This window comes from Argiope bruennichi, chromosome 11, assembly GCF_947563725.1.
Source record: "Argiope bruennichi chromosome 11, qqArgBrue1.1, whole genome shotgun sequence".
Taxonomy (NCBI): Eukaryota; Metazoa; Arthropoda; class Arachnida; order Araneae; family Araneidae; genus Argiope; species Argiope bruennichi.
Genome location: NC_079161.1, coordinates 26650554 through 26938911, shown reverse-complemented (window position 1 = coordinate 26938911; position 288358 = coordinate 26650554). Strand labels below are relative to the sequence as shown.

General features: G+C 29.5%; 5 protein-coding genes and 2 long non-coding RNA genes across 9 annotated transcripts; 3 read left to right on the top strand and 4 right to left on the bottom strand.

The window, feature by feature from the left end:
- Window positions 1-4629: 4629 nt before the first annotated feature.
- Window positions 4630-62813, top strand: LOC129957261 (uncharacterized). The gene is made up of 8 exons (XM_056069515.1): window positions 4630-4744; window positions 28650-29029; window positions 45233-45371; window positions 56001-56125; window positions 57648-57744; window positions 58472-58806; window positions 61395-61509; window positions 62497-62813. Exons 2-8 carry the CDS (start codon window positions 28960-28962, stop codon window positions 62738-62740), a joined length of 1125 nt encoding a protein of 374 aa, XP_055925490.1. The 5' UTR covers window positions 4630-4744; window positions 28650-28959; the 3' UTR covers window positions 62741-62813.
- Window positions 62814-79691: 16878 nt separating this feature from the next.
- On the bottom strand, window positions 79692-83525 carry LOC129956866 (uncharacterized). Its single transcript, XR_008782707.1, has 3 exons — window positions 83395-83525; window positions 83104-83253; window positions 79692-79798 (listed from the first exon to the last, which is right to left on the bottom strand). It is a non-coding gene; the product is annotated as an uncharacterized LOC129956866 (long non-coding RNA).
- A 9633-nt stretch (window positions 83526-93158) lies between these two features.
- LOC129957243 (uncharacterized) lies at window positions 93159-97960 on the bottom strand. Of its 2 annotated transcripts, none has more exons than XM_056069489.1 (5): window positions 97856-97960; window positions 97284-97404; window positions 96367-96434; window positions 94076-96014; window positions 93159-93381 (listed from the first exon to the last, which is right to left on the bottom strand). In XM_056069489.1, the coding sequence occupies exon 4, from the start codon at window positions 95524-95526 to the stop codon at window positions 94543-94545; it is 984 nt and encodes a 327-aa protein (XP_055925464.1). In that variant the 5' UTR covers window positions 95527-96014; window positions 96367-96434; window positions 97284-97404; window positions 97856-97960; the 3' UTR covers window positions 93159-93381; window positions 94076-94542. Both variants share the same exon structure in this region, with proteins under 2 accessions (XP_055925464.1, XP_055925466.1).
- Window positions 97961-108494: 10534 nt separating this feature from the next.
- On the bottom strand, window positions 108495-110494 carry LOC129957506 (putative E3 ubiquitin-protein ligase UBR7). The gene has a single exon (XM_056069837.1). The coding sequence runs from the start codon at window positions 110384-110386 to the stop codon at window positions 109016-109018; it is 1371 nt and encodes a 456-aa protein (XP_055925812.1). The 5' UTR covers window positions 110387-110494; the 3' UTR covers window positions 108495-109015.
- Window positions 110495-125590: 15096 nt separating this feature from the next.
- Window positions 125591-139845, top strand: LOC129957120 (trafficking protein particle complex subunit 3-like). Its single transcript, XM_056069279.1, has 5 exons — window positions 125591-125803; window positions 129873-129970; window positions 132475-132571; window positions 135437-135619; window positions 138747-139845. The coding sequence occupies exons 1-5, from the start codon at window positions 125762-125764 to the stop codon at window positions 138864-138866; spliced, it is 540 nt and encodes a 179-aa protein (XP_055925254.1). The 5' UTR covers window positions 125591-125761; the 3' UTR covers window positions 138867-139845.
- Window positions 139846-157610: 17765 nt separating this feature from the next.
- Window positions 157611-283884, top strand: LOC129957007 (adenomatous polyposis coli protein-like). 2 transcript variants are annotated; one of them, XM_056069112.1, is made up of 14 exons: window positions 157611-158163; window positions 192813-192934; window positions 211920-211988; window positions 221515-221623; window positions 232866-232972; window positions 236456-236573; window positions 238586-238828; window positions 241188-241280; window positions 245386-245603; window positions 256183-258055; window positions 260280-260427; window positions 261512-261701; window positions 273817-276053; window positions 282245-283884. In XM_056069112.1, exons 2-14 carry the CDS (start codon window positions 192818-192820, stop codon window positions 282597-282599), a joined length of 5877 nt encoding a protein of 1958 aa, XP_055925087.1. In that variant the 5' UTR covers window positions 157611-158163; window positions 192813-192817; the 3' UTR covers window positions 282600-283884. The 2 variants fall into 2 exon arrangements, with proteins under 2 accessions (XP_055925087.1, XP_055925088.1); XM_056069113.1 differs by lacking the exons at window positions 157611-158163; window positions 192813-192934; window positions 211920-211988; window positions 221515-221623 and adding an exon at window positions 226987-227070 and having other exon boundaries at window positions 282245-283883.
- Window positions 267213-270238, bottom strand: LOC129957008 (uncharacterized). Its single transcript, XR_008782717.1, has 3 exons — window positions 270152-270238; window positions 269761-269851; window positions 267213-267331 (listed from the first exon to the last, which is right to left on the bottom strand). It is a non-coding gene; the product is annotated as an uncharacterized LOC129957008 (long non-coding RNA).
- Window positions 283885-288358: the final 4474 nt, after the last annotated feature.

The window sequence follows — 288358 nt, the reverse complement described above, 5'->3', positions numbered from 1 at the left end:
ATTATTTTTTGAAAACAAGCTTTAAAATAAATAAATAAATTCTTCATGGTTTTTATTTTTATAGAGTTTTATTTTTCTTATTAGTTAATGGAAAATTTTTGAATAGTTATGCATTCCTTAGTACTTATTTAACAGTCAAGAAAATTAATAATTCGGCTAAACAAGCTGTTCGACGACGGTTTAAGAAGGCGCATGTGCATTATAACAGAATAGGTGAAAGACTATTAAAATAATAAGGTTTTAATTTATATTTCAATTTGGCAAATGAAAAATATACCATCACTTTAATTTTATTGGTGAATATTTTTCAGAAATTTAGCAAGACACAATTGTAAATTTGTACGAAAACAATCGGTAGAAATAACGGCAGTTTTTTAAAGTATCAATTAAATATTTGGTGGAAAACGATTGCATCTATGTGTTATGCAACAAAGTACTCGATTGGCATATACAGTGGCTCCCAAAAATGTTCGTACACTAAAGAAATTTGCAGAAATTGTGTTCTATACTTCAGTAGGCAATTTAGTATTCATTGATGGTATAATGGATCATAGAGTTTATATAAATATTCTCAATAATAATTTAAAAGTGTCAGCACAAAAGTTGGGCATTTTAAACAACTTTGTGTATTACCAAGACAACGATCCTAAGCACACGGCCATGAATGTTCGTCTTTTTTGCCTCTATCATTGCCCTCAAACCCTTAAAACACCAGCTCAATCACCGGATTTAAACCCTATAGAACATATTTGGAAAGAATTAGAGGTGCGAATAAGAAGTCACGACATTAAATCGAAAATTCAACTGAAAGCAGTAATGATCGAAGAATGGAACAAGATCGGTGCAGAAGTAACCGACCATTTAGTTAAATCTATGCCCAAACGCTTAAAAGCTGTTATAAAGAATAAAGGATATCCTACTAAATACTAAACATTTATAAACATTTAGAAAATTTCATATTTAGTGATGTTTTTTTTAAAATGTACGATCACTTTTGTGTCCTATTTTTGTGCAATTTTATTTATTGTCCTTTTTTTAAAAAAAATAATTTAATTTAATTAATTATAATAAATAATTAAATAATTAAAATAATTAAATTATAATAATGTAATTAAAATTTATTCTTCACTGCTTTATTAAGAACTGTAAAAATATGCTATGAAAAAATTTTCATGTAAAAATAAGAATATATAATGGTAAATAAGGAGGTTTTTAATTGATTCTTGTTGGTGTACGAACACTTTTGGGAGCCACTGTGTCTCTATCTGTACTACTAAGTAAAGGAGAATGCATATGATGTGTGAGCGAGCATCTACATTAGGACTCTATAGAACTATTTGACCTGAAACTGTCAAATTTAGCACAAATAAACATTAGTAATATTTTTAGTGAAATTTAATTATTTAATTAATTTTTTTAAGTGAATTAAAACTAAATGTGATTATGGCGGGGTCTTTTTGCAATACCTTTCAAAAATACAAAAACACACAAATATTTTTTTCTTAATTATAATTTTTAAATAAATCGTTACTTTAAATATATCAATCTAGATGTCATGCATTATTATTACTATTATTTTTTAAGCTTGATGATTTTTTAAAACTAATATATATTACATAATTTTCAGCAATAGTTTGGAGCTGCAATGAAATGAATTATTTTTCATTTATATCATATTTTTCATTTCCTATTTTTCTTTCATTGATAAAATCTAGGGAAGAAAGATTCTGTTTAGTGTCTGTGCATTTATATGAGGAATAATCAATATAATTACATTTTCAATGATATTAAAATTTTACTCCTTTAAAAAGGTTCATGTACAGAGCAACAGAACTAGTGTAAGGCTATTAAAATAGTAACGTTTTAATATATATCCCAATTTGATACTTAAGAAAACTTGTTTGAAGGTATCATGAAGCTATGCATAGAACATATAATGGATACTAAATACAACAAGGGACAAATTTCTAATTAGGCAGACTAGACAACTGCCTAGGATAGCTAAGCTGAGAGAAGGACGCAAACAGGTGGATTACAGATTTTATTTTCCTAATTGTCAAAAAAATAAGTTTGTAACAAAATTACAAATTCCATGAATGAAAAAATATTAGAATAATATTAACACTTTATCAATTATAATTTGCCAGGTTCCTATATATTTCATAACGTTCATTTAATTATTAAAATATTTAAAAAACCGAATACCCATTTCAAGGATATTTTGTAGAAACTTGGATAATGAATAATTTGGAATGACAATAGGTAAATAAAAACAAACAAATAATTAGAAAGTGAATGAAATAAATGAAAAGTATCAGAACCTTAAATAAATCGTAACATATTAAAAACGCTTGAAATATGAAATTAAATTGACCATTTTATTACAAGAGAAGTGCTTTATAAAGTGCACTGCAGAGGTCGAAAAATATCTAAATCTCTCACTAAACACAACAAACATTCCAGGTGAACATATATAAAAATCTATATATAAAATTTATATAAAACTTATATTTATAAAATATATATATATATATATATATATATATATATATATATATATATATATATATATATATATATATATATATATATATATATATATATAAATCTACAATCTATTAAAATCCATTAATTTAAATTTTGGCATTTTTAGTTGTCGTTTGTGGATGTCAATATACAGAGAGACATACGGTCAAATAATTGAGGGATTTATTTCAAAATTCAATTCAAATCAATAAGCTGAATGTTAAAATCACTTGATAAATTTCATCCGTTTAGCTGCTTTTGTTTTTTGATGTTTAATTTCGATTACATGCTCGCGGATAAGCACAGAAGATCGAAGTCGAATTTTCTTCTAAAGATTATATGCTTTCATTTTGTACTCTTGATATAAAAGAAAATTTTAAAAAAATGTTTAAAATAATCTAAAAATATCTTTTAAACTTGTAATTTATTATTTCTGTCTTTTAGCTTAGTAAAAGTAATTCTTTTCGTCAATAATATCGGAAGCTCATATTCGAAGTAAACAACATTTTTACGTTATTTTTGTTTTAATTCAGACGATAATCAGTTAAATAATGTCATTTGAATCGTCGTTCTATTTTAATTCTCATTTTCACCACATTTTAGAAAAAGTAATTTAATAAAGACACAAATACTTGCACATAAATTAATAGATGTAATATTTTTTTTTCTGAAAAAGCATTTGTAAATAGCTATAATTATTATAAGTGCATAAAATATTTTATTTCGTTTTAAATGGAAAGCGCGAATAAATAAAAGCAGTAATTAAAAATGAATATATTTTCATTTAACGAGAATGGCAACACATATGCTAAAATATCTTTGTAAAATCTTTACTGTGCAGTTCCAGGCTACAAAGAAAATTTACGCTTAAATCAAGAAAATGACATTGAACATATTCTCGCGCACTGTTTGAAGTATTCAACTCATAGAACAAAACTTTGGAACAAACTCACTTTTAATCACCAAAAAATTTCGTCTCTTATAGTTTTGATTTTAAAAAACTGTATTTCAAAAATGTTTTCAACAAATATTTCTTCGTTCATTGAAGTTTTTTGATATTTGTTAACTGTAAATATTTAGCATTAGGGAATGTCAGCCTTTGTTGCTAAAAATCCCAATTTATCTGTTTCAATAATATAATATAATATACCAATTTGGAATAATTCATTTTATAAATCAAAATCAAATGTTGAGTCAAATTCGTCTGTAGCAAGAGGCATTTTAAACTTATATTATAAGTGTAAACTTATATTATAAGTTTATATATTATATATAAACTTTATATATTATATATTATATTATATTATAATTTATTTTGATATTATAAGTTTACACTAGGTAAAATACCTATAGACGAATTCAGCATTTTATTCTGATTTATAAAATAAGTGTTAAGATTCAATTCGAAATTTGGTCTATTTAATTCGATGTAACTTGCAGCTATAGTGTTCATATATACAAAAGAAAAGTAGTATAATTTGAAAAAAAAAATAATAATTTGGATTTAGAAATATATAAAGCATTCACATTTTCAAAAATATCGTGACTGAATTATTTAATGATTATCGTAAATATATATCTATATGTCGTATATTACAAAATAAAAAGATATTTTAAATGGATATAATTTTTGTCCACTTTCTATAAGAATCTAAGTGTTTCATGAATTGTGATGATTTATCAGCATTAATTTAGTAGCATGTCTAATTCTGTTAAAAACCCACACTGAATCACATAAGAAGATTCAGATACGTAAACTTCTTAACTTAAAAAAATATTTATTTGAAACAAAAATAAATTTCCTGTCCACCTTAATCCTCTCCTAGAATAACCACTAAAAATCCTTGTATCAATAATTTGAATTAACGCATGCGTAGTTTCACAATAATTCCTTTCCTTACTCATTCACTGAGTGGAGCCGTATACAGACATCGTAACCTTCAGGACATAAACTAAGGAAGCAAGCTAGATTTGGCGGCATATCGCCAACCATTTGTTGAATAACAATAAAAATTCAATTTTTCCGATTAAAAAATTATGAAATCTTTCAAGGTAATTTTTAAATACCTTAGTTTTTGTTAGTGTTACTTCAAAATGATGATCATTTTATCTAAGCAGCTTCATAAGATTGTTTATTAATCCTTCCAAGAACAAAAATATTTTTTTCGAATGATGTCTATTTTAAAAACCTTATTGCGGATATTTCCAAAATCGTAAGGTAAGATTAATAATTATTTCACGCTTTAATTATTTCTAAGAAATAAAAGTGAATTGAAGTTATAAATTTTGGAAACGGTTGTAAGAATATTCCGAGAATTAACCATTGCTCAGTCAAGTGCGAATATTAATTTTGATTTTTCTTTTTATGTATGAATGTGTTCGGTGTAAAAAAATTATTTTTAACTCTCTGTATAAAATATATAAAATAAAATATTACTTTTTTATTTTTAAAAACTAATTTCGAGAGCTCATTCAATTTCTAGGGATTACATTTCTTTGAATTCGATAAAAAAATTTTTATAGAAGAAGAGAAATATCATTTCTGTGAATATATGAGCACTAATCAAAAACTTAACGAGCTAAGGAAATGGAATATCTATGCCACATTATGGATAAAATACATTAACAAAATAAGTATATTTTCCCTTTTTAATCAAAATGCATACTAAGAAAGTAAACTAACAAAAAAATGAATTTTTCTAACGATTGTTTTAAAGCTTTGAAATACATATTAATACATATATAACGTTGAAGCAATTTCATCAAGCAATTCGGTTGTAAATTATAATTACAGCAATAAATAAGTAAATTGGATTATTGAAAGCTTCATTCAGTTTTCCTTCAAAAATTTTGCAGCCTTTTTTTATTTCTCATTTTCTTTTTTTAATATTTAACACAAATATTTCAGTTTGAACTTCCAGGTTTGGTTTTGAACATTTTGAAATGCATTTAATTATACAATCCAAAGCAAACTATTAATTTATGCAGATAAATTTTTGGATTCTTTAATTCAAAGTACAAAATACCTGTAAAGTTTCCAATGCTAAAAAAAATCGGATGAAATGGAATTTGCTGAGCATCTAGTAATAGTCAATTTTAGAAAAATACAACATTTAAATCATTTTATGTTGTTTGTGTAAATCATTTATATTATAATAAATGTATTTCAAAATTCATTTATATCTCATTTATCATTTTTAAAAAACACGTGAAAAAAAATTTGAAATAACCAACAGACGCAACTGTTTCTTAGAATAAAAACAAGCTAAATGTTTTAAAATTAAACTCGAATATAAATTTTCCAAAATCGAAGTTTTTTTTTATTTTTAAGTTAATAAATTCGACAAAAAAATCGTAATTACCGAAGAAAAAAATATGAAAAATATTTTTCTCGTATATTCCTATATCTTCCAAATATGTTCAAAAAATATAAAACAAAAAAATTAATTTCACGATTTTTTTTATTTTTATTTATTTATTGAAATATGTGCTTTGGACTAAAAATAAATCTTTACTAACAATAAACAAGAATTTATGTGCGTGGCGCTCTCCAGGACAAATGATTTAATATCAGTTTTTCAAAATGAAAGTTTTTTAAAACAATTTAACCTAATAAATTCCACAAAAAATCATAATTACTGAACATTAGAGAGTTATCAAATTAGGTACAAATCTACAAGTGATCACTTAACATTTTTTTTGAAATTTTAATTAATTAAAAATTAAGCCATATTATGGAGTTTCTGCGCGATAATTATCGAAAATATCATTTCACGAAATGTATTTTTTAAAGTTATTTTAAAATTTAAAAAATTCTTCTTAATAATATAAATTTGATTGGCATGTAATTTGTTCCTGAAAATGAATGTTTTTTTTTAAATAATATTTTGCATAGTTTTCAACAATAGATTTTATTGTTACAATGAAATTCAAAGACTCTGTTTTAAAGACTGATGTTAACGGTAAGCGGAATAAGTGTTAATGTATTAAAATAACATGGTTTAAATATCTGCCATGATATAATGTTTTAAAATGTTTAATTGAGAGAATTATGAACTTTTAAGTTAAGTATGAGAAATTAAATCCAACCAATATTCTTGATAAACCAACTGGTCGCCAAAAGCTATTAATAAATAGATAAAGTAAAATAAATTGCATAATTCAATTGAATTTAGTTGAACTGATGCATTACCAACAACAACAGCAACAAAGATTAAATCTTATGTCTTTTAAAAATTTCAAATACGAATACAGCGAAATAAAATGGCTGAACCAGGAAGAAATTTTTACGTGACCAGCCATTAGAGGCGGATAAAAGGCAATTCAGTACTCCATTTTAGTCTTTTCTTGGCGGTACTTTCACAATAAAAACGATCTTTCCGTTTCTCTTAGTGGTTATGAATGGGATTTCATTTAGATTATCCACAAATCCGGATGAAGTAAATTCTGTGTACGTTAAAAGCTTGGAGATGGTTATGTTTAAAAAAAAAAAACCTAATAGCAAAGAGCTCCACCAATCCATTGTCTCTGAAACAATTATCTTACATAATGTTCCCAAATAAAACAAATCCTCGAATTTTCAACCATTGACCAATATTACAGTTCACTGATTTTAACAACTTCTGTACATTGTAAATACAGTAATTGTTAAACCAGTTGTTCCATTGACTAAACAAAAATCCATCTTTTAAAAATTCTCTATTCTATTCAACTTCTTCGTTCTCTGATTTATATTTTTAAGAATTACATTTGTATTGCCATTCTGGGGAAATTAAACTGGACTGAAATAAATATAATAATATATAGAAAAATGCTAAAATATTATTAAAATCGTCTGCTATTGATGCTACATTTAATTTCATTGAAAAGAAATATACAAAAATTCTTTTTAAAAATCATCTGTGAGTAATTTTATATTAAATTAAATTGAAAGCCAAGATATTAAAAAAAAGACAAGTAGAAATATTTTACAGAATCGTCTGCGATTCAATTCACATTAATTTACAGAAAACAAAAATAATACTATATATAAAGATGCAACAAAGCTATAAAGAAAATCATATGCTTTTTTTTTTTCGCTTTCGGAAAGTAAATGGATGTTAGTAAATAAATATCCACTCTTTAAATAAATATAAAGTATTCATAATTCTTAATAAAAACTAGTACAATAAGTTAAATAATTACATCTAAAGTAAAATGTCGATGGTCATTATTTGCAAAATTAGATAAATATGCAAATAATTGTCATTATTTAAATAATTGCATTGTACAATACTTTAAATTGCGTCTAAATTAAAATGACAATGGTCATTATTTGCAAATTTAGGCAAATATAATTTTTTAAAGGACACCGCTTTCTTTTCAGTTTAATATTTAACTAATAATATTATTCGATAGTTCAATTTTCCATTCTTCTTTTCGGTTTACCAGATGATAATCGAAATAATCAAACGAAATATGTAAATATACAAATCGTTTGCGATTAAATACTTTATTTCGTTAAAATTCATAAATATTGTGCATTAACTGTTTATCTAATGGATATAATTTTGAAAAACACATTACATAAAATCATTTAGAGTTTTTCAAATTTTTTGTAGGAATGAAAACTGATTACATCATGATCTTGTAGAATATTGCTAACAGGTGGCATAATTGACAAATTAAGAGCTTTTATAATTTAATATATAAATACTGACTGTTTCTTCTCTCCAATTCATGCTTTGCAGTTGTTCAAATCTTTTATTTTAATTGTACCATAAGTTTCATTGGGAATATTTTTAAAATGTGAAAACCTAATAAGAATTCAAAGTTTATTTTTGAACTGATTAATTTCTCCTACTAATAATTATATTTTTAGAGCTTTTTTTTCAATAATTATATTTATTTTACTCAGTTATACAGAGAGAATATTCTTTATTCTATAAAAAGCATGCGCTGGAATTTTACATACAGCATCAAAAACTTAAAAAGTTTATAGCTTTTTAAACATTTGTTTTAATTTTATAAATAACGGAATTCATGTTAGAAAATGAATTGCACACAAAAAAAAATGGTTTCTCTATAATCCGACTCTTCTCTAATCCGGCCCCGCCAATGCTTCGGTGTTTCCAGAAGGAAGAGATGGTGTTATTATGTGTTATTTTATGTTATTTAATGGTAACATAAAATAAATTAAAGCGTATGGATGACGACTATTTTGAACTGATTTAAACCATAACTGCTGATCAGATTTTGAATTTCATTTTTTAATGTTTATTATATATAGTATAGTTTTTAGAAAAGTTTCATAACTTTGTAAAATGTTGTAAAATAAACATAGACTTTCCTATTAAGATGCGTTTTTTAAAATAGAATCTGCCATAATAATCCACATGTCAGAGATTAATCGTCAAATATCTCGCCAAGGATCACATGACAGATTCAGTAAAAATGCTAAATTCGCGCCAAAAGTTAATAATTCGAAACTATTGTACGCCAATATTGTGTATGGCGTTCTCTGACATATCAAGTTATTAGAGAGTATGCGAGACATTTTGAGGCGACCACTACAGCTGGTTCTTATAGCCAGACACTCAAATAGTCAAAAGTTTACCGACCCTATACAAAGTTAGTCTTTTACTTTTTCCTTTGATATATCTGAATTTTTTATGTCTAACTATTCATGGGCTAAATGAGATTAGAAATAACAGCAACAAGTCCAATCCGTCCATGATGTTGCCATTCTATTCAAGCAAATCCGATCGTTGAGCGCTTTACCAGAATTCCCAACAACATACTTCCCATTAAGTCCATTGTTCCGTGAACTGTTCCCAGCATGTAAAGGTCCCGACCCGAAGTGGAAGATCGTTTCCAGTGCAAAAAGAAGATATTACTTTCGCTTCGCAGGATATTTCTGCAAGAAAAGAAAAGTTATGGGGAGATTATTCAGAAAGATTTAATCCGCTAGTTTCAATAAATATGGTGACATTCTCTGATTGGCAGAGTTGTGAAAAAGAGCAGAAATTATTAAATAACGCATAGTAGTGAGTTTTTTTTTTTTTTTTTTTGACTGCACTGAATTTTGCAGGATAGGAAAATTGAAGCGTTTGAGTTAAGTACATGTGGTTTTGGTAAAAAACTGAAAATGAAAATAAGATTATTATATTCTAAAGCTCATAATGTTTAAATAATATTATTTTGCTTAACCACTTTTGGTCACCAACTGGTTTTTCTAGAATGTTGCTTATAAAATTATTGAACTACTGATTAAATATATTAAGCTATTTGAAAAATGTGCCTTTTTTTTGTTTGATAAAACTTTAAAAGAAATAATTTAATGAAAATTAAAATTTAGACGAAAATGAATCCCCTTTTTTATTTTCTGATAAACGAATAATACAAATTATTGCAATCGAGATTTTAACAAATCTTTACGTTTTGGACTTGGAAATGGAAATGGAAAATGGAAAAACACATTTGTTGGAATTCTGCCTGTCTGATAACTGAAAAACGCTTTGAGCCGGACAGATGAAATTTCATAAGCAGTGTTTATACTAAATGTGTAGATTTCTTTTCTATTAATCTATCAAATTTTGAGCAACATCCATTCACAGGAAGTCTATCTATCTGTCTGGGTTCCAAAATATGTTAGCATGATAATTGCAAAACGGAAAGAGCTGGATGCATGAAATTTTGTGCACAGATTTAGATCTAAAGAGTAGATACCCCTCAAATATGCAACCAAATCCGGAATGTGATCTTGATATGTGATCGTGTGAATACAGTTCTAGCTTTGTGTCCATTTTCGTTCAAACCGGTAAGAAAAAAATCCGAAATACACATTCGATTTTCTGATATTTATGTATTAACCACTTCAAAGCGATTGATATCTTCCCCCCTCCCCCCCCCCCACAAAAGATAGCATCTCAATTTCGTAATAATTTCGTAGCTATTGCTCGTAACTATTCACCCTATTAATCTAACGTATTTCGTAACTATTAACCCTTTTCGTAATATTGCTCATCAATGGCGCGCAGTTCATAATACATAAGTGCATTTATTAAAGTAAACGAGAGAAAGTTTCGGGGAAACCACTGCCGCTGGCTTATGCATGCTTTCGAAACGAAGTATATAGAATTTGCAGCATATGAATGTAATTATTTGGTAAAGCAACAAATTAACGATCTGTGAATCTTGGTGCAAAAGCTTTATGCTAAAAGCGTAGAACTATGTCTCATTTTAGACAAACTCTGTCAATGAATTGATTTGTTTGTTGGCTCATATGCATGTGAAGAAGTTAACTCAGAATATCAATGAATAAGATTATAAAAGTTTTAAAAAGCGAAAGATCTTTACATCAAAATTGTAAATCTGTATCAAATTTTAGAATGAAGCTCAGTATGAGAAGAGATATTTTTCCAGAATGCATATCCGATTCTCTTTATAACATAATGGTGGTGCTAACTCAAGATCTTCAATACTGTGAAAGTATACAATCAAAATTGTAAATCTGCATCAAATTTTAGAGCGAAGCTTAGTATGAGAAGAGATACTTTCCTAGAATGCATATCCGATTCCCTTTACAATACAATGAAATTGTAAAATTGTAAATCTGCATCAAATATTAGAGCAAAGCTTAGTATGATAAGAGATACTTTTTCAGAATGCATATCCGATTCATTTTACAACATAATGATGCTATCTCAAGAACTTCAATACTGTGGAAGTATACAACCAAAATTGTATGGCTGCATCAAATTTTAGAACGAAGCTTAGTATAAAAAGAAATACTTTCCTAGAATGCATACCCGATTGTCTTTACAACAAAATGGTGCTAACTCAAGATCTTCAATACTGTGGAAGTATGCAATCAAAATTGTAAATCTGCGTCAAATTTTAGAACGAAGCTCAGTATGAGAAAAAATACTTTCCCAGAATGCATATCCGAAAAGGCGAGAGGAAAACATGCCCACTGATAAACTGCAATGTCTTATATTTAGGCTTCTTTTTATCCTCCACGGAAACCAAACACTCCAGATCAACATACTAAAAGGTCATTACAGCAATTTACCTTTCGATCCCTAACTGTGACCATATTGTTTATAACTTGTATCTAAAACAGAGGACAGAGATTCGATTAATTTCTTCTGCAAGGGTCATGAAATGCGGAAGAAAGAAAATGTTCCTACGATCCGATTCCCATTTTGGAACGACTTATCTTTAAGCTAAAAACGGGGGAGAGGCTTTTGGAGAAGCGACCATGTTCCCACTCGATGAACCCGGGATGCAACTCGCGTCTAATCGCCGCAGAATTTCTTCCGGCTATAATAGCATCATTATCACGTTCCAATCATAACTTATTTCGGACAAAGTGGCACGTATGTGGGTTTTTTTACTTTATATATATATATATATATAGCATGAACAATATAACGAAAGAGCTTATTAACGTGTGCGATCTTCGCTTATTAACAACGATTGATCGCAGGGTTGCGATTGATACACAAATATCTGAATACCAAATAAGCATTTTGTAAGCCTTTTCCCCGATCGATTGAAGTCAAAATTTATCTTCGAACTATAATTGTAAACACAAAATTATATACCTAATTTTATATATTTAAGTCACTGTACTTTTGAGTTACTGCATTTATGTGCTACAAATCGACAGAAGATCAAATCTTGGGAGGATGAAATTCCAAATTTGGTAGGTATATACACTATAGATGTTGAATCTGTGTACCAGATTTTATTCATCTAGATCTCTACGTTTGGTAGGTATCGTGTTAACTTGTATTCACACAGCCAAATGGACTTTCTTTGTATGGATTGCTTTAAAATTTAACAAAAATCAAGAAATTTAATGTAAAGATCATATTCCAAATTTCATTCGTCTAGCTAAAAGAATTTTGCTTTAAATTTTTCACAGACATTCATTATTTCATTTTTTTCCACTCTCTGAAAAGAGGAAGAGATCTGAAAAGGGAAAAATTCATGAAAATCTCGAATTTGAATGTTTTAATGATTACAATACTTTTTCTAGTATATTTCGTGTGCGATAAAGTAAAAAAAAAAAATGATAACTAGTGCGAGCGTATTATATGCTTACAAAATATTTATCATTTTGTTTTTAATGTCAGAATATAGTAACGGAAATCGGGAATGTATGCTCAACCTTTTATGTTGTAAATAATGAGTTAAAACACTAACAGTGTGAAGACTATATACCTCATTTCATTTGTCGTTGCTTGTTGAGTTTTTGAGTTATTAAGTTCAAACATACCTGCACGGACAGCATAACAGAAAGTGAACTCTTTAACGGATTTAGTCACTAAGATCTAAAGACTAACTTCATTAAGATCTAAAGTTATAATCATAAAAACTCGAGTATATTCTAAATTCAGTTATGTTACTGCTTCCATATTTTAATTATTAAGTTCACATACGAAGGATTTCTCACAGATGGATCTCATTAAAATTTATAAGAAATGTACTATTTTGGTATAAAGAAGGTACAAAAAATACTTTGAAAGTAAAATTAATTTTAAAAAAGCAGAATGTACCAGAATAATTGTACAATAAAAGTTAAAGGAAAAATGAAATATTTATTTATACGAAAAACTAGCCTCCAACCAACAACCCAATTGTACGATAAAAATATGCGAAGCTCGTATTGCTTCGTACAGTACATCCTATGAACATTAAAAACGTCAAAGGTTTGTTGTTGATAGTACGTCTTACTTGCAATGCACCTGTTATGCCGCTATTCATGTAATTATGGTTCAATGAATTTTTGTCTTGCATCGCCATTTCATTTATTTGCATGAAACACATTTCTTTGTAGAACAATTATTAAAGCAGTATCAAAAAATAATTTTATTAAAAACAGTTTTTAAAAGCAAACTTTTATTAGCGTATTAAGAAGTAGAATTGTTTTTATTTTAATTATTTCGCATTTTATTATAGTACATTTTTATACTTACGTTATTTTATATTTTTATTCCTGCGTTTTTGTAATTATCATGGCAGACTTTTGAAATAATACTTTAATATCAGGGGAAGCCATGCATATGAAATCATTGTTAAATTATATTAATAGATTTATTTAAGTTTTAAAAATATTACAATAGTGTATTGTCATCGAGAACATATAACCATACGGAACTGCAGAACAGTAATAACAGAATAGCTAATAGAATTCAGAGTTCTAGAAGTGAATAAAAAAACCTAAAAGTATGTGTTGATTTTTTTTCCATCGTTTAATAATTTTACTTGCAAATTTCTATTAAAAGGGGGGGGGATTCATATATATATATATGCTTAGTATTGAAGTAAAGCGTATATCTATTATTAGCTTTTTAATGAATTATTTTATTGTTAACAGGTTGTTCCGATCTTGATACAACCCCGCCTCTGTCCAATTCGTTTAAGATCGGTCACGGATATTACTGTGCGGAAAACGTGAGGGAACTACTAACAACAACATAAAAAAATAATAAACTATGGTACAGACCGTGAAAGTTGCCCAATATACCCTCCCTGAAGGCCATCTCGGTCAGCGGCGGAAGTCACCCATCTCCGTGCAAAGCGAGGGAGCAGGGTGCCGTTCCACTTCACCTCACTTCGCTATCCTTACATTAACAGGTGGAAAGAAAAAAGTGAAAAAGAATCAGTCAGTTTGTCCATTGTGATTTTATCTATCTAAAGAGAGGTCAGCTCGGCTGGCGGAAGGAGGTACTGACCACATGCCTCGGACATTGATGGGTGCTCAGATTTCCTTTTTCGTAAGTGGAGAGTGTGGTTTTGGCAGGATCAGAGTTGATGAAGTGTCAGATTTTTTTAATTCTACTTTTCTATGTAGAAATATTGTTTCATAAGATATTTTTGGGAAATATTATTCCTTTAAAGAACTAAAAAAAATAATTATCTGTTTTGTTTGACATAACAACTTAAAGCATTGTGAAGACATTTTTATTTTTTAGTATACTTAGTATAGAGAAAGTAATGCAATCGTCAAAAAATTCGAATTTGAGATTTTGACGGACCTCCCCGTTTTAGACCTACCTGAGTTTGAAAAACAAATTTTTGGAAAATGTCTGTCTGTCGGTGACAAAGATAACTCAAAAACGATTCGAGCTAGAAGACTGAAATTTGGTATATATTTCTCACAGTAAATTTCGGGATTTCAATCAGATTTTCAGCAAACTATGTTTTTTTACTATTCTATGCAAAAATATGCTTAATTTTAGATATAAACTCTGATCTGAGAATTTTACTTCCGCTTTTATTTCTTTATATATAACATATACTTCATACTATATCTCTCTTCTTACTTCATATTATATCTCAAGAAAATGGCTCTTGTGCCACTAAAGCCCACAGCCAACAAACAAGGTGAAATTTTTAATGAATACATTCCATATTCGTAGTTTAAACTCGAGTAATAAGTATAAAGACAAGACTGATATTCCGGATACACAGGGCAGTCGGTGTATACAAGCCAAAGACAACAAATAAAAAATAAAATGGGAGATAACTAGTGCAAATTTTATTTAGTTATTTCAAATTGTTTGATTCTTAGTAAAAATAAAAGATTAACAATAAAAATATTAAACTCAAATAAAAGACTGAACAATAAATAGACTGCTTGAAGAAAAAAGATATTCATCTTGGCAACCTAGAAAACAAAGATAGATTCTTTATTATTTGATTTATCATAATATTTAAAAAAAAATTTCAGTCTTAATACAAAAATAATGAAATATTGCGAATTAAACAACCATAAATAATGACTTTATATAGTCCGTTTCGTTTATATTTACATCAAAATAAATAATATTAAGGCAACAAATATTAAAAAATAAAATACAAAAAATTTGCTTCAAAGTTTAAAATATATTATTGAAAATCTTTGAAACTTTTAAGCAAACACCAAAAGATTCCAACAGCCGGCAAAACTAAGAATTTATCATCTTCGTTTTAAACATATTTGAAGAAACTAATTATCTTTTGCAATTATTGCAATTGTCTTTCAATTACTATATTCTTAATATTACTATATTCTTAATATTGCGGCAGACATGAGATTAGATGACCACTAGATGAGCAAAATCTCTGGTTCCACGAAATTTACTAAGAAATGCATTGAATAATAAAATTTATGTTTATTGCTCAAATTTTACAAAATTATGCAGATAATTATTCGGCACAATACAAGATATATATTTTATTTTAGGTCTTGGCAAGCTAACTGATATCCGTTTAATAAACTAACTGAACGCTATAAAAATCACTTTCCTTCCAAACAATTCCCTTTTATGATAAAATATAAAAATTTCCTAGTATTTAATCATATTTAAAGAAAGAGTCGACTGCCGAAGAAGCAAATTCTTGTCAAATTTTGAAATGTCTGATCCAAATTGTTAAGGAGATTTTCGTTTTTGTCACGAAAAAAATACAATTTTAGAAAATATTTATTAATAATTTTTATAAATATTTATTAAAATACTTTATTTTTAAAAAGTGAAATAAAATAAAGCAAAATATGCGGATCGCAAAAGAAATTATAGCATTTTCTGCAGACAGTTTTTAGCACTATTTTAAGCATTATTTCTTCTTTACTCGACTTAATTTCGTTTTTCATTTTATTTATTTTTGTTGTTTTATTTTTATTTTTACCTTTTAGTATTTGCTTGTTCAATAGTTTCTCTCTCACTTTCTCTTTCTCTGTGTAACTGCAGAAATATATGACAAAATTCTGGAGGTTGTTTAATCATAAGAATTGTCGACTTGAATCTAATTTATTCTGAAAAAGTTTGTTTATTTTCTATTCCGAAATCCTAATCTTAAACTAAATCTGAAAAAGTTTGTTTATTTACCATTCCGAAATCCTAATCCTAAACTAAAAGGGGAAAGGTTTGTTTATTTACTCATGTTTAGTTGAACATAATAACTGGAAAAGAGAACAAACAAGATAAATGAATAATTATTTGGCATGTGGCTTAGCATAAATCGGGTCCAAATTCTGAACCTAATTGGTCGTGAGCAAAGATCTACGATGAATACTTTTTCAGTTTATTATATGATGAAGTTAACCCTTTTACTACTGACCGATCTAACCGGCAGTGGAAATTCTATCCTGGAGAGTTAGTTTCTGTTTCAAACGAGTGGTGTAGGATGTAAAACGAGTTTTCACTAAAGATGCACTCACTTTACATCCTGCAAACCTTATTGAAACAGAAACTGGCCCGCCAAGATAGAATCTGCAAATAAAATATACCATCTTGTGTAAATGAGAAATAATCAAGAGCAGAAAAGATCCACTGCTTTCATTTTTTTTCTCTTTTGGTTAGCGTAATAAAAACAAAATTTTTGTTTTGAACAATTTAACTTTTTTTTAACTTTTCAGAATAAGCATTTGTAATCTTAAGGAATGAACCTCTTTTAAATAATAATACCATCATGGCCTTTTTAAAAAAATTTGCCTAAATAGCATTTAAGAAAAGTTAAGCTTTCGGTAGAATGCCTAGGTATAATACACAGCGCCTATAATAGTATATAATAATTCTCATAGTTTATAATGCTTATAAGAGTTTATAATAATTCTCATAATTTATAATGCTTATAAGAGTTTATAATAATTCTCATAATTTATAATGCTTATAAGAGTTTATAATAATTCTGATATTTCAAAAAGTTTATAAGAATTTATAATAATTCTCGTATTTCATACTTTGCCTAAAAACGTCATATATCCTTTAAATGCCCAGATATTCAATAGAATGCCGGCGTTTCACGCATTGCCGATAACTTGTAAAAGAAAATAAATCTTGTAGCGTTATGTTCTCACGTGACTCGCAACAAATCCACGCGCACCTGCGTCAAGAAGCGCAATCCTCACATAAATAAGCATCATTGTACTCATCTATCATCGGATTGGGTCAATAAAGAGAGCATGACCGCGGTTATCAGATTGCTAGTGTATTTCTCTCTGTTAAGAAGGAAACCATTTGCATATCAAATGGTCAAGCTGGAATCACACCCATTATTCCACACTCTTTTAAAAGCAAATCAAATTTGGATATTTCAGTCATATACCGAAGCTTTTGATAAAAATGGAAAGTAAATCTAGAACACATAGTTGGTTCATGGATACTATGGTTTATGCTACTTGCGCAGTGATGTTTTACGCCATAACTTAAATTCTGCCTTTTTTAAAAATCAATTATTAGTAGTTTAATTACTAATTGATAAAAAAACAGTGACAGTGGTCTCCCTAATACTTTCTCGCATACTCTCTTATAAAAGTGTTATCCCAGAGAATGCCATGCATGGCACTGGCATATAATTTTTACGAAATATTAACATTAGGTGTGAATTTAGTATTTTTTTTCTAAATATCTCGTGTGATCCTTGGAGATATTTTTGGCGATTAATCCCTGGCATGCGATTAATAGTACCCTAAAATCTAATTTGTGTATTTAAAAGCGTTTTTTCCCAGCCGATTAAAACAAAATTTTGATACAAAACAATTTATTTTGTATTATAGTGAGTGTGTGTTGCGATTTTTTAATGAACAGCCCGGATTTTAAATATAATATTTTTAATCTACACAAACACAGCTACACTACAAAATTTACAAACACACATAGACAAGTAAGTTAAAGTAAACTTTATGGTGGAGGGATTCCACCGTTTCCAACCGAAAGCATTCGGCGTTAGCGCAAGGGTTGCGCATAGAAAAAAAGTCGACCTCAGAATGCAGGTCTCCCGTTCAACTGGTTGTTTTCTGTAAAACGCCACAAGGAGGAGCTCTCTGCTCAAGGGGAAAAAGCGGTGCTACAGTATCAAATTTTAGTAGTTTAATTAGTAGTCACAAAATCATACACCAAATTTGACATATTTAAATCTTTGTGTTTTGAGTTATCGCGTTAAAGTGTTTCTGAATGTAGAAACGGACAGACGGATTATTGGAACCCCTTGTTAAATTTGATTCAAAATCTGGTATATATCTACACTCTAAATGTTAAATCTGTGCGCTGAATTTTATTCATCTAGTTCTCTTCGTTTTGTATTTATCGCCGTAACTCATGTTCGAACAGACAGATTTCTTAAGCACGAATTTGCTCAAAACTTGATAGAAATCCACAAATTTGTTATAAAGACAATATGCCAGTTTTCATCCGTCTAGCCCAAAGCGTTTTTGAGTTATTCTTTGTCACAAACAGGTATATTCCAAAAATGTGTTTTTCGAACTTAGAGAGGTTCTAGAACGTGGATATTCGTCGTTCGTGGAAATCTCGAGTTCGAATTTTTTTACGATTATTATAGTTTTTTTATGCTACGTACACGAGAAAGTAAAAATCGGTGAAAGGGATACAGTAGTTGAGTCTTGGGAACAGACCCAATTATTTTAAATATATAGATTTCATTGTTTAAATTAGAAATTGCACGAAATCTTTGAAGAAAAGTGAACGACCTTTCGAGCAAAAGCAATACAATTAGAACAAAATATTTAAATTTTACGTGATCAAAAAAATTTTAAGCAGATACAAAAAAAAAAACTTTTAAACAAATTCCCGAAGTACAAATATAAGATTCGGTTAAAAGTTTTATTTTGTCTATCTTATTACTGAAAATATAAATTCTATCGTAATCAATAATCTGAAGAAATATACAAGCCAAATGCTGTGTAGCAGACCTTCATTAAACAATGATTGATAGAATTTCGAACAAAGGCATTTTTTTAATATTTCGCCGAATTCCCCGAGCATGATGCTTTAATGTTTCCAAGACAGGCATCTGCAGATATCTATTATTTCAGCCTATTGTTTCAAATGCTGATTGAATGAAAATGCTATCTTGAAAAAATAATGACGAGAGAAAAAATAGAACAGAGAAGAGAACAGATCAAATGTTGAGTTTCGAAATCTTATTTTTTCATCCACTTGTCTTGTGAAATGCACTATATCTCTGTACTTTTTCCTACTCCAGTAGAGGATTTGTTTCGAGACTATGACAACGCAAACCATCCCTCTCGTAATATGCTACTGTTGACACAAAATTTATGAAACTTTTAAGTTGGGTAAATACATAAATCATTTCTTATCAGTTATTGAAAACAAAAAATATACAGCATACAGAAGAAATATACATTTAGTTATTAAAACCAGCGGGATGTATAATTAAGCCTCGGACATTAGTTTTATTAATTTCAGTTGAATTGTTCAGATATAACTTCAAGGCTCTTGTCAAACTGTCAGACTTTAAAGCCTTCTTATTTAAACTGCTTTGCATATGTTGTGTTCATTGTGTGCTGAACGTTTCTAATTGAAGTCCACCGACCTATGACGTCATAGTACCATTAAAAATGCAAATATCCGGTTCATTTTTCTCCTAACAGAATTAAAATTTCACTTTTTTTTAATTCATTTTATAAACTAGGCAAATATTAAACAGATCCCTTCTTCCCATTCAAGAATGGAAAAAAAATCACATGATTAAATATTTGATGAAACAATGAAAACAATATGAATCTCAGGTCAACAATGCAATTTATTGCTGTAAATTAAACAAAACAAAAAAAAATGAAAAATTGCCAACATTTAGAAAATTTTTCCACAAATATTAAGTTAATATCATTGTAAAGATAATTTTTTGAATTTTAAGATGATATAAAAATCTTTTTTGTACTGTCATATTTTCGGAAGTAATGGAGGGAAAACAACAAATTTTTGCTTAATTTTATTCAGTAAAAATCCCAATCAAAATTTTTTTAAATCTATTCGAGATCCATTTTCACATTCTTCAAAATATATTTGCCACGCTTGGTAGCAATAGGATAAATGATCTGACCTGTAGAGCATAAACCCAAAAGTTTGAAAAAACTTTTCTTAGTAAGAACTTACTACGCAAGAAGTAACTACTTAAGTCAATCTTATTCAATTTGAGAAAACATAATTTGCTGGATAAAATTCAGAATAACGAATTTAATGGAGCTAATTTATAAAAATTCACTGTTTTTTGACAATCGTACTGTCTGTGTCAACTCACAATACGTTATTACATAAAAGAAAATACATCAAAGTTTTAAAATTTGGCAGACAATCTAACTCTTTAAAAGGTCATCTTTTTTCTTGTCATGGTATTTTTTATTTTTAGAATTTAAATTGATTTGAGAAAAGTGGTTTATTTTGTTTATTAGATAAATTTACTTTAATTAATTAATTTGGTTAGTTATTAATTTAGTAACAACTTAAGACACACCACTTTGTATGAAATAAAGAACTGAAGCATCTAAGTTTTTGTCTTATTGAAAAATTTGAAAGAACTTATGCCAACCTACATAATTTCATACAAAGATTGATAAATTTGGTGGGAAGCAAATTTTCCATGACCCTAAAGAGGATTATAAAAACATTTTTTTTGTGTGTGTGTGTGTGTGTGTGTAATGTATTTTCTATTCTTCATGAAGTAGATATAAAATGATAATAGAATCTTTCTATTCTTTAAAAATTCATATAAAAGTTTCAACAATTTTTATGAAATAAATTCATTATTATTATCACTTACCCTACTGGTCTATTAATCCTAGAGCTACAATACTCCTTTCAGGCTCCTCTTTTCAACTTGGCTCAAATCCTAAAAGCGACATTATTACACTTGATTCATTAAGGCCACTCTGCACTAACACAAACTAAGACTCAAGATAAAGATTTAATATTTCAAACTCAGTTTAATATAGTATATATAATGGAATCCTGTCGGCTAAATAATATGTAACATTTTTTCAGTTGAAGCAGAATGCAAATTCCAAGCAATGAAGAGACTGTGTATCTTTAATTTCGTTTTATTCTCTCTCTACCACCATCCAGGAAAGCATAATTATTTACAAGAAGACGCAGTGTGGCACAAAAGCAGAAGTAAGAAAGAAGCAAAAAGAGACGAACAGATGATCACTAGTCTTATATAACATAGGATTTCTGGCCATGCGCCAATTCAATACACGTGGTGACCTTTGAGACCTTTTCAAGGGCACTGAAGGATCATTTTCATTTGATACGTAGTACTGATAGCGCATTATTTTTACAAAGGAATTAATTAAGCCGAAAGTGGAATTGGATCACGAAATAAGAGGTTTTAGAATGAAATTACTATGGGCTAAATTAAGATAAAATCTGGGAAATTAATTAAATTGAAATTAGAATTAAAATATCAATACAATCATATATATATATATATATATATATATATATATATATATATATATATATATAGAGAGAGAGAGAGAGAGAGAGAGAGAAAGTATGGTAATCGTTAAAAAATTCTTCGAACTTGAGATTTTGACGAATCTCCATGTTTCAAGCCTCCCTAGAGTTCGAAAAACATGTTTTTGGAAAATGTTCGTCCTTCTGTGCTAAAGATAACTCAAAAACGCTTTGAGCTAAATGAATGAAATTTCGTATACGGTCTTTATAACAAATTTGCTTATTTCTATCAAATTTTGAGTAAAATCTGTTCAAAGGAAGTTCATCTATCCGAATATAAGCTAACACGATACCTACAAATCGAAGAGAGTAGATAAATAACGTTCGGTACTCATATTTAGCATGTGTAATGTGAAATTTTGAGCCAAATCAAACAAAGGGTCGATTGTTTTTTGGTCTGTACTTTCAGAAACTTATTAACGTGGTCATTCAAAAACGCAGTGACTTAAATATATCAAAATAGGAATGAGATTTTGTGACTGCAAGTACAGTTTTGGATCAAATCTTAGTTGCAGTCGGTTGGGAAAAACTCGTCCGAAACGCAAATTTGATATTCGGATGCCATATTAACGTCATGCCAGGGTGTAATTTCTAAAAAAAAAACCTCGCCAAGAATCACACGATAAATTCAATAAAACAGCTAAATTCACGCCAAAAGTTAATATTTGTTAATTATGCTATTCTGTTTTATAACAAGTTTCTTAGAGAGTATGCGAGAAAGTTTTGGGGAAACCACTTCCGATGTTGTTGTTTTTTCATTGATTGTTTAACTGTTGTTAAAATAGCATTCAAATTTTCTCTGTGTCGGCAAATAAATACTCAAATGATGCGATCGGGATTTAGATTGTAAATTTGAATGCAGTATTACAACAAAATTAATTCAAAAATTAAAACTTGTGAGTTAAGGAATTGTATATAAAACTCCTTGCCATTAATTTATGACATTTATTAAAAAATTACGAAGATAGTAGATGTTTTACTTCACAGGAACACCTGTACAAAGAGTGCCTCGAAACTGAAGATGAGAAACTTCCGGTATGGTGGTTGTTTTCGCTTCCACTCACCTCCACTCCAATGACAGGACGTACCTCCCAAGGGAGGGTCTGTAGTGTGGGCGATGATGGGCATTAATATTCTATTCAATATCTGTTTAGTGCAATCATGGCGACTGTGATTCAATTGCCTTGGATGTTACAGAACGAAGGGGTGGGGGACGTGGTTCATTTTTGCGGTTACTTCACAGGAACAAATTCTGAAATAAAACATTAAAAGAGTCTTCGAAATGTATTTAAAAGGGCGCATCGTTTATAATATTATGAAAGCAATATTTTTACATTCCAAGACGAAAATTAATAACATGGATAAACATTAGCTGCACAAAGAATCAAGAAAACGGACAGAGTTAAGGAATGCAGATGAATTCTTGAGTAGGGGTTGGATTATTTAAAATAATGATTTAGAAGAATTGCGCATCTTTTTTTTTTACTAAATTTAAAATTTTGCAATTTTTATGCATTATATAAAATTCCACAACTAACTTCGTTTGAACATTTTAAAATGTTTCATCTCATGCTTCTGTAGGGAAAAAAAGCTAGTCATGTTTTTCGGTTTAGGCAACATATAGGCAATTTTGAAATTGTAATTGATTGATTTTCTTTACTTTTCTTCTCTCAATCCTTTGGGGGGGGGGGAGAGAGAGAGACAGCGAATCTTTTTATTAGTATGTATTTTCACCATTTTCAACGTAAATCTATTTTCGCAGTTCCTAATTTTAAAAATTCATATTTTGAAAAAAAAATAATAACTTTATTTTTCTAATTATATTAGCCAGCATACAGCTTTTCTCTAGTTAAATTTATAATTATCAAAATATCTGCAGAAAGCTGGATACAACTATTGCGAATGGACTTCCGAAAACAATTTCTTTTTCTTATCAGATTCCGTTAGTGTTTCATATTGCATATTTATTAATTTTATGTGTTGTGAAGCGACCCAGGAAATAAATCTTCGATGACTTTGTGCCTCGAATCATTCTATTTATTACAGCTATAATAAAAAAATTAATCCTTTGAAGAACGCTTTCATCCTTTCTTGGATAATTATGCATAATCATAATGAAACCATCGAAGAAGGAAATTCAATTTTGTACCTTGTATTTTTACATAAATTATGCAATAAATAAAACGAAAGCATAGTTAATCCTTATTTCAAAGTATTATATTAATTACCACTGAATTTAATCAGAAATATAATGTTAAAAGAACTGAGTTTTTTCCGTTAGAAGATACATATGTAAATTCATTTTGTTAAATTGCCCTTGGTTTTAAAGACTTAGAGTGACGTAGAAGTATTAACAGAATTCTGGGTAATCTTTCGCTTCGGCGTGATCAGTAGCGGAATTAATCCGATATTTGCGATTGCAGTGCCAATCGGTGGATGCAGATTCATTTCCAATTAAGTATTGAACTTATAAATGGAAGAATAATGCATATCTTGTTCTCGGTAATGATTTTCATTTAACTGAATATATTTTTGATGAAGATTCTGCAAATTATTCAAGGTTCTTTGAGATTAAAACTCGCAAAATTAATACATGTTTTAAAACTTTTATGAACTACATTCTAAATGAATGAAAAATATCGTTTGAACATAGCGATATACAAAAAAAATATTATTCTTTCGTATGTTTAAACAAATTTATAACTTTCGTTCCTGTTTTGTAGTTGTTCATTAATTTAAAATCGCCATCATGTGGAAATTTTTTACTATTCCAAATATTATTTCTTTGGAATTTTAACTGGCATGTTTGTCAATATATTCTTTGGTAGAAAGATTTGAATTATATAAAAAAAATTTTGAAAACAATAGTCTTTTTTGGTTGATATTTTATTTTACGTTGCATTAACTATTATTTTGTTTTTTTAGTTGAATATTATATTAACTCTCGAATTTTATTTCTGTAATCAGTAAAATATCAATATTGATTTCACAGAATTCCGACAAGTAATAAAAATACACATTCAAATTCAAGGTTTAGATAAATTCAATGCATATTATAAAACTTTAATTAAGTTTAATAATATTTTGAAATCTTGTCATAAATGAATATCTTAAAACGAGCCGATTTAAAAAAATATAGTATGTCATTCCATAAATAGAATGTCTAGATTTTAATTTTTGTAACTCAAATACTGTGGACATTAAAATATTATTCAGAATTATAATGCTACCTCACATATAATTCATTCTTAGAACAATAAAAAATAATGTTTTTATAGAGGAATTTCTCGTGAAAGAATTACAGGAATGCCAATTTTAGTTAATAAATGCATCCGAAGATATTTGACATTTTTTTCAATAAGAATGGCATCGCTTCCAAATTTAAATAATTAAATTGTCTGCTATTATTTAGAAGTCGAAATAACGAGAATTTTTGTGCTATGAGTTGATTTTTATAACCAACTTAGAAGTTTTGATTTATATCTTGCAATAGACTACTGCTCAAAATGGAGGCTTATTACGTTGAAATTTTTTTGGATTAAGAATTTCTTTCCATTTTGGAAATAGATATCCCAAAACATTGCAAATTTAGTCGTTTAAATTCCAAATGAATTTGAATTTCGGTTACACTAAAAGCATAAATATTTAAATTCAAAAGCTTTGTTTTATGAGCGAAAAATAAAAATAAAAAAAGATCTTTTATTGTTTTAACGAAATGCGAATTTATCGTTTGGTTTATTATCTTGTGGCGATGAATATTTGATTTAGTATGATTTTTTTATTTTTGCGTTTTATATTTATTTGCATTCTCTTATTAGTAAATAATATTTTTATTAACATATGTTTAAGATATTTTGTGTCAGTTTATTTTAGAAGAATTTGAAGGAATTGTTGCAGCATTTATATCTATTAGAAGAAGAAAAAATATTCTGTTTCATTACTATTCTCAGTGCTAAATACAAATCCTTTTTGGACTCAATACAAAGCTGCGAATGCAGAATATTTACTTGAAATACATCACTCAGATCAGTAAAATTGATTAAAATTTTTAAAATATAAGAATGTCTCTAAATTTAAATTACCGAAAAAGAACATTTACCGAATAGAGGTGTTACCAAAATTTTATCAAAAAAAAACTTAAGAATTTACAGAGACCTTTTATTCCTATTTGTTCTTAAATTTAAATTTCAGTTTATAGGTATAAATAGTAAAAACTTGCAAATCAATTAGAAATTCTAAAAAAAAAGAGCATTTAAAAAGTGTTTTTTAAATGGTAACTTTAAAATAAATGGCGTTGGAAATTTTAAATCGAACGAGAAATGTATTATTTTATAAAATAGTTTTGCATATTTTCCGAAGATCTTCTTATAAAGTTTCGTTTTTCCAAGGAACTTCTGTATTTGATTTCTGATAAATTTCATTTTACTATTGTTAATCTTGATGTATTTTTCAAGAGGGGTGTAGTTTGGATCTTATTAAATTACGAGTAGTCTGAAATATTAAATTAGTTTGTATCAGGAGACATTTTAATATTTCTCTTTTATTCGAATATTAAATATACTTTTTTTAAACCGATAAAAACGGAGTTAAGAAAGTAATCTAAAAGTGTTTTCAAGTCTGAAATTTATCCTTCTTATGATTACATGCAATGGTAATGCCAATTAAAGAAGATTAATTTCAAATATTTTTAAGCAATTAAGAGGTCATAAATAAAGGTCAATAAATACTAAATAAGATGGAATAGTATTTCTGCTGTAATAAAAATATAATTGTTTATTATACAGCAATAAGAGTCAGATTATTTTTTACCTTCATATCAGGTTCTTAAAATTAAACGAACTCAATTCCACGATGGATTTTGTAAGAAATATAATTGCCTTTTGCTATGATATTCTAGCGGAGCTGCAGTTCTTCGCTAGATTTTGCCAGTAATAAATATTAATTAAGGATAATGCATTGGAACAAAAATTTTGTTTTATTTCAACGCTATTTAGCTATTGGAATAAAAGAAAAAAGCTAAATTAGTGCTTTGTTTATAAAGCAGTTTAAATATCAAAACTTTATTCTATATCGCTGATTAATTTTTATTTATTAATAGCATAAAGCTAATATATGACATATGAAATGAATGTTCAACAAGCATTTCAAAAGCTGAATGAATAAAGTTGTTGATTTTTTTTTAATTTTTAAAGGCATCGTTATAAAGAAACTGCAGACGATTCTGTGTAAAAGAAAAGCTATTCTGAAGACTGAGGTGAAATTTTACATGGTAACGTAGTTAAAATTTTACATTTATTGATTCAAGGTAAAATTTATCCTTATTACTGTTCAAAAATTTTTATCTCAATTTTCGTAAATTATATGACAGTCAAAAAGTTATTTCTAAATAAAATTGTGTAGATTGCTTCATATTTCCACAACAAAAAGACTTCAAATCAACTACTATATTATTTCTGTTGATACGATTAAAGGCCCATAACTTTATTTTAATATTAGAAGACGGCCTTACATTTCGAAAAGAAAATACCTAGAATATTAAAATTTGAATTTAAGGAACAAATTTTGATGAAGTTTTTAAAAAATGAAGAGGATAATGTTTAAATCTTGTCATTGGAAATGTTTATTACTTCTTTTAATATGTGGATTATCCCTTATGAAATTCTTAGACACAAAGTTCTTATGAAGACGTTAATACCTTTCAAATGCTGCAATTTATATGTATGATTGCACGTTTAACATTTGAAGATAAAGCTCGGTGTTTCATTTTTTTCTCCCTCCTTTCTTTTTCCCCGCCAAACTACATTTTATATAAAGAGTAACATCTAAATGTCTTTTTTGCTAAGATTATTGTAGGATAATAGTCACAGACTTGAATACATATCGAATGATTAATTTTTATCATGCATGCCCAAATAAAGAGAAATCACTAATTTTAAAAAGTGCTTCTTAAAGGATTTCTGAATTAAAAAGAAGATTAAGATATGCCTTGAAAATTGTTGCCAGAAAACAAAGTATTCAATGAAAATCCATCGCTTTATGAGGCTGAAAGAAATGAATATAACTGCAATTGATAAGATACATCTCAGATTCGATTCAAATTTGTTTATTTTATTAAAAGAAAGGGCTAAAAATAAGTTAATGTATTATTAAAGAAATCTTTTTTAAAAACGATACTTATGAAACAGTTTACAAAATAAGAAACAAAAGATTATTTTTATTACTTTTTTAATAAACAAAAAAAATTTTGAAAGTAAAATATTTTGTTATGCTATTTATTCGTTGCAAACGATTTGGTGCTAAGCAATGTTATATTTATTAAATCAGAATTCATAAAAATTTGTATAATACTTATCTTGAAATTTCGATTGTCTAATTGATCATTTATTAAAACAGTTTCTTTTTAAGATTTCAAATTAATTCTTGCAAAGTTCATGACTTTTTTGTGATATATGCAGAAACAGTAGAAAATACTAAGATTGTTTCTTAAATTTGCCATTGAAAAATATTACATTTCCCAAACAATGTAAATAATTTGCAATTTAAAATAAATTTAGTTTACATTTTATTTCCAGAGAACTGTCAAAGGTCTTATAGTTTTCACATAGAAGGCAGTAAATAAAACACCTCATAAACAAACTAATCATATACCAAATATTTTTCATTACTTCGATGACATTTTCGAAGGATTTCCTACTACTTAAATGACCGAATACATAAATCACGTAACCTTAATAAATAAGAAATCGATGTTTCCTATTTCAAAACAAAATTCTCAATGACCAACCTTGAAAAAGTAAAACGACAAAAATGATTACTCAAAACTTCCGGAATTAATTATTAATTATTGTGATTAATTTTCCTTTTTCTCTCCATCAGATTCAACAACCATTTGCAACAATCACTTCCGGAAGCTCTACGAAACAAAGAATTTACGATCACAACACTAAAAAGGTTGCAGAATTATTCTGTCGCCAAGATAACTTTTCGCCAACTGCGGTTTCCGCCAACCTCTTTACCTCCGCGCATGCTCCTTGAAAACGTATGTCATGAAGCAGAGTTTGACAGAATGGTTGCAGTTCGTGTTTTGGTGTGTCTCGAACGCACGTGGGTTTATTTTTGTTCTGACAGACCCCTGTGTCACACGTGAGGGCTCCATTCTGGTATAAAGACGAACTTTGATATAGAAATGTTCAGATTCGAACAAATGGAGACTTTGTTCGTTCTTCTGCTTTTTCTACATTTGCTTTTATTCTTCGGTGAGTATTACTGTCTACTGATTTTATTTCAAAATGATTTATGGAATAAATTTAAATAATTTCTTTGTATTAATTTTTTTCAAGAATTGGTAAAAAATATAATAAGTTTGTTTCTTTGTAGAATTTATTTTATTCACATAAAGAAAGCCATTGAACATTCTGATGAGTAACACGATCAAACCTTAGAAATAATCAGTTTATAGTTTCATAAATTGGTTATTCAATTTAAATTCGAGTTTTGAAAAATTCAATAACATCGATATGTGTATAACTTCTTTATTTTTTTATTTCTTATTCATGATATCACATGCAGCTTTATATAAAATTTATGTTACAAAATTATTATAATTTTATTATTTAATTTATAAATTACCGATTATTCTTACAGATTCAACTTACTGTTATTTAACTATTCAAATATACTCAGTTTATGAGCAGACGATAAATTTAAAGGCATTCATTTTGAAATATTTTTTTTTAAATTTCCATTCTATTACTGTTTTTTTTTTTTTTTTTTTACTATTACATTAGGTAACGTATTATGGTTATGAACATGGCAATATCCAATTCACATCCATGCTCTAATGATATACAGCATGCACATTATTATGCGTGCCTTGCGCATGGATATTAATTTCATTGGCAATTTTTCGATTTGCAGCTTTATATAAAATTGATGCCACAAAATTATTATAATTTTATTATCTAATTTATATACTACCGATTATTCGTACATATTCCACTTACTTTTATTTAACTATTTAAATATGTTTATTTTATAATCAGACGATAAATTTAAAGACACTCATTTTGGAAATTTAAAAAAAAAATTGAATTTCATTCAGTTACCGTTCGATTTTTTTTCTACTGTTACATTCGATAATGTATTATGATTATAAACATGGTGATATCCAAATAATATCCACGCAATAATGATATACTGCTTGTATATGATCATGTATTTACTACGTATGAATATTAATTTCGTTAATAATTTTTTGACTTGCAATATAATGTATTAATGTATCATGAATTTAAATAAAAATACATTCATTTTTATTTTTTACTTTTTTACCCGCTGGTGTGATGTAGAAGTTTTGAAGACGGGAGTGCTCAGATGTCATCTTCGTCATCTGATCGCGGTTCAAAATGACAAGGTCCGTCCCAAAATAGCCCAAGTGTTGCTTTAAAACGGGACGTTAATATAACTAAAACTAAAAACGTTATATTTTTTTTATTAAGTAAAATAGTGAGAATAATAAGGAAGATTTGTTGTAACTATAGAAATACCGCAAAAAATTAGAATACTTTTGTTGAAATATTTTTTCTAAAGTTTAGGACTTTAACTATGAATTATTAACCAAACATCTTTGGTAAATAAAAAGGCTTAACTATATTTCTATAGCAAAAAAAAATCTTTTAGATCTATTCATTTACTTTTAAATTACTTTTATGTTCAAAAATCCAGACAAACTTAAAATTGGTTAAGTATGATTGCAATTAAGCTTTACAGAAATAATTTAAAATTTTCATTGTAGTTTTTTTTTAAATTTATACGGGAATATATTATTATATCTTAAATATTAAGAAGCATAATAAGTTATAATCAAATACAAACATAACAGTAGCACAGCTATGCTAAACTGATATTGGCGTTAGATGACACTGTGAAATATTTATTAATAATATTTTTAAAAAATTTTTAAAAAGATTCTCACCTTTTTGTATCGAATCTCATTTAACTATATTGTGAAGTGATAATGTTTTAGGATTTATTCCATTACATTTTTTTATTATAAAAATTTTGTTTTTAATTATATAGCGGAGATAACGTAATACAAAAAAAATGAATTTTATATCACCGTTACAATTTGATTATGAATGCAGCATCTAAATTTAACATGAATTTATTATTAGAAAAAAGATTTTATCGAAATAAAATTTTTAAGCTTAGTTTAGCTACATTAGAGCCCGTTTAAAAGCAACACTAGGATTACCTTGGGATGGCCTCATAATTTTAACTCTTATCAGATGGCGAGAACGGCATCTTTCAAAATGAAACTGATATTACTGTAAAGATAATTTATAAATTTCAAAGCGGTATAAGAATAACTTTTATGCCTGGATTTCTGCAGAAGTTAATGAGAGAAACTTTAAAATGTTGGTTAACTTTTAATTAAAATTTTAAAAACTCGTTGTTTCTGAATAAATTGCCTAAAATGTAGCTATTTTCTAAACTGCTTTAGGCCAAACAATATATTTTGCATGAAATGTTTGTTTTGCTTACCACGGCAGAGTGTTTTGCATGGTTTTTAATTACATGTCTCATCACACATGTTGCAATTTACAGATATAATATCAGTCTTTAAACATTATCATGTTAAATAATCTTGTGGTTTTTTTAAACCAATTTTGAGCAACGCTAATGGGAAAAAAATTCTCCTTTAACTAGGTTAGAATCACACTATTTGTCCTAATTGTGGTTTATTTACTCACGTTAGACTCAGCTATCCACCTTCAACCGAACTTTAAAGATCACATCCGTCATTCCTTTAAATAAATATATTTATTTAGTCCAATATGCTTTTAACCTAATTACCTGAACCTCCTACACAGAGCTTACAATTTCCTACCCGAGAATGTTTCAATTTTTATTTCATATAAAATATTTTTTGAAAAAACAACAAAAAAAGAAACAGAATCGCTGTCATAATATTATATATATACAATTCTATAGTCCTTGACTTAAACTAGATAATTTGTGTAGAGAAAAAATATAGTCTTGAAGTAGTTAGTCAAAATAATTTAATAGGATTGTAACTGCATTAAATATTATATTTCTGACCTTTCCAATTAAGAAATGATAAGGCGCTACCGTTTTATCACCAAAAGGAATAGTTTGTATAAAATTAAATATTATACTATCAAATAAAACCAAAACAAAAAAAATTGTTGGGAATTGTTATTCTTAAAATTATCCAGTACCTTTAAAATTCCGGTAATTTTGAAAGTCAAAGATAATTTTTACTTACTAAGATTTTTTTTATATATTTTTAAATAAAAATATTTTGTCTTTTTATTATCGTCTGCTCTTTGCTTTCTATCATGCGCACGTTATTATACCATCTTGTTAAAACAAGAAAGATAATTGTTGTTCGCTACGATTATAATTAAAAATCAAATTGCAGCAATTTGTAAATAAATCATAGAAAAAAAACGTAAATTAAATTGGTATCAGTGAATAAATATTATTAACAGACAAATTTTTATACCGTTAGAATGGTAGAAAACATTTAATTTCAAAGTGCAAATTCCAAAGTAGAAAAAATAATAACAAACTTTGACGCACAGATTCTATAAAAAATTTAACATAAAAATGCAACGGGGTTTGTTTGTTGTTTTTTTTATTTTCTCGTATATAAGGTATGTAAAGAAAAAATACTGTAATCGTCAATAAATTTCGAATTTGAGATTTTGACGAAACTCTGCGTTTTAGACCTACGTGGGTCCTAAAGCACATTTTTAGAATTATGCCTATGTGTCTGTGAACGCAATAACAGATGGCGTAACACACAATGGCGTAAATTTAATATTTTTACGTGCATGAGATTGGCGTACAATAGTTCTGAAACATTAACTTTTGTATCAGCATTTTTATTGAATCTATCGCGTGATCCTTGGCGAGTTTTTAGGCGGTTAACCCTTGGCGTGATGTAAATAGTATACGAAAATCGAATTTGTATTTTAGACACATTTTTCCCAGCCGATTGAAACAAAAAATGTCACCCAAAACTACACTTGTTTACTAAATGGATAATCGATATAATTTACATATGGAAATAGATGACCAAATCTTCCAAAATTGTTAATCTAAAAAGACATGATTTTTGCATTTTCTTAAAACTGAAAAAGTTACTTCTTTATTGATATCAATTTCAATCCTAGACAAATTTTTCTCTTTACTTTTAATACATTTTTCAAGATCAATTTGCAATGTTAGGAAGCTTTTAATTATATGATCAAATACAAATCATTGCCAATGTTAAAAAGATTTTTAAAATATTCCTTCCGCTGGCCTTAATTCCGAAATAAGATTTTTCGTATAAGATCGTAGTATATACAGTTTTAATTTGTTTCAAATTAATTCAATTTATGTTTTTAAATCGTAACAAATAAAAGAAAATTTTCAAAAAATTGCATTTTATATTAAGCGTTTAACAGCTAAAAAGTCAATGAACTTGGCAAGAAAGTTAATCGCCGAGGCGCCAAGTTAATTAGAAATCCACCATTTTAATATAAATATTTGAAGTCAAATTTCACAGTTTATAGCAGCAACCTGGAAATATCGTGTTCGCAGCAATGGCGGATTTAGATTTTATGGTACTAGGCAGTAGATAGTTTCGGCGCTCTTATTTTAATAAACTGATTTATTTAGTTTCATATTTCACCATATTTTTAACTTGGAAAAATGCATTTTTTGGAAAATGCCCGTCTGTCTGTCTGTGACAAAGACAACTAAAAACCACTTTGAGCTAGACAAATGAAATTTGGTATATGATCTTTACATCAAATGTACAGATTTTTATCACATTTTGAGAAAGATCTGTACAGTGGACGATTGTCTGTCCAGCTGTTCTAATTTAAGTTAACACGTTAGCTACAAAATGAAGAGAGTTAGATAGATAAGATTCGGTACTCAGATTTCTCATCTATAGTGTAGAAATCTATCAAAGTTTGAGCAAAAACCAACAAAGGGTTGTCGGTCTGTGCTTTCTTTCAGAAACATGTAAACGCAGTGACTTAAATATATGAAATTAGATATGGGATTTTGTAAATACAAGTGCAATTTTGTGTCATATCTTTGTTTCAATCGGTTGGAAAAAACATGTCTAAAGCACAAATTCGATTTTTCGATACTATTTACCGCATGTCAGGAATGAATCGTCAGAACATTCGCCAAGGATGTCTCGATAGATTCAGTAAATGCTATATTCTCGGCAACAGTTAATGCTTAGTAACTATTGTACGCCAATGCCATGCACGGCATTCTCTGAAACGGCAAGTTTATTAGAGAGTACGCGAGAAAGTTTTCAGGAGACCACTCTCACTGGTTACTTATTATGATTATCAGTGTTAAGCATTGTAATAACAAAGTGAACATAATGAAATAGATAGGGGTACTTTTCCGTTAGCCGGACGCAAACAAAAAATCGCCAAATAATGTAGAATTCCGCCAAATTTCTTACGCCAAACACACGAAATTGACCAATTATACTTGACGAATTTTTAATATTATTATAATATTTAGTAATTATTAGAATTTAATTTTTTTTTCAACTTTTTTTTTTCGGATAAGCTAATTAACATTTTTTAATGGACCCAGTTGCGGCCTTCCTTCAGACCAGCAATCCTATGCAGCTGCTTTGACCGAAATCCTACCCTGATTCATAGGCAACTAATGAATTCGACAGACAAAAATTTAGAAATAGTTAATTAGACTCAGGGATTTCGAAAACTTGGGGATTCATCAAAATTTCGCGATCAGATCTTTATGGTGGTTATATTAATTTCTCTTTCTCTATTTCGAATACAAAATTGAAAAATAAGCTGATGGCAAAAATGCATAAAAGCAACAGAAGTCCAAAATATATACAATATTCGACTCCAATGAGTAGATCGATTTCAGACAGGCAAATCCATTTGCTGATTGAGGGTTGAGGAAACGATACAAATCGCTCAAAAATAGCAGAGCTGTCATAAATACGAATTTTGGTGTCATCTCTTTGGCCTGTTAACTGGGTATAATGAAATATTCCAATGTAAAACGAACTGAATATAAGTTAATTACCCGGTTAAGAGGTTAAGCATCAAAATTATCGTGCGTCTGGAATCGCATGATCGTTACTTCTTAACCGTCTCGCGAGAGTTGGGGATTAGGAAGTTCTAATAAGGTTGGTTGTAATCTTTCTCTAGAATGTGAACTTCGAACACATTTGTTCCAGACTGGTAAATCTGTTTGAGATGAGGCCAATCCCAATTAGTTCGTGTTGTCTGACATAGACCTACACGGTTTGCAAATTTCAAATCCTCGGGGTTAAAAGAACAGCAGAACGAAGATGATATATTTCTGTTTAAACGATTTATTAGTCTAAGTCTTAGTAATATTTTCTGCTTAATCAACTGAAATGATTTTGAGCGATTTAAGCCAAATTTACCCGTTAATACTTAATATATATATTTTTTTAATATGCTTACTTTAAACCATGTTTAAAAAAACAAAACTTAAATGGCCGCTATTGACTCATAAGATCTTAGCAAATTTGGAAGACAGCCTGCATCTGCGACTCATGATAGTCCAATCGAACTGGCATGAAAAATGTAAAGATGTGGAAAAAATTTCATAACAGTAATTTTATTGGTGGTTGGTCATTAAAAATAGAGTTGCTTTCGAATTTCATGGAGAATCAGAATAAAGGGCGATGGAAAGTCAAAACATCGGGGGGGGGGGAGGGGGTTATGAGTTTAAATAAGTGGCCATTAGTACAGGAAAGATTCAAATAAGAAAGTTATAAGTATTAAATTATCAATAAAATGAGTCTTCTAATTTTAGTATAGCTTAATTAAATCAAAAATAAATTTAAAAAATGACCAAATTTGAGAAAATGTTTTCATTTGGTGAAAATTAAAGAGAAATTTTTGTAATTTTACTTAAGAACGTGTTACACAGAAGAGAATACTTGGTACGAATTTTAAACTTATATACTCATTAATTTTCAAAAAATTTAAACAGAGTAATCCTTAGTTGTTACCCCGCACCTTCTAAAATCAATCACGATCTATTGTTATTTTAATCAAGACCTTAAAAATAAAAAGGATATACAGTAAATCCCATTTGGCCCTTGACTGGGATAAGTTGATACAATTTATTTTACCAACATTGCCAAGTTATTTCAACCGTATCAGGTTCAGTTTTGAAAAGAAAGAGTATACTTAAAATATTTATTTCCGAAGAATGGCAATAGATGGATGCATACATCACTGGATAGAGTTATGTCCAAAGTTTTATTCTATGAATTCAACATGAGTTCCATTCGTTATGTGACAAACATCAAATCGTAAGTCCATTTCTTGCGACACGTGGAGTAACTGATCCCTGATTAGCGAGCTCACTACTGTAACAGTTCGACTTTTGAATATCTTGATGAATACCAGGCATAAGTTTTAAATACTAATTACAATTATTTGTGAAATATCAAACTTTTCGCTTCATTTGCTTGTGGATTTTCTGTGATTATTCAATATGTTCAAAATTTTCATCTGAAAATGCGAAGACGATTTGTACCACCTGTAAATTTGGTTATGACGAAGCAGTTCTTCGTTGAACTTACAAAGAAATGCACGCTGCAATACAATGACTAAATTCTTTCTTTTTTATATTGTAAGCACATAGAACGACTCTTTCTAAGGTACTTTTCCATTGGCTATCAAACAAACAACAGCATAGCTTTTGCCGGGATAATCTGAATGCATAGAAAAAAAATTCGAACTTTCCTATATCAAATTATGCATTATATGTGTCTGTATCTGCTGTTCTTCATTAGAGATAAATAATTTAAATCTGCTCCTTCTTTTTGAATAACGCTGTATACGAAAAACGTAAGTAATCGTTGTATCATAGTATAGAGAAAGTAAAGTAATCGTCGAAAAATTCGAACTCGAGATTTTGATAAAAATACGCATTCTAGATCTTAACTTGAGTTCGAAAAACACATTTTTGGAAAATATCTGTCTGTCTGCGACAAACATAACTCAAAAACTCTTTGAGATAGACGATTTAAATTTGATATACGGTCTTTGCACCAAATTTGCAGATTTCTATCAAATTTTGAATAAAATCTGTTAGAAGAAATTCGTTTGTCTGGTTTTTTGAATATTAGTCAACACGAGAATTACAAAACGAAGTGGACTAAATAAGTAAAATTCGGTACACATATTTAACAGCTATAGTGCCTGCCGAATTTTGGACCAAATATAACAACAGTTTGACTGTCCGTCGGTCTCTACTTTCAATACATGTTAGCACGTTAATTCAAAAACGCGGTGATTTCAATATATCAAATTTGGTATGGGATTTGTGACTACAAGTGAAGTTTTGTGACAATTTCTTTGTTTCAATCTGTTGAAATAAACGTGTCTAAAGCACAAATTAGATTTTTGGATATTATTAATAGCGTACCAAAAATAAATCTCCACATATCTAGCCAAAGATATGTGGCGATTTATTTTTAGATTTATTAAAAACTCTGAATTCATGCCAAAAGTTAATATCTCGTAAATATTGTACGCCAATTTCATGTAAGGTGTTCTCAGGCATGACGAGTTTATTACAGAGTATGCGAGAAAGTTTGGGGGAGACTGCTGCTTCTGGTTTCTTTTATTAAATTCCTCCAAAAACCAATGCCAAGAATTATTATAGAAGCACTATTCAATTACCTCTCATCCACTTATTTTTTTTTTCAACAGCTTTGAGAACCTGGTGACCGAAAGAAATCTGATACAGGTATTACGAAATTATTTTTTTTTCACTCAGTCAAATAAGGGTCACTCGCGCAAGAAGCTTCAGAAATCACCCTCTTCGTTGTTCATTTTACCCTCAACAAACAATCGTTCGTTTGCCTGTAGTCAGCTAGTTCGGTTTGGCGCGTAGGCGACAAGATTCAGCTCTTTTTTTATTCATTCGAATGGGATCTTCTTTTCTCATTCATATTCATGACATCGAGGCTACATAATTCGCCCACTGTTTTCCACTGACTCCGATTTTGGCGACTAATTAGCTGAGATCTTGTTTTGAATCCATGGAATTTTCTTACCTGGTGTAATGTCCTTGAAAGCATCCACGTTAACTCACAGGATTTTTGGATTTTTCTAGTTTTAAGTGGAACCTGGCATAAATTAATTAGCAGTGTGGAGGAAAGAAACGATAAAGAATGTTAGTATCCTAAATATTTAAAAATTAAAATGGTGACCAAGTGTGAAATGGTAAACTTTGCAGTCGAACCTCCGTATATCGAACTTCCATATATCACAAATTTCTATATATCGTATCTTTGCCCAAAATTTTGGATTTTTAATTTATGTATATCGAATAAAATTTCTATATATCCAATAAAAATTTTAGCCAGTAAAATTATATATATCTATATCAAAAAGAAAACGACTATTTATTTTATTCATAAGAAATAATTTAAAATTGACTAAAAAAATAACTATTTCGCCAATTGTTAGTTTAATAAAAATTATGGCAATATTCAATAGAAATTCTGAAAATTGTTATACAATAAATATTTGTTTTTGTTAGCTTCTTACTTTTGTCCTACGAGTCTTTTTCTCAACTTTAAGCCAGATTTTTTTGCTTTAAATTCATTTGTGAATATGATATCTAAAGAAAAATATAAAAGAACAAAAAAAAAAGTCCATCTTTTAATAAAAAACATAAAAAGCGGAATGAAAATAAAAACGCGGTAATGGATTATAAATGAAAACAATTTTTAAATTTTGGAAAAATAGTTGTTATTTAGCCATTTTTTAAAATAAATTTCTTTGATCGTTTAATTTTGTTAATCCATCTCCCTGGTATTTTCTTTAAACCTAAAAAGTCAGCTTTGTTTTAATACATATTATGAAATTTTTACTATAATTATTTCTGTCCATTACAATTTCAATAAACCCAGATTTCTATTTATAGAGAGTTTTTTCCAAGTAACTGTAGATTCGATATGCAGAGACTCAATTGTATTCGAATTCGATGTTGAAATAAAAATATTGATTTAGTGTAGATGACTTTTTGTTAATTTTTTGGAACAAAATAAAACATTTTTAAAAAAAATGAAAACGCAGTAACATATTTAAAAATAAATTTTAATTAAAATTTAAAATAGTTAATCTTCAGTTTAGAATAGAAAAAAATATATAATGTTCTGAGATTTTCCATGGAATTCTAATTTTGCTTAATTAATTTTATATAATTGATTAATTTTAGTAACAATAGCTAATTTTAATTTCCCATTCGATAGAAAGTAATATATCTATAATACACACTCGATTTTTTTTCACTATATTATATGCAAAATGCCCTATATGGTAATTACATGATATATTAAATAATGCACCCCTATGTTAATAGCATTATTAATAGTTAGTATCTTGAATACTGGGAAGACAGTACTGTAGTACACTCTTGAATACTGTACTGTTTTCCATTATTCGAAGAAATGTAAGAGACTTGTCACTTAATAACCTTAAAAAAAATCATTGGCCCATTTTATGCAAAAGTGACCATTGTCACTGGCGTAGCTTCTCTTTGTGGAAAGTGTGAAAAAACTGATTATGAGATGTGAACTTTATTAGGCTTTAACTTCGTGATGGTTGTTTTCTGATGCACTTATATTTAATGCATGGTGGTTTTGTGTTTAAACCATTAACCATTTCTAAATTTTTAAATTGCATTTTCATCATTCAGCGGTTAAAAAAGATCGAAAAAAGCTATTAAAAATTGAACAAACATGCATTAAATCCTTCGATTTAAGTGACTCAGGAAATAACATATACATAATATATACCGAAAACAATGAATCCATCCAATTCAATGAATTTTATATTACGTATCACAGATTAATAGAATACCAAAGATGTGTTTTTCAAATTCTGAGACGTGTAAAACGTGGAAATTCGTTAAATCTCAAGGACCATTTTTTTACAGTTAGTTTTTGAACAGGATAACGCAAAAAGGAGAAGAAAATGTATAGTTACTTTGATCGAATAAAAAAATCTCTAAAAAAGAAACATATTAAATAAAGACCAGATTGGAAAGGCTTGTTTTCAAACTATTTTCCTACCTGCAAAATTCCAGCAATTGTTAAATATCTTTCGAAATTCTTCATTATTAAAGAATGCGAATTGATGAAAATTCCATCACTTTTTCTATCATTCAATTCCTTTTCAAAATTGCATCGTTCCACACTTGATCGCTCATCCGACATTGGAAATAATGATAATCTATTATTCATTTATACGAATGCCAAAACGATGTTCCTCATAAACAGATTTTAATTACTTGAAAAAAAATGTGAACTTTCTTTGAAAGCGGCAAACGATTATATTATTATTTATAAGTTACAGTTAAGGAAGTAAAATGCGGCTACATTTATTAAAATTAAATGTTTAAAAACTAGCATATTTCTTCTGGAACAATTGTTCACTTTTTATTTATTTATTTATTTATTCCATGTTAACTTATAACCATGCGGAAAAATTTGAGCTTTTCCTAGAATTTTGTGAAATTAGATTCGTATATTATTCTTTTTTCGTATTATTCTTTAATAATAAAATAAGATTTTTTTATTACTGATATACAAAAAGAACTAAAAAGAAAACATTTTTTTTTTACTTCAGAAAATTCAATTTCAAGATTTCGCTGAAAAGACCATTTTTTTAATTATGTCTCGATGTTTGCATCTAAACACAATAATTGGATAAGGAAATATACTAAACAAGTGTGCATGTTTTTTCCCCATTAAAATAGTGAAACTTTATACAATCATGGACGAAATCATGCTGTCATGATAATTGAAAAAAAAAAGAAAAGACTTTGATAAAAAGAGAGTTAATATTAATAAAACTGTATAGTCAATTACCATACAGTTTTATTATTTATATTTATGGATTTATATGAAACATTGGGGACAATCTGTCATTCATGGTTTGGTTACTCTTGCATTTTTCCTGACAATAACTAGAAACAGAACAATCTGTATAAATAAAATGTTGTTTTGAAACGAAACATGTCGATACGTATCGAATTTCGGAACCTTTCATTAAGGTAAAGAAGTCCTTGATGCATATTCGAATTTTTTTTTCAAAACTATTACTCAATATAAATATTACTATTTTCTGGAATTATACAAAAAAAAAAATCTAGGAGTTAAGAGTGCTTCTTTACAGATTAGAAAAGAATTTGATTGATTTTTGAAGACTGATATATTCATTTTTACTTACATTAATTTCAAAAGACATCTAAAAAACTTATTAAAATATTATTTAATATATCGATATGTCCAACACAATAATAGATAAGAGCAGTAATCTTAACTTTCCCATATACTTTCAGTGAGAATATCCCGGACTTATTAACTATTTTTTGCTATGCCATTTACTTATAGAACTAGTTGAAATTCCGATGTTGCTCTAGGTGAATTTCTATGTTTTTGAAAAACTTATAGTGAAATTAATTATATGAAAAATTTAATTAAAACCTTGCTTATGCTTCAGTATTTATGAAAAAATATAAAATATCGTAAGCAAAATTACGAATTAATTGATGTTAGCACTTGGTGGAATCCCAATTCCGTCGTTAACAAAAAAAAAAAAAAAAAAATTAACCTATTTTTATTGCAAAAGTTTATTTTATATAAATATTTTATATTAAATATTATAACATAAATTCTTTCTATCCTCTGAAGTTTTATTTTAAGCTTTAGTAACAATTTAAAACCAATAAAAAATCTTGCCAAACGATATTTCAATAATAAAACAGAAATATCCAAAAATATAGAAAAGTTCAAAATATCACCGTTGCCTAGCAACAGAATATCTATAAATTTCCTTATTTCAAAATCGTCTGCATTTTATTAAATTTTGAATTATTAATCAAAACTAAAGTTAATAATGGAAGAGGTAAAAGATTTTTTTGCAGCTATTGCTGAAAAATAATAAAATTTCCATTAACTTATAATTAATAAATATAAAAATATTACACTTTGTAAAGTGGACAGTTTTTCTTTTTTCTTGTTTTAAATAATAAGTGTTCTAAATTTGGTTAAATTCGGAGCAGTTTTTTAGACGAAGATGTAAAATATATGTACATATATAGCTGCAATGACTTTCATTTATATTTTAAAAGGTAATGTATGAGGAAAAATCATCGAGTTAAAGCGTTTTGTTAATTTACTTTCATCGGCAACGTTCTTGCTAGGTAATCTCCTTCGAAAATTTTACCTAATTCTTTAATTGCAGATTCATTAGCACTAATTCTGTACAATTCGAATTTTGGAAACCAGAAAACTTGATTTCATATATTTCGGATATACTTCCAAAATTCTGAAATAAAAATTAAAAAAAAAATGGATAATTTGTAAGATAGTTTGCAGTGTCTATGCATAAGAACAACAAAAATATCTTCGAAATTTTACAAGTTTATGTAACATAAAGCAACGATTTAGAGATTGGCAACAAAATCTGTTGTTCCTTATCTCCAGATAAAGTCGCAATGAGGAAATAGCAAGCAATTTCAATACATCATTTTTATATTCCAAAAACCATGAAAATTGCTGTATCGATTATCATCATGAACCTGTTTCTTGAATGTTAAACATTCAGAAGGGCTTAATTTAATATAGCGTTCCATTTTCTGATATAAATGAAAGAGTTATAATGACAATCTAAATTACTGCTGTATGGCTTCGGTCAAAACATAGGGTAGAAAATGATTCTATCTTAAATAACGGACAGAAATTCATTCCTGAATAGTATTCATCGCTAACTAACTCATCAACTCATCACCGAAAAGTATTCATCGCTAACTAACTAAGGAATTCATTATCGAAAAATATTCATCGCTAATTAACTGAAGAATTCTTCAGTGAAAAATATCCATCGCTAACTAACTAAGGAACTTATTTATTAAAACTATTCATCGCTAATTAACTAAGGAACTCATTTATTAAAAATATCCATCGCTTATTAACTAAAGAACTCACTGATTAAAAGTATTCATCTCTAATTAACTAAGGAACTCATTTATTAAAAGTATCCATCGCTAATTAACTAAGGAATTCACTGATTAAAAGTATTCATCGCTAATTAACTAAGGAACTCATTTATCAAAAGCATTCATCGCTAATTAGCTAAGGAACTCATTTATTAAAAGCCTTCATCGCTAATTAGCTAAGGAACTCATTTATTAAAAGCCTTCATCGCTAATTAGCTAAGGAACTCATTTATTAAAAGCATTCATCGCTAATTAGCTAAGGAACTCATTTATTAAAAGTATTCATCGCTAATTAACTAAGAAACTCACTGATTAAAAGTACTCATTTCTAATTAACTAAGGAACTCATTTATTAAATTATTCATCACTTACTAACAAACAAAATAACTGTAGCGCTTTCTACTAGACAGCTGTTTAGTTGGAAATGCGTTCGCTGTGGCTCTGCTCCAGTATACGGCCTACGCCAAATTTTGCGATAAATTTGGCGATAAACGGTAATTTCTGGCTGCCCTAACCGGCCATGTTGGTGTGTTTTTTCAATCACAAAAGCTCATTCCTGGCGACTTCTTCGCGAAAACCAATGGCGCCAATAGGCCGTATACGATAGCTGCTCCTAGGACTGTAGTCAGGTTGGTTTAAAACATTGTAATTAACCCAGTAGACATATAAATAAATATGTACAGAATATAAATTCTATGCTCTGTGTCAAGTATTACTTTCACTTGGTTATTATGATATTTATAAGTTAATCTAGTAATTAGTATAATTAATCTAGTCTATTAATTACATCTAGTTAAATAATATTGGATACAAATGTGGATGCCATTTAGTCACAAGTTATTATAAATAAATAAAAAATAAACATTTTTACAAAGTTTCTAAAATAAAAAAATTAACTTATAAGTAATTAATTATCTGTTTGATTAACATGCAAATACATAGAAATGTGAAACTAAATTGATTAAAAAAAGGACCTCATAATGTGTACTATCGTTGTGGCAGGAAATGCCACAAATACAATTATCTGTTAAGGGAATTGTTAGGGAATTGTCTGATGTATTCGTCCTCCGTAAACATATAGACTGAACTTATTTCTCATAATTATAATGGACGAAAAATCCAAGCAGTTATGTCATCTAAACTTTTAATTAAATCCTATCATCCAAGTACAAAAAATTGCAATTATCATACTCAAACCATTTTCAAGCTTAATGTCAGTAAATCCTCCTAAGTTATTTAAAAAGCTATAGGAGAATTCGACAGGAAATTTTTGTTCTTACTTCTTACTGTGTTCTATAGGCTTTCTTTTATATACAGCATTTTAGATATTAATTATTTTTAAAAAATAGAAAAAGCATCTAAAATTAATTCAAGTTAAAAATACAAATACGAAAAAAAGGAGAAAAAACGCCGATGAAATTCATATATAATATAATTTTTCGAATAATTATAACTGGCGAATTATACAAATGGAAATCGAAAACAATATTAAATCATTTAAAATTTTAGAATAAAACTTACCAAAAATATTTAGAATTTAATTAATTTATATTATATTTACTCTAATAGAACATGATTATAATGCAAGTCGAATGTAAACGAATAGCTGTAATATAAATCGGTAAAAAATTAAATGATTTAGACAATGTATTATAATTATTAAAAATTAATTAAATTGTTTAGAACTAATAACTTAGCTTTAAACTCACACTTTTATCTAAAATCTAAAATTATTAAATTGTCTGAGATATGATTAATAAATTATGCCAATATGTAATTAAATAAAATGATAAAAAATATCACTTGGGGTGGGTGGCGGATAAATGATACGAAATTTTTAAAAAAATTATTGCTCATTTGCTTTTTTTTAATTCATTTTATGGGTCTTAAAACGAGCATATCTTATAAATCAATGCCATCCCCAAGCCAGTGGTTTTCAGAAAATCATAATACATGCTTGAATTAATTAAATATTTACGAAGATATTATCAATTTGTAAACTTTTTGAAACCAATGCAATATTTTTCCAAATCCAAGATTAAGTCATGCATTTCTTCTATTTATAATGCAATTGTAAATAAGTGCGATTAAAAAAAATTAACTAAAAAAATAAATGGTGGATTATGTAACTTCAAACAAATGCTGGAAAGGTTAATAGAATTCTGTTACAAAACTCAACACAATAAAACGTTTTATTTTATTTTTGACATTTTTTTTAATCATCTTGAAATAAGTGTCTGGTGTTGTGCAAAACCCACATCGAGTCTTCAAGAACAAGATAATCCGTTCAAATCGAGTTAACGGTCCAAGCTTTTATCGTTTAAAACCGAAAAAGAGAATAATTTACGTGGGCTTCATATCTGGTTCTTTCCTTTCAGGGTCACCAATGGCGAACGCTTTTGAGGAATGTGATGTCACCAAACAGAGGAAATGTCGCCAAACTCTGGTAGCTGAACTCGAAAAACAAACGAGAGGTTCTGCGACAGAGACTACAAAAGATTTGGAGCAGCGATGCAGGTAAAATAAATAAATAAATAAAAAGGAACATTTTGTTAACAGACGATAAATTTGACTTGAATAAATAGCTGATTAGAAGAGATCTTTCGAACTTCATATAAATATACAAAATTAATATGGCTCATTTGAAATCAAATTACATTCATTATGATTCTTGAGTTGTAAGTTTAATAAAATAATTATTTAAATTAGGTAGAAATTTATTTATAAAAGACTTTAAAATTTTGTTTAAATTTTTTTGAAATAATTTCCAAACATATAACAGCACACATACACCAGAAAAAAATATATTTATATAATCATCTTAAAATACAAAAGATTACTTTTTAAATAATGACAATTTTTTAACATATTTTTTTTTCTCTTTTAATTAATTAAAAAAAATATTTTACATGTATTTTGCTATCATATTTGAAATATATTCACTTCAATTTTGAAATATATTATTGTATTTTACAATAATATATTTCAAAATTTGAAGTGAAACTCAAAACGTTTTTATTCTTGCTACTAATATTCCATCCTAAGACGTACTCCCCCATTGCTGGTAATCAAAATACGACCATTTGGCTTACAAACGCCTTTGGGGAACGTCTCATATGGCATTGGCGTACAATAATTATGAAATATTGATTTTTGGCAGGGATTTAGTATTTTTACTAAATCTATGGGGCGTGAGTTTAGCCTCTTTACGGAATCTATCGAGTGATGCTTGGCGAATGTTTTGGCGATTAATTCCTGCCATAGATTAATAGTATCCAAAAATGGAATGTGTGTTTTAGACGTGAATTCCCCACCTGAATGAAGCCAAAATTTGATACAGAACTAGAATTGTAGTCACAAAAATCCCATACCGAATTTGATATATTTCAGTCTTTGCGTTTTTGAATTATCGCATTTACATGTTTCTAAAAGTACAAACCGACAGACGGTCAACCCCTTGTTACACTTAACACAAAATTTGATACGTGTCTATACTATAGATGTTAAATCTGTGTATCGAATTTTACCCATCTATCTCTCTTCGTTTTGTATTTATCGTGTTAACTTATATTCGAAGACAGACAGACTTCATCTGAAAAGATTTTGCTCAAAATTTGATAGAAATTTAAAAATTCAGTCTTAAGACTCAATACCAAATTTCATCCTTCTAGCTCAAAGCGTTTTTGAGATATCTTTGTCACAGACAGACATAATGCTAAAAATGTGTCTTTCGAACTCAAAGGTCTAAAAGAAAAGGATTCGTCAGAATCTCAAATTCGAACTTTCATACATCACCAAACTTTCTCTATACTTCGTATAAGATATATAGAAAGAGCCTTAAATACTGTTTTCAATAGGCACTAGTACAAACAACAAAATCTGGTTTTGTTGAATTTCCGCATATAAACCGCTGCAACTAAAAAAAAAATTAAAAGATTGAATTAAATTATCATTACTTTCTTTATACTTCATATCCGATAAATAAAGAGCCTTAAATACTCTTAATAATAGGCACTGGTACAAACAACAACATTAGTTTTGCTGAATTTCCACACGTTAACCTCTGTAACTAGTAAAATTAAAGGATTTGTTTAAATTATCATCTGTTTTGGCTGTTTCCCTAATTCGGCGCAAGGTCGAAGGCCAACGACTCAAAGAGGTATCGCTTCCGCTTCGGGTTTGGTTTGTATGTGGGACTCAGTCAGTGGTGTGGCTGTCTGAGGTCAGCAGGCATCGCAACTCGTTTGCGGATGGGTGAGCCCCGTCGTCATGACAACAAGGATGACGTATGTAGTTTATGACGGTGTCGCAGAATGTTTGTTTAACCTGCCACAATGTCTCGTTAATGTTTATTTAGCCTTCGAAAAGGGTATATTTGAACATTCATAAGTTTTATTAGTTAATTATCTGTAATACAAAATTAACAAAAATAGTTGCGCTCATATATATCATATTTAAATGTAATTTTATATTTTTTCCCACAGTCCGAAAATGAGATGGTAATTGTAATGTCTTAGTACTAAATGCAGTGGAATAATAGAAGGTTTCTGGATGAATTTCGTTCAAAATGTGATTTCAAAAAAATCTATAAATGTGGTATAAACACTTTATACCAAATTTAATCCATCTACCTCAAAGCATCCTTTTTTAAAAAAATTATTATATTAACTGTATTTTTCTCTACTAAGGAAGAGCTGAAACATGGAGATTCATCGAAAATTCGAATTTTTTTAACTATTCTTGTATAAGCAGTATAAAAAAAAAATATAAAAATATGTTACTGTTTCTTATTTTGATTGTTCAATATTTATTGATAATTCTAAGACCACTTATAATGTATATATTTAAAGTAATATAATTGAATCACCATTTATATAGAAAAGCATGTATATAGTTTCCATTTATAGAAAATCTCTATATATCGAACTTTTCAGAATCTCAGATTTTCAACCGAAAAACATGTTCTATGTATTGAATAGAATTTCAACATATCGATAAAAAATTTTCATCTAAAAATATAATGGATGCTTCTTGCAATCAAACACCCGTAGATTTCCTTTAGAAAAAGGAAATTAAAAATTAAATTAAGTAAGGAAAAATATTATTTCACGATTTTTATTACTAGAGAAATTCATGCATGATCGAAATTCATTTAAGAAAAAGAATTAAATACTTGAAGGTGAATCATATAGATTAGCTTCTCTTACACAAATTCTGTTTCTTAATTTGGACTCAGATTTTTATTTTAGATTTCTTATACTATATATGACTCTTAAAGGGAAGACTTTTAACCAATTAAGGAAAAGAATTAACTTTTTTTAGTCTCTCAAATCCCCTTTTTTAAATGACTTTAACACGATGATTCATATCCATATCGAACGCAATACAAGTTGTTGCATATTAAATTTTGCAAAAAATAGTAATGAAGTGAATAGATACTATTCCCTTTTTATTAGATAAAAAATCTACACATCGATCGCGCCAAAATGAAAATTTGGATTGGATTGGATTGGCATGTATAAACGTGGAATGCTTCCAATTGATTAAACGTAGAAAAAGAATTTCAACTCAATGAAAGAGTTAAAAAGTCTGAGTGTAAAATTAAGACCCGATATAAAAGTATAAAATTTCGAAAAGAACTTTGTATTTTTGAGAATAATTTTCTAGACGTGATTCGGTTTTTGAAACCTTTGAAAGCATCGTAAAAGATCACAAGATCAACGAACTAGCTTTAAAATGGTTAAAAAAGATATTTTTGATTGAGTTGCAAAGCGACTTTATGCGTTACAAATTCGAGCATTTCTGTACAACTAATTGTGGATGCTTCAATAAATTGAGGAAGCTGCCTTTATTAAATTATATCCTTAAAATTTTTCAATGAAAAATTCATAATTTATATTCCTGTTTATTGAAATTTCTATATAGCGAGTTTCTTCTTAAGTACTTTCAACTTCGATATAAAGAATTTTGACAATACTTGAAAGAGAAAATTCATCATAAATTGACATTTTTTTAAAAAAATTTCTAACTTGTTTTAAATATGAAATGCATACAGATTAGTAAAGAATGAGGCATTCTGGGACATTTCTTTTTTCAATTCAAGACAAAACGCCCTAAATTCCTAATGTCTCGGGTAATCCGAACTAACTAATCACTTCATTTTAGAGATATTAATATGATACTGATTCTTTGGAATACATAATTTTGTTTCAACGTTTGTTTTCATCATTATTTTTTAAAATTATTCAAAAATATTTATAACGATTTAAAACTCTCATTTTGAAGTGATCGAAGAAGGACTAAACAGGATATTGGGGAATTACATAGCCAATGATTATTGGCTGATTGATTCGATTGAGACTTCGAAACGTGAAAGTTAAATCCCCATCCTCACCCACTACCATTTCCGAACAAACATTGTAATTCGCATTTTGATTAGATGTTTCCTCTTGTGTTCGGATTCACATAAACAGGCTTGTTTTGAAAGAAAGATGCCTCAGATATCGTCTGCTCTCGTAATAATCGTCTGAGCAGCAACTACCTCTGTTATTTATGTCCATCGTTAAGAAGCTGAAGTGAAGTAATCTTTCGGCAGACGATTTTGAAGCTGGATTTCGAACCCGCGAAAATTATACAGTTGGTTCTTCTGAGGGGGTTGTTTTCTCATAGAATCACTGGGGAAAGCTCGGGAGAGTATTCTTAATCACGTGACTCCCACATCGTGAGGCATGCGAGTGATTCTAATATTGTTGCAGCCATCCCACAACTGTGTGATCTTTGAAGGGGTAATGGCCGGTGAAAGCAGATTTTTACAGACGATACTTAGGGAATGAAAATTTTGCATCCAGATTTAGATTGTTAGGTGGGTGCTGTACTGATGATTTCTGATCATAATCTTTTAAAAATTTGAAATTCTCTTTTGTTGTCGAATATATGTACCAAATTTCAACTTAGGAATTCGTAAAAATTTAAAGTTAAAGATGAAAAATTCTTACTGATGCAAAAAAATTCTAGTATTCATTAATACAAAACATTGCTATTTTTTATCGGATTTTAATGATAAATGAATTTTTAAATGCTTTGATTAAATACAAAATCCATTGTAAGATTTAATATTTAAATCTTACAATGGATTTTTCATATACACAGTTATTCTTATATATATTTAACTTTTACTTGAAACTTTGAATCGCAATTTTATAATGCTTTTCTTGTACATTTACAAATTAGAAATGAACCACACCGATTAAAATAGTAAAAATTTAAAAATATTTCGGTTGATAAAGTTGTATTAGTTTCGAACACAAAATTAGCATCATTTTTACGACATGTTTGAAAAATATATATAATTAAGTTAATGAGAAAATTTCAATAAAGAAAAATCATAGAAGATTCGAACTTCTATCTCGCCATATTATCACATAATGCTTAAGATCTTATTCTTTGTAATATTTTCAAAATGTATTCTTAATTATATTACAGCGATAACATATATATACAAAAATATATTTAATACCATTGCAACATGCACATATATAAAGTTATTTACTAAAACTAGGAAAAATATTGTTGCAAAATACACAGAAAAACATTTTTATGAACTTAGTAAAAAATTATACGGAAATTAAGTTTATATTACTGAAATGCTTATTTTTTTAAAAAATTAATATAAACAAAAACAAATTTTTTGCGATGTGATGCTCCAAACGTTTTTGAAGAAAATCGTACAAAAATTTCAATCGATTTTTAATTACCAATCTAATTTAAAAAAATATATTATTCTTTATTATTGTATACCCAAGAAGTAACTAAATGCCAAATATGATTCCACTTGCTTTGAAAACCTTTTGAACAATTTTCTCATCTCGTACAGCGCATAAGGTAATTTATTGAATGCATAAATATGATTCCATCCTTTTTTTTTTTTCAAATTAAAAAATACACTTGTTGGTTATAAAAATTAAAGATCGATTTATTCGAAATATTTCTTCTTAGAAACTTCCACATTTTTTTTTTTTTTAATCTTTCGGCTAGTAAACTAATTTCCGCAGAAAAAAGTCTGATTATTTAGATGCAATCTAATTATCAATCCAATTTTCGATATACTAGCTTGGAAATAGAACTTCCCTCCAATAAAGCACTCTGCATGGAATGAAACAAATAGCAATCTGAAGGAGTAAAATCTGGTAAATACGACAGGTGGAGTAACACATCCCAGCGAAGTTTTTCTAAAATCCCTTTCACTAGACGAGCAGTGTCATGTTTGAAATTAGCCATGTCACATTTTTCGACACATTCTGGACATTTCAGTGCATCTTCATTCAATTAGATGGTTTGATCTTATCATATCGGTTCATAATAAATCATGTATCTTTGTTTTGTGTATTAAAAGCATCATTTTTAAACAGCTGAGACCTCTTTTTACAAGTCGATTCGAAAGAGCATACTGTCCATAAATGTTCAACAGCTACCGATTTCTTTGCAATGAAATAAATTATCATATGTGACTGCTGTTCACCAAGTTACCGTTCACCAAATTTAAAATAAATATCTTTTTTTAAATATTAATCAACGATCTCGTACTAAATTTTATAGGTTGTTGTCAAACCTTTCAAATACATTTATTTGCAATTAACGAATAATAGTAGCGCCACCTATTAGAAATATTTGTAGTCATATTGTCACGTAGTCACTTTAGTATGGAACTCAAAGAGATACACAAGAAGTAAACTCAGAACCCTACAAATGTTCTGCTTTTATACTAGCAGAGAAAGTTCCAGAATACTTTTCTGGAGACAGTAAGAAAAGTCCAGAACACTTGTCTGGTAAACTAAAAAAATGTCCAGAATCTTCTGGAACTTGAAATAAAGGGAAACATAAAACCAAGGAATTAAATATTTACACAAACTGTGAATCGCATTGTCTCAAGCGGGATTCGAACTTACGATTGATTATGAGATCAGTGCTATGACCATTCGGCCATGGAGAGCCGACTGCCTCTTTTCAATGCGGCAATATTTATTCTCAATAAAAATAGTATATCATCTTATATGCGTTACCGGCAAAGCATGAAATGCCGGCATTCTATGTAATGCCGGAGGTTTTCCGGCAAAGCATGAAATGCCGGCATTCTATGTAATGCCGGAGGTTTTCCGGCAAAGTATGAAATATGGGAATTATTGCATGTTTTCCCTAGATATTCTACAGAATGACAAATGCATTTAGGAAAGGTGTGGTTAAGACTATTATATAAATGACGTGCATTCCTCAAAATTACAAATGTTATTCTGAAAAAATAATGAGAGTGCCATTAAAAAACTTATTCAAAATGCATAAAGAAAAATAAAAGTTGTACAAAACAAAATTTATACATTTCTAATCCAGGGAAACAAAATTTTCATATCAAATATAAGAAAATAAAATTAATCTGCTTGTTGCAACATGGTAAGCTTGAATGACATTTTGAATTATGGGCTGCTTCCACTGGATTGAGCAATTCACCAGAGATTAATTTTTTGGTCAGGAATATCTTCAATTCTAAGCAAGTTCTTGGGGAATAAAGTAAATTGTGATCTCGCATATACTTGTTTAAAAATTCCTGCAGAAGTTTCAAGTCGGTAAAAACCATCCTCTGTCACACTCCTTGCAATATTTGTGATATTGGAAACGAATCGGAATGCATTTCGTACTTTGCCGGTTTCTTATTTGGCATTCTACAGAATGCATAGGAAATATGTAAAACATTAAATGTTTCATACATTGCCAGCTATTTTTAGGCATTATATACAATGTCTGTGCATTCTATAGAATGCCAGATTTCAAACTTTATCAATAACATGTGCATTATGAAATTAAAAATAAAATTGCTAAATTCATTCCACAGAACATGCTATTTTTAGGCATTACATACAATGCCTATGCATTCTATAGAATGCCAGATTTCATACTTTACCGATAACATGTGCATTGTGAAGTTAAAAATAAAATTGCTAAATTCATTCCACGGAACTTGCTATTTTTAGGCATTACATACAATGCCTATGCATTCTATAGAATGCCAAATTTCATACTTTACCGATAACATGTGCATTGTGAAGTTAAAAATAAAATTGCTAAATTCATTCCACGGAACTTGCTATTTTTAGGCATTACATACAATGCCTATGCATTCTATAGAATGCCAGATTTCATACTTTACCGATAACATGTGCATTGTGAAGTTAAAAATAAAATTGCTAAATTCATTCCACGGAACTTGCTATTTTTAGGCATTACATACAATGCCTATGCATTCTATAGAATGCCAGATTTCATACTTTACCGATAACATGTGCATTGTGAAGTTAAAAATAAAATTGCTAAATTCATTCCACGGAACTTGCTATTTTTAGGCATTACATACAATGCCTATGCATTCTATAGAATGCCAGATTTCATACTTTACCGATAACATGTGCATTGTGAAGTTAAAAATAAAATTGCTAAATTCATTCCACGGAACTTGCTATTTTTAGGCATTACATAGAATGCCTATGCATTCTATAGAATGCCAGATTTCATACTTTACCGATAACATGTGCATTGTGAAGTTAAAAATAAAATTGCTAAATTCATTCCACGGAACTTGCTATTTTTAGGCATTACATACAATGCCTATGCATTCTATAGAATGCCAGATTTCATACTTTACCGATAACATGTGCATTGTGAAGTTAAAAATAAAATTGCTAAATTCATTCCACGGAACTTGCTATTTTTAGGCATTACATACAATGCCTATGCATTCTATAGAATGCCAGATTTCATACTTTACCGATAACATGTGCATTGTGAAGTTAAAAATAAAATTGCTAAATTCATTCCACGGAACTTGCTATTTTTAGGCATTACATACAATGCCTATGCATTCTATAGAATGCCATATTTCATACTTTACCGATAACATGTGCATTGTGAAGTTAAAAATAAAATTGCTAAATTCATTCCACGGAACTTGCTATTTTTAGGCATTACATACAATGCCTATGCATTCTATAGAATGCCAGATTTCATACTTTACCGATAACATGTGCATTGTGAAGTTAAAAATAAAATTGCTAAATTCATTCCACGGAATTTGCTATTTTTAGGCATTACATACAATGCCTATGCATTCTATAGAATGCCAGATTTCATACTTTACCGATAACATGTGCATTGTGAAGTTAAAAATAAAATTGCTAAATTCATTCCACGGAACTTGCTATTTTTAGGCATTACATACAATGCCTATGCATTCTATAGAATGCCAGATTTCATACTTTACCGATAACATGTGCATTGTGAAGTTAAAAATAAAATTGCTAAATTCATTCCACGGAACTTGGTATTTTTAGGCATTACATACAATGCCTATGCATTCTATAGAATGCCAGATTTCATACTTTACCGATAACATGTGCATTGTGAAGTTAAAAATAAAATTGCTAAATTCATTCCACGGAACTTGCTATTTTTAGGCATTACATACAATGCCTATGCATTCTATAGAATGCCAAATTTCATACTTTACCGATAACATGTGCATTGTGAAGTTAAAAATAAAATTGCTAAATTCATTCCACGGAACTTGCTATTTTTAGGCATTACATACCATATCTATGCATTCTATAGAATGCCAGATTTCATACTTTATCGATAACATGTGCATTATGAAGTTAAAAATAAAATTGCTAAATTTATTCCACGGAATTTTCAAACAGGAATGATTTTGCTAAATTTTATTTTAAGAAAATATTAAAAGAATTATTTTGAAATATCATTAAATAGTATGTATACCTAAGTCAAATTTCCAGATTTCATACATATATATTCACAAAATTTTAATTTAAATGAAAGCCGGTTCGTTTGTTAACAAGTGTTATAGTAAAAAGATAATTATTTCCATCAAGATTTTACGCACTTGTAGTTTCTATAGCAATTTTGATAAATAAAAATCCTAGTTTCGACACATAATAAATTGTCTAATATTTAAAATGTTTATAATTCATCGTTAATTGTAATCTTTCGTTTAATTTCAAAATGTTGATATTGTCTCGTTAACAAATATGTGAAATGTTCACCAACTATTAAAATTCTCGCCAAAAGTCCGCTTTCTTCGAGAGCAGTGAAAATTAGCGCTTTACTTGAGAAATGTTCATCTTGTAATCTTGAACTGAAATTTTCGGGACTGCTATAATTGGCAAACAATCGCTTGAAAAAAAAGTTATTCTGTTTTATGATACGTGTTTTATTGTTGATTGTCGTTTTCATTTTTAAGAGTAATTCGTTCATTAGTGTTTTAAGTTCTCGTAACGATTCGAGAGTCTCTTGGAAAGAATAAGTTTTCGGGGATAGTTTTCCAACAGGTGTTTCATTTAAGGTTGAGATAAGCTGGTGATCACTGAATATATTTCTGGCAGTATCAGCATAAGATTTTCTTAAAGCAGCTCTTGGCAGCATCGGCATATGTGTTTGACTCAAACTTGGGGAAAACTTTCCAATGCTGGATACCTTGCCAGTTGTGGCAATTAATGCAGACAGATTCTTCGATTTTCTTCTTGCAGTGGGTTGTTGGGTGATTACCTTTATATTTAATGCAATGGAAATACATTAAATATACAGTTTCTATCCCTGAAAAGAAGCCTGTGTTGTTAAAACGCGTAGTTTGCGTCTGTGATAAGTTTCCGAATCGGAGTTTTAAAAATCAAAAGGGCTTACTTATAAATGCTTTGATACCAGCTTTTTCCATTTCTAGTAAGAAAATTCAAGTAATTTTTTAAGCAAAAATTCTAATTTCAGTGACATTGAACAAGCTGATATATTAAGAAGAACTAGAATATTTATTTAAAAAAATCTATTACGTTTCAATACGTAGGGAGCAAACTGGAGTTTTAAAATATTTTAATACATTTCATTCATTTCTTAACCGAAAAGATAAAAAATTACCGAATAATTCTTCTGAAAATGTTATACAGCATAAGAATTATAAAACTTCGATTAGAAATTTCACAGCAATAGATAAAATAGAAAGAGAAAAAATTCCTTTTGAATGTCCATTGCATCCTTATCTGATTTTTAAGTGATTATTCTTCCAGAATTAAATTCTAAGTTTAAATTCTTTCGCAGACGGTTGGAGGGCAACCTGAACTACTTGGTGTTGCAAGTGACCCGCTGTCCGACTCCTAACCGAAGTGGAGACCTTATCAACAGAGTATGGAAGTACATGCAAGATAACTGCGATGCATTCGGAGGTGAGTACAGCCGCAAATGCATATAATCATGATAATAAAAGAATACTGAATTCTGTAAAAAATCGTTAAGAAGTAAAGATTTCATTCACGTGTTCTAAATGAAAAATTGCACTGAAAACAGAGACCGCAAATTGGATCCTTAGTTTAGTTTAGTTATATTAACATCCCGTTTGAAAGCAACATTAGGGCTATTTTTGGACGGACTTCGTGTCATTTTGAACCGCAGTCAGATGATACGGAAGACATCTGAGCTGACATCCCCCTCTCCAAACTTCCACACCACATCGGCGGGAGGACGTTTGGCTCCGACGCATTTAACGTGCACCAGATTCGCTTACACAACAGTTCTTTTGTGGAATCGGGTCGCGAACCTGAAATCCTCCGGTTCCGAAGCCGAGACCTCAACACTAGTCCACCGCAGCCCTAAATTGGGTCCTTTATTTCCTGTCTGGATATCTCTTTTTGAATCTGAATCTTTTCTGCCATGTATTTCACACAGTACAGCCAAACATGGTTCTTACATCATAAAATCACTTAGTTCTGAATCCATTATATGAGTGAATTGAAAATGAATGAATTGTCACATTTAAAAATTATAAATCAATTATAATATTGTCAGCCTAGCTTTAAAATCATTTAAATTAGAATTACCACTCAAACTAAATATTAACACATATTGAATACACGTTTACGTTAATCCTAATCTTTAACAAAGTTTGTTTTTGTTCGGTGTCAAGACGCCCATCTCTTACTAATAAACAATACTCATTAGCTAATACAGAATTGTCGCGATTCATGCCACAAGGTGGCGCTGTTTATAAAACGATGGTGCATTTGTAAGAAAATAATTAATAGATATTAAAATTCAAATTTAAAAAATGCGGAGGTACCATGCAGGACTCAGTTACTCTCCGTGACTTTTAGTTTTGAATCAGCACAAAATTAAAGTTCCAAAACAGAAAATTCCAGTCATTCAATTGCACAGAAAACTAAGCAGTTTATACTTTAAACATTTGTTTACAAAAATAATTGAAAAAAATCATTTTTGTCTCAAAAGATTTAATTTGAAATTGGTGAATGAATAGTAATTATTTTAAATTGAATTGCTTTGAAATTATCATTAATTGGTGCTTTATTTTTTATTTATTATCAAACTTTGATGTCACTGCAAGTTTTTTTGCCAAAAATATTTTAATTTCTATAAGTAATCGCATAAGAAATTCTAATTTTTTTTCCTGAGAAGAGAATGTAATCCTTAAAATTATGGAGTTAGTTTTTTAAAAATTAGAATTTGATGCATTGTTTACATTATCTGGTGTATCCTTTTCTTTTACTTAATTGATTGGCAAAATGAGCATGCTAATGGTTGTTCTCTGTCTTCCCATATTCTGTTGTAAAATTAGCTTGCTTTTGTATAGCCTACCTTTTGTCTAAGGAATTTTAAATCGTCGTATATATTTTTAAATATGTTACGACTTTTTATAGAAGTTTTCTTATATTTCTATATTTTTTTCTTGCTCAGGATGGTGGAGTTACGATTGCTTTCATCTGGAAGACATGAAGAAATGTGAAAAAATATTCGCTCTCAGAGATTCAAAGGCATCTCAAACTTCTTGCAGGTAGGAAAGAAAGTTTTTTGGAGACAAATTTTATTATTATATTTGTGCAACGTTTAAAACTGATTTAGTATCATTTGATAACTGTGCTCGTGCTGTAATGTATTAAATATGTGCCATTAAATGTACTAAGCAGTTTTGTAAATGTTAAATACTATATGGGAGAAAGTGAAGTACTATACCTGGAGAGATAACCATGCATTGACAACTTCAAAACGAATATTCGGGTAATTAAATAAAAAGTACTCTGCTTACATTTTCTTATTTTCATATGACACTTAGTGCTTCGTTATGATTCATGGGTTTGCTGTTTATCCCTAAATGTTTTTGCACAATCCTTCTTATTCTTCACATTTTTGTTGAGCTTGATTTGTTTTATATTTGCAAAAATAGAATTTTATAATCTATTATTTTTGGTCATTTCTTGATTTACAAGAATTATAAAATCTTGTGAATTCTCAAAGGTTATGAATTCTATTTTATTATTTTCAGAATTTGTTATCAATTGATCGATTTATTTAATTAAATTTTGATTCTACCTTATAGGCGCCACCTGGAGAAAATTCAAGAAAAACTCAATTACAAGATTGCATAATATTTATGATATTGCACTAAAAATGGAAAAATAAATTTAATAAAATGTCTTCTCATCAATTCTTAAATAAAAATGTTTCTTTTGTAAATTTATTTCACTGATAATCGTTGTTTACTTGATGTATTTTTTTCTCAGAGAATATGACCGTTTCCGGCATTGCATTGGAGATGTGGTACAAAAGCAATGTGACCGAGAAGACGTTCTTTCCATGGGCAATTATTTGCTGGATAGTGCTGGTGAAATGATCTGGACTTGCCCTCACCAATCGGAGCCTCAGAAATCGCCAATCGTCGATGAAGGGTTCGTAGGAGTGGATCGTAAAGACACCGTTGGTCACGACCAGAGCATCCAATCCCACTCTGTTCTTCCACCGCCGCTAGGTAGTGCTTCAGGCAAGATTGCGGTAGAGGAATCGCATTTGAGATCTGTCTACAGCTCCGCTCTTACTGGAGAATCGCCCTTCATCACTGGTAACAGTTATTAGTTTTCTAAAATTTTCAATCAGAGTTTTGAAATTTGCAAAAAAGTGTCTTTATATTTCGATTGTAAATGAGAAGTTTTGTTAGCAAAAGCACTTCCTGTGTTCAGAATTTCAGAAAGATTAATTGTAAATATAACAAACAACTAAACATTACATTTGGATTCATTTAGAGCAAATTTCTCTTAGGATTCTTCGTTATTGAAGTCAATTCATGTTCACGCGATACATGATAAGTTCGCAGAAAACTGAATTTTAAAATCCACTCACTTTTAACAAATTTGAGAACGAAAATGTTAAAGAATTGTACAACTACAGTACACTCCAGAGTATCCGGCCTAATGTGGCGGAAGGACTGGCCGGATAACAAAAAAGCCGGATAGGCCGGAGTTCTATGAACTATTTCTTTGCCCACCACTACCAGAAGACAAAGTTTTTATATCAAAACTCACTGTTATAATATGTATTTTCTCACTTCTTATTGAATGCTAAACTCTTCATTTATCTTAAGCCAAGTAGAATGTGAACACGGCCTGTTGAATCATAGAAGCAGTTGAAGGTTTTTGCTGTTACACCAGAATCTAGTCGCTGTATTGCGTATAATTTCTTCTCCATATTCTCTGCAACTTTTTTTTTCGTTTATCATCCATTTTGAAATCTTAGCTGTGGTACACTTTAAAAAAAAACACATTAAGCATACTGTAATGTCCCGATCTAGACTGATCAAATAACGAAGCAGAATTTGCAGACAATTCTTTATTTTACAGCCCTATGTATACAAAGAACAACTTGTTCTAATCTTCGTTAAATAAATAGTTATTTACACGTGTAGTAGGATATACAACAGTCAAAGTCGAAGGGTTCTTAAAACTCAGTTGGTTCACGGACTCCGAACTCGTGGGCGTAGTCCAACAGTCTCCTGCAATTCGTTTCTTCTCTCTTCCTCAAAAAAAAAGAAAAATCTCCGCACTTTATTTCGGCGACAATCTCCGCCTCTTAATTTACATTGGTCATTTGAGCTCTCTTTCGGCCAATCAGGGTTCAGCAATATGATCTCTCAGCGACGCCAGTGGATCGTGGGAAGGTCCTTCCACAAAGAGAAACATCTAGCATCCAGATGTTTGGACACCCCTTTCTCTTTGAAGGTACTATCAATACCTCTTGGACGATGAATTCCACATGTGGTCTTTCATTGTAGTCGCTAATGAGTCCATTGCACACTGGCGGAACAATGAACAACGAGCAGAACGCTGCTCTTTTCCTGTCACAACTTGTATTTTATACACGACACATAGGCGGGTCATAACAGGCGACCGCTTCCTGTGTCTTAACAATGTTGCCAATGCAAGCTTTGCATTTCTCATTTAATTATGATAAAAAGAAAACTAGAGCAGATAGTACAGAAGCAGAATAATCGCGCATCGGATTCTCGGGAGTGTACTGTGTATCAAACAACTAAACATTAAATATGGATTCAATGCCTGCGAATTTCTCTTACGATTCTTCGTTATTCATGTCAATTCATGTTCATTGTGTTATGATGAGTTAGCCAAAAAATTTTAGGAACCACTGCAATTTTAATAAATTTGAGAACACAAATAGCTAATGAAATTTATAACTATTTGTTTGAAGGTATGTCAATGATATTATGTTGTGGCGGATTGATACGAGCGAGGATAGAACCTGGGACCTTGTGGTTCGCAGTCCAGTAACATGACCACGACACAAAAACAATTGCTCGTGCAGCGTAGCTTTTAACTGGTTTATAAGCTTTCACCACAATGTAAATTCATTAAATTGATTTCATATTATTCTGAGTTAAGCAATAGGGGATATGAATGCTTCAAATATATATACTGAAATATATACATATATCAACAAAGATAGAAACTTACCTTTCGAATTCCCTTTTTTAGATTCTTAAAAAAGAGTTGAAATTATTTTTTGCTATGTCCCAATAATATTTATTGAATACAGGAATTCGGAACTCATACCTCTGACTCTAACTTGTTTTAAATTTTCAAACTGTAACTGTAATAAATTTCAAACAAAATAATTGATTTACACCAAATTAATGAGAGCATGAAAAATTAATTTTATCATATGCCTGCAAAGTAATTCATGGTTGACATTTAAAATAATTTTGGTCATTGCATCTTCCATCCATTTTTTCTTTAAGCTGCAATACAAATTTTCATTCAAATTCGATAAATAATATAAAAGAAAAGAAAAATGTTTATTTACCTGGCTAAATTTTTGCTCTTGTAATATACTGGGCCAATTTCCATTTGAAGATTTTGCTCATTTTACTGTCATTATTCACATTTTCTGCTGTTTAAAGTAATAATTGCTTTTTTTTTTTTTAAATTTTTTTTGGTAATATACTTTTACTGATATTCTGCCAGAAGAGCAACTATTCCACCCGTAAACAAGGAAAATTTAGTACAGCATTTATAATACTCACAATGGAAACGTTGAAAAACAATGATCCTCTTGCATGTTTCGTCTCCATTTTAAACTTCTTGAAACTTTTATACTGCAACTTTTGGCAACAGTCAGATTTCTCTTTTTCACCCGCAGGATGCAATGCTAGGGCGACAGAAGAGATGCGTGGCTGCTTGGATCGCCATCAGTACGAAAGGGATCAGGCACTTGGAGCTCGTGACGATGAAGACCGTCTGAGGAAAGAATGTTGGTTAGTATATTCTTTATACCATTCTTTGCATATGTCACTAGATGGTGGCGGATTGGAATTGGAAGCGAGGATAGAACCAGGGACCTTGTGGTTCGTAGTCCAGTAACATGACCACGATACAAAAGCAATTGCTCGGGTAGCGTAGCTGTTAACTGGCTTATAAGCTTTCACTACAAGACAAGGCACGATAAAGTATCATTAGTAGCATAGTCATTCAAAACATGATTTCATATTTAAGCTGAGCGCGTTTTCAGATGTGGTGATGGGGTTCACTTTTCAAAAGTTACTTGCTATAAGATGATATTTCCGGCAAAATGTGAGAAACGCATGTTTTTTGAGGGTGGGAGGGGTTGGGGTCGGACCCAAGATACATAAAATTTGCTACTAATATATCTTCCAGGAGTTTAAAAAAATAACACTTTAAATAAATCATTGCCATACTAAATAACAAAGAAGTAATGGGCTCCTTCTTGTAAATAAGGGACTATAGGACCTTTAAACCTTTAATTTTTCGAATTATTTTAGGTTTTTCATTTGATAGCTGGAACCCATCTGAACTTTTTTGGCATTGTACATGTGTGTACATTAATTAGTTTAAAAGATATAGTCAAAAACGTGAAGGTCACTGTTGACTTTTCACTCAGAAACGTTCACTTTAAAAAAATGTATTAATTGATGTAATAATTTTGTAAAAAATGTAATATTTTTTTCAATACTACATTTTCAGAACGTGCGCGCACGATTAAACAAAAATGGTTCATGGTACCAATATGAAATTTATACGCACATAACATGCTGATACACACTTAATAAAGAAAATCATGCAAAATCAAAGCATTATTATGCATAGTTTTTTTTCGATGCTTGCTAATATGCTAAAAAGGTTTTTTTTTAAGTATTTAAGATTAAATAATTAATTTCATCGCTTTTCATTTGATTTTAAATCAATCGGAAGATTTTCAACTGAATATTTTGTACTGCTTTCAGCGCCACCTGGAACTATCGCCGCTGTCTTCAAAACGCCGTTCGAATCCACTGTTATGACACTCGAGAAGTCGACATTCAATCAGCAGTTGACGTCATTCCTCATGACCGAGGTTTTCTATGTAGAAACCACTGGATTTACACCTGCAACGGTGCACCCCGCCTCTTGAATGAAGTCTCCGCTATTCTTATGACATCCCTACTGTCATTTCTAGTGTATTCTACTTTCATTCCTAGACGTCTGTGACAATAAGAAAATTTTGTAAATAGTTTTTACCGTGCTGTATTTAAGTTATTTCATTAAATAATTTGTTGATTTTTGTTTTTTAAAATTCTCTGTTTTTTTACAATTGAAAAGATACTTCACTTTAAAAAATTTATACTTCGTAAACAGATATTTTTGTACAAGTGTAAAATAAGTTTACTAGCGATTCAACACATGAAAAGTACTTTCTTGTGTACATGAAACACTCCGACTGAGACCAGCCCATGACATCGAGCACTATTAAGGATATAAGTGTATGTTTCATCTTTCTTGTAAATTTCGCGCTACTGTAACTTTATTTTTTTATATATCTTGTAAATTACATAGATATTAAAGCGAGTTCGCAAATTGTACAGACTAAGTCTATGGCAAAGGATGCCGACGTGCTTTGATTGGTTTAAGCCTTGGTATCTTTTTGGCAATGTTTTGCCAAAAAGATGCCCTATCGAAATATATTTTTATAAAAATAAATAAAATTTGTGAATCCCCCCCCCCCCCTCTTTTTTACGGTTTACATGTAATATTAATCTGGAACATATATACAGAAGAAAAAATCAAATCCTGAAACCTAAATTTAGAAAATATAATAATTACAATTTATTAACAATATTTTTTGTGTGTGTTTCTTCTTAATATTATTTTGATATAACTAAAAAAATGAGCTACGAAATCACATATTCTGTTAAAGCTTACATATTTATACGTTTTGGGCATTCAGTAATCATCTCCCCATATGCAGTTGATGGGAAAGTAACAAACGTTCAGCAACAAGTTTCAATGACTGCATAAATTATCTAATAAAGGAACGAAAATCATAGAAAAATAAGAATTATTTCATTGCTGCATCATATGTTGAGTAATTACTTTCATTTAGTTTTTATACTTCTGTGCATAAACAACATTAGTTACTTGTATTACTAGTATTATTAGTAATATTTATTATTATTATTAATTAGTATTAGTAGTATTACTAGTAATATTTAGAGAAAACAATTATATTAATGAAAATTAGATCGTGTTGATATTCACTCGTATCTTCATAAAACTAATGAAAGGTACAAGGTGTGAGCCAAATAAGCGATAACTACACTATTATGAGTGCAAAACATTGCCAAAAAGATGCCAAGACTTAAACCAATCAGAGCACGTCGGCATCCTTTGCCATAGACTTAGTCTGTACAATTTGCGAACTCGTGATATTAAACATAACCTTTCATCTTTAATTTTCAACAATGGAAAAAAAAATCACGCAATCAGATACTTGATGAAACAATGAAAACATTCAGAACTTCAGGTTAACAATGTAATCTATCGTAGGAAATTAGTTAAAAAAAATTAAAAAATTGCCAAAATTTTTTAAGCAAAATTGCTAAAGCAAAAGTCCCCACTATTATTAATTTGTCATCATTAAAAAGATAATTTTTAAAATTTTGAAATGGTATAATTTTATTTTTGTGCGATAATATTTTCGAAAGTTTCACCGAAAAATTCCAAGATTCGGCTTTTTTTAAAAATAATTTAAAATTCTAATTAAAAATAATTAAAAAAAACAGTTCCGAAAACAAATTCCCAACTTCAAATGCACGATTCAAATTTAGTTGCCCTAGGCCAGGGGCGGCGAACCTTTATGGATCAACTTGCCCTTTTTTCTAAAGAAATGTTCAATGAGGTAGAGACGTGCCGTCAAATATTTTTGACGTGGTTATTGGGAAAATAATAAAATTAAATACTAACAACTCAAAACTCTTTCTTTACGACAAAAAAAAAAAAAAAAAAAAAAAACATTTTGTACTGTATAGTAGTAAATGTTTGACTTATCTGTAATTCAAATTAAAGTAACATTAGCGTGACTTCTATTGCTGCAGATTAGATGACATATTAGGATTGTAAGGTGTTACTTTTAGCAGAATGCATGCTGAATTGGGAGTCGTCTGCCAAACGATTTCTAAGCGAGTCTTTAATGTTATTCATCTCTGTAAATAATGACTCGCAGGCATAGGTAGATGAAAATATGGTTAAAATAGCATGAGTCAGCTTCTCCAAACCGTTAAATGTGTCTGGAATCGAATTCCATGTTTCCAAAATTTCGTTACTCTCATTTTTACTTATATTGGTTGTTAATCTTTTTGTTTCAATCTATTCCAACTTTTCACCTTTTTCAATAAATTTTTAAATCCATATTGAACTAGACTGGAAATCAATCAGTTGCATTTCAATTTCCAAAGCGGGACAAATTCAGTTTATCAAATGAAATCACATCGGGGTACATAATAAACTTCCGATAATTCTTTGAACTGAGAAAATCTCGCTGAAAATTCCTTGATAGAAGAATCAATTATGAAAATAAATTCTTCAATAACTTTTTCTTCGTCTGGTTTCTCATGAACATCTAAATTTGATATATAATATTGATATTTTTTTTTTTTTTTCAAGTTTGGGAAGTGATATTTTTGATATTTTTTTTTTCAAGTTTGTAGTTTCTTGTAATAATATCGTTTCTGAAAACAAGCAATTTAGCAACAAAAGTGCGAATGAGATCCATCATGGTGACAATTTTTTTATTTGTGCCTTGAAGTTTTACGTTCATTTGATTGAAATGTTGGCATATGTCTGTAAAAAACATCCATTTTGAAAGTCGCATAATATTCAATTCAGGTATTGTTCAATTTCCCCCTCATTCTGCAGAAATACTCTGATTTCCTTCAAGAAGTCAACAAACCTTTGAAGTACGTTCCCGTGACTCAACCAGCGAACATTATTCAACATTAGTAAGCCATTATACACCGAGTTGAACTTATCCAACAAAGCATCAAACTTTCGTTTATGTAAAGCCTGCGACGATATGAGATTGACTATTTTTGTGACTAACGCCATTACATTGTCAAAAGATGTTAAACCACTCTTAGCACATAAGGCTTGTTAGTGAATAATGCAATGAAATTCCAGAATTGAATGCCTACGTCTGTTTCAAATAAACTAATTTTTTTTTTTTTTTTTTTTTTTTTGCACACAATATTTGGAGCACCATCAGTTGTTATTGAAACAATTCTTTTCAAATCAATTTCTTTCTCAGCACACAATTTTTTAACATCCTTACAAATATCTGTGCCCTTTGTAGTTGTTAGCAACGATTGTTATTGCAATTAATTCTTCCACAATGACGTTTACCCCTCAACAAAATCGTAACAATATAACTAACCAGCGCAGAGTTACCTTCAATAATAACCAGGCTAATATTCGTGAAAACACATTTTTCGCTGATCTTTTAAAACCAGCTGAAGTACAGCAGATGGCGCCACGCGACAAACCAAATGTTGATAAGTACGATACTTCTACCTTCAATTTTATAAACTCTTAATGATTTTAAGGAACTCATCAAGGGCATGAAGAAAATAAAAAAGCTTCTGAATGAGTTTCCTAACCTTTTTATTCAAATTAGAAATCCTAAAAATGTCAAAACATCAGTCGACGAAGTCTTAATTCTTTCTGAAATTCTTGCTAGTTTGGTCAATCCCTCTGATAAATAACATTCAAGTGTAACAGCCTGTGTATTGTTTTCTGGAATGCAAATGGCATTTCAAACAAAATTAATGATTTGTGCTCCTTTGTAAATAAGTATAACCCCGATGCTATTCTTATTCAAGAAATTCACCTTAGACCGCAAACAAAGATTCTTGATCCCAACAATGGAAATCAAAGCCAAAATTAAATATTATTGGCAATAATGAGTTTCGCTTCAATAAAAGAAATATATTATTGTAAAATATACTTAAAATATTAAAATAAAATTTAAAAATAGAAAGAAAAACTGTAGGGTATCATAGAATTGATCCTTTTTTTTTAATTTTAAAATGCTGCAAAATGTCATTTTTCTACTATAATATTTTCGGAAGTAATCAAGGGAAAGTGCCAATTACTTTTCATTTAATTAAAATTCTAATTCAAATTTCCAAAAAAGTCGCTCCTAGGAGCACATTGGAACTTTGATGCACTCCAGAGTATACATATTTGCCAAATTTGATAGTTGTGAGTGAAATGGTATCTTCTCTGTAGAGTGCCAAGACACGCACATATATACATTCATCTTTATCATTCATAGAGAAATGAATCATTGTTCAACCTTCCTGTTGTGATGAACCATTATTTCGTGAAAATGGTTCATCTCAACAAAAATGTAAAATCCGATATTTGGTGTTTCCGTTTAAAAAGATAATTTAGTAAAGGAAAATGTAGATTTTTCACTCCACGGAAACTGAAAATTCCTTTTGGAACAGAATCTTCTATGATGCCTGATTAATGAAATGTCACGAACAAAATGAACTAAATGAGTATGCGAGTTAATTGCAGAAAGATGAAAAATAGGTTCGGAGTAAATTACCACTACATAAAATATCCTGCTCTGCTTACACTACATATAATTACTTTCTGCAGTGAGACTACACGAGAGGTTTGAAGTGCTTGTAAAACTGAGTATAGACCGTATCCCGGCAATTGTATTTGACCGGCTTCTAATAGAAGCTGGCAATCGTCTGATAAACTTTAGATTGTCTGCAAGCATCCTTTTCGGCTACCAGAATAACAACAGAAAATGTAAAAAAATAATAATAAATAAAAACATCAGTTGGCGAGCTTTCAACCTTTCGTTTTTGGAGTTTTTAAAATTAAATTCAAGTGGATGTTGTGACGTGTTGATTGGAAGCGGACATTTTTATTCGTTTTGCTCCACTGTGAACAAAACTCATTTCCAAATGCATTTTCAGACTGTCAACAATAGGCACAGGTGTAAGTATTATATTTCGATTAAATTTGAATATTCTTATATCATCCGTTACATTTCAAAAACATGAGTTTCTTTGTGATATAAATATAACAAAGTATATGTCGTAATCTACCATACTTACCAAATTGCTCAATAGATGACAGCACGGTATTCGAAAGAATTAGCAAGCACACTGCCTTAATTGGCGAAAACGAGAGGTTTTGAATTATAATTGTATAGAGTATCCAGAACAAGGAATAGTAATTAAACGCATAGCCAAAATTGTTGAATAAGCAGAGTATTTTCAGGAAAATGCTCTGTTAGAATGCAAGGGAACTTTAAAATATTTATTATAATTTATTTAAAAAGAGAAAACGAACATTTTTCTAATCACCTGGTTTGAGCGCCATCTGTCAGCATGATGGATGTAGTTTACTAGTAAAGACGCATCCCAAGAATTTTTGAATAACAAATATTTTTGCTGTGTTTTTTTTTAAATATTTTTTTCAAATAACAAAAAATTATTGATTATTATTAATAATAAAATTTATCAATTGTAATTAATGCTTATTAATTAAAATAATGGGTGAATGATTTAATTTCTCTATTTAAGCATAATCAATTTATTTCAAAACCATTTGTTCAATTTATTTATTAATCATGAGTTCCCAACCATCAAGCCATTTTAAGAGTTGAATTTAAAACTTCTGTTTTACATCTGTAGTATCACTTTTTAAAGGTTCTTGAAATTTATCTTTTTTTTATGTAAACCCTTGTAAGCAGTTTTTACATTTACAATAGACCGCCATTAAATATTCATGTTTAAATCATAAATACTAGTAAATTATTAAAATTATTATAAGGTTTCGGAGATTAAGGACCTACGAGTCCAGGTGCTCCGTTGAAATACCCATCACGTCGTCGCCAATTACAAATAATTTGAATATATTTGGAAGTTTCTTTAAAATGTTCAATGTTATTCTTTCCCCCAAGTACTAACAAACTCTCAACAAGTAAGGGATTAAAGATTTGTAATGCCAACTTTGCAATTTGTCTTTCCATACTATAAGGACATAAAGTTGCAAATATTCAATCAGTAATCGAAAATGAATCCTCCATTTCTGCATTTCATTACTTACCACTATTTCTAATTAAATTATTTTATAAAACGAAAAAACCACATACTTCTTGATTTATTTTTCATTTTCATTTTCCATTTTCATTTTCCATTCTCATTTTTCATTTTTTCCATTCTGATTTTGATTGGTTTTTCCCCCCGTCTCCAGCCATGGAAGGAGACGGTCGCTCGGACGCATCTAGTACGAGCAGCAAATGTAGTGTGAGGAGTGTTTATCCAGGGTACCTCACCCAGCCCACCGAATTTATTAGGGAGATAGAACAGCGCTGTAATATTCTGTGCCAAGCGTACAGGAACCGGAAAGATGCTGAGAAAAGATTAAAGGAATTTGAGTCACGACAAAACCTTCCCGGTTACATAATGAACGAGAGTGATAGGCAATCATGGATAGAGGAGTTCAAAACGCGAATATCCTTATGTGAGGAGAAGTTAAAGAATTCAAAACCCTGCATCAAGAGAGATTGCCGCGTACATAGTTGGGAGAAAAATCTATGTGCACACATCAAACATCTCCAAACCAGAATCCAGCAACAACAATCCATTGCAATTACCTTTATCGACACCTTAAAGCAAATGAGAGAAAACAACCTTGATAACACAACTCAATATCTAGATGACTACGCCAAACTTAAAGAGATACAAGCTGACATCGACAACATAGATGGAGAGCTAGGCGAATTAGGCCCGTGCCCTGTCATGAATTGTGACAAACACACCCCCGAAAACAAGGATCAGCCTGCACAGATGGATATTGAAATTGAACAGCCCTTCCAACCTATCGACAAGAGACACGCGGCAAAAAGAAAAACTTCCACATCCACGGAAAACCCAGACATAGCCACCTGCAATAAATTTCAAATCCTAGAGGACACAGCGCAACCAAGAAAAGATATTCCCCCCATTCACCTTAAGCTAACAGAAGGATACAACCTGGTATTGCAAGAAATAAACAGAAAATTCCCCAACACAGATAATATTTATAACAACGGTTTCATCAAAATCGCCCCCAAGACAGACGCTGAAAGAACAGGAATCCTTGAAATCCTTAGCGAAAAGAAGCTGGAGTATGTATTGACCGAAGACCCTGCTGAAAGACCGCTGAAAATCATTGTCAAGGGACTGCCAATAAACCAAGACATAAACGAGTTAAAACAAGAATTCGAAGCCCTGCAATTTAAAATTGGACGCATCTCTCAGCTAAAAAACTATAGGAACAAGACCTACTACCCCATCTTCCTCGTGGAAATCAAGAAAACTGGGAATTTCAACAACGTCTATAACATCTCCCACCTATCCTATATCAGAGTCAAAATTGAAACATACAGGAGACCGGCAAAGGCCACGATGTGCTACAGATGCGCTGGATTCCATCACAGCGCTAGGAATTGCAGATGCAATCCGCGCTGCATTAAATGTAACGGGGAGCACATGACCATGGAATGCCCACAGAAAGAGAAAATACTAGAGCCTGTATGCATTAACTGCAAAGATTCCGGACACCTGGCCTCATGGAAAGGATGCCCTGCATATCCAACTACAGCCCCAGCGCCCAGAAATAGAAGATCCTTTGCAGACGTAATTCGAAATAGATATACTATCCCTGAAAAAGTCACTGAAATTGCACTGAATCCACCCGCACCCAGACAGAGACCCCAGCGCCAACAACGGTTACCCGATTCTACCCCAACTTTAGAAGCCCACGACCCTCAAATAAGCATCCCGGAGATGAAGGAACTATTTGAAGCATTCAGAGAAATAAGAAACCTACTGAAAGAATTTCCCGGATTACTAACAGTTGCTGCCAAATTAAAGGAAACTAAATCCAAAGATGAAAGAAAACAATGCCAATGATATGGGGATTTTTAGAAGCTCCTAGGCTCGATGGCCTTTTATCTTCTGTTCGGCTGAAATGATAGTTAAGTAACAAACAATTATGTTGAGCGTAACGTTGAGGGTTTTAAAAATTTTATTTTTAAAGATACTTGATAAGATATATAAAAAAAAAAAAAAAAAAGTAAAACAGATTTATGAGTTTTGCAATGTTACATATTCCATAACGTTTCTAGTTTTGAATAAGAGTATGTGCATTGGACAATGGCAGGGAACATTCATGCTGACGAGGTGTTGGGTTGGTGGGTCATTTAGTGGAGCAGCGTCCTCGGTCTTCTTCTATTCCTGTTACTTTTGGGGTCGTAAACGGGGATTTCTTTTATTGCAGAATTGCTGTTATCTAGTTTTTGGTAGTATTTTGTACTTAGTTTTTTGAAATGTTCTTCTATTGTTGGTAGTTCAAGGTCTTTTAAAATATTTTTATTTCTGATAAACCAGGGCATATTTGAGATTTGTCTGGCTGTTCTATTTTGCAGTACCTCTAGTTTGTTAATGTGGGTTTTTGCAGCTGCTCCCCAAACTGGGGAAGCGTAGCTGATCAGGGGTCTCAATAAAGACTTATAAAGCAGTAGCTTATTGCCCAGCGAGAGTTTAGATTTCCTGCCCAGAAGTGGGTATAGTGCTCCTTTGGCTTTAGTAAATTTTTCTTTAATTTTGTCAACGTGTGGTTTGAATGTTAATGTTTTGTCTAAGTAGACTCCTAAGTATTTTGTTTGATTTTCCCATTCAATGGGGCGTCTAAATAATTTTGGGGGTGGTGGGAGATTTCTTTTTTTGGTGAACATTATCGCTTTGCATTTGTCTGAGTTGACTTTTATCTTCCATTTTATGAGCCATTTTCCAATTAGTTCTAGGTGGTCATTAAGCGCCCCCATGACTGCTGATCTATTGATGTTTGTACTAAGTATTGCAGTATCATCTGCAAATAAGCAGAGGCGCGTGTCGTCCGATTGGCAGATGTCATTAATAAATAAGTTGAAGCATAATGGTCCTAGTTTGGAGCCCTGGACGACCCCTGCTTCTGTTGTTCTATAGTCTGAGAGTTCTTGGCCAACTCTAACTTTGAATTTTCTTCCTCTGAGATATGATGATATTAGGGCGACCAGTTTGTCTGGTATTTTTAGTTTTAGTAGCTTGTAGATGAGTCCGTCAATCCACACCCTGTCAAATGCCTTTGCTATGTCTAGGAACACCGCTGCTGTTTCTTCTGATTTATTTAACCCTTCTCTGATTAGTTCTGTGACTCTTGTTAGTTGTTGAACTGTTGACAGCCCTTTTCTGAATCCGAACTGGTATGGTATGAGTTTATCCTCCGCTGCTTCTTCCAGTCTGTTTAAGATAATTCCTTCGGCTACTTTACTCAATGAGGATAGTAGGCTAATGGGTCTGTAATTAACTGGGATTTGGGGATCTTTTCCTGGCTTGTGAATTGGTACGATGATGGCTTGTTTCCAAATTTTTGGGAAGTATCCAATTTTGAACATTCCATTAATGATTTCTGTTAATTTGAATATACTTTTGACAGGTAGGTTTTTAATCATATTGTTGTTAATTTCGTCAAATCCTGGGCTTTTCCTTTTGTTAAGTTTTCCTATAGCAAGTGCAATTTCCGCCGGGGAGCATGGAGTGATTTTCTTTTTATACTTCTTAGTCTTTTCAAATTTTTCCAATTTTTGTTTAACACGGTATTCTGTTGGGGGGTGGGATAAGTTGTTATTTTGGAACTGTTTTGCCAGACTGTCAGCAATAGCTTCAGCCTTTTCTTTATTGCTATAAACAATGGTATGTTCCGTTTTTAACGGGGGAATTCTGAATTTATTATTTTTAATTTTTTTCACTAGTTTCCAGAGTGATCCTTCAACAGGGTCTAAGTTGGCTATATAATTTTCCCATCGTTTTTGCTCTTGGTCATATTGTAGTTTGTTCAAATAATTTTGCGCTCTATTTAAGTTTTGTTTGTCATTCGGGTGTCTTGTTCGTTGCCATATTTTCCTGAGTCTGTTCCTATTTTTAATTTGTTCTTTGATTATCTGCGTTGTTTCATGCTTGTATTTCTCTTTGTATCTCCCGCTTTCCTTATATGCCGTTAATATTTCGTTTGTAAATCTATTAATTTCTTCTTCGATTTCTTCTGGCCCTTTAGGGACGAATTTTTTATCAGAATTTAATAATAGCTGCAGTTTGTATTTTCCCCAGTTGGGTATGAATATTTTATTATCTTCGCAGAGGGTTTCCGTGGCTATATGAAATCGTACTGGCATGTGGTCGCTGGATAGTTCGTTAAGCGTTTCTGCTGTAATGATTTGTGATATGTTTCTGGCTATTGCTATATCGATTACGTAGGCGCTTCTATTTTGGTAGTGTGTTGGTTCTTCCGGGGCAATTATTCTTGCATTGGTTTTTCCTGCGAATTTGTCAAGCTGCGTTCCTAATCTGCATGTTCTTGCGCAGTTCCATTTTTTATTTTTGGCTTTGAAATCTCCTGCCATGAATAATGCAGTATTGTAGGCGTATATTAATTCAAAGTCAAGTGTGAAAGCAGTATTTGAGTTTGGTGGATTATATACTGATACGAAGTTTATGGGTGGTAGATTCGGTAGCTGTGCTATAACCATGGTTGCTTCTATGTGCCGTAACATTGGGTTTGGTTGATGCGTATGGGATATTGAGTTTTTAATAATAATTCCCGTGCCCCTTCTTTTGTGGAGCGTTCTGCTGGGTGTCGAGTAGAATTGATAGTTAGGAAATCCTATTTTATCGCATCCTGTTAGGTGCGTTTCCTGCAGTAATACCACATCTGGGCTGGTCCTATTAATAAACTCTCGCAATTCGTTAACCTTGCCTAAAAGTCCATTTGCATTCCATGATATTGCAAAAAACCCTGAGTTCGGTAAACCCATTAATCATTGATAGAGGGAGACCTGAGTGCTTCGGCTAGTATCATAAGCTTCTCCCACGCATTATCTTTGCTTTGCATAGCCTTAAGTGTTCCTGGTATGTCACTGATGATACTAAAGATGTTGTTTACTTCAGCGGCGAGCGCCAGAACGTCTTTCAGTCCCCCACGTGCAGAGCACGTGGCTCCTGTTATCAGTGCCGTGCTATCTTCTCGTGCTTCTTCATTAGCACGGCACTGATGAAAGAAAACTGATCCTCCTTAACGCACTTCTCGACTAAGTCCAGACTCACCCGCCTACCTCCCATAAACAGGCTCCTGATTCGTCCTCCACAGACAATAGACTATCCACCACCTGGCTCCGATAACTGCCAAGAAAATGTCAACAACTCCCTTCACCCGCACCCCTCCAGCCAATCGTTCCTGATTGGACACCGCCGCACCAACTCCCCTTCTCTCTTCTACTTCACCGGGTTTCACCCGGCCAAGCCTCATTTCTCTCTTGCAACTGGAGAGGACGGTCCTTCGGACCGCTCCTCTCGAAGTCAAAAGTCCACGGCAGTCATGTGAAGCCAAGTCAACTTCTTCTACTTTCTAGCCATCTACAGGAGATAGCTTCTGTTGGAAGCGGGCTCTCCTTCAACTTCTACCACTCGTCCTGCTTGAGATTACAAGAAAATGATTAACTTCTCTTTAAAGGTTTTAAAACAAAAGCTAATATAAATGGAAGAGTAGTTATTCTATGATTATGGGAGAGGCGCAGGAACCTGTAATCAACGAAGGAGATATAAAAGGTGTTGTAACAGAAGTGCAGTCGGAGTCAGGTAGTCTCTAGAATTCTTAAGCGATAGCAGCGCCTCTGAGAACGGAATAATTAACCAACATCAATTCTGGTGTTAAACTTGGGATGACAATGATTAAGAATTCTCTAATTGAAATCGGGTACAAGCTAGAATATTAATTTGGATGAAAGAAATTGTCGAATTAGACAATTTACAAAATGTCACAATTTTGCACAGAAATTATGTGGTTATCATTTTTGATATGTAAAAATTGTGGCATTTGTATGGTAAACCGTTACTATTTTAATTTTTATTACTATAATTTTTATCATATGGAATGGTACTTCTTAAATTGATAAAATTTTTTTGTTTATAAATTTTTTATAATCGAATACATCGGTTCCGTAGTAATTTTGCATGAATAACTTTATAAGATCGAATGCATTAATACCATGTGATTATATTTTATTATAGTAAAACAAACACTATGACTGATCCAAGATCAATATTCCCATGAACTGCTTTTAGTTATTTCATAAATTTATATGAAAGTGGGTTTTTTTTTTTTTTTTTTTTTTTTTTTTCTTCTTCCTAAATCTTCTACGTGTATGAATACATATCAATCTAACTATTTTATAATTTTCCAAATCTCTGAGTTATGAATTGAATTATTTACAAATAATTTTTTTTTTTCATTTTATCGTTATAAAGCACTAAATACGAAAAAAAAAAATATTGCGTTGAAATACTGTTGACTTTTAACTAACTAACTCAATTTAACTATTTTATTAACTAAATCATTTTTAAATTTAAAAAAAAATAAGGTTTTTGATTTTATCATTAAACTATACTAAATACGAAAAAATATTGCTATTGCGTTGTATCATAGTTGATTTTCTTATTCAGCAGTAATTCGAATATGCTTAAAGGGATGCTAAAACTTCAACTAAAAAAAATATTCTCAGTTTCTTTTACTAACCATCAAAAAATTGTCAATATTTCAGTCTTTTTCTTCATGAGTTTCTTGAGATTTAATTTCTCTGAGATCTAATTTAAGGAAAAATATAGTCATATTCCATTCTAGATTGTAGTATATAAACACATATTGCACCAGAATGACGTATCATGCCAAATGAACAAATGCATACTCTTGCTATCTTATATCAGAAGCTATATAAAATGAACGTTGAAACAAAAAGTTTTACAAAAGAAACTTTTGTAGAAATCCAGAATAATAAATGAAATATAATCGATGTTTTCGCCAAAAAACCGACTTTCCTGCGTAGTCCCCTACCTAAAATATTTGTTAAGTAAGGATTGCAACAAAGAGCAGGAATTAAGATATGCTTCGAATCCGAGGAAAATAAGTACAAGTACTCAACAAAAATTTACTATATTTCGGAAATGAATAATATAGAATGCGAAAAAGATAAAATGATGTTGTTTTTATGAAGGAAGGAGAAAATATTTTGTAAATATATGTACAAACTGACTATTTTATATAAGATATGAAAAATGGACTGCTTAAACGTTAGATCCTTCTTGTATTTATTTTTCTATATATATTTAAGCTTAAAAACCAATGTATTTTATTAAAAAACCAATGTATTTTATTAAAAAACCAATGTATTTTATTAAAAAACCAATTAAATCTTGAACATGAATTCACCAATCTTCATTTTGCGTTCTTATGGTTAAGTACTTTCTTAATTCGGAGTTATTTCAAGCCAATATTCCTCATAAAGGTACTCAATTGCATGCTTTGGTTTTTCTTAATCCCTTCGTATATAATGGCGAGTCTATGGAATTACTTAATTTTTAATTTTAAATCTACAATTAAGTGAAAGTATTAAGTAATTTAAAATGCAAAAATCACTTGAAAACACATCATTACCTCAATTGTCTTTATATTATTCTAGGGATTAAAATAACAATAATCGTCCCAAATAAGATTTGCCGTCTAATTAGGAAGTTAAGTAAAATCGTATGTCAAGGGGTTAATGTGTTATTTATGAATATTCTAAGAATAACTATTTTAATCATCTCTTTATCAAGACATCTTTATTCAAAGTCTATTCAAAATTTAGGAGCATCTGAAATTATATACTTTTTGCCGATAATAGTAATTGAAAGAAAAGTATATATAAATGATACGTTCTCCGATTACATAGTCATAATATTGAATACAGAGTCTTAAGCATTTAGGTAGTAATTTATTTTTAAAAAATTAGTGCATACTTGGATGAACTCTTTTAGTGTAGCTAAAAAGCTACCATACCAAAAATATTTTTTTTGTCGTCAACTGCAGTCGATAATATTTCTTTAGTGTAATAATTGTAGCCTGATAAATTAGATTGCAAAAGAAAACAGATATTTTATTGTTAAATGGATTTAATTTGCAATTATAATATTTACTTACTCCAGTGATTTATAAGGAATTCACATAATTTGGTTACAGCAAAATAACTCTTCTTAGCATGCATACTCACAAGAGTGTCAAAAGATAACAGCGTTTTTTTTTTGTTTGTTTATTTTATTTTAAACTTAGTTTAGCCATTAACTAGATTTTAGTCAGGCAATTTTCATAGTGAAAGGAATAAAATAAATTTATCATTTCGTTACCGAGGAAGTAACAATTATATGAATAAGATGATGATTAATTTTAGAACATGGATTTGAATGATGAATTATGGAAAACAACTCTATCGCCCTATTCATGAATAATATAAAAGCTTCAAGTTCTCTAATAATTCCACTGGCAGGTAATCGAAGTGCCGATAAAAACTTTTTTTTCTTTTTTATAATCTATGATAAAATCTTAGTCGAAGGATAAAGATTAGTCGGAAAAAATGTGACCTCGTATTCATTTGCCAGATTATTGACTATTCTGCTAAACATAGTATCAATTATATGCTGAATGAACATTATGACATTTAGATAAAATGACTGAGAATTTGGACTCGTCGACATCCCTTCGCATTGAATTCTTAGTCCGCTGATAGAAATTTTTTGACAAAATGCGACATGTCTTATGTTTTATACACATGTCGTCTTGTCTGTTATATTGCCAAAAGCAGTGCAAATTAAAAGCTTAATGAACGACATTTGAATCAGATGTCTGGAAATCTGTGGATATATTCTTCGACATTCATCATATTTAATTCATAGTCGGTCGCCCAAAAGTTATTGGCAGAATGCGGTATCCTATTCACTTGTCTGATATATTGCCAAATCTAGTGTAAAAAAATAAGCTAAATGAACGCCATTTCAATCAAATGTCTGAAAATCTGCAGATTTAATGTCTTCGGCCTTCACCGCATTGAGTTCATAGTAGGCCGACCAAAAATTGCTAGCAAAATGAGAATATCACCTTGTCGATAACTTATTCTCTTGTTACCTTGTCGGTTATATTGCCAAAAGTATTACAAATTATAAGCTTAATAAAAGACATTTGAATCAGATGTCTGAAAATCTGCGAACTTAACGTCATCGACGTCCATTGCATTCAGTTCTTAGTTTGGTCTATCAAAAATTGTCCGCAAAATACGGTATATTATTGACCTACCGTCGTATCGATTATTGACCTACCCCCAACCGATTTTGCAAATATAGCCAAAAGTCTTTAACCTTTACTTGGATATTTCGATTGTTTACAATATATTAACTTTAAGGTGGATTTTAAATAATCATATTCGATAATGCTCAACTCTCTACAACCATTATGAAATGGTGAACACTTTTGCCGACAAAACTCTGAATTTCTCGTCGACGGGGGGCGGGGGTGCAAGAGGCTGCCGACAGGAGGGCAATTGTCACCCATCGCCCCCTGCTACTGCCGCCTCTGCATAAGTTACTACACAGTGAAATGTTCAAAATAAACTTATCCCCCCCTCCCCATGCTATTTTTTAATAGACTGAACCTTTAAATATTCTAAGCATTTAAACTATCTAAGGAGATTTCAACTAATTAAACTATCAGACACTTAGCTCTTATTTTATATTGTTATTACTTTATTAATTATTCAAATAATTTAATAGACCATAAAATATCAATATGTAAAAGTAATACACAGCAATAAATGAAGCCAGGAGATTTGACAAAATTTGAAGAATAAAATTTTAAAACATGTGATGAACTTTTATCACCTATAATGGATATCAAGATCCCAGGATTTATTTTCTTATAATTATACTGCTTTTTAAACGACTATTGATATAAAATTATACAACTCAAGTTTGTAACCAAAAAAAGGTAGATTAATACTAAGAATGAAAAAATTAAATTCAAAAAGATTGGTCTCAGAAATGTATCAGAACTGTAAAAATAATTTATTTCCCAACTAAAAAAAAATTTAAAAAATCTACCTTTTGATTTGAATTTGTACAGAAATAATACTTCCTTTTTACTCAAACATTTATGACCAACTTTTTTTCTTTGACAATTCCTTAGTTTATTCATAATGAACACATACAGATTTTAACACTAGAAAAATCTTATTGATATTTTCATACATAAAAATTAATATTACAAAATTTAAAAAATGATGCAATGCATCAATGACAACTTTTAATTAAATTTAAGTTGTATAAAGTAAAAATATAGTATTTATATTTACAACTGCAATTTGAAAAACCTATAATATTGAAGAAAATGACAATATTTGTGTTAAACATATAGATTTACTAGAATAATATTATTATACCAAATAAAACATTTACATTTTTATAACACAAATTTAGAAAAATTTATAGGTGTAACTATTTAAAAAGACTATTTCTAGTAATTTTATAACAAATATGATTTTCAGTTAATTCTAATATTTTTAAACGATAAAATATTTATTATACTTTTAAGGCATCAATATAAACAATGGTATCACATTAAAAAAAATATCTATGAAGAAAATATTGAAAACATAAACATACAATTTCATAACAAATGACAAGAAGCAATCTTTTCAAATATATGTGAAATATTAAATTTATCAGCAAAATATATAATGTGTGAACAGAAATAAAAAGCTTTTCTATCCCTTAATAAATTCTAGAAATATTTCCAGCAACTTAGATACTAACTCAATATACATCCCCCCCCCCCCCCATTGCTGACATTACCCATAAACAGAGAAAAAAAAAAAAACATTTTTCTCTTAAGAAATTTTACATTCAAAATAGAGGGAATATGCAAATAGATATTGTGAAAAATTTAAACTTTTTAACTGTGTAATATATTTATAAAAATTGAATAAATCATTCAAAAAATGTTCAATAAAAGGTTCTAATGTTTTTTTAGCATTAGATTTAATTTATTATATTCAATATTTTCTGTGAGGTTATGCTTACTTTTTTTTTTTTTTTTTGGAACCTTGAAACCTTTTAAATGGATGATCACATGCTGGTCATTTGCTGCCTCTTGCAATTCCAACGGCTCTTCAAGCAATGGATGTAGATTGCACTCTTATAGCTACACCAGCCTTTCACTTTAGAGGAACATTACTGCAAAGAGTTGTCAGCATTTTTTCGCACTGTCCTTCAGATGATATTTTTGCTAGATACATTACAGCCTTTTTCAAAACTGTTGGGGGAGGGGGGGGGGTGAAGTTGCAGAAAATCAGATGTAACTTCAGAGCACTCTTTTAATATCAATATTACTTATTCTAATACTATAGTGTTTTTCTTTTGAAATTCATTGTAACAGAGCTTTTAAATAGATACTACAATTCACAGACAACTTTTACTCATTTTTTTATATCCTATAATAATAACTACAAAAATTTAAAGATTAAAATTCTTACAAATTTTAAGAATCTATTTTAAATGAATTAAAATTCTTTGACTAATTCTTAATTTATTCATCAATTAAATCTATTTGACAAATATATCTGATTATTAATATGTATAAGTATAAATTCCTTTATCTGGAATGACATGCTTTTAGAAAAGTTCCAAAGATTATTATCTCTGATTTTTTTGTATAATGAATTTTTTAATGCATTTGTTAAGATTCTCAAGTTAGTCTTATGCATGCAAAGTACAAAACTAAATATTCTTCTAATTTGTTAATAACCTATATTACAGAAAATGTTTCAAATTTTAAAAGGTGTTGTCGCTTATCAAATAACTGTTTAGAAATAAAACACATAACAAGAGTTTTTGCCCTTATTTAGAAGAATCAATTTTTTTCAAAGCATCTGTAAATAATTTCATCAATTTGTCATGCAATTCTTCCTTCTCTGAATTTTTTATCATTGTATGAATGAATGTTATAATCTGAAGATTGGCTTATTGTGGCATGAAGTAATTCAGAAGTTAAAGGAGGAATTTCTTCAAGAGATTCACTGTTCCTATTTATTGTTAGAATTTTGCATACATCCAATTGAAATGGTTGGTAAAAATTAATTGATATCTTCTCCAAGTGCCAAATGAGTCATTTGGTGTTTTTGTTTTGCTTCAACTCGAGGAAAGTTTTTACCACAAACATTAATAATGATTAAAAATAATAATTCAAAAAGTGTTAATACTCTTCCAAAGACATATGTAACCTACAAGTTAGAAAATATATAATAATAACAATTTTTTTATAGACAATAACATTCATTCAAGATAAAAGTCTATAAACTACATTATTCTTAGTGCATCTTTTTTCTAAAAATATCAAATTTTCTATATTTTTTTCAGCTGTCTAAATAAAATTACTCTGTATAACCTCATAAATTAATTAAACATAACCCTTATGTTTATTCTATCCTAATTTTTAAATCATAGCCAATTACTGAAGCATTAACCTTGATTGGTCTTGTTTATTCTTGCATTTCAAACTATAACATAAATTCTAATGAATACATATAAATTACAAATGTCTTAGTTCAATATTAAACAGAGATATGAAATATATAAATTAAACTGAACTTATTAAAAGATGAGATAAATACTACAAATCTTTAAATTAATGGCCCACTTAGCACTAAAATTTAGAATTTGCAACTTATTTCAATCACGTCAGGCCCATTTTTAGATCCCAGATGAAGTCTCCATTTTTCACACCAATATTCAATTGTTCTTCAAGTGGAATTAATCCTACTAAGTGTAAGATCATTTGGCTGGAAATCAGACATCATCTCCAGAATTTCTTTGTGGTGTTTGGCTGCTTCTGAAAGTCCCATAGCATCACTAAAATAATCTTCAAACTAATCTCTACAATCTTTATCAGGAAGAAATTTTTAAGTTGCAGCAGTCATAAGACTATGTTTATGAAATGGAATAATAGTGATTATTTCAGCTAATCTCCCTTGAAAAGATTCAAAGTTGAATTTTGAAACTGATACACATCTATCAAATAAATGAAAATGACCTGATGCAGATAGCAGATTTATAGATTAAATTCCTAAAATTATTTACTTGCAAACAAAAAAAAATAATAATAAATGTTCAAATAAAGCATTTATTCAATATAAGATCAGAATAAATATACAAAGTAGTTTATTTTCACTATCAAAGTCTCACATAAATAATTAGTTTTAACTAAAATATTGAACTTATCCTTAATTTTATTTTATGCATTTTTTGAATGACAAATTTTTAAACACATATTAATTTTTATAGATAGATATATGAATTTTCATTTCATACAATTCTCACACCTGCAACGATAATCTGATTGCATTGACAAATATTGAAAATAAATATGTTATAATGAAATATAACTGCATTTGAAAAGATAATAAACATAAAATGGTACAGTTCTAGAGACGGGTACCATTTGGCGATTTCCCGCCAAATTTTTCTCGCCAATCCCCGCGGACGCTGTAATCTTCAGAATTGTATTTCTCAATATTATGACTATTTTCAAGAGATTTTTTTCTGAACATTACAGCGTCCTTGGGGCGATGGCAGGAGAAAAATTTGGCATGAAGTATACAAAAAGAACAAAAATAAGAATAATTATATTTAATAGAATATTATAGAATAGTAGAATTTAGAATATTATAATTATAAAATAAGAATAATTATATAAGAAATAATTAAAAATAGCACAATTTGATCCATGTTAAATTTTAAAAAATGCTCAAAAATAATACAAATTTTTTTTTAACTCACCCGATTTAACGATGTGAATTTCGTTAATTTACAATAATGCCCTTCTCTTCTACAAACCTTTCCTTTCTGTTAATACCATATCGTGCAGGCATTCACCACACTTCCATCAGCAATTAAATCCATTTTCATGCACCATTCAACACACGCTTTCGTTACCAAACGTTCTAAATCGAAAAAACCCCTAACTTTAAGGGATTCCTCATTTGTCACATTCATACCAGCCATTTTACACCACAAGAAAAATCGACGAAAGTAAGAAAAAAAAAAATACTTTACAAGCAGAAGAAATCAGAATAAATCCAATCGTCAATTAATTGAAGAGAAAATCTTGAAATTCCCCACGAAATGCTGCCAGCACAAGAGAAATCGAAGAAAGTAAAAAAAAATACGTTACAAGACTTGGGGAGCAGTATAAATTAGAAATTCCCCGCGAAAAGCTGCACTTATACCTAATTGGTTGATATTCAAAGTCAATTCATACCTGATTAGTTTATAATTACATCACCGACATCACCCCATTCTCTTCACAGGGTTGCCATACATTGCAGGCGTAGAGGGGTGGCCATATTGGCAACTTTAGCTTTAAAATTTGGCGCCAAACTTGGCGGTACCCGTCTCTAGAATTTAGCCCATAAAATCTCCAACAATTTTTATAACACAGATAAAATAACTTAAAATATTTCAATAAAAATATCATAATCAACTGAATTAAGTGCAAATATGAGCTTAATAAACAATTTATAAAAACTGTAAATATATAAACAGAAATTAAAATCAACTTACTCTTAGAAAATCATCTTCCGTTCTCATGTGTGTAGTTTTTAGTTTTCTCTTCACCATAACAGAGGGAAGGCATTTAGCATTTTTTTTAAAAATTCCTTTCTTATTCTTGGTAAATAGCACTTTATTGAATGTTGGTATACAAATTTTTTCCTGCATTAATGCCAATAAAAAACACTTTAACAGTCCATCAATAGTCGTAAAATATATTTAAGAAAACTCTTTGTTAATATTTAAAGCTAAAATGAATCCCCTTATTACACAGGGGAAGCTAAAATTAATTTCATAACTCACCAGTAAACAAATCGTTTTCCTGAAGAACTACTGTTCCATTTAGCATTTGTTGATTTTCTAAATTGTTTTACCCATTCGTTGATATCATCCATGGATTTTATGTTGCGCCTAATATTCAATGATTTCATTTTCCAAATTCGAAGACAAATTCTTGGCTTTTATATAAATATGCTCAGACAAATCAATTTAATCGGGAAATAAAAAGTAAAAAAAAAAAAACACAGAGATAAATCTGTCCTTCAGAAATTACGAATTACAATCAGTCCTAGAAATACGAACTGAAACAGTTTCGAAGTTCGCATATAATGACGTCACGCTCTCTTAGCAGAGTGCGCGTCGGTGCAAATTAATTTCTTCCATACATGAAACAGGGTTTGGATTGGGAATGGGGATATGCGTTACAAGTGCTTGTTTAGTTTTTCCATTACAATTTTGGATGCACCGGTGCACATGGCGTCGCTGTCGTCGGCATATAGACTATAGGGATGACGAATATTTTACGAGTGGTAATTTCGTAACCAATATCATGAAGTCACAAATACCAGTGATTAATACTTCTCAAAGAGGGATTTGATTCAAATCCTAGATACGATCTTACTGGTGATATTTCGATTACAGGTTTTGGATCACGATAGAACAATCGATACAATCTGTCCAATGGAAGCTCTCGAACAAAACAGAAAAGGAGAAATCTGTGAATGGGTTGAAAAGTGAACGGACAGGCTATTCTTGGAATTATCTTATCATTGAATTGCATATCACTGAAATTTATCGGAGCGGTGACTTTACGGGAAAGTGTGAAGTCGCCGCTCCACTTCATGAGAGTGACCTTGATTTTCCGATATTCGCATTTGATAATGCATTATTCCATACAAATCATTTTTAATTGCTTGTGGCATGGCTTTGCATATAATCTGTTTACTGCTGGCGCCATCTATTGGTAGAATACAGAACTAAAGTGAACATTTTAAAGAAATGACATATACAGTGTCTCACAAAAGTGATGGGACACTTGTGCTTTACAAAAGGAAACTGTAATAAAATAAATAAATAAATATGTACAAATTTTTTTGGGTGTGTTTCATATTTAAAGTTAGTAACAATTATTACATAACATACATTTTGTCAAAATATTAATTTAATAAAAATACAATTGTTTAGAACAGAGCAAAAAATGGCTCACATAAGTGATGGGACACTTACTTTTCCCATCAAATATTTATCCAAAAATTATACTTTTTAAAAGGTTTTAATATTTTGTTGAATTTCTTTTTACTTTTAAAACATGATTTAATTTTCTTGGAATGGATTCGACTAATTTTTTTGTGATTTCTGGAGTAATTTTACCCCATTCTTCTTGAAGCACCGATTTTAATTGTTGTTCTGAAGAAATGTTGTGTTTGAGAATTCTTGATTCCAATTCTTGCCAAATATTCTGTATGGGATTTAAGTCTGGAGATTGTGGTGGTGTTTTTTTATTATTTCAGGACAGTTATACAGCAGCCAGAGTCTAACGTTCAAAGCAGTGTGCTTGGGGTCATTGTCCTGGTAGAATTTAAAATCGTTATGAAGGTTCAATTTTCGTGCTGAAGATTTCAAATTTTGCTTTAAAATGTCAATATACTTGTACTGATCCATTATACTGTCAATAAAAACAAGATTACCAACTCCAGCGGACGACATACACCCCCATACCATAACTCCTCCTCCACCATGTTTTACTGTTGGCACCAAGTTCTGTTTGCGAAATTCTTCCTTGGGTTTTCTCCACACCAAGATTCTACCGTCAGAACCAAATATATTAAATTTACTCTCATCAGCAAATATAACTTTATTCCAGTAATCAGAATTCTGATTTATGTTGGATTTTGCGAAAGGTAGTCTGAGTTTTCTATTCTTTTCACTTATGAAGAATTTTTTCCTGGCTACTCTACCGTGATATCCAGCAGATAGAATTACCCTTCTAATAGTCTCAGGATTAACAATTATTCCATATAATGCTTGTAAATCAGCAGCAACTTTAGGAGCACTCTTTCTTGGATTTTTTTTAATATTTTGAACGATCATTCGCTTTATTCCATTGGATAGCTTTGATGGTCGGTCAGGTCTTCTTTTATCCTGAATAATATGATTCTTTTTATATAGTTTAATGATATTGAAAACAGTTGAATGACTGAAGATAACTGTTTCAGCAGTTTTTCTAATAGATTTCCCACGTTCAGTATGTAAATTAATAACTAATTTTCGAATTTCAGGCGAAGTTTCTTTTCGTTTAGCATTCATGGCTGCACAGAGCTAAAAAACACAAAAATTCCAAAACAAACTGGAGAGAAATACTGCAAACGATTTTATAAATTATTGCCAATTGCTTTTGAGTAAAAATAAAACCACCAAAAATATTTTCATCTCTTATTTCAGACGATTTTTGTTGCATATCTAATGGTGTCCCATCACTTAAGTGAGCTATTTTTTGTTCCGTTCTAAACAATTGTATTTTTATTAAATTAATATTTTAATATTTTGACAAAATGTATGTTATGTAATAATTGTTACTAAATTTAAGTATGAAATTTGTACATATTTTTGTACAAATACATACATACATATTTTGTACATATTTTTGTACATATTTACACAAAAAATTTGTACATATTTTTTTAATTTATTTTATTACAGTTTCCTTTTGTAAAGCACAAGTGTCCCATCACTTTTGTGAGACACTGTATATTTAATTCAAATTTTTCAGAAAATGGTTTACTCCAATAAAGAAATTAAATAAATAGATTTGAAAAAAAAAAATTAAATCTAAGAAGTAAGCTGAAATAGATAAATTAATTCAATCACAAGTTACTTATATTAGTAAATTAAGTACTAATTACAATTAATAAATTTTATCTTTTATACTATGTAGTAATTTTTAATTAATAATATGATTGAAATAACAGATATTTGGAACAAATATTTAAAATTAACAACAGCAAAATTATTTGTTATTCAAAAAATCGTGAATTATGCATATCTACTAATTTGTAAACATATTTCCGAATCATGCCTTCTCTCTAAAAAGACGGCAAAAAATGTTGTATGGTTGTGTGATAAAAAGTGGGTTTTGATTGGCTTTATTCATGAAAAACCTGTTTTTTGGAATCCACTGAATATTCATTATTAAAGAAAAATGTTATACAGAAGAAATTCATACAAAAATTTTCAAAAGCTGAAGAGATATTGACACCCGTAGATAGTCATCAAAACCAAGAAAATTAATTTTCAAAATTAAAAAAAAAATTATTAATGTGTATGTGAATTGTCTTCTTTTTGTGAACTGTATTTGAGCAGATTAAATCTTTAATTTTTTTTTAAATCATGGTAGAATTTTTGAATTTCTAAAATATGTAATTAACATATTCCCTACAATTAAAAAATTATTTAACTCCTATGGCTGTTGTGAAAGTTAATAAGGATCAATTCATTTTCTTACCACTTAAATAATGTTCAGCACATTTTGTAGTACATTTGAGAGAATTTCAGAATATAAATGATTCTGTTATTGTCTAAAGTTTTAATTAAAAAATAATAGTGAAGTTTTTATTTATAAACTTAATTGCACATCTAACCACAAAAGCATATTTTTTTAGCATATTTCTGTGTTCAATTTGATTTTCACAATTTAATCTATAAAATACCAATACAGACACATTATGCAACTATTAGATTTTTTTTTTTGTACTAAAACCTGTCATTATTACTGAAAAATTAACAAAATTGATGGGACACCAATATATCCCATGATTAATAACAAAAACAAAACTGCTGCTAAAAATAAGTATAGCAAATAAGAAAACTAAAAGTAGCAATAAAAATCCAGTATAAGCAGTAATATACGGAATGTATGAACAGGAATCCCACTAATGAAATGAGTAAACTACAGATATGCACAAAACAGACAGAGCAAACAAAGAGCGATAAATTAACCATAAAGTACACCTATGTTTTTAAGTTTACTATACAGCAAATCTCCACGTGACGTCACTACATACGTTTTTCCGTGCACTTTTGTCCACGAAAGTGTAGACGGAATTTGGTCGTCTGATAAGGGGGAATGAAGTGGAAACAAACTTTTTGTAGCTGTAACATTTGTATTTATTAAGGATACAGAAGTAAGAAACGCAAAACTGAACATAAGAAATATTTTTATTATTATTATTATACTTTATAATTAATATTTTTTTCCCAATTGTAATTCGTATATATGTATTTAAAATCATCTTTTGTAACATTATATGAACGAAACATTCATAAAAATATTTTAGCAAAGTTTATAATTTTTCAATTTTTTTACAAACTTTAAACTTTTTTCGGCATTTTCGAACCATTGTTGTATTGCAACCAGAATTTTTAAAAATTCTTTTTGAAGCGAAAAGCTAACTATTAACCACTATAACCAAACTAAAATCTAAGACAAAATTTTTAAAGGCCCTTTTTAAAAATTACCATTTTTTACAATCTTTTTACAAATTTTAAGCTCTTTGCGGCACCTTAAGATAATGTAATATTGCAACCAAATTTTAAAATATTGTTTTTGAATCTAAAAGGCAACTTTTCCACACTATTACCAAAGTAAAATCTAATAAATAAATAAATAAAATAAAATTTAAGGCCATTTTTGTTCTACCTTAATGTACAGTATATTAAGTTAAAACTGAATTACTTTGCAGATAAGTGAATAGTTACAACTTCCTAGCACTCTGTATAACATATAATAAAAATATAAAACACATTTTAAGACATTAAAATACACTAAAGTATATCGTTTTCATTATTTCAGGTTATTAAATCTTTTTGCTAAAAATTTATTGAAATATATAAACATTATTTATGAGATAGCTAAATAATTCCGTGTAATTCGCAACACTTTATTCATTTTAAAATACATTACTTACAAAACAAAATGCTGTATTTAGTAAATTGTATTTTATTACAACTCTTCATTTATTTAAAATAGAGTTAATAAAATTCCGATAGTAGAAATTAAAATTACTTTTTTTATGAATCTTGAATAATCTACTAGATTTTCAAACACTTAATAAGCTCTGATGAATTGCACAATACATAGTCTATAAAATAATCTTGTGCTCTTCAACTTTTAATCATGATCTCATCGACGACGAGCTTCCCATGAAGTGGCGTTGCAATCGCCATGAAATTCGAGATTGCAATCGCGGAAACTTTCTCAAATTGAATGCAGTCAATTAATTTTATTTTTTTTATTTATTTTTTTTTTTCGTCATGCTAATTTTTATTTTTTAAATCAACATTTCTAAAATAAATGACAAAATTTTGCATATCAAAATTAGTAACATTTTCGCATTAGAACTTAAGGTAATACACAATGCCTGATAGTAGTTCCACTCATGGAGAACTCATCTGTATGGAGATGCTATCACAACCAAAATAGATCAGATCATTGTTCAGCGAACAATTCCCTAATTTAGTTCTTTCATCGCTTAAAATTACCCGCATTACAGAGAATTGTTTTATGAATTTGCAGATTTGATTATATGTTCTTACATTATATGATTAAATGTTACTATATTAAGACCCAATTATGTCTATTCGCCGATGACACTGCCATCATGAGCACCGGTGAATCCATCAACGTCATGAAACACCTAAACGATTCCCTGGACGACCTTGGAAAATGGTTAATAAGGTGGAAGGTTAAGGTGAACACGGACAAGTGCCAGGCTGTCTACTTTACGAGAAAGAGAAATACCCCTGACCCCCCAAAACTTTTCAGAAGGAAAATTAACTGGAGCAACTGCACAAAATATCTAGGAGTTACATTAGACAAAAGGCTCACATACAAAGAACACATAGATAATATAAGAAACAAAGTCAAAGCCTGCAGATCCAAACTTTACCCTATGATGGGTAAAGGGTCGAGACTCTCTCTGAAAAATAAATTATTGCTATACAAGACCATCATCAGGCCGCTAATGAGCTACGCTTCACCAGTTTGGGGGGCGGCAGCCAAATCACATATCAACAAACTAGAAACAACCCAAAACAAAATAGCCAGACAAATAGCCCAAGCACCAGGGTACATCAGAAATAGGCAAATCCTCAAAGAACTCCATTTACAAACAATAGCCAATTTAAAAAATTAGCCACAAATTTCTTCCATACAATAGATAATCATAAAAACCCTGCAATAGCAAATATACCTACCTACAACCCAAGAAATCCTAAGAAGAAGAGAAGACCCAGAACACTCCTTCTGGAAGAGTGAAAGTTAATGATCATTGACCGTACATGCCCTTATCAGGGCTATTAAGGAAAGTCGTGATCATTAACCCTTTGATAACCCTTTGACTACCTAACCGGACCGGACAGAATCGACGAAGGCGTGCCTACAGCAGGTAATGGATACCTAATTAAAATTAATCAGTTATATATCATAATTAGTAATATAATATTTTTATGCATGTTACCTTTTTTTTTTTAATCTTAATAACCATATTCCCTTACAGAGTCCAATAGATATCCAGGCAATTAAATATTCATGTTTAAATCATAAATACTAGTAAATTATTAAAATTATTATAAGGTTTCGGAGATTAAGGACCTATGAGTCCAGGTGCTCCGTCGAAATACCCATCACGTTGTCGTCATCACAATACTTGTTTTCAAGAAATTTAACCAATTGCTTAAGCTTCGAAATGTGTCAGCTTGAACAAGATTAAGAAGAACGTCAAGCCAATGTTTTCACCAGATAATTGTATTTTTATATTGTAAAAATAATTTATTTACAAAGCTTTCATCATAAAAAAAAGAAAAAAAATGAAAAAAAAAAAAATTACATAAAGTTTCTAGTTCATGCGCTCGCTTTCATTTGCACTTTAGTTGCAACTTGGCTTACCATTCAATGGGACCCTCTGCCCGAACGAATTGAGCGAAAACAGTATTTTGAGTAAAAATCGACTACGCCATGCAATGATTTGTCATAGGAGATAATAACGCGAGTTCGCAAATTGTACAGACTAAGTCTATGGCAAAGGATACCGACGTGCTCTGATTGCCTTGGCATCTTTTTGGCAATGTTTTGCACTCATAATAGTGTAGTTTTCGCTTATTTGGCTCAAACCTTTTAACTTTCATTAGTTTTATGAAAGATACGAGTGAATATCAACACGCTTCAATTTTTATTAATATAATTGTTTTTTCCAAATATTACTAGTAATATTACTAATACTAATTATTATTATTAATAATACATATTACTAGTAATGCAAGTAATTAATGTTGTTTATGTACAGAAGTATAAAAAGTAAATGAAAGTAATTACTCAACATATGATGCAGCAATTAAATAATTCTTATTTTTCTATGATTTGAGTGCCTTTATTAGATAATTTATGCAGTCATTGAAACTTTTTATTGAACATTTGTTACTTTCCCATCAACTAAATATGGGGAGATGATTACTTAATGCCCAAAACATATAAATATGTAAGCTTTAACGGAATATGTGATTTCGTAGCTAATTTTTTTAGTTATATCAAAATAATATTAAGAAGAAACACACAAAAAATATTTTAATAAATTGCAATTTTTATATTTCCTGAATTTAGCTTCCAGGATCAGCTGTATATGTGTTTCAGATTAATATTACATGTAAACCGTAAAAAATAGGGGGGGGGGATAATTTTATTTATTTTTATAAAAATATATTTCAGAGTAATAAATAATATTAAGAAATTTAATATAATTTTCAAAACTTTTATTAATTATTCCAAAATTTTTATTAAGAGATGTTAAAAAGAATTGTTTTAATATTTATTTTTCAATAACTAAAGTCGTATATCCCCAACTCCATTTGAAAACAATTTCTTTGGACATTCAAACAATTAAAATTTTATAAACATGTGTCTTTAGTATTTGTGACAAATATATTAGTTAAGTTCTTACAATATTTTTTCTATTTCGACAAGTGAATACAGTTTGAATTTTATCTAGAGCAAATAATATATCTTCATTCCCTCAACAATGAAAACAGTTTAATAAAATTACAAAAAATGGCATAACATGTCAAATCATTGCTATGTACTTTAAACTGAAAAATAAAATTTTTATTTTTTAGGAACTTTTTTGAAAACTCTTTTCAATTGGAAATTTTTTTATATTTTGCAATTTATTAATTTCAGTTGGAGTAATAGTAGATACTAACTATCAAAACAAAATAGATTTAGTACAGATTTTACTGTTCACATAAATTATTTTATTGAAAAAATATATGCTGACTTCAAACATGAAGATTCTAAATACTTAGTCTATTTTTGCCTCCTTTGTGAACTATATTTATGGAGTATATCTAAAAACCTCAAAATGAAAAACTTATTTAGGACATGATCTCTTTTTACAAATAAATTAAAACATTCATTATAGTTTGAAGACATTTGTACCCATTTATGTTTTTAAAAATGATTTTTTTTTTTTTTTTTTTTTGTATCTCTCAGTAAAAATAATTCATATGTATAAAATGTTGATGGTAGACTTACTTTTTAATATTTCATAATAATAGCATAATACTGATTATTTTTACAATTCTGAGAATGAAAGATTTTGTGGATTAGGAATACATTTTTCCTAATGCTTTTTCTCTCTTTGTTTAATTGATAGATTTATAAATGATATAGAAATACAGGTTTACAGAAGATAATAAAAACTATAAATACTTCATATATTTCTTTCTCTTATATTTGAAATTTTAAAAAAAATAATATTCTCGATATTCTAATATAAAATGTTCTTATCATTTTTAAGTTCAGGCACTGTGTTAAATCCCTTCTTCACTTCACTTTTCATCCGTTGGCATGACTAGTCAATTTAATTATATGGATAAAAATTTTTTAAAAAAAACTCTAACCAATTACATTAAATAGATTTTTAATTGTAAATATCTAGTGTTTTATATTTTAAATAAGTACAAACTATGTTTTATGTAAATAACTACTTCAATTTTCAGCAGGAAAGGAAGATGCAAATCCTTTGAGGCTATGTGCTTCCTAATGCTTTTTAATCCCTAGGAACTAATTTTTCAACTTCTATTTTTTATGATAAAAATTAGTCTTTTTTTTTCTTCTATACACTGCTTAAAATCATGTACTTAGAAAACAGTTTATTCCAGATGTTTGAAGTATTGCAGAAAAAAATAAAAACTAAGGAAAAGAAAGTGCAGGAGAAAAATGAGTAAGTTTGTGAATGAGTTCAATGCATAGGAGTAAGTTTTAGAATGCGTATGTAAACAATCACTTTATAAAAAGTTTGATATATAATAATTTTATGAAAAGTTTGATATATATGAATACATATAACATCAATAAAAAAATTCAGGACTCTTTGGTTTCAAAGGTATGTTTTATTCATCTTCTAAAAATGTTTCAATATACAACAGAGCAACTTGTAAATACTTTTTCAACTTCTTTAATTTTTAATATATAATAAGCTGAAAAATATTTAACATACAACAGTTTCATGGAAGTGCTATTTAAAACCATAATAGCATTAAAATTTTATATCATACTAATTATTTTAACACCATACAAATCCTGTTAAAATGTTCTAATACATTTTTAAAGCATGTACAAAAAAAAAAAAAAAAAAAAAAAAAAAAACAAGGAACATATTTTTTTTAAATCATGATAGTAATAAAATAAATATAAATTAATTTGGAAGAGATGCATTCTTTTCAACACAAGGCGTCAAACTATGTTTTGTTTTTCGATGTTTTTTCGGTAACTCAGAGAATATTCCTTAAGTATGTTCTTTTAGGGCAGGTGGTAATGTTCGTTTAACTGGCCTTCCACCAACTTGAGTTTTCCTACCAGAATAAATAGATTTTCTTCTTGCAATTGCTGTAGGTTGAACAGGAATTTGATTGCCTCTCCTTCTGCTGCACTTCAAAACTCTGCTTGAGTAGTTAAGGTTTCTAAAAGGAAGGGGAAACAAAAGAAGACATCTAAGTAAATTTCTGCCAACATCACCATACAACCGAAGAGTTTAGTGGAAGAAAGTCCTACATGACATTTTAATAAATTAAAGAAATTTAACTTTAGAATGTATAAAAATACAAGAAAGCTACTTACAAAACCCCTTTTCATACTGAAACTCTCTTATTAAATTTTCTATAGAAAAATATCCTACCATATTATAAATGATGAATGTATAAGTTTTTAAATTGCTATTTGACACTTTCTTTCGCTAAACTCTTTAAATGTGGTGTAAAAAAAAGTTGTTAGTATTAACCCATAACATAAACATTAATTATACTTTAGAGAACATTAAAATAAAATTAATAAAAACCCATACACTGTTTAGCTAAAATTTTAACAATACATTTTTAGATTCTTTATTGAATGTATATTGTAGTAAATGTATCACTCTTTCAGTTTCAATTTTTACAGCAATAAAAATTAAAAGAAAAACATCAAACAATTAAGAAATCAAAAGCTAAACACACTTCAAAACTGGATTTAAAAAAGTTTAGTCTTTAAAAATAATAAAATTAATTTGCTACATTATAATATAAACATTAAATTGTTACACATTAAATCTTATTTTCTATCTTGCGAATTTTCTAATGTAAACTTAACAAGCCTACAAAAATAAGTTTAAAAAAGTACCTTCCAAAGTTATGCAAGGCAGAGACACCAATCCAGTTTCTGTTTTTCCAAACTTGTTAGCATTCTTCACCATTTTTTTTATTGCTGGCTTAAAAACATCAGGATTATTTTTGTAACCGGATTTAATCCGATTAATTATATCATCAAATTTTTGTAAATAATCACCATCATCATCATCTGTTTCACTGTCTGAGTTTTGATATGTAGCTGCAATGGGCTGTGAAGTAGTGCTTATAGTTGGTAGAACCATGTTGTTATCATTGCAAGGCTGTGAAAATGTATCAATATCTCTAGGTGAAAGCGTGTCATTTGAAGAATGTTTAAGTGTATTATTATTAAATTGTGAAAGTATATCGTTAGATGAATGTGGAAGTACCGTAGAAGAAAATTGTGGTTGTAGAGCATCATCAGATTGAGAAGAAGGAAAATTGTGTGATGGGTTAAAACTTAAAGGTAGCAAGAGGGTGCTATTTGAATCCAATTTTTTTCCCAGTAGCCACTTCATACATTAATTTTCTACTTTCTAGAGAATAGACAAATGTTGATTGTTTATTTTGTTTCAGAATCACAGCACTTAAATGCTTGCAAAGCTTTCCATTCATGCCAACAAAGCAAGTACAAATGGAACTTTCCAAATCAACAAAATGTTGATCAATTTCAAAATAAGTGTTATCTTTATTTAGTGATCTGATGTTCTGAATTATTCCTTTATCATCAGGCAAAAACCTTTTTACTAGTTTTTTGTTAGAACGACCAAAACTAAAATCTAAATATCTACTATGTAGATACTTCTCAAATTTTGTGACAATGAAGTCCAATAATTGAACTAAACTAAATGCTTTCACTCGTCCAAGTATGGTCTCTTTTAAAACTTTGATCAAACTTTCAACATAGTTTGTTGTATTGTTTCCCCTGGTTAAAAGCATTTTTCTATGACAAGTGCACCATAATTGCTTTTTGGAGAACAACTTGCTCAAATATATGATGAACTTGTCATATTTCCTGATTGTGCTATTCTCCAACATATTTTGAAGCAACTCTTTCAGTTGCATTTCAGTTTCTGCATACATCAATGATTTAAAGGAAAAATATAATTCTTGACGGTGCTCTTTTAGAATTTTATTTTCACTGTTCATAAGCCATCGCCACACTGCTTTTAGCACATGAAACTGACAGAGTAAGTAAGTAGAATTCGGCCATATTTCACTCAGAACTTCTCTTTCCTTCAGATCATCATCTGTCATTACAATCAGTGGCTTATTTTGCAATAAACAGCATTTCTCAGGGAAACACTCACAAAGAAGTTTCACTCCTTCACGAAAAATATTAGTTTCTTCTGCATTTGTGATGATGCAGCCAATAGGTATTCCACCAGCTACACCTGGAGAAATAAAAAAATAAACACGATGATTTAATCTGTCCATGTGGCCAGATGCATCAAGCATTATCATTTCTTGAACGTTGCTAAGTAAATCTATACTTCATTATCGGCGTCACTACAGCAATCGCCAAACTGTTCTTTACTTTTGAAAAAGCAGCTTTACAGAATGGCTGTTGATTGTATGAGGAAATATATTTTTCAACTTCCCTGTCAATATCGCTTTCTCTTCGAGATCCATAGATTTTCCTAAATTCATTATTTAGCAAGTGATTTACGACAGATAATGAAGGTAGCTTAGAACAGTCCATGCATGCTTCTGCATAATCTTCATTACTCTGAAGTTCCAATTCCATTTGCAACATCTGTCTTGCAGTAGCTGCAGTATGTCCCAATTCAAACAATTCTATCAGACGATTTTGTGTTAGGTTTGATAATGGCCTGAACTTTTTAACAGCAGCACTGTCAAGCAAATGATTATGCAAGTACAGAAGCTCACATAATGCAGGAAACTCTATAACTTCTGGGAGTGGATCTTTGTGTTTTGGCAGTGAAAAATACCTGTAATCAAAATAATTTGAATATTTTACCATGCATATATTAAACATCTAAAATAAAAGCAAAGAAAATTTAAGCTTTCCAAAATATGATAATTCATAATAATATTAGAAATAAAAAATTATTAATGAAAATATAAGAAATAATTATTGATACTGAAAAATAAATAAGTAAATGAAGATATTAGGTATTGACACATATAAAGAAAAATGTAATCTATTTTTTAAATTAGTTTTATAAGTATGTAAGTGACAAATAAATCCAACAATCACACTAAATAAAAATATTTGATTACACATTATTATATATGTTATTTGTTATTATTATTAATCAAATTTAAATAATTAAAACTTACCTTTGAATAGTAATTTTAAGAACTGCAGGGCATCCAGTATTTTTACTTTCTTTCACATGTTTTGATACCTGTAAAAATAATCTTTATATAATTATCAATAATGAGAGCACTGTGCCGATGAATTTCAATAGAAGAGAATAAATATTATTTATAAAGCTATGAAGTACTGCTTTAAAAATTTTAAATAATAATAAACCAATCTAGTCTTTATTTTTTATTTGAACAATATTTAAAATGTGTTTAAAGATCATAAATTTATTAAAATTATAAAAAAAAACAATATTTTATTTCAATTCTTAACCCTTTATTGGGTGCAACTGGCTTATCAGGTACAGCTTTTAAATTCAAGTTAAATTAGTGCCAGAACTGTAATTTTTTTCTTAACATAAAATACGATCTTATTCATGGAATGTGTGTTATAAAGATCACAAATCAAATTACACACACACACACACAAAAAAAAAAAGATTTTCTTTTGTTTATCAAACTGGTCAGAAGATTGAAAAGAGAATAAAAAGAACAGATATTTCTATACTAGGAAAATACATATAAACTATGCAATATTTGCTAAGTGCTTTGTAACAAGGCAGCCAAAAATATCAGTCTTGCCTTAAGCAAAATGAACTTTTAGATCACACCTTAGTTAAAAATACATGTCAATATATGATACAGAGTATGGAAGCTCTAAAACTTAGTAAAACAATTTAGCAAAACATGTATAATATAAATACTTATTATAATGGAATTTGATACAATTAAATATATTTGTAGCTAAATAGATATAAATATGTCTCTTGCCACATGCTAAATAAACTTTAAATCTAACCTTGTCATTATATAAATGATAAAACATAAAGTGTCTAAAATAACACACATAATGCATTTGAAGCAGTAAAATATAAAATATTAGTTATTACCTGTTGCACATTGTGCTGCCATCTAAAGTCACCTTTATAAACATTAAGGCACCCAGTTGATTTATGTGTTCTCTGAACACGCCAAACTGTTTCCGATCTTATCATATTCTTTAATCCATTCCTAAAATATGTGTTACAGAAATGCAAGAAATAAGTATTCAAAAGAAATGTATAAACTATTTATATATTTATAAATCTTAATATTAAGTTAATAACAAATATCAAGATTAATAATTAGATTGTTAATAACTATATGAATCTAAATATCTTAACAAATATAGCACATTTCCAGATAGACATCTTATGGTAATAATTTGAATACAAAATTAAAAAATAAATATCTCCTTGTGTTATTTTATTTTACATGAATATTCAATAAGAATTATAATGATTTCTATTCTGTTTAATGTCATCTAAATATCTTAATAAATATAGTTTATTTGCATATAAATATTTTATGGTAATGATTTTAACATGAAAATTTAATTAAAAAATTGGCCAATCATTTCCCGTAAAATAAAAGCTTGATTTTCAAGTCTTATTTTAATAATACTTCACATAAAAATTGCTACCTGTGCTGATTCTTTATTTACAAGATCAGAAATGCGAAAAATAGCTCTATTCTCATCAATCTCAATTATTTTATAATTGTATTTCTCTGGAAGATTTAATTTCTCCATTTTGAAAAAGGCAGGCAAAAAGGTACGTACAAGTAAACAACAATGCAACAGGGTTACTACAGCATAGAAAGTCTGTGCGAAAGAAATCGACCAATCAGAGCACGGCGGTATCCTTTACCATAGACTTAGTCTGTACAATTTGCGAACTCGCGATAATAACACGAATAAACCACAAAGAAGGAGAAACATTCCCTACGCACCTTCTCTGTGGACTAAACTTTTACCCTACAATCTGCATTATGTTTTACAAGCTCATTTCAGAACTGCCGTGATACAATTAGGACATTTTTATCTTAAACATAATTAAAATCGAGTTTTATAAAGAAATTTTCTAAACAAAAATAGCTGTATGACATTTTACATGACTTTTTTTAAAGTATCATCTGTGTTTTTGTTCTCTTTTCATCCGGACATTGTTTCTTTACCAACGCTATTCTGGGGAGAATACTAAAAAGAAACCTCATATGCTTCTTTCTCTAATGTATACGTCTTAACCGCGTTTTTTCTAATATTATTTTCTGAAAGTACTTATAAAATGTTTTGGCTACATACCGGTGGATAAATTGAAGTAAAGTAAATGAAGTGGGCACTAATCTCAAAAACCTCTTATACTAAACTAAATTTTTAATATTTATTTTTAAAAAAATACTTCATTCAAGTTTGTTGTTAGCCGAGTTAACACTAAATCATAAGGTTTGTTCACTACTGTAATTAGAATTACTTTACTTCACAATCAAAAGACTATACTTCGTATATTGTATTTTGTCATAATTTGAAAAGTCGCTTAAGGTTTCTTCACTACTGTAATTAGAATTACATTACTTCACAATCAAAAGACTATACTTCGTATGTTGTATTTAGTCATAATTTATCATTCATTTAAGTTGGTTTTAAGTAAAATAGCATTACAAGAATTAAACTCATTTTTTAATTTCGGAGGGGGTCTTTAAACATATTATAAGCTTTGCTAAAAACTTAATCTCTAACAATATTCTAATTCATTCTTGATAACTTTTCATTTACCATCATGATACTATCGGCAAGGTATCTGCGTTTCCCGTTAAGTGGCGCTGCAATCGCTATGAATTTTAAAACTGAAATCGCATCTTCTTTCTTAATTTCAAAGCAATCAATTAGGCTGGCTCATTCAGCCAAATTTATTTTTAAAGTCAGCGCTCAGTTGAAATGCGAGAAAATATTTATTACATATCAAAATTAATAACACTAGTTTTAGATTACCTATAATGATGGATTGATACAGACTATTATCTCTTTACTTTCACATGGGAATGAACAACTCTTCATACGTCTGGTCAATAACATGGTAACGAGAGAGGAAATTTAATAAATGTTACAACTTCATTTTTTTCTTCTATAAGCTTAGATTAACTAAGCTGAAATTATAATATTAGATCATTACAACGCCATCGTTAAAGCAGAGAAGAGAATTCAATAATTTTATATACAATATTTTTAAATAATAAAAGTGGTACGGCATTTTACATAATTTATTTTCCTAGTTTGTGATGATATAAAACTATTTTAATTAAATAAACCATTATTTATTTAATCTTCAAAGTTTTTATGGTATTTATAATTATGAATGCTTTTTTTTTAAATATTCAGAATTACTTAAATTGAAATAGCAATTTAAAGATAGTTTCAATTAATACAATACTTATTTTCATATGGAAAATATGAATTTATTTTCTTTTAATACATAAGTTATTTTCTAAAGAAAAATAATTATGTTCATGTATATTATTTTTGAATTATAACTATAATTTAATTTTTAAGTTCTAAAATAATTATAAATATAATTTTAACTATAAAAATATTTTAAAATAACTATTTTTATCTTAAAATCATTAAAAGTTTTAAATTTTACTATTTTATTAAAGATAAATTATTTATAACTCAACGAAGTTGTATTTATATCGTGTATTAGAGAGAACAGCAGAAATAAATAAAATTATATCCACAAGCATTCAAAATGTTAATAATCGAAAAGAAAAAGTAGAAAACAGGTGTTAAGTTATGGAATGCAGAGACAGATGGTTCAAAATTTTTAGTAACATACGATGTGCTTTGTGCGTTGTCGGATTTTCTGAAGAAAAACAATTTCTTTTTGATTGTAAATGACTTTTTAAAAAAAATTCTTTTAAGGTTTCTCTTGTGGATAATATTTTTTATAATTTTTCAAGATGTCAAAATATATCTATCTTGTTTGAAATGTTTTTACGATAATTATCATTCTGTCACTTGTATGTAATAAAAGATTCAAATGATGATAAATGTTAATTAAATTACTCTCATCATAAAATATGTAATTATTTTCCTTGCTTAAAAATAAAATTATAATTCAAGTGCATGAATATGTATTTTTGTAAATTTATTTTTAAAACATTCATTTTCGATTCATCAAAGAATTATATATTAATTAAAACTGACTTAATTTCATTTAAATAATTTTTTAAAAGAAAAACATATTTATATTTTAATTTTTTTAAAAAAAATATATGATTGAAATATTAAGAAAAAATAATTTTATTTTTCATATAAAAATTAGTGTCATATTAATTGAAATTATCTTTAAAATGTTAATTTAATTTAAATAATTCTGAATATTTAAAAAAATGCATTATATGCATATGCAAAATAATTATTTTTCTTCTAAAAATTAAATTTTAATCCACGTATTAGATTGAATATTTGTTTTTGCATAAAAAATGAAAGTTTGTAAATTGCTTAATTTGAAATAAACTAGGAAAAAATCCAAACAAAAAAAAAAAGCGTAAAATGCTAGTGTAGGGCCGAACACGAGTCTCCTGCTTGCTACTTTAGGGTCTTTACTACTACACTATTCATGCCTCAGAAACTAGTGACTACATTATTAGTATATAAGCTATACAGAAATTTTGAATGCCATTTTCTCGAAATTGGCTATTGCGCTTTAATATTTTCGTGCGTGAACATTCTAAATGTATACGCCATTATACTAAATCTCATCCCGAACTGAATGTTCAAACTCGTGCCCTCCCCTTAATAAGCTCTGTTGATATTAAAATAGTATATTGCTATTATTAATTAAGAATTGAGCAAAATTAAAAAATTCTTAAGTGTTAAAATTCTTAATTAATATAATTCTCCATATGTTGCACCAAATACATCAAATGGAATACTCACCATGGAATAACGATAATTTAAATGACATATTTTTTCATAATTGTTAAAGTGAGAATTTTGAGTGGTGTTTACAAAAATTACATAATTTGATCCTACTCAAAATTTGTTTATTTTTTTTAGGTACTGAATCACTCATTTGCAGCTGCCGTGAGAACGTTGAACATTTTCACCACAACTTTTATATGCAATTATAAAAATTTGCGTAAATATTTATTAATAATAAAATATTGTAGAATTAAAAGCATGGACTTGACAAAGGATTTCGCTTTATAGAATGTTCCTTATATGTTAGAATTGTTATTCATTTTTATTATTTTGTCAATTGCAGTATTTGTTCAATAGAATCATTTGACATTATTTTTTTTTTATTTCAATTGAGTGTTGGTATTATTTTGAGTTTAGAATGGTGCGAGATTAATTAAAGGAGTGTGATTTGTCTTCAAGGTTGGGAAACAAAAATATTAAACTTCAGAAAATATTGTTAACACTTTTTTTATGTTTATATAAGAGTGAACATAAATTTATTAAAAGCTAATTATTGTTGAAATTTTAAAAATACATGGCGAGTTAATATAATATTAACTTAATAAAAATGATTTTGTAGAGTTTAAAAAAAAATGACATGAAAGAACTTTTTGAAAAAGAGTAAATGTAAATTTTTATTAAAAAAAAACATTGTTGAATGCTTAATAAATTACGAAAAATCTTTTAAATTATAGGTATAAGGCAAGAACGTGATTATATTATTTCTTACGTATCAATTATATTCCAATGCCACTATTAATTTTCGCATTTAAGAAAATCACTTGGGTGAAAAATGGAATATAAATTGGTAAAAATATTATTTCAGCGGAATAGAAATGCCTGGGCTGAATATTAAAAATGGATCAAAAGAAATTATGCATTCTTGAATTTTATAATATTCGTCTACAATTAAAACAAAAAAGTAGCTTATTGTTTACATGACAATATAACGTCAGTTATTTCTGTTACATCAGAATGACGTATTCTATATTGGTTCCAATCTTTGCGAATGGTGGCGTTATGATCTGTGGGGATTGCTATGCTAAACGAGTTTCTATTAATGTCTATGAGAGTGGCACGTCTGTTTTGTCTTTATTTGCGGCCGTGCTTTTTCCAAGCTGAATTGCAACTCCTCAGTCAGTTGGATCTCATCTACCGACGTAGTAACACGATCCTGTTCAAAACACTTTAAAGCTTATTGATATGATTGCAAACCTTTCTCTGTTTATCTCTAATATTATGCAACAGATTCAAAACATGTTTAACACAATTATGACAGATTTTACGAACAATTTCCTGGTTTCTCATTTCATTTCTAACTATTACTCTATACCTCTAGTCCCATGGCGTCATAGCGCTTATAAATATGTAAATGCGCGGCTCATATATTTTCCAATTTTCACAGCATTGTGACTTTATTTATTATTATTATTATTTTTTTTTTTTTGTTTCGTAAACAATACAGATATTAAAGAGAACCCTTCACCATCAGCTTTCAAGAATGGAAGATAATTTTTGAAATTTTAATTAATTAAACTTAATTTTGGCTTTTCTTCCGAAAATAATATCGCACATAAATAAATTTTAGCAATAAAAAAAAAAAATTGGAAAAAAAAATGTTTTTTAGGCGTGCAACTGTTTTGCTGAATTTTGATGTTTTTTTTTTTTCAAAGTTTTTTGGCTAATTTTCAACATTGTTGCCTGGAAGAAAAAAAAAAAATCGTTTTCATTGTTCCATCAAATATTTATTTTATCGTGTGATTATCTGTCACTGCTGAAATCTCAAGAAAGATTCTGCTTGATATCTGCGTAATTTAAAAGGCAAATAAAAAAAAAGTGAAATTACAATACTTTGCTATTTAGAAGATAGATAGAACATTTAAGGTTTTAATAACGCTATGACATTTTGGGATTATCTCACTTAGAAAGGTTCATGTAAACTATAATCAGAACTTAAGACAAAGAAACATAATAAATAAGTTATTGCGCTCGCCTGCACCCAGACAGACCGACAAATAAATTTTTTGGGTACGGGATACATTCACAATTCGACAAAGATGAATTTAACATTAAGATTCTCAAAATTTCTGAATGATGGTGTTCAAAATCAGACATAAATCTAAAAATGGGTTTTTCGAACTCTAGAAAATTTAAAATTAATCAAAACCTCCAGTTCCGATTTTTTGATGATTGCGGTGCCTCCACTTTAAATACTTCGCATATATATATCTATACTTATATATAAAGCTCAATGTGTGTGTGTGTTGGCACTCTACAGAAAATACCATTTGACCTTCAGCTACCAAATTTGGTACGTGTATACTTTGGAGGTCGGGAATGTGCACTTGGGGTCCCTTTCTTTGAAATTTTAATTAAAAACTAGCTTTCCCGCCAAAAAAATCCTTTCATTTTCTCCACCGCCAAATGAGTAAGGCTTGTTTTTTTCCCAACAGCAATGAGACTAGGGCTAACATTTTTCGGCCGATTATTTCAAACGATTCTGTTTATTTTCTTAACGTTTTATGCATTTAAAATTAAATATTGTTAATGAATCGATCTTTCAAATTCATTCTGAAGTAATTTTGAATTAAAATAAAACAGATTAATGGAAATAAAAAATTTCTAATCTACATAGCGTTACCCCAACTGGCGTAGAAAAATTCACGCATTTGCGTTACCGTAACTGGAGTTGAAAATTCACGCATGCCCGTTGTATTCTTATTGTTTACAAAGCGGGCTCGATTTAAACGATTTTTAGGTTAGTTGTATGCTTTTGTAATTAAATTGTATTTATGTTAGTTTAAGTTCATCATTTTCTAAGTAATTTTTTAACCTGTTTTCGACCGATTATTTTAAACGATTCTGTTTATTTTCTTAGTGTTTGATGCATTTAAAATTAAACATTGTTAATTAATATATCTGCTCAAGATGAATCTGAAAAAATTTTGTTAACAAATTCTTGAGATATTACATAAATTAAGAAAGATATTCTTTAGTGCCCATAAGGTTTAAATGCTCAGTGACTCTGTTTTCAGTAATCATATTACAAAAAAAAAAAAAAAAAAAAATGCCTTGTTTCAGTAAGAAATATTATTATATTAATTGCAGATTAATCATTTCCACTTTAATTTAAAGCATAAATTCTACGGGAGCTAACAGAAAATTGGAGAGATACAGATTACGTTATGACTGAAGGCCTTTCTGAGTGAATTGAAATTTGTAGTTTTAAAATATTTTAATGAAGAAGCAATTAAAGTAAGAATTACATGAAATCGTTAATTATTAAAATTTTAACGAGCATTAAGATTGTCGAACCGGCTGGTCGCCAAAGGCGGCTAGTATATATATAAAGCAAAGATTTATTTTGTATTTAAAAATTTTATAATCTCTCCTCTCTGTTTACTAAATTGTTATTGATATGGAAGGAGATTACGTTACTAATAAACACCGCTTGTAATTTAATAAGAGATGGAATTTATTTTAACTGCTTATAAAAATTGAGCCATTCTTTATTTTCCATGCACCAATAAGAAAATGAGATTTTTCAAACCTTAAAACTAATTGTAAGCACTTCCATAATATTTAAAACATGAAAAATTAGCAAATAAACATTTTAATATCATCTGAGGAGATGTTTTTATTTTTTCCACTGACCTATTTGTTGAGTTAAATTTAAAGCAAGCACATGCTACAATGTATAAATTTTTAACCTTATTTGAAACTGCTTTTCAATCATTAAAAAAAAAAAAAAAAAAAAAAAAAAAAAAAATTAAAAATTGTTTAAAATATTAACTTGTTATTTGCATAAAATTTCTATTGAAATATTATTAGTGTTCATTTTATACCATTTTAAATAATATTATATATATATATATATATCTTTTTTATCTGGCTATGATGTTTTTCCTAGAACTCATGAGTGAATAACATTTTTAATTCTGATATAAACACTTCAGGAGTTTTTAATGTAATTAATATGACAGTTCATATGTTTATCTTGCTTTGTATAGTGAAGCTAATAAAATATCAAGGTTGCAAAACAAATTAAATTATTTTATGGAAATTTCTACCCTTATAAGCTATAATATATCTTTGTAAATTCTGATACCTTAAATGAAATTCAATGTTAACATCTTAAGAATCATGCCAATCAGACCAGCACTATTCTCATTATTTGAAGGGCATCAAGTCTTTGATGACTTAAGAGTAAAGTTTTTACTCAGATCACACCACACTAAATTTACTTTTCAGACCATATCGATCCTCAGTTAGACAGCTTACCTCTGATAATATATATATATATATATCATTTTGTAAAAAAGAATACAGTATATTATACCTTATGATGACTGACACTACATTTCTAAGTATCAATCATTAAAGCCTTTTTTTGTAAAAAAAAAAAAAAAAAAAAAAAAACATAGTACATTATACTTTATCCACTATGCTAGTTACTAATGATGGGCACTATGCTTTCCATTTGGACAATATCAGTCACTAATAAACGACACAATAATTCTTTTTAGGTTACATCAATTCTCAGTAATCGAAAGAAAATTTCTTGTAAAAAATGTATTGATCAGTAAAAGTAAATTTTTTGTGAAAATACATGCAATCTGTCACTGTTGACTGGCAATATACAATTTGAAAGATATTAATTCTTCTATTAAAATTTAAGCAATTTAGAAATCTTAAAAGAATTTACCTTATTATATGTTACTCCTAAATATTTTCAATTAGTATTATTAAACTGCACTGGAACACAAACTAAAGAGAACTTACTGAAGATAAAACATTTCTAAAAGATTACAGTTTGAAATAAATACATACAATATACACACTAGAAGCATTACAATGTATTACATGTAGTCTTATTGCAAGCTAGCACAGATTTACAACCATCAGTATCCTATACTAAGGGCTAAATATAACGGGTATCCAATTAGGATTGGCTCTTAACATGTTAACATCATTAAATCTATACTCCAAATAACAGATACCATTACATGTTACAAAAGAAACTATGACTACAATAATTTAATAAGAAACATATTAATTTCTTGATTTATTTGAAAAGATAATAGGCAAATAATGAAAAATAGTGATATATTATGAAACAATGCTTTTAAAAAAAGGAAATAATACTTTCAAGAACAGAGAATAATTTTAGACACAGTACCAAAAATGTAAATAAGACACATTAAAAACAAATCAGCAATATTTGCACTATCAGTAATATAAATACATTATATTAAAAAACAAATCAACATGTACTGAATATTTCAGTCTTTTGAAAGCAGTAAATATAAAAGATTTTACAAGCAAATCAAAATTTTCATTTAGATTTTTATGAAAATTATTATTTATTTAAAAAATAATTAAGAAATAACAGGAAAAAATGTGACTTGTAAAGCACTGAATATGAATCCAAATGATTACAAAGTAAAAGTGCTTGTTATATACATATATTACTAAAAATCACTTTAGCAATCAAAGAACATTATGATATAGTTTTTTCCCTATAGGAGTTTTAAGGATTTATAGAATTTCTTAAAATTAAAAACAGAAGAGTCTACAATTTGAATGGAATTTTTTTTATAGATATTTGTTATATATAGAAATAAAATATACAGAATATGGTAAAGGTACTATAAGACAGACATGGTACAATTCAGGGGAAAGGGGGGGGGACCCTAGAACATAAAATAATGAACTGTGTCAAATATAAACAAGAAATAAAATAAATATGAGTAATGAAAAATAAAATGAATAAATTTATATAAAAAGTAATTGTTATGTGAAAGGAAATTCAGCTCAAAAATGATAAAATTCAATTCCAAAAATACTGAAATCCATGTTTTTGTAGAAATGTCATGTCTGCACAATGATGTTACAAATAAAGACTACAAAAGGAAAAAGTAATTACAAAGGAATGGCAAAAGGTAAATGTGCAATTTAATAAGTATAATTAAAATTAAAAAAAATCTTTTATAACAGAAATTATTTTTAATTGTATATTTAACAGTAGACACTCTGATTATCTTTAAAGTAAGTAGATCCCATTTCTCTTGCATTTTTTTTAATTGATATATTATTAAATCCATTAATGCCCAAATAACTCCAAAGCACATATTTAAATAAAGTACTTTTAAATTATATTAAAAATACCAATATTAAAAAATTTTTAAAGTAAAATTTTTAAAAAATCAAATTCCTAACAATAATTGGGAAATAAGAAGGGGGGGGGGGTGCTTCAAAACAAGGGTAAGTATAGTATAACCAATTGAAATCGGCTTTGGAATACACTTAATGAAGTAAAACACAATGGAATGAGATATTGGACATTAATGGGTTAAGTAATCCACTTTATTTATCACAAACTCTAAATAACACAAGATTCCCATACACTTAAGAATGATTCTTTCTTGATAATATTTTTGTCAAATATTGTAAACCCAACAAATTAAAAGAGTTCCGGCTACTTTTTGGTCAGTTGGCATGATTTTATTATGCTTGGTGAGAAAGTATATTATTAGGAATATTTGTTCTTAAATCTCGCATATTTTTATTTGAATGTTTCGACCAGACAGCAGCCAAAATGAACACAAAATTCAACACACTGCCTCTTTGTAATGCTATGTTACCATATTTTCTGAATTGTCACAATTAGATTTTAAGAGTGACTTAAAAACATCAAGAAAAATGTTCACCTAATTATAAAAATATACTCAAGTACATTATTATTTATTATGAAAAATTTTGACATGCAAATGACATGTTATATAGTTTAACAACTGAAATTGCCAAATTAGGGAAATTTCTTCTTTCTGCTTTTTGGCTATAGTTAAATTGAGAAGTACCTCTTGTACATTTTTTACTTATAATCAAGGATAGCAAATTAATTTTGAGCTAATTAAATTTCAAAAACCAAATTTTATAACATACAATTCAAATAATAAAAATTAAGAAAATTGCATTTTTTCTCTGATTAGCAAGCATAATGAAACAAGCATGCTCAAGAATCAAGCTTAAGGTGCTAATTATATCATTTCATATTTCTTTTGAAACTAAATTTTACAATCAGTACTGTATTTAGATATCAATCTTAAGTCAAAATAATGTGAGAAAAATACACAAACCTATTGATTTAAAAAAATATATCAAGTAGGGTTAAAGTACATTTTCACAAATAAAAACAATCAACCAAAACATTTAGAATTTTCTTATAAAATTAAGTATTCTTTGACATTTATTTTCTGCAAACAGTTTAATATTCAAAACATAACTACAAGCAATTATTAGATAGAAATATTAAGCATTATGTTATACATTTTTCCCTTTCTGGATTTTAAATTTATAACTACTTTTAACAACACGTAATTAAAGATAACATACTGCAGTATAATATTAACTTTCATATTTTACTTGCACTTAATGAAAACATTTTTCATCTTTAATAATTACAAACTTAATATATCATAGAATAATTAATAAAAAAGTAACTGGCAGTATTAATAATTGTTGGTAATACTGGATTTAATAACAACTGATAACATTAATATTGTAATTGTTTATCTTAATAAAATATCACTTAAAGATAAAATGACACATGACAATGAAACTGCAATGAGTATTTCATAAGTTATTTTAAAAAACTTTATTTAAGAGTCAATATTTAAATGTAAACTTTTATGAAGTAATATATACGCAAATTTTAGAAGAAAACCACATCTGTATATAACATATTAAAATTTAATGAATGAGATATTTAGCTATAAAATGACTGGGCAACAAAATTTTTCACTACAGACAATATTTATTCTATGAAATGAAGTTTAAAAGTTAACGACAAAAATAAGGCACTCCATTGCTTAGTTTTTGTTTCTTACTTATACGTTCAAAAAATTCTTTAATATCACTTTCACAAACTGTTCTTTTATTCTCAGCAAACTGCTTAAGATATTCTTTCAACTCGCCTTTCATATTCGTGTAAGCACGGACTGCCTCCATTTGCTTCACACGATCCAGTCGACCAAGTGCCGACAATCCTCTGTCATATTGACTTTCTTTCGATCCTCCCTTTCCTCGTTCCTCATAAGCCTGAATGGTATCATCAGGATTTAATAAAAACACACACTGGTATTTTTCATACATAGCCATACAATCAGAGCACCGACACAACTCATTTCGCCAGTTTTCTGGCCAAAATGCAGTACCACTTGAAATAGATTGGTCAACATTGATGCCTTTCAAGATGCACTGTACTTTAGAATCACCATTACACTCAGTTTTTATTTGCATAGCTGCTCCTTTATCAGTTGTGCCATTTTGATGATTTAACTCTTTATCATTGGAAGAACTTGGATAGATTAGTTCAGGAGATGAATCACAGTCTTTTGCCTCAGATTTTACAATAGGTCCCTCTTTTATGGAAGCACTGTCGGCTTTTTCATCAACTTTTACTTCTTGTTCAATAGAACAGTTGTCACTTTCTTCCACTTTGATAACATCTATAAATTCTTCTTCTTTAGAAGCATGCCCATTTGCAACAGATTCCGATTTCAAAGGAATATTTTCAATTTTAGTTTTCTTTTGGTCCACATCAGCTTTGGTACTGGAATTCGGATCAACTTTCATCTCATGCTTATTCAAATATACATAAAGAAACTTATGAGCTTCCATGCAATTATAACAAATCATTTCAAAATAATCCTCAGGAATTTTAACCCCTAAATGTCGTCCATGATACCAGTCTTCACACATAACGCACTGAATCATTTCATCAGGAGTATCATCCTCCGTATCTGGATATGGTCGGCTACAACTGCAATAAAGCCCTTTAAAATTCTGATTATATTTATTTTTACAGTTCACTGCATCTTTGTCTGGTTTTAAAGTGCAAGCCTTACCATTGAACTTACTATTTCCGCAATCACATCTAAAATTTCGCTTGGTGTAAAGTTCTACTACTTCGTGACCATCATGACAAGCATAACAACAAGCTAAACAGACACCTCCTTCACCATTAACAGAGCAAGTAGTACAGGCATACAGTGCTTGTCTTGGTACATACCCTTTGTCATAGGAACAATTAGTATCATCACTCCCGCCTAAAACAGCATTCGCATCCTCTTCAAGTTCTTGTTCTTCTTCAAGAACATCACACATCGTAAGCTCAGTCTCTTCGTTGGAATTTGGCGAAGCACTTGCCATTATTATAAAAGATAAAACTATTTAGGAAAAAATAAGTATGTATTATTGACTTTAATTGAAGAAATTGTCTGTCATTGAGATTTCGGTGAAGTCGTAAAAAATTCAAGAATTGCGGTTAGAGTTTCAGTTCAACGTTCGATGAGCTTAACAATCGAAACTATCAATCGAATGCCTAATCAAATTTTTAAAATTTTTAGAGAACAATTTCAATTTTTTGGAGCATTTAAGGTTTTATACTGAATGTTTATCCACTACAAAATTTTCATCTTTTACTTTAAAAAAATATTTTGAATTAATTTGTAAAATAATATAATGAAGAAAACTTTTATATTACAAGGTTTGGCAACCGAATTTCGAATATTGTCAAAACAATCAAACCAAAAGCGGGTAGAGTTAACCGGAGGACGTATTGGAGGATCAAGCTAGGTTCCAATTAGTGCCTCTAGACGGCGCCAGCTGTCTACAGCCATCTGTAGGCGCTAACAAGAACTATCCCAATTGCAGGATTAGCTATAATAGGGGTTATAGGATTTGGCAAATAAGCACATTTGTGGCGAATTATGCCAATCTTTTTCATTTCCTATTACGCGATTTTGTTTTTTATTTTATTCCGCCAAAACTTGGAATCGTCTAACTGTTTCGTTTCTTTTACTCTTTCTGAAACTTTACTCGTTTCTTTTACACTCTTTCAGAAATTCATCTGATAATTTTTTTATTTTAAATTGATATTGATGTAAATAAATTCTTTATTATTATTAAAATGTATTTATTTATTAAGAATTTTTTTAAGTCATTTGTTAAAAATTATTATTTATTAAATAACTTATTGAAAATATAAATGTATTTATTTATTATTTTTTATTTATTTTATTATTGTATAATTATTTTTCATTTGAAAGAAAACGTCTCCAACAGTCGAAAATAATAGAAATATTTTCATGCGAAATTTGAATAAATAAATGCTTTTATGTTATTGCGATTCGAAATAACATTTGACTGCAAGGACTTTCTATATAATATATATATAAATTTTTTACTATATGCAAATTTTTTTTTCTAATAAAAGAAAACGTGCGCTTGTGTATGCAGAGAAGAATAAATATGTTTTGGAGGGTAGGAAAGTGTAATGTTTGGTAGAGCAATTTTTTAATTTTTATTATTTAAAAAAAGCGAAAAAGTTTGAAGTTTTTCTGCAATAACTTTCGAAAATGTTTCCAAATTAAAAAAAGATTTTAATTCATCTTTAAAATAAAGGTGTATTTATACATATATCTTTTTAATTATAAAATCTTATGACATTCTTTATTTTAACAAATTTTTAAATTTAAATTTTCAGCAATATCGTGAAAGACAAATCATTTTCATTTTTCAATCAAATCTGAATGATTTTTCTTTGTTAAAAAATATGAGATAAAATTATTCATACTTTTAATATTATAAAATTTATAGGCTGGCATGCTATCAATAAATTGCATCTTTCAAGGCAGGTTGTTGGACTTTGAGCTTCCAAATTTGGCTGGCAATTAGTTATTTCTTAGATAGCAATATTAAGAAATCTTGTTTCAAAAATGAAATTAAAATTTTAATAAAAAATTAACAAAATTCCAGCATTTTCTTTATAAATTCGAAATATATCGCTCACCAAAAACATTTTAAATTTTAAAAAAATTAGTTTTTCAGTTATCTTTTTTTTTTTTTTTTTTTAATTCCATTGAATATTTTTCTTCTTTGATCTTAGTATTTTTCAGAATACTTTTAAACATATTTTTCAAAAATATTTTTCATTGGTTTAGTAAACTATACTTCTATATGAGCACATTGCAGTGATATTCAATACAATTTTATACGCATATTATTGCCATTTTAATTTTTTAAAGATAATATAAAACTAAACAATTAAAATCTACAATCTTGGCTTTCTATAATATTTTGGATGAAGATTCAAATCTACTTTATTATTTTCATTTCTATTATTTATTTTTTATTTATTTTATTTCATTTATTTTAGGTTAACATAAAATTAAAAATTAGGTATAACTGGAGCATCATCTTTTTTTCTTTTTTTTTCCCTAATAAAATACAGTTGATTTTTTTTATTTGACCAGCTTTTTATGGCTTTTTTCTATCATTTAATAAACGGCAATTTTAAAAATTAACTTTCTATTAGTTTTAATATATTTACTTCTTAGCTCAATCATTAAATAAGTCTTCTATCAACTGCAAGATAATTCTTTTCGAAGGTTATGTTAATTATTTATATATTATAGTTTGCTTAAACAGTTATTGTCATAAAAAACTAAGAATTAAAGAAGAATTAAACTAAAATTAAGTATTAAAAAATAATTCTCAAAAAAATTCTCATAAACAGTATTTTTTATAATAATTTACAACTATATATAACTTGTTATTTTTTTGCAATTCATGCATTAATTTAACAAAAATTAAATTTATTGCAAATACTTTAATTGACATAATTAAAGTAATACTAAATATATGATGGACAGTCCAGCTGGTCACCGAAAGCAGCTGGTACATCCCTAATTATTTCGATTTCGTTTCCAAAGTATACATCTAACAATAATCATCCTTATAATGTAAATGTGTTTTCAATGTGAAACAAAACAGTCTACTTATATCATTGGGGAACGCGGTGTCTATATATTAAATAGTTAGCTAACATTAGAGCTCATGTTTCTTCTTCGTCTCTAGCCATGTCATACATGGAATAACTGCTTAGTTATGCACCGACTCCTCTTAAAATCCAAAATTAATATTTATTGACTGATTCTCTATTTAGCATTTACGTTCAGCTGCCGGGTATGCGCCTACGTTGTTATATTAATGTTGAATGTGTTGCATGGACCTTTAATAGTTCTATAAATTTCTACATATCTTTTCTAATCAACTACTATTCTTTGAATAATCTACATTTATTCTCTGAAAATGTAATGAACTTGTTGGTAGATTTTTTGATGAAAATAAGTTGGAATGTATAAACCCCTTCAAACCCATAATGGGATTTATGATATTTGATTTTATCAAGTAAATTCTTCCAATCAGACTTCAAATCTTAAGAAATAAAAAATTCAATTAAATTTGCATCAAAAACTATTGTTATGACTTTTTCAAACGCTATCAATAGAAGGATATTGGAAAACCTATCAGGAAAAATGATAGAAAAAAAACCATGAAGGAGCCCGAAGTGGAGCAGTTCTCTTAGTTTTCGGAAAGGGGATATTCTACAATGGCAAATTTTCAGGCACTGTGTTTTAATTTTGTTCAAATAAATCCTATTACTTCTTCCAATGATTAATACATTAATCTTATCCGGTATCAATGACATCATGTAATTGATCTTGACCACTTGTTATCTGCTAGGAGAGAACAGATTAAGGAAAAGAATGTCTTTGACGGCAGATCAAAAAGATCCTTATATTTTCTATAGACTCTACTTATATTCTCTTTTCAAATTTATCACAGAAATTATATAAAAAATTAATAGTAAGGTGATTCGAACCTTTAATTCGAAATATCGTAGTATAATAATATTTTATGCTTCATTTTAATCTATCTTTATATTATTCTTTTCCCTTAATTACAAGAGCAATAAAGTAAATAAAAATGGGGTTTAATATCGACAATATCAAACACATTCTTGAGTATAAGACCAAGAATTAAACAGGACCGGTCTTTAGTCGATTGCTTCCAATTGGGCGACGTTCATAAGGTCTCTTTCTTATTTCCTGCATACAGGGTTAATTTTTCTTCCGCCTTGCCATGGACCTTAACAAATATAAAAGAATCCTAGTAGTCTTTTTACGAAGGGTATTGTATGTTCGTAACATAAAATTTACAGCTACTTTGTCTATTTAGTAGGGAAAAAAAGGGGAGGGGGCACGAGAAGGGTATTGGGACCAGACATTTCCGTACGAGTCAAACGCCCAATAAATCATTCTTAGCTCATTAAAAAAAGGGGCTAGGGAATGATTAGTCTTTGCTAAAAACAAATAAGCCTGCTGGCAATAATGTTTAATGAGAAAATGTATTGGTATTTTAACTAAATTTTGATACTTAAACATAAGGAAAAAGCTTCTGACTGTTTGTACATGTGCTGACTTTACAAACCAGTCTTTTTGACATGTATCAATCAAATTTGGCAAATATTTAGTTTGGTGGATAAAAATGTGCTTTTCAAAGTGATTAAAAATTTTTTTTAGTTAATTAAAAATTAAGCGAAATATTGGTCTTTATTCGGAATAACTTTTTAAAAGTTTACAGTAGAAAAATAGTTTTTATAGCATTATAAAATTAATATATATATATATCCTTTTAATGATACCAAATTTGTTTATCATACAATTTTTCTTACAATATTTAATAAATTTTTTGAAAAATATTTTAAACGTATTTTGCAACAATATATATTTCACTGTTGAAAAAAAAAAAAAAAAAAAAAAAAGCTCAAAGCCGTTTTCAATGTTACTACTAATTTTGTATCAGCTTTTTTTTTTTTTTTTTTCTCTGTTTCCATCATTGTTACCAGTTTTTTTTGTCTATCATTGTTTCTATCTTTTTTTAGAATTTACAATTTAGAAGAATTCGGAAAGTTAAAGCTCTTCAGCAACGGACATTATTAACTTCTTGTCCACTTAACATTCTATTTACTAATGGATCCGTGGCGAAGCTTTTGATGAGCAGAAAATAAAAATTTCAAGACATTTCTTCTTTAAAAAATAATTAGCATTTTATGCATTGGATTCTGGTTCATTATAAAAGTGGTGTTTTCTATAAAATTTGAATGAAGTAATTTTTAAATAAAAGCCTTTTAACTAGGAAATGTGAATTTATGAAATTATTATACTGCACTGAATTTATTCAAAAACAAGATATTTGTTCTTAATTCGAATTCTCCTGTAATCCTAAAGGGTTATTTTTTAAGAATTTTATTTTAACTTTTGCAAGCTCAAATGCTCACAAAAATAAGTATTTTTTTAAAAAATTTTAAAACTTTTTTCCATTATGGTAGATATGGATATTCTATCAACATTTTTCTTTATTAATCACCATTTTAACAAGACGCATTTATCCATATGTCATTAATGGGAACATTTGGAATAATATAGTTTTTTTCGTGAAATAATTTGCAGAAGGGGAAAAAATCCCATTCCGATTTCTTTTTTGAATGAAAATATGATAGTTGAATGCTTTGTGAGGAAATTGAAGAATGCATTTGGAAATAAAATAAAATTAAAAATAAAAAACATGAAAATTTTGAATTTCTGGCTTGTGATAACAGATAAGACGCATTTCAAATTTATATATTCATCTACGGATTCTCTTGGCAATTTCAGTTTCCTTAGCATTTGTAGAAAGAAAGTTTTCCAACTTGAAATTAATTAGGATCATTAAATCATTAATTATAAAACATACTTACGATCATTAAATCATTAATTTTAAAACAAACTTACGATCATTAATTCAGCAAGGACGCTTAAACTGTTGGGTAGTTATATCGATTGGATCTGAAATCAGCTGGATTTCGGATTTATATAAAAAGTTCGCAAAAGGAAATAAAAACAAGAAAAATTGCTCCCTAATAATAAACGACAATAATGATCCATGAATTTTCAATTATTTTTTATGTAAGTCCTAAAAATTATTTATTTCTGACAATGTTCTTGCATTTCAATTTTTTTTTTTTTTTTTGTACCAAATAAAGAATTTTCATAAATCTTTGTTAAGTCACTGAAATAAATAGTATAGTGACCTATTTACTTATTACAAATAGTATACAAATTTTTGTTCATTTGTTGGCTAGCTTATGTGCATTCATAAATTAAAAATTAAAGCATATGTTTTAAAGTATATATAAATTTACGCGTATGTTTGGTTTATTAATCAGTGTGAAAAACATGTTTTAATCATTTTCTATTTAGCGTTAATTTCTATTTGTGATTTCCATTCTATTGCTGAGTTATATCTATAGCAACATTTTATTTAATACTAGTCACCGACCAACTGGCTAGTCAAAGTTAATGGCCGCTAAAATTTTCAATTAAATACTTTACGTAACTGGGTCTTAATAGCTTCTTAAGCAAATTATTTATAAGCTTCAAATTTTGATAGATAGTCTATAATAAATATTATATTAGAAGACTTCTATGATCTATTCATTTTAGTATGCATTTCCCTTATTTTCTGCCAACGCCACTAACCATCGTGGATGCACTTTGATATTTAGTCTTTCAACAATACAATCTAATTTCTAACCTAGAGCAAAACAAAAATTGGCATTTTTCTTCATTTTAAAAATATTTTAAATGTAAATTTTTCCGATTTTTTTTTTTTTTTGCAGAATTAGATAATTATATTGCTTACTTTCCTGAAATCAGCTTTGCCAGTCATAATTTTTGTAAAAGACAGAATAATAATTCGCACAATAAAATGAAAACTGAACATTTTTTTGCAAATTTAATAACTTTGGTGTTCATTAAGAATTCTTATGCTTTTGTATAATTAATCTTGATACGCTTAATATTTGCTCAGAATTCTTAAGATTTTTCTGGAAAATGTGCCTAAAAAATTTTTAGAAAATTGATTAAATATGAAGAAAATATTTAAGCAGCAAAAAATTACAATCATTGAAAAAAAAATTTCTGAATATATAAAAATAACATTTATACTGTAATATTTTCGAAAGTTATCGAGGGAAAAAAACATCAAGAACTTGCTTAATTTTTAATTAATTAAAATTCTAAATGAAATTTTTAAAACATTGCTCCGAAGTGCACATTTTATCCGTCCAACATAATTGCGTACTAAGTTTGGTAGCTATAGGCCTTACGGTTTGATTAATAGAGCGTCAACACCCGGATATACAGACGCACAAACACATACTCATCTTTATTATTAGTAAATATCGCTCCCGGTGATCAGCTGGTAAGACAAAAATATTGATTATATTTAATTCCAAATAAGTTATTTAGATATAACTATATACCCGTGATACCGCGAAATTTCCAGACATCAAAGATGTGTTACTTTTATTGTCTTACGCAAATACTCACATACGCACGAAGATACATACATTCATCTTTATAATTAGCATAGATAATGCATTTCCTGTTTGTAAAAATGAAATTTTGTAATGGAATTTTTATTCACTCTCTCAGGAGACAGAGTTTCAAAATTGCACGGCACGTTTGTATTCTCTATGACTATACATAATTTTACTGAAAATTAACTTGTCAATTTGTTTAATTTTTAATTTCACATGAGTAGTGCCATCCGGTACTGAATATGAGAAAAAAACAGTTTATTTTTAAATTACATAATGCATATAATCTACACTAATTATAAAGATAAATTTGTGTGTGTTTGTATTGGTACTGTACAGGGCAAATCGTTTGATCTATAACAACCAGATTTTGCACATATATGCAGTGCGGAAATTTGAAATTTCGGTGCGATTTTTTGAATTTTCATTTAATTAAAATTTGTAAAATTTTGGCGTTTTTGCAATAATTTCTGAAAATATAGCAGAAAAACAATTTGTAAAGCATCTTAAAATTCAAAACATTATCTTTTTAACGATGCCAAAATTTTTGCCATATAATTTTTTATTTTTTAAAAGTTTTTAAGTTTATTTTACAACACTGTATTTAATTATTGAAGAGAAACTAAAACCATTTACATTGTTGCTCCTAATACCTCATCTTGGCCTTCTCCCACTGATATGACCAAGATATGAAGGTTCGGTTTATTTTCCCATGTTGAGTTGGCTTAAATATGAAGCATGCTTTTAATAATTTTTCTACATATATTTTGTTGCTTTAAATAAAAAAAGTTCGCCCTTTTGTGACCAAAACTGAGTGAGTTATGACAATTTGAATGTCACTGTTTTATAAAAACGCGGAATTCCATTGACCATCTCGAAGATATTCAATCAATGCCCTGAGTTTCTCCAAGATTGATCGACCTAAAATAATTACAGTTTTGATTGTCCTAAAATAAGGATATTCAAGGATTTATAACGCAAAAAATAGAAACGTTAGATGATCAAGATTATTTTATTGAATAGGATTCGTAGGCCTGAAGGACAAAATAAAATTTAGACTTCATAATCGTTTACAGAAGTACTTTTTTTTATTGAAATAAAATAAAATATTACGACATTTAAATCCTTCAGAAAGCAAAATTGAAAATAAAATTTTATAATGAGGCCAAAGAAAATATTATTGAATAATGTTTTTATATAATTCATAAATTATTAAAATATTCTGTAATACAAATTAGATTTCAATTCTGAACTCATATTTTTTTTAAAGACGTGTTTGGTATTTAAAAACTGTATTTATTGAAGTTTGATCAATTCCAGCTTAAATTTCAAGTTCACATTTTACGGGAACTGATAGAAAATTAGAGAAACGCATCGAAGAACGAGCAGAATAAGGTAAGGCTTTTATAATAGTATCGGTGATACGTTTATAAAAATTTGAAGCTTAAAAACATTTTGCTTGAGAATCTATTAAGGAGCAAGTTACATAAAAAATTTAATTAAAAAGCAAATGTTTATTCTGGCAAACCAGCTAGTTGCCAAAGGGGAATAGTAACAATAATTTAAAAAATTTTAAAAAAATCAATTAAAATTTTTAAAAATGTACTTTTAATTCCCTAATTAAACTATCTTTTAAAAAGTTTTTTTTTTTTTTTTTTTTTTTTTACAAAAGTTATTTTATATTACTATTAAAAATTGTCTAGAAATAAGTATTATAGAAAATAGTTTCAAATTGGGCCTCGCGTCTTCTAAGACCGCCCCTGTAACAAAGGGACTAGAAAGTATTATTATAAAATATTCTTTAAAATATTTTTAAATATTTAATTAAAATATGAAAAGAAATTGCATAGAAATAAAATTAATATCACTGAATAATTAATATTTTGAATTTTAAAATGGCGTAAGAATGCCTTCTATGCAACAATACTCTCGGAAGTTATTGAGACAAAGGGTTAAAACGTCAATAAATTTTTAAAGAAAAAACTTATTTACAATTTTAAAATCCTTTCTTATTGAACATCTACTATTCAAATCAAGAACTAACTTTCGGTCAAACGGTCTAGCTTTCAGAAATCTCGAATATGTTTTTGCATTATAAATGTTCTCCTAACTTAATTCGGAGACAACATCCAGTCCATAAATTTAATCATGTTAAAATTTTTGTAAATAATGTGACATTCTTTTCAGAAAAATGAGACATATCAACCGAATGAAAAATTGAGCCCAATATAAAAAAATATAATTAAAAACTAAAAGAATAAATAAAAATCGGTATTTTAGCTTGAATTTATTTTTGAAAACAGCTGCCTTTATTTGAGAAGCTACTTTTAAGCAAGAAGCTACTTTCTTTGATGAATACAATACCAAACAAGAAAGGGGAAAATATAAAACTCATGTTATTAAAATTTATTTGATTAAAAATCTTCATCACTAAGCAGATGAATAAAAATTTCGCTATGTGCTGCATTCCAAATAGCTAATATCGGTCTTTTTTAAGGAATATTAAATCAAAAGAATAACGTTAGAGTAAAATACTGAATTTACTCTAACTAAAGTTACTGAAGTTCGTGATTTCAGTCTTACTGAAAAATAATATAATTGTTAATGTGTTTATCTATACGTTAACATGAGTTGCAAGACAAAAGCCCCCAAATTTAGCAAACGTGATTTAGGGGTTAAAAATGTGTACTTTTAGGCAGTTTATCAAAATTTACAACTATAATTTTAATTAATCTCTCTCTCTCTCTATATATATATATACTATATATTAAAATAAAACTCATTCGATATGGTTGTATAAAAAATGGTTTTGTCGATTCTGGCTATCAAAACATTAACTATATTAAAATGCAACTCAAAACTGACTAATAATCGATAAAAAAGTATTAAATAAGAAATAAATATTAATAGTAATTCCAATATTCTTTTTCAAGTATTTGTGATATTTATATGCTACAAGGGAAAAATAGATTCAGTTTAATCAACTTTACTTAAAAACCATCCGTTCAAAATGGATATTCACAGACCAATGCGAATGTCAAATACTTTGTTATATAATTTGTGTAAACAAATAACTGTCTCTTTAATTTTTCCTTAATGTGTCTTTTTTTTTTAATTTTATAGAAAATTATTCATTTGCCTTTATAAAATGAAGGCATTTATTTGAAGGAAATTAGACCATGAGTTCATTGAATTTTCCCATCCCCAGGCATGGGTTAAAGTGTAATTATCAAGTTTCGCATGGGAAAAATGTTGATTTTCCCATAAAAAAGAATCATTATCCATCAATCACTCTCATTACAAGAATGAGAAATATGCATTCCCTACAGCTTCTCTAACTGTTTACCAAGTTTTCTCTAAAAGGTAATTAAATTCCATTTATCCTACAACTTTAGCACATATGATACTAGTTAAGAGCGCATCTGCCATACAACCGCCCGCTGGTTTTGCTGCCGTAGGCAAATTGGGGTAGCTTTTCAAAAGTAGCAGATAGTAAGCAGTAAATGGAAGTGGAGGAATCAATTACAGAACTGTCATACGTATCTATTTTTCTTTCTTGATGCTCATAAAAGCATCAGTTACTGCCATATCTAAGAAATACTTCTCTCCAAATAAGCTTTCTTTGAGAAACTACATTTAAGCAATTTTATTTTGATGATTAAAATGCTAAAGAAAAATATCAAAATAATGTTTATGAAAATTAATTGATGAAAAAAAAACCCCTTCACTTTTAAATAGAATAGTAGATGAATAAAAATTTTACAAGATGCTGCATTCCGGTGGATATCAAATCAAAGAATAACATTAGGTCAATATTCAGATATGCAATTGTAATTTCAATCTTACTGAAGAAATATATAGTTGTTCATATATTTATCTATACTTTAACATGAGTTATAAGACAGACTGCCGACTCCAGAAACTGAAAATCTATCAAACATGCTTTAAAACATGAAAGCGTGTGCTTTGATGCAATGCATCAAAATTTCCAGTTATAATTTTAACTAAACAAAATGTAGATGTTTTCCTCTTATAATTACCAAATATATTATTGTACAAAAATGATACTAACACCATTTTCCAAACTTAATATCAAAATCCTTTTATTGATATCAATTTCATTATCATACAATTGTCTTTTTAATATAAATAAACTAAAAAAATTTTTTAGAATGCATTTCTACAATAATTTTTATTATTGTAATAAAATTCATTTTATTCCCAAGACTATCAAAATTTAACTAATCAAGTAAAGATGAATTTATTCTTTTGTCATTAATTTAAACTTGTTTTTTCTGTCACTCAACATTACGTGTTTGTTTGTATGCAATATAGTGATTACAAAAAAAAAAAAAAAAGTATGACAGCAATAATATTATTTGATAAAAATAATCTTTGAAAAAAAAAATGGAATATTATGTTTGCAGTAGTAGCTGAAAAAATCTACAAACGAGGAAAACAATTCCTTATGACATCTTGAAACAACACAATTTCTCGTACCCTTCAAGATATTTTTTTTGTTCAATAAAACTGCTTAGGTAAATTAACACAGCCATATTCGAAATTTTGTTAAAATACCATTTTATCATTCAGATTTAGTATTTAAAACTTAAAAAAATACATTTGGAAATTATGAAATTTACTTCTGAAGCATTAACTAAGGTTTCTTTTATTCGCAAAATAATTATTTTTCTTCAAAAGTAAAATTTTCTTTTAAAAAAGTTCTGTAAAGAAATTTAAGTGCGAGTTGATTAGTGATGGCATTCAGGTATCTAATTTTAAGGAGAAATATCCACAATGATTATTTATTTTTCAATTATTTGTATTCATATAAAAAAAAACTGTATGATCTTATATGCTAATGTTATAAAGAGGCAGAAAAAGTATGAAGATAAAAGAGAGAAAGGAAGGGAATCATATCAGTTTTTTTATTTCATAAAATTTTTAAAAAATTAATAAAAAAACAAAGAATAACACATTATACATTTAACATACTTGATTTAAATTCTTTTTAGGTACAATAAACAATAATGAGGAAGGCGATTTTTTAAAAAGTAATTTTAATCAAATAAAAAAGAAAGATTTTTTGTTTTCTTTTAGTTAAATGATATTGGAAACTGTTTACAGTTTTTATCCTTCCATTTTTCAGACTGTGGTTTAAGCATTAATAAGAATCATGTTTTAGAGGTAGAATTTGAATTTTGAGAGGAGTTGCATAGATTATCAGCTTTGATACATCTTGAGAATATATTATATCACATATTCCACTTGTAAATGATTGTGCTTTCTCTTTGTTCATTAGTTTTTTTTTTTTTTTTTTCCTGTCAAGTTCTCTTTATCTCTTTAGAATTTCAAAATTATATGATACATATCCAAGTTCAACTGCTCTTTCATATGCTAAAAGATTTCTTTTTTCTTCTTTTGTGAATACAATGGCGCAGGAAGTTCTTTCAGTTGCATTTAAAATGTACAAAACTACTTTGATTTTTAAAATACTGGTTTCATACAAACTCCTTTATCAAAACAATGATCAGAACATATTTTGTGATCCTTCTGATATTATTCATTCTCAGTACATCCTTTTTTCTGTAATGAATAAAATCTGTCTTCAGTTGATTGCCATCTATTTTCTTTTATTTATCCAATTGATATATGCAAGTTAATCAACTCACATAGTTTTAACCTACTTGCGTCAGTAGTTTAAAATTTTTATTGAAGGTGAATTGAATTAATACTAAATTATTTTTGGAAATTAGCCTTTCTTCGCGTTTTTGTAATGGGGACAATAGAAGTTGATTTAAAGTCTCCAAGTGACTAAAGTCATATTCTCCAAGTTACTAAATTCCTATTGAACAAATGAATTTGCAGATAATTTGATTCAGAGATTATGATTATTTTTATTATTGATTCTAAATTGTAAATAATTTTTTCAATTTAACATAAACAGTGTTAAAATTCATTATTCCATTGTAATTATCATTACTTTAAAACAATAAAAATCATTTTCCCATTTTATTTTTCTAAAACATTTTATTTTTCTATATCCTTATTGAAATTGTCTTTTTTAATAATTTAGTCAAAACCTTAATTCTAAAAGATAAAGTAGGTATATAAACTATATAAGTTTTATAGGTTTTAAGGATTTTCATCATCCTTTATAATTTTTTTTACACAATATCTCAGAACTATTCATCATTCGGTATTTATCCACTCATTTGAATCAGCTAAAACAATATTAGTATAGCATTTTTTAAGGTGGAGTAAATGTTTATTTTGTTAATGGTTTAGTTAACTAATATACATTTGTATATTACAATAATGAATGCTTGTGAAGCAAATCAATTTTATTTCATGAATTATTATTGAAAATCAAAATGAGAAGAAACTAAGCTTCAAAAAACTAAGAAAAATTTCTTGAGAAAATGTAAGTGTTGAATAAAATATGACTTAAATTTTATGCAAAAATTAACAAATGATATTTTACAATTTAATTGAAAATTCTATTGACTAATTTAGAATACACTAATATTTTAAAATTAAATTAAAAAATAATTTTTATTTTTTGAAATTAAAAATTACATTCCAAATTTTCTTTAAAAGTTTTAACTTCTGTGCATTATTATAAAAGTAGAAAATTCAACATTTAGAACAAATTTATCCAAGATATTAGAATTTTTAATACAATTTTTCTTTTAAAATATTATTACACCAATCGTATAATTAGAAATAATTGATTCTATTACCTTTTCAAATTTAGTTTGGCTACTTTCAATCAAAATTCTGATTTTTAGCATTAAAAGAAGAATTAAATTGCTGTATGCATAACTAAATGTCTTAAGCATTTATGAAAAAAAAAATTAATAAATTAGAATAAGAAATATATGTATTGAAAAAGTACTTTTTAAAATCATGTAATATTAATCAGCTTATGCATATAATTTTTAATTCAATATAAATCTTATTTTAACAAAACAAAAATTAGTTTTTTATTAAATAGAAAATATTGAATATTTTGATGATTCCTTTGAGGATTTTTGGTTATCATACTTTCTTAACAGAGAATAAGCCATATTTTATCAAAAACTTAGCTAAAATTATATATATATATCTTCACAATGCATATTTTTACAAGTATGAATTATTCAATTTGAAAACAAATTTTAAAGAGTTCATCATGCACATTATCAACATTAAAAAAAAAAAAAAAAGAATGGACAAAATTGCAAGAAAGAGATTACAGATTTTTATTATTGCAATTTTTAGACCACAAAATATAAATGCTTATATAAATGCAAAATATAAAAATAAAAATAAAAAGCATGCCTGCAGTTATAAAAAATGTTTTAAATGCTCTATAACACTAATTTATTACTTAATTAGGTAAAAATATATAAATAATTTTTTAAAAGCATCATTTAAAAAAATTTTTAGCTAATTTTTAAAAAAACATTTAGCTTTGTACAACAACAAACAAACAAAATATGAGCATTAAAATTAATAGTATAAAAAAACTAAAATACTTTCCAATGAACACAGCCAAATTGCAAGAAATAAAATTAAAACTACATCGAATTTGTATTCCGAATAAAGCATCATTTTTAGCTTCCATGAAGAATTTAAATGAAACTTGTAAATTCATTTCATTACTTTGTGAAAACTTTAAATTTCCTTTAACAAACCAATAGAAGTTAGAATTTAATTATGAGTTAACATATTAGTTTCTTGCCATTTAATTAATTATAAATAGAAGACGTCTGTAGAAAATTCAGCTTTCCCACTGTTCTCAGCCACAGTCAATCTTAATTTCTAGTCAAAAATTAGATTCATAAAACGTAATTATGAGCAAAAATAAATATATTATAACACGGTATTATTCTTTTATTAAAAAAGATCGTGCATAAATAAGGTCTGCCTTCATCATAGATCCAACCGACATTCGTCCACACTCCACCCTATACATTCCAAAAATGCGCTTCATCCTTGGCGTGTAAATAAATTTTTACCTTTTGGCGAAAAAAGCTTTTCCGTAAGCAACCATACATCGATTCCCCCATTTCCATCACTACCGGAATGAAATCCGTCCTCCAGTGCTGCTTCCCCCCACTGCTCCCCCCCTTTCAACTTCAAATGGGGGGTTCAAGCGTCCTCCGGTTAACGAGTCTCACCAAAAGCTCCTTCCGGACAAGTATTTACAGAATACCAGGAACTGTCGTGCTGAAAGTTAAATATTCTATAATAATTAATTAATATATAAAGCTCTTTCTTGATTATGCAATTTAATTTATCTTTACATTAGTCAAATTTTTAAAACTTTCATTATGTCGAGACAGATATTAAAAGTTGCTGATCCTAAGAAAGTTGTAAGTGATTTTAATTTTTTCTGGTGTGATAATTATAAATCATTCACATTTAGTTTGATTGAATTTTTATTTACGTTTAATATTTTCTAATGATGAAAATATATTTCAGTTTATAATCCATTTCAGATATTTGCGATGGTACCGATATACTGTTGTTTGATTACAGTCAGATTATTTAAAAGTTTATCTCCTACCGAAGACTGAATGTGAATATAGTTAATATTTAGAGAAATGTACAGTATGAAAAGTTTCTTTTAATTTTTTTCTCTGATCTTTTCTATTGTAGATTATAGAGTTGTACAAGGCCCGATTCTGTTAAAAAAAACCTAAATCGGGAAAATAAATAAATAAATAATAATAATAATGATGATGATATTTTTCTTCTATTTTTTGACCCAAGTAAAAATTTATGTGGATTTATACATATTTAATATTTTTTTATAATCAAGGTGCTTCCTATTTTATGTAGGCATGATATCAAATATCCAAATTACATTGACAAAATCTGTGTTTTATAATAAAGATTATATCATTCTATACAAATGTATTATATTCATTTAAATTTTAACTTATTTTTTGCAAATTAAAAAAAATTAAATTGATAATTAGGATTTCTTGATTGTGTTTCATATTTTTTAAATTGATATCACTGATAGCTCATCCATTAGAGTTTCAGAACTGCAGCATCTCCCCAAACTTTTTTAAAGTTATATTTTCCTCTTTTAACTAATTTTCTAAAAACCTAATTTTTATATATTTAATCTAATTTAATACTTTTTCACTTTCATAGTTCAATACTCAGTGCTTATTTAATCATTTTGAGATTATAATGATCAATGAAAAGGGGAGGAGATAATGAATTAATAACCTAGAGAAATGTAGGTCAGAGTTGTTCACCCAACATCTCATGAATACTCATAAAGTTGATTGACTGACTTGAAGACTAAAACCAACTTTTTCCCCCTTTTGAATTTAGGGATATTAGAGCTATAATACCAACAAACTTCCTTGAAGTACAGACAGCTAATTTATATATATATATATATATATATATATATGTGTGTGTGTAAATTTTTACAATTTTCAGTTTGACATTTTTCAGTTTCAAAAGATGCCTATTAGATCACTTTTTTAAAAAAGTGGTACTTTTATATTAAGGACTTAACATTGGTGAACTTTGCCTTAGTTACATTTACTGAAAGCTTTAGACTTAACTACATGTCACTGGATAATATAGTCAAATTTTAATTATGGTAACATTAAATCTTTTTTTTTTTTTTTACAAATAATTGCTAGTTGCAATAAACATGAAATCTTCGGCACCTAATACACAAGTATTAAAAAAAGTACATAGATATCTTTCTAATATGTCACTCAGATGAACATTTTGTAAAGAAGAATAATTTGTTCTTACATTTAAGAAAGGTTAAACTGTAAAGCTTTTTAAAGAAAATATATTTTTATAATTTTCACTGCGTGAAAAATTGAATGCAAAAAATGTAGTTTACGCTATACCTTATTTGAACTTTCCTCAAAAGTCCGCTAGCAGGAAATTCTAGTATTTCCTAAATTTATTCTAAACTTGATTAAATGGCTGTGATGTAAAAAAGGCACTCCTTCTCTATGTTTATTTTATAGTGGAGATGATGCATGGAAGTGGAGGAAGTTGTGAATGATTTACATCTTTGTGAAAAAATGATAAAAAAAACCACCATAAAAATATGGAAAAGCATTTAGGGAGTGTAATATATGTAATGATGCTTTACGGTAAAAAATTTCATAGCTAGTTTTGAAATTTAAAATTTTGAGTTATTTATGGGCAATGTAGCAATTTTTAAAAATATAATTATTTTATAAATATTTTTATGGTAATGCTAATTTCTCAGACAATGAGTTGCCACTGATTGACATATTCAAAAATTTGCATTTCACCTGAGTTAAAAAGGAAATATAAAATACAATTTATTATGCAATGTATTATTGTATATCAGAAATATTTCTGAAAGAGCATGATCATATAAATCTTTCAAAGGACTTAATAGTTGAAAAAAGGTAAATTTGAAAATTTATAAATAAACAATATTACATAAGTTTCTTATTTATAGGAAAAGCTTTTTTAAAAAATAGAATTCATTTATATAATTATTTCCTTAAAATTGAGTGTCAGTTTTTATGTCCAATTGTTCCTATATTCCTGTTTTGTAACTCTCCAAATGACCATTTATTTTTCTCTAGCAATTGCCTGTTCAGTTAAATTAACTTCTGTGTTTAAATGTTTAATGCAATTTTTATATATTATTTTAAAGAAATTTACAAATATGGTGTATTTTCATGCATAAGCAGAGAAGTACTCAAAAGCTAAATTGTTGCTTGTGTATAGATCTGCTAATCTTGCAAAAGATTGTAGGTACTTTTTTGTTAGCTGAGTACAAGCTATTCCTTTAATATTGCATTTTTCATTTCTATAGTTAATATTAAATAATAATTTTAAATAAGGTATTTTTTTAATTAGTTATTCATTTTGTAAAAATAATTATTTTATTTATCAAATAGTTCGCTATTGCTGGTTTGTTGTAGAATTGCATAAGCAAAATATATAATGTTGGCAAAATTTTCTCTCCAATACAGTAAAAATACTACAGTGTAATTATTTGTAGTTTGAAATTTTCCACGTAATATTTTCTCTTCCTGTTCATTTTCAAATAAAAAAATAAAATGGCACTAAAAATAAGACTAGATAGATACAACAGAATGGAGAAAATGCACTAGCTTCAGATAGGTTACTGAGTTAAAACTATCATCATTGGCTTCGAGCATTTTACTACATATTGACATGACAAGATTCTACTTATGTTACCTGTTTAGTGATTATTTTTCAGATTTATCTTATCTTTAAAAAACTTTTATTTCAGATATTATGCAAGTTTTGAAATTCTGGTTAATTTTGAAAGAAATTGGCTTATTTTTTGCTTTATAAACTAATCAATTTATATTGAGAAATATATGGCAAATATAAATGAGCTATTGTTCATTCTGAGATTATAAAATCTCCCATGCTTTTGCACACTTGTTAGGGTGCTTTTATGAAATGAAAAATGAAAGGAGATGTTTATATTTAATGATAAGGTGAACTCATGTTATATGCGGACTTAAGAGGTAGGAAATCTGTGGATAACTCGTAATATTTTCAGAAAAAGGTACTAATTCATAATGAAATAGTATAGAGTAATTTGAATTTCTGTAAGGGCCTAAATATTCAATCATGGTGAATAAATGGAAAATTTAAGATTTCTGTTCTTTATTCATAATATTAAAACATTGTTTATTTGATTTTTTAATAACATTTTGAATTAATAGAGATGGATATTATTTTTATTGAAATTTTTGATAACATTTTGAGGTTAACAAAGGTGGGAACATTTTATATTATATAAATAAATACTCTTGGTGAGCAGTGTATTTATGATAAAGGAATGTGGGATATCCCACGTTTAGACCTTTGGATTCTTTGGACTTAAGTCTTCTTGTTTGGAGGATCTTGAGTCAAAGATATGATTCAATAATATAAGATTCAATATGATTCAATATAATAAGATAACAATTTTAGAAATAGAAGAGCTTTGTTGTTTAATTAAAATGTAATTGTTTAGTGCATCTATGAATTCGGATTCTGGTATTTTATCACAATGTTTAGTATCAAATGTTTTATAATGTACTTGTAATGTCACTTTGTTACATAATTTCTATATACTTGTTTAAAATAATTTTGAATGAATTATAAATAAATTGTGGTGAGAAACAAATGTAAATAGATGTAATTTTATTTTTGTAGGAGAACATAAAAAAAAATAATAAGACAAAAAAATTTCTTTTGAATTAAAAAAAAATCATATAGAACTGCTTATTGTTTATGAAATTGGCAGTATTTTTCATTTTGATCAGCATTTATAAACTGAGGAATTAACAATTAGATTACAAAATTTTCTTCTATCAATGTATATATCTAATGTTATAAGTTTTGCAATAATTTTAACTTTGATCTTCATACATTTTATTTTTATTATCACAGAGTTCAGAATTATTTGCACTGACCTATGGCTCTTTGGTAGCACAAATTCTCAAAGATTATGAGAATGATGAAGATGTAAACAAGCAGTTGGAACGAATGTAAGTGATGATTATATGACATTCAAAAAAATCTTTAAACAAGCAAAATTCATTGTGGTGTATCAATTTTTTTTTTTTTTTTTTTTTTGGGTTTAATCATAATTGATATTAGCTCATGCATTGTAGGTATAAGGTGCTGTACTTTTTGTTACATTATGTAGCAATACATTTTTGCAGTTTATTTTTTAATTAAATAATTAAATTAATTTTAATTAAGTTAAAAAATTATTAATCACTAATAAGAAACAATAATTAAATTTTTGAATTGATGTAAGTAAGTTTTAACAAAGAATTTGTAAATTAAAAATTTCTAATTCATTTTAATTAAATTAAAATAATTAAAAAAATTTAAATAAATTTTTAATTATATTTTTTGTGGTCTTTATTCTCATTTATAAGAACTCGCTCAAATCCAAAAAACATTTAAAAAAAATCAAGAATATGTAAGATTAAAACATACATTTCGGGATGCTGCTAGCATATTTCTTATGAAAAAAATTACAATATAATATTTTTAATTAATTTTTATTTATTATTAATTCATTTTTTATTTATTAATTTTAGATTGACTAAAAAAATTCCTACATTAAAAATAAAATATTTAAATCAATATTTTTGATTTCCCGTAAAATATATTTTGAATAGCACTTTCTATCACATCATTTCTCTATAGCAGAAATTGGTATTGAGCTAAAAGATAAATTTTCTTTTTCTATGAAAAGAGGCACACCTCTTGTCCTAAAATATTGAAATTTGTTAAGGAATTACACTACTACTAATGAATTAAATAATGATGCTTTAAAAATGTTTAAAACTTTATAGGATTATATTTATACTATAGGATTAGTATAAATACTATACTTATATTTATACTATACTTATAGGATTATATTATAAAAAAGTTTGAAACGTTAGAATTCTATTGTCTTCATAAATGAATGGTCACTACATTTAACTCTTTATGAATTAAGTCAAAATATAGCTTGATAGATATTTAATTTGTATGAAGACCTGGAAAGCTATACTACCAATTTTTTTTTTCACTTACAGTTAGTTTTATCATTTGCTCTTTAAATTAAACTATTATATTTCCTTTATTTTTTACTTTGATAATGATTTTAATTAATGTATCATAATTTTAAACGACTGCTTCTTGAAGCTTTTTTCTAAATAATCTTTATGAATTTATTTGCTACTTTAAATATATTATATTCTTAATCATTTAGTAAAATTTATCTCATTGCATTCTTGCTATTTATTCAATCTTTTTCATTTCAAACTCAAAAGGCTGTTGACCTGTTCTTGTTAATTTCCTTGCTTATCCATGTTCATAGTTTGATTTTCTGATGCAATTCCTGATAAAAACCATGTGCTAATTATAATATATATTGCATTTTAAATTCTACTATGTTTCATTAAACCTGATAGCAGTTTGAAAATTCTATGTTCAACTTCTATTTACTATAGCTCAAAATTGTTCAAATTCAGTTTGAATGTGAAAATGACGTACTAGTTAAAAGGGGGGGGATTGTGTGTTGCATTTTTGTGTAAACTATGATAACCACAGCTCATCACTCATTACAAAGAAAGTAACAATTTGAATTTTTTAAATATCTTTCTTTCCAGTTAGGCGGTTTTCTTAAGATTTCTTTTTAATCATAAGTGTTTAATGTTTTCATGGAGAAAAATTTTTCCTGTTCACTTCATACTATTCAAATACTATTTTTCTTTCTTTTTTTATAAATATATCTCATATTTTTTTATCTTCATCTCTTTTTATAAATTTTTATTTAGACAAAGTGCTGATTATGTTGGGAAATAAAATCTTATAAATATATAATCTTCTAAAAAATAGCCCTCTATATTTATTCTACTTGGTACACATAAAGGATCAGTCTCGTTTGTTACAGATCATGATAGTATATTATATGTATTTGCATAATAATACATGCACATACACCAATAATAAAGATGAATGTGTATGCATGTTGACAATCTACAAACCTGACTTTTTGACCTTCAGCTACCAGGTAAAAAAATGCTAAAATTCAGGTGAATTTTAGTATTTTCCCCCAATAGCTTTCCAAAATATTATTACACAAAAAGGAATCTTACTCTATTTCAAAATATAAAGAATTGTCTTTTTAATGATAAATTTAGTAGTAATATGAATTTTCCCTTAATTTTGGGAATTTTTATAAAAAAGCTAAGTTTTTTTTAAAAGCTTTCGTCTCATTTTCAGCAATTTATTACTTTGTTACTCTGAAATTAAAATTTTCATTGTTTCATCAGATATTTTATTGCATGACTTTTGAAGATCATTGTATGATCAAAGTTGAAAAAGAATTTTGTTCGTGAACTGTGTAGTTTGCAAAAAGTAAAGTTACTGTACCATGAAATTACATATTTATATGTTAACAGCACTTATGATGTCATAATATGTGTGTAAATGTGAGTGAACAAAAGCATTGTTTTTATATATATGGTTTTACTTTCTCTTACAGGGGCCATAACATTGGTGTACGAATTGTTGAAGATTTTCTAGCCAGAACTAGTTCACCAAGATGTCATGATTTTCGAGATACTTCTGATAAATTGCAGGTAAAATGCTTAAAAAAATTCTTTATTCATATTTACAGAGACTAATTTGAAATAAATTATGAAATGAATATAATATTAAATCATATAATCTTATTAAATATGAACAAGTAGAACTTTTGTTAAATGATAATTTGGATGATTTTATAGTATAAAATTAATATTTCTGTTATTTGGCATAACTTGATTTTTCAGTTTGTTTTTAATCTGTTCCATTTCTCTTTCAAAAAAATTTGTTGCTTATTATATTAGTTTTCCTCCTTAAAATGAAAATTATATATTTTGAAGGCATACTTTTAATCACAAAATGTTACGAGTTAAATTTTAAAGGCATATCATTACATAATATTGTTTCTTTCAATGCATGGTGTCATTAAAGTGTATTACTGACTATATTGTATTATAATGTTTCTAATTTCTTTAAAAATTTTATTGAAATGCATGATTTAAAGTGCTCGTGAAAAAATTATAATTGAACTGTGGTGAAAGTAATTATTTTTTGGTTTAATTGTTTCCTGTTCTTTGATACATTTGGTGAAAAATAAACATCTTGTGACTGTTTATTTTGATTTCCTAAATTTCTTGGACCAGTGTTAACAAAAATATAAACACAAGAACTTGTTTTGTTGTTATTTAAGGGATCTTCAATGCAAATAAAGAAGCTCTAATAGTTAAGTGCAAATTTTAATATAAATAAAACTTATTGTGGTTATGTTTGTATGTTCCACATCTCCTATTTAACAATTATTTAGAAGTTAAAAAAAGCATTAGAAGTTTTAGAAAAAATTATTTTGTTTTTCATTTTGAATTAATATATTGATATTTTTTTTAAATCTCCTTTTTATTTTAATATGTATTTTGACAATGTTTTTATTGGTCTTAAAGTAACAATTTAGCTATGCCTAAAACTTATCTTACGTCAATCACTCAAATGAAGAAAACCATTCTTATATTTCAACATTTGTGAACAAAATTTGCATTAATATAACAAATATAACCTATGGCAAAAAAACAGCTGACAGTTTTTAAAAATTCTTTGTAATACATATTTTAAATGCAATTAAACAAAAATTGTAGATGATAAAATTATTTTGTATACTATGATATTTTGTACAGAAGTAGATTTTATTCTCTATGCACTATACAAGAAAGGATTTTAAATCCCAAGCAATGTTAGTTTTATGAATTAATAATCAATAAAAACATTTAAGGGGAGAATATGAATAATTGATATTAGAAATTTTATTTAAATTATAAATGTATATTATAATTTATTTTAGTTAAAAGTATATTGATTACATATTATTTTCTCAGAAATCTGTTTTTATTCTCAAATTACAGGTATAGAGATTAAAACTTTTTATTTTGTCATTGTCCTATTTCATCTTTTAAGTAGTTCTATTATTTTAATTGAAGAGGTATGTTTTGTGTGTCTGTATGTCTCTCCCATATCTCTGAAGAAAAGATAATAATTGTTTTCTTTTCTTTTATTATTCCCTATGCCTTACAATGAAGGTTTTAAAGCTTTATGAGAGTCCAAAGGAAGAAATGATTCAAACCAGCATATTATACCCAACCTAGGTGGAAAGTAAACATTAATATTATACACAACAATAAACATAAGTAATATAATAAAAATAAATGCATAATATTCATAAATAATATATATAGCGCCACCCATAATCTTTAATGCTATATGTTATAGGTAACTTTTAATATTTTATTTGTAGATATGTCACTCCTTAGAAAATTCTGTTGCTGCTTATGGAATCTGTTTAATGTCAAAATTTAAAAATATATATATAAAATGAATTCTAGGAAGTATTTTCTTTAAAGTTTATCTGCTAGTTTATTAAAATGAAATTATTTTGTATGAAGAGATACTTATTTGCATTTCAGTATTTTTCTACAAATACTGAGTAGTGAATCAAAAAGTTAAAAAGGCTGAAGTTAATAAGAAAATGGTCTGTCCTACTTAAGTCATGTACTAAAAATTTATTTTGAATTAAAAATTTTATATTCATTTTCTCAATGAATCTTCTAATCTGCCTTTCGAATTCTGTACTGTCATTATTCCAATAATGTTCCTAATTTTTCTTTGAATTTAATATAACAATGAGCTAAGATAAAAGTAATAATTGTAAATAGCTTCTTATTATTGACAAGTAAAAATGAGTTTATCAGTCATCTCATTCACATTCCTGAGCATAAGATAAACAAACCCTGACCTAGTCAAATGCTAAATGGGATTGTTAGACGATATCACCACAAAGCAACCCTACCTATGAGAAAGACACTTGCTGATACTGAAAATCAGAAACTGATATAAATTCCAAACCCTAATATAAAGCCCAAATGCCTCAAGTACAGCAATATTTACCAAACTACATCAGCATTAAAGCCACACACTTTTTAGAAATAGTTATTTAAATATAACAGCAATAGAAAAATTGTCTTAACAATAATACAATATAAAAATAAACAATACAATAAAAGTTATGATACAATAGTTATACAATACACACAAAAAATAAAAGCAAATTAATGCAATGAAGTCACTCAATTTCACTTGAAAGCTGAGCAATAATATAGATATATGATTTTTTTTACAACAAGATGGTGAATAAGATTTTTCAAATTCTATTGTTAAACAAATTCTGTTCTGTTATTAAATTCTGTTTAAAATTTTCTGTAAATAAATTTAAAATTTAATTTTAAATTTATTTTTTAACCAGCCAAAGGGTCAATTACTCCTCAAATTATCCCATTTAGAGCTGTCTTTTATTATATGGTCCACAGAACCTTCTGAAATTCCACTTTTACTTAGTAGTTCCTAAATCTAATTATTTTATTTATTTATTTATGTAGACTGCCTTTAAGCTGTATCTTGGGATGAGTCCAGTAATTAGCAACTGGAGTCCAGCTGCAGATGAGTTCTCATTGCTTCTTGACTCTAATCCCCTGACAGAATTTGTAGAACTCCCAGAAGGTCACCACTCACTCAAATACTGCAATATTCTAGCAGGAGTTATTCGTGGTGCTCTTGAAATGGTAAGCACCTTATATCATTGCAAAACATTGTTAATGTGTTATAAGTGAAGTTGGATGCTGTCCAAATGTTGAATGCTTTAAATTTCTAAATTCTGTTATGGACACAGTATCTGTTAAATTGGATGTAGTAGTATTAGTGTGATATGTAGTTATTATTTTAATGATGAACTGAAACTCAAAAGACTATTAAGAATATTAAAAAATGTTTACTGAATTGAATCTATAAAACAATTTGCTGAATTGTTTGAATCTATAAAAATTATTAAGTAAAAATAATTAAGAAACCATATGAGTTCTTGATTATCTTAATAAATTTAAGTATCTATGGAACAGTGAAAATATCTGCCTAAAGAAATAATTTAGAAACAGAAAAAAGAGTTCACTTGTTCTCTATTTAATTTCTTACAATTTTTGAAATATGTGATTGGAATTTAACTTCGCTTGATCATTACTAATTTTAACAGTTACATTATAAAAAAAAAACTATTTTTTCTGATATATACACACACACATAGTAATTAGTAACATTTAAATTAAGATAATAAAACAGGTAAAATGCTTTATATTTTATTTACCATTTTTTGAATTATTTCTATTATAAATTAAATAAAATAATTCTATCCATTATAAATTAATGGAGCTATAATAATTTTACATGTACATTCTTCATCCTATTTCATATTTTTTTTAATTATTTCTTACAAAATATAGCATTTTATTTTCTGAATAAGAACAAATGTTTAGATAATATAATTTATAAATTAATAGAACTATAATAATTTAGTACATTCTGCATCCTATTTAATATTTTTATAATTATTTGATTTTTATAATTAGTTAATATTTTTATAATTTATTGATATCTGTTTATTTTTTATTGTGATGAAAAGAACAAGCTATATTTCTGGAATATATTTGTAACTGTGTTCCCCACTTTCCTCTTTCTGAAACATTCCTCCCATAAGCTTTGCAGATACTATAATATGCTTGTAATACTCAAAATGTGGCGTGATCTCCTATTATTCTTTTTTGCTCTATATACTTTTATGTAATGGATGTGCTTTCTAAAATAACCATGGCTAAGGTCTTGTTTTAATAATTTTAATTTATAAATAAATTAAAATGTTTAATAATATATAGCACTTATTTGTGGCAAATTCATTATTTATTTTGATTTTTTTTAAAAATATTTTTGACTATAACATTCTATGATTCAAATATTTAAATAACTTAACTATGATTATTCCATTGAAAATATTAAACCAATCTTTATCCTTTTTAATCTTAAAAATGCCTGTCTCAGCTATAATTTGTACATATAAAATTTAAGTATTTTATACCACAATTGTTTTGTTGGAGGGTGCCCAGTTTATTTTTGATTGATTCATTATTTTCAAGGTATGTCTGATTTTGAGAATCCTTTTGTATCATTAGAATCCACTCTTGAATCCTTTTTAATCAAAATTGCTTGACACCAATCCAATTTTATAGTGATATTTTCTACACAATAAGAATCAGGGTTACCACACCACTGGAGGAACCTGGAAAACTGGAAAAAACACAGGGAATTTAAGAATCGACAGAAAAAAAACAGTGAAAATGTAGAGAAATTTTAAAATGTTCATAAAAACCGGGAAAATATTTCCTAAGGAAATATATTCAGTGAAATTTCTTAACAAATCAACTTTTTAATAAAATGACAAAACATTTTTAATAAAGATTTTTCTATTTCTCGCAGACAATTTGACAAAGTTATAAAGATTTGAATATCAATATTTTTGGGCAATCAACAATTCCATAATTGTAGACTGATAAGCTTTGGGAAAAAAAGCTGATTAGTTTATCTTGTTTGAGACCGCCAATAAAATGGTCTAAAATCTCGCATTTTTATAAAATAATAATATTCAGATTTTCATTATTCAGCCAGTTTTAGTCACTGTAATGTAGATCTTTCTTTTTATTGCTAGTGTCTCAGAATGTTTTGCTAAATGTGGCTCATTGGATTGAGGGTTTTTATAAAAATATAAAATTGGTAATTCATCAGAACATTTGTTGATTCATATTGCATAAAATAGTTTTTTTTATTTCATTTTTCTTATTAGATATGTATGCCTAATACTACCCATTTTAAAAAATTAGATGTTTTGGTCCAACCAGAGTGAAAATCTTGGATATATATATATATATATATATATATATATATATATATATATATATATATATATATTCCTAGGAACCTTTATTTTTCTTGCACTTATCTTTGATAAAATTATCATGTTTATTTAATTTTTGACAGACACTTACACTTTTCTGGGTTTAGTTTGCAGTAAAAGTTGACTTAATGTTTTAGATTGAGTTTTTTATCAATAGTCAGATATTGACAAAATCTAATTTTTCTCATGCAGGTAAAATTTTATTTTTATTTTCCATGAAATAAATTAGTGGAAAATATTTCTTAAAACATTTTAAATTGAATCTTAATTTATATTTTTAAAAGCTGGTTTTAAATTGAATCTTAATTCATATTTTTAAAAACTGACTCCGTCGAAAAGATAATTTTTTGAATTTTAAGATGTAAACATTATTTTTTACTGTAATATTTTGCATGCCATTGTGAGAAAACGGCAAAATTTTGCTAAATTTTTAATTAAACAAATTTTCAATTAAAATTTGAAAAAGAAAGAATAGCTTTACATCCTTCAATATATATATATGTGCCAAGTTTAGTAGCTTTAATCAACTGGTCTGGCCTATAGAGTGCCAACACAAACACATATTAATCTTTATCATAAATAAAGATTTGATTTACAAATTCATTGACAGCTTATAATTCTTTTAAATAAATGGTTAAGACAATGTAGAAGTTTTAGGTTGAATTGCATTAATTGTTGACATTGAATTACCCATCATAGTTGATAAAATTCTTCACTTCATTTATTAAAAACCATGATTATATTTGTCTCAACCAAATAGTTATGTTTGTTACAAAACTTTAAATGTATTTTGTTAATTTTTTTATGTAATAGTTTTTCAAATAGTTCATGCAATTTTTTTAGGGTACCCCTTATAGCTAAATATGATTCTTTTATTAAAAAAATTAATTGAACTTTTACCTTTTCAATTTCAGGTTCAAATGGAAGTACAGACTTGGTTTGTGCAGGACCAATTAAAGGGTGATAACACTACAGAACTACGAGTGAAATTTGTACGTAAACTGGAAGAAGCTGTACCAGTTGGGGAAGACTAACTTATATGCATTCCTGTAATGAAAAAAAGAAATCAATCATAACCCATTTCCATCTTGTATTGTGAACTTTAATCAGAGATTAATGTACATATTTGATATTGAAATGAAATCATTATACTTTATTTTGCATGTTACCTGTAATAATTTGTAAGACTATTATTATGAAATAGAAAAGCTTTCTCTCTCTCTATTTTTGTTTGTTTCCTGTTTTATAACATTATATATTCTCAAAATCAATAGTTGTTGTGAAAATAAGTGAATTTTAATATGAAGATTGATTTAACTAAAAATATTATGTTAAAATTAATCAAAAAAAGTTTCAAAGCATTAGTTGAATTTCATGTTTAAAATTTTGAAATCTAAATTTGTAATCTGATTATTTGAAACATGGAAAAATAAACTCTGACCATATTTGGTAATGTATCTACCAAATATTACTGTATATCGAGTATTTTTTTGGAAGGGGGGGAAATACTAATGATGCATGAATTGTCAAACTCAATGGCAGCCTTGTATGACATATCTAGTAGGTCCAGATAAGTCATAATTTTCAATGTAAATTAGATATTAAATTTTCAGTATACTTCATGAATATACTTAAAGAATATAAGGCAAGTTTGACTTTCAGTTCTTGCTAATAACTGCTTACAGCTGTTTGTAGAGGGTATTGATTGCATTAAAGAGATAGCAGTAAATCTCTTATGCATAACTTGTTCATGATTCCTCCAACAAAGTATTTATGAGTGCCAGTTGTAACAGACATCAAAGCCATGTTATTTTAACCTTGCAACTATTATGTTTATTGTGTACATGAATATCTTTAATGAAATTCAGTCCTATGATACCTTAGTACCATTTAAACTTTGTTCACAAGTGTTCTTTTATAACACACATTGTTTTCTGTAATGTAACTTCACTTCTTGATTCCTCATGTAAACTGTGCAGATAATAAACAAAAATTTTCTTACTTAGCTTTCAACTATGGAAAATAATCAATTGATTAAATATTTGATAAAATCACATGATAAAATATTTAATTAACAATGAAAACAGCTTGAGTTCCGTTGCAATAGTAAAAAGTAATTTTAAAATTATGCAAATAAAGTACTTATAAAAATTGCCAAAATTGTGCAATGTCTTTTTAACTATACCAATTTAGTATTGTTAAAAATGTCTTTTTAACAATACTAAATTGGTATAGTTAAAAAGACATTTTAAATTCTAATTAAGTACAAAAATCCATCCTCAAATACCCATTTCTGTCTTTTTATGTCGAATTTTGCAGCTCTAGGTCAAACATGATGTAAAATATAAGTCCACAGAATACCAATGTAGATTTATACAATTATATAAATATAACTTCATTTTTATGATATAATGAAATTGCCAGATATTAATGGTGAGGTGCTTTAATTCTTTTGCATATGCCTCGCTCAATTTGTTCTTGAAATGTTCTAATGGAAATCGGTTCAATGAAATCTTGGTGTTAGTAAAAATGCAAATGTGTGGTACATTTACTTTATAAATTTTACTGTATTATTTTATAAATTTAGTCACCTTTTTTACTGTCTTTTATACGTAGTATAGAGAAAGTATTGTAATCGTCAAAAATTTTGAAATCGAGATTTTGACAAATCTCCTCGTTTTAAACTTCCCCGAGTTCGCAAAATTACATTTTTGGAAAATGTCCGTCTGGCTGTCTGTGACAAAGATCACTCAAAAACGCTGTGAGCTAGATGGATGAAATCGGGTGTACGGTCTTTCTACTAAATTTGTAGATTTCTATAAAGTTTTGAACAAAATCCGAACAGAGGTAGTCCATCTGTCTGGCTATTGGAATATAAATTAACACAATAACTACAAAACGGAGGGAGCTCCATGAATAAAATCTGTAACACAGATTTAACATCTATAGTGCACACATCTAATGAAGTTTGAACTAAATATGTACTTTTATCTGTCGGTCTGTATTTTTTAAACTTGTAAACACGATAACTCAAAGATGAAATGACTTAAATATAACAAATACGGCATGATGTAATGACTTATATATAATGGCATAATGCAATGACTTAAATATAACAAATTCGGCATGATATAATGACTTAAATATAATGACATAATGCAATGACTTAAATATAACAAATTCGGCACGATATAAGGACTTGAATATAATGACATAATGCAGTGACTTAAATATAACAAATTCTTCATGATATTGATGACTTAAATCTAATGACATAATGCAGTAACTTAAATATAACAAATTCGGCATGATATTGATGACTTAAATATAATGACATAATGCAATTACTTAAATATAACTAATTCGCCATGATATGATGACTCAAATATAATGACATAATGCAATGACTTAAATATAACAAATTCGGTGAATTTTTGAGTCAAATTCTTATTTCAATCGGTTAAAAATAAAGCAGCTAAAACACAAATTCTATTTTCGGAGACTATTAACAGCATGCCAACATCCCCTCAAAAGTCGCCATGGTTGGCACGATTGTGTAAGTAAAATCTTGAATTCACGCCAAAGGTTAATATTTCGTAATTATCATACGCCATTGTCATCCAAGATGTTCTCTGGGAAATACCTTTATTAGAGGGTATGCGAGAAAGTTTTGAAGAGACTATTGCAGCTGATTTTATTTGTCTCATAAATTACACGGATATATATATATATCCGAAAGCTATATATATATATATATATATATATATATATATATATATATATATATATATATATATATATAGCTTTCAACAATATAAGAAAACCTTGCGTTTAAACTGTTTGATGAAATAATAGAAAGGGCTTGAATGTCAGGACAAAAATGTAATCTGTTGTTGGATAATTAGAGAAATAAATATTTTTAAAAATTGCCAAAATTCAGCAAAAATTCGAACTTCTATTAAATTGGTATCAATAAAAAGACAATTTAAATTTTTTTGAAACATTGTAAAATTTATTTTCTTACAATAATATTTTTGAAAATTATTGCGAAAAAAAACAACACAACAACGCCAACATTTGACTTAATTTTTAATTAATTGAAATTCTTATCAAGATTTTTTTTAAATCCCATCGAAATGCTCCTTTCCATCCTCTAAGGTGACAAGTTTGGAGCTATAAATTAAATTGTCTGTCCTGAAGAGCGTCAACACACACACACGTCTTTATTATAAGTAAAGATGACAACGATTTTTCGGTGGTGTTGGTAGTATTGCAATCATAAGTTGATAAAAAAATACATATCAAAAAAAAAAAATTAAGCATAACTGCAAAGGAACAAATTTAAACTGTATTTAAAACTTAATCAGAATTCCAATTTTTGAAATAAAAATAAACTTGCATTTATAAGACAATTTATTTCATATCCTGCCCCATGTGGCCGACTGTAGCCAAGAATCATACCAAAGAACAGGAATTACTGCAAGTTTAGTTTTAGCATGAACGTCCCGTTTTTAAGCAACACTAGGGATGTTGAGGGACGAACCTCGTACTTATGAAATGGGTCAGATGACGAGGACGACACTTGCGCTGACTTCTCCCTCTCCAAACTTCCACACCACAACAGCCGGAGGACATTTGGTACTGACGAATTTAACGTGCACCAGATCCACTTACATGACGGTTTGTCGGTGGAATTGGGTCTAGAACTTGAAATCCTTGGGTTCCGAAGTTGAGACCTCACAACCAGGCCACCGCAGCCTTGGGAAACCCTACAAAACCAAACGATAAGGCAAATAAACAATATACTGTGGTTTGTTTGTAACAGTATTCGCAAAGAACTTCAGTTCTCCACCATCATTCATGAAAAACTGTATGCAAGATTTTTTGATTGATGATGATGATGTCGTGTCCACGTTACCACAGAAAGGGGGTGCAGTAGCTTCTGAGGGTAAGACCCCTATATGACTGCCAGCTCATATGAAGATGAAACTCACACTTTCGCTTGCACAACCCCTTTTTACAGGCAGGCACATTCACGCACCTCACAGATAGAACGCAGATGAAAAACAACCATGCCCGGGATTCGAAACCGGGACGCCCAGATCACGGGAAAGGTGCGTTACCCCTATGCAAGGGCGCCGGCTGATTTTTTTTTTTTTTTTTTGATTAACTGGATAAATACGAAGATGTCGCAATTAAAGAGATTGAAATTACGATCCTAAATATCCCAAGAACATCAATGATGTCCATTTGTAACTAAACCATCACCAACTTGTTGCTACACCATACCAACATGATTCTATGACCTGAACTTCGCGAATTAATTCCATAATATCGATAATTCCATATTTCTCTCTTTCTTTTTCCTTTCATTTCGATTTTAATTTAAACTTCAATAGTTATTATGCATTATTAAATTTTCCACGCATAGCCATCTTGCTATGTAATGTCATAATGAAGCTACTTTTCTATTGTTTAACTATTATGTTCGGAGGTTAAGAACCTTGAGTCCGAGCGCTCCGCACATGCTTCCGTTAAAGAGAGAGAGGCACGATTTTTTTATTATTTTACCAAAATAAAGAGTATTATTATCCCCCATTTTTTTATCCGTTTACTTCCACATAAAAAGATTAAATGCAAATTTCATAAAAATGTGAAAAGATTTTGTTTATGTGCTATGCAATAGAATGTTCCTGCCATTGACAACAAATGATTCATTAAAAATTCACTTGAAGTATCCATATACTTTCCACTGACGGTTTTGTAATGTTGCTCTTTATTTTTACTGGTAATAATTTCTGAAAGTTGTACCTTAAAAAAATTAAAAAGTTGAAAAAATATTTTACTGGCTTATACTGTTAAAAAACAAATGCTTGCATTAAACGTCAAAACTATCTAAAATCTTTATTTTAATTAACATTTTAGAACTGATAACATTATCACTATCATTGTAGAATTATATCGAATGACTAATATGATGATGTATGAACTCTTCACTCCGTCTTAATGTATATTTGTAAATATCAGTTATAATATTATAAATATGCTTAATAAATATATAATAAATAGATATTTGTAAAATTCTAGCCATTCATCCAACCAAAATATGCGGTCTGTCACATCAAATTCACAACAACAAGGCTTTGCTAATGATTCTTCAGAAGAAAAAAAAAAATAAATAAATATTTTTTTACATTGCTTAGAATTAAGCAAAAGAAATTTCCCAGTGATGTCAAACGATTATTATGCTATTTCCTTTTCTCTGGTTTCCTCAAGTGAAAAATAAATTTTAATCTTAAGGCTTGCAAATGAATAAATCTATTTAATAAATTCATTTGGCACATTGCCAACTCGTAAGTTAATAGACTCAATGTTATCTTGTGAGCAGGATTACTAGAGTAATTTTGTTTGGATTTTAACAGGCTTGGAGTATGTTGTTAGAAATGTAAAAATCTCGGAAGAGTTCGTAAATGAGCTATTTAACTCAAAGAAGGTGAAAATGGGGGGGGGGGAGTGAAATTTTCATTTCGCTATAACTTTCTTAATATTGAAGACAGAAAAATAAATCCAACTAGCCAAATTAGAGCCTTATTAAAAGACGAACAACTTTTGTACTTAAAGTCATTCGATAACTGCCATATCTTAGAAGTTAGGTTCTGAAAAGTGATTTTCAATTCCTAATTTTGACTGTTTCTAACATCAACAATTTATGTTGCCATCTTTTATGTAAAAGAATCCACCTTTGCCTTCTAGCTTGCCGAGAGTAATTATTTTTTTTATTTCATATGAAAATTCATAAATTCTAGATATTCTATCAGAGATTTCATATCACCATCCCTATTTTGGAAAGAAATATCAAGAATATACATCACTGTACTTTCTCTATCGCCGAAGGGGAGGAGGGTACGAGAGGGTTTTCCAGTCCAAACCATTTAGTCGATTTCGCGTCCTTCTATTTAATTTGAAAATAGTGCACATTCATATAACCCATTTTATACATTCACAAATAAACGCTCCTCTTTCATTTTCTAGGGATATATGACAGAATATTACTTCGACAGATCTCGCTGTCTGAATAACTGGATCGATTATGCCAATTTTCATCAGCAATCAATTCCGTTTATTTATTATTATTATTATTTTGCAAGAAAGTGGTGAATCAGTATTCTCTATTGTGCGAGTATAATTTAAATTGGCATTTCTATTTGTTGTGATAAGATATAATTCATCAAAGTTAGTTGAAACTGCTAATATGATTGGCCAATAGAAAGGTGCCAAAAGTGATTACTTTTGGTCATAGAATAACATGCTTAACATTTCATCTATTTAGTTTGATACCTTTTTAAGTTATACTAAACTCTTATCGAAAGAGATAATTACATCCTTAAATAAATTACGAGCAGGTTAAATTAAAATTAACTCACCATTAACTACTAACACTCCTTAAAGTTGTCTGGTATAGTTCAATTTAAGAACATGAATATAATTTGAAACATTTAAATATTGCGATCATTAAATGGGGGAAATGGAACATGTAATTTTTTTGAGAGGAGTTTTATGACTGCTTAATAAATTGATCTATGATTTTATTTTCAAAAACAACTAGTCGGTGTAGTTTCCCCAAAACTTTCTCGCACACTTTTTAATAAAGATTTTATGCCAGTGAACGCCTTTCATGGCACTGGCGTATAATAGTTACGACATATTTACCTTTGGCGTGAATTTGGCATTTTTAATGAATCTATCATGTGATCCTTGGCGAGTATTTTGGGGATTAATCCCTGGCATGCTGTCAAATGTACCCAAAAGATCGAATTTGGATTTGAGGCGTGTTCTGCCCAACCGATTGAAACAAAAATGTGCATAAAACTACATTTAAATTCTCAAAATCACGTACCAAATTTGATATATTTTTAGTTCCTGCGTTTTTGAGTTTTTACGTTCCCATGTTTCTGAAAGGACAGACCCGATTGTGACTTAATACCATATTGGATTTCGCATAAAATTCGGTGCATAGAGGTTAAATTTGTGTGCCGAATTTTATCTATCTAGCTCTCTTCGTTTTGCTGCTACCGTGCTAACTTACATTCAAACAGTCGGACAGACGTAATTCCTTTGAACAGATTTTGTATAAAATTTGGTAGAAATATACAAATTTGATTATAAACCTGTGTATTAAATTTCATCTGTCTAGCTCAAAGCGTTTTGGGGTTATCATTGTCACAGACAGACAGACGGACATTTTGCAAAAATGTGCCCTTTGAACTCAGAGAAGTATAAAACGTGGAAATTTGTCAAAATCTAAAGTTCGAATTTTTTGCCTGTATACCAAATTTCATTCTTGTAGTTCAAAGATTTTTTTAGTTATCTTTGTCAGACAGACAGACGGACATTTTCCAAAAATGTGCTTTTTGAACTCAGAGAGGTCCAAAACGTGGGGATTTGTCAAAAAAATTTTTATGATTACTATACTTTCTCTATACTTCGTATAGGAGAAAGTAAAAAGTTAATGATTTTTGTTTGGCATAATACGTGACTCAACGTTCTAAAATTACGGTAAGGAATACAGAGTTTTTCCATGCCTTTCATGAAGTGTTTCCTTTCTCTTCTTTGGCGTCAGTCTGCTTAGAGAAACCAGACAGTTTTACTACTTTAAATAAAAAAATCTGTTTAAATTCTCGAAAGTTAGGAAAACGCTATATATTCTTCAGTGTTAGTGTTTCCATTGTTTCAAAATCCTCATTACGTTTCCTCATTCGTCATTTCCCGGTGAATCTTTTTCATTTTTTTTCCATTTTTAATTCTTTTTAACACCATTTACTTTTAATTTCTCGTATACGAAATATAGAAAACGTATTGTAATCATAAAAAAATAAATCAAGATTTTGATGAATTTTTAAGTTTTAGATCTTCCAGAGTTCGGAAAACTCATTTTTGAAAAAATTGCGTCTGTCTGTCACGAGGATAATTCAAAAATGATTGGAGCTAGATGGATGAAATTCAGTATATGATGTTTACACTCAATTTCTATATTTCTACCAAAATTTGAATAAAATCCATATAGAGGAAGTCTGTCTGTCAGTCTGTTCGAATATAAGTTAACACGATAACTACAAAACAGTTAGAGCTAGGTAGATAAGATTCGGTACGCAGATTTAACATCCATAGTGTAGACATCTTTCAAAGTTTGAGTCAAATCCAACAACAAGTAGACTGTCTGTCGGTCTATACTTTCAGAAACAATGTATATGTGATAACTCAAAAACGCAGTGACTTAAACATATCAAATTTGGTATGTAATTTTGCGACTACAAGTGTAGCTTTGGGTCAAATTTTTATTTCAATCTATTGAGAAAAACATTGTCTAAATCACAAGTTCGATATTTGGATACTATTAACGCATGCTAGGAATTAATCGCCAAATAATTCGCCAAGGATCGCAGGGTAGATTCAGTGAAAAAGCTAAATTCTCCCAAAGGCTCTTATTTCTTAACTATGTATGACAATGCCATGTAATATGTTATCAATTTATTAGAGAGTACGCGAAAAAGTTCTGGAAAGTTCCTCTGTTTTTAAATTTTTTGACAACTTTAGCAAACAAGGATTGGACAAACTCTATCAGTAGGGTTTAAAGCCTAAAGGACCAAGCATCAGAATATTATTTAATATGCCTATGTTCATCTATGGCGACCAACCCATTCTTTGCCAATAATAACTATATTTAATTTTAGTTAAATCATTTAATTTAGATATAACATGTCCATGATTCCATCAAATTGCCATATATTAAAATTGTGTGTTTTTATTAATTTTGTGTATGTTTTGTTCATTGTGCGTATGATTCATTCTAATAGAATTAAGTCCCATGACGTCATTGCGCTTTTAAAAACGTTATTGTAACGTAATTAATTGTTGGAAATGAAACAAGAAATATTTTAGAAAATTGCCAGCATTCAGACAAAAGTTGTACAATTATTAAATGTAATTAAATGTACAATTATTAAATGTAAAATTATTAAATGTAATTAAATGTACAATTATTAAATGTAATTAAATGTACAATTATTAAATGTAAAATTATTAAATGTAATTAAATGTACAATTATTAAATGTATTTATTAAATGTAATTATTAAATGTACAATTATTAAATGTACAATTATTAAATGTATTTATTAAATGTACAATTATTAAATGTATTTATTAAATGTACAATTACTAAATGTAATTATTAAATGTAAAAATTAAGTCCCGTGACGTCATAGCGCTTTTAAAAACGTTATTGTAAAATAATCAATTGTTAGAAATGAAACAAAAAATATTTTAGAAAATTGCCAAAATTCAGACAAAAGTTGTACAATTATTAAATGTATATCATTAAAAAGATTTTTTTAAAAAATTTAAATGGTGAAAAATTTATTATTTTGCAACAATATTTTCACTAGTTATCGCGGGAAAATGCCAAAATTTTGCTTGATTTTTAATTTATTAAAATTCTAATTAAACTTTCAAAAATTCCCTCTGTGATACGCATTTCCACATTCTAAAATATGTATTTGCGAATTTTGATAGCTGTAGATGAAACGAGTTGGCCTGTAGATTGCAAACGCACTCAAGCGCCCACGCTCACACAACACACACGCATGCACGCACGTGCACAGACACAACTTCATTATTAGTAGATACAGAACTTGAAAAGGATGAAATTCGATGCAGAAAGTTTAATTGCTTTTCCGTTTCCGTAATACGCATATGAAAATGATAATTTTAGAAATAAACGAGAAATGCAATTAAATTTGACATATGGTTTTCTTATCAGAATTGCAGGGCTTAAGGTTTTTTTTTCCTTAGTTCTAAATCCTTAAGTACTTAAAAATTAAATTTTCTACCAAAATTATTTCCTGACGGGCCTTACTCTTCCCCAAGTCAGTCCTATTTAGATAAGTTAAATGCAATTCCATAAACGGTTGTGTTTCCTTTTAAACCTTTAAAACCAATAAATTTATCAAAATCTCAAAATCGATTTTTTAAAAATATGACAATACTTTCTTTGTGTATTTTTCATGTATCAGGCAACATGCTGTCTACAATCCCCAAAAGACAAAAACAAAGCGGAATCATTATTCAAATGAAGTGAAATATTCCTTAGAACTAATTAGCATTTTAATGACTTCTCAGCATGGTGACAAGACGCTCGTTCCACATCAGTTCTAGGAAGAAGACGTACAGCAATAAGTAATTTCAAGAGGAAGATGTCTCTTTCCCTTTCTGGTTGAATTATTACGATTTCTTTTAAATGATGAAACTGTAAAGTGTTTCTAGTAGAAAGTGGCTATAAAATAACTCAAAAACAAACAAGGAAATATTCGTGTTGGTTGAATTGCAGCTGTAGTTTTCGTAGATAATTTGCGCGTACATGTGTTGAAAATGTCAGAAAGATTATTTTTTTTCCCTTTTGACCTGTTAAGATTTCATTTATATGAGCAGAAAAGTTTCTTAGAATATTTTTACTTTTTCAGATGCGAAATACATAAAGAGAAAGTATAGTAATCGTCAAAAAATTCGAATTTGAGATTTCGACGAATCTTCGCATTTCAGACGTCTGAGTTGAACAAAAACACAGTTTTGGAAATATGTCTAATCTGCGAACATGAAACGTTTTATGATAGATAAATAAAATTTGTTATACCGTCTTTACACCAAATTTAAAGATTTTTTTTAAAATCAGATTTTGGGCGAAATCTGTATATGCGGCTGCCCGAATACAAACGAACAAGGTAATTACAAAACGTAGAGAGCTAGATATATAAAATATGCTACATAAGTTTAGCATCTAAAATGTCTTTATCAAATTTAGAACCAAACGCACCAAAAGTTTGTCCATCTGTCGGTTCGAACGTTTGCATGCATGTAAACACGATAATTTAAGAACATAAGAACTTAAGCGAATTAAATTTAGTCCGCAGTTTTAACATCTAAAGTGTATATTCTTTGTCGAATTTTGAAACGAATCTGTCTGTGAATTGAACGTCTATAGGTCTGTAATTTTGCATACATACGCATACTCATAAACTTAATTAAATAAATTCAATTCGGTGTGTAATCTGTTAATCACAATTGTATTTCATGTCGAATTTTGATTTCAATCTGTCGGAAAAAAGGTGCTTAAATATGTGTTCTATTTTCTAATACTTGTGTATTAACCGCATGACAGAAATGAATCATCAAAAAAATATCGTCAAAGATTACACACTAGATTTAGTAGAAACGCTAAATTTATGCCAAAATCTATATTTCGTAATAAAATATATCGTTTATTATTATTATTATTATTATTTTTAGCTATATACTACAAAGTACATACTCTTATAATTGGGAAACTGAAATAAAAATAAAAATAAATCTAATCATTCGAAGAAGCCTTCCCAGCCTTGCCTAAGTTCTCGGGGGGGGGGGGGTAGAATAGTATGTATGTTCGAGAGTACATGCGAAAATTATATATATGTGTGTGTGTGTGTGTGGGTGGGAGGGTGTGTAAGTATGCTATGAATACACTTAAAATACGAATTAATGAATATTTATGAAAATTGTAATGAAACAGTATTTTTTTTAAGTGAAAAGGAAATATGATGATGATTATTTGAAATTTCTCTATGTTTGATTATTTTTTTAATGTTTGGCTGTATGTGTCTGATTATGAAGGTCGTAATTGTAAGAGGCATATAAAACTTTCTTTACCTACGAATTCCGAAGATCTTCGTGTCTTCCCTTGTTCTATTTGAGAATGTTTTTTGATAGTATTATCAGCAAAAAAAAAAAAAAAAAAAAAAAAAAAAAACCTTTCTTATTTATGATGTACATTTTGACGATTTTCGTTCTCGAGAACTTAGCAGTGTGTTTATGATTGTTTAATGCTCAAATCAACATTTCATATTTTTCTCTTCTACACAGAACTCTGTGTAGAACATAACACACAGAGTTCTGCGTGTTATGTTCCTCTTCCTTACTGCTTATCTCCCTTTTGCTGAGTAAAATCGCTCAAAAGGGATAAGTCTGGAAAATGAATTCTCATGCCTTTTGAAAAATTATCTTATATAAAATTTTCCATCATTTATTTCCTCTTTGCAACGTTCATGAGTTTATTAAGGGAATTAGAATGATCTGTACTTAAAAAAACATTTTTCAATTTTAGTATTATAAAATAAAAGACATTCGATTCCAAAAATGTAATATTTGTAAACTTGAGAAGTTGAAACACATAAGTCTAATTTTAAAAATGTAATTAACAGAATTCCCTATGATAAAAAAAAATATTCTTTTTTTTTTTTTTTTTTTTTTTTTTTTTTTGACATTCCTTTCAAAACATTTGGTATTCCCACCTTCCTTCCTCTTCTAAATTACAATGCACTTATTTTATTGCATTCGCATTAAAATTGTATCTATACATTGTTTACAAGCATTACGCAACTTTTAAAACCGTTTATTTTATTTTTATTTTTTTTATATTTTGCATATTTTGCAAAATATAAAAAAAAAGTTATTATAAACAGCTATTTAGAATGAAAAAAAAATTGAAATGACATAAAATGAATGAAAAAAAAATTAAAATTATTTTATAACAATTATTGAATTTATACTCATACATTATGCTAATTTTGGAATTAGTTTTTTTTTTAGTGTATTGATTTGTAGTTATGAATTTCAAAATTAAATTAAATGGATCACAGCACATAATCAATCGGCTGTAAGAAAACAAATATTTTAAAAAACAAACATTTTTTTCCATTCTTTTAAAATGAAAACAGTTGATTCGTTCTATATACGATAAATTTTACATAATATTTACTTCCACAAAAAAATTTAATTTATAATACAAATTTTGACGATTTTCCTTTAATAGTTTTATGTCCATGATTTTTTAATACTCTTCTCAATTGTTCATGTTTTTTTGTGTATTTCCATTATTATTAACTAGCTTTTATTATTATTATTTATTAATCATCTCAGGCTACCAGATGGTTCGTCAGGAATATTGGTTATATTTATTTTCGGATAAATCACTTTGATGTAACTTCATGTCCATAATTCCGTCAAATTGTTCACATTAAAGTTTTTTTTTTGTTCTTATTTTGTTACTATTTATTAAAGGAGGCAGGTTCCATGACGCAATAGCGCTATTAAAAAGATATATGTCAAGTTCAACTATATTCTAACTTCACTTTTTTTTTATTTGTCTTGTAAATTACACAAATTAGTTTACTCATTTATTCCTTTTTGTAAACGGAGTTCTTTAGATTCCAATGATGAAAGGCAATCACGCGTTGAAACATTTGATTAAACAATGAAAGCCGCTTGAAAAATCAGGGCAACAATATAATCTGCTCTTGGAAATTAGGCAAAAATATTTTTAATCAGCAGGAGGAGTTTCCTCAAAATTTTCTCACATTATCTCTAATAGATTTGTTATACCAGAGAAGGCGTTACATGTCAATGGCGTACAAAAGTTGCGAAATATTTTTTGGCTTAAATTTAGCATTTTTACTGAATCTTGGCGAGTAATTTGGCGATTCATCCCTGGCATGCGGTTAATAGTATTCGAAATTCCAATTTGTGCTTTAGACGCATTTTTTTCAACCAATTGAAACCAAAACTACGTTTGTAATCACAAAATCCTATATCAGATTTAATATTGTTGCAAAATTTCCGAGGTTCGTTTGGATAGTGGAAGTTATACGGTGTGAAGAACGCTCAATCACCAGGCGGAAGTAGAAAATAAAACAACGACGTTTATTTACACGAAGACACTCAGGACAGCACAAAGACAACTATATACAGCACAGAAGACGATTATCTTCAGCCGAGACGTGCAGCAACAACAGCAGCATATAACAAGACTCTACTGCAGACAGTAGCGCACAGCTTAGTTCAGCACTGGCTTCACTCCGTCCCTACTCCGCTTATCTCTGGAAGGCCAGTTTTTTATCGTCGATTCCGACTACTCCCTTCTCTATCGCTTCCGACTATTCTCGCACTCCACTGGTTCACGATGACTCCCCGGCAGCTGCAGCTCCTTTTATAGGTTTCAGGAGGCGGGGCTAGAAGCCACTCAACCAATCAGGAACGTTTGAGGCATATTTCGGTTCCTACTGGACGGATCGGGAAAATTCTCGATGTTTCGGGTATAATCTATTTTGGCGCCAAAGTTGCCAAATTCATCGCCAAGTCGCCAAATGGTCGCCAAGCTCTGGGACCTCCTATGGAACCAACTATGCTGGGAAGCCGCATCACAGATTCGTAACAATATATTTAAATCATTGCGTTTTCGACTCATCATATTTACATGTTTTTGAAAACTAGATCGACAGACTGTCACAACCTTGTTGAATTTTAATCAAAATTTGATATGTGTCTACAATATAGATGTATACCAATTGTTATACATCTAGCTTTCTTTATTTTTGTACTTATTATGTTTACTAATATTAGAACATTCGAACAGTCAGATTTCCTCTGAACAGATTTTCCTTAAAATTTGATAGAAATCTGCAGATTTGATGTAAAGACTGCATACCTAATTTCATCCATCTAGCTCAAAGCGTTTTCGAGTTATCTTTGCCACAAGCAAACAAACAGACGGACACTTTCCAAAAATGTGATTTTGGGAGATATCAAACGTAGAGATTCGTCAAAATATCGAGTTCAAATTTTTTGACAATTACTATACTTTCTCTGTACTTCATATACGAGAAAGTAATAAATGTCTAAGTTACCCAAAAAATATGAACGATTATTAAATTAATGTTATTCGAAAGCTAATTTTTAAATTTACACTATAGCTACCCAATATTATTTAACCAGATGTTCAGTGTCTATAAATATATGAATAACTCAGTGATAGTATTGAAACAAATAAGAATCTGACTAATAATTCTTGGCAAAGTACTAGCACACATTTTTAACTTATTCAATAAAATTTGCTTTGTTTTTTTCATTAACTTAATTGGCAACGAAATTAACGATATTTGTTATATGAGCTTCTACACCATAGTGATATTATTTTAGTTTAATTAATTATATTCGCAAGTTTTAAAATTTAGAACGATAATTTTTTTAAAGTTGAAAATAACGGTTAAGAAAAAGAAGAAGAAGAAGAAGAGAAGAAAGAAGCTGAAAAATTGAAAAAGCAAAGCACAGTAATGGTTAGGATTTGAACAAAATTTTAATAACTAAATAGAACGAAATTGCTCTGAATGCTTATTTTCTAACTAAGCTAATGATTCAAAATTTTATATTTAATTTCTAAAAACGCTTAATGTAGAATGACTCTCTAAAATTTGAAATACAATCAAGTTTTTTTTTTTTTTAATTTTTATTTTGGGATACATAGTTTCTATTTAAAATAAAATAATTATACATTATTTATCTCATTTTAAACTGTCATCTATATGTATAAGAATCATCGTACGTGGCACAGAAATAGATTTTATTGTTAATTGTAAGCAAAGTAAGCAATTTTATTGTTGTAAGCAAATTATTATACAAATTTTTCAAACTGCTCCGTTGAACTTTTTTACAATTGACGTGATTCAACGCTCACTAATTAACGAAACCACTAAATGTTATTAGAAATATTCTAGAAAGGGTCTGACATGTCGCCAAAAATTCCATTCATTTAGTGGAAAGAAAATATAAAAGAAATCAAATAATAGGCTTCAAATAAAGTTTAATCGAGCGCAAAATTAGTTGTAACCTTCGCCAGATGACTAATCTCTACGACTTGCTTTTGGAAATCGATGTTCATATCTTTTAAAACAATTATTTTACAAAACTGGTCATTGTATTATCGTAAGACTAAAACTAAAATTACCCTTTTAACGATATCAATCCCATTTTCTTACAGTTTTCCCCCCTTCATTTTAATAATATTTTTATGATTCAACTTGAAACGCACTCTGTAAATGCTTTGATGGAATTTCATCTTATCCATCTAAACCTTCAGACGCGTGCTTTTAATTCCTCAATAGAATTTTCACTGCCACTTTTATTTCTTGACATATACTGTAACATCTTGGGGATATAATTGTTTAAAGCTACCTCAATTATTGGCTAAACAGGATTTATATGCATCGTTTATTTATAATATTGTGATTAAAATAGTATACACTTAGTACTATATGCACTTAGTTAAAAGCCGGGATAGCCTGGTTGGTAAGGCGTTGAAATCGCATCTCTTGGGTACTGTGTTCGAACCCCCCAGTCGAAGACTCTCCGTGTATGTGGCGGCTGGTGCACGCATAAATCTGTCGTGGCCACAAAGTCCTCCAGGTCGAGACAGCACCACTGAAGGCACTGGTTCAGAAGTGATTGTTCTCTGATTCAAGTCTAAATTACTGTCTTTGAATGAAATGTATGAATGAAGTCCGCCCAGTAAAAAGGTTTGTGGTGCATGAGTTGCTAAATCGTACTCTTGGACCTAGATGGCGCTACGGAAACAAGAGATGTTAAAAATATCGGCATAAAACCGCTGACTTCGTCCGCGGGTTTGTCTATGATAAGTGCCATAAGAAAGAACAACATCTAGATTATTACAACAAAGAAACAAGGAAGGTGTACAACAAGGAAAGTAAATAAATTATCCTTATAGCTCTCGACATCGGTAGCATCCTATCCCCCTTCACTCAGGTTCCTTCAAACATTCCTCCACCCCTTGTTCTCCAATAAAAAATTTTGCACAGGAGGTGGGAAAAAGTTCTTTGAGCTCAGCTGCTGTGTCACAATACACCCTTTAATTTACATTAAATTGAACCCACATTTTTCAATTATATCAAATAAAGTGATAAATTATTTTAAAAAACGAGTGCGTTTCATATTAATCATTCAACAATATAAATCGTCAATAATCTGAGTGAACAAGTTGGTCGCCAAAGGCGGTTGATATATAACATAATATACTTTAGAATAATGTTTTGAAATGGATAAAAAAGATGGGTGTCAGATCGTCGTTAAACAGCAAATTTTTATTCAAAATCAACTGAATAACATTTTTAAAAATTGTTTTTCATTAAGTGCAAAGAATGGGGGGGGGGACTCTACTCTACATATATTTCATATTTATTTTAAAATCATAGATAAAAAAACAATATTGGATTTTAAAGAAATTACGAAACAGTTAAAATGACTATGAAAGTATGTAAAGTTACAAAAAAATAAGATGGTTTTTTTTTTTTTTTTAAATTAAGAAAAATACTGAGTGGCTTATTGACTAGGGGAAATGGGGATTATATACATCCCGGCGATCAGATTTGGTCTTGTCCATGGAAACAAAACATTAGAGCGTTTATGCCAGTTTTTAACCCTTTCTAGGGCCATGGGAAGTATGCTTCCCACCAAATTTATCAATCTTTGTATGAAATGATGTAGGTTGGCATAAGTTCTGACAAATGTTTTTAGTAAGTCAGAAACTTAGATGCTTCAGTTCTTTATCTAACACAAAATGATGTGACTTGGTTTGTCACTTAATTATTAATGAACCAAATTAATGAATTAATCAGATTAAATTTATTTAATAAGCTAAATGAATCCCTTTTCTTATTCTAATTTCAAGCCTAAAAATATTTTAACATAATATGACTAGAAAAAAATGGCTTTTAAAGGGTTAAAGCAAAATATATTGCGGGAATGGAAAAAGAATATTTTAATTTGAGGGTCATTTACTCTCGTTAAATCATAGATTATAGTTGGAGGCGAAATAATCATATTATGCCTCAGGCGCCATTTACCTTCGCTATGTCATTGAAAATACTAGTGTAGTAAAATTGGCATTATTAAAATAATACGATCTGTTTTTAAATAACAAATACGAAACTTAAAAACGATACTTTTAAAAATCTGTTAAAATTCGATTAAAAAAAACCCGCACGGCAGCTAAATTGTTTTCATTATTATTTTTTTATTTTAAAATTATTTGAAAACTCAATTTACGTGATAATATATTCAGCAATTCATTTTTACAATAGTACTTACACACAGTAATATATTCAGTATTAAATTATAATTCATTCAATCAATTTTACATGACAACATGGAAAAATGTTAAAATCATATTTATTTTTTTAAAATTAGTTAATATTTTAAAATTAAAATAAATAAATGAAGATGAATTCCTGTCTTTTCAAAAAATGATTATGTTGCATTTTCATAGCTTTTACCTCCTTTCCCGTTTTTTTTTCTTTTCTTATCTATTTTTGACAAAAAAATTTCCGACAGATTAATAACTACATAATTATTGTAATTTTTTTTCTCAATTTCAAAAAAAAAAAAAAAAGTTCATATTCAAATTTTTAAAAATATTTTTTTTTCAGAAACTTGATTTCATTGTTTCATCAAATGATAAAACGATATTTTTTTTTTCTATTTTTAAAAGTACGGTTAATTACGTGTGTCTTCTTTGATACATTACTACATAAATTCACGACCAAATCTTAACGTTCTTGGATTTAGAAATTACTGGCTTTTAGAAACGTTTTTTAATTGCGTTGTTATGCTAATTGTTAACACAAACAAATGTTCAGAAATTTGTTTTATGATAAAATAAAAATCATCTGCCTCTGACCCCTTGCGGCACTATTATCATATCCACTTGATAAATGCAAATCTCCTACCCACACGCATGTCTCAATTTCAAAACGTTCCCCTTTCCCGCGCCATCAAAATGAATAACGCTCCACCCACCACCCCCGAGCATGCACTGCGTCTCCTTCCACGCGCAATAACAGAACCGCTCTCCAAAATCGTCTGCAGTGTTTCACAACTCAAATCGCCAAACGATTTTCGCCGAAGCTACCTCCTCTGTGCTGCTGCCTTTGCACAGGATAGTTGAAAGCTTCATTTTTAAAACAGATGTGTGTGTAAAAGGGTGTGGATACCGTATCGGCGTTTAGTTTCGTTTTCTGCGGAGAGCGGAAGATGGAATAAACCGAACGATTATCGATCGCTCCGCCAAACGATATACGGACCCTGCCTATTCCACCGTGGGAGATGAGTCAGGAAAAGATGTTTATGTGTCTGTTTGTTCGAAATTAAAAAAACAACGATTAAACACTCACATTGAGCAGTTTTCGTCGACTGTCTTCTCCAATTCGAAAACACTGTATGATGATTGTGAGACAACACTAAATCGCTTGCAGTTTTCCAGTGAGTTCGATAAAGGGTGCGCCATGAAAGGTTGAGGGAATGTTCAACAACATTATTCCCCTAAGATTGTGAAGTGAATGAAAAAATAATGCTTTCCCATATTTAATTATCTATGAAAAAGGATTCAGTAAAATTCGAGGTAAGATTTCCAATTTTTGATATTTTTTATGTTATATTTATAATGCTTATTTATTGGTGTTTATAAAAATATATCGAGTCATCGATTTTTGATTGTTTATTTAGTCAAATGTAATATAACATGGATGATTTTTTTTAATGCTATAAGGATTTTTTTTAAATTTTTTTCTGTATATGTATATATTCTGAAAATTTTCAAAATAATCAAGCTATTAACTTTAATTAATTTTGATCACCAGTCTTACATTAATAATGAAATTGTCTCGCATTAAAGACCTAATTATTTATTGAAAAATAGAAGATATCTTTCAGAAAGTAACTGCTGGCATCAAATAAATTTTAAAACTGGAAAACAATTTGATATTTTTGAAAAAAAACAATCGTTTTTTTAATTATAAATTACACATATTTGTTTATTTAAATTGATGCCTTCAGTTTCTATTATTATGAATAAAAGAAGCGGAGGTAATAATTTTTAGAAATTACAGTTGTCTTCAAAAGCTTTTTTATGAAATTAGAAGCAACACATTTTTTTAGAATTTAACTTCATTCCTTTATTTAAAGAAAAAGCTATAATTGAAATTTCTAAAATGGAAACTTTAAACTTTGAAGCCAAATTCAATAACAAAGAAAATTGCTTTTTATTTTAATATGCAGCATGAAATATGTAAAAAATTGATTTTTCAATTGAAAGTAACTTGTGAATTTAAGTCATAAGAAATCAAGTATATTTGAAGAAAATATAACTTTTCTTAAAATATTGCTTGTCACCTAAAATGGAATGTAACATAGTAAAAATTGATTAAAAATATTATATTTGATGTAGATAAACAAAAAATATTTATTTATATTATAAAGTTATTGTTTCATATGCATTTTTTTGTTATTTGCTCTGACAAGCCATTGATTCAAACTGCGTAGTTTTGCAAGGAAATTTAGAAGATATACTTTTTACTTTATTTCCATATGTAAAATAGATAGTTTATTTTAAATTATTTTTCAAAAAACTATCTGGCATGCCTATGTATGTTATTATTGAAAGTTATCAACAATTATAATTTTTTTTTTTCGTATAGCGTTAAGGAGATAATCTATTTACAACTCTATGTCAATCTATTTACGAATAATGTAGAAAAAATAATACTAAGTTCATATTTCTCTTTTCAGTTTTCATTATTTTATTCTTTATTCACAAAATTATACGTACTAGTATTCTAAATAGTCAAACTGTAAAGGCGAAGATAACAGTTGTGGCTGTTGCCATTCAGAAGAAGAAAAATACCCCACGGAAAAACATTTCCATAAACACAAACGATAATTTCACAATCTTTGATTTCAAAATATAAACTGCTTTACACATTTCCAGCTTTTTGCGTTTCTGGATTTAATTATTTTTAAAGTAAACTGTTTTCGAAATGCATTTCTTTTAATTTCTTGTGGTTTGTTCATTATTGATTGTTTATTTGCAGATTAATGATTGATTATTTTACCGTTTGAAAATGTACTTCCTAAATATGTTTTTTAAATTAATATTTTCATGTAATTAGCTTTGTGAAAACTGCTCTGTCATTCAATTTAAATGGGTTAGTTTGTTGTGACTGAATAGGTAAAATTGAAATAAAGTTCAAGTTATTGTTAATTCGAAGATAATAGAATTTTCTTCTTTTCCTCGTTGAATCTAGATGAATTTTTTTTTAAATTGTAAAGATTTGTTAATATCGGTATTGATTTATTGGGGATTGAAAATCGATGCAAATTAGAAATTAAAGAGATAAATAAGTAATTTTACAAAATAAGAAAAATACTGAAATTTCTGTCAGAGTGGATTTGAAGTAATTTTGGAAAATTAAATTAATTGGTAAGCCTACGAAATCCAAATTGGTCAAATACTTATGAATTTTTTGTGGTAAGTAGTATTTTAGGATATCCAATTAATAGGCAAACATATTGTTACCTATCTGGTGTATTGTTCTAGACATTAAGTCTGGTGTCGTCTGTTGTCGTAGAAACTGCGGCTTCTCCATCATTTTTTGGCGACACTGGACGAATTAAACTCTTTAGGGGTTTTTAGGCAATGCAGGATTTTGACTCTCCCAAATCCAAGTTTTTCTTAATTTTAATTTCATTTCTTTATAAGCAGTAAAAGATTTTGATAATTTGAAACAGCAAAACATTAGATTGCGGATCATTTTGAAGAAGGCTGGCTTTAATATGTCGTGTTAAAAAAGGAAGAATTTAAAAGCAATTTTATGAAAATCATATTTGTAAGCACACATCACATTTTAATTCAAAAGATTTTATTTTATTTATAGGTGTAAAGAATGTTTATGTGACTTTGAATATTCATTTTTTTCTCGAAAGAAGGTATAAAAGATAATTTTTTTTACATTTTTTTATTCTGTAAGAATAAATCGCATTTTATTTCAGAAGATTTTATTTGATTTATTTTCAAGATGAAAAGAATACTTAAGTGGTGTATGGGATTTCGAATATTGATTCTTTTTCTGAAAAGAAGGTATAATTGATAAAAATATTTTTTTTTATTCTGTAAGAAAAAAAAACCTCATTTTAATTCAAAAAAATTTATTTTATTCATTTTCTAGATGAAAAAAATGTTTATGTAAGGAACAGGATTTCGAATATTGATTTTTTTCCCTGAAAAGAAGGTATAAAAGTTAAAGTATTTTTTTACAAAGATAATGTAAAGGGAAATGGCAATTTAATTCCAAAAAATTTTCATTACGCGTTCAAATGAATTTCCAAGAGTCTTTTCTTCTTGCCAAGACGAGTGAAAATCTCTTTTGTATCAGTAAAAATATGGCGATTTATTTATAAGATAACAGGGGCACGTAGTCAATCTTGTCTTTCTATTTCTTATGTAGGGCTTAGAATTTAGTTTATTAAAAATTATATATTTGATATTTCAGTATATAGCAACACTTATGGAGGACACATTTCGCTTTTGACAAAACAATGTATTTTTTAAATTAAAATTGGATTTATTATGCATTTTATTATATAAAAAATGTAATATAAATGTTTCAAAAAGTAAAGAAAGTTGTTAGAATAAAGGAATTGCAAAATTAGGAAAACTGCTTGAATAAAGCTCCAAAATTTAGATGGTATTTGCTTTGAGTTTCAATAAGTTCGAGTATATGGCTTTTACAAATTCTATAAATGTAAAAAAATAAATTACTCTGAATGTATCGTTCGAGGTGCATAAACTCCGGATCTTAATAACCCGGCGTTTGATTTATTGCCAACACATACTTGTATTATTAATATTACTATTCACACATATGTTTTTATTAGTAGTAAAGATTGTCTTTTTGATGGACAGATGAAAATGTACAATCAACGAATCACTTTGCCTTCAAAAGAGAATCTTCATTAACTAGATTTTTTATGTATGAAACAGTTCATTTCTTTTTATTTCTTTTTCATCCCCCCCTCACAATATTTGCGAGATACCAGACTACTTATGATTATTTAGTGACAATTCTAAAATCCAGGAAAAAATTATTAAGGGAATGTAAACTTATAAAATATACATAAATATAAAAAAATATGAAAAGGGAAACCATATATATATATATATATATATATATATATATATATATATATATATATATATATATATATATATATATATATATATATATATATATATATATACAGTTGTAGGAAAAACCACACTGTATCGATTTTTTAAACATATAGTAATATTTATTTTTAAAAATTAAAGGGGAAAATAAGGAAGGTTAGGAATTAGAATGAATAGCAACCCATATTGTAACATAAATTGTGAGAATAGAAAACGCAAAATAAGATGATAAAAAAGGTATTATACTTATTAAAACATTATTTGATAAAAAAAATGTACAGATAGTTTAAAATTTATTCGCATTTCGTATTTTCTTGCTTAATGTCTATGTAAATTGGGAGAGATATAAGAAGCAACGACAATGATTTTTCCCAATAAACTCCATAAATGATCAGTTATTGCTCCAATAATAAAAATAAAAAGAATATTTATATTTTGGCTGCAAAAGTTATCATATTCATCTATATAAGGAATTAATTTTAAACAAAACAATGTATATCTATTTACATTTATTATGTATAACATGCATTAAAATTCAGAGTTCTTGTCTATAAATTCAAATGTCGCAGTTTCTCAATAGTATTTTACATCTTATCTTTTTTAATGGATTTTTTCATAATTTTTAATAATAGATAGTTTAGATTTCGTTACTGAAATAAAATTAAAATCGTCTTCATTATTTTATTTAATATTTATCCCAGATAGTATTGCAAGCTAAAGAAGGATTCTGTTTTATATCTGTATATTTTATATGAGGAACAAGCAGATGAAGTTATAGTATCGCGAATGACAATGTGCAATTAGAAGATGAATAATCCAAAATGTTACTCTTTCAATGGCGATATGACTGAACTTTATTACGAATGCTTGTGTACACAATAAAATGAACAGGTCCAAAATTATTGAAATACCAAGGCTTTAATATCTATTACAATTAGAAGTTTATGATGAGCAAATCAGGATATTCAAGATATGCATAAGAGATATAACTGAAATTAAATAAAACCAATATTCTCAGCGAATCCAACTATCTTCATATTTTATGTAAAATGCAACTTGGCAATTTTGGCGCAATCATCTAGTAAATCTATGGTCTTGGTGATCTTGACGCAATCTGAAATTCGCCAAGTAAACACGAGGACAGCAACAATAAATAAGTATCATAAAATGCAAAATCTAAAAGAAATTCTACAAATATGAAATTAAAGCGAGTTATTTAACTTTTAAGCTACCTTTGAGCCTTTAACATCTAACAATTTATAGTGATTAATGTATGTCTTTAATATAAATAGGAAATTTTGCTTCGATCTTAATGAATTTTAGCACGCGCACTCTTTTAGAGAGAAAAAAAAGCAGGTCATTGTCAAAATTTCTAAGTACAAAAGTAAGTTAAAAAGTACTATTAAAACTGAACAAATTTTGGTGTTCTTCAGTCATATCTTTCAAGAATATTACCTCTCAAAAACGATTTCTTACTCTATTTTTCTAATGATACCCATTTCATTCCCGTAATTTTTTCTCTGATTTTAATAATTTTTTTGAAATTAATTTGATACAAATCTGTGACAATGTTTATATTGTTATGATAAAATTCAAACTAATTCCAGTATTTCAATAAAACATTCAATCCCGTACTTGAATCCCTAAAATTAAGATAAAATGTCGTTTTCTATGGACGTTAACTCAGTAGAATTTTTGCTTTCACTTTTATTTCGTAGTATATATATTTTTTAATTTACATTTGTAGCAATTTCTCTTGTTCCAAATAATAAATGTGCAAAATTTAATTGAATTCGACTCACTTGTATAAGAAACGACGTAGAAAATACATAACCACAATGATAATATTAAGATTAGCATTCAATAGCATCCCAGCATTTTATATATAAATAATTATTTTATATATTATAATACACAAAATCTTTCAGCTGTTTTGTTTTATTTTCAATTAAAACGAAAAAAAATCTTTTGCAACAACGTATTTTAATAATTAATAACTCTCTGAAGAACTACAGATCGTACCAAACGATTTTTAAAAACGACAAAAAGTTAATTGGGCTCATTATTAATAAACTTTGAAAAATGATATAAAATTTATTTAAATAAAGCAAACGATAACTTAAAATTGTGTTTTTAGCGCTGAATATGAAGTCAACCATTTTGAATAAAAAATTTAAATTTCCAACGAACTGTTAAAAGCAAAAATATTCATCTTTTAATTAAAAGGATATCTAAAACTAGTTTTCCAAGTTAAAGAGAATTTTTCAGTATCAATAAAATAAAATAAACCTGATCTAAATATTTATCTCTAATTTTTGGATATTTTAAGCTCAGTTTATTAAACAAATCTTTGTCTATTGTCTTGCATATTTTTTGTATTTTATTTAAATATGTAAAAATGAGAGCAAATACTATCATGTATCATTGTTTATCATGAAGTTGCATTGTGATTGCTAGAAAAAAAGATTAATCATGACAGACTTATTATCTCTTGGATGCCTCTTTATCTTATTTATTTCCTTTAAGCTGCTCTTCTTTCAGCTTATTTGTGATTACTTTTGGCTTCGTTACTATTTTTAAAATGATTTTAGAGGCTAAAATACTTTTTAAAGTGTAATATTTGAAAAATAAAATGTTGAATTTGAAAAAAAAAATGCATTTTTTGTTATTAGCAGAATATTATATAGTTTTAATAATTTTATCTTTACGAAATCTTGTATTTTCAATATATGCAGGCATATTTTATTTCACATGTTGAAAAAATGCTCGATATCGATTCTATACTCACAATGACCCTCATACTGGGGCCCCCCAATAATGAGACTATTCTCTGATAGGCATAGTAATGTTATAGGATCGAATTACCTCCACTCCAATGATTTGGCATTCTTCCTAGAAAAGGCGTTATATCGTGACCGGCAGGAACTAAGGTTATGTCCTAATATTACTGCCTAACTAGGACATAACCTTAGTTTCCACCACCATGTAGGACATTAATAGTACAATGTATAGATTATGTTATACTCAAACTTTTTCAAATTCATACACACAATTGGAATTATAACTATATGTACTCAAACTCCATTGCGTAACATTCAAGCCACAAGAATTTTTCTGAACTTGAACTCGTATATTATGTTATTCTTCAATTTCTCGAAGTCTCCCATCAGACTCTCTTTCAGCATGTGCCTCAAGTCTGTGTTGTCGCTCTTCTGTAGTTTTTCAATATTTTCAGTAAACATCTCTTTTATAATTTATTTGCATTCTGACATGTACGTGTTGTGCATCTTTCTCTCCCCCCCTTCTACTTTTTTTGTCTACCTATTTTTCAGTATTTGTGCGATTTCTTCAATTTTGTTCTTCCATATCGGGAGTTTCGGTTTGCATTCGTTTTGACAACTGAAAAATTACCAGAGAAAACACACTTCTTTAGAAGCATGGTTCAATATTCCATTTTCTTTTTTATGTAAAGGTTCTAAAAGAGATGATATGACATCAGTAATACTATATCAGAACATTATTTGATCTGTTTAAAAACATAAACGTAACCAATGAGAGTGGTCTTCTCAAAACTTTCTCGCATACTCTCTAATAAACTTGTCTTGCCAGAGAAAGCCTTACATGGAACTGGCGTACAATAGTTACGGAATATTAACTTTTGGCTTGAATTTAGCATTTTTACTGAAACTATCGTGTCGTGTTTGGCGAGGTATTTGGCGATTAATATCTAGCGTGCGTTAATATTATCCAAAAATCGAATTTGTGTTTTAGACACGTTTCTTCAACCAATTGAAGCCAAAATTCGACACGAAACTGCACTTGTAGTAAAAACAACCCTATACTAAATTTGATATATTTAAGTCACCGATTTTCTTTTTTTGAATTATCGCTTGTATATGTTTCTGAAAGTAGAGACCGATGGACAGTCAACTCGTAGTTGGATTTAGCTCAAAATTTGAACGCTTAGTTCTCTACACTATAGATGTTAAATCTGTGTGCCGAATTTTATCTATCTAGCTGCCTTCGTTTTGTAATTAGCGCATTAACTTTTTATCTAAACGTCAGACAGACAGACTTCCTCTGAAGGTATTTTACTCAAGATTTGAAAGAAATCTGCAAATTTGATGTAAATACTGTATACCAAATCTCACCCTTATAGCTCATAAAGTTTTCCAATTAACATGTTCCAACATGTTCCAAAAATGTGTTTTTCCAACTCAGGGTGGTCTAAAACGTGGAGGTTCGTCAAAATCTCGAATTCGAATTTTTTGACGATTACTATACTTCCTCCATACTACGTATAGAAGAAAATAAAAACCCATTAAAACACGAAATATAGTATATCGTCTCGTGCGTAATAATCATTACGGAAACAAATTTCCCCCTTGCGTGACATGAATAACAACTGAGAATAAATTTTCGAAGATGTTAACAGAAAGGTACCTCTGCAAACTTTAAAAAATCGTTAAAAATTCAAGGAAGCTACACAGCGGCTTTGAATTGTGTTTATTAGAAAAAAGATTTTCTGGATTTCTCGTTGATGTAAAAACTTCAGTCCCCCCCCACCCCCGATATAAATATGTTTGGAAAATTTCCAAAAATGAACCAGAAATTTCCATTTAATATTAAATAAATAAAAAACTTCTTGTTTTAATTTTAACATTTTTACTTTTTCGTGTGCTTAGTATAGAGAAAATAAATGCATTTTTTGAAAAACGAGTTTTTTCATAATTTTACCGTACGAGTATGATCATATCTCAAAAAAAATATATACATAATTAAATCTCTTTATGTTGTGCAAAATGTAATGAACTATGGATTTTATATTTAATTTTTTTTTGTTTATTGCTTTTGTATTTATTCATTTTTTATTTATTGTTATGATTGTTTAATGTAAATATTGTTGAAATAAATTCCAAAATTTCATCAATAATTTCATATATTACGCGATAGAATTTATTTTTGAATATGATTCTCAGATAATAGTTAGTTAAACTCTAAGATATATTACGCATATAATGCTATAAAGGAAAATTAAAAAACTTGACAATTTTTTTAATCTGGATCAATCTTAGCTTTTGTATGTAAATGCTAAAATTTACATCGAAATGTGCATTTTCTTCAAAAGCTACATATATATTTAAATAATTTCACTTTTATTCACGATTTTATCCTTAAATTAATTTTAAAAACATCATATAAATATTATTATTAGTATTTTTTTTTTTGAAAAATACCCTTCGAACCTAGTCAGATACCTTAAAGATATAATTTATAGAAACTATAACTGAAAACAGCTTAATTGAAGCTTAATTTTCAATTATCGTACATTAAAATTAACTTCTCGACATTGCAAAGTTGACCATGGGCTTCCGTAGTAATCATAGATTTGTATAACAAATTATATAAACAAACATTCATTTTTATAAATAGAGAGAGATTAAACAACAAATATTTCTGAAAGCTGCAAAATTTGAAATATATCTTTGACATTTTTTTTTATATCAAACTAAATTTCGTTGCTTAACGATAATTAATAAATTCTTAATATTTAATCTCTTACTTATTTGTTTGTATTGTGGCAACGGCATTTTTTCGATTACAATTATGATGAAGAATATTTTTTTAACCCGAAAAGACTTTTAAAAAGCTCTGTTTTAGTTGAACAATAAATACAGTAGAAAGTGACAATTTCTGGTTTAAAAGTGTTTGAAATAACTTGCTGCAGTTGCATTTAATGATGAAATGTTGCAAAATTTAAAACTTCCGGTGACAGCTCACTACTGACTCAATGATCTATGTTTACTTTTCAGAGCTGTGTCATCCTCTGTGATGTACGTGCTCTATCTTATCATTGTGTAAGCGAAGTATTTGTATATCTTGACAGCTTCAAAAAGGAAACTTGTCACAAAAATCGTCTGGAAGAAAAACTCCATTGCCCTCAATTCTTTATGTTTTTTTTTAATCTGTTTCTTATCACATAAGAGTTTATTTATATATATATATATATAAATTTTTATTATGAAATGTGTCTTTATTTAAATTTTTATTTTTTCATTTGTTAAGATTAAAATTATTAATTTTATGAAAAGAATCTTCTAAAAATTATTTCGCCATGAAAATTTGAAACAGGAAGTAAAAATCCTACTTCGAGGCTTATGTTCACAGAAAGCCATCTTTTTTTTTCTCGTATACTTAGTAGAGAAAAAATATAGTAATCGTCAAAAAATTCGAACTCGAGAGTTTGACAAATCTCCAGTTTTTAGACTGAAGTTCGGAAAGCATATGTCTGTCTGTCTGTGACAAATATAACTTACACTTTTTGAGCTATATGAATGAAATTTGGTATACGGTCTGAACATCAAATTTGTAAATTTCTATCAAATGTTGAGAAAAATCCGTTCGGAAAAAGTCTGTTTGTACGGCTTTTCGAATGTAAATGAATATGATAACGACAAAAAATAGTATAGATAGAATAGAGCCAGATAGATAGAATTCGGCACACAGATTTAACGTTTATAATCTAGAAGCCTGTTTAAGTTTTAGCCAAATTCAACAAAGGGTTCACTGTATGTCGTTCTGAACTTTCAGAAACATGCAAACACGATATTTCAAAAATGCAATGACTTAAATTTATCAAATTTGGCATGAGATTTTGTGACTACAAGTGCAGTTTTGTGTCAAATTTTTATTTCAATCGGTTGAGAAAAACTTGTCTAAATTACAAATTCGATTTTGGATACTATTAACCTCATGCTAGGGATTACTCGCCAGATAACTCGCCAAGAATCACACGATAGTTTCAGTAAAAATGGTAAATTCACGCCAAAGGTTAACATTTCGTAACTGTTGTATGCCATTACCATTCAAGGACTTCTCTGAAATAAAACCTTCACTGGAGAGTACCATAAAAAGTCTTAGCAAACCACTTCCGCTGGTTTTTATGTTAATATTAACATTAAAAAATATACACGATTGTGTGGTGTAAGGGAAGCTTGAATTTCTTGAATTTCGTCATAAGCTTGAATTTTGTCACAATAATGAAATACAGTGTTTTAGATTATTCCCTAAATTAAATTTTCAAAACTAAATAAAATTAGAAAATCAACTGGTATTATTAAAAGAATAATTGTTTCAGTTTTAAGGTAATATAAAAAAATCTTTTTTATGCTGTGATATATTTGGAGAAAATATAGGTGAAAAATACCAACAGTTTATTTAATTTTTAATCTGTTTACATTGTATAATTACAATAACTATTGGATTCTGAAGTTACAAAATGACCTTCCTGTTTTTCTGGAGAGTATGCGTTTAAAATTTTATCGAGATCGGGCAAAAATAGTAAATTTGCATAAAAGATACACATTCATTTTTATTTATATAAAAAATAATGTAAAGAGTGAGTAGTTTCTCCAAAATGTTCTCACATATTCTATAATAATTCTGTTATGCCAGAGAACGCCTTGAATGGCATTGGCGTACAATAGTTACGAAATATTAACTTTTGGCGTGAATTGAGCATTTTTACTGAAATTATCGTGTCATTCTCGGCGAGTTATTTGGCGATTAATTCCTGGCATGAGATTAATAGTACCTTAGAATTGAACTTTTGCTTTAGACACGATTTCCATAACTGATGGCAACAAAGATCTGATACAAAATTGCACTTGTAGTCACAAAATCTCATACCATATACTGATATATTTAAGTCATTGCATTTTTGAATTATAGTGTTAATATGCTTCTGAAAGTACAGACCGATAGACAATCAACCCGCTGTTGGATTTGATTCAACATTTGACAAGTGTCTACAATACAGATGTTAAATCTGCTCACCAAATCTTATCTATCTAGCTCTCTTTGTTTTGTAGCAATCGTATTACTTTATGTTTGAACAGATGGACAGACGAACTCCCACTGAGCAGATTTTACTCAAAATTTAATAGAAATCTGCACATTTGCTGTAAAGATCGTATATCGGGTGAACCGGAGTTTAACTCCCTTCTTCGCCAAGTTGCGATAACGCGCCAAAGCTGGCAATGTTTATTATGCACTATGATTGGACATCTGCTCTCTTGCTTCTGAACATTTCGCAAGACCGTTGTTGGCGATTTTTGAAAATTGTGCCAAGCAGGGGGTTATTCTCCGGTCGTACCGAAATTTCATCCCTCTAGCTCAAGGCGGGTTTGAGTTATCTTTGTCATAGACAGACAAATAGACGGACGTTTTCCAGAAAAGTGTTTTTCGAACTCGGAGAGGTCTAAGACTTGAAGATTCGTCAAAATTTCAAGTTCGAATATTTTGACGTTTACTGTACTTTCTCTATGCTACGTATACGATAGAGTGCAAATGAAATATGAGAATCGGCTCTTATCCGTTAATCCAGAAGACTTGTGATCTGATATCTTTTGAATTGCTGAGAGTCCACTGTAATAATATTTTGCATTAAAACGTAATAAAATGTTACTATTTATTTTGAATTAAATCATTTTTATTGAAATTCAAACCTGCACAATCCAGAAGAGATCTGATCTGATATCTTTTGAATTGCTGAGAGTCCACTGTAATAATATTTTGCATTAAAACGTAATTAAATATTATTATTTATTTTGAATTAAATCATTTTTATTGAAAACCAAATCTGCACAAAGAATAACAATAAGATGCAATTTTGTTGATAAACGCGATCATATGATATTCACAAGGCTTACATGAGGCAAAAGAAATTAAAACCGGACAGTCACCAAAAATTTTATCTAGAAACTTAATTTTTTTCCTGGAAAAATAACAAATTACCGAATTCTTCAGAAACTGGCAATATTATTCCTTACGACATGCTTGCGATAAAGCGAGTTTCTCGTTAAAAGAAACGATTTTCTTTTTGTTTTAATTTATCTGTCCTTGATTTCTCAGTAACTGATTTATGTGCGAGTTAGTTTTCTAGCATTATATTACATTTTTTTAAAGGAAACTACATGATCTTCCATTAGTCGGAACATGATTCTTATTTCCAATACTTGATCATTAGTAGGAATAGATGCATTAGTATTGATTGGTGGCTATTTTCAAAATTAGTTAGAAACTGGGAAAGAGCAAAGGTACATTTAAAAGCCACTGATTTTTTTTTTTGAGCGAAAAGATTGTTCTATTGCGAATAATTTCATTTTATGGTTTTCCGTTTATAAAGTAATAATCTGCAAAAGAATTGCTTTGGAAGAAGTTTAGATTTCTTAAGAAGGTAGAAAAAAACCAAATGCGTTTGGAATCAATATTCATATTCTCAAGAAATTTAAAATTTTTCGTTATTCATTGTTACTCTTTGTGCAATACGGATAAATTGTTTTCATATAAAACTTGTGGGAGTTGTCTTCTCTAAACTTTCTCGCATACTCTCTAACGAACTTGCTGTGCTAGAGAACACCTTACTTGGCAATGACGTACAATAGCTACGAAATAATTTTTGGTGTAAATATAACACTAACTGAATCTATCCTGTCATCCTTGGCGAGTTATTTGGCGATTAATCCCAGGCATAAGGTTAATACTATCCCAAAATCAAATTTGTGTTTTAGAAACGTTTTTCTTAACCTATTGAAGCAAACATTTGATACAAAACTGACTTTGTAGTCACAAAATCTCGTACCAAATTTGATATGTTTGTCATACTGTTTTTGAATTATAATGCTTACTTATTTCTGAAAGTACAGATTGACAGACTGTCAATCCCTAGTTAGATTTGGCTTAAAATTTGACAGATGTCTACACTATAGATCTTAAATTTATGTACCGAATTTTATCTATCCAGCTCTCTTTGTTTTGTAATTATTGTTAACTTATATTCGAACAGCCGACAGAAAGAATTCCTTTGATCGGATTTAAGATCTTTAAATTGAAGTTAAAATTTCAAATAATTTGATACTATAAAGTTAAATGTTTGTTGATATATTTTTTTATACAAATATGCATTTTTTATCTCATTGTGATATAATTTGCCACGCGTGCAATTCAATATAAGAGAAAAGCCACTACTGACTTTTCACAGAAGTAACGCCAATTAAAAAAATGAGCCAGTTTTTTGGGTTCTTAATCTATATCTCCCTAAAATATAACGCTCAAAAATAGTTTTTACATTATCTTAAAACTGAAAAAAATATCTTTTTAACGATACCAATTTCATTTCCTTATTCTTTTCTCTAATTTTAATTAACTTTTTAATGTGTTACACAAACGAAAAGAATATAGATTAGTTTCATAGTTGTCTAACATTATATAGTCGTCTGCGTTTGCCCATTTTAAAATTCAGACAAAAGTTGCTTTGTTTGGACTTGAACTCCAATGTAGGATTTTCATTTTCTATTTTTTAGAATCTATACTTTTAAATTTATGTTGCGCGATTATTTGTAGCGTACCGATTGCATACAATGCATATTCTTTAATCCTATCAAAGAAGATGAAATTTAAAATAAATTCTTTCCGTGATAGTCATTTGACATTCAAGCCAGGTATACCATTAAAGACATTGGATATATAATAAATGTTACACAAAATGTAATTCAGTTGTCTATTGTCTATTCCATATCAAGGTCACTGAAGTCATCATTTAATGCCTTACCTTCTCTTAGTGCTTTCTAGCTACTCTTTAAAAATTACGAACTAAAAGAGGGTTTCAGTCGGTGCAATGCCGTTTTATTTTAAGTCTATTATTGTATTCCTTATTATTCTATTTTTTTAAAAAATTCCATAGCGTAGGTCTAATGATAACGATAAAAGAATACAATTAGTTTTCAGTTATGAAATGGTAAATTTTTTGAAAATTAAAAATATGAAATTTGAAGTAAACATTTTGTCGAGAAATTAGTCTATGCAGCATGTTTGCTAAGAAATTGTCGGTTATTAAAAACAAATATCAGAATAAAATTTATTTGCATAAGTTTTATTTTTTAAATTCTGAGTTATTTTTTAAATCCGTGCCAGACATTGATATGTGTGAGTTACTTTCATGTTATTTCAAAACTCAATACTCAATAAAATTATTTCTTTATAATTCAACAATGTGATTAGATAGTATAGAAAATAAATTGTTGCATTATAAATAGTTGCATTATTTATCCTATATACTCTAATCGATTTACTGCTTGCACTTGAATGTTTATCACGAATTCGCTTGTATATATTTACATTCAGAATTTCTAAAAATAATTAGTTTTTATTTTTAAATTTAAACAACGGTTTTTTTTAACATTTTACTCTTTTTTCCTATATTTACCTCTTTATGATAAACAAGTAATTTTTAAAAAATATTCTTTCATTCTATTTTACAACTCATTATAGTTATTGGCACAATGTTAGTAGTAGGTTTGAGTAGTTGGTTGAGTAGGTCTGGTTTACATGCATATTTGTGAAAGTACAAACCGACAGACGGTCAACCTTCTGACGAATTTGGTTTCCAATTTGATATGGATCTACACTATAGATAAGAAATCTTTGCAGCATTTTTTTTATTTAATTCTTCTCGTTTTGTAGTTTGAGTGTTCATCTGTATTCGGACAGATGGACTTTCTTTGAACGGATTCGAAAAATGTGGTGTGAAGTCCGTGTACTAAATTTCATCTATCTAGCTCAAATTTACTTGTGCCTACCAATTCCGAATCAAACAAACCAGTCCAATCATGATCCAATAAGGAATTTATAAATTGTTATAGGTAGTCTTATTCTTCTTCTAATTGTAAAAATGTTTATATACCGTCAAGAATTATACTTTATGTTATTTGAGAAAGTATATATACACTTCAAAAAATTGCGAAGCTTGAATTTTTAAAAGACCCCAGGTCCTACTAGTTACATTTAACAATAACATTTTGATATTCTAAAATTTTAAATAAACAAAAAAAAAAAAATACCGAGTTATGAAATCACTATTTTAGATATTATATCTAATTTTAATGAAATTAAATTTAATCAACAGGTAGTTGCTATTCGCGACCTGCCGTCGTTTTTCGACAAAATTTCTTAATAAAAGAACCATTAATTTTAATTAAATTAAAATTATTACATTAAACACAATATTTTTTCGTGCTATGAATTAAGCAATTTAAACAGAAATTTTATGAAGGAAGAGTAAGGCAGAAAGATCGTTTGTGATTTTCCTTTGGAATAAAAATCGGCAGTGAATTCTGAAAGGACTTACTATGCACAACTATTCTATCAATTAAGAGCTATTTTGTGATTAGAAAAGCAAAATTTAAAGCAGATTCAAATTATTAGGTTCTTTATACAGATCATAATGTGCATGTTAAAACAAGTGTTAGTTACGGGATTATTTTACATTTTTAATGCTGAATTGTAGTAAAGATTAGTGAGATGAAGTCTGCAGTTGTTATTATTTTATATTCAAACTTATTTTAATAATTAGTTCTTAAATATTTATTCCTGAATATGATGGATAAAGAAAATCTCATTGTAAGAAAACGAAACTTTTAATGTTGTTATTTGTTTAAAATTAGCAGATATAGATAAAATCTCTTTTATTTCTTAAGCACTCCTCAAATTTCCCCCCCAAATGTGCATTTTCATTATTTAATCTGTGACAACCATATCTGAGATATTGCCCGTTTAGACGTGCACAACTTCTAGCGATATAAGATTTTCGACCTCTAACTGTAGTTTGCGGTATGTGATAAATTAAAAATCTTTTTAAATCTATATTTGCATGTCGTGAGTTCAATAAGGAGAAGTTGATAATTATTTATAACAAAATAAATAAATAAAGTTTTAATATAAATTGAATAAATTATAGAACTCTGCAGAATCGATATATGAATCATCACTTGCTCTGTTTAATTTGAAGGATTTTTTTCGTTTTTTACTAACGCTATAAATAGCACGAGCCAAGCCTATTAATTCTACTATTAAAGAAAGAATGCGTGTGTGTATGTGTATGTTGGCGCTCTACTGGCCAGACTGTTTGACCTAGATTTATAGACAATTGGTCACAAATATATTTGGAAGGATGAGAATGTGCAGTTAAATGAGACTTTTTTTAAGTTAATATAATTCTGAGATTTTAATTAAAAGTTTGATCAATTAATTAAATTTTAAGATAGAAGTTAACGTATTTCTCAGATAACTTTTGAAAATGATACTACACAGAAATAATTTTTACAACATTTTAAAATAATTCTTACTTTATTTACAAAATACAAAAATAATTTTTACTTTAATAATTTGTTTTAAAAATTATTAAAGTTGCAGTTAATTAATTCTATAATTAATAAAATGGAGTTAAATAATTTTTAAGTAATTACTATATCAATTTACTTTAAAAATACTTTTAATGGAACTAATTTTTGCTGTACATTTTTTTTTCTTACATATTGAACATTTTTTTGCACAACTTTGACCAGTGTTTTTCATTGCTACAGTTCAAATTACTTTCATAGTTTCATGAAATATTTAATCGGATAATTTTTTCCTTTGTTGAAAGATAAATATTGTTTATTATCTGCACAAATTTTAAGAATAAGATAATGAAATTACAACATACGAAAAGACTATATGCAGTTAGACGATATGTTAACCTAGATATTTGATTCATTAATGGCATAATGAAGTTACGGTATTCTCATTTAGGATATTTCATTTGCTCCGTGAACTGAATAGATGCATTAGAATTATTCAGCGTTATTGGTTATTTCTCGTTGTTTTATTATCAGATATACTTATTGAGAGAATCATTGGTATCAAGTCATGCATAATAGATTTATTTAAAATTGAACAAACTAACATTCCTGACAAACTAGATGGTCACCAAAAGCGTATCTCAACACACCCCACACGCACGGAAACACACACACACACATCTTTATTATAGGTATAAATAAGTTCATTATTAAAGATCACAATGGACTAGATGACTCATCTGGGTCTCATCAATTAGTAGTAAAATATCTAAAATGTGATCGTTATTAAAAGACACAACCGACTAGATGATTCGTCTCGGTCTCATCAATTCGTAGTAATTTCAAAGAAATGTGATCGTTATTAAAAGACACAACCGACTAGATGACTCGTCTGGGCCTTATCAATTCGTAGTAATTTCAAAGAAATGCGATCGTTATTAAAAGACACAACCGACTAGATGATTCGTCTGGGTCTCATCAATTCGTAGTAATTTCAAAGAAATGTGATCGTTATTAAAAGACACAACCGACTAGATGATTCGTCTGGGTCTCATCAATTCGTAGTAATTTCAAAGAAATGCGATCGTTATTAAAAGACACAACCGACTAGATGATTCGTCTGGGTCTCATCAATTCGTAGTAATTTCAAAGAAATGTGATCGTTATTAAAAGACACAACCGACTAGATGATTCGTCTGGGTCTCATCAATTCGTAGTAATTTCAAAGAAATGCGATCGTTATTAAAACACACAACCGACTAGATGATTCGTCTCGGTCTCATCAATTCGTAGTAATTTCAAAGAAATGTGATCGTTATTAAAAGACAGAACCGACTAGATGACTCGTCTGGGCCTTATCAATTCGTAGTAATTTCAAAGAAATGCGATCGTTATTAAAAGACACAACCGACTAGATGATTCGTCTGGGTCTCATCAATTCGTAGTAATTTCAAAGAAATGTGATCGTTATTAAAAGACACAACCGACTAGATGACTCGTCTGGGCCTTATCAATTCGTAGTAATTTCAAAGAAATGCGATCGTTATTAAAAGACACAACCGACTAGATGATTCGTCTCGGTCTCATCAATTCGTAGTAATTTCAAAGAAATGTGATCGTTATTAAAAGACACAACCGACTAGATTACTCGTCAGGGCCTTATCAATTACTTGTATTTAATTGAAATCCAATTTTTGATTAAAATCACAGTTTATTAGATAAATGAAGTAACCAGAATAAAATTTATTTTTGTGCAATAATATTTATGGAAGTTATAGCGAAAAAACACGGAAATTTCGCTTAAATTTTAATTAATTAATATTTTGAAAAAAAGTGCTGCCCGAACTGCACATTTCCGACCTTCAATGTATGTATGTGCCAAACTGTATTGTTAGATCAAACGGTCTGGTGTCTGTAGAGCGCAAACACGCACACGCACGCACGCACGCACGCACACACACACACACACACACACACACATACACACACACGCATTTAAATTTTTATTTCTATCTTATGGCATCTAAAGAAGCGTTTACTAAAATTCATATAAGAACGATGATAAAGAAGTGTACTGAAGAATTTTTGCAGTTAAAGAATTCATAAAATAATAAATTTCACTATCCAAAATCGAGCACTCTTTCAATAAATCTAACTCTCTGTTTTTTAAAAAGATAATGATGAGTTTTTCGACAGTTTCTACAGACGTCCAAAAGATTTCAAAAGAAAAAAAACATAATTGAATCGAGTAATCTCAACAGATTTTAGCTATTTTTCCGTGTGTTTTACTCAATTCCTATAACTGCAATTGTTCACAGAACCCACTTTTGCTTTTTGTTTCATTTAAATTGCAATTATTTGATTAATTATTGAATGATATGTATTTTCATTATGCCAGATAGCTGCCTGGATCCAGTTGATTCGCCTGGAGCATAGATTTTCCTGGCTATTAAACTATATTATGGAATCGTTTTATTTAAAATTTCATATTGCTATTTTGTTATTTTGAAGAACAGGAATGGAATCAGTTTACTATAAGTTACTATGCATGCAAATTAAAAGTATATATACTACGAAAGCAATGGAAATTGTCTCCTAAAAACTTTCTCGCTTACATTCTAATAAAGTTTTTATCCCAGAGAATGCCTTGGATAGAATTGACGTATAATATTTAAGAAATATTAACCTTTACTGTGAACCTGGCATGTGGTTAATAGTAGCCGAAAATTGAATTTGCGCTTTAGATACGTTTTTCTTAACTGATTCAAACTAATATTTGATCCAAAATGCACTTGCAGTCACAAAATCCCATATCTAATTTCATATATTTAAGTCAATGTGTTTTTGAATTATCACGCTCATATATTTTTTTAAAGTACAGATCACCAGACGGTCAACCCCTTGTTGGATTTTGCTCAAAATTTGATAGGTGTCTACACTGTAGATGTTAATTTTGTGTACCGAATTTCATTCATCTAGCTCTCTTCGTTTTGTAGTTATCGTGATAACTTATAATTGAACAACTGGACAGACAGACTTCCTCTAAACAGATTTTGCACTAACTACGAAAGAAATCTATAAATTTGGTATAAAGACCGTATACCAAATTTCATCCGCCCAGCTTGTTTTCGAATGTTTTTCGAACTCGGGTGGTCTAAAACGTGGACAAGTGGTCTAAACGTGGAATGAAAATCGTATTTTGAATATAATATCTAAGGAAAATACTTTCTTATCTTTATTGTAATATTGGCAAAAACACTTGATTGAATATTTTGTTGAAATATTGAAATAAGCTTGAAATTCATCAAAACAAAAACATTATCACGTGTTGTAGATTAAATGACATTTAAAATTTTATTAAAATTAAAGAATCATATGTATGAAATTAAGTGAATAACTTTAAAAAATAATTTTTTTTTAATATTTAAGACAGATTAAAAATAATTTATGTGAGATTTTATCCTTGGTAGATATAGCTGAATACCCTCCCCCCCCACACACAAGGAAAAATTTTTATTTTGTAATTTACTTTTTAATTGTACTAAAATTAGCAGTGACATTTCTCTTGAAAAGTATGGTTACTAAATTTCACCAAAATAGAGCAAAAGCTGTAGATTTGCATAAACGAAATACAAATAAACACACACATACATGTTAATTTGTTTACATGTAACAATTATAATGCATTAAAGAAATATAATGAATTGATTTTTTACAAATAATGATAATATTGATATTATAATTATTTGCGAATAGTGTACTTTTAAATATTAATTTTGTTTTTATGTTTATATATATAAATAATTTTTATTTTCTTTCTTTCAATCAATTTTTAATTTCTCATGTGCGTAGTATAAAGAGAGTATTGTAATCGTCAAAAAATTCGTGCTCGAGCTTTTGACGAATCTCCTAGTTTTAGACCTCCTGAGTTCGAAAAATATATTTTTGCAAAATGTCTGCTTGTCTGTCTGTGTTAAAGTTAACACAAAAAGCTAGATTTTTAATGCTTTATATCTCAAAAGATTTGAGCTAGACAGATTTAATTTGGTATATAGTTTTTACACCAAATTTTTAGATATCTATCAAATTTTGAGCGAAGTCCATTTAGAGGAAGTAAGTCTGTCCTGTTGCTCGAATATAAGTTACAACAATAACTGCAAAACAAAGAGAGCTAGATAGATAAAAGTCAGTACACAGATATAACATCTATAGCGTAGACATTAATAAAATTTTGAGCCAAACCCAATGACGGGTTGTCCATCTGTCGGTCTAAGCTTTCAGAAGCATGAAATTGCTATAATTCAAAAATGCAATGACTTAAATATATCAAGTTTGGTTTCGGATGTTGTGACTACAAGTGCATTTTTGCGTAAAATTTTTGTTTTAACCGCTTGAGAAAAACGTGCGTAAAACACAAATTTGATTTTCGAATACTATTAGGTCATGCCAGGGATTAACCGCCAAATAACTCGCCAAGGGTCACATGATAGATTCAGTAAAAATGCTAAATTCACGCCAAAAGTTAAAATTCGCCAGTGTCGTTCGCAAGGTGTTTTCTGCCATGACAGATGTATTACAGCACTCCCGCTGATTAAATTACGTGTTAATGTTATTAACAACATTTTTATTTTTGTTCTTATTTTCTTAATCTTTAAAATTATGCCACTATTTATATATAAATTTTAAATTTAATTTGATTTGTTTTATCTTCAGTGGCCATAGCGCAGAAAATCTCATATTTCTCTGTACAATCAGTGCTTGTTTCTTCCCATTTTATAATTTCCTAAACCCTACATTTGTATTTTGTAAGCAAAATAAAATCTGTTATATGTCTTTAAAACAAATCTGTTATACGTTTATAAAACATCTTTATAAGAGGTATCTATTGAACCGTTCAATAGCAGTAATGGTCACAGGCACGTGAGTTTTAAACACAAGAAAAAGACACAGTAAACCCTCCAGTGTATTTGCTTGTTTACAACATATTATAAAACCTGTAATTTAACCAGAAGTTGAAAAGAATTTCTTATTTATTGTATGTTTAAAAAAGAAAATTCTAATCCGCTTAAAAGAAAAATAAAGGAATTCGCAAACGATGTTTTTTTCTCTCTTTTTTGAGGTATCGATTTTTTTGTCTGTTTCATAATGCAACCTAGTAGAGACGATATTTCTTTCTCCCAGTGACCTAATCATGGGAGTAGGAAATGGATGCGTTTCCATGGCAACCGACATTTTCCTAGACAAAATGGCATCCAACTGAACCACAACAGAAGGTGGTAAATAATAGTCTCCTGTGGGCTGGATCGATCTTGTAAATCCATATCGATCCAAATCCGGAAATGATAGTTTAAATACATAAAAAAAAATCTTATTGGCGATTTGGAAATATGATATTTATTAAATTGTGAGATATAGATGAGATTAATACCATATGATCTATTTTACAGTTATAGTTAAAAGTAGTTTGAAAGATATTCGAAAATCAAGAGGCAATTTTGTCGCATGACTACTTTTAATATTGTTGCTACTGCGTGACGCAGAGCATGACGTGCAGCACACGACACAAGCAGCTGCGCGTGTCACATGATTTTGGCATCGCATATCGTAATTCCATTGCATTATAAATTTTCCAGTGTTATACAAGTTTCAGCTGTTTGTAAAAAAGTGTAAACATTGAAATGTTACGGCATAGAAATAATGTACGATTACTAACATTTGTTCAAGGTCATCATATCCAGTGGGCGAATTGGACAATAGACCAAGGGCACCTAAAAATTTACTACTCTGGTTTTATTATAATTTTGAAATGAAAGATTTCATTTAGTTTAATTTTAAATGTTTTAAAAGTCGCCTTTTTCGACCATCTGGTTCGCCGGTGATATAGTTATATGGCTATATTTAATTTCAGTTAATTCATTTAGATAAAAATTAATGTCCATGATTCCAGCAAATTGCCAGACATTAAAGTTGTGTTATTTTATTAGTCTTGTGTATGATCTATTTATTGCCCATATAAACAGTTCTAATGAAGACCAGTTCCATGACTTCACAGCTCTATTATGTCCGGTTCATCTCTAAATTCATTTATTTAATAGTATCTTAACTTCACTTTTTTATTTGCCCTGTAAACTACATAGATATTAAACAGGATCTTTCTTTAGCTTTGAAAAATAAAACAAAATCTGCCATCAAATATTTCGTGGAAAATGAAAACGATTTCTGTGTCACTCTCAGCAATGAAAATATTGTTGTGAAATATACTTAAAAATATGTTTAAAATCAATTGAAATCCAGACTAAATAATTTTATAGCAACTAAACTGGTATCGTAGAAAATATAATTTTTTGTACTTTTAATCATTTATTGCGGGAATATTTTCAAGAATTGTAGCGAAAATCCACAAAACCTAGCTTATTTTTTAATTAATTAAAATTCTAATCAAAATTTCAGAAAAAAGTTCTCGGACCTGTACATCTCTACCTTCTAAAGACAAAATTTGGAAGCTGCAGGTCAAATGGTCTGGTTTGTAGAGCTCCAGTCTTTATTATAAGTAGGGATGGAAGAAATACGTTCATATTAGCTCTGATATAAGAAGTTCTGCAAATTTTTACGCCCATAGCAGTAGCTACGCTTCAAAACTCATTTATAAGAAAATATTAATTAGATAAAGAAAATTAAACTAGGTAAATATGAATGGAAATTAGAAAGTGGGTGATAAATCTATATAAGGGCATTAGTTTAAGGTAGATTGCCGCTGTTTAATTGGTTTTAAGCCCACATCTTTCCCAATGAAGGGATATGGGGTCTTGGAAAGCACATAGATTCGCGAGTCTTATTTTCAATATTCTGTGGCATATAATTCCTTTTTAAAATTCGTGCTTGAACTTTCATTTAATTGCAATGTCTAATAGATGCACACTGCAGTATTATATAGTCTTTATCAAGAAAAACGTGACTAAAATGTAATAATAAAACATAACTTCAGTTGCAGTCCTACGAAAAAATATTTGAATTTTTCTCAAGTGGACTCAAATTTTTTGTCACTATCCAAGATGGCGTTCGTTTGGCGAACATTTTATCTCTTGGCGACTGTTTTGCAAGCTTGGCGAGATTTAATGATAAGTAATTTAAAGCATATAAAGCAGATAAAAATTTTCAGAATTTCTGTTTTAACTTTCAATTAATTGCAATGTTTAATAAATGCACGTTAAGGTATTCTATAACCTCTTTTTCAGGTAAACTTCGTGAAAACTTAGTAATCCTATAATTTCACATGCAATCCTACGAAACAAAAATTGAATTTTTCTCAAGTGGAATTCAAGATGGCGCACTCGGCGTACGTTTTGCCTACTGACGAATGTTTCAAGAGTTAGGACGAGAAGATCATACCTAAACTTTAAGTTTAATCAATGGTTGAAACTGAATGAGAGTTAATCAGTTGTCTTTTTGCTTGGCCGCGGTGGTGGTAAGGTCTCGGCTTGTGAGCCGTAGGATTTCAGGTTCAAGACCCGATTCCACCGAAGAACCGTCGTGTAAGGGGGTCTGTTGCACGTTAAACCCGTCATGCCAAACGTCCTCCCGCTGGTGTGGTGTGGAGAGGGGGGGGGGACGTTAATAAAACGAAAAAAAACTTGTCTTTTTGCATCACTATTGAGATGTTAAAACATCAATAGGGAATTAAAAAAATTATTTACTAGTCGTGTTTAGCGACCAGCTAGGAAGATTGATTGTATTTACTTCAAATTAAATCTCTTACGAGTAATTAAATGAGCATAATTTTTTCAAGAAAATATTTTAAATTTCAAATTATGACAGACATTAAAGCTGAGCTTTTATATTAAATTATTAAGTTAATTGTTCATATGAATCATCCTAATAGAATCGAGCCCCATAACATCATAGAGTCATTAAAAACGTTATTTTCTATAATGATCTGTCATCTAGCATTGGCGGTAATGTAACTTCACTTTCTTATATCCCATTTAAACTACACATATATTAAAAGGAATCTTTCTTTTTTTTAGCTTTCAACAGTGGAAGAAACTCACGCGATTGAACTGTTAACGGAACAATAAAAATGGTTTGAATTTCGGAACAAAAGATATAATCTATGTCGAAATTTGAACAAAAGAATATTTTTTTTTAAAAAATTGCCAGAATTCAGGACAAATTTGGTTGAAAAGATAATGTTTTAAATTTTAAAATGGTACAAAAATTAATATTTTGAACAATATTATATTCGGGAATTATTGCGGAAAAACACCAAATTTTAGCTAATTTTTAATTAAGTTAAATTCTGATTAGAACTTTTTTTAAAAATTCGACCCAAGGTACACATTACCATCCTCCAAAGTATGCATACGTCACGTTTGGCAGCTCTAGGTGTAACTTCTATCCTATTCAGCGTCAACTTGCATCGAAACATATACACACATACATTGATCTTTGTTATTAGTAGAGATCGAGATAGGTAGGGGGTTGATGTATATGGCGCCGGAACTTTCATCAAATAAATCTAAATGTAATCGCGCCATTCTAACTCTATGTGGTTTTAATTATTTAGAATCTACATCTAAAATCTATTTCTAGCTTTCAATGAATCGAAGATATCATAAAACACAGAATAACATTTGTTGACGAACACGAACACAAAGATACATCGTTCTACGTTACATCTCTAATTAGGCATTACAAATTCTGAATCGCAAAGTATAAAAAAGAAACGTATCAAAGTTCAACAGAAACTGCACATGCGCCGGTTTCCTGATGACTACAGCTGGAATAGGGGATTGGTTGGTTTGTGAGGTTTATTGGCGCAAAAGCCACATTTGGCCATACTGCGCCAATCAAATGGTAAAATTATAAAAGATATACTGAACCAACAAATGAGTGTTTTAAAAAAGTGTGCAAAGATAAAATTGCATAATTTAAAAAGTTATCTTGGTATCTGAACATTTAAAAACATGAAAATGTGAAACAAAGAAGAACGAACAAGAACACAAAAATGTTCAACACAAATAGAATAATAGAAAATTATATACAAGTAAAAATGCCAATAGCTCGTAAGAATTTAAAAATATTTGGGTGGTATTTTTCACCCACCAAGTCTTGTAATGTTGAAGACGAGTTAAAAAAACGAGCACGATACGAATTAAAAGCAGGACATTCAATTAAGATATGGTGAACAGTAAAATTAACATGGCAGCTGTTGCACATAGGCGCATTTTCCCCGAAAATGAGATGTTTGTGGGTGAAGCGCGTATGCCCTATACGGAGACGAGTCAATTTAACATCCATCTCACGTATAGGATGAACAGGCCAAGAAACAACGTCCGTTTTTATAAAATGTAGTTTATTTTGGATCTGCAGATCCCATGACATTTGCCAGTTTGAACAGATGTGGTGATAGATGGACCTTTTAATGTCGCAGAAGGGAATTCCCATGCTTAAAAAGTTCGTTGCAGATTTTGCGGCCAAGTCCGCCTTCTCATTCCCCAAGATGCCGACATGACTCGGTACCCAACAGAAAATAATATTTAACCCATCATTTTTTAAAAGTCGCAAGGTGAATAAAATTTTAATGGCAATCGGATGCATCCGATTGTGGTAATGCGATAGTGTATCCAGAGCACTCATGCTATCCGTGTAAATAATAAATTTACGCTGAGTAGAGGATGAAATTTTCTGAAGAGCGCAGAAAATTGCTACCAACTCGGCAGTAAAAACTGAGCAGCAATTATGCAGACGGTGGCTAAGTGTATCAGATACTGGAATAGGGGAAATGCGTCTCTTAAGACGGAGCAGTAGGAATGCACTTTATTCATAAATTTCTTAGAATATTTTTTTAATCAATTGCAGTATTTTTTTGTTAATAACAAATAAATTGGGATAAAAATCAAGTTGGACCTCTACATATCGAATTTGAAGATTTCTATGGGAAAAAAATTAATCGTACAGAAGTTCTGATAAACAGTAAAACAAATTACGAATTTTTCATCATTACATATTACATTTTATTGCATGTTTTATCACTACCTGAATTTATTCGGTCATCAGGAAATGAAGTAGAAATTCTCGAAATTGCAGCATATTCAGCTGCTTCATCAGCTGCTTATAAGTTTTTGAATTACAGTAGACTCCCGATTATCCGCGCCTGCCGCACAAAGTTTTTTTTTTTTTTGACTGATTTCTTCAAAAAGGAGCAGTTTGACAGTTATGCTTTTGTAATTACATAATACATTAGAGTATTAAAACAGTACATATGCATTCATTTTTCTGTGTATCCTTGACGCCTCTCGTAAGTACAAAGCACTTTTCTGCTTTCATTAACAAAATGCATTTTAGGTTCGTTTTGAGTGATATACTAAAATATTAAGCGTTAGTTAAACATTTGCTGCTGTTTATTTTGCGTTTTATTGTACATAAAACGATTTTTCAAAGTTGGAAGGACTGTTTTCTCTTTTGCTATACCCGTTTTTAGCTTTTTTCGGATTATCCACGATTTTTGTTATCCGCGGCGGCCGCGCCACCCAATTCCGCGGATAATTGGGAGTGTACTGTACATTCATTTTACTGCCATGTATCATTTTAACTATTTTTTTACCATTTGGTCGATCCAAGAAAGAAAAAGATTTTAACAGCTGAATCACGATTTTTAAAAAGACATCGATACCGTTCTTGTAATTTTTATTTTCTTTTCAATTTCATTTTTCTTACTTTGTCGTATACAGAGAATACAAAACAAAAGTAAAATAATCACAAAAATTCGAAATCGGGACTTTTAAGAATTTCCACGTTTAAGATTTCCCTGATTTTGAAAAACATTTTTTTGAGGAATTCTACCTATCTGCGAACGTAGTAATTCAAAATGCTTTGAGTCAGACAGATGAAATTTGGTACATGGTCTTTACCCCAAATTTATAGATTTCTGTCAAATTTTGAACAAAATACATTCAGCGAAAGTCTGTTTGTCCGGCTGTCCGAGTAAAAGCTAACAAAATAATTACAAAATGCAATAAGATAGGCAGATATCATTTGGCACAAAGGTTCAGCATCTATAGAATAGATTCTTATCAAATTTTGAAGCAAATATATTAAAAAGTTGACCATCTGTCGGTCGGCACTTTTGCATGCATATAAACACAATAACTCAAAAGCACAAAGATTTAAATATTTGAAATTTGGTATGTAACAACAATTTCATTTCTGAGTCAAATTTTGTTTCGATCGGTAGAAAAAAAGGGTCCAAAACGCAAATTCGATTTTCGGATAGTTGTGTATTACCCGCATGCTAGAGATTAATCGTCGAAGACTGCAGGATAGATTTGATAAAAATGATAGATTTACGGCGCAAATCAATATTTTGTAAATATTGTTCGCCAGTACCATGCTATACATTCGTGGAATTTGTCAAAGACTACAATTTGGAGGGATATACATTTGTTGGAGAATATACGAGAAGGTTTCAAGAAAACCACTTCAATAAGTCTATTTCCTGATTACATTTTTTTTATTAGGCTTGACTTTTCTTTCATTTTGGTTTAAAATAGTCACACGACAAAAAACAAACAAACAAATCCTTAAAAGATTGTAGCTTAAATGAGTTGCACTAAAAAAAAAAAAAAAAAAAAAACTAAAGTTTAATCTGCTATAAAAATATATAGTAGAAAATGTCTGCATTCGTCTTCTTCAAGAATTACTAAATGATGAACAGTGTCCTGAAATTCGAGAATGACATGCTTGTTTACATGTTAGGTAAAATACACTATTTTCCAACTTTCAAAATTAATTTATTCTGAAGATATACAATAAAATAGCGAAAAATAAGATATTTTTTTGCCATTTTAAGACAATAATTTCGGAAATATTAATTGGACAAGAAATATTTTTACACCATTTTAAAGAACTATAAATTATCCTTTTAATAAACGTACATTGCAAAATTTATTTTAGACACAATTTATGACAATCAAATTTAAGCCAAATTTATTGTTTCATCATATAAGAAAAATTATGGATACTTCTTCGCTAAGGTGAAATTTTGAACTATTCTGCCTTTATTTTTTTTTAATATTTCATGTTTGTTTTGGTAAATATTTTTTAAGCAGTTTTTATTGGTTTTAAATGAATGCTATGGTTACTTAGCTTGATTAAAGAATTACTTTAAATCACCTGTCATATTAAAATTTCAGTTGATAAAAATGAAGAAAGATCTTAACATTTTTCTTCTATAGATTCTGAAAATATTGTTTCGCTAAAGCTATTTTTACACGTAATTAAAAAAAATTATCTTTTTGTTATATAAATTTCATTTCTTCACAATTGGTTTCGTTCATTTTCAATAAAAAATTTTTAATTTATTTTATATTATATATGTAATAATAATTTTTTACTGTTAAGGCAGAAGAATATATAAGAATTGTTGCCAAAATACATTAGCAGAATTCTGGAAGAACACTGAAAGAAGACTTTGAAAGCAGACGATTAGCGATTTATATTACGAACAATTTATTGACTTGTTTTATTTTCATGTTTTATAATAATGAACAAATAAATATTTAATTAACAGTTTCAAAAATTTCATTAAAACCTTTCTTCAGTATTTGTGAATATTTGATGGAGCGACGAAATAAATTTTAATTAAAATAATAAATTTTGCAAATAAGAATTTTTTGTAATGAATATTAATAATTTATAGAGGAATCAACTTACGGCAGTTTTTAAAAGTCGTTTGGTTCAATTCGCATTTTCATTTTAATTAAAAACATTGCTAACGATAAATGGATTTTGTGGATTGTATTATTTATATATAAACATTTTTTTTTCTCTACAAATATTATAATATTAGACATGCAAGCATTTTAATTCCGAATAAAACCAGATATATCAATTAGTCTATTTATAGAAAGATGAATGCTTCCTTCTATTCTTTTATACAGATCATCAGTTTTTGTCTGATCTTCATAAAATTTGACAAATATATTCTCAAGGACAAATAGAAGGTAATTGTCATTCTTTTAAAGTCTGAACGTTAACTTGATAGAAATTTACAAATGTAATGTAAAGGCCATATTTTAAATTTCAACCGTATAACTCAAAGCGTTTTTGAGTTATCTTTGTCACAGACAGACAGACGGACAATTTCTAAACATATGTCTTTCGAATTCATATGAAAACGTGCCAAAATCTCGAGTTCGAATTTTTTGAAGATTACTATACATTCTCTATACTATGTAAACGAGAAAGTAAAAATAATAAGTTAGGGAAAGGTAACTAACTAATTTACTAATATTTTATCAGGCACAAAAGATATGAAACGAACTTTAAAACTCCAAAATATAAAAAAAATATGAGATAATAAAAGTAGATAGGTGTTATTAGGTGAAAGTAATTAATTATTCACAACACAAAATAGGTACCTGTGCATATTAGTTAAATAAAAATACTCGACTGTAGATGTTCACACGCAGAGTTTTAGCATTTCAAATGTTTTGAAAATATCATTGCCATTGTTTGTTTTTGTAAGAAATACTTTGAAGAACGGTCTATTTGATGTTTTTACTGGAAAGAAATAAGGATTAACAAAATTTGCGTGTCTGAGAAACGGGAAAATTTTCATGACCTTCAAAAGGTTAAAATGAGTAAAACTGACGCTTTTCAGAGACCTGCTTTCACCTCAAATGGTATCTGAATTGTGATTCATCGTGTTAGCTTTATATGATAAAGAAGGCACAAAAATTACCTTTTCACATTAAAGTTTTAATTAGTTAATTACTAAAATGTTTTATCATGAGTTCTGTAAGCAATTTTTTTTGTGTGTGTACCAGCAAAACAGTTATTGATCGAAATGAAAGGATGTTAAAAGAATGGGTCTTGAACAAGTCTGGGTTTGGAAAAAAATCTTTCAAAAAGCCATTTTCATTGAGATTCTTCATTATTTTTGCTAAACAACTGTTGTAAGTTCGTCTTATGTGTGCCATTTGTTACTCATTATTTTTTCTTTTCTTAAATTTCATTAAAAAAATAATTTAATGGAATTTTCTTTCGTCTCAAATAAGTGTAAGAAGTTCTTTGAAACTTGGTCTGCAACCACAGGGGCAATCGCTTTTACTTTCTCGTATATGTAGTACAGAGAAAGTATAGTAATCGTCAAGCAAAAAATTCGAACTCGAAACTTTGAGGAATTTCCACGTTTTATATCTTTCTGAATTCGAAAAACACATTTTTGAAAAATATCCGTTAGTCTGTCTGTCTGTGACAAAGATAACTCAAAAACGCTTTGATCTAGTCAGGTAAAATTTGGCATACAGGCTTAAAACAAAATTTGTTGATTTCTATCATATTTTAAGTAAATTATGTTCAGAGGAAGCCCGTCTGACCGGCTGTTCGAATATAAGTTAACACTATTATTACAAAACGAAGAGAGCTAGATAGATAAAATTCAATATACAAATTTAACATATTTAATGTAGATACTTGGGAAATTTTGAGCAAAATCCAACAAAGGGTTGGCTGTCTGTCTGTTTGTAGAAATCTACAAATGTACAGAAACATTAGAAACATGCAAACGCGTTAATTCAAAAACCGAATGAATTACATATATCAAATTTGGTATGAGATTTTGTAACTACAAGTGCAGTTGTGTATCAAATTTTTGTTTCAATCGGTTGAGATAAACTTGTCTAAAAAGCAAATTTGACTTTTTTTTATAATATTATCCGCATGCCAGTTACTAATCGCCAAATAACTCGCCAAGGATAACATGATAGATTCAGTGAAAATGCTAAATTCTCGCCAAAGGTTATTATTTCGTAACTATTGTATCCAGTTCCATGTAAGGCATTCTTTGGAGTGAGAAGTTTATTAAAGAGTATGTGCGAAAGTTTGGTAGGCCACTTCTGCTGGTTACCTCTAGCAGTCTATTGACAGAACAACAGTCTTCGGAAAACCTAAGTCTTAGCAAACTTGCGGATAGTAAATCTTAGATAGTCCATTTTAATATTCATAGATGTCTGGATAAATTAGCTAAAGAGCTCCATTAGATAGGAATTGTTTTGGGAAAATTAACCATTTGAACTGGTTTCAATTTAATCTAGATAATCGGATAAAATAAGTCTTCCGCGGTTATTATGAGTGGTCGACTCTTTAACTATTCTATAATCCTGATTTACCATCATAGGTAAAATAATCCTTAGCTATGGTAATCTCAAGAATGATATTCTGGGAAAACTTTGAATTCGCAAGAATAGAAGCTGCAGAATTCCAATGAGTGTGAATTATTTTACTGTGTATTATTATGAAAAATTTTCCGCACAATATTTCATAAACTCTATGGGTTCTCTGTAGTGGGTGTATGGTGATACAATCAACAGGCCTCAATAACAAATAACAACGTTTTTTAACACGAATACAACACAAAATACAGCCTAGCCGTGCAGAAGCAATACACAGGAGTACTTATAATAAACAGAATATCACAAATAGTAATCGGTAGTAAACAATCCCATCAGCACATAAAGCGACCAGACAGAACTCAGCAGTAAGAAAGAATTCGCGTAACTATTTATTAAGGTCTCTATTAACGCCTGCTATTCCCCACTTTTTCGTTGCTTTAGCTGTGTTCAACTGGCGACTCACTATTATACGGCTGGCGATTCCTCACACGACTCGACGTTGCTTCAGTACCAGTCTCCAAGATTCAGCGCACTGCTCAATTTTCAATCCACTAATCGCTTGAACTCCACTCAACGTTTGCGCTTTGCTGGACTGATCCAACTGATTCGTCGCTAACTATCTATATGATTCAACACATTCCGACTCCAACTCGGTCTACGGTCTTTTATAGTTTTCAGAGCAGGGCAAAGAAGGTTCTTAAGGAATCAGCATGATTCGCTTCCTATTGGTTCTGTTGCCAAAATACCTGAAGTTTCTAGTATCATCCATTTTGTTATCAAATCCTCCACCAAGTTTTCCGCCAAGGCCGCGGGGTCGTTGATATGACATCCATTCAGCATATAATAGAGCAGTACGTAAAATTGTCGTTCTTAAGATAGAACCAATTGTGCTGGGAAGCAACATTACAAAGTCGTAATAATTTCAAAAATATTTTCATTTTTTCTCTCAGATTTTATTGGAGTGTTAGCACAAAACAACAAATACCATTCTATTGATTTAGACAGAAAAAATTGTTAACTTTTTATCAAACCGTCGGTATTTTAACAGATTCTTCCAATATGAGAAAATGATGTTATCAAATGAAACTTGTGACAAGGCATCATAAAAAAATATCCTAAATATACATAACAGTACATTATATAGTGCGTGTGGTAAAAATTCTATTCATTCAAATTCCTCTAATTTGTATTTTATTATTCTAAACATAAAGGATTTCTTTTGCCCTGCTGGAAGTGAACTCCCGCTTACTTGATCAAACCAGGAGATTTACCTTTAACAGCAATATACATCTGGTCCATTTGTTAATGGTAAAGTGCTTAGGAAGAGACAACGTCTGGTAGGATCTTGATATGAATAGCTTGCTAAAAAAATGATTCAAAAATTGCTCCTAAACATTTTTCGAACGGCCATTGCTTTGCAGTTGGTTTAACAATTTGAGCATCACTCAACAAATGTTTCCGAATGTCTCAGTTTCGTAGGCATAACAACTTTTTTTTTTTATCCCAGCCCATTATTCGCCAGAGTAACTGAAGTTTCCTGTGGGTTTTCCTGAAGAATTTTCAAACATCCATCTGACGACTGTCTTGTTCTAGGATCTATTCATAAAGAAATTCTCTAGACTTCTGTACATGTTTTTGAAGATAATGTAATACTCGACATGTAATGTAATTGGACGGTTCAAAGTCGTATACGATTTTTCGTTGGATTCTCATCTACGTCCCTTTCCAACTTCTCAAAATTCATACTCATACTGAGGATCAAGAGTTTTTCCTGAAAAGTCTTACAGATTTTCATTTGAAAATTTTCTTTTTCTGGGCTTAATTCATAAAGAACCTCTCTATGTGGCTATTGCCTGAGCGAGGATCTACTTGCGACGTAGCCGCGTAACATAACCACTAGAGAAAAGTGATCACCTCTGTCCAGAGGCTGTTAACTGGCTTATGAAGCTAGCGCCACATCTAGATTTCTGTACTTTTTTTGCAGATGTTGTAATGCTCGATATGTAATGTTCTATCCAGGCTTTTATACAAATTTTTTGCTGATAAAAGGTGAATTATCTTCTATGATTCTTTTTAGCTCTTCGAAATTCGCATATACTAGTTTACTAGTATTGAATTTGTTTTCAAATGTTTCTTTCCTTGGGGCGTTTGAATTGGCTTTAAATGTCCCATTCCTAAACTTTATCATCCCCTTTAGGTTCTTCAGCTTCTGTGGCTTTAAGACTTGATGTAAAACAATATCTTAAAATCATTAAATCTATGTGTATCACCCATCACCCGAATGTAAAAATGAAAACAAAAAGAAATGTGGGACATAAGAGATAACAAAACATAAACAAAAGGAAGAGAGATAATATGTCCAGTGAATTGGAATGACAGTAAGCAACTTTCAACTATTTGAGGTCGGCTCGATTCAATCTAACAGTTAACAAATAAAACAATTTTTCTCTTTATTATGGGTCAAAGTAAAATTTAATCATCAAACGCTGTTTCCATTCCCATCTTGAAGTTTTGTTATCGATATTCATTTCAGGAAAAACAATATTTCCTTATACGTATTTAGATGTTGCTTATTTCTTATTTTTAAATTAAACAATATCATAACATACTTATTCCTACTGTTTCCTGAATTATATTTACTTAATTACCTGTTAGCACAGTTTTTTTTTCTGAAGGAAGCATTTTCTGTTTTCAGGTGTCATGCTGAACATTGACCCCCACCTGTTCCAGCCGAAGGTGATCCGCCTGCAGACGACTGAGAACATTGGATTGCCGGGGCACCACATCGTGCGCACCACACGCTTCAGCAACTCCCAGGTAGGCAACTTTCCTCATGGCTTCACATTCGTAATAGGATTTTAAGTGCAAATATTATCACATTGAAAGCCAAAAGCAATACAGAGTAACATTGTAGTTAATAATTTTTAATATAAAGCAGAAAACAAATCTGCCTGTTCTTCCAACAATACAACACATAAAATAAAAAGGCAACTCAGAATGATACTGTTGTTTGTGATCTTAAATATAAAGCAGAAAACATATCTGCCTGTTCTTCCAAAAATACAACACTTGAAGTCCAAAAGCAAGTCAGAATGATATTGTTGTTGGTGATCTTAAATATAAAGCAGAAAACATATCTGCCTGTTCGTCCAACAATACAACACCTTAAATCCAAAAGCAAGTCAGAATGACATTGTGGTTGGTGATCTAAAATATAAAGCAGAAAACATATCTGCCTGTTCGTCCAACAATACAACACCTTAAATCCAAAAGCAAGTCAGAATGACATTGTGGTTGGTGATCTAAAATATAAAGCAGAAAACATATCTGCCTGTTCGTCCAACAATACAACACCTGAAATCCAAAAGCAAGTCAAAGTGGCATTGTGGTTGGGGATCTAAAATATAAAGCAGAAAACATATCTGCCTGTTCGTCCAACAATACAACACCATAAATCCAAAAGCAAGTCAGAATGACATTGTGGTTGGTGATCTAAAATATAAAGCAGAAAACATATCTGCATGATCTTCCGACAATACAACACATGAAATCCAAAGGCAAGTCAGAATGATACTGTTGTTGGTGATCTTAAATATAAAGCAGAAAATATATGTACCTATTCGTCCAAAACTAGGACACCTGAAGCCCAGAGGCAATTCAGAATGACACTGAGTTGGAGATGTATAATATAAAGCAGAAAACATATCTGCCTGTTTGTCCAATAATTCAACATTTGAAATCCAAAGACAAGTGAGAATGACACTGTAGTCGATGATTTTAATATAAAGCAGGTGCCTATCCGTTTATTCAAGAAAATTGGTCCAAAATTTCGTACAGATCTTTGACTTAGTTGTAAAGACCACCTTTTACTATTATCATTTAAGTAATTCACTTTCTGGATCACCGTATTCAAGTACATGCGAATATATGGACAAGCAAAATTCAAAGGATATTTTCTTTGCACTCAGCAAGGCTCAAATCTTTTAATCACAGTAATAAGCATTCCAAGAACTTCAGATAGTAATATAGTATATTCTTCATAAATCTTTCGAAAAAATAAAAATTCCTAATTTACTTTTCAAACGATGAAAGCAAGAGTTAAAAAATATTTAATTCAATTTCAATCATATTTCATCAAAAATGTCAATAATATGTTCTATGTGCTAGAAAAAAGCATTATGATGCAGATATGAGAAGATGGGATTGGTATAATCTTATCAGTCTCTACAATCATACGATTTTTCCAAAATTCATTCATCATTGCCAAAAAAAAAAAAAAAAAATACATAATCATATTGCTTGAAATATCTGTATCATTAATGATGTAGTAGATTTCTACAGCAAACTAAATGGAATAAATTGCTGATCATGTTTTTCTAATAGGTTTATACACTTACAGTATTCATTTCACGGATAATTTGTTTTTATTTCTAGCATAGAAAGTGTACATTTGTAATCTCAAAAGATTCAAACACGTTATTTTGACAATTTTCACTTTTTACTCATCCGAAAAAGTACATTTTTTTTAGGGAGTGAGGGGTCTGCTGCCTTCCTTTAAACATGGTAATTCAAATCCGAGTTGAGCCAGACAGATGAAATTTTGTATACAGGCTTTATACTCCATTTACAGATTTCTGTCAAATTTTGAACAAACTCCATTCAGAGGAAGTTTGCCTGACTGACTCTCTGAGTAAAATTGAACACGATAATTATATAACATAAAGAGCTAGATAAGTGAAATTTAGCACTTAAGTTTAGTATCAAAAATGTAGATTCTTATCGAATGTTGAACCAAATTTGTCAATATTTGATCGTGTATCAATCGCATACATGTAAACACAATAACTCAAATTTGGCATATAATTTGGCGACTACAATTATATTCTATACCAAATTTTGGTTTGAATTGATCAGTGAAAAGTGTCTAAAATAAACATTCATTTTTCGGATACTTGTGTGCTAATCGTGTGCTAAGAATTAATCATCTGAGATCGCACTTTAGAATGCTAATTATTCATTATTTAGTAACTATTGTTCAACAATGCATTGCAGCAAGGCATTCGCGGCTTTATCCAAGGTCCACTATTCTGCATTCGGGGGGGAGGGGGTGCGAGAAAATTTGGATTTAGCATGATAATGTTTCTAGAATGACACACTTTCTGTAAATAAAGTCGAATAATGAACATGATGGGGGGAAAAATCGTTCGAAACGCTTTATAGGGTAGAAGATTACAGCAAATGCGATTATACAAAAAACGCAACGCTTTAAATAAATGAAATTTAGTATGCGAACTTGTCAAATTTTGGATTTAATTTATTGAAAAATAAAAAAACAAGTTAAATCTTTGTCAAATTAAAATGCCCACTTTATTTCCTTAATTATGTTACGAGATATAACTCTTATATGAAAGACTCTGAACATAAAAAATCATAGCACTCGGATTGGTTTATCCAAGGACCATCAATTTTTATACGGTTGACAGAAGGGTCTATTGTTGTTTCTTATGGCACTTGCCACTGACAAGCCCGCTGTTCGAAGACAGCCGGTTTAAGCCTGAGGGGGAGCGTCTCTTGTTTTTATAGTAGAGCCAACTAGGACCAAGAGTACGACTTAGCTACTCACGCATCACTCATTCGCTTGCACAACCCCTTTTTACAGGAGAGCACATTCACATATCTCACAGATAAAACAACGGAAGAACAACCATGCCCAAACCGGGACTCGAACCCGGCACGCCCAGATCACGGGGATGACACACTACCCCTATGCTAGGATGCCGGCCCATTTTTTTTAATCAATTGAAACAAAAATTTGACGTAAAACTTCACTTGTAGTTACAAAATCCTTTACTTAATTTGATACATTTAAGTCATTGTCGAATTGAATTATCGTGTTTACATGTTTTTGGAATTACAGACTGACAGACAGTCAACCCGTTGTTGGATTCAGCTCAAAATTTGACAGGCGTCTACGCTATAGATGTTAAATCTGTGTACCGAATTTTAACTATCTAGCTCTCTTTCTTTTGTAACTATCGTGTTAACTTATTTTTGGACAGCCGGACAGACCCTATGCCAGGACGCCGGTTCAGGGTTTTAGCATCTTAATTAAGGAGTATGCAAGAAAATTTCGAGACGATCACTATATTGGTTTATTTACTCAGGAAATTGTACTAATACAGACATTTTAGACCCTTTTAGTCTGCCTGCACCCATCTCACCACCCCCTGTACTCTACCGACCGATATTTAAAAAAACCCATCCTCTTCTCATAAATGACACATAGCATGTTCTCTTGTACGTCTCGACCCTCACCCTAAACGGAGCATCGAATTTTTAACTTCCGATCCATTATGACTCTTTCCCTCAATTAGTCTGGGTGATTCTCGACGCCCATGACGTCACGTCCCGTCTGTCCCGAGTGTGCACTTCAAGAGACATTGCGGTTACATTTTGTTTAACTTCGCCTACAATGTGTGTCTGCGAAACCGAAAAATAAACCACTGCCATTCCGATTTGTTTGTTGTTACTCACTAATTTTGTGTACTTCCTTATGAGGAAATGGAAATTCATTTGAGCATCAGATGAATTGCAGAGAAGCTATTTTGCTGGGCGTGTTTGAACGCTGTGTGCTGCAACATTGCATGGATTTGTGGTAAGAAGTAGTCAGTAGAACTAAACAAAAAAGACGGAATGAATAAAGTCAGTAATTCTATTATTTTTCATGCCTTGTTTGGTGTTATGGGATTGTACACCCACGTAAATTTCACTGATTTTCAAGAATTTGCTGTTTATATCGTCTTCTAAGAGAAGAAGAAAGTATTGAAATATTTTTTTTAAATAATCAAACCAGAGATTTTGATGAATTTTCAACTTTAGACTTCCTTGAGGCGGAAAGGCCACTTTGGAATTACACGTGTTTGTCCATGAACAAAGGCAATTACAATTTCTGCAAATGGACAATGATGGGAAAAACCTTATAGGATATTAAAGGCGAAAAAAAAAAGCAACCCACAGTGGGAGTAGTTTCTCCAAAACTTTCTCGCAAACTCTCTCGGTGACATCCCTAAGAATGCTTTGCATAGCATTGGCGTACAATAGTTTGGAAATATTAACTTTAGTCGTGAATTTAGCATTTTTGGCTCAATTTAACGACTGATCCTTGGCGAGTGTCTTGGCGATTATTCCCTGGCATACAATTAATAGTATACGAAAACCGAATTTGTGTTTTAGACGCGTTTTTTCCAAGGGACTGAAACTAAAATTTGACTCAAAACTGCACTTGTAGTCAGAAAATTCCATTCCAAGTTTGATATATATAAGTCTGCGTTTTTTGAATTATCGCGTTTGCAGGTTGACACTATATATGTTAAATCTGTTTACCGAATTTTATGTACATGTTATCTGTTTACTGAATTTTATCTTCTTGTTTATAATCATAGTGTTAACTTTTATTCGAACAGCCGGACAGACGGACTTCCTCTTATCCTCTTATTATTTGATAGCCATTATTATTTACCATAACCACTCTTATTATTTGTGAAGACCATATAGCGAATTACAACAGTCTAGCTCAAAGCGGTTTTGAGTTATCTTTACCACAGATAAACGGACAATTTCCAAAAATACGTTTTTCGAATTCAGGAAGATCTGAGATGTGGAGATTCGTCAAAATCTCGATAATGGTTCTTGCCTTTGAAGAATTTATCCAAAATTTATTGTGGAACTTGAGTTTATGGATTAGTTAAAGATCCAGAATCAAATATCATTCTAATTAATTCTGTATTTGCCTTTTTTATGCATATGGGATAAAAGACAAATTAAATCCAGCTGGAATGCTCGTCTTCGACTTCTTCATCTATATACTTATAATAAAGCTCAATGTGTGTGTGTGTGTGTGTTGGCGCTCTACAGGCCAGGTCATTTGACATACAGCTACCAAATTTGGTACATGTATACCTTAGAGGTCGGGAATGTGCACCTGGGGTCCCTTTTTTTGAAATTTTAATTATTAATTAAAAACTAACTTTCCCACCAAAATAATCTTCTATTTTCCCCACCGCCAACTTTTCCGCCAAAAAAAATCTTCCATTTTCCCCACCGCCAAATGAGTAAGGCTTCAGTTTTTTTTCTCCCAACAATAATGAGGCTAGGGTTAACATTTTTAGGCGGATTATTTCAAACGATTCTGTTTATTTTCTTAATGTTTTATGCATTTAAAATTAAACATTGTTAATTAATCCATGTTTCAGATTCATTCTGAAGTACTTTTGAATTAAAATAACACAGAATAAAGGAAATTAAAAATGTCTAATCTGCATAGCGTTACCCCAACTGGCGTAGAAAAATTCACGCATTTGCGTTACCGTAATTGGCGAAGAAAATTCACGCATGCGCGTTGTGTTCTGAATGTTGTCATGACAACCATTATCAACGGATGATTTAAATTATTTTTAGGTTAGTTGCATGCTTTTGTAAGTAAATTGTATTTATGTTAGTTATATATTTTTTGTATATGCTTATAGTTTTAAGTACATCGTTTTTTAAGTAGTTTTTTTTAACCTGTTTTCAATGAGTTAAATTATTTTTAGGTTAGTTGCATGCTTTTGTAATTAAATTGTATTTATGTTAGTTACATATTTTTTTTGCATATGCTTATAGTTTTAAGTACATCGCTTTTTAAGTAGTTTTTTTAAACCTGTTTTCGACCGATTATTTTAAACGATTCATTTTATTTCCTTGGTGTTTGATGCATTTAAAATTAAACATTGTTAATGAATGGATCTGTTCATGATGAATCTGAGAAAATTTTGTTGACAAATTCTTGAGATATTACATAAATTAAGAAAGATATTCTTTAGTGCCCATAAAGTTTAAACGCTCAGTGACTCTGTTATCAGTAATCATATTATAAAAAATGCTTTGTTTCAGTAAAAAATATTATTATATTAATTGCAGATTAATTCTTTCCATTTTAATTTAAAGCATAAATTCTAAGAAAGGTAACAGAAAATGAGAGAGATACATATTACGTTATTTCTGAAGGTCTTTATAATATTATGAGTGAATTATATGACTATCAAAATTTGAAGTTTTAATATATTTTGATGAAGAATCTATTAAAGTAGGAATTGCGTAAAACATTTAATTATTAAAATTTAAACGAACATTAAGATTGGCGAACCGGCTGGTCGCCAAAGGCGGCTAGTATATTTATATAAAAACCATATTTCGTATATTTATCCGCTTTTGCAACTAGTTGCTTCTCTGTGAATATTGATTATATTTGATTTTAATTAAATAGTTTATGTATAACTTTATTTTCGTATTCCGTCAATAACATATTTTCAATCTACAAATTCTAATGTACATTAAAACCATGTTATTTTAATAGCCTTTAACTTTACATTCATCTTCTTGTGTACACGAACCTTGAAAATAGAATCTGTCATTTATGATGCAGTAGTTGAAAGTAATAAATTAGTAATAGCAAGACCTTCGATCGCAAGTTCGCTATTAATGGAATATTCTGAAAGCTATTGCATGCGTAGTAAAATCCAATGAAAATAACGCAGCATGATTTTAAAATTATATTCTAATATTTACAAATTTTGTATTTAAATTTATTGTATTTAAAGCCCGGTTATGAAGTATACAAAAAAGGTTTTAAAGAATAAACATACATAAGTTGCATATTACAAGAATGGGTTAATTAAAACTGCAAGAAAATTCGGAAACCAAACGATATTCTCGCTCTTCTTTGCGGTTGCGCGAATTTAATTAATCAAAAGTTGGAAACCAAACGATAAATTAATTATACCATCTGAAAGTCTTAAATAATTTAAAATAAACAGCAAAACGATAAATTGGTAGTGCCATCTGAAGATGACGTCACATCATCAAAATGCCGAACAGAGTCAAATCTCATTACAACAAAATGCTGTTGAAAATGTAGTTGTCAAGGAAGGATATCTTTTAACTGAACTTTTTTTTAGTTGTATAATAACTACAGTTTTTTATTTCTCAGAAATATTAGATATAAACAGCATCACTTTTTCCTTTGCTTTCAACGATGATAGAAAATTAGCGCTTTTAAGTATTTGATGAAGCGATGAAAGCGGTTTGAAATGAAAGTTATTGTTGAGAACCATGCAAAAAAATGTATCAAAATTCCGAAAAAAATTAACAACAAATGATTTGTTTGATTCGAGGCGACAGCAAAGCCTCGAAGTTAAAGCCTAAGTTCGCAAATTAAAGTTTTTCCTCACGCATTTAATCATATAACGATGCAATATGATTCGAATTATTTTTGTAATATATATATGATATATTTTAATTTTAATTTAAATTTTAACTAATTTCCTAATTTTTAATTTAACCCATATTATCTCCTGATCCAATTCTCGTTTTTTATTTAATTATTTATATCACGTGCTGTAAAAATCTGATGACCATTTTCTCAAGCTCCGAGCGATGGGATGAAAATCCGCAATGCTTACAGCATTCTTTTAAATGTACCTAAGATTTCCTTCCCTAATTCTACACCTGTCAAAGAAATCCCTATCAGAATCTCGTAGTAAAATCACCGAGGGGGAAAATTTTGTTCTTGTATCGCGATGTAAAGAGACGTCATTTTATCCTCGCTTCTCTCTTGTACAAATTATGTCTTACGGAAGAAATAAATCGAAGTTAAATTTCAAAAATTTCTTCTTTTCGGTCATGCATTTTAAATATATATATATATATATATATATATGAAGTTTTTAACCCATTGAAACCGAAATTCGATGCAGATGCATTGTGGGCAACAAGACCACATACGAAATCGGATTTTTTCTCATTCATTACGCTTTTGAGATATTGAGAGCACACTTACACCATAAAATTTGGCGTTGACCATAAAATTTGGTACATACCAGCTTAGTTTAGCTATATTAACGTCCCGTTTAAAGCAACACAAAAGCTATTTCTGGATGAACCTCGTGGTTTTGAACCATGGTCAGATGAAAAAGATTATACCTGAGCTGATACTCTTTTCCAAAATTCTGCACCACACCAACGGGATGACATTTAGCCTCCCGCTTTGGATTTAACGGGGGCCAAATTGAATTTAACATGCACCAGACCAGCTTACAAAGCAGTTCTTCGTTGGAATCAGGTCTCGAAATTCGGTGTTCGAAGACAAAACTATAACATCAGGCTACCGTCTCGCTGTTTGCTGGCATCAATTTTTATGATAAGACTGTTTCAAATTTTATTTATTTAGTTCTTTGTGATTTTTGGTTACCGTGATCATATGTGCATGGATAAAAGAATTTCGTCTTGCCAAAATTTGAAGAAGTCTACAAATTTAGCGTAAAAACCACATGCTACATTTCATCCATTTTAGTCAATGCGTTTATGATGTGTCGTGTTCACAGACATAATTCCGGAAATATGTATATTATCAAATCATCAAAATATCGAAGTGGAACTGCAATATGATGACAGTACTTACTCTTTTTATTTGAGACAGCTTAAAAAACAGTTCTCAATAACAAATGTTATAATTTTTTGAAATATCGTTAGAAAAGGCTGCACGACAGCAACTGAAAAGATGGCAAACATGGCATTAAAACTAAAATCCGATCATTTCGGAAATGAATAGGCGCCCACGTGCGCCCCATAGAAGAGTGGCTGAAAAAAATGTGACGTCACTGGTCTCTCTGCTCTGACCTTAAGCACTCTATTTTTAGTCGCTGCCCCTCCCCCCGTTCGAATGGATCGATGGCTCGTTCAACGACGGGGAACAAAGAGATAACAACTCAACTCAGAGTTGTGCTGAATTCGGAAGAGTTCGTTCTTTTCGAGAATGAACAATGCATGGGGGGGGAGGGGAGGGGATCAGAATCTAGACTGCGGGGCTGAAAACCATCGTATGGTCCATGAAAAATATTGATTTTAGTAGACAAGAGCTTATCGATAGTTTGGACTAGCATTTTTCCCGCATAAATAGTTGACACTACTTCAATGGCGACACATCTCAAGTAAAGGCAATACTGCAAATGATATATTTAAATCAGCGGGAGTTGTCTTTTCAAAGTTTTCTCGCATTCCCTTTAATATGCTTGTCATGCCAGAGAACGCCTTTCATGATATTGGCGTACAATAGTTAGGAAAAATGAACTTTTGGCATGAATTAAGCATTTTTACTAAATCTATTGCATCACCCTTGGCGAGTTATTTAAAGATTAATCTCTGGTATGTGGTTAGTAGAATCCGAAAATTGAACACGTTTTTCTCAGCCGATTGAAACAAAGATTTGATACAAAATTGCTCTTGTAGTCACAAAAACCCCGCACCAAATTTGATATATTTAAGTCACTGCCTTTTTGAATGATCGGCCTACATATTTATGAAATTTCAACCTTGTAACTCAAAGCGTTTTTCAATTACTTATGTCACAGCAAATGGACATTTTTCAAAATTGTATTTTTCGAACTCAGTGAGGTCTAAAATGTGGAGATTCGTCCAAATCTCGAGTTCGAACTTTACGATGATTACTATTCTTTCTCTATACTATGTATACGAAAAAGTAAAATGATAATAATGAAAACTAGTTGGATTGGTCTCCCCAAAACTTTCTTGCATACTCTCTGATAAAGATCTTATTCCCTAATTCCTCCGTTTAAAATTGTGGTCCTTTGGTGAGTCCACGAATATCCTTAATGACACTGATGAAAGATAGTTACGAAATGTAGATCTTTGGCTTGAATCTAGCATTTTTGCTGAACCTGTCGCGAGAATATGCATTTTAAACGTCTTTTTGCCGGTCGATTGGCATCAGAATTTCACACAAAACTATAAATATATTCGCAAGAAGACATTGGATATCATTGATTTGAGCCATTGTGTTTGTGCCTTATTGTGAATGTACAGATCTACAGCCAGTGAAATGTTTAATGGATTTTGTTCAAAATCTGTTAAGAATCTTTGTTTGAAATGTTGAACCTGTTTACCAGGTTTTATTTGCATAATTCTTTGCGTTTTTTTAAAAAATCAAATTCACTGGTTCTCAAACAGTCAGACAGACATCTGCAAACATAGTCATAATTACTGAATTTCAGCTGTTTAGCTCAAAGTATTTTTGAGTTATCGTGCTCCAAGACAGACATTATTATCAAAAATGTCCTCTTCGGTCTCAGGAAGATTTGAAATGCGAAGATTCGTCAAAATATCGAATTTGAATCTTTTGACAGTTGCAATACTTTCTCTAACGGAAAATGAAAAATTTATCACTGAATTTCTGTTAAATTAAAATACAATTAATGCTTAACAAAGTTTGTATAGCGAAAAAAGATCTGTAATGTATTGAGATATGATATGGAGACATTGAGATAAGATGGTTTTTGAATCACGATATTACCCCTTCTCACAGTTTTATTATTATCCGTGAATTTTTATATCGCGAGCTCTGTACTAATCACATGAAGCACCATGTAACTTTTTATTTTTTTTATTTTTCTTGAATCTGCTTTTTCTGTTTGCGCAAAGAAAATCGCTATATATAATGATATTTTAAACTCTAATTTTAATTTAATTAATTTCCAAAGTTTTATCTTAATGTAGCCTATATCAAAGTCATTCTAAAATATTCTCTTATTTCCTGATCCTATTCCATTTTTTTCTGTTTAATTAATTTAAGAGATGCTTTGTAAAATGCTTTAGTCAGCGGTTCCAATGCTCCGAGTGAAAGGATAAAAATTGCTGATTTAAACAAATTCTTTTTTAAAAGTTCTCTGTGTTTCCCTTTGCTTGTGATTGACATGTGTCAGAAATCCCTATCAGAATCTTAATAGAATATTAGCACTGTGAAAAAAATATTTTCCCTATCGATATCTCATGTTATATAAGTCTAGAGATAATTTATTTCTGTCTTCCCTTGCCTAATCTGTTGCTGTGAGCGGACGTGCTTTGTCCGCGCTTCTTGTAAATAAATTATGCCTTCCCGGGACGGATTAAGACGAACTTTATTCAAAGTTTTTGCCTGCAAAATTGCCTTCTGCTTTTAAAATATTAAATGTTCACACACACACACACACACACACACACACACACACACACACACACACACACACACACACACACACATACATACACACGTGTGTGTAATGATATTTTAAACTTAATTTAATTCAAATTAATTTTCAAAACTTTATCTTAATTTATCCCATAGTAACTTCATTCTAAAAATATTCTCTTATTTCGTGATCCAATTCCACTTTCGGTTTAATTAATACCTTTGTAAAAATAATGCGCCATCAGTACTACGTATCAAATGAAAGTGATATCTTCGGTGCCCTTGAAAAGGTGTCAAAAGTCAACATATGTATTGAATTGGCGCGTGGCCGGAAATCCTATGTTATACAAGACTAGTGATCATTTTTTTCGGCCCTTTTTTGCCCTCTTTCTTACTTCTGCTTTTGTGTCGTGCGGCGTCTGCTTGTAAATAAATTGCTTTCACGAAATGGATATTAAAATTAAATTAAAAATACAATGTCTCGTCTATGTCTTCAAACAAAATATGTTATATATTACTTAGCCGACAGAATTTCAAATTATGTATATATATATATATATATATATATATATATATATATATATCCTCGAAGTCGAAAACAAAAGCACTTCTAATAATTACAGAATTTTTCGACCAAATATATTTAGAAAGTTACCTGCTATTTTAAATGTTAGAGCGCAACCCACATCAATTACTGTCTGTCAAAACTGTCATTTACATCTTGACGCCTCTGTAAAAACAGTGACATTCATAATTAACCCTTTTGCTTGCACTGATGAGTCTCAATTGACGACTACAATTTCCTGCCAGATAGTAGAATCATGAGATCGGAGTTGCTGTATAACTTCCGGAATAAACATACTTATCACGATTTAAGACTTGAATTTCCGATAAAGAACAATATATTGTGTGTCTGTTCTAACTTGCCCCAATGGCTAACTTCTAAATCTTTATAGATAAGTACATACATCCCAATGGAAAAATGTGCTAGATAGCATTAAGAATGATATTTTATTCTGTTTGAGTTGAAAAAATGGACTGTTGGAAAAAATTGCGAATTCTAAAATTTTTAATACACTTTATTTCTTATTTAGAAAAAAAAAAAAAAAAAGATTTCATACTCCGAAACCTGGAATAAAAGAAATATATTGTTTTGTTATGATCTAATAACAATTTTAAAACAGTAAAATATAATTAATTAACTATAAGTAATTGTAAAGGACATGTTGTGCTAACAGAAATTATTATTATTATATTTAATTTCATGTTAATGCTATATTTAATTATTGAATTTTTTAGTTAAAAAACATTATTTATTATTGTGAATTTGCAAACGATATAATGCTTTTTAACTGTAACCCTAACTGTTAAAAACTCATTAACTCGAAACTTTTACTTTTATTAACTATTCTCCATTACTTATCCTTGTTGCTGATTTTAAGCTGAAATAAAAATACTAAATTAAAAATGTTATTTCTTTCTTTCATTTCTTGCTTTTTATCGAGAAGGCTGTGAAATAGATAGGTTCTCGGTGCCTCCGATGATTTTATGGTTAAAGCTGACTTAGTAACCTCGGTTTAAAATAAACGGAGCATATCATAAATGTAATTTATGTAATAATAATCAGTTTTTGAAAAAGTAAAAGGTTTGGATGAAATTAAAAACTTCATTGCAATTTTTTTATTGGTTTAAATATTCAACAGAAAAGCAAACGATAAATTTCAGTTTTTTTTTTATCTTGATTTTATCAGTCATATTTATGCCATCAAAAACATAACTTGTAAAAAAACCAAGTCTCGCAACTCAGTTCTTCTATCGTAAAAAGTTGTGAGATTCATGTAATACCAAGTCGGTCAATTTATTCACTCGCTACTTAAGGGTCTTGACTTGGCAATCGCACTAAACAATCTAATTTAATATAATATGTTAATGTAATCTAATTTAATGTAAAGATACATTGTGTTTTGCGATGGCCAAGTCAATCTATTTATTTAAACCATAAAAGATTTTTAATATTGATATGGCCACTATAAGATGTTGTTAGGTTAGCTAATTACGTAATAATTTAAGACAGAAGGACCCTTAAGTAGCGAGTGAATAAATTGGCCGACTTGGTATTACATGGATCTCACAACTTTTTACGATAGAAGAACTGAGTTGAGAGACTTGGTTTTTTCACAAGTTATGTTTTTGATGGCATCTCATTTCTTTTTGTAGATAGTCCTTTTCTTATTTCTGTATGTAGTCATCCCCTTTTTCTTTTCCGGTACTACTTCTTGAGATTCAGCTACAGTTTTTCTCAAAGCCCACTCCCTGTCTCTATGGATTTTTCTCGTAAGCTTTGATGTTACAATTTTTGACAAGTCTGGACGGTAAATGCTTCTTAGTCTGTTGTATTCACAAATTGAGGATTCCTGCGCTTTAATACTTCCAAAGTCGACATTTATTAGCTGTAAGCCGTCCAGACTTGTAACTCTTGGAAGTGCCACGTACGCTTGACCGGATGTGAACGCTGCAGAACCGATATCCATCAGTGCATTATATAGACTTAGACGCTGACTTTTGTGTATAGTTATAGCATAGGCTATACATATGGGAAACAGTTCGCGATGAACGTAAGCTCTATTAATAATTTCAAATTTAGTTTTGACCGGACTAAGCTCGTAAACATGTTCTTTATTAAATGTAATGTATATTTTCTTAATTATTTTTTATATTTTTCGGATCAACCTTTACTCTTTGCACTATACCGTTAGAATCATTAACTAATCCAAGACTCACGTCAGTATTTCGCCTTAACATGACTTTTGCTCCTAGTTTTATAATTATGTTCTCTTCCAGGCCTGCAGTCATAGAAGCATCGTCTTCATATTTTTTTATGAATTCACGAGCTCTTTTTGTTAGGTATCTGGGGAAATTTATGCTATCTACAGCTGTAAGTTTTATTTTGGGATGTGGAAGAGATTTAAGCATTGCAGAATTTAATTGTTGACACATGTTTTTTGTAGATAATAAGCAAACGGTATCATTAGGAAGTTTCGAGAGGTGTTCAATTATTTCAATTAATCTATTTTCGTTTGAATTGGATTTGAGAGTTATTAATCTAGTCGAGAGTAAGTCGCGGTTTTTTTGTGTAGTCGCACCTAATCTTATTCTATTTAGCATTTCAACAAAGTCAAAATCATTGAGCTGTCGCATGTTAATTGTAAGTTCATCGTATATGAACAGTTCAGTCCACAGATTCGGTACACTGAGGGAACCTAATAACTTGTTAGTTTCAGCAGTTGATAGCTTTTCAAGAAGTGACTTTTCTCTTACCGGCGGAGGCTGTAAGAGATCTCCGAAAACTACAAGATGTTTTTTTTCCAAACTACCCATTCTGATCGTCTCTTGTGTCGAATATTTCAGATAAGTGAAAGTGAATATATATTAAAGTAACATTGGATATCATCGACACTTCGTCTACCATAAACAACACTACTTCTTTCAAATCTGATCTCAGAACTTGGAGCACTTCATCAGAAAGTTGTTTGTACTTCGGTGTTTGCTTGTGTTCTACAGGCAACTGCAATAGTCTATGTATAGTCAATCTATTCTATGTATAGTCAGCTATTCCTGTTGTAGTTCTAACTGCCACATTTTTTGTTTAAATACGTCTTAACCCAAATTTTCAGAGTTTTTATTAAAAAGCTCTTTCCAGTGCCACTAGTTCCACTCACAAAACAGCGTAAAACGTCAGCGTTATTATCGGTTGTGTCCATTTTATTTGTGATCATATCGAAGACTCTTTTTTGATCGGCATTAAGTTTTGCGATCATACTTTGAAGATCAGTTTGCTTTCTTCTACCAGATTGATTCTCTGAGAGTCACCCATTGCGTTTGCAGCTTCCACAGCTTCAAATTGAATTATTTCAATTTAGATATTGTTAGAAACCTGTAATTTTGAGATTTAATTAATTTTTCCCAGCGAGAGTAGTGTCATCATATGAAAGGCCGTTTTACAGTAATCTGTATTGGATGCTGCCGGATGCCGAGCCAGTGATACGAGAGCTTGGTGACGAACTTGGCGACTATTTGGCGACTTGGCGACGAATTTGCCGACAAAATGGATAATGCTCGAAACTTCGAAAAAATTATTGATCCGTCCATTATTACACGCATATTTTAGTTTTTTCTTGCTTTATACACTAAACTCTAATTGTATTCTAAATTTGAAGCTTCTGTGTCTGCTAGAAGTGCCTTAGAGTTTTGATGATCGGTCAGTCAGTCAGTGACAAAATTCACAAACTTTGACTAGTTATAATTCTTTAACTACTGGTTCAAATTTAATGAAATTTGAAATATACCGTGTTTATATAATGCCTGCTTGGTTACTGAAAATTCAGGCTTCTAGTTTTATCCACAACGAAGTTATAGCGAGTCGAAAATGGCCTGAACTGCTTGGAGAAAAGGATAGTACGGCCGTGCCGCTTGTTTTTGCTCGACTTGGCGGGGGCACTGCCGTGCTCCCAGATTTAAATATTTTCTACACAGTAACATTTCAAACAGATAAAATTCATCATTTCTGCTACAAAAATTACCTGAATTATAAAATTTATATTTTAATATTTTACATTAATACTTAAAGCATCAGTAACCGTCTCGAGGGAGATCCGCATATTAACATACAGCTCTTCTACTGATTGATCTAAATTAATAAAATTTAAAGCTTCTTAACTCTCCGTCGAATTTAGTTACAGAAAAGTAAAATGTTTTTTAACTTACCTGTAAAGAAATGTTTAAATATAATTAATAGAACTGGAGGGCTGTATAAAAATTAAAACTTCTTAATTTTTATCAATTCATTACATTTATTCACTTAAACAGCATAAGATATAATTTTTTATTTAAAAATGTTATATAAATGTAATAATTGGCTTGTCTTTTTATGCAAAGAAAGCGAATTATATTTAAAAAAATTATAGTGGAAAAAATATTAATATTTTAGACCATTTTATTAACCGTTTCGAAAATCCACCATTTAATACACGGCGCATGCTCGAGATGGTCATTGATTGATATAATGTAATAAAATAATTCTTGTTTAAAATATCATGGTACCAGTAATATGTTTCTAAATTTAACAAATAGAGATGGAGCACTGTATAATAATTTAAATTTCGTAATTTTTAAGTAGTCTATTTATTGACTTAAGCCGCACAAACTATAATTTTTAGCATTTTTTTTTTTTTTTTCATTTGCCAATTGGGAAATATATGCTATCTCTAACAGTTTAGGAATTATCTGTTGGACTTCGGTTAGAGTGGACGTTTTGTATAAGTGGAAGAGATCAAAAGGTGATTTTAAAATCACGTGATAAACTTTCAAAGGTGGAACATATTGCTAAAATAATTTTTTTTTCTGACAGAAATGTTCGATGGGAATTTCCGCATTGAGATTTTAACGAAAAAAATAGACAAAAAATGTAACTAAATTTATTATCTTGTAGCATTTTTTATAATAATTTCTACACATCATGACTTGTATAATAATTGGAATCTTTGAAATAGGGAATATGTTGTTTCATAGATCCTTCTGAGTTTGTGTTAAAGTTGGCGAATGAAAATTTGTACAATTGTTATAAACCTTGATATGAAGAAATTTATGTCAACGATGCTGTAAAGCAGAATCCCATTATTAAATATGCGCAATAGGCATCAATCTAGGCGCTCTGCTATTTTAGGAGCGTAGGAAGCCTCAAGATTTTTTTGCAATATTTTCAGACTAATTTGATTTTGTATTTTTATTGAATTTACGAAAACTATTCCCTCAAGTTATTCAATAAAAATCAAGTATTTTTTCAATTTGTAAATGTTTTTCTGGCAACATTAATTATCCTTTCTAAATTTTACAAAATCTTGTTTTGCAGTTATAAAAAAATGCCGCTTTATAATTTAAAATTAAATAATTTTATATTATATTACATTTTTTTTTTCATTTCTGAAAAATATTTTTTTTTATAAAATTGCTTTTAAATTTTAATTTTGATAGAATATATTAAATCAAATTTCTTGAAAGTGATCCATAATTTAATGTTTCACTATTTCAATTTGCCAAAATTTAGTACCTAAAGTTTCTTTTATATAATGAGGCAAAGCAGGAGGAAGGAAAGGAAAGGGGTTCTTTAAACTTCTATTATCTAAGATCCCCTAGAAGGTTTAATCCCTGCCTTGTTAAAGTACCAGTTTAGATTTCATGTTTCCTAATTTATGTTCATTTTATAGGCGCCACTTCCGCCTATACATGCCGTCACAAAAATTATTTGTTTTATCTGTGTGTGTACTAACCCTCAAAATATGTCTCATGATTTTAGGCCATCCCTTGTAATTTGACTTATCTAGATATGATAGGCCAAATGGGATTAGAACTATCAAGAGTAAACAAACATCCCCATCAATGACTCGATGCGTTTCTGTTATTGAGATAAAATTCGCGAAAATTTTGCTTCTAACAACTGAACAAGTTCAGACATTTAAACGGTTCTTCAACTAAAGTTAGTTCAAATACATTTGAGAAAGCGACCGCAATTAGTACTACTTTGATTAAGTTACAATTTTTTAAGACATTTAATTTTTAAAAATTGCACCTCAGAAAGGAGTATCATATTATTGGTGAGATATGTACGTATTGTTGCCATTTATTTCACTAATCTCTAAAATTCTTATAATTTCTGGATTTTTTTTATTTTTTGCTGTCGATTTTTGACAATCAGTTCTTTATTATGTTTTATCAGGCGTATGGGTTGCGTTTAATTTAAAGCAAATCCCTTATACATAACTTGATACTCATGAATTAAATATGAACAAAATATTTTTAAATATGAAACAGTGATAGACTGACTTTAAAGCAGTATTATTTTGATAGCCTTATATTTGTTCTGTTTATTTTGTATACATGAACTTTCCACATAAAATAGAATATTTTATCATAGTACTATTAAAAACTAAACTGCCTGGTTAAATTATTTTCTAATGGTATATTGTCCTCCGCAGAATGTTGCTTTCCACTTTCTTATGTAAGTTGTATAAGTATATGCAAATAAAATAATCGTCCTTCTTAAGCTTACAATAACGGAAGAAAATAAAGCAATGATAAATTTTTATTAAACGATTAAAAATTTTGAATTTTATTGCATCATTGAAATGCATTGTTAAAAATTTTGTTTAAAAATAACGTAAATTGGGGAAAATTATGTTTAAAAATAATACTTTTAGATGATGTATATTTTGCTTAAAAATAATGTAAAATGCTTCAAAATATTGTAAATTTGGAACAATTTCCACGACAACCAGCCTAGCATCAATAAAAGATTTTTTTTAATTTTAAAATAATTTAAAATAATTTTTGTACAATGATATTTTTTGAAGTTATCACTTAAAAGTCCTAAATCACCTTTAATTTTTAATTAATTAAAATTTTAAAAATATCATTTTGAGGTGAATATTCCACCAAACGAAGTATACTCTTAATAATTTTTTTTCGAAATGATCTGGCCATATTGAGCAAACAAACACAAAAATACATTCTCTTTTCTTATTGTCATAGATTTCATATCCAATTGTTCATACGCATTTTTTGCATCCATAATATACATTTTAAATCAAATCATTTATTATTCTTCAAGCATTTGTAAATGTTATTTAAATATTTGCTTTTTAATAATTTATCTTTTGTTATCCTGACTCATCTGATTGATTGTTCCAGGTGATGACTGGAGCCACGACGCAGGTGCATATTGAAGCCAACAACAACATCCTGGCTGCACACGAAGACGTGAGTATCGAACAAAAGTGGATTTTTTTTCCTTCTGCTCTTTTTCTTACATCACAATTTATCTTCTAAACGGATAGATATTTTTTTTGTTTTTTAACTCGAATTTGTTCCGTTGCGGCTGTAAGTAAACATTGTCACGTAATTTGTAAATAATGTTAAAAAAATGTTATAAGAAACTACCAACCAAAAACTAAAACAACTTTTATGAAACTAACTTAAAAGTAAATATTTTCTGAATCAAAACTATTATAAAGAAGATACATTGTACTTAGATTGCGCTAATGCTGATACATCCTAAACACAAATGAACTTAACCAAATTAGAAATAAATATTAACTTTAAATGCAAAAAATAATTAAAACGCCAATTAAAAACAGTTAAAGTAATTAAATTGATTTATTTACTGACCAAGCGCTAATAGCTTATTTAGCTTTAAGCGCGGGAAAATTGATTATAGTTTAATATAAATGTCCGCAGTAATAAGTTTATTTTTCTTCATAAAATCTTTGAGAATATATTTACATTCAATTGGTTTATTATTTGATTTTAATTTTTATTGTTGTTATTTGATTTTATAGTTTGATAATGATCTTATAGTGGTTTGGTTTAGTTCAATTTTGATGCGGTCTTACTTAGATTTAAATTTTGAAATAATATTTTTTGTGCTTATTATTATTATGTAATTTTAATGCCATTGCTTTATTGATATTAATTCTTGTCTCCAAAAACCACAATTTCTTGATATTTTTGAGCCACGAGGGGTCAATACTTGAACGAAAGTCAAGCCCCTCAGAGAAAAAATCCCTGGTTTGAATCCCAGCCTGAAGGTGACACTTGATAAAGTCTTCAGGTCGAATTCATCAATTCCTTCTTTTTTATTCCATTTAATCAATTTTTGCGTTTAAACTTAATATTTATTTCTAATTTGGTTAAAGGAGTTATATGTTCCTCAGCTTAAAACGGATTATTAGTTAATTAAAATTCTGCTTTGATCAGTTTACTTGTGATTAACTAAAAGTCATTGAAAAACGAATCGAATAGAAGAAATGTTTCATATTTTTTTATATTATAAATTTATCGCAAATATTTGCAAATCAATAGTATAATGGTTTGAATAAAGAAAGAAAACTGATATAGGTTACTATTTCTTTTCACTCCAGATTTTTTTAGCCACCAGACTATATCGGCGGAATAAAATATTTTCAAGTTATTACTCTTTTTTTATTTTTAAAATTGCATCTTGAGTGCGAATATTATGCATATTTGGGATGTTTTGTAATTCATAATTTTAACGAAAGTTTTAGAATTTAGAAAAAATTATAATATGACTCATTTGAAATTTTATTAAGTTATCATGTAAAGTTTATTATTAATATAAGTTTTATGTGATGCATTTTGTAAAAACTATTCAGTTAAGAAGCATTCAAATGTTTAAATACAAAAATACAGAGATTTTTTTTTTAAGTTTCCATTTGTAATTTATTTATTTGCTGCAACTAGAATTATTCTGTTTTCCAGAAAATTATCGTCTGATTCAGAAAATAAAAACTTTTCATTTATGTTGGAAATCAATTCTGTTGCGTAAATATTTTCTGTAAGCAAGCTAAAATTATTTTTTGCTTTAAAAACATTATATGTCCCTGTTAACATGTCCTAAACATCTCAACTTTATAGAAAATAATTGTCCTATGAATAGCATAATTAAGTAGTAGTAAATTAAAAAATGTCTACTTGCAAACATATATAAAAATATTATTTATTGTTCTTTCATACATTAAAATTAAAAAAAAAAAACAAAGTAAAATAAAAAAAATGTTCGTCTGATTACAGAATTATAATCTGATTCGAGAGTTTTAAATAATTTTATATTCCAAAGCAGGAAATATTAAATTATGGCATGATCTTAAATGCCGGAATAGTAGCTCAGATGTACAAAACGATTTAAAATTAGAAGTTGTTTTATATATTTCAGATAAAAATGGTTTACAGTCATTTTTTTTAATTAATGAACTGTGTTTTGTCTCATATTCGTTCAATTGAATTTAAATTTTAGTAAAATAAGTTGTGGATATGTATTTATATTTCTCATAAGGTACCTGAGGATGATACGATTTTTTTTTGTTTAAAACTAAAATTGTGACCATTAGCGCAACTTTCAAAATGTGAAAAACTCATAGTTATTAGTGTTATCTGTCCTCTTTTAATTCTTAAAAGATTAAGAGACTTTTTGCATTCATTTTTAGTTTTCATTTTAAAATATAAAATTTCCCAGAGGATTTTTTTCTTAAAAATAATATAGCCCCCCCCTAAAAAAATGGGACCATTTACATAATTTTTCTCAATAAAATAATTTTTTGGGCATATATTCAGTCTTTGATATATATAGCTTTCTTTGATATATATATGAGCTTTCTTTGATATATATATTCAATAAAACAAATCCTCCAAAATGCAGCGAAAAATTTGAGCGGCCCAAAAAAAAAAAAAAAAAAAATTAAATCGTTGCCAGAAACTCATTAGGTAAAATAAAATAAAGATTTAAGCAAAAAAAAAAATTTAATTCTGAAAGAATAATAGCTGGTAGATATTAATTACATCAGCTAAAAGCTTTATTTATCTACAACAAGATTTGTGAAATTGTTTGTGATTCATGCAATGTTAAATATATAAATGTTTAAAAAAATAAGTCACATAGCACTGAAGATCTTTTAAAATTCTTTTAAGTTCAATAATACATTTTTTTTCTTTTAAATTAGTGCCTGGTTTAGATTTGATATGACCCTAAGCTATTTGAAATATTAGACCTTTTATTATTATATTTAAGTACTACATTTAGTATATCAGACACGTACTTAATCGGACAATATTTTGGAGAACCAGGAAATTAGGAGCCCTGAGCTGTAGCTTGTGTAATACGTAAACCCAAACATTCTACATTACACATTACCAAACAATACATTCACAATATAAACAAACACAATACATTCTACATAGATTCGGTACAAATTTGAGTAATCTTTCAAAAAGAATTAATTTACGAAATGATACTAACTACAACCGCTGTGGAAGATACGCAGATTTCTCTGCTTACAGTAAAAATTAAAGAACTAATTCAGTTTGGAATTTGCTGTGGAATCTTCTTAAATTTCTTTTCAAAATGACAGTGCTATTTTTTAACTTAAAATTTAAAGTAACTCCTAAGTGGATAATACTACTTTATTAGCGGTATATTATATCTAGACACCATATACATCAGTCTTCAATAAGGAAAAAATGAAAATAAAATAAATAGTTTCGTCTCTGGAAATTTCCTAATTTTATCAAAAAATTTTGGTAGAAGTTTTTTTATTTAAAAATTATTTGTATTCCTTTTAATCATCAAAGATTTGTTTTCTATTTGGTGAAATTAATACGTCATTTTGAGATAAACAATCGATATTTTAATGTGCTAATTAAATGTTGATCTATTCTTTTAAAACTGTTTGTAATCTAATGCATAGAAAAGATTGAATATATCGGCCAAGTTAAAATTTCTTATTTAAAGAATTTTTCCATTAAAGAAAGTCATGATTCGCCATTTATAGTTGTTAAAATAATAATTTCTCAAAGAAATAATAGTTGGAAGTAAGAAAAACACGAATTATTCATGGAGAATATTTAATAAATATGGATTCAAATGTCAAAAAAAAACAAAAAAAAAATTGAAACAGAGAGATCTGCAGTTTAATGTATTAGGTTACAGTTACTTGGAATGAAAAACGCACATTGGAAATGCTTTTATCATATCTTTTCATGTTCATTAATTATTCATTTTCAAAAGCATGAATAATAGAATAATAAAGAGAAACAAAAAATATATTATTCTGCTTTTAGTTCTTAAGTAATATCAAATTGCAAACGATTTCCTTTCCTCTATTATTTTTAATATTTATAGAATTTCAAGATTAATGAAAAAAAAAAAATATTTAGAGTAGAATGAAACGTAAATAAAAATTTGCAAAATCTTAACAGATTATCATAATTAACTTTTTTGTACATGTTTTTCTTTTAAATAATGAAAATTTAATTCTTTTTATTTCTCTAATTTTATTACAATATTGTGTTGAGGAACAATTTTCCCTTAAAATTGAATACCTATAAATAAATTATAATGCATCAGATAAATTATAATCGTAATGAATCATATAGAATATATTTTATTTGTATAAAAACATGAAAAATTACATTTTTTAAAAACATGGGAACTTTAACAAACTTACATTTTTTTATTAGTTAATGTGTTAAGTTAAATTTCCTTTTACAGTAACACAAAAATTTTAGTCTCAAAGTTTGAAAGTATGTAAAAAAATAAATGAAGCATAAATTAATGCTTACTGAGAAAATATACAATAGAATATATTTATTGTTATTTTTGAATTAAAATTTCAGTTTTTCTCAATTAAAACAACCATTACCAGAAATAAAAAAAAAATAAAAAAAAAATTCTGAAAGTCCAATAAGCATACATATCTGGTTCTTATATTTTCATTTGCTTGCGATTCATATACTGGCGAGTTTATTAATTGTGGTCATTATCTCAAAAGGATTGCAAAAATTTCCGCGTAGCCTTATTTTTTTATATTTTTATGTTTTTATAAATGAAATACGAAGAAATAAAAATGAGAAAAAACCGCCGTAACGTTTTCATGGACATACTCTTTTTTTTTGCATCACTTTTATGTTGCAAATTATTTAATATTTATTCTTTTTATTCAGATTTTAAAACTTTAAATGGTTTAATTGAAATTTTGATTAAATATATTAACAATTTGGTAATTATTTGCAAAGTAGATTGACATCGTCAAAATTAATTTTATTTTAAGTCCAAAATGATTGGAAAAAAACAAAAAAACAGCATATCCATGGATGTCCGTTTCTCGTAACAATGTTACTGACATAAATAGCTCCCAGTTAAAAATAATATCTGCTAATTCATAATTCAAATTGAGTTATTATAATCTACGCATATTTAGTAAAAAAGCACGTTTTATGATAATTATCTTGCAAAATTCTTCACGCTAATACAATGCGTCACGTGGTAATCACTTATCTACAACTATAAGATATGTTTATGTTCTGTTTATTCTCTGACTCATCAGTACATAACACAAATGGCAACAAATTTGGAAAATGTAGTCTTTCTGTTACGCTAGGATTAATAAGAAATTATTTTAAAAGAAGTTCATTGTTGTGATTCGTCATGTTCTTATTGCACAATAGGGGATTATGTTGCTTTTTACTTACTTTCTCGTATACATAGTGTAGAGAAAGTATACTAATCTTCAAAAAATTCGAACTCGAGGTTTTGTCGAATCTTCTCGTTTTAGCCCTCACTGAATTTAAAAAACGCATTTTTTTTAAAAAAAAGTTTCATCTGATTCTCTGTGACTAAGGTAACTGAAAAATTATTTGAGCTAGACGTATGAAATTTAGTATACGGTCTTTACACTAAATCTGTAGATTTCTGACAAATTTTGTTTAAAATCTGTTCAGAGGAAGTCTGTTGGCAAAGCTGCTAACAAGATAATTACGAAACGGAGAAAGGTAAATAGATAAAATTAGGTACATAGATTTAACATCTATAGTATAGACATATACCAAATTTTGTACCAAATCCAATAAGGGATTGACCATATGTAGGTCTGTACTTTCAGAAACATGTGAACGCGGTAACTCAAAAACAGAATGACTTATATAAATCGAATCTGGAATGGCATTTTGTGACTATAATTGTAGTCCTACGTCAAATCTTTGTTTCCATTGATTGGGAAAAAATGTCTAATAATACAAATTCGATTTTTGGATACTTTTAACCTTATGCCAGGGATTTATCGCCAAAAAATTCGCCAAGGATAATACGATAGATTGCGTAAAAATGCTAAATTCAAGCCAAAGGTTAATATTTCATAATTATTGTACATCAATGCCATGCAAGACATTCTTTGGGATAATATCTTTATTAAAGAATGTGCGAGAGAATATTCTTTTATTACCGTATTTATTATACCGCATTATTAAAGATTATTACGGTATTAATCATACCACATTTATTAAAGAATTTGAAGAGCCCGCTGATTTAAAAACTAGATTGCATTGATAAATGCTGCTTATTAGAAATTTAAGTTCGTTTTAATTACATCTGTAAAGAAAAAATAACCATTCTTAATGCCAAATTCATAGCTCTACAAATTTGTTCGTGTTCTTCTAGAATGCAGAAATATTTTTCAATATGTAAATTTGTGGACTGCAAAATTCGTTAGAATAGAAAGAATTCGTTTCGCCATATCAGAATATAAGGAATCAAATGATTTAAAATTTAATGAAAGTAAAATAAGAAATGAATAAACATCTTGTGAAAATTATTTTTCTATCTCAAAGCTGTTTATTTTAATATAAATAAAAATCATTATGAGTATGCACGTATGCATGTGTGTTCCACATCTGCTCCTAAACGACTGGAATGATTTTAATCAAACTTTGAACATGTATTTCTTAATAACAAGTCAAAAAGTACTAGTCGCTTTTCAAAGTACAAATGTTCATTAAATATTCAATTAATTAAAAATAAGCGGAAATTTTGCCATTTTTTTCTGAAGTAATTTATAATTTTATAATAAATTTTAAAGCTTTTGAGAGAAAATGAGACAAATGCTCCATGACAGCATAGGCTTTAGGTCTGTTTGATGTAATAACTTCTTTCAAAATTATCCCAGAAAATGTATTTTCTTAAAATTCAAAATTAATTTTTTATTTTAAAATTCAAAGTTTTATCTTTTAACGATATCAATTTCATTTTTGTACAACAGTTTCAAATGATATTCATTTAAAAAAATAGCGCAGACGATTTTGAAATAAAAAACTGTTGCTAAGCAACATTAAACTTCTCTACAACTATTTTTTTATTTCTTTTTTATGTCGGTATATATCTGCTGACAAAGTGTATTATTTGTTTTAAAATAGTGATTTAACGACGATCAAAAGATGACATAAGTGTACCTTTCAAATTCACATAAAAGCTCAGAAAGTAAAACTTCTGTCAGCAAATGAAAAATTTTTTTTTATTGTTGATAAACAAAAATGCGTACGAAGATTTATTGCCAAAACACATGACTAAAATTTTAAGGGAAAGTTTTAGAGGCAGAGGATCAACAATTTGCATCAGGAACACTATTTATTTATTTTCCAAGCTTTTTATTAATGAAAAATTAATTAATTTATTAATTGCCTCTCAAAATGGTCTATAAATTTTTCTTATATTTCAGCATTTTTTTAATAAAATTTGCAGATTCTGAAATCTTTGATCTTCCACCTGGAACTGGAAATTCATAGTTAGTGACATAATATTTGACTTGTGCCTAAAATTAATTAAAGTTTATAATCATATCATATAACACTTGATAAGGTATTGTACGTTGCCATATGAGGAGGAAAGAAAAGAGAGATAGAGAAAAGGTTGATTACATTTTTTGATTTTTAAAAAATGAGAATCTTCATATCTATTGGCCAGTTCAGCATTCACCGCTTTTCTTCATTCTGTCAGGCATAGATGAAGGGGTGGTGGTTTTGTTTATCTATTAGTGGAAGGGGACACCAAAGTGTACCCCAACATAAAAATTAGATTTGTGGTCGGAACACTTCGTAGGGAATTATAAGTTTTTCAGTAGGTAACTCTTCATTTCATACAAGTTTGACCATTTCTTAGGTACTTATAATTGCTCTGCAAATATTATTAATTTCAGCCAAAAGTCATGTGATTTCTTAAGGCTTGTTATTTTTTTCAAATTTCCTAACATTGGGATTATCTCTGGTGTGAGAAATATTTTAATTGACGTAAATTATTATATATAATGTTTGCTCTATCAATAAGTGTAACGCCAATTGAGAAATTCAAGAATTAATTCATATATAATCTTCTGAACCTATTAATGATATTTAGTAAAATATTTTTGACTTTCTAATTTTTTTAACAAACAAGTTCCATTCTTCTGTGATTAATGCGAACCGAGTTTTAAAACTTTCATTACTACTGTTTTAGGGATCGTTTTAACTGCTGTCTCAAGAAGAACCATCCAATCAATCGACTCCAATCTCTCGATAAGATTTCTCTACGATAATGAAATTCAATGCTTCATAACTAAGCCACTTTTGAATGCAAAAGAATGGAATGTTTTTCATTAAAAATGTTAATATCCCACAAATATTTTATAAATGTGATTAATATTATCTAGAGGCTTTATGAACACAAGATATTTTACAATAATCCCACTGTGCAATTATATTAAGAATAGTTCACAACAGGGATTCGAAAACTGCTGAACATTGTGGTTTCATTTTTAAAAATCGAATATAAAACAATCCACTTCATTTTCACCGCATGAAGTATTTTCAGAGACGAATAACACACATTCTTTTCGAAATAGGTTTTATGAACCAAAAAAGGAACTTTTGTGAAAATATATATCTAATATTAACTTTATTCTAAAATGTTCTCTTAATTCCTGATATATTTCCCATATTTTTATTTAATTATTTCTAACACGCGTTCTAGAAAGCTGGTGCCTCTTGCATTTTCTCATACTTCGAGCGAAGAGATAAAAAATTCTAGCATTTACACATATCTTTAAAAGATACCTAAGATTCCCTTTCCTGCTAAATTTACACAGGGCAAAGGGATCCCTATCAGAATCTTATGGTAAAATCACTGAAGAACAAATTTTTGTCTCTTTTGCTCTTGTATCGCGATGTAGATTGACACATCGTTTTATCGCTTCTTCCTTGTACATGATATGCGCCCCTTGTAAAATAAAATGAAGTTAATTCCACAAATTGCTTCTTTTCAACTGCGCATTTGAGAATTACGTTTATATATATAATTAAATATAATTTTTACAAAAAATATTTCTAAAATAAAGCTTAATGAAAATTGTAAGCCTACATCCCATTTTTACAAATTTTGCATAAATACATTTACATTCAAAACCTTGTCAAAACCCACCAAAAAATTGAATGACGACTAACAATTTTGGAATCCCTGCCCTATAATACCATGAAGATATCATAACAACATTATAAGGTATTTTATGCTGTTAGAAAATGGTATACACTCTTAATTTTTGCATTTTTTTGGCAATACAGGGTTAATTGATTTTATATTTACAAGGCAATACATTTATTAATTGAAGCAACATAAAATAGGATTTTTTAATCATTCTAAGCATCTTATCAATGAGAATTATATGCATCTCTCCAGCTGTTGAAAAAGTTAGTGAAAATTTACTATTTTGTCAAGATCAGAGTGAATAACTTGTACAATGAGTTAAAGAGTACACGAGTATTTGAATGAATATATATATTTAAATATATTATGAAAAATATAGATATTGGAACAGGAAAACTGCAAAAGAATATCCTTGATTTTTATTTATACATATAAAGTGTTATAGAGCTGTTTATTTATTTTTAATATTCTTTTTCCTTTTTTTTCTAGATCCCGGGGACCGATTACGAAATTGAAACATACAGACGCAGGAGCTACCACGAAATGGATCAGGACGCCGATCTCAACGGACCACAAGTACAATGGACTCCTGAACAAAGTGAGTTTCTATTTACCCTTATCTCTGTGAGGGCTGTAGAGTTGCAGCATCTCATGAACTTATTTAAAAAATTGGCTTTCATTTTCTTCACACGAAGTATACAAAAGGGAAGTATTATAATCGTCAAAAAAATTCGAATTTGAGATTTTGACGAATTTTTCAGACATTCCAGAACTCCCCTGATTCAGAAAAACACATTTTTGTAATCATATCTGTCACTCTGTCTGTCTGTGAACACAATAAATCAAAATTGACAAATGCAAATTGGTGTGCTGTCGTTACACCATATTTGCAGTTTTTTAAGACATTTTGCACAAAATTCGCTTTTGGAAATCTACCTGTCTGTCTGGAACTTGGCACGATAATTATCAAATCTGAAAAGCTAGATGAATAAAATTTTGTACACATATTTAGCATCATCTGTAGATCCATATCAGTCTTTGAACCAAATCCGTTGAGGAGTTGACTGTTTGTTGGTCTGTACTTTCGCATAAATGTAAAAGGCGATAATTCAAAAACAAGTTGACTTGGATAATTGTGATGAAACATTTTTAACCTTTAATGCGTAGATTTTTATTAAATTTTGAATTAAATATGTCAAAAAATGGCCATCTGTTGATTTGTGCTTTATTATGCATATAAATGTGATAACTAAAAAATGCAGCCGCATACATAAATGATATTTTGCATGTGACATTGTGTCTACAATTGTACTCCTGGGTCTAATTTTGATAATAATCGGTCAAATTAATTTTCTTCATTCTAAAATGAAACTCAAAACGACCGTATTCAGTACTCTGCAAATAAATTACTGCTGATTGAATACTGCTTTGTATTAAAAGGTGTAGGGCTCCAAAGAGGCACACATATATATATTCTCTTTTGTCATTTAAAAGAAAAAAGAAAGAAAGAGTTGGGGGATTTTTCTCTCTTACGAAGATGTCAGCGGTTTCCTGCGAAGAAAAGTAACGTCACTCCACAGAGGGCTTTAATCCTTCCTAAACAGCTTAAGCAGCGAATGTCGCCTAAAATTGAAATCTTATCGCTTCGTTTTCCCACATGGCGAATGGATGACCATGAAGTCCGCTGCGGGGCTTCCGCGGATTAGCGGCCAGATCCGACCAACGGAGAAAGTGGGGTGAAGGTAAAATCGTTTGGAAGGCGGCCAACAGTTCTTGTCGAGAGGGTTGGCAATGGTCCAGGCATGCCGCGCATGCTCGAGTAATGAATTGGTCAATTTCGTTCCATGGGCTTTTTTTTCTATTTTCAATACTTTTGGAATAGTCGATTTTTTTATTTGAAACCTTCGGTTTTTGTTTTTTGGAGTGAACATATTATTTAATCTCTTTTATGTTGGTAAAATATTGTTAACGAAATTTTTCTAATTAGGGTTTTGCTAGGAGCTGCCATTCTCGGAAATGAACAAAATGAATTTATAGATCGACGTTCGTGATTTGGATAGCAACTTTTTATGTCTTCAAAAGTTTTTTTTTCTCTTTTTTCTGCTGCCATTGCATAGAAATTTTTAATTAAACCATCCGCTTTTAGAGAATAGCTGTTCGCCCACTATATTAATAGCATTAATTTAATTGTATCAATCAAATTTGATTAACTATATCTTATAATAGCAAAAGAATGTTTACTTGCATAAAGTGACGGATTTCCTAATAGGCAGGCCTAGTTCCATTATACTGAGAGGGGATTGCTTCAATATGTCCTCTTAGTTATTAGAATATTTATAAAACCAAATACTATTCAATACTGTTAGGTATAAATGTGGATTCCGGGCGGTTTGAAGTCATAATAGATAAATAAAAACAAACATATATTATCAAATTCAATAAAAAAAATAGCACTTAAAAATAAATCGGTATCATTTTAAACCAACGATAGTGGTCTTTCCAAAAATTGGCATTGGTGTACAATAATTACAAAATATTAACCTTTGGCATGAATTTACCATTTTTACTGAATGCATCATATGTTAATTGGCGAGTTTTTTTCTACATTAATCCCTGGTACGCGGTTAATAGTTTCCAAAAATCGAATTCGTGTTTCAGACGGGTATCTGCCAACCGAATAAAATAAAAATTTGTCACAAAATTACACTTGTAGTCATAAAACGACGTACCAAATTTGATATATATAAACCATTGCGTTTTTGAATTGTCGCGTTTACATATTTTTGAAAGTAGAGACTGACAGACGATCAACCCGTTGTTGATTTTGGCTCAAAATTTGAAGTGTCTGTCATGTTAAATATTTATTAAACTTTGATAACTGTACATGTTAAATATGTGTAGCTAACGTCATCTGTCTATCTCTTTTCCCTTTGTGGTTATAGTGTTAACTTATATTCGAAAAGGCGGCAGACATACTTCCTCTAAATGGATTTTGCTTAACATTTCATAGAATTATACAAATTTGGTATAAAGAGAGTATACCCAAGTTCAAACGTTTAGCTAAAATCGATTTTGAATTTTCTTTGTCACAGACAGGCAGACGGACATTTTCCGAAAATGGGTTTATCGATCTGAGGGAGGTCTAAAACGTAAAGATTCGATAAAATATCAAATTCGAATTTTTTTTTTATGATTACAATATTTTCTCTATACTACGTATACGAGAAAGTAAAAAGGGCCGTAAAATATCTAAACCCGCTACTGCTTGTATAACAATCATAGAGCAATTCTGATTGTTTAACAATGACTGCAAGGTATCGAAATGAATTAAAAACTATGTCAAGGTTTTTTTTTTGTGGGTGCGTGTGTGTGTGTGTGTGTGTGTGTAATATTTCTTGAAAATTGACATCGGAAAAGGAGCTTACGATCACTGAGGATGTATCGATATATCATAAGATTACAAATGAAATAAAAATTAGCAAAATCGGTATAGTGGCTCGGAGATTCTGCAGTTACTTACCCTAGAAAACATAAATTGAATAAATATATTTTATGCCGGCGTCCTGGCATAGGGGTAGCACGTCTTCCCCGTGGTCTGGTCGTCCTGGGTTCGAGCTCCGGTTTGGGCATGGTTGTTCTTCCGTTGTTCTATCTGTGAGATGTGTAAAGGTACCCTCCTGTAAAAAGGGGTTGTGCAAGCGAATGAGTCATGCTTGAGTAGCAAAGTTGTACTCTTGGCCAAGTTGGCGCTACTTAAAAAAACAAGAGACGCTGCCCCACTGGCTTAAATCGCTGTCTTCGTAACTGCGGGCTTATCCATGGCAAGTGCCATAAGAAACAGCAGCAACTTTTTTTTTATATTTGTCTCAAACATGGTATAGGGTGGGGTGGGAAGGTCCAGAATCCTTTCCTAGATGACTTATCTAGGTTAGACCGAAACCGATTTCTTTACTCTAGGGTTTTGAATTATTAAGATCAAAAACCACCACCTGAAATATCTAAATCGATGATCATATTCTTCGCTGGTACAATCTTATTAAAGCAGAAAGTGTATGTATACAGAAAACTTTCGTTCGCCGGTGCCTGGCCTAAGGGTAGCGCGTCTTACCCATGATCTGGGCGTCCCGGGTTCGAGTCGTAGTTCGGGCATAGTTGTTCTTTCCCCTGTCTCTGTGAGATGTGTGAAAGAGCTCCACTGTAAAAAGGGGTTGTGCAAGCGACTATGTGAGCGTCATCTTCATACGAGCTAAAGTCAGACTTCTGCCCTCGGGTGCTCAGGGGCCTTTACCCTCAGAAGCTACTGCACCCCTTCTTCCCCGATCTCGTGGACTTGGCTTGAACTGGAGTGCAATCCAAGGGGTATAAGCAACAATAACGACAACAAACTTTCGTACAGTGAACAGTAAATAAATAAAGTCCAAGTACAGAAATAAATAAAATAAGAAGTAGAAGTACGTAGGCAGCAGAAAATAATTACAAATTTTGAAAAATAATACGGGTAATGGAAGAAAATAATTTAAAGTTAAAAATACAATAAATTTAGATAATAAATGAATTAAAAATAAATAAAACGAGTAAATAAAGTGAGAGAAAAGGGAATAGAGGACAAGATAAAAAAGAATGGAAAGAAATACAAGATAAGTTCTTGACTATTCCAAAACGATTTGCAATAACTGAAGAAAAATTGCAATGCTGTTTTCAGTAAGGGAAAAAGCAAAAATTAGGAGAGAAATTAGTGAAGTTGTTCCATATATACAAAGAATCGTAAGTGAAATCGCATTTTAAACCTAAATCTTTCAATAATAATGTAATCTTTCAATAATTTCCATAATAATTCTCAAAATTAATGCAAGATTTGAATTTGCCACCATTCGTGCAGTATTTGCCCAAAATTGTGTAGTGTTAGTAACCTTTATTAAAAAATATTATTTGACAGCTGATAGTTTAGGGTTTTTAAAAAAATGAAGCGAAGCGTTACACGATAGAACAACGTGTTTACACAAGATTTTAAATAAATATTAAACACAGTCTTTTTTCTTTAAATTGTTATATTTTTATTGAATTGTAAAGTACACAGGACAGAGTTACGTTTGGAATAACACGTAGGTCAAATGACTTCCATGGCTTTGCTGACACATATGCACTCTTTTGTCGAAATTTTCCATGACCATTCTGCAAAAATATGACTGAATTTCGTTGATGCAGAATTTCTTCTTTCAATGCGCGCGTGCTTGTGAGCTTGTTGGCACAGACCTTTGATTTCATATAAACCCATAAAAAAAACCAATGCTGTTAAATAACACGATCTAGTGAGTCAGTTCTCACATTTTCAAACTGTGACCGCCACTTTCATTATTTTTTAAATATTGTTCGACAATGGAAACATGTTGTTCTATCACCTAATGCTCCATTTTTACTAACCCTAAACTATCTATTATCAAATTTTTTATTTTAATAGGGTTATCAACTCTTTACAAATTCAAATCTTGCGTTAGTTTTGGGACACCCTTTAGATAACTCGCAAGAAAAGACCCGCAATCGAAATTACCGCAGAAATCACTGGGGCCCGCAACCTAAGTTATAACGGTGAATAGAGTTTTTTTTTTTTTTTTTCCACTATCAACAACGCTGGAATCTTAACTGAAGTGGGTATAATGGCACTGATGACTTCATGTTTCTATTCCCGAGTTAAGGATGTAAAAAGTCTTTGAATAAAAAGTTAATCGGAAGCTAAGCATCTAAACACGAGCTATTAACAAGCCTTTTTCGAAAGAATTCTTTCTCCCTTTTTCGCGTTTATGCTTACCGCCGATGACAGTTAAAGATAATAATTCTTTCCCGGCGCTGCTACATAAAACGCCTTTTCGTGTACGCAAGGGAAAATGGCTCTCTTTGTTTATAAACGAATTGAGTTATCTGATGAACGGGGGACTCCAGCTCGTTCTCGGAGTAGAAGCGTCAGAAAAACATCATCGTTGAGCGAGATTTTTCTCTTCCTGTGATGTGCATGTTCGATATTTTGATCATGACAACAATGGCTTCTAGGTAAGGATTTTTGATGTTTTGATGGCAGCAGATGGGGTTTTTGGATGATAGGACATAAATATATTTTGAAATCAATCATTTCTATCAATCTATATTTTTGAATTTTTGCATTAAGAAAAGTTTAAAATAACATATAAAACCAAAATGTACAAGTTAAATGAAATTTTTTTAAAAAATGGGGAAAAGGGTTCTTTGTTTGGTTAAAAAGTGGTATAAAACGAAAATATTTTAGTTTAGTGATTTATCAAATGATTTGTTCAAAACTTCGCAGATAGTTAAGAAATATATTACCTAGTTCCTGAACTAAAACACAAGTTGTATTTCTATTCAATCTTTAAATATTGAGGTTCGACTTATAAATAACATGAAAATTTTCCATTTTTTTCGGAAAAAAAAAAGTATTGAAACTATCATAGAATATTTCTAAATGAAAAGATTGCTTCTTCTCTAATTCAGGAGGTACGGAACACATTGAGAAAAAATCAAACCAAATTTGAACAAATATATATATATATATATATATATATATATATATATATATATATACACATTAGATTTTAATTTATGAAGTTTTTTTTTTTTCACAAGAAAATTCCACCAAAGATTAGAGTGTGATGAAATAATTTGTAAAGATGCAAAATAGCATTAAAACCTATGCACATGCAAAGATAAAAATCAGTGTAATTTCCCAAAAAATGGATTTCGAGACAAAATTCAAACGGATTTATGAAGAAAACCATTCAAACATTAAGAATATTAAATTTTTAATAAAAATTTATATTTCCATAAAAAACGACTTTTTAACATAGTCAACGTAGACAAAAAAACCTTTTTTATCTTAAATTTCTGAACAGCTTTATTGATATACCGTTTAAATTTTGTTTCTAGATCCATTATTTGTGAAGTTACATTGATTTTTGAGTAATACACGTGATATTGAAATTTTGCGTTTAAAAACCGTTTTCTCAAATTCTGAATTGTAGTTAGATTTTGAGAAAAACATTATAAATTAAAATGTGATAGATATTTTTTGTTCAAATTTAATGTAATAATTTCTCAATTTTTTTTGCAATTCCTGAACTAGAGAATAACCAATTTGTTTATTTAGAAATATTCTGCAGTTTTTTAATTTTGGGAAATGCAAAAAAAAAAAAAAAGAAAAAAAAAAAAAAGAAGAAAAAAAAAAAAAAAGAAAGAAAGAAAGAAAATTTCATGCTGTTTATTGGCCGAACCCCAATATTTAACGATTGAATAAAGAAACAGCTTATTTTTTTCTTTAGTTCAGGATTTAGGCAATATATTTTTTAAACCATCTGCAAGGTTTTAAACAAATGATTTTTGATACATTTTTCAACCAAAAAGCTTTTATTTTATATTTTTTTAAAAAATTTTATCATTTAATTGATATATTTCGGTTTCATAGATGTTATTCAATCGATTTTATGCAAAAATTCGAAAATATAAATATTTTACAGATTATTTTTTAAAAATTAATTTCGAACGTAGCCATATAACTTAAATTAAGGGTTATCATCCTTTTAAAAACCTTGTACCGTAAATAAGAATCAAAGATAAACTTGCAATCATAAAAGCATTTGCCTATTAAAATCAATACGTGTATATAACCAAGTAATAAAATATTTCTAATTTATTTTATCAAATTATTTTTATAAATGAAATTTTTACAACATAATAAAATATAAATATACTATATATTGTTGTAAATAGTGGACAGTATGTAATATAAAGCAGTAAATACATGTTTTGTATGTCGCCCACCAGAACTAAATGATGAACAATTTTGCCTGAATTTCGACAATGACATTTTTGAGTTTATACTAGATCATTAGAGCTAATTTGAACATTCAAAATTAAATAATTTTTGTGATACTTAATTAAATAGAGAAGATAAAAGTAATTTTTGCTAATAACTTCGAAAATAGTTATCTTACAAAAACTTTTTACACTTAAAGAGTATTAAATTATTCTTCCAATTATATGAATTCCATTTCGGTACAATTTTTTTCTCTAATTTTAACAAATTTTTCAAAATTAATTTTAAATGATATTTATAACAATAAACTTTAAATAATTTACTGTTTCGTTTCACAAGAAAACCATAAATACTCCGTTGCTAGACAACGATGAGTTTTTGAATTACTTTATATTTTTGCTATTTATCTTTTATTTTTAAAAATATTTTTGACAATATTTTTACTCGTTTTAAATGAATTCTTAAGTATATTTAATTATTTAAGAAAAGAAAAGCCATTAAAATTTTCTATCACCTTAAAATTTTAGTAAATTATAAATTAGTAAAATTTTGGCATTCTTTCGTAATATTAAAGATATATATTATAATGTATTTTTATATTGCAGATATATATTTTTATATTGCTGATTTGTATATCTTATAATATAGATATACAGATTCTTTTGAGATCTATATTATAATATATACTATTATAATAATAAATACTATAATATATAATATATACTATTTTAACACCAAAAATTTATTCTTCTGAAAAATAAATTTCATTTTCGTAAGGTTTGTTTATTTTATTTTAATAAATTTTAAAAAGTTGATTTTATACACTATACTAGCCGCCTTTGGCTACCGGCAGTTTAACGATCACCGTTATTAATGATTGCTAAAATTTTCAGTTAAATATTTTATGTAACTTAGCCTTAATAGTTTCGTCAGTACCATGGTTTTCATTGAGATGTGTATTTCTCCAATTTTCTATCAATATACCATCTATTGTATCACAGAAAATTGCAGTAATGTTTAAAAATGGACTTTTGTTAAAAAAAATTTCGCCATTTCTTAGCTCTAAAGTTAAACTTTAACTGTAAGTACAGAAAAATTTTGCTTACTTTTCAGTTAAAATTCTAATAAAAATGTGCTATAAAGTGCCCGTTTCCACCCTTTAAAGTATATGAGTTTGGTAACTATAGATCAAACGGTCTGGCCTGTAGAGCGCCAACGCACAGACGCATAAACAAACATTTATCTTTATCTATATTTATATATATAAAGCTCAATGTGTGTGTGTGTGTGTTGGCGCTCTACAGGCCAGACCGTTTGATCTATAGTTACCAAATTTGGTACGTGTATACCTTAGAGGTCGGGAATGTGCACCTGGAGTCCCTTTTTTTGAATTTTGAATTAGAATTTTAATTATTAATTAAAAACTAACTTTCCCGCCAAAAAATCTTTTCATTTTCCCCAACGCCAAATGAGTAAGGCTTCAGTTTTTTTTCCAACAGGCTAGGGTTAACATTTTTCGGCCGATTATTTCAAACGATTCTGTTTATTTTTTTAATGTTTTATGCATTTAAAATTAGACATTATTAATTAATCGATCTTTCAGATTCATTCTGAAGTATTTTTCAATTAAAATAACACCGAATAAAGGAAATTAAAAATGTCTAATCTGCATAGCGTTACCCCAACTGGCGTAGAAAAATTCATGCATTTGCGTTACCGTAACTGGCGTTGAAAATTCACGCATGTTCCATTTGTTCTGATTGTTGACAATATTATCAACAGAAGATTCTTGATTTAAATTATTTTTCGGTTAGTTGCATACTTTTGTAATTAAATTGTGTTTATGTTAGTTATATATATTTTTGTATATGCTTATAGTTTTAAGTACATCGTTTTGTAAGTAGTTTTTTAAAACCTGTTTTCGACCGATTATTTTAAACGATTCATTTTATTTTCTTGGTGTTTGATGCATTTAAAATTAAACATTGTTAATAAATCGATCTGTTCATGATGAATCTGAGAAAATTTTGTTGACAAATTCTTGAGATATTACATAAATTAAGAAAGATATTCTTTAGTGCCCATAAAGTTTAAACGCTCAGAGACTCTGCTATCAGTAATCATATTATTAAAAAAAAATGCTTTGTTTTAGTAAAAAATATTATTATATTAATTGCAGATTAATTCTTTCCACTTTAATTTAAAGCATAAATTCTACGGGAGCTAAAGAAAATGGGAGAGATACATATTACGTTATGACTGAAGGCCTTTATAATATTATGAATGAATTATATGACTATCAAAATTTGAAGTTTTAAAATATTTTGATGAAGAATCTATTAAAGTAGGAATTGTGTAAAATATTTAATTATTAAAATTTAAACGAACATTAAGATTGTCGGACCGACTGGTCATCAAAGGCGGCTAGTTATGAATAAAAATAAAGAAATGACAATATTTTTTTTTACTATTGAAGTTCAGAATATTTAAGAACTTTTCCCGGAAAACATCAGCTAAATTCAGGACGAACATTAAAAGAAAAGACTGAAAGCAGTCGATATAAAATTTATATCAGAAACAATTGATTTGCTTTATCTTTATCAATTATTTTTTATTAATGAAAAATTAACATTTTATATTGTCTGAAAGCATTCCTTAAAATTTTTCTCATACTTCAATATTTGTGAAGAAATTTTGATATACTTCTATCACAAATAATCATAACTTACGAAGGAAATAAGATAATGACAATTTAAAAAAATGATTGGTCCAATTCGTTTCTTCATTTTAGTTGAAAACATTTTAGGAGCTAAAAATAATATCGTGTGATATAATATTTTATACAAAACTGATTTTTACATTAAAAATATTTAGCATTTAAGCTCTTCACTTCTGAGCAACGCCGAGTACATTAGTTAGTTTATATACTTATATATAAAGATGCATATTAGTTTGAATGACTTTTATGTATATGTATACATTTGTCTAGTCTTATTGAAATTTGACATGCGTGTTCTTTAAAGTAAGAGGAACCAATGCCAGCACTTTAAAATATAAAGATTAATTGAAATTCTTTTATTAAAAATTAAAAGTTTCTGATCTTTTTCAACTATATCTTTCGAAAATATTACTTCAAAAAATTTTTTTTTACCTATTTTTAAATTTGAAAATTATCTTTTTAATGATATCAACTTTATATCCGTATAATTTCTTCATTAATCTAGTACATCTTTCAAATTTTAATTTTATGCGCAATCCATAACAAAGTTTTTATTGTAATGATGAAATTCAAATATCATTGTTTCATCTATTCATTTAATGGCACTGCTAATGTTAAAATTAACATAAAAAAATTGCTTCTTTGAATATTAATTCTGGGTTAGGATTTTTACTTCCACTTTTATTCTGTAGTATACGCACTTTTTAATTTACAATCGCATTCATTTGTAGTAGGTTGATTCATCTTTCTTAGTTTTAAGTAACAAGATGAAATTTCAACAACTGCATTCTATATTATGGTTTTAACAACCAGAAAAGCCAATATAGAGGCGAACAACTTGTTCGCTAAATCCGGCTAGTATTATCTAAAAGCAAATATTAAAATATATTATTGAAGAGGATAAATGCGAAGAATTAGTCCATTTCTTTGTAAACAATATCGACATGTTGAGTTTTATTTTCATACATTTTAAGCATCAATCAAGTCCAAATTTTAACTTTAGTTATAAATTATATGTATTTTTAATATTTTGTATGGCTGAAATTATTGTTTCTTATAAATATGATGTAAAGAAAGACATTAAAAATGTAAGTAGAATTCTTGGGGAAAAATTCATTTCGGTCTTATCCTTAAAGGTGTAATTAGTGTTTCGAATTTTGTATATCAAACTTGGATTTTGAATATTATAGATTTTTTGATTGGCTGTATATTATTGCTTTTGGCAATGTTTTTGGCGACAAATTCGGCCACTGTTTTATAAAATGGTTTAATGTTCTTTTCTTTTTTTTTTCTCTCTTTCAGTGGCATGGAGTGGCGGAGAAGCGGAGAGCATGATGAGCTTCCAGTCCCAATCTTCAATTCTATCGGACAGTGTCCACTCTTCGGAAGAGCCTTCTGAACATTCCAAGGTCAGATTCCTTCTCTTTTTTCATTCTTTTCCCGTTTATATTAAACTCTTTATTGTGTGGTTTTTCTGCATACTAATAAGATGACACCTTTTGTTTTGGAAAGATGTTTATATAGACTCCTTTAAGAGTCTTGATGATAAAAGTTTTAAATATTTGAGAAATTTATTAATTCCACTTCATTTATGTATTGAATTATAACATCTGTGAATGGCTTCATTGATTGAAAAATATCGATATTCAATGTCTAGCCATTCTTGAGTAACGCAGTTAAGACATTACCAGTGGGAGAAGACAGTCCAAAATGCCTTGTATGCCATTGGCTTTGAATAATTACGAAATATTAACTTTTGGCACGAAATTAGCATTTTTACTGAATTTATGGTGTCATCCTTGGCGAGTTATTTGGCGATTAATTCCTGGTATGCGGTTAATAGTATCCGGAAAACGAATTCGTGTTTTAGAGACGTTTTTCCCAACCGATTGGAGCAAAAATTTGACAAAAAACTTCACTTGTAATCACAAAATACCATACCAAATTTGATATAGTTAAATCATTGCATATTTACATTATCACGTTTTGGTAACGCTTACATGTTTCTAAAAGTACAAACAGACAGACGGTCAATCTCTTGTTGGATTTGGCACAAAATTTGAGAGATGTATAGACGATAGATGTTAATTCTATGTATCGAATTTTATCATCTTAATTCTCTTCGATTTGTAGTCATCATCTTCAATTATATTCGAACTGCCATATATGCGGACTTCTCCTGGATAGATTTTACACAAAATTTGATTGAAATCTGCAAATTTGGTATAAAAACCGTACACCAAATTTCAGCCGCCATCTATATTAAAGCGCTTTCGAGTTATCTTTGCCACAGACAAACAAACAGGCGGACACTTTCCAAAAAATGTGTTTTTCGATCTTAGGGAGGTCTAAAACGTAGAGATTCATCAAAATATCGAGTTCAAATTTATTGACGATTACAGTACGTTCTCTGTACTGTAATACGAGGAAGTACAAAGGTCTTTGGAAACTTAGTTTCAAATTTTTGGTTCTTCTCGCTTTTTCTTAAATATGCTTAGATCAAAAATATCGAGAATGGCTCATTTAAAAATCATGTGCGCTGGAAATCGTTTAAAACATTACTGAAATAGGCTGACCACATATAACACATATGGCAACATACAGCACTCATAACTTGACTAAATATGCTAAACCGAACGGTACTGTAAGTACCTCTATAACGTTTTAGAGATCAGAAACTAATGTCTCAAGTAACATATTCTGCTGAACAATATTGTACAGTATTGTGCGATATTGCATTATTCAATATTTAACAATATTATGAATATTGTTTTATATCATACAATATTGTACAATATGTGTGTGCTACTAGGCTAGAAACGAATATTATGAAATTTGAAGATTATGCTATTCTTGTTCATTACCCTGGAATTACCTTACATTACCCCAATTTAATCTCAAACTGGCATTGATGGAATGAAATAAAACTCATTAGAATTTCACGAATTTGCGATGGTTTTCTCATTGTTTCACGCAGCATGTATTCGAGGCAGAATTCGCACGGAATAAACCAATCATCTGTTCCCATTGGGAACATTAGTTAAGAAATAAAGGATACTGCCGGTCATTGCCCGGCCTTGGTAGCTGAATAGGACGGAAAAGGCTCTTAAATTCAGAATTCTTGCTTGTTTAGCACCCCATTTTGGGGCAGACCTCGTCATTTGGTTTCCTGGCTCCAGGATGGCACCTTTTTTACAAATATTCCCAAGCCGGATATGAAGAAATGAAGGGGGAAACCTTTCTCGTAAAGGGAGGTCCGAGTCAAAATCATTGAGAAGGTTCAGATGGATCGTTAGTCGCCGCCCAATTAGTGAATGATGTCATCTTCGAAAGTGCGGAAGTCGCCTAACGTATCATCATCATCGCATCGTTCGGAAGTCTACGCCAGCTGTTGGATTGAAGATGGACTGCCGGGACGTCAGTCTTTGGAGAGGGGAGCAATGTTACAAACCTCTAATTTTGCTTCCCAGCACGAATAGTATCATCGTAAGAAAGACCGTTGTACGGTCTGTCCTGTGCGTGCTGAGCGGGTGCCACGTCAATGGCCTCAGAGCTTGGCGACCATTTGGCGACTTGGAGACGAATTTGGCGATTTTGGCGACAAAATCGATAATTCTGGAAAATTTTCGAACTATCTGCACGAGATTTTCTTACCCTTATAACATGGGTTCTTGAGCTGATATTTGTATCACCTGACTTGATATGTAAGAGGACCTAATATTTCAGATTGCATTTGCTTATCGGGTCATTTCTATATTAAGTGACCAGACATGCATATTGTATAGTAGAACCACGTATAATGCGGATTATTTACAGAAATAAAGTTCAGAACAAGTTATTTTCCGTCTCTGTGCAAACTGCAGTGCCCTCTATATGCGGAAAGTGGAGATGACGAAGAAGTTGGAAGGATCGTTCATAGAAGTGATATCTCAAGATGGATCAAATATATAGAGATTTAAAATGGAATTTTAATTGACCTGAATTTTAAATTTTATAAAGTTTTTCAAAATAAGCAGTAGATTTTGAATAAGAGCTATGGATATAAAAACATTCGACCATCACTGGATAGATTTGGAGAAAATTCCCAAGTTTTCTTCTATACATTCTATACGTCCCATTTGTTATTTAATAAACGTTATTGGAATCTCAATTTTACCTTCTCGGGTACGTAATATTCGAGAAAGTATTGTAATCTTCAAAAAAAATTCGAAATCGAGATTTTGAAGAATTTTCACGTTTTAGACCTTACCGAGTAAGAAAAGCACATGTTTGGTAAATGGTCCCGGTCTGTGACAAAGATAACTCAAAACCACTTTTGACGAATGAAATTTGGTATAAGGTCCTTGTATCAAATTTTTATATTTCTTTCAAATTTTGAGCCAATATGTTTAGAGGTAGTTGGCTTGTTCCAGCTGTTCGAATATAATTTCATACTACAATTCGATAGCTACAAAACGAAAAGAGCTAGATGGATAAAATTCTGTACACTTATTTAACATTTATAATGTAATCTTGTATCATATTTTGAACCACTGTGATCAATCCAGTCAACCAGTCAATCCAGTGTGAGGTTGACCGTCTGTTGGTCTATGTTTTCGCAAACATGCAAACGCGATAACTCTATTCACTATTAATCTTATGATATTCAGGTGTTCCAAATTTTTAAAATTCAAATTTAAATGTTCTTAAAATTAAAGAAAGTGTTCTATTGCTTTTATACCAAAAACTCGAGAGGAGAATATTTCTTTTGTTTGTTTGTTTTTGGTAAAGCTGATAGAGTGAATGATAATGTGTCCATATAGCACTGCTGATAATGCATTTAAAACTAGAATATGAAACATCTTCCTATTTTGATAAAATGCATCCTTTCGGCTAACTTCTTCGTTTTCCAGGAGGAAGACATCGTGTCACAGTTGAATGAGGCACGGTCTTGCAGCCGAGAGGAGGCCAGCAAAATTCTACTCAGGATGACCTACACCAATGGGAACTGTGCTCTCATGAGGCAATGCGGTGAGTTCCTCCATTCTGTCTAATATCTTCATCTTTATACTCATCATTAGGATCGCAAAAGCGAGTAGAAATGAAATTTCGCGTGTACGATATTCCAAAACAAAATCTCCCCAATATCTTCTGTAGAGAACCGGTTTCTTCCTCGAAGATTCTGTGGAGATCTTTCGTGGGACCTCATTAGATGCCACAAAAACATTCAGAAATGCAATTTTCCACATACTACATTCTGAAACAAGATCTCCCCAATATCTTCTACAGAAAATGTTTTCTTCCTCAAAGATTCTGTGGCAAAGATATGTGTCATTCTTGGCTTTGTTAAAATACGAGGGTTTTTTTTAAACCTGCGATGGATCGTTAAAAAAAGGCAAAAGTAGAGAACAAAATGTATTTATCACAAATATGCTTACTTTTCGACATAATTATCATGAAGACAAAAGCCTTCGTCATGATAACGAAACTTCTGATCTTCTCTTTGAAGAACATTGCAGCCAATGATGCGAAATGGTCCTTAACATTCATTTGAAACTCCACATTAGTTGGGAAATTTTGCTCTCCTAACTTCAGGGAAGAGATGATTACTTGATTTTTATGCTTTATTCTCATTGAAATGAGACAGAGACACGTTTGTCTCAGCAGAAGTTCTTTTTCAACGAGTTAATCAAGTGGCTTTGAAGAAGATGGGGATGCTACCCAACGAACCAGTGGACTAAAAGATCAAAATTGTGACTTTGGAGGGTAAATGTTTAAACATTTCGGAACCATACCTATTCTTTCTTTCAAGGAAAACTCAAAGAACTTCAGACTGATGACCAGTTTAAATCCTTCTTACATCATTGACACCGACATCTATCGTCAGTGGATCGATAGTTCACTCATATGATAAATGCCTGAATTTTCATGCGATTATGTCGGAAAGTGACCATGTTTATACATAATAAGTAATGGAATAATGTTCTTACGAGTGTATCGTCTGCGTTTGTTCTCTATTTTTGTCTTTTTTATGGAATTCCTCGCCGACTGAAACATGTATCTGATCTAGATAAGCTAGGTTAAGTTGAATTAAAATCACTACCATGATTTCTACTTCATACCGAGTCTACGTCATTCATGGCCTTTTTTTAAGAAGAAAATGCCTCTGGATTAGATATTTATGCCTCTGGTATATAATAGACTCATGGATTTAAATTAACTGAGCTAGGCTAAGTTGGATTAAAATCACTACCATAATTACTACATCATAACTAATCTTCATGATTGTTGTTGTTTTCTTATGGCACCTGTCCAAGACAAGCCCACTGAAGAAATCAGCGATTTTAAACCGAGAGAGCGTCTCTTGTTTTTCAGTAGCGCCATCTAGGACCAAGAGTACGTCTTAGCTACTCATGTGTCACAACCGCTTGCACAACCCCTTTTTATCGGGGGAGGGGCATATTCAAACACCTCACATGCAGAATACAGATGAAGAACAACCATGCCCGAACCGAGACTCGAACCCGAGAGGCCCAGATCACGGGGAAGAAGCTGTACCCCTATGCCAGGACGCCTGCAGTCTTCATGATTTACGGCCTTTAATATGGAGTTTGGAAAAACTGTCCTTCGAATATAGACTCAGATCTGATCTAGCTAAGTTAGATTAAGTTAGAGTAAAATTACTACCATGGTTACTGCAACATAGCTAGTCTATATCATTTATGGCTTTTTTATGGAATTTGAAAAAAAATGCCCCTCGTTTATAGACTTGTGAATTTGATTTGGTTAGGCTACACTAAGTTGTTGAAATCACCACCACGATTGTTACATCGTAACTAACTGAGAAATCTGCAACTTGAAACTAATGTACATATTATTTATTGTCATTTTGCTCGTAGACTAATCGACTAATTACTATCAACATGTTTTTTATATTATTTTTCTCTCACAATGGCCTATGCAGCAGCACATTTGTTGCATCACAACCTATAAAAATATGTTTCAAAATCTTTGCTTATGAGATATGTCTTCTCTATTTCCAGGCTGCCTCCCCTTGCTTATTGAATTATTACACAGCCATGAGGACAACTCTAACCTGTGGAGGAGGGAGTATCTGGAGGTGCGCAGAAACGCCGCGCAGACTTTGCACAATATTATTCTCGGCCAGCAGAGGCCCGACGAAAAGAGGGCTCGCAGGGAGGGCCGAGTTCTACGCTACCTCGAGGAAATCAGGGACTACAGCGACCAGCTGCTCTTTGCAGAAGGAAATGTTGATAACAGGACAGGTATGTTCTTTTACTCGGTTAATCGAGTGCCGCATCTAATTATCTGGTGTAAGAAAGTCATACAGCCTCCTATACACCTAATGGGACCTAAATTGAGGGCTTTAAAGCTTTCTGGTGTAGGAAGCAACCTCTAAATAAATATGAATCACTATACAATATATGATCGTAACTTAAATGCTGAAGGAGTACAGGGTGTTTTCTAAATAAGATGGGGCATGTGCCTTCATATGCTCGTACCATTTTGCATTTGCAAGAGTCTTATACTTATACAGTTAAAAGGATGCTTTAAAACTTTTTAGACTTTATAGTGTCTAGATAAATATGAATCACTATACAGTATATGATCGTAATCTAAAGGCTGAAGCAATATAGAGCGTTTCCCATATTAAATGACCCAATAGACTATCGATAAAGTCATCTGCTTTCAAACGCCTGTACCACTTTGCATCTGCAAGAGTCTTATGTTTATACAGCTACCGAAAGTACGTGGCAGTTTTTTTTAAAATAAAAGGCAAAACATTCCTACCTAATGGAACTTATAAAGAATATTTTTAAACTTTTAATATAGACTTCATGGTGTGGATAAGACAGCATCTAGATAAATATGAATCATAATACATAATCGTAACTAAAATGCTGAAGCAATTCATGGCGTTTCTCAAATAAGATGGTCCAATGAGTTATCGATAAAGTCATCTGCTTTCTCATGCCTGTACCACTTTGCATCAGCAAGAGTCATGCTTTACCCAGCCACCGAAAATTCAAAGCAGAATTTTTTTTTTACATTACCTTATGGAATTTATAAAGGATGCTTTGAAATTTTTGAAGTAAATTTTAAGATGTGATAAACAACATCTAGAATAGTTATAAAGAACCATGCATGCATATTCGTTATTTAAGTGGTGAAATACTACAGGGTGTTTCCTTGATAAGGTAGTCTAATGGAATTATCGGTAGAGTCATTTGACCTCTCATGTCAGTATACCTTGCATCCACAAGAGTCTTATGCTGATGCAACTACCGAAAATATAAATCAATATTTTTTTTCATCTAATCCAAATACTTTTTTTATAAAGCACCAAACGTCCCTACCTATAGAAGTTATGAAAAATGCTTTAGAATAATCTATAAGGAGTAATAAACAGCCTCTAGAATATGTATAAAGCATCATACAATGCAAGATTATAACTCAAGTGTCGAAGAGTGTTTCTCTGACAAGGTGGTCCCACTAAATTATCGATAGTGTCAACTTTCTTCTCATAACCGTACCATCTTGCATCTTCGAGAAACTTGTGCTTACAAACTACTGAAAACACAACACTTTTTTTTTAAATCTAATTCAAATTTTTCTATAAACAACCCTACTGAATTCCACAATAACAATACTAACAAGAATATATACCATGTTATACTTCATTTCTTATCTGTAATTATGAGTCCGTTTCTTTCCACTATTAAAGAAGAATTTTTGTGTACTCCTGGTCTAACAGAATTGCTGTGAGAAAACAAACTGGCTTTGTAATTCTGATGGCAATGATTCTTTTCTTTCACAAATACATGCGGATAGTCTAATATACAATTTAGGTGATTCCAGGGTGGACATTTATAAAAGGCTTTCTACAGTTGCACGCGCCATCCCAGAAATAAGTGATTATCGCCAATGCAACCATGAATAACGATGTTTTATTCCTGAAGAAAACATGAAAGCATTGGTTGCAAAACATAGCAAGCACGCACAAAGACAATACTTACAAAAATCAATAGTGCACTAGAAGACAGCAAATTGTTAATTAAATAGCAACATGGCGCTTAGCGTAAAACAAATAGAGAACTCGCTTCGTAATCCAAAAAGTGAATTAACTAGACTGTCTGACTCTTGTGTGAGCATCTCAGCTTATATAGCTCCCGAGATAGGATAAAGAAGTTTCAAGAAGGTTTCTTAGTGCTTGTGTCCTAATAATGATATCGCCAAATTCCTTGTACCTTAACAAACCTTTATACTTGTTGCCAAGTTTGTCGGCAAGGCCAAGGGCCATTGATTGTAATTCATTCAGCATCCGCTAATGATATTGTAAAATTCTATAATTAGTGATAACATTAATTCTCATCTTTATACGAGCATCCTATAAAGATATTGTAAAACTCTTTTTCTTAAATGAGACTTATAATACAAGGAAGTAATTTTATAGATTCACAAAACAGTGAACCATTCTTATAAGGATATTCATAGATTTCTCATAATGCTGTATATTATTCTTGTAATGTTATTTATTAATGAACAATAAATTTGTTATCAAACTTATAACTGCTATTTTATGAATAAATATTTAATATCAACAATTCATCTTATTTTTCCCAGCGAGTTTCTCAGATCAGAACCTAGTTCCTAGTGTGGCCGCTCTCATGAAGCTGTCTTTTGACGAAGACCATAGACACGCCATGTGCCAACTGGGTAAGATATTTACTGCTCTTATTCTTGGTTAGACTCTTTTTAATATCTGCTCTAGTTTTCATCGTGTTTAGGTTCTTTGGTATATTTGGGAGACAAGCAAGCCAAACAACAGCAATAGGCTAGTATCGCTTTGGTTAAAAGGCATTTCAGTGTAATAACTCTCAAAATTGCAGATCAGTTAATCAAATAAATGCAAAATAAATCGTTCACTTGTCATGAGTTAAAAGATATTTAAGCGTCTTCATTCGCAAGGTTGCTGACCAATTTTTCCAAACAAGTTTAAATGACAGTAGTAAAAACAGTTCACATTTCCTGGGTTAAATGACATTTCAGTATCGTAGCTATCAAAATTGCTGATCAGTTAATAAAAAAAATGCAACAATCAATCGTCCACATCTCATGGTTTGAAATTTCACCATCTCGATTCATATAGTTGCGGATCAATTTTCCGCACAGGTGTAAATAATAGTAGTAAAAACAGTTCACTTTCCTGGATTATAAGACATTTCAGTATTTTGTTTCATACGATTGCTAACTAATTAATGAAATACAGTACACTCCCGAATATCCGGCTTCCGTATTATCCGGCCTAGTTTTCTTTATCGTAATTAATGGAGAAAGACTAGGCATTGGAAGCGGTGCCTGCTACAATTGTCCTACGTGTCGTGCACAAAATACAAGTTGTGACAGGACAAGAGCAGTGTTCTGCTTCGTTTGTGTGCAACGGAACTCCATTGTTTCCTCTGTTCTTGATTATAACTGCAAGTACGTACAGGATGCATAAATTGTTCTTGGGGTATGCTTAATGTTTTTTTAAGTACACCACAGCGAAGTGCACAAAATTCATGTTAAAATGTGAACAATTTATATCCTTTAAATTATTTTTTCTCTAATAAATTCTTGCAGTGCTGTATACAAACTATAGTTCGTCAACGGATTCTGAGACGACCACATTTTGACGATTCCATCTCATTAAGAAGTGAGACGCGGAACGATGAGTGCATTTCCGGTATTCCCTTTGACCTTGGATTTACCCTATTAGATACTAGTAAATGTAAACATCTCCTCCCTATTTTGACAGATTAAACCTATCTTAACGCATGCGCAAAAACGCGGAGGGTTTTACAATCCGTTGCTGAACTATACTAGTACCGAGCCTTCTATTTTAATTCGACACGTTACCGGCAACTGCTTCTACGATTCCTCGGGCCACGGCCGCGTTCACATTCTACGTGGCTTGAAATGAATGGATGGCTTAGTACTCAATGAAAAGCGCTTTGTAACAGAGTTTTGGTGTAAAAATCTTCTTTTCTGGTATTGGTGAGTAAAGTAATGAATTGATAGAACTCCGGCGTTTTTGTTATCCAGCCTGTCCTACTGCCACATTAGACCGGATACTTGGGAGTGTATTGTAGGTTGAAACAATAGTTCACAATCTGCGGATTAAAAAAAAATTCAATATCCTGACTCGCGACGTTGCCCACTAACTAACCAAAAAGGTTCAAACAATAGTTTAAACTCTTAGGTTAAAAAAAACTTGAGTGTCCTCGCTTGACAAACAAATCAAACAAAACAGTTTCCGATAGTACAAACAAATTGTCCTCTACGTTTCCTGGATTTAAAAAAAAAAAGAAAAAGAATTTAAATTTTCTATCGCTAATTTCAAGTTATCACATGAGAACATTGTTTTTTTTTAAGTCAGTGGTATCAATCCGACAGAAAAACAATACCATGTTCACACATGACTCATATTGGAATCGCCAACATTTGGAAAAGCGATCGTTTTTGACTATCTCAAAATCAATTGAATTCTAAAAAAATGTTTTCTCGAAGCCAGAATTTGTTTTCGTGAAAAACCAGTTTAAACAGGTTTGAAACAATCACGTGACTATCAGATTACGCATGCGTCGATATTCAGAAAACGATGGATTTTTTCCCCCCTCATCTCAAAATCGTTCGAGAGAGATCTTTTTTAGCAAATTGCCCTTCAGTTTTCCTTGAAAAAAAGACATTTCTTTGATCCGACTAATGAAGCTATTGAAAAACTAACCACTTATTTTTAGCCCCCACTGTCTAAATTCTATCTAATGGAAGCCATTAAACCGTATTCTTTGAACATTTAGCAAGATAAGTGAAACTTTTCAGTATGGACCATCAAGCTTTTGAATTTATATCTCTTACAGAGTATATCTAATTTTAAATGAACTTCATTTAATCTAAGAATCTTTCAATGCATCACAAGTAGAGGCCTGTTGAGAATTATCTCCGAATGTTTAGTTGACCGAACTGGGTTTTTATTTATTTATTTTTTAATTCACCCACTTGAATATACAATTTTTCTTTGATATTTCTGTTTTGTCTTGAATAGGATAATTTATTTTGTCAGACATTCCTGGATACTTTTTCACGGCTTGAGTGTTTTTAAAAACAATCATCTTATCGAAAAAACCATGAATAATTTATTATTAAAATGATTTGAGTTCAGCTGCATTACTCGGATAATTGAGATCACAGTGGAAATTAACTTGTTTGATTTTCTTGTTTATATAAGACTTTAAGCTGTAATTCCAATTAACTATATAATCATAATAAATAGGGAAGTATGCTTCTATGGATTTGTAATTATGATGATAAAAGAAAAAACGATTGTTTAATTACAGATTTTTTATTTAGATATAAAGATTTCTTAGAAGTATTTATATGAATTTTACAATTTTTTCTTTATGTTCAGGTCTCATGTGTCTTTGTTTGTTGAATACTAGGGTACGATACACAGAATTATATTATGTGAAATCTGAATCTTTTTATAATGAGATTTTGTTGTTAAAACTCCATATTTCGGCTACTTTTGTTAACATCGACCAGACGACATTTTGTGGAGATTAACTTTAGTTTTGAAAGAAAGAAGAGATAGCAAAATGTGTCTGCCTTCTTTTATTAAATTGTAAATTTTCTTTGAATAATAGTAGTAAACATGAATTCAGAAAACCAAAGAACATTACAAACACATTACAAAGATTATACGCTTATAGTATCATTACGGATTATATGGATCTATTATTACTATAATTATTAGTATCACTATTACCAGTGACTTTAGCTGGATACCCATGGATCAGCAGAGATTATGAAAAGTAAAAATAAAATAGCGAAATCAAAACAACAGTAACATAAAATAAAACTATGAAAAAGAAGAGAAAAAATTAATATTTATTTTTCTTCGTGGCATCGCCTTGTGAATTGCAAACGATAAAAATCGAAACAAATTATTGAAAATAAAAATATACTTGAAAAGAATGAGAGAGAAATAATGAAATAAGAAATTTTATTGCAAACGATACTGTTAGAATTTAAATTACATAAAAGTAATTTTCGTAATTATTTTTTATTTGGCTTCTTGCCAAAACAGCGAAGAAAATATTAACTCGGTAGAAAACCAATTATTTAAAATTTATTGAAAAATATTTCAATCGTTATTTTTTTATTCTAAATAAATCAGAAAGAAATGTTTAAATAATAATTTCAAAAAAAAAATTGAAAAAGACAATTGAATTAAAATATCAAATAAAAAATATTAATTTTACTTTTTTTGTGAAAAACTGAGTAGTATTTAAAATTTCTTAAAATTCAGAAAATACTGTCGGAAGTGAAAGAGGCATTTCTTTAGTATGGCAGCAGGCTATTTCTTACTTTTGAAGGTGCAAAGATTTTTTTTTCCTCTTGCTACGAGCACACAAGTTTGAAAAACCATTCAAAAGGACAGAAAACTTTAAATAAAAAATGTCATTGTAAATTTCAAAATTCGGGCTTCTAAATGCATTGAACCCCATTACGTTTACCTTTATGCCAAATGCCATGGGTCTAACAATAAGAGTTATAGATTTATCTGGACACCACAGATACACACCTTAATACTTTCTTCTACTCTTATAGATTAGACGCGAACTTAATTTGTGTTATGTTTAAAAAAGACAGAAAATCGCAAAATATTTTCTCCCAAAACCGAATTTTTAATATCTAGTTACAAAATGAACGCCAAACTTTTTGGTACTTGTTGTCTGCTGAATTAGCTCCATTTCACATTGCATTACTCGTCTTTCTGTAGGAGGTCTGCAAGCAATTGCAGAGTTGCTTCGTGTGGATCAATGGGCGCACGGCGTGAACAATGACGTACATTGTACGACACTCCGCCGCTATCTGGGTATGTCGCTGACGAACCTGACCTTCGGAGACGGGGCTAATAAGGCCCTGCTCTGTTCTATGAGGCCCTTCATGGAGGCATTGGTTGCTCAGCTGTACTCACCCTCTGAGGACCTCAGGCAGGTAAGGTTTCAAAAGTGCGATTCCGTTGTTCTATGTCTCATCATTATTTTGTATTTTTTTTGTATTTATTTCTGTAAAAAAATAAATTCCGGTGATAATTAAGTCATTAATGTCAAATAATCAAGTAATTAATACCTGATAAATTGCACAGACAAGAGCCATTGTTTTATTTATTTATTTTCTTGAAGAATATCTTTAACATTAATTATTGAATATATTATAATACTCTGCAATTATTCCATAAGTGGGACCACGAAAAGCGAATTAAGTTGGATTCTAGTTTTCCAAACATGACACAATTGAAACTTGAATTACAATTATAGTAACAGAGTCATATACAATTTTTTTTTAAATCTTAATCTTTGCATCTTTGTATTATGTTCACAGTTATGCAGACAAACAAATGATCAGTCCTTTGCTGGATTTAATTAAAAATTTGATAATATATAATAATCTCAGATAATTTTTTAATCTATAATTTAGATGTCAAAATCATATATTAATGCTGTCAATCTAAGCTATTTCAGATTTCTAACTATCATGTTCTCTTGCACTTGGACAGAGAAATTTCCTATGAATGCACTTCATTTAAGATTTGATAGAAATCTAGAAATTTGGTGTAAAGATTACATACTAAATTTCACCCACCCGGCTCAAAGCGTATTATCTCTTCTCAGATCGAACATTTTTACAAAAATGGGTTCGTCCGTCTCAAAGAAGTCTGGAACGTGGAAATTCTTCAGATCTCAAATTCGTATTTTTGGACGATTATAATATTTTTCGCTTTATATATTTCTTATATGAAGAAATAAAATAACTCATTAGATACAGTTTTTGAAAGTGTGTTTTGTAATTCAAGTTTTTGATTTGCTGGTTTGAAAGTTTTATTTTTGGTAAATATAACTATAAACAGCGGGAATGGTCTCCGCAAAACTTTCTCTCATATTCTCTAATAAAGATATCCCAGAGAATGTCTTCCATACGAAAATTTAGTGTTTTTAATTAATCTATCGTGTAATCCTTGGCGACTTTTTTGGCGATTAATCCCTGTCATGCTGCCAATAGCACCCGAAATCGAATCTGCGTTTTAGTGGCGCTCTTCGAAAAATAGGAACAAAAATTCGACAAAAATTAAACGTATGTAATCACAAACTCCCATACCAAATTTGATTTATTTAAGTCACTGCGTTCTTGATTTTTTGCGTTTACATGTTTCTGAAAATACAGGCCGATAAACGATCAACCCCTTGTTGGATTTGACTCAAAATTTGATAAATGTCTATAGATGTTAAATCTGTAAACTGAATTTTATCTCTCTAGCTCTCTTCCTTTTGTCGTTATTATGTTAACTTATATTCAAGTTAATAACATACGAAAATCCAATTTGCGTTTCAGACACGTTTTTCCCAGCCGATTGAAACAAAAATTTGACACAAAACTGCACTTGTAGTCACAAAATGCCATACGAAATTTGATATATTTAAGTCACTGCGTTTTTGAATGATCGCGTATAAATATACAGACGGACACACAATCAAACCATAGTTGTATTTGGTTCAAATTTTAACAGATTTCTACGCCATAGATGTTAAATCTGTGTACCGAATTTTATCTGTCTAGTTCTTTTCAGTTTGTAATTATCGTATAAACTTATATTCGAACAATCGGACAGACACTGCACGGGTTTTGATCAAAATTTGATGGAAATATATAAATTCGGTGTCAAGACCGTATACCAAATTTCATCCGTCTAGCTCAACGTCTTTTTGAGTCACAGACAGATATTTTCCAAAAATGTGTTTTCCGAACTCAGGAAGGTATAAAACGTGGATATTTATCAAAATCTCGAGATCTCTATACTAGATATACGAGAAATTTAAAAGAGAACTTTACGAAAAAAAACTGTTGCCGTTCAGTTCTGCTCTAAACCGTTCAGTGCAGAGGAACTAGTAAATTTTAATGACTCGACTAAAAAGGAATGGACAAAAAATGAAAATGTAATTTGGCTTTTCATGTGAAGACCGAATTGCAAATCCAGTGATTCAGCATCACGAGAGTATTTCAATCCGTTCTGCAGTTTCAATTAGCTGGTGACCTTGCCGCCTCATCAGGTCATGGCCCTCTTAATGAGCTGTCATTGTTCCCCAGCGTGGAAACGAAAACTGAAACGGAGTTCAAATGAGTGTTTCCTCTTGGGAAGAATGACCCTGTTTCCCTGGATTTCATTTTTTTTTCTCAGTTAATGTTTAATTTCTAAATGCATTATTTTGTCCATACCGCGTCCTCATCTAAACTACACTTCGTTTATGCATTCGATCAAATTTATTGGTTGGATATGCTATTTTCTAACAGATTAAGAAAGAACAAACACGAATTTTGGAAAGTTAGCTTTCAAAATATAGACATTGACGTTACATATTTTTAATTTATCGTATACGTAGTACAAAAAAAGTATAGCAATCGTTAAAAAAAAAAAAAAAAAAAAAAAAACCGAACTTGAAATTTTGTATAGGTTTTCTATGTTTTAAACCTTCCTCAGATCGAAAAACAAAATTTTGGAAAATGTCCGTTTGTCAGTCTGTCTATGACAATAATAACTCAAAAACACTTTGAGCTAGAAGGCTAAAATTTGGTATACCGTCTTTGAACCAAATTTTCAAATTTTCTATCAAATTTTGAGTAATATCTGTTCAGAGAAAACCGTCTGTCCAGCTTTTCGAATACAAGTTAACACGATAATTACAAAGCAAAGAGAGCTAGATAGATAAAATTCGGTACACAGATTTAACATCTGCAGTGTAGAACAAATCCAACAACAGATTGACTCACTGTCAATTTGTACTTTTAGAAATATGTAAACGCGATAGTTCAAAAACGCAGTGACTTAAATATATCAAATTTGGTATAGGGTTTTGTGACTACAAGTGTAGTTTTGTGCCAAATTTTTGTTTCACTCGGGTGGGAAAAACAGGCCTAAAACACAAATTCAGTTACTGGGTACCATTAACGCATGCTAGGGATCGATCACCAAATAACTCGCCAAGGATGACATGATAGATTCAGCAAAAAATGCTGAATTCAAGCCAAAAGTGAATATTTCGTAACTATTGTTCGCCAATGCTATGCAAAACGTCCTCTGGCACAATACGTTTATTAGAGAGTATGTGAGAGAAGATTTGGCGAGATTGCTTTCGCTGGTTTAAATTATGTATATGCTATTGTTAAGTAGCGTATTTCTGACTAGGCTGGCTAGGTAGTTGCCTAAAACCTATAGGCTGTAGGAGCGACCAGAGGCAGATGGATTGAAAGATGGTGTTAGCCTAATAACCATATAAATATATTTGTTGGAAATGCATATTCTATTAATTACAAATCGCCTCTAGCGACCATTTGGTTTACTAGGAATATTGATTCATATGATTTCAGATAAATCGTTTAGATATAACTTCATACCCATAATTCCGCCAAAATATCTGGAATTAAAGCCGTGTTATTTTAATTGTCTCGGTGAAATTATTTTTATTGTATGCATGGACCTTTTCTAATGGAAACTGTGAAATAACATCAAAGTACTGTTAAAAACGTAAATATTTGTTTCATCTGTCTTCTAAATTTCGTGGTACTGTATATTATTTTTTAAAATTCATTTTGTAAACAACAAAACATTAACAGAACAAAGATTAGCATTTTGTAACAGCACAACATTAAACAGAATCTTTTTTTCTTTAACTTTCGACAATGGAAAGAAATCACGCAATTAAATATTTGATGAAACAAGATAAATGATTGGAATTCGAGAACTATAATGCAATCTAGTGAAGAAAATTTAGAGAAAAATATTTTTTAAAAAAATTGCCAAAATTCAAGAAAAATTCTTATGACTATTAAATTGCTGTCATTAAACAAGCATTTTATAAATGTTGTAATGATGCAAAAATTTATTTTTGTGCAATAATATTTTTGGAAGTTTTAGCAGAGAAACGCCAAAATTCAACTTAATTAAAAATAATATCAGCATAAGTATAATCAATAAGTAGTATGCAGTATAAGTAAAAATAGTATCAATATAAGTATAATAGTATAAACTTATTATTTTTAAATGAATTTGCATTGAAACATTGTGATATTTAAATTGGTGATAATTAAAATTACTTAATAAAATTTCAATTATATGTGTTTTTTTTCCTTTATTCCACGCTTTACGCCTTTGAAAGATATATAAATGGTGTTTTACTGTATTCACGCTTTCCTGGATAATTAATTACAATTTCAAACAATCAACTACTAAATAGTACAGCATTCGTCAACTTCACGACAAACGTTTCCGATATTAAATTAAATACTTAAATGAAATTGAAGCAATGCCGACATTTTATCTCAAAGCAAAATTTTCACAAGAATGAAAAAAAAAAAAAAAAAAAAAAAAAAAAAAAAAATGCTTATCTATGTCTCTGTAAGGAATAGCGGACCAGACATGGAAGCGAGTCATCTGTGTTCGACCGCAGACCGTCAAAGAAAACACCCGACACATCGAAGGCCAATGACTTTTTTAATTGGGTGACTCATATGTTTCGCCAGTGCATCATCATTAAAACAGTGGTTAATTCTTACCCACGCATCCCTCCCTCCTTTACCCTTCCGGGTGGTGCTGTTTCCTGCGTCTGTGTGCTGAGAAATTATCATATTTATTTCACTGCTAGCCATCTATCAACATAAAATGGTCTCACTGAAATTTTCTCGCCTTACTTCCAAATTAAGGTCTTATTCCTGTCCTCGCATTCAGTTGTGGACCTTGGGTAATACCGCGAATGTTTCGCATGGCATTGGCGAAAAAGAATTATGAAATGCAGATTTTGGCGAGAATTTAACATTTTAACTTAATCTATCATGTAGATATGTATTTTGGATGTTTTTTTTTTGTTTGTTTTTTTTCCTGATTAATTGAAACGAAAATTTGGCATAGAGCTACAGCTGTAGGTAGGGATTGCAATACCGGGATACCGAATACCGGTATTTTGAGCCATTTGTACGATTTTGTAATACCGGTATTCACAAGTTTAAATACCGGTTTTTCGGTATTTACTAGAAATTTTTTTTACTCCTAATGATGGAACGATTTTTGAAACTGTGAAATCCAATCCAAAAAGCAATAATCGACTTAAATCTACAAATTAATTTTTCAGATATTGAATTCGATTTAATATCCAGAACTATATCAGCTCCACTTCCACTAAAAGTGGCTGTTGAGGCATTATGTCGGAGAGATTCTAATTTATTAACAGCTAATGCAACAATAAATTTCATGTTGCAGTCACTGAAAGAACAGCACACATCACTATCCGAAGAATTATATATTACATTGAAAAATCGCACAGAAGAAAGGCATATCGAAATAGAAAATGTCTAATGGTATTTACATAATTATAATGATTCTAAAAATGAAAATGAAAAAGAAGAAAAGAGACTAACCAATTCAAATCTGATCAAGTTTATAGTAACATTTTTTACCCACAAACCTATCCTCATTCAGAAGAATTCGGTACAGTTATCGAAGATTATGATGACACTAATGTCGATAGTGAAAAGGAATTGTCTCTTGAACAAAAATTAGAAATTAACGATAAATAAAAAAAATTTCAACCAACCAAAATACAATACAGAAATCAGCTATATCCAAAACCATCTGACGAGTAATCGATTTATTTGAAGATGAGGCATTTAAAGGTAAATACTTAGAAAAAGTATATCGCGCATTACTAACAGTACCACCAACTAGCGTAGATGCCGAAAGAGCGTTTTCGACAGCTGGTCATTTTTGCACAAAATTACGTTCTAGGCTTAATGACAGTACAATGGATGCATTATGTTTTTAAAGATCACATTTCAAAAATTTGCAATAGTACCACAGACTGAATAGTAATATTTGCAATTTTTGTGATTTTAATAAATAAGATGTTCCTTTACTTTTTTGTGATTCTTTATATACTGTTATAATTTATAATTTACAAATTATTTTTTTTTTGATATTTACACTCTCTAATAAGACTGACAAACAAAACAAAGAAACACCTGTGTTTTCTTTCTTTTTCTAAAATTTCTATTACCGGTATTAAGATCTAAAAAATACCGAATACCGGTATTGAACTTTTGGTCCGATATTGCAATTCCTAGCTGTAGGCACAAGATCAAATACCGAATTTCATTGATTTATGTAAATCATTGCGTTAACTTGCATACGAATGCAAAGGCAGTCAGTTCTTTGGCAGATTTGAATCGAAGTTTGATAAAAATCTATATTGTAGTCGCCAAATCCGTGCGCCAAATTTTTTCTATCTAGCAAATGGCGTTATGTAGACATCGAGTTCATTTAGTATACTTCTTCTAAATGGATTTTATTCAAAGTTTGATGGAAATCAATAAATTTAGTGTAAAGTGTGGACCAAATTTCATCCTTATAGCTGAAAGCATTATTGAATGATCGTTTTTACAAATAGATAGATATAATGACAATTTTTTTTTAACTCTGGGAAGCCTGATATTTGGAGATATCGCCAAAATCTCGAATTTAATTTTTCTATGATTACAACACTTTCTCTATACTGTGTGTGTGAGAAAATAAAAACAAAGGAGTAGATAACTTTTTCAATACAAGTAAACAACACTGACGGAGCTTTTTTTACTTTCTCGAAATAGGTAATATAGAAAAAGTATAATAATCGCCGAAAAATTCGAACTCAGGACGAATCTCCAAGTTTTAGGCCTTCCAGAAATCGAAAAGCACATTTTTGGAAGATGCCTGTTTGTCTGTGTGTGATTGAAGATAACTCAAAAACGCTTTGAGCTAGACGGTTGAAATTTGGTATACAATTTTTACACTGAAATTGTACTTTTCTATCAAATTTCGAGTAAAATCTGTAAGGAAGGTGTCCGTCTGCCCGAATATGTTAACATAACTACAAAACGAAGAGAGCTAGATGGATAAGATTCTGTACACATATTTAATATGTCTAATGTACATTTTTTATCGAATTTTGAGCAAAACCGGACAATAAATTGAGTGTCTGTCTGTCTGTATTTTCAGAAACATGTAAACACAATAATTCAAACATGGCAATGATTTGATACATTTAAGATAAGACTTGATATATCAAATTTGGTATGCGATCTTGCGACTACAAGTGTAGTTTTGTGTGAAATCTTTGTTTCGATCGATTGAGAAAAAACCGTCTAAAGCACAAATTCGATATTCATTTACTATTAATCGCAAGCCAGTGATTAATCGCCAAATAACTCGCCAAGGCTCACATGATAGATTCAGTAAAAATGGTAAATTCACGATAAGGGGTAATATTTCGTCACTATGGTACGCCAATGCCATGTAAGGCATTCTCTGGCATGTTAAATTTATTATAGACTATATGAGAAAGTTTTGCTGTGACCACTCCTGCTGGTTTAATAACCTAATCAATTCAGTTTCTCATCTCAACTCTTTTTTTTTTTCTTAGTAAACGTATGAACGATTCATTTTATTTCAGAAACTTTGCGAAAAAGCTTGTTTTTGTTTAATTACTTGCCTTATTTGGAGTCCAGCTCTCCACCGGGTGCTACATTCTTCAGTTAGAAATTTTATGTGGCTTACGTTTAATTGCTGCTGCAGAAAGATATTTTTTAATTTTAAAGTTCGTGGAACATATATTACTATTTTAGAAGTCTTACATGATTTTTATATATTTTCCTAATGCATAAGTATTGCATACATCTCTATCGTCTCATCTACAAATTGAACTTTAATTTGAACAGGAAATATACTTCAATTAATGTAAGACTTTTCTTGTTGAAACTATTTATAAATTAAATCATTTCTTATATGTGAAATTAAATTTTGATTGTAAACATAATAGAATTTCAGAATGTTTATTAAATGCATATTTAAAAAAACGTACGAATTATGGAAAAATAAGCTGTGTTTTCATACCTACCTCATCAACAATGGAAGAAAAATTCTCGACGATATAAGTGTAGCAAAAATAAAATCGATTTAATTTTTTTTTCAACAGCTTTATTGTTGAGAAATATGTTTAAAATGTTTTTTTTTTAATTTAACCAAAAATTAAATTGATTTAGTGGACTAGAATAAATTTGGTATCATTAAAAAGACAACTTTTTGAAGTTTAAGACGATTTAAAAATCATTTTTGTGTTATAATAGTTTCAAAAATTAAAATGAAAAAATATGAACATTTCTATAATTTTTTATTTAAAATTTCAATAAAAAATCGCTCTGAGGTACACTTTTTTAAAATATATCTATTCCAAATTTAAAATTTCTAATGGTCTTTCCAATAAAACTCTAACAGCCACACAAACGCATTCATTTTTATTATTAGTAGAGATTTATTATTTAACTCACGATTGCGAGGCGTTTGCACACAATATTATTTTAGCAGACGATTGTTTATTTTTTTTTATAAAAACGACAATAATTAAGTGAATGTATTTAAACATATAAGAATCTGGCCACTTAAATTATTGGACGAAGTTTTAATATTGTTCAAATATTTTATAAATCATATATTTTGTATTATTTACAAATCTGTTTATTTGGCAATTAGGTTAATACCATTTTTTAACTGACCTCTGCCCTCCCTTCTTTTACTGAAAAATGAAATTCACAAACAGTTTCTAGGTGATAAAAATTCAAAAATTAATAGATAATCTTCAAATAATTCTCGCGAATACTATGAAATGTAAAGAAGGCATGAATGAAAATTTCATATCAATGAACTAAACAGCTAATTTTTTATGAAATGAAAACTATGTTTACGTACCAAAAAAAAAAAAAAAAAAAAAAAGATGATTTTATTGTTAATGTTGCCATTCCCATTGAATGAAAATGTGTTATAAATATTTTAATTTATTTCAATCCAAATTGCTATTTACAATGAATGTGTAATTAATAAAATTTATTTTACGACATTTTTAAAAAATCGTTTGAAATAAACTTTATTTATATAAAAAATTTTCTTTCGATGTTATTTAAAAATCGTTTGATATTAATTTTTTTTTTTCTATTTCTAGTAACACGATAAAATTTTCAAAGGAAAAAATATTACCGGGAATTCTTCAAACCATGAATATAAAATAAAAATAAGTAATAATAAGAATTTTATTTGACTCTTGTATATTTCGATGAAAGTAAATGAAAATAAATAGTATACCAAAGGCAATAAAATATAGAAAATTCAACAAACTGTAAATAATAACCACACATGAATAGTTTTTCTCAATGCAAACGATTAATTAAATGTTTGATCTGTAGTCTATATTTTATTTAAATAAGCTCGGAAGAGGAATAGCAAATAAGCAGTTTAATCTGCTAAATGTTGTCTAATTTTATCACAAAATAATCCTTTCAAAGAAAAGATTTTCCAATAGTTGATTATTTTTAACCTGATTGATAAATTAAACAATAAGTCCTTAAGGTTTGTGACTACGTTCGGATTGAATGGTTTGGAAAATACTCTAAAATAGCTATATTTTTCAATTTTTGCATTAAAAAGATCTTTATAAAACACCAATAAAAGCAAAATATAGCAGTTAAATGACAGAATTTTAATGAATGACAGAGGTACGAAGCAAAAATCTTTCAACTCATATGTTTACCAAATGATTTGCTTAAAATTTTGCAGATATATTATCTGGTTCATGAACTAAAAGATCAGAAGTATTTCTATCCACTCTTTAAATATTGGGGCTTCGATTAATAAATAAGGCGAATTTTTTTTCCTTTTGAACCATTAAAACAACTGTATAACGTTCCTAAATGTATAGATTGCTTATTCTCCAGTTCAGGAACTGTAGAGCATATTGTGAAATCACAATACTAAATTTGAACAAGAAATATGCATTAAATTTTAATTTATAAGGTTTTTTTCGTAAGGGAATCTAATTAAAAACTAGAATTGGAGAAAACAGCATTTTAAACAGCATTGACTTTTTAACTTAATCGTCTACCTTAAAAGAGATTCCACGATGAAACACTTCATTTCCCCTAAACACATTATTAGAAACTGTTGCCGAAATTATCTTGTAAAGAAACAATTTATGTAAAATGTATGTTTTTATGAAATTAAAAAAATAAATAAATAAACGACTTAATTTATTTTTGTGTCTCCTTTAACAATTTTATTCTGTGCCACCTTTAACTATTTTTTTCTGCGTCTTCATTAACAATTTCTTTCTGTATCTTCTTTAGCAATTTCTTTCTGTGTCTCCTTTAACAATTTTATTCTGTGCTACCTTTAGTAATTTTTTTCTGTCTTCTTTTACAATTTATTTTTGTGTCTCCTTTAACAATTTTATTCTGTGTCACCTTTAACTATTTTTTTTCTGCGTCTTCATTAACAATTTCTTTCTGCATCTCCTTTGACAATTTCTTTCTGTATCTTATTTAACAATTCCTTTTTGCGTCTCCTTTGACAATTTCTTTCTGTATCTTCTATAACAATTTTATTCTGCGTCTTCTTTAACAATTTCTTTCTGCGTCTCCTTTGACAATTTTATTCTGTGTCTCCTTTCAGGTGACGGCCAGCGTCCTCCGCAATCTGTCTTGGCGTGCAGACGCCACCAGTAAACGCGCCTTAAGGGACGTTGGAGCGGTTCCTCTACTCGTCCGTGCTGCCCTCTCCGCCCAGAAAGACTCTACCCTCAAAAGCGTCCTCTCTGCCCTCTGGAATCTCTCCGCCCACTGTAGTGCCAACAAAGCCGATATTTGCCGCGTGGAGGGAGCTCTCGCCTTTCTCGTTTCCACCCTCACCCACAAGTCCAAGAACAAGACGCTGGCTATTGTTGAAAATGGAGGAGGCATTCTGAGGAATGTATCCAGTCACATCGCCATTCAGAACGAGTACCGGGCCATCCTGCGTCGCCACAACTGTCTCCAAATCCTGCTTTCGCATCTCAAGTCCCCATCGCTAACTGTGGTAAGCAACGCCTGTGGAACGCTTTGGAATCTGAGCGCTCGGAATGCCCAAGATCAGCGTGCCCTGTGGGAGATGGGTGCTGTCGGAATGCTGAAGAAGTTGATAAATTCCAAGCACAAGATGATATCTATGGGTAGCTCGGCAGCACTCAAGAATCTTCTTTCAGCCCGCCCACCAGGAGTTGGGTTGTGCTTAGTCGAAGATGGTATTGGTTACAGAGACTCCGACACCCCTTCCCTTATGGTTCGCAAACAGAAAGCTTTGAGCACAGAAATTGACCAAAACTTATCTGAGACCTACGATAACACAGACAGCCCTAAGACCAGTCCTGTGAAACATGCAGACCAAGCCCAGACACGATCTAGAAGACATATCTCACCGTCCGCGGCAAGATATTTGGCCAATCAGAAATTAAAAGCGGAACTGAGCCTGCCCAAGAGTGAGGAACAAAGCATGACGGGATCTTACGTCGTGGAGGAGAAGCATAATGGAGCATTCCAAGTAACAAAAAACGCAAAGCAGGCTCTTAATTACCGTCAAGGTCAACAGATGAAGCTCCAGGTTTCCACGGAGGCCTCAGAACCAGAATCGAAGTTGTCTTATCGCCCTGGGAAGGATGGCCTAAAGATACAAAAAGCTGATGAGCCTGTTGCTACTACCTATGAGTCTGGATCTAAGTTGAGTTTCCGGCCCACAAAATCAGAAAAGGAAGTCCCCAAGCAACAAAATCATATTCCTCCATTCCAAAATCATCCAGAGCCCGGTGCCAAACTAAGTTTCAAGCCAGCAAGGTATGATAAGGAAGCGCCAAGACCTGCAGGTGACCTTAATAGGCATGCAAGTCGAAGTATGTCGCCGATGACCGTCAGGAAGGATCGATCTGCCAACTCTGCACCACCTTCTAAATCGACGGAGCAGACAAAGAGTACCCCTGAAGTAGCATCCAATATTCCGAAACCCGTTCATGAGAGCAGAATACCCCTGCCGAAATCTGCAGCGAGCAGACTCGACTATCAAAGAAGTCAGAGCGCTTCTCCTGTGGCTCAAAGGAAGAATTTTCGCCAAGACAGTGCCACTAAAGTGAATATGCCATCGAAAGAAAATCATCCGAATCAGGTATGCAATCCTCCTGAAGACATCACGGTGACCCATCCCAAGTGGGCGTGGACTGCCAGTCCCGAAAAGATAGACAATGTTCCCGAGAAGCCATGCAAAAGATTGGATGATGAAAGCGGTGGGGAAGACGAGATTCGTGTGTGGCAGACGGAAGACACGCCCTCCTATAGGTCATCAACGTCTGATCTGGATTTAGAAGAGCCACAAGGGGCTGGAGCTCGTTGTTCCTTGAATATCAAAACAAATACGGGAGTAAGATTAATTCGCAACCACCCTTTGCTTGCAAATGCTCATCGGAACGACGACGAAGGTCGAATGTTTGAGCATCGAAATAGAGACGAAGAATTTGAATCAGGTAATACATCTTTCCATCTTCCAAAAAGATGGTATCCAAAGTTTCTAACTTTAGAAAATTTTTGCCCAATTAATTCTTTGTAACCTATTAAACAAAATTATTCTTTTTTCCCAGTAAAATAAATGTTTCTGAGAACATATGAGCAATAAATCTTTCTGGGACATATTAATGCAATAGTTGGACATATTATGCGCAATAAATGTTTCTAGGACATATTAGTGTATATTAGTGCAATTGTTAGACATGTGCAATAGAAAGAGCAAATAGTTTAGCTCTTTTTCTTTAATGAAAAAAAAAAACCTGAATATTTTGGACAATGTATTATTTTCTCTAATTAGTCTATACTTAAAAGGTAAAAAAAGAGCATTTTTTTTGCAATAAATTATAATTTAACAAATCCAACTCGACATTTTTGTTTGTTTGTTTAAACGTCTTTCCTGAAGAATTTATTTTCTACAAAAACCAAGTTTATGCCATGCCTTATGAATACTTGAACATGACAATGTTTATAGATTAGATACTATCAAAACGCGCGATGCGAAATGTATGTCGCAAAAATCATTTGAAATGCTCTACAAGACAGATTGTTGGATAAAAGCTACCAAATTTGATTGACAGTTATTTTTGAATAGTAGATGTTCATTACGAAAGGCTCTGAAGTTAACTGAAATTCTTATATGATTTTTAATGCACTCTGTCAGAATAGAAACGCCGAAAACGTCTACTCAATGAAGCTATGGAGCCCGCACGTCGTCCGGATATCACTGCCAAATTTCTACCCTTTCGTTAAGTGTGGTTGATTGACTACTCGTGGCGCCTGCTTTGTTTGTTAGAGATGTTCACCCAGATGGATTTGGGGGATAGGGAAGTTTTTCAAACTTTCAAAAGATGTCCGAGAAAACATTTATTTAATAGCTATTATTTATTTAACAGTTATAACAAACACTTAAGAACACGGGTGTCTTTGCAGTTTTCGAAGTGAATGAGGAATTTTTCTTATCTTTGAAAGAATACTTGGGCTTTCCAGTATTCTGAGGCACCTCAACGAAAATGATCTTAGGAATGAGAAGGTTAAAAATGAATCGAAAACATTTATGCTTTTCTTCAACAACTTCATAATATATTTTAGTACGAATATCCTTTTTATACAACTTTAAAATTCAAAAATGAAGTTTTTCAGTTATACTAATTTTATTTCGTTATATATATATATATATGTATATTCATTTTTATTAAATTTTTAAAACTATTCTGCAGCAATTATTTACATTGTATTAGTACTGCATTCATATACAGAGTGATGCTATTAGCTACACTTTGTGTATGTGTGGGCCTGTTATTACTTCTATGTAATTAAGAGTACATCTTTAAATATAGACGGATAAAATGCAAAATATTATCAGGTTACGATGTTTCAAATAAAAATTTTGAGTCTCTATTAATCTTTATTTAATTATTTATTTATAGGTGGCATTATTTATTTTCAAAAAGAAATAATTCTTGTAAATTTGCACACAGAAAACTTTTCTTAAAAAGCCAATAATGTGTATTTAGAAAAGCATTCATATTAAACTGTATAATTCAATGCATCTGTTTATCAATAAATGCTTTGCTTTCCGTTAATATTTCAGAATCTTACAAATGATTCATTCATAATTTTAAATAAAAAAATAAGTCATATGATATGGTCTAAAAAATTATTATATTTTTATGAGAAATTCTTATAAAAAGCTTGCAGAATAACAAAACGTGATGATGATTTTGGTTTATATAATATAATTACCGTTCGATGTTTTAACTGGATTTTAATAAGCAAACGTTTTCGTATAATTTAATGAGGGTCGTGGTGGCCTGGTGGTAAGGTCCCGGCTTGTGAGCCGTAGGGTTTCAGGTTCGAGACGCCATTCCACCGAAGAACCGACGTGTAAGGGGGTCTGTTGCACGATAAATCCGTCAGGACCAAACGTCCTCCCATTGGTGTGGTGTGGAGAGGGGGCGCCAACTCATGCGTCGTCCTTGTTATTTGACCGAGGTTCAAAATGACGAGGTCCATCCCAAAATAGCCCTAGTGTTGCTTTAAACGAGACGTTAATATAGCTAGCTAACTAACTAACTCGCATAATTTAATTTATTTTTTTCTCCATTTTCTTTGAAAATATCTTTTAAAGCTCTTTTCTTTCAAATGGCATTAAAAATTGAAAATCTGGGCTTCTTTTGTTTGCAGGTAAAACTGTGGAATTCTGTGTGCAGAGCGAATATGATATCGACGAGACTCTGTCCCTGATGTCTCGCAGCAGCTCTGTAGCCTCTATTAGCAGCTTTGACCAGCAGTCTTTCCATGAGGATGAGAGTTTTGCTTCAGATGATCTCAGGTCAGAACAAACAATATATTTCATTTCGTTCGTCTCAGTTGCATGAAATAAGAATTGTCTCAAACTGTTAGAGAAAAAAAAAAAAAATCTGGATTCTGTAATTGTATCGACTGGTATGATGTCCGATTCTGCCTGAAACGAAACTTCAACCGTGAATTTGTGACAGAAATCTTTATTTATGAGTACAAGAATTCTCAAAATCGTTAAGTTAATTGTTCAAAATCGCTGAGCTAACTTGACTCAATGTAATTTAGGTGATCAATCAACCAACCGTGTTAGAGTCAAAGTTAGACAATAATTGCAACTGCTGACAATAATTTTGATTGATAAATATTTTGCTGCCAAAAGTTTTATGCAATTTAATTAAATTAACAAAGATTAAAAGACTGCAGAAATAGAGACTAAATATTAACTATTTCCAATGTTGAGAGTGGGTAATAATATTTTTACATAAAATTCCGCTAAAGTCGTCGGGTTCGATGCAGTGGATGTATGATGACACAATCAACAGACTTCAATAAAAAAATTATGATGTTTATTAACAAGAAGAAACGAATACACATACGAAAATACGGAACCGAAACATATACAAGCAATACACAGCTGAATTTAAAATAAACAATAGCCCACAAGTAGCTAATCGGTAGTAAACAATCACAACAAGTCACAAAGCGGCCACAGAGAACTCGGCAGGAAGAAAGAATTCTCGTAGCTAATCACTATACTCTCTCCAAACGCCTACAATTCTCCACTGTCTCCTCGCTTTAGCTGTACTGTTCTCCACTGTCTCCTCGCTTTAGCTTTACTGTTCTCTATTGTCTCCTCGCTTTAGCTTTATTGAACTGCCTACTCATAACTGTACGACTGGCTACTCAACACACGACTCGATGCTGCTTCAATTCTTGTCTCCAAGACTAGGTGCATGACTCATTTCAAATCATTTCTAATAAATTGTCTTTGTAAGTTAACGATGAGAAATCAAATTATTTTTTGTGGATCTTTCCCTCATTATGTAATTTATGATTTGAATATTTCATGCACCGTAATTATAATGTTGTGTCTAAGTGTTGCATTATATTTTCAGTCACAGGACGAGCGGTATTGAGTCACCGAGCGAGTTGTCCGATTCGCCCTGCCAGACTGCACCCACAAGTCCTCTGGGGTCCTCCAATTACATCTCATTGTGCGGTGACGTATCTGACAATGTTCAGATACGTTCATCTGCTGCTAATGATAGGACGGATCCAAGTGACAGGGAACCGATTAAAGACGAGGTATGTTTATAATCCTCTTCATGAAAAGTTGTTTCTTAATTCACTGCTTGAATTAGCCTTGAAAATGAACTAAAATGTTAGCCTACAGTAATGGTAGCTTCTCTTACTCAAACTGGAAGCGACACGGTTTCTGAATTTCACCTCCGAAATGATACAAAATTTCGAAACGAAACATTGTTCTCTCTCTGTTAAACAAGAGCCGAATACAACTTCAGAAAATGATCAAATAATTCTAATGACTAAAGATGGCGCCAGTCTTGCCAGGCATATTTGGAAGTTGACAATAACTCGCTTAGTCCTGACAGGGAAAAAGCTCAGATTTTTGAATATGATAGAAGCAAGTATCTCAAACCTAGATCCATCAGAAAACCAGACGACAATTACAAGTTTGATAAATTTATAGTATACTTAGACAATTTTTCTTCTCTTCTATTTTCCCCTGCATTCTCTAAACATTTAGAGAAGGGGAAATTTTTGATTTTATTCTATGTAATAAATTCAAAAATAAAAATACCTAAAGAAAACAGCTTCATTTTAATTTTGACAAAACTACGAGGATTATAGATAAGAAATAAGTTTGACATTTCGACAGAAAAAAAAAAAAGTTCGTAAAATTTTAAAAACTGATAAAAAATTATAAGAAATATTGAAAATGAAACTAGCGACATAAGAATGTTTATTTATTTTTTTAATTTTAAAAGATGCACAGGTATATTTATATGATAATACTTTTGAAATTATGGCAAGAGAAAACAAAACAAAACAAAACAAAAAAAACTCTCTACTTCACCCCTTTTGAGACGTAGGTTTTTTAATAGCACGATTAGTTTTTCCTGGTGATAAAGCACATGCAAGCGAAGTTTCGTTCGAACTGTCAAAAGATTTGGAATCGTACAAATTCAAACAAACACTCTATTACATATAGATATTTTAAATTCACTTACGAAAATCAACATTATTTCATTTCCAATTTTATAAGATTTCCTTTATATGAAATAAAAAAAAGTGATTTTTTTTTTTTTGCGTATATTTGTGGTAGAAAAAGCTTTTGTCCAAATATTTGGAAATGGAGATACGATTATACGATTGTAAATTAACTTACAAGAAAAAAATAATTATTCGATTTCCGATTTTAGGGCATTTCTCTTGTACAAAACCAAAAAAAAAAAAAAAAAAAAAAATCCGTTTTTTTTTTTTTTTCCCCTTCGCCTTTATGGTTGAGAAACTTCAGGTGGTTCATTTTCTTTTAGCTCGCTAAAAATATTTAACATTCGAATTTTTGCATTTTATAGAGATTGTGTTACAATTTATGCAAATCTATAAAACATGATGTTATTATAAAAAGGTACGTATGCAATTGATTGACATTTGTATTTTATCACCTGTGAGTTAAAAAATTTTTACCTTTATTCCAAATTAATTATTTTGATAACGCAATATAATAGCGATAGATAAACTTACGGAAAAATATGTTATCTATTTTAAACAAAGTATATCTGAAATATCTTTCCGGAAATCACCGTTTCGGGAGGAAATTTACCCTCCATAGAAAAGGGGGATATCATAAGACGTCTGCATGCTCAAGATGTCGCCAAATTGTTTACATTTTTTATCGCCAAATACACCTGCTGCTAATCGCTGCACGGCTGTCTGGTAAACCTTGTGTGTAGCGATATGCGGAATAATGTGTTCTTTATGGCGTACTAATACTTGCAATTGTTTGGGATTTATAAGTAAACAATTTTTACAGTTGAAGCTTTTGTTCTAACATTCAGTTTATACTTTAAACTAAACTAAAATAATCTGAAGAAAAAAAAGAAGAAATATTTTATAAGGCAAATATAAATAAACGGATAGCATAAATAATTAACCCGATGGTAATTTAAAGAAAAGGGATTAATTTCACTTACAGTAAAAGATTTATTGATATTATAAGAAGTAAAAAATACTGAAGTAATTACTTCTTTAGGAATAAATTAGTGTCATAGAAATTATTATTTTAATTGCATGAACATTTATTATTACATGAAACTACCAATACATGAAAAATAAACAATTTTGTTATTATGTATATTGAACTTTTATTGATATTTACTTTAATAATATGATTTCAAAATGGAATCTTATACTAAAACAAAGGTACAAAACCGAATTATACATCTCAAAGAATGAGAGAGAAATAGGAATTATTTACTAAAGCGGATGCTTAGAACTGTGACACTACACTTACAATGAAGCGAATGGGAATCCTACTCTGGCGATTTATCGTTCGTTTTATTTACTACTTCGCAATAGGATCGTAGCGGCAATCCATAACTTAAATATATATCTTATATTTAACGGTGTGTTACTTTTCTCACATCCTTGTTTGCCTTTCTATTTCAACAATCAAATTTTTTACACTTAATAATTATTTGTTGAAGAAAAAATTAATCTAACGTTCGCAGGTTGTTTCTTAAAATTTCTTTAAGAACAGTTTTTATTTAATAATTCATATCACCTGAAAAACTAGCTTTCTCTACAGAAATTAATTTCACATTTTATTAAGTTAATTTACAATTAATTTAAATTCAATTGCAAAATGTTATTTTATTCATAGAAAAAGGAATGCACACAACTAGAATCATAATACATTTTATTTTCAGATAAACAAAGAATTGTTTGTGTTTTTTCTGTCACTTTTTGTGTAAATTTGCATTCATATAAACAAAATGAAAGTAAAATGTTATCAATAACAATTAATTATAGTACCCAATAAATTTTTATAAAGTCCCTATAAAAATAATTATTTAAATTGATGCTATCAGTTGAAAATACTTAATATTAAAACCTTCATGTTTATCTGCTTTGCTCTTTTTTGCAATTTCTAGCTTTTATTTCCTCTTCTTTAAAACTAGATCCCTTCTGCCTTATATAATTATTTAAAAATTAAGCATAAAAAAACAACTTTTTACTTCATAGAATTTTACAGATAACTTTCATCATATACTCCATTATTGTCACTTTTCTCCTAAAAACTTTCTACTTTACTGTTGTCACATAAGAATTTTATTCTTCTGAAAAATTATATACAGTACAAGTAATTATTTTTCTTTCATAATGAGCTTTATGAAATTCAGATTTATATTCATTGCATATATTAAAAAAAGGTATTTGAAATATGTTTTAATGTTAAATAAACTGTTAAAATGTATAATAATACTAGCAATAATCACTTAAGGTGAAAAGAAAATTTTCCTTTATCGAAACTTTTTAAAATGTGTCATCTGCACACTCAATTTCTTTTATTTAACTTTTATAAATATTTACAGGAAGTATACTTAATTTTTTTAAAATAGAATAATTACAGTATTCTTCTTCAAAATAGGGAGGGTTTCTTTTCAATTTCAACTATTTATTGTACCATTTTATATTGAGAAAAAAGCATTTGAAGAGCTATAATCTTTTTCAACATTGGATAGTTTAAAAATATCTAAAGACTTGCTGGAAATCAAAGCTGTAACAGAGATTATATTAAAAAAATTTTTTACCCATTCAAAAAGTTAATGTGTTGATATTTCATATTGGTAACTTGATAATTGGCAATAGCAGCTAAACAGCCTTCCTAATTCAGCCATTTGAAATTTACATCAAAGAATGCAATTCATATTAAAGTTCTTTTTGCAACATAACAAAATTTCTATCATAACTTTTGTAGTTAAAACCAAAGCAGTCTTTATTTCCTTCATAAATGTCATCTTAGAACATTGGTTTGTTCTCAGTCATCAACCATTTAAAAAATTTCTTTTAAAATATCAATTTTATTTATTTTTTAACAGCATGGTTTTTGATTCTTGTTTAACATTTGTTTTGATACCTGTGTATCAGCCTTTTGCAAACTTTTAATTAAACTGCATTCATGCCACAGTCGAACTTTAGGCTTAACTGCATATTATATAGCAAGCATAATTAACACAGCATTTTTAGCAATTAATCATTGGCTGAATAAACATAAAATCATGGTTGATGCTTTCCTTTTTGTGAATAATTGTTAATATATAAATATCTTTTTGTACATTTTGGTGCATCTTACATTAATTGTTTGCCACCATATAATAATAATTTTTAAAAACAAAAAGTATCTTTAGAATGAAGTAAATTTATTCTCCTTCCTTATTCAACAATAGTTTCTGTAAATAAACATAACACCAGCTGAACATTTTGCTTTGCTATATTTGATGAAGCAAGAGTTTTGAAACTTAACCTAAAAACATACGTTACTAAGTTATTGCATTCTACAAGTCTCTAAAATTTGAAACATTTTTAAGTCAGTCATATTGTAAATGCATGAACTAAATCAAATTACATAGCAGAAACAGCCATATATATATATTATTTAATTATTTATTTCTAATACATTTTGGGCAAATAAATTGTGTCTACTAAAAAAAAAAAAAGTAACAATTTATTAACTGAATGAGAATAACAATATGGCAATTCCTGTGAATCAGTAACATATTCAACTGCTTTTATATTAACAGTACTATATTATCAGTAATAATACTAATAATAATACCAGTAATAGTACCATTTTGGGATCTTTTTTTAAAAATTTTTTTTATAGTTTGTAATCTAAATTTTTTAAAATATATATGTAATAGTCAATAATAACTGCTACTAAGTTAATAATGATTTTCTAAATAAATTCATGTGGAATATTCCCCGATAGGTACTGGAAGAGCAGGTTCGTCTTTTTATTGGAATGCAATAATTTTAATCATAAAAACTTGGGCCTATATATGCCTGTTATACACCACCCTTATATTCAAAATATTCTTTTATGAGAAATCCATCAAGTATCAGAGTGACAATCATCTTTTTCCTGCAAATATTTACATTTTCTTTTAAGTGCAAGCACAAAACAACAACAAAAAAATGAATCCAGTTGTTCTTATTGTGGCTTGTACTATATTTTGTACACAAATTATTTATTATACTTGATTGAGACAGAACAAAATATCCATTTTATCTCAAAATCTATGAGTAGATTGTGTTATGGTGTATAGCAAAGATGAAAATAACATAATATCGGAAAAATAATTGCGAACACGCTTAGTATTTCCAAAATAAAAATAACAGCTTGTGAGGTAATCTCAGAAGTGTTGTTCATAGAGCTTTTTAAAAAATCATATAATATTCAATATCTTTTATGCAAGTTTTCCTTTTAAATCACACTTGGAATTTTGAAAATGATCTAAAACTTCTTTAATTATGCCCAAATTGTTTATAACAAGTGGAAATAAAAAACAATCTTTAGATTTTTTAAACTTTGAAGAATTATTAAAAAAATAACTTTAATTAGGCATATTGTTTAACATTTAACATTTTGTCTAAACATTTAAAAATTATTTCATTTTTCTATTCAATTTTAAGCCAGTCTTCAGATTAAAAATTGTGAATCGTCAATAAAAAAACTTGAAAAGTCTATTTTTTCCTAATTTCACATTTTTTTCCTTTTTTTGAAAGAAGATATTTATAGCCACTTTCCAACTTTTCTTTATTATTTTTTTTTTCACTTGTTACTCTGTTCATCAAATTTTCTCTAGAATGAAAAACATTTGACAGGAAGTGGGGAAACCTGAGGTACAAGCCTAGAAGAAAAAGTGTGAAATTACTTAAAAAAAAAAAAAAAAAGTAATTATAATGATTTAACAAGTTTTTAGTTAAATGTTTTGCTACAAAATATTTATTTTATTACTATTTATCTGAAAGTTAAGAAATAGGCAATAACTCAAAATAAAAAGAAAATAATAAATATTAAGTTCTGGAAATATATTAATTTAAAAGTATTAGTTCATTACCATACTAGAAATGTTCCTAAAATGATTATTGATACTACCATCCAGTAATACAATTTTTTAAAATTTTTAATATTTTTTAATATTATATTTATTTGTAAATAACATTGTGTATAACAAGTATATACTTAAGATAATAAGGAAAAAAATTATGTCTCTAATTATTATGATTGAATATCAGTTTTGTAAATAACTTGATTAATTTATTTTTCAAAAAAAAAAATCGATTTTTAAAACCTAAATATGCATTTAATTTACATAGCTTTCCAAAACTTATCTTCTTTCACATAATATTCTGTGTATATATATATATATATATATGTAATGATATTTTAAACTCCAAAGTTTTATCTTAATTTAGCCCATATCAAAGTCCTTCTAAAATATTCTCTTATTTCCGGTTCCCATTCCACTTTTTCTATTTAATTAATTTAATAGAAGCTTTGTAAAATGCTTTAGTCAGCAGTTCCCACGTTCCAAGTGAAAGAATAAAAATTGCTGATCTAAACAAATTTTTTTTAAAAGATCCCTGTATTTCCCTTGCTTGTGATTGACATGTGTCAGAAATCCCTATCAGAATCTTAATAGTATATTAGCAGTATGAAAAAATATTTTCCCTATCAATATCTCATGTTATATAAGACCAGGGATAATTTATTTGTGTCTTCTCTTGCCTAACCTATTGCTGTGAGTGGACATGCTTTGTTCGAGTATCTTTTAAATAAATTATGCCTTCCCAGGATGGATTAAAGTGAATTTAAAAAATCGATTTTTAAATTCAATTGGAAAAGTTCCTTTTCCATCTTCAAAACTGCCTTCTCTGATTCAAAAATTATTATGCTTACATATATATATAATGCCCAAATGTATTATGAATAGTACATTCATTCTCACATAAGTCATGCTGATTTTACACTTACAAGAGCATACTAATGATAAATCAAAGATAACACTAAAATGCTTAATAAGATTTTTGTGATAAATGACAGTAAACATGAAAATTTATGTATTATCTGCATATTTGCAATTAATCCCCAAAGATATCATGTTTATTGTAACCAGTTATTGAATACTAAACATGTCATGTTAGTTTATTGATTATATTCACCAAGTTTATGAGGTTAATATACTAGCATCATTTTTTTTAAATTTACCTTTTATACTTGATACCTTATCTCTCTTGCTGTTAAAAAATCTTAGAGATGCTCTCTACAGAACCTACATATGCAAAATAAAAATGTGCCATCTTCTTCAGATTTTTGAAAATCAAAAATGTAAGAAATAAAATCTAGAGACACATCACCAAAACAAATTTTAAACATTGTGAATAAATAAAATTGCGTGGGATGTAACAATAACACACACACACACACACAAAAAGTTATTCAGCTCTAGAAAACATCAGAAAAGAATTTGGTACTGTTGTGTATAAGCAACTGAGTTGCAAACAAATATGTCTAAAAATAAATAATTTCAAATTTTTTGCAGCAAAAAGTGAGTTAACTAAAATTTGAACAAAAGAAATTGGATTAGCCTTGCCAGATTTAATTGAAATGAAATAATATCTCTTGATAGTCAAAATTGAGGCTCTTCTAATTTTTTTGGAACATTGTAATGAAAATTAGAGATTCAAGATTATTATCAAGTTACCGAAGTTGCATTATTTGGGGGCAATTTCTTGCCAAATGCAACCCTGTCCATTTTTTGATAGAAACACTAAAAGTCATTCGTTATCAATTTTTTGTTGTCATCCAAAATTGGGAGCTTTTAGATGGTGGACACAACTTTGTCAAGGCTGTGAGAAACTGGAAGTATTCTTAATTGAATTACATATTTGGTTTTTTAAATAGTTACTTTTACAACTGGAAAACACAACATAGACTTAACATCTTTGTTTAGATAAATTTTGTAATATGTGTAAATACCACACAATTTTTTCCCCCTCGATTATGGTAGCATTAAGCATAATAGCTGCAGGAGGTGTGTTGGTATTTTCAAGAATATAAAAAATGTAATGTATGACATTAAATAATTAAGAAAATATTTTCTAAGGAAAAAACGAAATTTATGTGGAAAATATATTGCATTCAGAGTGTGACAATGCTACTACATCTAAAACATAACTGAAATTATAGAATACTGAAATATTAAATAAGTGTTAAGATTTAATGCATTAAAATAGAAGGGATTGGGAAACTGTAGAAAAAAATTATGAATCCGACCTGAAAACTTTTTCAAGGGTCATCTTCTGGCAAGAATTCAAACCAGGGATGTTTTCCTATGAGGGGCATCACTTTCGTTCATGGATTCCTCCTTCGCGACCCGAAAATCCCCAAAAATTGGGTTTTGGAAAAGAAAAATTAGTATATACAATACAAAAACACTAACTTCTGCCATTATGAAAGTCATATAATTATAAATTTTATAAAAGGAATATTTTTAAAAAATAAATTCAATCGAACATAGAAAATACAAAGTTAAATATAAAAACGGCAAAAAACCGTTTTTAAGAAATTTGAATATACATCTAGTTAAATAAGAAATAAAAAAACAAATTAGAAAAAACACCAAAAAATTTTTTAATTCAAAAACCGTATTGCAAATTATACTTACAAATTGAAATTAACCATCCTCTAAACAGATATGCACAAAAACCGAAAGTTTATATTTCATACCCTTGAACACTAGGTTAAGTACAACCTCCAATTTGAATGAAAGTTCCCGCGTTTTTGATTATTCCCTGTTTAAAACATATCATTACGTAATTCAATTTGAGCAATATTAACGCCATCTATTGGGGTAAAATGAAGTCCAAGAAAAAAAAACAATGAAAAATCTAGAAAGCATATTTTTAGTTGTGAAATTCTGTTTAAAAAATAAATATGTTCTTTTTTTATTAATCTCTTTACAGTACAATAATTTTTAGGAAAAACGTTAAAATAAAAATCTTTAAGAAGATTATTTATTGTTCAATATAAGAAATTCTATTATTAGATTTTTTAAAAAATTCTATTAAATTGTGAAAAAATTAAGGTTTTCAAAATTTTTAAGTTCAGATACAAATGAAAATTAATTAATTTAAAGTCTTCCTATCAAAATGTTTTCGTTTGAAATTTATATTTTTATATCCAAATAGGTACATTTCCCCTGGTTTGGTATTTTTGGTCTCATTTAATTTTAATTTTTTTGGATAACATTAAAATATAAAGTCAAAGCTATGCATGTTTAACTAAAGTAAATCATCATTGTATTTAAAAGTAATTTTTTAATAAAATTTCATTATTTTTCTTTCATAAAAATGTGGAAAAATATAAGCTAATCTCTTGGAAAAAAACTGTTCCATAGGAATTCCTTTCATTTGTTTATAAAGATTGTAACCATTAAAAAGATAATACTCTGAAATATTAAATTCACATGATTCTAACCAATTAATTTTAATAATAAAATATTCGTAATAATAGTACGAACATTTTTTTATTTTTTATGTGGTAATTTAATATACAAATTTTCAAAATCATAAGTATTGAATTTATTAACATTACTATCTTTCAGAAATACAAAAATTTCTTTTTTTTACTATTAATTCCAAATTTATCATCTTTTTAAATTTTATTCAGGATAATTTTTAAATATTTAGCTATCCTCATTTTTAATTTTCTTCGAAATTTTTAAATATTTAAAAGAATGTTTTCTCATGTACTAATTTCTCAGTACTACAAGTGTCAATTCTAAACTTTAATGATTTTTTTATTGAATTTAACTGTTGATTAATAAATATGGATAATTTAAAAAGCAAATCTGGTATTTTCAGCCTGTATATAAATTAATCCAAACAGTGATAACATCCTTTGGTATTATAAATCCCCATAACTCCATCAACCAACCAAGACATCAGAAGTTTCATTTTGTATCACGTTTTATTAAAACAAAACAGTAGTAGCGTGTGTGAGCATGATGGACGAATTCATTATTTTATGCAGGTAAGCAAGGTTGTGAGAAATCTAAATTAGGTTTTGATCATCCATAGCTGTATTGTGGCAAGATGCTGTATTGGAGTTTATTGCTTGAAAACCGTTATCGGAATTTTAACATTTCCATTTAACTTGTGAGTCAATAAATAAATTTAAAGCCTTTGTACAGCATTTGTATCATGTAAAAATTTGGTTGTTAAAATATTCTTATTGTTTACTACATTTTTTTAATGATCCCTGTAAACTCGAATGATAAAATCAATGGCAGATTTCTAATTAGGCAGATAAGGCGACTGCTTAAGGCAGTTGAGCTAAGAGGGTAGGGGACAGAGATTTAAAAAAAAAAATGTTTTTTAGCTGAATGCCAGATAAATCAACACGTAAAGAATACAAATTCTTTGAATTATAAAATATCAATATTACAATGTGTGCTTTCAATGAATTATTTAATTGTTGAATAATTCATTGAAAGCATTAATTAAAATATAATTATTTACTTAATTATAATGGATTGAATATCAATCATTCATTAACTCTTTAGGAATTTTTTTTTCTGGACGACAAATTCCGCAACTATTTTTAATGTTGTAATTCTTTCAAGTTTATAATTTCTTTCCTATTTATAATAACAATTTAATACTTTTATTTGCTAGGAAAGAAATCATTAAGTAATAAATATGATGAATTTTTTGAAAATTAGAATTATTAGAAGAATTTTATTACTTTAGTCATTTTATTCGTGATATGCCTATTAAAAAAAAATGAAATAAATGATATCACATTTTCTCAAAATTAATAAATTAAAAAATTTAATAAATTATTAACTGTTGATTAAATTAAAAATATGCTAAAATGGAATATTAAACTGACTAGTATTAAAGAGGAGCTACATAATATATGCCACCTTGGACTACAAAAGGCCTTAATCCGACACTGTGTAAAATAGATTTTACTCTTTTAGACCTTTTAAAAAAAGACAAGTGTATACTCAATTTTGTGGGCCACTATATAGACAAATATAAATTTCATTCTCAATATAAATAAACATTTCAAATTCGCTATCTCTTTTGATTAATATAAAAGTTCAATAAGCTACAATAAATATAAGAAAATATGTTTATCATAGTATCACTCTGATGACAAATTCTTCAATTTGATATATTCAATTTTTTTAAAGAATTTAATAATGAGCTTGGTTGGATATTTTCATACTACAGTTGTGAATATGAGATTTTTATACTTCTTTTTTTTATTTAGTATGCATGCAAGTTTAATTATATGTGTGTGTATTTTTTTTAAAATTTCAATTCTTTATACACGGTTCTTATTAATTACAATACCACACTATTTTCTCATTTCTTATACTTATACATGTCATTCTTCCAGGCCTACTATAGTTACTATTTTATGTTTTAAATTTCAAAACTGCTTTATCATATTACTTAAACAGTTCAATCAAAATGTTTTTTCTATATTATATTATACAAAAATAGTATATTATACAGTAAGGCATTATTTAAGGCATTACTTATAATAATCAGTATATAAAAATTCATTTATTCTAGGTATCATATCAATAATCACCTACCCCTTCTTGTAGAATCTCAAAAATACTATTACCCTGTGCATTTTTTATAGTTGAAACCATGATGGAGCCTCACATCTCCAACCATTATTTCGGTTTCGTCAATTTTTACGCTGTATGAAATCTCGTGATGTTTAGTGACGCAACAACATAAAAAATAAAATGCGCAACAACATTGTTGCAGTATTTTCATGATATTGTACAGCATTCAAAATATCGAACAATATCGTGCTGATATCGAAATTTTCTTATAATTACGATAATATTTTAATAGGCTTGTGTCTTTAATGATTACCTATACCGAATGCTTTTCCTCATTTTTGAAAGAAATCTCAAAAGCATTGGTGCATAGCATGCTCTTAATAGGAAAAAAACCGCAGCAGAATTCACCAGCTACAAATACTTTACTGATTTCGTCAATTTTTATATCATATAAAAGCTGTACCTCTAGGTATATCTCCAGTATACTTCACTACCTGTCAGTTTCGAGAGATATCGCAAAATAAAATTAAAAAGTCCTTATCCTGAACTACAGAGCCGATTTCACCAATTGTTTTCGCCATTTTGCGCATAATCAATCAATTAGAATTATCTTTATTTATTGTGGAAATAAAGTCTCTTTTATTTTGATAAAATGTAAATGTATCAAATTTGTCACATGACTGATTACAGAGCTGGTTGCTGAAGGCCGCTAATTGTGTTAATAATTTCTATTTTTACAGGTAATGGAATGCAAAAGTGATCATCCCATGGAAGGAAGCGCTACTGCAAATGTTTGCCCTCCGCCAAAACGATTAGAGACCCATGTCCATGACACCCAAGCTCCTCCTCCATGTAATCCTCCAGTAGTGCAGATGGAAGTATGTGCGAACCGTGTCTCCAGAAGCAGTTCGTCAAGCTCCTTTAGCGTTGAAGATATTTCACCTTCAGAACGAGTGATTCTGGAAGAATGCATCAGGGCGGGGATGCCCATAGCTCCACCTTCTTACGAGTTACTGGGTGATGTTTCCGCTCGAAGACTGGTCCCTCCCAAAGAGAATGAATACGAAATAGAAGAAAAGGGGAAAGAGGATGAGAGGAAAGCTGAAAAGAGCCGACTGTTTAGAATCCCAGAGTCTCCTGGAACTGCCGACGAGAAGACCTGTACAAGAAAAGTGATGCTGGATCAAATGGGTAACAGAAGATGTGAAAAGTTCCAGCAAAGCAAGTTTAAAGTCGCTCCAGAAGTTCCAAACCAATTGGGATTTCTCATGAGAAGTGACGTCCGAGATACTGAAATCTCCGTGCAGCCCAAGGGGGCTAAGTCATCGGCAAGTACAGAAAGTTCGACAAATCATGAAAGCCAAGTCAAAGCGTTAGTTAACAAAATAGAACAAATTGAGCTCCGTGAACCTTCAAAAGTTGGAGAAGTATCTATTAAAGAAACGGAGAAAAACACAATTGTGGAATCAGGGCCTGCACAGGAAAAGGAATCAGAGAGCCAAACTGCATCTGTGCAAGACGAGACAACGGTTATTGTTGAGGATCATGCGGAACCCAAAGAAGAATTATCTATTGAGAAGATGACAAAAGAATCCACTTCTTTTCAGGACGATGTAGATTTGTTGGAAAAAGATATTGATTGTAGTGAATCGGAGGAGATTATGCTGACTTCGAGTATGCTTGGAGAAGCTCGAGGCATTGCTGAGGCTTTGCTGCTGGGAGGTAGTACTGAAGACATGACAGTTAGTACTCTTAGCTGCTTATCGGACATCGACAACGCAAGACCACCTTCAGTCATGGCTGAACTAGGCTGTCTGAGTCTTGAAGACAGTCTGAAGGGACCCCAGCTTCTAGGCAAACAGTTGGCTTCATGTAAGAAATCCTTACTAAGAGAACTACAGATGGGCCGTCTGGGTTCTTCCTCCAATAATGAATCCCCTGAAAATTTGAGTCTTAGAAGCAGTTGTACTTCAGACCTTCTGGCCAACGTGAATCCTCCATCTCTTATGGATAATATATCCTTAACTGCAAGCACAGGAAGCCTTGACAGCGATTCAGAGGTCGAGGACAGAAGATGCAAAGAGAGGGACAGTCTGTCGGAACGGATGCACGAAGCCGCCGCTTTGGCTCAGCTCTACACCAAAGAACTGTCTGCTATTACAGGTGAAGGTGGAGCTGACCCAGCAGATAATCATAAAAGAATATCAATTCCGAGTGCAGTACAGGAAGTTACTGTTGCGGATGTGACTGACATTGGATGTGATACCATTGGGTCAGATACAGAAGTAGAAGAGGATCTCCCCTGTGATGACGAGGAGACACTTAAAGCAAACCTCACTAGGGACGAAGCCAGTTCCGAGAATTTGACTTTCACGCTAACGGATGAACCACCGCTTATGCATCCTTGCATGACTTCTGATGAGTTCCGGGCTTTGCAAGAGAACGCAGATCGCATCCTTAGTACCCTCAGGGACGTTGAGGTGTCAGATGATGAAGAGTACGAAGGAGGTCACAGCGGAGATCTCTTAGAAGACGAAACCATGTCCCTTGTTTCCAATGAATCAGATGAAGAGTACCCATCTCCAAGAACTGATCATATACTGTCTCCTTCATGCAATGGAATGGTGGGGTTACCTCAGCCTCACGGCATTTCCACGAAATCTCGAAAGTTAGCTATGCCTCAAGTTAAGAAATCCATTGCAATGAAGGATCCGAGACTGGAACAGAATGAAGCAGGGGGACCGTTTGATACTCGAACTTTCACACGCAAGCGATCCAGCGTACCCAAAGAGATGGTGCCGACCGTACAGCCCACTCTTAAGAGTCCCTCTGAGGTTCCGGTCCCCACCTTCCCAAAGCCTGTTCAAAGCAAGATCGCCAGTGTGTGGAAGGGACGCTCCAAAAGTGCAGATGTTAGCAGAAACTCAAAATTAAAGATAGCACCTCCTGCAAGTCCATTGCTCAAGAATGAAGACAGGTACGGATATTTATGAAAGATAAACATGCTTTTCAACCACTTTTGTCTCAATTGTGTATAGGAATTGAGAAAGCCAGTGATAAATTCAAATATAACAACTGTAATCTACATGAATACCATATATATGTTTAAAATAATATGCAAAAGATAATAATCTGCCCCCATTTCGTCAATTTTTGTTTCGTTTGAAAGTTTATAACCTGTTTATAAGTCATCAAGTTCACCCATTTCTTCTATTTATAAGAAATATTACATAAATATTAATTCACTGAATTTTCCATGTGAGAATTATTTTAACTCTTTCTAAGGCCGAGGGAAGTATGCTTTCCACCAAATTTATCAATCTTTGTATGAAATGATGTAGGTTGGCATAAGTTCTGACAAATGTTTTTAGAAAGACAGAAACTTAGGTGCTTCAGTTCTTTATCTCACACAAAATGATGTGTCTTGGTTTGTCACTTAATTATTAATGAACCAAATTAATTAATGAATCAAATTAAATTTATCTAATAAGCTAAATGAATCCATTTTCTTATTCTAATTTCAAGCCTAAAAATATTTTAACATAATATGACTAGAAAAAACTGGTCCTTTAAAGGGTTAACAGAGTCTCACACTTACTGTACCGATGTCGACGCTTTTTTTTAAATGAAAGCTTGTGACCCCGAGGTATATCATTAATGCTCTCTTGACCACCAATGTCCTCCATTTTCGACAGATTTGACAAAATAAAGCTTTCCCTGAGTCTCTAATCACAACAATTTTATTGATTTCTCCAATTAATTCGGCAACTTTGCAAGCGTAGATTATCAGAATGCTTTGTATTTATTTTACAAACATAATTTTTTTTTTCTTGTATACTTACTAGTATAGAAAAAAAATATTGAAATCGTCAAAAACATTCGAATTCCAGATTTTGACAAATTTCCACGTTTTAGAACTCACTAAGTTCGAAAACCCCCTTTTAGCAAAATTTCCGTCTGTCTGTCTGCGACAAAGATAACTCAAACTAACTTTGACGAAATGAAATTTGATATACAGTACGAAATCCAGTAAAAATGTTAAATACACTCCAAAGGTTAATATTTCGTAAATATTGTATGCTAGTGCCATGCAAGAGATTCTTTGGGGTAATATCTTTATTAGAAAGTATGCGAGAAAATTATAGGAAGATCATTTCCTCTGGTTCTAAGATATAATTCGTCAAAATTGATCCACATGACTAAAATAATGCTTTTAAAATGGTGGACGAGCAGTTTGTTGCATATATATAACCAGGGTGTATATATTGTTACGAATTCCAACTAATCCCATTTCTGACACCAAATGTTACGAAATTTCCGTTTGGATAGTTCGTTTGTTTGGTTCGTTTGGATAGTGGGAGTTATATGGTGTGGAGAACGCTCAATCAGCAAGCGGCAGTAGAAAAAAACAACGACGTTTATTTACACGAAGACACATAGGACAGCACAAAGACGACAACTATATACAGCATAGAAGACGATTATCTTCAGCCGAGACGTGCAGCATACAACAAGACTCTACTGCAGACAGTAGCGCACAGCTTAGTTCAGCACTAGCTTGACTCCGTCGCTGCTCTGCTAATCCCTAGAAGACCAGTTCTTCACCTTCGATTCCGACCACTCTTCACCGTCGATCCCCACTACTCCACTCTGTCACTTCCGACTACGACCACCCAATTCAGGACGACCCCCCCGGCAGTTGCAGCTCCTTTTATAGGTCTCAGGAGGCGGGGCTAGAAGCCTCTCAACCAATCAGGAACGTTCGAGGCGTATCTCGGTTCCTACTGGACGGGTCGGGAAAATTCTCGATGTTTCGGGTATAATCTATTTTGGCGCCAAAGTCGCCAAATTCGTCACCAAGTCGCCAAATGGTCACCAAGTTTGTCGCCAAGCTCCGGGACCTCCTATGGAACCAACTATGCTGGGAAGCAGCATCACAGATTCGTAACAATATCTATATAAAGAAATTTCAATTGAATGAATAAAATAAATAGAAATGTGGAAGTTAAGTGTTCATATATTCATGCGGTATTTAAATGCTCTATCATCTGAGTTTGAATGTGACTCCTCTAATAGTGAATTTCGCAAATTAGAGATTTCATCCCAAAAATTACGGGCAAAGATTAAAAAGAAAAAAGTTAATTGCAAATGTATAAAATGTCTCTCTTTTTTTTTTTTTTTTTTTTTTTTTTGCAAATAATCTTTTAAAGGCACAACAATTTCGTTAAAAAAAAATTTAAAACTTTCTGCCTACGATTAGAATTTCAGACACACATTCTATTAGTTTTTGCCTTATTGCGAAACCATTCAAAAGCATTATTTTATGTTTTTTTCTTTTTCAGTTTCTTACTGTTGTTGAATATTCTAATAAAAATGTTATTTTTAACATTCAATTTGCATCCGTCTTAAAATCTTACATTTCTTCGTTCATTTCGGAGCTTCATTTACTGACGGTATTGAAAAGGATTGCGTTACAGGACTTCTAAATAAGATTTCCAACATTTTATGCTAAATAAATGATAATCTGCACTTTTACAATTGGAGAATTTTTTCTGTTTCTCATCATATTTGAAATAAAATTTTGACATCCAAGATTCGTTGGTAAAGCCCATACGAACATTCTCTAATGATAATGCCAGGCGACTTTACCATAGACATCAATCATTCCTACAACTCAGAATTCATCCATTCGATCGAAGTATAAAAATATAACTATGCATGCACATTGTATAGATTGGATTGATGATATTTTGCAAAGCTTTATAATATAAAATATTAAGAAGGAAAACAGTAAAAATGTGATAGCCACATGATTTTAAACGTTATTTATTTATTGAACTGTAAACACAAGACAACTTCCTCTTATTTATTTATTTTCTTGTCAAAATAGAGAAGGATTGAATTCTATGTAGGCCTATATTACTACAAGTTTAGAAAGCGCCTTTTCTCTTCTTCTGAACTTCCAAAATGAACCCTTTCGAGACAGGAAGCCTCTAACCCAGACGCACGAACTGGACGGAGCGTACGCGAAAGAAATCATCCCACAAAACGGGAATTTTTTATAGCTAAGCCTAAATTTGAAAAAAAAATCACAAAAAATAAAGTTTAAATCCTAACGTCCCCATTTTTTTCTACCTTTTTAGATTATTAGTTCATTCATAATATGAGCTCATTCCTCCTCTTAAAAAAATCTTGGTTTTTTTTCTTTCTTCTTTTTTTGCTATAATAAACCGAAACAAAGGCTTTCCGTAATAAAAAGAGAAGTGCACAAAATGTATCCGAAAACTATGTAAAAAAAAAGAAAGAACGGAATTGACGATAAAACCCAAAAAAACTAGTTACGGCTACACAGTAATAACAAAGAAAAAAAAGGAAATGAAAAGAATTTGGTGGTGATTAGAAACGATTCTATCAAATGGAAAGTTATACAACCCCAGCTTTGTTTGTTTACATTACTCTAACCCCCTCCCCGGTAACTGCTTATGAGTAAAGTTCCAAAGGCTGAATATGAGCAAACTGAAAAGCAGGATACTAAAATTATATTTATTTCAAAAGTAATGGACACAGGGAGCCATCTAGTGGCGTTTAAAAATTACTCCAGTTTAAAATGCACATTTGCATCACCGTTCCATGAGTTCGATTTCCAGGAATGCACGAGTGGTAACGCCCGGCTGTGAGGGACGTTCGCTGGTGACGCATATATGACACACCCGTCGCGAAAGGGTTTTAAATATTTTTATTTATTTATTTATTTTCATTTAATTTTTATGCAAGTAGTTTTTACGAAACAAGTATTCTAATAAACAAATTTAATTGTGATTCCCCTACAAAAGAGTTTATATCATTATTTTGTGTAAATACTTATACCAATTCTCAAAAAAGAAAAAGAAAATTAAACTAAAAGGTATTCTTCAAAAGGGAAGATAAAACTATAAAATTTCTTTCGTTGGAAATGCTGAATCAATAAACCAACGTTAAACAAAATGCAAATATATAAACATGAAAAAAAAAAAAATCCTAAGATTAATGCTCTGAAATTTGACTGATACTTGATTTTATAGTTTGAATAAGTTCAAGTACACGGATCGCGAGATTAAATGAAATTATTTTTTAAATATTGTAGAAATTAAATGATTACAAAGCTTCACTCTCTTCCAAAGTTACGTAGCCCTTAGGCAAATATCTACTTTCCCTAATTGATGATACGAATTTGAACAAATGTGGTATATAATTATCAAAATATTTATCATATTATATTAAATTCTTTATGAATATGAAAATTTAGAGCCTGTGTCTAAGATTTGGGTTTTCCAGATTAAATCAGATAATTTTAAAATGACATAGCACTTAAACAGTAAGTAAATAGAAAGGTAAGTCATTAAATATCTGTATTCAGTTTTTATAGTTAATTAGAAAAAAAAGTACAAGGATTACAGGTGCATCATCTTTAAACATATTTTCTCCGCTTTTTAATGCACTTTAGGCACCATTGCTCAAGATTTCAGTTAATCATAGAAAAAGAGTTTATAGTTGGACACCAAGAAAACTGTGCTTTTTTCGTCATCTATTGATCGACGATAAGTTTTTACAGTCGAGCATCTTTAAATGGGCCAAATAGATGTTAATCCAGAGACGTAATCGGAATCTCAAAATGCTAATTCTAGGCAGTGTATAATACTCGAACATTTCAAAATTGATTTTTTTTACACATGTAAAAAAAATTATAATCCTTGGTAATTGATGCAAGGTTTGTTTTGAACTGCAGACCGCAACTAATCGAAAAGCATGTAATTAATTTTTTACCGCTTGTTCTATTTTCAAGAATTGGCCCTTCTAAATCTCAAAAAAAAAAAAAAAAAAAAAAAAAAACTACGTTTCATTTTTCTAGCTTGATTCTTGAATATCTTTTTGACTAGAGATTAGGGATGTTTACATTCTATGTACTGGCATTTGTGTTCCGGTTGGAAATGCCGAATCTATAAATACACTGTCATAAAAGTTTTTTTTTTTTTTTTTTATCTATCATGTGAGAACATGATGTTGTTTTGGTTTGGAATTTTTGAAGCCGCAAAATGCACGGGCAGAAAAGTGGCAGTTTGACTCATTTGATGCATCAATTGTTTTCTTTTAGGGTTATTAGAAAATAATAAGCAAGTTAGTCACATTTGGCGACTTATCACTAACAAAAAGTTACAACTTTGCGCGAATGTACGCCATGTACCCGCTTCTTTTGTCTGGCCAATAAAGGACAGGGTTGTAGGAAGTTATCGCCCTAAGAATTACAGGGAAGAAAATAGGAATAAATGTAAATGAACGAGAAAAAAAACTGGCCTCGAGAAAAAAACTTTCAAACTTCAAAAACTTTTCAAAAATTTGATTTTGAGATGGTCGAAAACCATCGCTTTTCATTTAGAAAAGCGATGGTTTTAGATTGCGAAATATGAGTCAAAGAGAAGATGATGTTTTTCTATCGGAATGATACCATGTGACTTAAAAAAATACTGTTCTTACATCATAACTTGAAATTTACGATATCAGATTTCAAGTTTTCTGGGTTTTTTTTCCCTTAAGCTTCACATTTATTTACATAATGGTTTAGTAGATACTAACATATTCTCATGATTGTTTCTGTGTTCTTTGCTATGTTGTTATGAGATCTTTCCCGCACAAACTTTATGAAAACTGAGCCTTTTAAGGATGATTTCAGATATTGAACTATGAACGATGTGCATATGGTTTGTCACTTCATTAACAGTCACTTGCCAATTATTTAGAGTTACTCAATGTAGCTGGATGTGAAGCCATTCATCCTCATCCATGCATTTTAGACCACTTTATAATTGTTCTGCTTCATATAAATTCTTAGGCTCTCGTATTTTGTTCGAAGTTTTCTATGGATTGCAGTTCCTGGTACATCTTCAGTTTAACGAAAACGGACGACGGAATTTTGTTTTTCTTTGATGGCAGATATATGCATGGCAAATAAAATGAATTGCTTGACTTTTACATTAAAATTATAATTTCTTCTTTTAATATTTTAAAATATATCAAATTTAATGTTTTACAATTAAGATTTAATAAAATATGTATTTTTCAGAGATTTAAAATTAAGATTGAAAAGAAAATTTTTTATTGCCGTATATTTAATTACATATGCATTGCTTTTAGGTCCACGCCGTCGCCAAAGTCTCCACTCAGCCGCAGCAACACATTTGAAAAACTCACAGACGGAGAAACTTCTCCATTGCCTACTATCCGCAGACCCAGTTCCTTGGCGTTGGCACAGAAAACTAATTCGCCAAGAAATGTCAAAGGGGCGTACTCTACAAAGGAAGACGCCTCGTCACAGAAACCAGCCTATGACAGACCTCGAACTGTTCCTCCTCCCAGAGCGGAAAACACCATCTTATCACCCTGTGGCAGCATTCCAAAATTGATGAACAAGGCACAAGGTTCTAGCATTCCAACTAGTCGGCGATCCATGATTCCGATGCCTTCAAAATTCGGGCAACCGGATAACTAGTTCTTCGCACTTACTTTGATTGTTCTGTTTCTAATTTATTTTGTGAATAGGATTGATCTAGTCTATGGAACTTTGTGCCTCAGAATTTGTTCGTATGTATTCAATCAAAAGAAAATGGATTTTTTTTCCAGGTATAGAGTTGGAAACTCTTGGCGGAAATTAATTTCGAATTGTTTCGAAACATGATATTTTGAAGATACTTTGACATATTTTAAGGAAAACTCAATATTTCTATTACTAATAGGCGACCGTTACAAGAAATCATTGGTGTATTCAGTGTAAAAGAAAGTGCAAAATCATTTTGATGTGTGTTTATCCTTTACCACGTGATCGTGATGTGTGACGCATATACAAGTCTTTTGTTCCTGTTGGTGAATCCTCATTCCTTAAAAAATAAACTCTTCCTCTAGACTATATATTCGAAAGAATAATTAGACTATTCTGAGGATGCTGCTTTATTCCCTACAAAAATTCCAAAGACTGCGAAAATCTTGAAATAGGAACTTATGGATACATTCAGATAGTACATTTTCTTATTTACAAAAGAAGAAAAATAATCTGAAACTGGATATGTATGACGATTGCAGCTTGTTGTGGAGCATTTGATAATTTTTTATGGTGCTTTGTAAGATTGGAATCGAATGTCTGATAATTTTCTTTTTGTGTTTCTGTCTATAATCAGTGGCAAATCAAACTGACAAGATCTCGAAAGTTATGCTAGAATCATCAATAGATACCTCCACGAGTGTTCCTACATGACTTAAAGATGAAAAAATAGAACGACTAAAACAAAATCAAATGTAATTTTTTGTTACTTAAAATAATATTAGTGTGGAAATTATATTCTTTTAAAGTATATCGATTACTTTAAATTCATTAAAGTCAAACTTAAAACTATACATGACATTGATTTCTTCATACTTTCAATTTGAATTGCCATTGGTTATAAAAATAGATATATAATTGCGACGGTGTTGAAATATTCTAATTTATCTTATCAGGAAATTATAAATTCTTAGGTGCTGATGCAATGTCGATTTCAAATTATGAGTGAAGAATTCCAAAACAAATTCTTAAAGTTGTTAAATTAAAAAATTTTAAGCTATCATTTTTTTGATGGGAAAAGTAATCCTTAACGATAATTTAAGGAGACTTAAAATTATCTTTGATGCTAATCTATTGCATTAAACTGCAGCAATTATTAAATTATTTTCTATTAATAATTATTTAATAGCTTTTTTATTTTGATAAATTTGTATTTTCTTCTTGGATAAAAATTTCATTAATGATATTTGTTTTAGAATAAAACAAAATTCAGTTTGGAGTTTGTCATTATGTTTTATATTTTCATTCCAAAGATAAACTCTAAAATTCTGAGGATTCTGTGTTATGAAAATTAAACAGTTGTATATAATTGCAGTTTATAATCACTCTAAAATGTAGAATTTGGTGCTTAAATTTTTTTAACAAACAAACTTAAGTGTTTTATTATGTGGATTGGGTAAATTTACTAGCAATTGACTTTACACTATATTTAATCTCAGAAGATGAAATTTTTAATTCATTAGGAGATTTGACAAAATATGTCAGATGGGATTTTTAATATTAAAAAAAGATATATTTATAATATTTTCATTGTAATATAGTAATTAAATTATATTAAAAATACATTTAATGTTTTGTTTTCAAATAGTAATTTTGTAATAATTTTTATTTGATTTAATACCAATTAGTTTATTTGTATTAAACTATTGAGTATTGAAATGCACTCATATGAAAAACCTTTCAAAATATTTTAGTTAAACAGTTAATGTTTTTGATAGTAATTATTTTTTTTTTTACGAATTTGAGAAATAATTCTTTTTGGAAGATAAAATACCTTGTTAAAATTTGGATAAGAATAGAATAAAAATTTTATTCAATGTCAATTGTTAGTACATTCACCCAAAATTAATTTCATCAGGAATTTAAAATGTCTGAAACAATCTCTCTCATTCCACAAATGCTTTTCACGAGCTCCGGATCTTAACAGCTTTCGAAATTTGGGGAAAAAAAGTTTTAAAATTCTGCATTTGTTTGCTGATTAAAGTGGAAATAGTTCATTGTATCTGTTTAAGAATTTTTACTTTGAAATAAGAAATACGAGCAATGCTTTATTTTCTGGGATTTCATGAATGCTTAAGTTATAACTAATGCATACAAGGAATATAAATTTAAAGTTCCATTTACTTTCATGCTTTTATTATTGTGAAAGCATGCTAAGTGATGGACAAATATCTACAAATAGTCAATACTATACGGCTGGAAAAATATTTAATTAAAAAATATCTTGATAGTATTGAAAATTTTGAATTCTTTTTGTTGCTAAATGTTCTAGTAATATTTAAATTTAAAAAAAGTTTAAAATAATAAAAAATGTTAACCAATTTGTCTATTTTGGAGAAGTACTCATTATATGTTGTACTCTATTCAATAAAACAGTAAATCAAGGAAATTCAGTTGAAAAAAATTATTTTATGGAAACAAACGGGAACAAAATCATATTAAGAGAGAATACAACCATAGATAGTTTAGAATATTCGAAATATCGTTTTCAATTTTCTGGCGATTACTTCCGATACTTATTAATTAACGGTGAAAGAGTAATGTAGCACCAACCTCTATGAACGAGCTTCTAACTTTAAAAAAAAACACCAAGCATCTGTTTGCAATGTTTATACAAAGTACAGAAAATTATCGTCTGTTTTTAAAAACGAAATTGCCGCCAAAGAATCGCCAATTCTTCACCGTTAATTAATAAGTACTGAATAACTGGTATCAGTAAAAATTTTAATTAATTGCTCCATGGAATTTTCTACATGGAATATAAAAGATATTCCACAAAATTGCATTTCTATCAAAATACTTTTAATAGAAATATAATGCATAGGTACAAAAAATAATAATAAAAAAATGAGGTTGTAATTGAATTTTCCTCGCATTTCTTTTAGTTCGAAAAGAACAAAAATATGCGCTAAAGCTTCCAATTACAGAATTTTATGCTTGGAAATACTTAAACGTTGTTGAAGGCTTTTATCAGCATATTTTTTCATACATTGGCGATCGCCAATCTAACGGAAAAGTGATCTTTCTTGTCAGCATTTATGCTTGACGATAGCCATAATTTGCAAATGGAGAGGAGGTGCGGGGGAGAGGGCAAATTTTCTTTTGAATTCGTGGGATGTGAGAGATTGTTTTAACCATTTTCTGTATTGCTTGCCATGGATTCATTTTAGATATTTTCAAAACAGAATCGTAGCAATTTTGCCTTTTCAAAATCAAAGTAAGAAACTGAAATGTAATTCCATGGTAATCGTATATTGATTTTTTATATGAATTGTTTTTTACAATATAAATCAAATAATACGTGAAAGATATTTAAAGAGTGAAGTTTGAGAGTTAGACAATTTTTGGAATTCCATATCATAACAGGTCTTGTGTGAGTACTTTTAATGAGCTTAGATCCTTTCTTGTTTGAATTTTTACTTTTAGAATACGCCTCTTTGCTTACACTTTATCAGGCTACTTCAAAAGGCTTAATATATATTTGCTAAAATTTAACAGCATTTTTTTTTCTTATGGAATGCTTGTTTCTCTTTTAATTTCGATTATTTTAAATGTCAGGTGCAGTTTATTTTCATTTTATATTTTTTTTCTGCAGAGTGTTTTAAAATACTTAAGACAATTTTTAAATAATTCGGGCTTTTAGTTAATCGTGCTGTTATATTTAGCGAAAACCTTTTTTTTTTTTTTTTTTCAGCTACTCTAAATAAAGTATTGCAATTCTCGTAGCGATTTGCTGAGCATAACTTTCATTTTTATATTTGAATGGATTTAATGGAATTAATATTTGCTTACGAATTTCAAATTAAATTCGTGAAGTCTTCATAGAATATTCTTAATTGATATCTCTTATTTACATTGTCAAAAGTTGAACATTGTATAATTTATTTCCTTTTTAATGAAAGATAAGTTCGATATTTTGAACGATACTTTCTGTTAAATCTAACAATTTAATTAAAAATGATGAAACAAAAAGAAATTCGAATAAATTAAAAAAATATTCATACATATTTAAATAATTAAAAAAATTGTTCTATATTTTATTTGTATTGCCAAATACACGAAAATAATTATTATTTTAAACTTCATGAATATTGTCAACTGCAAAAGATAAATTAAACAATGAATCGCAAACGATTGGTAACATATTACTTTTTTTTAATATAAAACTTTAAAAAAAACTCTCTGCAGAAAGTATATCTGGTTTCTCATGATTTAAAAGTTGATGCTTTTTCTTTCCTAGTTGGTTCATTTTGGTTAATTTAAGTGATTAACGAGTTTCATCTTTCGAGAAAAAGAAATGTGTAAACAATAGGTTTACTACAGTTGAACTTAGGACACTGTAAATATTGTACAGGTACTGGAAGTAGTTTTACTGCAGAAGTTCCAGCAGTGAATCATTCCTCGTCTTTGGAGAAGAAAACAGGATTTGAAAATCCAAAATAGCCAATTTGATGCCCTACTCAAGGGTTACTAAACTCAATTCAAAGAATTGTGGCGACCTTCTCCATTTCTGTGGGGTCCGACGTGACCTCTCATACTCTATATTTTATCTTGCACTTTTCCTACCACAGAGTATTGAAGAATACAAAACAGCTGAATGAAAATATTGAAAGTTTTTGGGAAGAAAAGTCACCAGATATTGACGCCAAAGTCTGATTGCTATTGATCAACAATCGGCATTCTTTCGCTTAATGTACAAGGGATTTGTTAATTTGACGATTTTTCTAAGCGTATGGTCATTTATTCTGAGGTGAATATTATGATTAAAAAATAAATTGGAAGCATGTTTTATAATCTAATGAACATGTTTTGCGACCCAAACATTCCTCGGTAGTAAATAATATTGGTTCTAGTGTAGATTTGGGTGCCCCTTCGGTTGGCGACAAATTTCAGTGATGAAGCACTACTTCTGGTTTCCACAATGTTTTGTTTTCATTGACATTACTGTTGGGTTACCAAATCTTTTGCATATTTATCCTTCTCCTTGGCTCCGATCTTGGAGTCTAAAAAGTCGCCAAAAAATCAAGGAGCATCCAATTGTAAATTTTTAGCCATAATATGAATAAATAGTATAAAATATAATTATAAAGATAATATTATTTAAAATGTAATTAACGTTTTTTAAAATAAATGTATTTTTATTCGGTTGATTTTTTAGGATGTGTCATGGACAACTTTATTCTAAATCTTTTTTAATCGCACTGTGCTATTAAGTTAAGTTTCTTTTTATATGTTAAGTTTTTTCAGATGTTAAAGATTTAAGAATGTCATTTATCAAAAAAACCCTGTAAAAATATTCATACAATTAAAAGAATAGAGCAATATTGAGTCAAATTCTAGTTTAGAGTGCCACTTACCTCGCCAAGGATGCCAACAAAATGGTTGACCAAATAAGCTATACTATCTGGTATTCTACGATGTCGAAGGCATCGGTAGAACTTTACATTTTAAAAAAACTTCTTATGGCATCGCTAGTAGCGAGAAATAAGTAGCTCCACTAGAGCTTTGAACATAAGGATTCTGAGGATAGCACAAGCAACAACAACAACAAAAACATCTATTCATAGTATAGACTGATGTTTTTCTTTTACGGAATAAATATACTTACTCGTTTCTCCTAATTCTTCATTTGAACGGGGAAAGATTTAAAAATT

What these genes read in the sequence shown, in the direction of transcription:
- LOC129957506 (XM_056069837.1), bottom strand. Translation starts at nt 110,386, where the DNA reads ATGGCAAGTGCTTCGCCAAATTCCAACGAAGAGACTGAGCTTACGATG.
- LOC129957120 (XM_056069279.1), top strand. Translation starts at nt 125,762, where the DNA reads ATGTCGAGACAGATATTAAAAGTTGCTGATCCTAAGAAAGTT. An exon ending in TTGCTGATCCTAAGAAAGTT is followed by an intron (nt 125,804 to 129,872) that starts GTAAGTGATTTT and finishes TTATTATCACAG; the next exon opens with AGTTCAGAATTATTTGCACT. An exon ending in ATACTTCTGATAAATTGCAG is followed by an intron (nt 132,572 to 135,436) that starts GTAAAATGCTTA and finishes TTATTTATGTAG; the next exon opens with ACTGCCTTTAAGCTGTATCT.
- LOC129957243 (XM_056069489.1), bottom strand. Translation starts at nt 95,526, where the DNA reads ATGATAATGCTTGATGCATCTGGCCACATGGACAGATTAAATCATCGT.
- LOC129957007 (XM_056069112.1), top strand. Translation starts at nt 192,818, where the DNA reads ATGCTGAACATTGACCCCCACCTGTTCCAGCCGAAGGTGATCCGCCTG. An exon ending in CACGCTTCAGCAACTCCCAG is followed by an intron (nt 192,935 to 211,919) that starts GTAGGCAACTTT and finishes TGATTGTTCCAG; the next exon opens with GTGATGACTGGAGCCACGAC. An exon ending in AGACGAAGAATTTGAATCAG is followed by an intron (nt 258,056 to 260,279) that starts GTAATACATCTT and finishes TTTTGTTTGCAG; the next exon opens with GTAAAACTGTGGAATTCTGT.
- LOC129957261 (XM_056069515.1), top strand. Translation starts at nt 28,960, where the DNA reads ATGTTCAGATTCGAACAAATGGAGACTTTGTTCGTTCTTCTGCTTTTT. An exon ending in ACATTTGCTTTTATTCTTCG is followed by an intron (nt 29,030 to 45,232) that starts GTGAGTATTACT and finishes CTTTCCTTTCAG; the next exon opens with GGTCACCAATGGCGAACGCT. An exon ending in GCATCTCAAACTTCTTGCAG is followed by an intron (nt 57,745 to 58,471) that starts GTAGGAAAGAAA and finishes TTTTTTTCTCAG; the next exon opens with AGAATATGACCGTTTCCGGC.